The 282,636-nt window shown below is 43.2% G+C and overlaps 12 protein-coding genes, 3 non-coding genes and 1 pseudogene across 28 annotated transcripts; 11 read left to right on the top strand and 5 right to left on the bottom strand.

Annotated features, from left to right (window-relative positions):
• Positions 1 to 490: 490 nt before the first annotated feature.
• Wnt1 (Wnt family member 1) lies at positions 491 to 3,688 on the bottom strand. Its single transcript, XM_026407098.2, has 4 exons — positions 3,585 to 3,688; positions 2,442 to 2,695; positions 1,479 to 1,744; positions 491 to 979 (listed from the first exon to the last, which is right to left on the bottom strand). The coding sequence occupies exons 1-4, from the start codon at positions 3,686 to 3,688 to the stop codon at positions 491 to 493; spliced, it is 1,113 nt and encodes a 370-aa protein (XP_026262883.1).
• An 8,679-nt stretch (positions 3,689 to 12,367) lies between these two features.
• Wnt10b (Wnt family member 10B) lies at positions 12,368 to 16,275 on the top strand. The gene is made up of 4 exons (XM_026407077.2): positions 12,368 to 12,441; positions 12,558 to 12,820; positions 14,556 to 14,929; positions 15,759 to 16,275. The coding sequence occupies exons 1-4, from the start codon at positions 12,368 to 12,370 to the stop codon at positions 16,215 to 16,217; spliced, it is 1,170 nt and encodes a 389-aa protein (XP_026262862.2). The 3' UTR covers positions 16,218 to 16,275.
• A 5,536-nt stretch (positions 16,276 to 21,811) lies between these two features.
• Positions 21,812 to 43,355, top strand: Arf3 (ARF GTPase 3). The gene is made up of 5 exons (XM_026407095.2): positions 21,812 to 22,006; positions 38,424 to 38,653; positions 39,466 to 39,576; positions 39,804 to 39,928; positions 40,445 to 43,355. The coding sequence occupies exons 2-5, from the start codon at positions 38,506 to 38,508 to the stop codon at positions 40,604 to 40,606; spliced, it is 546 nt and encodes a 181-aa protein (XP_026262880.1). The 5' UTR covers positions 21,812 to 22,006; positions 38,424 to 38,505; the 3' UTR covers positions 40,607 to 43,355.
• A 6,422-nt stretch (positions 43,356 to 49,777) lies between these two features.
• Fkbp11 (FKBP prolyl isomerase 11) lies at positions 49,778 to 53,754 on the top strand. Its single transcript, XM_026407073.2, has 6 exons — positions 49,778 to 50,484; positions 50,646 to 50,711; positions 51,101 to 51,188; positions 51,485 to 51,518; positions 51,864 to 51,934; positions 53,537 to 53,754. The coding sequence occupies exons 1-6, from the start codon at positions 50,350 to 50,352 to the stop codon at positions 53,752 to 53,754; spliced, it is 612 nt and encodes a 203-aa protein (XP_026262858.1). The 5' UTR covers positions 49,778 to 50,349.
• Positions 53,755 to 54,082: 328 nt separating this feature from the next.
• Drc2 (dynein regulatory complex subunit 2) lies at positions 54,083 to 64,658 on the bottom strand. The gene is made up of 8 exons (XM_026407062.2): positions 64,358 to 64,658; positions 63,633 to 63,800; positions 57,555 to 57,724; positions 56,868 to 57,006; positions 55,654 to 55,851; positions 55,236 to 55,454; positions 54,718 to 54,870; positions 54,083 to 54,632 (listed from the first exon to the last, which is right to left on the bottom strand). The coding sequence occupies exons 1-8, from the start codon at positions 64,487 to 64,489 to the stop codon at positions 54,315 to 54,317; spliced, it is 1,497 nt and encodes a 498-aa protein (XP_026262847.1). The 5' UTR covers positions 64,490 to 64,658; the 3' UTR covers positions 54,083 to 54,314.
• A 27,183-nt stretch (positions 64,659 to 91,841) lies between these two features.
• Positions 91,842 to 99,258, top strand: Rnd1 (Rho family GTPase 1). The gene is made up of 5 exons (XM_026407082.2): positions 91,842 to 92,046; positions 92,776 to 92,863; positions 95,509 to 95,618; positions 96,481 to 96,615; positions 98,557 to 99,258. Exons 1-5 carry the CDS (start codon positions 91,927 to 91,929, stop codon positions 98,800 to 98,802), a joined length of 699 nt encoding a protein of 232 aa, XP_026262867.1. The 5' UTR covers positions 91,842 to 91,926; the 3' UTR covers positions 98,803 to 99,258.
• Positions 99,259 to 102,941: 3,683 nt separating this feature from the next.
• Positions 102,942 to 118,756, top strand: Ddx23 (DEAD-box helicase 23). Its single transcript, XM_026407061.2, has 17 exons — positions 102,942 to 103,028; positions 107,513 to 107,721; positions 108,180 to 108,290; positions 110,612 to 110,705; positions 110,810 to 110,875; positions 111,949 to 112,087; positions 112,344 to 112,477; positions 112,593 to 112,705; positions 112,951 to 113,094; positions 113,188 to 113,413; positions 113,727 to 113,872; positions 114,472 to 114,649; positions 115,392 to 115,634; positions 116,059 to 116,210; positions 116,428 to 116,536; positions 117,255 to 117,429; positions 117,867 to 118,756. The coding sequence occupies exons 2-17, from the start codon at positions 107,513 to 107,515 to the stop codon at positions 118,088 to 118,090; spliced, it is 2,463 nt and encodes an 820-aa protein (XP_026262846.1). The 5' UTR covers positions 102,942 to 103,028; the 3' UTR covers positions 118,091 to 118,756.
• An 849-nt stretch (positions 118,757 to 119,605) lies between these two features.
• Positions 119,606 to 131,586, bottom strand: Cacnb3 (calcium voltage-gated channel auxiliary subunit beta 3). 2 transcript variants are annotated; one of them, XM_026407018.2, is made up of 13 exons: positions 131,488 to 131,586; positions 124,696 to 124,818; positions 124,334 to 124,456; positions 123,802 to 123,917; positions 123,486 to 123,550; positions 123,254 to 123,273; positions 123,003 to 123,083; positions 122,792 to 122,850; positions 122,507 to 122,616; positions 122,090 to 122,241; positions 121,858 to 121,953; positions 121,589 to 121,738; positions 119,606 to 120,938 (listed from the first exon to the last, which is right to left on the bottom strand). In XM_026407018.2, exons 1-13 carry the CDS (start codon positions 131,527 to 131,529, stop codon positions 120,624 to 120,626), a joined length of 1,452 nt encoding a protein of 483 aa, XP_026262803.1. In that variant the 5' UTR covers positions 131,530 to 131,586; the 3' UTR covers positions 119,606 to 120,623. The 2 variants fall into 2 exon arrangements, with proteins under 2 accessions (XP_026262803.1, XP_026262802.1); XM_026407017.2 differs by lacking the exon at positions 131,488 to 131,586 and adding an exon at positions 128,563 to 128,607.
• Positions 131,587 to 134,624: 3,038 nt separating this feature from the next.
• Positions 134,625 to 172,244, top strand: Adcy6 (adenylate cyclase 6). 10 transcript variants are annotated; one of them, XM_026406983.2, is made up of 22 exons: positions 134,625 to 134,815; positions 155,895 to 156,756; positions 160,883 to 161,032; positions 161,392 to 161,513; positions 161,608 to 161,719; positions 161,888 to 162,015; positions 162,473 to 162,631; positions 162,707 to 162,848; positions 162,963 to 163,091; positions 163,351 to 163,376; positions 163,610 to 163,757; positions 163,997 to 164,094; positions 164,240 to 164,327; positions 164,484 to 164,600; positions 164,851 to 165,009; positions 165,323 to 165,501; positions 166,383 to 166,418; positions 166,502 to 166,631; positions 166,952 to 167,215; positions 168,147 to 168,351; positions 169,492 to 169,616; positions 169,826 to 172,244. In XM_026406983.2, the coding sequence occupies exons 1-22, from the start codon at positions 134,661 to 134,663 to the stop codon at positions 169,949 to 169,951; spliced, it is 3,660 nt and encodes a 1,219-aa protein (XP_026262768.1). In that variant the 5' UTR covers positions 134,625 to 134,660; the 3' UTR covers positions 169,952 to 172,244. The 10 variants fall into 10 exon arrangements, with proteins under 10 accessions (XP_026262768.1, XP_077654341.1, XP_026262769.1 ...); XM_077798215.1 differs by having other exon boundaries at positions 170,064 to 172,244; XM_026406984.2 differs by having other exon boundaries at positions 155,898 to 156,756.
• Positions 172,245 to 172,852: 608 nt separating this feature from the next.
• Spmip11 (sperm microtubule inner protein 11) lies at positions 172,853 to 191,818 on the bottom strand. Its single transcript, XM_026407099.1, has 4 exons — positions 191,740 to 191,818; positions 175,502 to 175,624; positions 173,521 to 173,665; positions 172,853 to 172,901 (listed from the first exon to the last, which is right to left on the bottom strand). Exons 1-4 carry the CDS (start codon positions 191,816 to 191,818, stop codon positions 172,853 to 172,855), a joined length of 396 nt encoding a protein of 131 aa, XP_026262884.1.
• Positions 191,819 to 196,242: 4,424 nt separating this feature from the next.
• Ccnt1 (cyclin T1) lies at positions 196,243 to 217,643 on the top strand. 4 transcript variants are annotated; one of them, XM_026407028.2, is made up of 9 exons: positions 196,243 to 196,460; positions 198,255 to 198,336; positions 205,361 to 205,489; positions 208,651 to 208,711; positions 210,087 to 210,149; positions 212,111 to 212,156; positions 213,869 to 214,032; positions 214,197 to 214,267; positions 215,690 to 217,643. In XM_026407028.2, exons 1-9 carry the CDS (start codon positions 196,300 to 196,302, stop codon positions 217,091 to 217,093), a joined length of 2,181 nt encoding a protein of 726 aa, XP_026262813.1. In that variant the 5' UTR covers positions 196,243 to 196,299; the 3' UTR covers positions 217,094 to 217,643. The 4 variants fall into 4 exon arrangements, with proteins under 4 accessions (XP_026262813.1, XP_026262815.1, XP_026262814.1 ...); XM_026407029.2 differs by having other exon boundaries at positions 196,371 to 196,687; XM_026407030.2 differs by lacking the exon at positions 214,197 to 214,267 and having other exon boundaries at positions 215,690 to 215,812.
• Positions 217,644 to 226,661: 9,018 nt separating this feature from the next.
• Kansl2 (KAT8 regulatory NSL complex subunit 2) lies at positions 226,662 to 249,124 on the top strand. The gene is made up of 10 exons (XM_077798862.1): positions 226,662 to 227,093; positions 227,680 to 227,938; positions 229,151 to 229,329; positions 229,664 to 229,778; positions 233,730 to 233,897; positions 234,231 to 234,393; positions 235,463 to 235,559; positions 239,823 to 240,076; positions 246,794 to 246,913; positions 248,212 to 249,124. The coding sequence occupies exons 1-10, from the start codon at positions 226,964 to 226,966 to the stop codon at positions 248,341 to 248,343; spliced, it is 1,617 nt and encodes a 538-aa protein (XP_077654988.1). The 5' UTR covers positions 226,662 to 226,963; the 3' UTR covers positions 248,344 to 249,124.
• On the top strand, positions 235,659 to 235,795 carry LOC113195528 (small nucleolar RNA SNORA2/SNORA34 family). The gene has a single exon (XR_003302417.1). It is a non-coding gene; the product is annotated as a small nucleolar RNA SNORA2/SNORA34 family (small nucleolar RNA).
• Positions 245,563 to 245,693, top strand: LOC113195529 (small nucleolar RNA SNORA2/SNORA34 family). Its single transcript, XR_003302418.1, has one exon. It is a non-coding gene; the product is annotated as a small nucleolar RNA SNORA2/SNORA34 family (small nucleolar RNA).
• On the top strand, positions 247,606 to 247,742 carry LOC113195523 (small nucleolar RNA SNORA2/SNORA34 family). Its single transcript, XR_003302414.1, has one exon. It is a non-coding gene; the product is annotated as a small nucleolar RNA SNORA2/SNORA34 family (small nucleolar RNA).
• A 26,200-nt stretch (positions 249,125 to 275,324) lies between the features above and the next one.
• LOC113195486 (breast cancer metastasis-suppressor 1-like protein pseudogene) lies at positions 275,325 to 277,141 on the bottom strand (annotated as a pseudogene).
• Between the last annotated feature and the right edge of the window lie 5,495 nt (positions 277,142 to 282,636).

Here is a 282,636-nt window from a genome sequence, read left to right on the forward strand (position 1 = left end):
CAGGGAGGAGAATGGCCCTGATGCCCAGGTGTGTGTTCAGGGTCTGCTCCCATCGCTGGAGAGTGGTAAGGCGCCTGTAGGGACCAGGAGAATAGGGAGGACAAAGGGGAAATGAAAGAGGCAGAGAGGACGCTGGTGTAGTGTGGCACAGTCAGGGAACCAGCGTCAGGAGCTGACCCCGGGTAGGACGAATCCTTCTCTCACCTCCAGGCCAAGCAAGGGGGCAGTGCAACAAGGGGTCTCCGGCGGAGAGGGAGGTAGGTAAGTTGGGGCAGGTCCATCAGGATGGCAAGAGGGTTCATGCCGCCCCACGCAAGTGGTTTGAGGAGTCCCCAGAGAGGAGGAGATGGGAGAGATGGGACACGTATGAACCGCGGGAATGTGGCTGAAGATTTTGGAGCGGGCGAATATCAATCAGGGTCTTGAATGCCAGCGAATCTGTCGGGGGAAGTCTGGAGGACAGCGTTCCCGGGCAAGTCTGCGCAGCGCCTCACAGACACTCGTGCAGTACGCGTGTGTGAGTGCAGTTGCGGCAGCTGACGTGGCAGCACCAGTGGAAGGTGCAGTTGCAGCGCTCGGTGACGCGCTGCGTGCGTGTGCGGTGGCCCCGGCCACAGCAAAGCAGCTCGCAACCGTCCAGCGCCGGTGATGAACTGTTGCAGGAGCGCCCTGCAGTGCCTGCTGTACCAAGGCGTCCACTGTACGTGCAGAAGTTGGGTGATTTCTCGAAGTAGACGAGGTCGTGAGGGGAAGGAGGCTTGTGCGCAGGGTCTTCGGGCTCTAGGCGCAGCAGCTCCGCCCGTGAAGCGCGGTTGCTACCGCGGTTGCCGTAGAGTACACGCGATGCGCCGTCAAAGCGGTCGCGCAGCACGTCGCCCACCGCACGCAGCGTGGGTAGCCGCATCCAGCAGGTGCGCACCGTGCATGAACCAGACATCCCATGGCACTTGCACTCCTGACGCATCTCAGAGAACACTGTCTGGGGTGGGGGGCGGGGGGGGAAGAAGGAAAAAAGATGTCCCAAGGCATTGTCAGTCAGAGCCCTTATTCCAGATACCGCCCCCTCCCGGACGCGGACGGGACCTCAGCAAAGTTCTAGCAGAACCCAGGAGAAGGCGCGAAATATCCCTCTGAAATTTGGACACTTGGCCAAACTCAGCTACACACCAGCGAGTCACTCTCGGCCTCTCTACCCTGTTTTTTTTTTTTTTTTTTTTTTTTAATCTCTGCAAAGGAGGGGCCATAGGCAATCCATTCTATGTGTTGTATAACTTGTATCTTCTTCCGTTCTATCTGCTCTCAACCCAGAAATTCCTTTGCTTCAGCCACTCTCTCTTTTTTGGCTTTTTCCCAAATCTCCTGCTTCCCTCAGGACGCCCACCCCTGGAGTCCTCATCTTACTACCGACTCTTACTTTCTGAGCCCAAGGTTAGCCTGGTCACTCAGCTTCGGGTGCTGAGCCTCTCAGGTCTACTCACCGTGCGGCCCGCCTCGTTGTTATGAAGGTTCATGAGGAAGCGCAGGTCCCGCCCCTTCTCCCCAGAGTCCACGAACTCCCGACCGAAGAGGCGGCCGAAATCAATGTTGTCACTGCAGCCCCCCCAGTGCCAATCGGGGCCTCCAGGACCGCGCCGCCGATAGTCGCATGTGCAAGACTCGATGGAGCCTTCTGAGCAGGAGCGCGCCACCGAATGGGTGACCCCGGCAGAGGTGATGGCGAAGATAAACGCTGTTTCCCTACAGCCTAGGGGTGAAGAGAGTAAGAATCAAGAGAAGGCGCTTGTGGTCCGGCCAGCGCCCTCCTTGGAGGGCTTGGAACCTTGGAGACCCACGCCCGGATTCCACCCTTGGAGTCCTGAGGGCTAGACTAGCGGTAGTGTTGGAAACCTTATTTCTAGGTCTCACAGAGAAAACAGGTGCGTGGGCACGAACCCACCAACACTCTGGTAGTCACGCTTTACGGAGACTCTTCAGAACACTTTTTGGCTTTGGAGAGGAAGTGGGGCAGCACCAGAGAGAAAAACAAGAGAGGAGCGGAAGAACTTTGCATTGTCAAGACTTCTACGCAGCCCAAACAATCTACGCAGCTTTTGGCGTAGCAAACTTTGCTAAGTATGAAGCAAGACAACGCGGGCAGACAGCAGCTTCCCAGGAACTTCGATAGATTGAGGAAAGCGACCGTCATCCAGCGTGTACAACCTGGAATTCATTTTCTTTTGGTCAGTGGCCCAGAAAAGTTAAGCTTGGTGCCCAAAATATACAGCTGGAAAGCGCCTGGTAGAGTCTGGCCTGGAACTGGCGCTCCGCAAGAAGCAGTTAGGTGGGTTGATTGTGTGACCCTGCAGTGCCTGGGACATCTTCCCTGCGTTCACCGACCTATGCCCTGGGGGTGACCCTGTATTTCCCCTGGTCCCGGAAGCGTCGACTTCCTGGGTACTCACCTCGGTTGACGATCTTGCCGAAGAGGTGGGGCCCCGGAGCAGTGGGGCAGTTCCAGCGGCGGTTCCGGAACTGCCACTTGCACTCCCGGACTGCGCTCTGCAGCCCACCGCTCACGCTGTGCAGGATCCCCGGATTCTGGCGGATCAACCGCCGCTGCTTGCGGCTCAGCAGTTGCAGACTGGGCTCGAGCACCAGCTGCAGACTCTTGGAGTCGGTTAGCAAGTTCGTAGAGGAGGCTATGTTCACGATACCCCTGGTGGGACACACAATGGGAGCTCAGACTGGGGAAGGGGACCTGCACTCTAATCATAAAGAAGAGTTCCTAACCTCACTCCTCAGAACTAGGATTTTCTGAACATATCAATACAAAGGAGCATGCACCTGACCTTTGGGAATATGTACCAGGAGAGTTCGGGGGAGATCAATTATAAGGTAATGTCTTTGTGCTCCCAGACTTACTAGTATGAAAGAACTGGGTATCCAGACTTTTGGGTGTCTAGTAGTCCTAGGGGATTCTCAGAGTCCTGGGTCCAGGGACTGCACAGAAGAGACATGGGGAACATGGAGACTGCAAGAGTACCTGGGCTTTCCTAGCCTCCTTCTGATCAGTACCAGGGAAGAAATCCTGACCTGCAGTTCTTGCCTAGGGGTGAAATGCCCAGGAGTCCTACCCTTTTCTGGCCTCCTTTCTAAGTGAACACCTGGTTCTTCACTTCTTATCTTTGGAAATCTGTGGTGCAGAGTATGAGGTTAAGACTGGGGCTCAAAAGGGAATGACAATCCTAGATGGGAGTGGGCTCCCCGACTGGGTTATGGTGGGCCTCTGCCGGCAGATCATTGATCCCACTTCATCAGAAATGGAATCTCTGGGGCTGATGATACAGGTCAATGGTAGACCCATTGCTGAAGCATGCCCGAGGCCCTGATCCCTAAAACCAAAAAAAAAAAAAAAAAAAGGAAAGGAAATGGAATGGAATTTCTGGTGCAGCTCTGGGCTAGAGCAACCTTTGGTGTGGCAGAAGGAAGACAGAGATGGGGCAATGTCTGTGGAATGACGGGTCCCGGAGCATAGGAGCTGGAGGGTTGGCCCCTGGCTCTGTCCCCCAGAACAAGAGGCCACCACCCGACACCAGCTCACTTACCACCATCGGCCACTGCTGTTGGCGGCTAGGGCAGCGGGCAGAGCGGCCAGCACCAGTAGCAGAGTAGCAGAAACCCAGCTGGGCAGCAGCGCCCAGCGCCCCATGGCCTGCCTGGCCTGGCCGCTTCTGTGCTGCAGTTGCGGCGGCTTTGGCTGCTGCCCGCGACGGTGGGACCGGACGCGGCGGTGGCGGCGGTGGCGGCGGTGGCGAGAGTTTGCAGTCTGACTTTAACAACCCCGGAGGCGGTCGGCGGGCAGCATGGCTTGTGGTCCCGGCTGGTGGGCTGAGGCGGCCACGGAGGGCGGCACCGCCTCTTATACTTGCGGCACTGGCTGGAGTGACGAGAAGGCTGCCCAGCCAGGCTGCACTGTGGCACCAGGGCGCACCAGTCAGGGGCGCAGACAATGGGCAGCGAGCGGGGCCGTGGCTCCCTCCCGTCTGACCAAAGAACTGACAGGATGACCGTCGGGGCTTACCCCCCCCCGCCCCCAGCCCGGTGGCCCCCGCCTCCAGGCCTGCACTGGCCGCCGACCCCTCCCCTTGGGACGCCCTCCCACGCGCGCGCCTGCCTCACTACTCTTCGCGTCCGGAGCCCGTCGGGGACCAGCATCCGCCAGGGGGCGCGGGGACAATGCGCTTGGGGAGAATCCCCCAGGAGCCCAGACCGCCTCGCCAAGCGCTATGGGGTTGTCCCCTCGACGTCACCCTGACCCCACTGGTGTCCCTTCTCTCCCCCATCCTGAGTGGTGGAAGGAAGGAAACCTGTGGTTCTGGCCAGAGACTAGGGAGATGCTTTCCCACCCAGGAACCCCCAACGGCTGGACAGAGAAGGAAAAGGGGGAGACAGGGACGTGGGTGGAGCTGTGGTCAGGGAAATCCCGAGGTTAGGATAGGGGTGGACTGACCAAACAGAGCCTGGCGGTGGAGAGAAACCTGAAGCAGCAGCAGGTTGCACATGTGAGCCAGAGGAAAGCACAAGTGGCTGTGTGTGCAAGTGAAAATGTACACTGTGTTCTGAAGGTGCATGTTCCTGTGTATTGGTATGTTCAGAAACTCCTAGTTTTGAGGAGTGAGGTTAGGAACTCTTTCCAAAGAATTTTGGACTCAAGTCAGAAGAGATCATCAGGTTTTTTTTTTTTTTTTTTTTTTTTTTTTTTTTTTTTTTTTGTTACAGTTGCTGCCTGGGGCAGTGTGTCAGGAAGGAGGTGGCAGCTATGATAAGAGAAACCCAGAAGCTTGACTAAGGGATGCAGAGTGTCTGGTACTGTTGGAAGGTGGGTGGATGAGTGTGTGCATGGGAAGATTACATATGTGTGGATGTGTCACAGTCACCCTGTGTATCTTGTGTCATCCTACAGTGTGTCACCTTGTGGTATGTGTCAACCTGTGCATATCACTGGGGGAGAGAGCTGAACCTACAATGAAGTGGGTATGAAGATGAACCAGGCCTAAATGACTGAGTCTTTGATGACTAGGATCAGAAAGCGTGGGCAGTGGAGCCAGCCATGGAGGCTGCACATGCCAGTAATCCCAGCTGCTGGTGAGGCTGAGGCAAGAGGCAACTTAGTGAGACCCCCTTTCTCAAAATAAAAAATAAAAAGGGCTGGGAGTGTAGTTCGTGGAATGTTATTGAGTTAAACCCCCAATACTGAGAAAAAAGTAACAGAAAAAGAAAAAGACAGGATGGGCAATAGAGTAAGTGTAAGGTAAGGGAGGACTAGGAAGGAAAAGGCTGCTGACTGAACTGAACCTAGATTAGGAAATTTGGCCTCTATGTGTTTGCTTCTCTCTGGATTTTGCTACCAAGTTACTGTCTTCTCCTAAAATTCTGGTTCTTTCTGCTCTCACCACACATTGGTGCTTTGAGTGCCCAAGATCATCTTAACAATAGTACACTTTTCTCTCCCAGGGACTTCAATTCAACTTCATGGCCATCATGGTTTTCTGTTGAAGAAGTGGTGCTGTTCCCTGTGTGGGGCATAGGGGGCACTGCCAGCTTGGTTATCATGCCTCAATGTCACTCAGAGATGGCTCCTGGAGGGAAAGAAAAATCTCTTCTTTTACCTCTCTCCTCTCTCCCATTTTACAGAGGACCAATAAGTGAGGCAGTTGTACAAGGTCACAACTAATAAGTGATCAGCAATACAGCCATATTAAAGCCCAAACCATTTTGACTCAAAGCTTATGTTCTTTCTTGTTCCTCCATTTCCCAGGAGGATGGAGGAAAGAGGGGAAAGGCCCTAGGTCTGAGTCACATGGTATATGGTCTGCTTAAATTACTATTTTGATCAAATCATATTTTATCAATTGTCCCCTCTTTCTTTTTAAATTTTTTTAAGTTGTAGATGGACACAATACTTTTATTTTATTTTTTTTTAATGTGGTGCTGAGGATCTAACCTCACACATGCTAGGCGAGCCACAACCTCAGCCCCCATCTTTCTTTCTTACATCATCAATTTATCTCTCTTTTGGAACACATCTATCAACATGCAAACATGCAGTAATATCTTCCATCTGAAAAATTCAAATGCTTTGTTTGATCTACATTATTGTCCAAGATTGCCCCATTCCTCTTCTTTTACTACAAAACTTGAAATTTTTATTTTAATTCTAGCATCAATTTATTTTCTTTCTACTCAAATTACATCTTTGCAGTGCTAGGGATGAAACTCAGGGCCTCATGCATACTAAGCAAGTGCTCTAACCACTGAACCACACTGATAGCCCCTTATATGGTCTCTTTTTAAAAATTTATCTTCTTCTTTTTAGGTATTAGTGATTGAACCCAGGGCTATTAACCACTGAGATACATCCCCAGCCCTTTTTTGTTTTTTTGTTTGTTTGTTTGTTGAAACAGGATCTCACTAAATTGCCTGAGCTGGCCTTGAACTTGTGATCATCCTACCTCAGCCTCCAGAGGAGCTGGAATTACAGGTATGTGCTACTGTCCCCAGCTCCAATCATACCTTTCAACTCACTATACTTCTTTATAAAAACCATTAATGAAAATCTGTATTGCTCTACCCAATAGCCAATTCTTAGTTCTTATCCTAGTTAGCCATCCTGGAACAGCAAACACTGCTCAACAACAACAACCACAACTACTATTACTACTAGTTGTTGTTGTTGTTGTTGTTGTTGTTGTTGTTGTTCTTCTTCTTCTTCTTCTTCTTCTTCTTCTTCTTCTTCTTCTTCTTCTTCTTCTTCTTCTGTACCTGGGATTAAACCCACAGATGCTTTACCACTCAACCACATCCCCGGCCCTTTTTATATTTTATTTAGAGACAGGGTCTCATTGAGTTGCTAAGGGTCTTGGTGAGTTGCTGAGGCTTGCTTTGAACTCATGACCCTCCTGCCTCAGTTTCCTGAGCGGCTGAGATTACAGGTGTGTGCCACTGCACCCAGCCACTTCCTTCTTCCTTCCTGTCATTTGGTTTTGAAATACTATTCCTATCTCAATGGCATCTTCCCTTTCAGTCTCCTTACCTGGATGCTCCTTGTTTACTGAATTTCTAAACACTGGAGCTTACCCAGGTTTAATTGACCTTCTTTTCTGTCTTCATGAATTCCCTTGGTAAACTTTCCAGTCTTATGCTTCCTAATTTATATCTCTATTCCTGAAATATGAACTTACACATCTAATACTTAAATAGCATCTCAAAATATACCTGTGCAAACTGAACTCTTGATTCCTCCATTGCCCTAACTTGCTCTTTCTTCAGTCATTTCCATCTCAGTAAATGGCAACTCCTTTGTTTCAGTTGCTCAACACAAAAATCTTGGAGTCATCCTTGACTCAATCTGCTTTATACTCTGAGTTAAGCCATCAGCAAATTCTGTCCCTCAATCTTCAATAGGTAGACTCTTATCCAATCTCACTACTCTACTGCTACATGCTAATAGGAGCCACCATCAACTCTTGCTTGCATTCCTGTAATAGCCTCCTATTTGACTCCTTGCTTCTACGCTTTTCCCCACAGTCTGTTCTCCATATAACACAAGGGGCCATCCTTTCTAAAAAGGAAGTCAAATAAGTTCATTACCCAGCTAGAAGTTTTCCAGTCATTCCTCATCTCACTTGAATCAAGCCAAAATCTTTACAGTGGTCTACAAGGCCTCAGGTGATTTAACCCTGTTCCTTCCTAGTACTCCAACTTTGTTGCCTACCATTGTCTCCCTTATGTATTCCTCCCCCTTAGCCATACTGACCTCTTTGCTGATTATTTGAAAATACCAAGAATGCTACTTTTTCAGGGTCTGTACACCTGTTTTTCTGTCTTCTGGAATGCCCTTCCTTAGATATCTCTATGCCTTTGTTCCTTCACTTCCTTGTCTGTCCCCTTATATAAAATAGAATCCCATCACCAATCTCCTTTACCCTGCCTTATTTTTCCCTCTGTATCATGTTTGACCACAGATAACATTGTGTGTGTGTGTGTGTGTGTGTGTGTGTGTGTGCATGCACTGGAGATTAAATCCAGAGCCTCAAGCATTCTAGACAAACACTATGTCACTGAGCCATATTCCCCACCCAACCACAGATATAAAAGCTTGAAATGAACCAGGCATGGAGGTGCACGCCTGTAATCCCTGTGGCTCAGGAGGTGGAGGCAGGAGGACCACGAGTTAAAAGCCAGTCTCAGCAATTTAGTGAGGCGCTAAGCAACTCAGTGAGACCCTGTCTCTAATAAAATGCAAAAATAGGGCTAGGGATGTGGCTCAGTGGTCTAGGGCCCGTAAATTCAATCCCCAGTACACCCTCCTCCCCCCCAAAAAAAGCTTGAAATGGAAAATCAGGAGAAAACCACCCTCCTGGAATAAGGATGGGGAGAGATGTTGGAGGGAGAGGAGCCTTGTTTTGACCTTGGGATCTGGGGAGGAAGAAGGGAATCAGGGAGTTTTGTGGACAGAGGAGTCTACTTCCTTTGAAGCAACTGCCTCTTAGGCTGGAAAGGTGCAGCCCATCCATCAGCCCCGTGTAGAAAAGGGAGCAAAATTCTCTCTAGGGTAATCCTGAAGATTTGTTGGGGCCAACTGCCAAATGTTGGGGGGCTTCCCCAGAGACCACCAGAATCTGGCTGTGGATACTTTGGTGCCTCCAGGTGGTAGCCTGTGGTGCTGCAGCAGAATGTGTGTGAGGTGGAGGGTAGGCAGCACAGCTGAGCTCACCACCACGAGCGAGCGCATCCATCCCTCCCGGGCCTATAATTTGGGTTCCCCCAGCCTGGCCGCCCCTATCAGCGGCTTAGCAACAGATGAGTCACCCAAGACCCCGGGCCAAGGCAAACATGAGGGGAGGAGGAGGAGGAGGTTCCCGAGGCTGTGACTGGGTTTAGCCACCGCCTCAGTTACTTGATTCCCCCAATCTCCAGGGGCCCCCATTTTTTTCTTTGACCCCCGCCCTCCAGGGCCCCAGTGTTCTTCCCACATTGTTCTGTTACACCCTCCATCCTCATGAATGGAAGAGCAGCCCTTTATTCTTCTCATTGAGAGGAATGGGGACCAGCTTGCTCCCACTCCCTTGCTGCAGTGATGACAGCCCCCCATTTGCCCCCTCCTGTCATAGCCCCAACCCTAGTCAAGGTCTCTCTGGTTCCTGCCCCTCCCCTTTCCTGGAGCTGGCCGCGTGCTTCGGGTATTAGGCAATGGGTGTGCACCCGCAGCCCTCTCCAGGCCCCGCCTGTCCCACCGCCCTCTAGCTGCCTGCGGGTCAGTGCTCAGGCCAGCCGGTCGGGCTGAGGGCACTGTGGGCCAGCTCAGGCCACCCAGTCAGCCTGCTTGTGGCCTCCTATCTCAGAGCTAGGCTTCAGTGAGGAGAGGGAGCAGGCATATGCATCCTTGGATTTGAAACATCCAGCTTGGACAGCCACCCAATCACTGAGATGTTGAAACTTTTGGCAATAGTTCTGTCCCCGGCCCCATTTTGTCACCTGCCTGGAGTCTGAGGATAGAATCAAAGGCAAAAACAAAAACAAACTAAAACTGGACAAAATCCAAAACTTGAGGGAGACCAGAGACTCATGAAGAAATACAAATGTGTATGAGGTCCCCATGGAGAAAAGGGGCATAGGAAACTTCATTACCTCCTCTTCCAGGGACCTGGGTGGAATCCCAGGCTGACATGAGGAAAAAGGTTGGGGACACTGGTAGGAATCACTGAATCCAGGTGTAAGGATGAAAGCTACAAGACAGGGCTTTCAGATTCTGGTGACCTCAACAGTCACACGTGTTTGGATCGCATCCTATAAATAGGAAGGCTGTTCAGGAGTTCTTGGCCTTCTTCTCCCCACCCCAGAGATGGGGAATAAAAGAAAAGCAACCATTTGTGGTCCATGCTGTCCAATGTCAGGAACTATGGCACTTACCTCCCCAGACTGTTCAGTATGTGCCCAGTAAACATCCCAGTAGATTTAAGTTCCTGATTTCTTTCAGACTGCTATGCCCCTTAGCCAGGAGTGCCCCCTTCAGCACAAGGCAGGACCTGCCACAGCACAGACTCCAGGCTGGCTGCCCAGCAGAGCTGTTGCCACCACCAAGGAAGAGGTGATTGTGGCTGTGGGTATCATCTCTGTCCTTCTGCTTACTTGGTGGGGGGGCTGGTCTCTGAGTCAATGCGCTTGAGTGCACAGGGCCAGCAGTGCCTTAGGCTGTGGTCTGGCAGGGGCTGGGGGTGGTTGGGAAGCTTGGGGCCCCTCTCTGGCAAAAATAGTCCGCAGTGGTTAGAGCTACTAGGGTGAGTCAGGCGGGAGTGCAGCGGTGCCTAACCCCTTCGCTGCCGCTGGAGCTACCTAAGGCATTTTGTCTCGCCTGTGCACCCCAAGACCAGATTACTTCCCGGCTCTCCCTGAGCTAGGCTCAATTTGGGATTCTGAAGCACTCCTCAGCCCATGTGAAGCAAGTCTAGGGGCCTGGAGCAGGAATACAGTCCTCCCAAGTGCAAAGCCAGGAATCCATGAATGATAGGAGACCTCTTTGGGCAGGTATGCCTACGGAGGAAGACAAGCATAGGCGCAAGATACAGATCTTTGGGGCTACCTGAACCTTTTGACTAGGGTCAAATTCTCCCAGGGGGTTGGGGGAGGGTTGGGAGGTGGGCAGGAGCCAAGCCACTTGGTCTCATTGGCTTTTTCTGCAGGTACTGAGTGCCCTGCTGTGTGCTCACATTGTGGGTTCTATAAGTGACTGTCAAACGCCTGAAGGAGAAGATAAATCCAACTCCCTCCTCCCCTTGTCAAAGAGCTGTCCACCCATCCCACTGTCGGTGGGAGAAACTGAGGCAAAGAGAAATGAAAGATTTGGTCACTTGGGCTGGGTCCCGGCTCCCTAATCTGAGCCAGGCACCCTCCCTATACGTCCTTAGTGACCCCAGAGCAGGTGAAAGAAACTCCGGCCACCTCCTCTTTCAGGAGGACCAAGCGTGAACCCAGGCGTCGGGGGAGAGGGTGTGTGTGCGCGCTGGGAAGAGGGGGAGCGGCTGCGTTCCCCTAGTCAAAGGGGGGTGGGGTGGGGATGCCCCGGGCTCGGGGAGGGGCCATAGCTTCGTCAGCCCAAGCAAAGCCACCCGTCAGTTCGGATCGAGCAGAGCCAGAGCCCCCAGTGCTTTGCTCGCCCGCTCGTTCGCTAGCCCTTTCGATCACTCCCTCTTTCCCTCCCTCCCTTCCTCCCGGCGGCCGCGGCGGCGCTGGGGAAGCGGCGAAGAGGAGTGGCCCGGCTCTGGAAGAATGCAGCTCTGCCGAAGGGGCAGAACCCTTCGCAGTCACCCCACGGTTTAAGCAGTCCGAGCGGAGCCCAGGCGACCCAACCGTGTGGGTCACGGACTCTGCACCCGAACCGCTGGAGGTAATCGGACATGGGAAAGCAGGAAGGGCAACGAGGCGCGCACCCGGGACCAGACAGGCACGCGGGTAGTCAGACAGACACGCATCCACCCATAAGAGCACAGACACGCAGAGAGCCAAAGATGTTGCCAGAGATAAAGACAGAGAATAAAGGAGTGCTTCCAGATTTAGAGGGCAATGAACGCCAAGGCAAAGGGGTGGGGACACAGGCTGGGACCTGTGGGGACCAGACGGGTCGCAGGCTGAGGAGGGGAGCATTTACTTAGGAAAGGGTGGACAGACACTAGGACTCAGCTTGCCACACCATCCCTTGCTGGGGAGCACCAAGTTTCCCTCCTCTTTGGCTGCACCTGGAGCCTCTCCTGTTTCTCTGTTGTGCAGGGAGGGGGTAGAGCTGGGTGGAGAGCCCAGTCTTCGACCTTTCTGAAGGAGCTTGCCTGCCATTGATGGCACCTGGAGGAGACACCCCCCTCCCGCCCCCAGGTGGTGGGGAACCCCCTCCTGATCCCACCCCCTTAGCCCTATAAGGGTGGGGAAGCCAGTCTTGGGGCCCTTGAGGAGGGAGCAGAGGGAGCAGTGGGTGAGGTCCTGGAGCAAGTGTTTGCAAGTCTGTATTTGCATGTGAGTGTGTCTGTGTGCCGGGCATTGTGTCTAACTGGACTGGGCTCCAGGGGCCTTCCTGTGAGTCCTTAGTTGGGTGACCTGGTCTCTTTCTCTTCAAGCACTCCAAAGACTCAGGGACTCTGGAAATCAAGGGGGTGATTCTAATTGCTTGGTTTGGAGAGGGGTGAAAAGGGTCAGTGAGGTTGGCACCGGTGGCTTAGGAGACCGAAGTAGGGCATCCTTCGGTTCCCTGGGGAGCAACCATATTTCAGAGCTAGCATTGAATCTCCCTGTCCCGCAGGCGCTGATCATCTGCGCACCGGAGCCTCCGGGCTTCGACATGCTGGAGGAGCCCCGGCAGCGGCCTCCGCCCTCGGGCTTCGCGGGTCTTCTATTCCTGGCCTTGTGCAGTAGGTGAGCAGATTCCCCTGTTTTCCAGACTACGAGAGAAGCACTGACCTGGCGTGGGGAGATTGGGAGGGAGGTGTGCGGCCTGATCCACAGATCCCAGACGCCTTTTCTGTTCCCAGGGCTCTAAGCAATGAGATTCTGGGCCTGAAACTGCCGGGCGAGCCGTCGCTGACGGCCAACACCGTGTGCTTGACGCTGTCGGGTCTGAGCAAGCGGCAGCTAGGCCTGTGCCTGCGCAGCCCCGAAGTGACGGCGTCCGCCCTTCAAGGTCTGCATATCGCTGTCCACGAGTGTCAGCACCAGCTGCGCGACCAGCGCTGGAACTGCTCCGCGCTCGAGGGCGGCGGCCGCCTGCCGCACCACAGCGCCATCCTGAAGCGTGGTGAGCCTGGCGGGCGGGACCGGGACCGTGCAGCAGCCGAAGCTAGGGGGTGGGGGGCAGGCTGAGGCGAGTGGAGGCGGGAAGAGACCGGTTCATGGCTTCGGGAGGGGCCTCTTCGGGAATTCCCCCCGCCCCAGCGCTGAGCCGGGTCTGGCCACTCGTCGGTCGGTGGCTTTGCAGTCCTGATTTCCACCTGTGCGCTGCTGGCAAGGCAGCTGGGTCTCTGCTTCCCTACCCCAGGGCCCCCTCTTTCCTGCCTCTGCCCAGCTCAGTCTGGGTTGCACCTGTGAACAAGAGATGCCCCCAGCCCTGGAAGCCTCAAATTTCCCCTATTCCCTCCCCTATTTTTCTCTTCCCCTCCCTCTCTACCGGGACAAGCCCAGGCCAGTGTCCCCAGCGGGGGTGGGGTGACGCCCCCAACCGTTTAAGGGTTAAACCTGCTCCCCTAATTGCTGGGGTTCCCAGGAGCCAAAGCTGGGAACAAAGACCCTGATGGCTTTGAAGCTGGGGAGCAGCCCCCTCCTCTGGTGCTGTGGGGAGCCCAGGTGTCACTCACCTGAGCAGGTGAGGAACGCTGGAGGGACAGAGAACAGGTCACTGCTGGCCAGGTCTGGAAGGGATGATCTGGGAGATTTTATTGTCAGTACCTATGCCTTGCTTAAGTTTACTCCCTGAGGAGTAAAGATCCATGGGGGCTCAGCCTGGGGTGGGTGCAGTGCTTTGGGGACTATGGGGTTAATAAGCAGCTGCCATCTGCAGGGGAATTCCCAAGACTTGTGCAAACAGCTTCACCCTTAGAGAGTTGGGATTGGGGGGGATCAGGAGACTGGCCTGGGAGCCCTGAATCCCAGTGTAAGAGAGACCTGGCCTCTAAGAGGGTGCTGTCTTTCATCTTCTCAGGGCTCCAGGGAGCCCCTGCCTAAAATGAAGTAAGGGACCCTTTCTTCACCTCAGGGCCTGGCTTAGGGGAAGGCTTTGACACCCAAATGGTCATCTATCTAAGCCTGGGAAAGGCTTGTCATCCTGAGCCTCCGTGACCCCAAAAACATAACAAAGAGGCCAACCTCTTAAGAGGGCCTTAGGGAAAATCACCCCCGCCTCTCTCCTCCTCCCAGTGTTTTATAGAGTAATAGCAGGTTATGATAAACATAAAGGGCAGTCTTGAAGGGCAAATATACAACTAGAATCTGGGAGAGGGAAGGGTAACTCCATAGCTCCAGTGCTTTGGGGTTTTCTGTGGGGTAATGGAGGGTAGATTGATTAAAAGACTGATTTAAATAATTCTTTAGGGGAATACAAAAGAACCCTAAAATTCTCTGCTCCCACCCCACTCCAGCTCTTTCAGGGCTGGGGAATTCCTAAGGCTTTCAGATGTAGAACTCTATGAATACATCTTCTCATCTTCTCAGGGACTCCCTCTTAGTCATCTCCCAACCCCAAGGGTCTCTCCCTCTGGATTGGCTCTTTTATCTACACCTGAAAATCAGAGTGAGAATGGACCTCAGAGAGCATCTTGATCAATGAGTCTGCTTTTATAGATGAGGAAACAAGCTTTGTGCTGTTTCCTTTCTTGTCCTGTTAAACTTTCTCCCAATCACTCAGCTAGAATATAGCAGGGTCAGGATTCAATTAGAAAATTTTGGAATTGGAAGATGGCTGTTTATTTCCTCCTGCTTCCCCATTCTCAGCTGCCTGTCAACCTTACCTCCACCATTATAATCCTTATCATCCCCAGGTTTCCGTGAGAGTGCTTTCTCCTTCTCCATGTTGGCTGCTGGAGTCATGCATGCTGTTGCCACTGCCTGCAGCCTGGGCAAGCTGGTGAGCTGTGGCTGTGGCTGGAAGGGCAGTGGTGAGCAGGATCGGCTGAGGGCCAAACTGCTGCAGTTGCAGGCACTGTCCCGGGGCAAGAGTTTTCCCCACTCCCTGCCCAGCCCTGTCCCAGGCTCAAGCCCCAGTCCTGGCCCCCAGGACACATGGGAATGGGGTGGCTGTAACCATGACATGGACTTTGGAGAGAAGTTCTCTCGGGATTTTTTGGATTCCAGGGAAGGTCCTCGGGACATCCAGGCACGGATGAGAATTCACAACAACAGGGTGGGACGCCAGGTATGTTTGTGGGCCTTATCCTGGTTTCCTTTGCTATTAAGTTCAGGCTAGAGTGTGAGAAGCCCAGAAGCCCAGCAGAGTAAGAGGATGAGGTGTGGTGGGTGATCTCCATTTGCCATCAGCAAGTCACCCAGCCTTGGATTTGCATCTGTACAAAGAATCTGATGATAACCATATCACAACATCTTTAAAGCTGAGCTAGCAAATAGGGCACCCCACACAGTGCCTAGTCCTTGGCTTGTTACATGGTGGCTGTTATTACAGCTGCCTTCCCTAAAGACCTGAGGGGCACTCTGGGCTACACTTTCCATTTTACCAATCTTACTCTGGAAAGAACACTGGACTGAGAGTCCAGAAAACTGGAGTTGAGTTCTGGTTCTGTTACCAGTTGATGATCAAAGATGGGCAAATCCAACCAGGTGTGGTGGCACATCCCTGTAATCCCAGCTACTCTTAGGCAGGTGAATCACAAGTTAGAGGCCAGCCTGAGTAACTTAATAAGACACTGTCTCAAAATAAAATTAAAAGGGCTTTTGTAGGCTAGTGGTAGAGCACACCTGGATTCAATACGTATTACCATATTCTGCCCCCCCCCACTCCACCATACCCACACAAAACAAATCACTTAGTGATTTAGTTCAGTTATACGATGGCTTCAGTTCAATTATATGATGCGGGAATTGAGCTATTAGCTAACTTTAAAATGCCCTTTCTCTTCTGATATTCCATTTGTTCCTCCTTGTGTTCTCTCTTTCCTTCCCTCTCCTATGTCTACATGCTCTTTCCATTTGCTGCCCTCCCCTTCACCTGTGCTCCTCTGATGCTCTAGGTGGTAACTGAAAACCTAAAGCGGAAATGTAAGTGCCATGGCACTTCAGGCAGCTGCCAGTTCAAGACATGCTGGAGAGCGGCCCCAGAGTTCCGGGCTGTGGGGGCAGCATTGAGGGAGCGATTGGGTCGAGCCATCTTCATTGATACCCACAACCGCAATTCTGGAGCCTTCCAACCCCGCCTGCGTCCTCGACGCCTCTCAGGAGAGCTGGTCTACTTTGAAAAATCTCCTGACTTCTGTGAGCGAGACCCCACAGTGGGCTCCCCAGGCACAAGGGGCCGAGCCTGCAACAAGACCAGCCGTCTGTTGGATGGCTGTGGCAGTCTATGCTGTGGCCGTGGGCACAATGTGCTCCGGCAGACAAGAGTTGAGCGCTGCCATTGCCGTTTCCACTGGTGCTGCTATGTGCTGTGTGAGGAGTGCAAAGTCACAGAGTGGGTCAATGTATGTAAGTGAGGGTCAGCCTGACCCTGGCACTAGGTAAAGGTACTGTGTGAAAGGGCAGCTTTTCAGCCCTTTGCTCTGATTTCTGTTTAGGGTCAATCTTGACACCATGGAAGTTCAAAGTATCTACCTGGAAATGGCTTTGGGAGTCGTGAGGTTTAGGTGAGGTCTGTGATGTGTGGCCTTCTCCCCATAGTTGCAGGGTGGTTGGGGAAAACTGTTACCCCTATTTTGCTCCTTAAACATCTAAATGGACTAAGATGAAATGCACTGTCATGCTCCCCTCTTCTCAAATCCAGGGCCCCTTCTCAACTCCAGGCTTCTGTTGTTCATACTCCTTTTGGCGGGGGAATCCTTAAGGTTTGGCTGTCCTCTCCCTTAAGGGATAGCCCAAGCATTGTGTGGAGCCATTAAGACCAGTTTCTAGAAAGGAACTACCACTCCTGTTAGCCTTCCCATAATTCTCTACCACAGCCTAGACTTTCCCTTGTGGGGTCAAGTGAGACAGTAGGAGTAGAGAAGTTTTTCTTGGGGAAGGAACAGAGTACTGGAGAGTACTCTCCCCCAAATCCCCCAAAGGCTATCCATGTAGACTCTTAGGGAAGTTGTTTCCTTCCATTCAGATGTTAAAGGGGACCTGCCAAAGGAAGGGTTTACCTAAGATTCTTGGAGCCTGTTTTTTCTTCTTTAGCAGGAGGGATGGGAATGGATAATTTATTGTACTGAGACTTGTTCTTGGTTCCAGTTTGAAACTAAAATAAATTAAGTTACTGAACTGGTGGATGTACATGGTGATATATTTAGGCAAAGTTGGGGGATCCTATTCCATAGTTTCTTTTCCAGGTGATTTCTCCTACCCTCCTATACTCAATGACTTTATTTACACACATCATCCTCAGTAACTTAGTTGGCATCCTTTGCTTTGTGAAATCAGGGCTAGGGTTTACTTCTAGGTGGTATTAGAGATCCAAATATAGACCCTGTTTAGTATTTGTGTACCTCAACTTCAGATGTAATCTTGATCACTGCCTAAAACAAGTTTGGCATTTTTTTCCCTATAAAAGGCAAGATAGTATACATATTGGGCTATCTACATTGTAATCTTTGTCTCAATTATTCAATTCTGCTCTTATGGAGCAAAAAGTAGCCATAGATCAAGCATAAATGAATGGGCATGACTAAGTTCAATAAAACTTAATTCACAAAATTGGGCTGCAGGACTGATTTGGTCCTCTGGCTGTAGTTTGATGATCTCTACCTGTATTATGAGTTTTTCTTTGGAGTTTTAAATTCTTAAAGGTATTTCAGCATTGAATGTGAACCTAAAAGAGCAGGTACTTCCCTCTTAGTCTCCAAACCAGAGAATTTGGGAGATAGATGTAAGACTGACCGGAAGCATAGAAAAGGGATTCCTATGTCAAAATGAGTTGTTCGTCCCACTCCAAGCCAGCAAAACCAGTATGCTCTCCCATTGAGTTTACTGCCTATGTATTTTTGTCCTTTTTTTTTTGGTGTGTGTGGGTGGGGGTGGGGTAGAGGTTGAACCAGGGGTACTTTCTCACTGAGCTACATCTCCCCTCCCTTTTAATTTTTTATTGTGTAGCAAAATCTCACAAAGTATTGAGGCAGGCTTAGAACTTGTAATCCTTTTGCTTCAGTTTCTTGAGTTGCTGGGGCTACAGGTTTTAAACTACCCTATCAGGCTTGTCCTTTTTTTCAGAATTCTTTTGCATTTAATCTTAGTAAAATAATTCTATTATTATTATTTGGTTCCAACCTCTCTTTTTCCAGCCTAATACCTTTGAGAGGCCAAATCCTAACTACTGTACGACCAGGGAATGTGTAGTCCAATATATTTGAAAATAAACTTATCTTCCCATGATTCAGTGCTAAAAAGGGATATGCATTACATATTTAGAATTTTACAAATGACTAACAAGTCATGTCCTTTGCAAGGGAATGTAGAAATAGTTCTTTCCACTTCTCTAAGCAATAGATATTTCTGCAACCCAAATGACCCTCAAATCAGGTGAAATGAGAGTAGTACTGGGGTAGCTAGGAAATTTTGAGAAGTGTTGAGATAGGGCAGTAATTTATGACAACTTTTTTTTCCTTTTCTTTCTTTCTTAAAATATATATATATATATATATATATATATATTATAATTTTATTTATTTATTTTTATGTGGTGCTGAGGTTCAGACCCAGTGCCTCACACATGCTAGGCAATTGCTCTACCATTGAGTCACAACCCCAGTCCCTCCTTTTCTTTCTTAAAAAAAATTTTTGTTTTGGGGGGATACTGGGGATTGAATCCAGAGGCACTTTACCACCAAGCTTCATTCCCAGCCCTTTTTATTTATTAATTAAAAAAATATTTTTTGGGGGGAGCTGGGGTTGTAGTTCAGTGGTACAGCACTTGCCTTGCACGTGTGAGGCCCTGGGTTGGATCCTCAGCACCACATAAAAATAAACAAATAAAAATAAAGTTATAAATTTTTTTTTTTTTTTTTTTGGTACCAGGGATTGAACTCAAGGGCACTTAATGACTGAGCCACATCCCAGCCCTTTTATTTATTTTGAGGCAGGATCTTGCTAAATTGCTTAGGGCCTTGCTAAGTAACTGAGGCTGGCTTTGAACTTGTGATTCTCCTGCCTCAGCCTTCTGAGCAGCTGGGACTATAGGCTTGCACCACCACATCTGGCTTATTTTTTAATTTTAAGACAGAGTCTTAGTAAATTGCTAAGGCTGGCCTCAAACTTGCGATCCTCTTGCTTTAGCCTTCCAATCCACTGAGATTACAGGCCTGTGCCATGGTACCTGCCCAGCTTATCTTTTCTTTTCTCTATCTTTTTTGTGGTTCTCAGGATTGAACCCAGAGCCTCATGCACGCTAGGCAAGCACTCTATCACTGAGATCGCCAACCCTATGGCAATTTTTATGTCCTGAATTTTAATTTGAGCATGAAAATTCTGGATTTGATAGTTCCAAGGTTCCAGGAATTATACCTACTCTAGGCATTTTTTGTAAGTACTGGGGGTGGTGGCAGGGAAGGAAGGTGGCTAGAGTGGGCCTAGGATATAGAGAGAATAATGATAAAGAATATCCAGAATGGGAATTTCTCACATTTAGCAAGAAGAAGGAGAATTTCCAATGGAGTTGTAGCAAGAATACGTCAGCTTTTTCCTTTTTCTGTAGTCCCTTTGGCTCCTTTTCTAGCTTTCCCTCTTCTTTCATCAGACACACTCTATGACAAACATAAGCCCCAAATCACAACCTTGACGAATTTCAAATGGATTTTGTCAGCAAGGCCTACACTTCCCTGCTCCATTTCTAGCACATGTGCTAGGCTCAGCCCAGGCCTGGAGTCAGAGATGGAGTGGGAATATGTAACCCATACAGCTGGTGCCTACAATTTCAGCTTTTACTAGGCTCCAGAGAGAGGAGGAAAAAGACTGATGAACTTGTAAGTCTTCTGGGTTTCCTTCAGCTTTGGATGAGCTCTTTCTTTTTTCTTTTTTTTTAAAGAGAGAGAGAGAATTTTTAATATTTATTTATTTTTTTTTTAGTTTTCGGCAGACACATCTTTGTTAGTATGTGGTGCTGAGGATCGAAGAACCTGGGCCGCACAAACGCCAGGTGAACGCGATACCGCTTGAGCCCGAGCCCATGGATGAGCTCTTTCTTTACCCTTTATCAGGTGGCTGGAAAACTGGGTGCAGCAGTGGTCAGCTAACTGCCAACTAGGCAGCACTCATATCTTTGTTCCTGTTTGTTTCTTGGGTGGCCCCCTCTTATGCTACAACAGATATTTTCTTCTTCTTACTCCAGAGGGGTGATGGATAGATGAGCTACGAGAGTCTCTAGTCCCATTCATTAGTCCTGAGTCAAATACCATGACACTTGCTGATAACTATATTAGGTTGTCACCATTTCCACCCTGTCATACCTGGGATATGATTTTGAGATTATTTGAAATCTTGGGCAGACATCCATTAACGGTTTCCATTTCCTTATCAGACTCTTACAAGGTATGTTGGTCTGGTTAGAGCACCAGGGAAGAGGTTGTTGTAGAGCATTATTTTGGTGGTTAGTATGGGGGTATGACCTGGTGAGAGGTGTTGCTAGAAATTTTTGTTACAGTAACTATGTCCAGGGCTGGGGATGTGGCTCAAGCAGTAGACCGCTCGCCTGTCATGCATGCGGCTCAGGTTTGATCCTCAGCACCACATACCAACAAAGATGTTGTGTCCGCCGAAAACTGAAAAATAAATATTAAAAATTCTTTCTCTCTCTCTCTTAAAAAAAAACAACAAAAAAGTAACTATGTCCATTTCTAGAAAGGGTGATATATAAAAATATTACAAGACCTACTCTAGTAGTGTGTAATAACATTGGAGAAGTCTTTTGCCTTTATAAACACAGAACTTAGCAGGGCAAAGACTCTTAATAGGAATGGGCCAGGACAGATATTATCCTTGTTATCTATCTCATCTCTCACCATTTTAAATTAGGGTCTTCTTGGCTTCACATTCCAGGGTCATGTTATTCTTTGGGAAAACAAGACTCTGGGAAAAGAAGGGTCTAGTGAGTGCATAAACCAGGGCCTGATGGGGTCAAGGGGACAGACATAATTAGGCTATCTACTAGTCTAGGTCTTCTTAGATGAAGACAAGAAACAAGGCATAAAGTTCAGAATAAAAATTTTGGCTCATGCTTGAAGGATGAGGCATGTGTTCCCTTACACTGCTGTAAATGAGAGGGAACCTAAAGAACTTTCTGTTCTTAGCATTATTAGTGCCCTTCTAGCACAGCTTCTATCACAGCTGTGACTGTTCCAAGGCACCTCTGCATGTGTGGAACAGGTGCAAAAATAAGTGTGAGAGAAGTGGGAATGGGTAGGAAGTGAGAAACATGGGTGTAAAGACCTTCACTTTTCCTCATGATGCTAAAACCCACATTCATCTAGACAACAACTCTGAATATTAGGCTTCAGTCTTTTGTCTTTCAAGTTCCAGCTTCCTAAATGACCTAGAATCCAGTTTTTTTCCTTTAGTCTCTTGAATTAATTCCTCTCCCTCCTCTTCCTTGTGGGAAAGGATCTCTTGATTCAGGTCTTGCTGTAATATAGTCTTAGGAATAGTGAGTAGCAAAAAACGGTGCAGCTGTCAGGGGTATGCAGGTAGCCCAGGATAAGAAATAAAGCAGTCTGACACAGTAAAGCAGGCCGCAGCAAAGACTGTTCACCCATATTCCGTTTATAGCTTTGCCCAAGGTGCCCCTGTACCTCTTGGCTCAACCTGTCTCCAGTGCAATCAGCAAGTGACCTCAGTCCTTAAATTCTAGGCATGGCTCTGGGGCGTGAGGGGGTCTCACCTCAGTCCCCACTGTCGCATGCCCATTCCCAGGCTCCAGGCTCCCGCCTTCGCCGCCTGCAGCCTCCAGCCCCCACACCAGCCCCCGCCTAGATTCAAGCTCCAGCGCTGGGCTGCTTCTGCTGCAGCCGCTGCCATGGTGATGGGTCTCGCGAGAACTGCCGCTTGGTACCGTGCAGCTATCGCGCGATCGTGGAGGTGGGAAGTATCTTGGGCTGGGGGTGGGGGTGCGTCGCACAGCTCCTGTCGCGGTCGCGGCTTCCGGTGCTAGGTGGAGGGAAGGAAGGAGGGAGCTGGGGAGCGGGCCAGGAGAGCAGCGGCGCTGAAGTCGGCTTGGGGAGCCGGAGGAAAGAGAGCGAGAGCCGAGCGGAACCTGCGGGGGCGGAGGCGGTGGTAGCAGCGGCAGAGCTGGGAGCTGGAACAGGTGAGGGGCTGGGGAGGGAAGGCGGGTCCCCTTAGAGGGAAGAGGTTCGGTCAGGTTGGGGGCTGAGGAGATAGAGCGGCTCCGCCCGGCACTGCCCGACATGGAGCGGTGTAGCTCTTCTCATCCCAGAGCTCAGAGAAGGGCGTCGGGCCAGCCCCACGCCTGCCCCCGCATTTGAAGGACGCGGAGCTGGGATGGGGGTGGGGGGGCACACTGAATTTGTCCTCCGCCTCGCACAAGGGGGCAACCTGGGCTGCAGTTAGGTTTTCCTAGCCTGCAGGTGGTGGGCTTTCAAGGGGTGGGGGTTGAGGGGGAGGAAAGCCGTCCAAAAGAGAGATGATGCGGGGGCGGTGTGGCTGTTAGCATCTTTCTTTATTTTTTTCCTGTTAAAGGACTAGGGAATGCTGTTCTCTTCCTCTCCCTCCCCCATCTTAGCTATAGGAGACTGGAGAAAAGCCTTTTTGGCGTTACACCCCTCATCCCCCGCATCATGGGGCAAGGGTACACAGGAGGTCTTGAGGTTAGCAACTGGGCAGGCTGGTGAGACACCCCAGGGGCACTATTCTGGTGGAGGTTGCATGTTCAGTTCTTGGGAACAGAAGGTTGGGAAGAGGGCAGCAGGTGGGGAGAGGATAGAGAGGAGGCTTTAGAAGGGGGAGGGGGATCCAAGCTTGCTTGGAGAAGAGAGGTGGGGCCTTCCTCCCCCAGGCGTGGCGGGGGTGGTCACACAGGAGGAGGGAGAATATTGTCACTGGCCCCGAGTTTGTGTCTTCCAATCCGCTTTCTTTCTTTAGGAAGTACCAAGATTCCCGGAACAGAAAATGGAGCCATTGCTTATGACAATCGTTTGAGTGAAGGAGGGGGTGTTGGGGAGGTGAAGTTCCCTGTTAAAACGGGCCACTTGATTAGCTGAGTGGTAATTCTTCTTTGGGGGGAATTTCTTTCCTTCTGGGTTGTATTACTGCCGGTCTGCATTTGACCATGCCAGGAGGAATGTGGTGATGGAGGTGGAGGAGTGTGGTATGTGGTCAGGAGTAAGAAGAAATAGTGAGGTCATCAGGGTGAGGGAGAAGTGTAATGTAAAACCTCTCTGCTGCTGTTGGATTGGGTCATCCCTGGTCTATGGCATAAAAGTTTTATTGAGAGGACGACTGCTGCAGGAGTCTGATTGCTTGGGTCAGTGCAACAGGACAGAATCTAGACTCCTTATACCTCCTTTCCTGTCCCTAATCAGGCAAATATAGACAGTCTGTCCTTCCATTTTATCTTAGGCCTGTTGTTGGGGCCGTGTTATGACTGGAACTGGCCAGAGAATTGGTCCTTGCACATTTGACCTGGGTTTGAATAGCCTGTCTTTAAAAGTTCTTTTTTTTTTTTTTTTTTTTTTTTTTAAGTAGCACTGGGGACTGAACCCAGGGGTGCTTGGGTGCTTTGCCACTGAGCTACACCTCCATCTCCTTTTATTTTTAATTTTGAGACAGGGACTCACTGAGTTGCTCAGGCTGACCTCAAACCTGCTATCCTCCTGCCTCAGCCTTCCTAGTAGTTGGGAGAAGTTTGGGTTATAGTCATGTGCCACCACATCTGGCTCAATAAAGTTTCTAACTACAGTTTAAGGAAAGGAGAGAGATGGCTAGACTGTCACTGAAAGTGCTTGAAGATAGCAGAGCAAAAGACTTGGTCTTTCTACCTTCTTAAGAGGCACAAAACAGGCATAGATAATGGAAATTAAGATCTCCCCCACCAAAAATATTATTAGAATATAAAGTCATTATTTATCTGAAATTTCAAATTTTCTGCTTTCCCATTGTGGACAGAAGGCATCTCTCCATCATACCTAAGTCCTTCAAAGTGCTGTTGTCTGTTAATTGGGATCCTGGAGAGGAGAGGCCAATGTATGTATGTGGTACCTGGCACAGAATTGGTACCAGTGAATGATACCTGCTGATACACTGAATATAAAGTATAAAGGAAAGCAGACAGCAGTCTAGAAAGAATGAAAATGAAATCTTAAATTCACAAAAGGTCATATCGTATGTGTTCATATTCCCTTCTCTCTTTTCCACTAGACTTAAAATAAAAGGAAATAGACTTAAAGGACAAAGGGTGGGATTTATTGGTTAAAAGGAGAAACTTCTTTAATACCAGTTTTGTTAAAACTGAGTATGTAACTGAGGGAAATTTTGGAATCTGCTTTCCCATATAATTTAGATGCTGAGAAGAAGTCAGAATGTATCACTAGCCAAGCAAGGTGACACATACCCATAATCCTAGCTACTTCCAGTGACTGAGGCAGGGACAGGAGGATCATGAGTTCAAGGCCAGCCTCAGCAGTTTAGTGAGGGCTTCAGCAACTTAGACTCTATCTCAGATTTAAAAAAAAAAAAAAAAAAAAAAAGGACTGGAGATTTAGTCAGTGGTAAAGTGCCTTTGAATTCAATCTCCAGTACCAGTCTCCCCCTACCCCCGCCAAAAACAAACAAACAAACTCAAAAACCAAAACTGTTTTTGGCTCTCATCTTTTCACTTTCAGGTAAATTTAAGGCAGAATAGTGTAGTAATCAAGAGTGGGCCTTGGGAGCTGGGGCTGTAGCTCAGTGGCAGAGTGCTAGCCTAGCACATGTGAGGCACTGGGTTTGATCCTCAGCACCACATAAAAATAAACAAAATAAAGACATGCTGTCCATCTACAACTACAAAAAAAATTTTTTTTTAAAGTGGGCCTTGGAATTAGATAAAATTGAGTTGATATTCTGCCTCTGCTCTTTATAAGTTGCGTATTTTTGTTAAAAAGCACCTGTCCTCCCCTAGATTTATTTTCCTTATCTGTAAAGAAGACAGTGGTAGTACCTATGGTTGTCATGAAAATTAAATGTGATGAAAAATGTAAAGCACTTAGTATTGTATGAAGCACCAAAACCTTAGCTGCTGTGAATAATTGATCATAATAGTAATAATAACGTGATCACTCCAGGCTACCTTAAAGGAGAAGAGGTTTACAAAAGAACATCTTGGCACCTGAGGTGCCTGTGTAAAGGGATGATTGTTACCATGACTTTTTATGCTGGTTGTAGCTATGAGCAGTGAAATCTTTTTTCAGCATCAGCCTCATAGAGGCAGCTCCTGCTGCCTGAGTGGGAGGTGAAGCTGAAGCAGAACAGGGGCCCTGTACCATCAACTTGGATGTAGAGTGAGGATGTGGGGGCTTAATAATGTTTGTTAGAAAAGTCAACATGACTCTGAGGTAATGGTTGAACATCCTGATTGGTCTTCATCAGAGGTTTAGATTCCTGGGTTCCCTTGTTTTAAGTTTCAATCAGTATTTCAGGATCCTCCATTTCCTGGGTCACTCTTTTCATTTAGTCATACCTTTTTAAAATGTCTGCCTCTGAGTATCTCTTTCATGATATATTGTCTTAACATCTATAGAGATTGTGATATCTGTGTAATTCTCTTTTATCATACCAATCACTCCAGCATCTGTGGTAAATATAGGTGAAGTGCTAATAAGGCCTTTTTTTTAAGATAATTTTTTTAGTTGTCAATGGACCTTTATTTTATTTATTTATACATGGTGCTGAAAATCAAATCCAGTGCCTCACACAAGCAAGTGCTTTGCCACTGAGCTACAACCCCACCCCCTAATAAAGTTTTTTGATAATTTAAAGACTTGAGAAACATTTAGAAAGAGTCCCACAAGTGTAAAGGCTTTGTATTGTAGGCTGGGAAATAATTGACTGAGGTAAATTCTTTGTGTTAGGGCTTTTGCCATGGACTTCTGCAGAGAATCTGCCACACCATATGGACTAGAAAGGAAATGGCTCAAGATTTCAGGGATCTGCTATTATTGCCATATTCCTGAAGAAAGATGAAATGGCAGGTCTCATGGTATTTTCTAGCTCTTACTTGTGAGAGCCTGGCATAACACTTCCTTTATTAACTTATGCACAAGTGTCAGACATGAATGTTTAAACTTCGACATGAACTTAACATGCTGTAAAATGTTTGCTTTCTGTTGCAATGATTTTTGTCCTTTTTTTTTTAAAAAAAAAAAGCATTCAAACTTTACCTTATTAAACTCTTATTTGAAGTCTAATACATCAAATGAATTAGCTGAGTGTAGCAGTACACTCCCTGTAATCCTAGTTACTCTGTAGGCTGAGGCAGGAGGATCATAAATTTGAGACTTGCCTGGGCTACTTAATGAGACCTTGTCTCAAAATGAAATACAAGAGGCTGGGGTTGTGTCTCATGGTAGAGCGCTTCCCTAGCACGTGTGAGGCACTGGGTTTGATGCTCAGCACTGCATATAAATAAATGAATAAAATAAAGGTCCATCAACATCTTAAAAAAAATCAAATATAAACTGGCTGGGGATGTGGTAGAATGCCTTTGGGTTCAATGCCCAGTACTGCAAATAAACAGAATACTGCTCTGGTATTAGTGGGGATGGGAGAACATAATGGGACCTCCTCCTTTTCCCAGGCAGTCTCTGAATCCATCCAAAGAACCTGAGGGCTCTGAGATCTTGGAAACCACTTATTCAGTTTGTAAAATATGGGAAAAGAACCAGGGACCACATATAGGGTACTGTTGTCTTTGATTCCCCAGATTTTTTTTGCCACCCTTAGTAGAACCATTCTCCTCTGCAAGGATTTCAGTCATTAACTACAAGTTAGTCATGGTGCTAGGCACATGAAACATGAATAAGGCATAGATCTTGCAGGTAAAGGGACTCACAGTCTAGTGGAAAACTGTCCAACCTTTTTTTTTTTTTTTGTACTTAGGGGGACTTAACCACTGAGCCACATCCCCAGCCCTTTTTTTATATGTTATTTAGAAACAGAGTCTTGCTGAGTTGATAAGTGCCTTGTCAAGTTGCTGAGACTTGTTTTGAACTTGTGATCCTCCTGCCTCAGCCTTCTGAGCTGCTGGGATTTCAGGTAGAAGGCCCCAACCTTTTTCCTAACATGACATACACAGAAATAGACACAACTGCTCCTTTTTTTGTGTGTGTGTGATGCTGGAGAGTGAACCCAGGGCTTTGTGCATATGAGGCAAGCACAAGCTGTATCTCCAGCCCTAGGTGCAGCTTCTTGAAACTTAAGATGATCGACCCAAGGGCTATGGCCACCCCAAGTCCTGCCATTGTTTCTTGGGATCATTATCTCCAGCTGACCTGTAAAGCATTAGAGGCATATCCGGAGTTTCAGATAAATGTAAATAATGTTCTGATAAGTCCTAGAGTAGAGAGTTTCAGATAAATATAAATTGTGTTCTGATAAGTTCAAGAGTAGAAGAATGTTTGAGGTGCAGAGGGATCACAGGTAGCTTTTTATTCCCAAGGTCCCTGTTCTTCTGTTCTTAGGCTGCTCTTAATGGTTGGCCTTGTCCAAATCCTGGCTTGGCTTTAACCTGTTTGCTGTCAGCTCTGCTTTGATACGTGCTGTGGGACCAGATTAGGGGCAAAGATTTAATGGGGTTTAGGCTGACTACCTAGAGTCACTGACAATTTTTATCAGTTTTGTAATTAGGAAAGTATAGTCTTCAATATATCTAAGGCTATATATATACAAACATTGTAGCAGCCACAGAATAAATATCAGGATATAGAACAGTTGTAAACTGGTCAGATTCTAAGAACAAGATAAGCTGAAAACTGTTCAGAGGGCAGTGCCATAGAATGTTTCAAGGAAACAAATGAGTCTAGTTTTCATCTGCTTACTGTATTATCTGGCTAGTTCATGTATTCTGAAACAGACCTATATATCCTGTGTCCTGACTGACTTGCTGAGGGTTCTCTATATCCCCAAAGTTGTCATTGATGGCCTGGTAGTACCTTTCAGGCCTTATTTGATTTGACCTTTGACCTCTACCAGTGAGCTATATCCCCTTATTTAATTTGACCCTTATATGGCCTTTGAACTCTACCAGTGAGCTATATCCCCAGCTCCTTTTTTTTTTTTTTTTTAATTTTGTGACTGTCTAAGTTGCCCAGACTGGCTTCAGCTAGAGAGGTTCAGGATCCTTGATATCTGACATCTTCAGTTTTCATGCATTGGAGTCTTCTCCAGGACACTTTTTTGTATGTGTGTATAGTAGGGTTTGAACCTACGGCTTCACGCATGCCAGGCAAGCAGTCTGCCACTGAACTACATCCTCAGCCCTTTTAAAATTGTCTCTTTTAAAATTTTTTTTTTTTTTTTTTTTTTTTTAGAATTTTAATGTTTATTTTTTAGTTTTCGGTGGACACAACATCTTTGTTTGTATGTGGTGCTGAGGATCGAACCCGGGCCGCACGCATGCCAGGCTAGCGCGCTACCGCTTGAGCCACATCCCCAGCCCTCTTTTAAAATTTTTAAGACAAGGTTTGGTTAAATTGGTTAGGCTGACTTTGAATTTATAATGCTCCTGCCTTAGTCTCCTGAATAGCTGGGATTACAGGTATGTACCACCAGGCCCAGTTAGTACTCTTTGTTTTTAATTTCCTGGCCCTGGGCACAGTGGCATAAGCCTGTAATCCTGGTGGCTCAGGAGGCTGAGGCCGGAGGATCAACAGTCAAAGCCAGCCTCAGCAACTTAGCAAGGCCCTAAGACCCTGTCTCTAAATAAAATACAATAAAGGGCTGGGGACATGGCTCAGTGGTTGAGTGAGGATTCAATCCCCAGTACCAAAAATAAAAATTAAAAAAAAATCTGCATCCAGCTAAAAGGGAAACTGGCATATAACTCTGGCCTGAGCTTAAACTTTAGTGGGACCTGATTTTAGTAATATATTTGTGTGTATATGTGTGTGGGGGGGTTTGCAGTACTGGGGCTTGAACCCAGTAGAACTCTACCAGTGAGCTATATCCCCAGTTCCTTTTTTTTTTTTTTTTTTTTTAATTTTGTGACTGTCTAGGTGGCCCAGACTGGTCTCAATACCTGTGATCTTCCTGAGTAATTGGGATTTCAGGTATGTGTTACTGTAGCTAGCTCTAGTTAGATATATTTTAATTTATACCAAAGTTGTCATTGATGGCCTGGTAGTACCTTTCAGGCCTTATTTAATTTGACCCTTATATGGCCTTTTTTTATTTTTTATTTTTTTAAAGAGAGAGAAAGAAGAGAGAGAGAGAATTTTAATATTTATTTATTTTTTAGTTATTGGCAGACACAACATCTTTGTATGTGGTGCTGAGTATCGAACCCGGGCTGCACGCATGCCAGGTGAGCTCGCTACTGCTTGAGCCACATCCCCAGCCTCTTATATGGCCTTTGACCTTCATCCCTCCCCTACCCCCACTGGGGATTGAACTCATTATGTTCTACCACTGTGCTACCTCCTTATTTTTACTTTTTTTGGTACCAGGAATTGAACCCAGGGGTGTTTTACCTCTGACCTGCATACTACATTCCTAGCCTTTTTTTTTTTTTTTTTTGGTACCAGGGATTGAACCCAGGTTTTTTTTAACCACTAAGCCACATCCCCAGCCCTTATTTTTATTTTGAGCCAGGATTTCACCAAGTTACTTAGGGCCTTGCTGAGTTGTTGAGGCTGGCTTTGAATTTATGAGCTTCCTTCCTTAGACTCCTGAGCTGCCGGGATTACAGGCATGCACCACCACACCTGACTTCATCTCCAACCCCTGCCTTTTTTTTTTTTTTTAATTTTGAGATAAGGTCTTGCTAAGTTGCTTAGGTCCTCCATAAAGTTGCTAAGCAGCCTGCCTCAGCTACTCAGTTGCTGGGATTACAGGTGTGCAGTACCACACCTGGCCTTTTTAATTTTTATTCTGAGTCAGAATCTTGCTAATTGCTGAGGCTGGCCTCAAACTTTTGATCCTTCTATTTCAGTCTTCCAAGTTGCTGGGATTACAGGTATGTGCCACTGTGCCCAGCTACCCTCTATCTTTAATTAATTAATTGGTGCTGAGTATCATAATCTAGGGTCTCAAGCATGATAGGCAAGTGCTTTACCTCCAGCCCTCCTTTAATTTTTTTTTTTTTTTTTGGTACCGGAGATTGAACTCAGGGGCAGTAGGCCCCTGAGCCATATCTCCAGCCATATATATATATATATATATAATTTTTGTATTTTATTTAGAGACAGGGTCTCTCTGGGTTGCTTAGTGCCTCACTGTTGCTGAGGCTGGCTTTGAACTCATGATTCTCCTGTCTCAGCCTCCAGAGCCACTGGGATTACAGGTATGTGCCACCTTCCCCAGCCCTTTTTTTATATTTTATTTAGAGATACGGTCTCGCTGAGTTGCTGAGGCTGTCTTTGAATTTACGATCCTCCTATCTCAGCCTCTGGAGCCACTGGGATTATAGGCATATGCCACTGTGCCCAGCTGTTTTTTAGTCTTAACTGGGCTCCCTTTCTGCCATTTATTTATCTGCTTGCTTGCTTGCTTATTTATTTATTTCCTTGTTTATTTATTTTTGTGGGGCTTGGGAATCAAATCCAGGGACTTGGCATGCTTCACACATTTTCTACTGTTGAGCCACACCCTCAGCTCTTTTCTCACATTTTAAAAATTTTTTCCACTCAGTACTGGGCATTGAACCTAGCAGTGTTCTACCTCTGAGCTACATATCCAGCCCCCACCTTTCTTTTTTTTTAGTTGTCAGTGGATTTTTAATTTATTTATATGTGGTGCTGAGAATCAAACCCAATGCCTCATACACGCTAGGTGAGTGCTCTACCACTGAGCCAAGATTCCAGCGTCCCCCCACCTTTCTTTTTCTTTTCTTTTTTTTAATTGCCTAGGCTGGCCTCAAACTTGTGATCCTCCTGCCTTAGCAGGGTTTACAGGTATGCACCAATGTACCTGGCTCTTATATTTATTAGCTAGAATTAGCAAATGACCATTTATGACCCAGTCATTGGCAAGAAAATGGAATGTCTTTTATACTGATTACTTTTCATTCCCTGGTGCTGAGGAAGGGCCGTGTCTGCTGAAGTACATTTGATATCCTGCTTCTGTACCCTAACATCTGAACAAAATAGGAGTTCTGTTAGAAGGAAGAAGGGAAAGAATGGTCATTGTGTAGATACCCAGTAATTTCTGCCATTTTGGGTCATTTTGGTTCCTCTTAAGGGCTTCAGTTCCCATCTGCAAAGATGACACCCAAATTCCCAGCCCACACTTGTCTCCTGGATTTCATACCTTATCACCTCAAAACATCTTTACCTTCAGATCTGTTCCTCTTTTATTTCCTTCCTGAAGAAAAGCCACATGGTCATCCGAGCTGGAAACCCAGAAATCATGTTTGACTCTTCTTTCCTACAATTAATCAGTAATCAAATACTGTGGATTCTACCATTTTGATGTTTCAAATCTATCCCCTTCTCTATTGCCACCTCCATTTAAGAACTTATGATTTTATTTCTGTACCTTTCAAGTGATTTCTGCCTCTGGTCTTTCCCTCTTTCAATTTACTCTGGAATCTGATTCCAGAATGGTCTTTCTAAAGTACATATTTGATCATGTTGCTCAGTGCTGCTTTTAAGGCCCTCATGATCCAGCCCCTACTTCTCTTTCTAGTCCATTCCTCACTTTCTTTTATTCACCGTGCTTAATCCAAGGTTTTGGCTAAGAAAAAGCGCTATCTGTAACTCAATCTATGCCTTTGCCCACACTATTTCCTCTCATTAATTCATCTTTATTGTGTGGTTATTTCCTTTTTTCAGGAGTCAGCTCAGTTGTGACCTGAGAATATGTCTGGAAATCATCTTTTTTAAAAAAATATTTATTTATTTTAGTTGTAGATGGACAGCATTTCACTTATTTATTTTTATGTGGTGCTGAGGATCGAACCCAGTGCCTCACGTATTCGAGGCGAGCACTCCATCACTTGAGCCACATCCCCAGCCCTGGGAATCATCCTTTATCTTTCATTCTTGATTAACTTCTCTGGTTTTCTGTCCTCATGAAACTTTGTGCTTACCTCACTGTTATCCTTACGTTGTTTTGTAATTTTTTATTACTAGTCTTTTCTCTCATTAGGTTGTTTCATGAAGGCAGAAACTATCTTCTCTGAATTCATAGTTCAGTATTCTCTATTTCCCCATGTTGTGTGTGTGTGTGTGTGTGTGTGTGTGTGTGTGTGTGTGTGTGTAATATGTATGTATTTTTATGTACCAGTGTTTGAACCCGGAGGTTCAACTACTGAGTTTAAACTACCGAGTCACATCCTCAGCCCTTCTTATTTTTTTAAAGCCTTTTTAAAAACAATATCTTATTTTTATTTATTTTTATGTGGTGCTAAGGATCAAACCCAGGTACTCATGCATGCGAGGCAAGCACTCTATCACTGAGCTACAACCCCAGCCCCTTCTAAGTTATTTTGAGACAGGCTCTTGCTAAGTTGCTGAGGCTTTCTTTGAATGTAGGATCTTCCTGTCTCAGCCTCCTGAGCTCCTGGAATTATGGGCATGTGCCACCATGCCTGGCTTCAGTAAATATCTGATGAATGATTAGAAGCTGACATCACAAGCAATTTCTTAGCTTTGGGAAATCTTTAAATCTAATAGAAGTTGCTGATATATTAACTTAGAAGTTCTTGTGTTCTGATTTCAGTGCACTTGAGATAAAAACTGGGAGTTTATAGTCACAGCCAGATGTACTGAGGAAACTGAATGCAGACATACCCTGCTTTTGTTTCCTTAAATTCTATTGGTTTGTTTGGTTAGCTGTGCTAAAAATACCATCTGTTAATGATGTCTCAATTTGAAAATTATCTGGGAATATAACTGCTTTTTCTGCATCTTGCCTGACAGCAGAAGGTTTGGTCTTCCTTTCTGTTGAAGAGAAGGTGGTGGTGCCAGATCAGGGGTCCCCTTAGAGGTGTTTCAGAATACAAGGCTAGTCAGTCACTAAAATTAGGTCGGGGAGAGGCTGTGGCTGTAGCTCAGTGGTAGTGCACATGCCTGGTATGTGTGAGGCACTGGGTTCGATTTTCAGCACCACGTATTAAAAAAAAATAAAGATCTATCAGCAATATATATATATATATATATATATATATATAAATAAATAAATTAGGTGGGGGAATGTGTATGGCAGACAGGGCTGCAACTTTCAGAATGGCCTGGAGATGGAGACAGGCATTTTCCTGCAATATATACAAGCTGAGACGACTGAGCAGCCAGCCATAGCAACAGCCTGCCTCTCCTGAGGGGGTGGGGTGGGAGTGGTGAGTGGTCCTCAGGTGAGGATATCCTCAGATGAGTTTTGAATCAGCAAATTTGCTTGATTGAATTCATACAGTGCCCCACACAGATAATACTGGAACAAATTTTGTAGCTCCAGTGGTTATTTTTATGTCTGATAACAAAGTTTCTAACTGTAATATAGAATGTTATTCTATATTCTTCTTTGTTAATAGAAATATTACTATATTCCATTTTTTCATCTTGAGTCACTCACCTTCAGTTTTAACTGCTCTTCTTGGTTTCCAACAGCGCATGGAACCCTGGCATTTTGCCCTGTGAAGTCCTGTGTTTCACCATCTGTGGTGAAAAGGAGTAACTGTATAGGCTCTATAGTACATGGAGAGATAATTCAGGGTTTGTTTATTTTTTGCCATTCTGCTTTTTTTTTATTATTATTATTTTAAGGAATGCATTATGATAGAAGTGAGAATTAGCTGTGTAGCCAAAAGTTTGTGTTCATGGCACAAAAGCTGAAAGCTGCCACCATCCCAGTGATAAAACAGCATACTATCTGGTAATAGGCAGGGACAGAGAAAGTTTAGAAAGCCAGCATTCCCTTTGGAAAACTCAGCTAAGTCACGCTCCTAATTATATTTAAAGAGAATCATTATGTCCATTAATTTCAAGGCCAAGAAGAGGGAGACACACACACACACACACACACACACACACACACACACACACACAGTGTTTTTGTTTGTTTTGGTACCAGGGATCAAACCCAGGGGTGCTTATTAACCACTGAGCCACATCCCCAGCCCAATTTTTTTTTTTTCTAAGAGAGAGTGAGAGAGAGAGAGAGAGAGAGATTTTTTTTTTAAAGAGATAGGGAGAGAGAGAGAGAGAGAGAGAGAGAGAGAGAGAGAGAGAATTTCTTTAATATTTATTTTTTTTTAGTTAGGCGGACACAACATCTTTGTTTGTATGTGGTGCTGAGGATCGAACCCGGGCCGCACAGATGCCAGGCGAGCGCGCTACCACTGAGCCACATCCCCAGCCCCAATTTTTTATTTTGAGACAGGGTCTCACTAAGTTGCTGAGGCTGGCTCTGTGATCTTCCTGCCTCAGTATTCTGAGCTCAGTCAGGATTACAGGCAGGTACCACTCCGCCTAGCAGCTACTGGATATTTAAACATATATTTATCAATGCCATTTCATATTATTTTTTATATTATTTTTACATCTGATATTCATATTAAATGATGAGAAGATTCCACCAATTCTGCTCTTCTAGTCCTTTCATGGAGTTCATGAACCAGTCCTGGGGTCAGATATTATGGAATGGATATTTAAGCAACCATCTGAAATTAAGTACTCCTGAGCTGAAGAAATTATATAAAGATATCCTTAGATGGGACTTAAATAAGACAGTGTGCTTGACTGAACTCTTACAGAGTTGACACTAAGGGTGAGGACAGGTCCAAAATAAGGGATATAGTCCTTGCCAATTGGAAGTACACAGTTTAATTGGGGAGATAGTAAACGTACATATCTATAAAGGAAGGAAAAAACTCTAGAAGGTGGTAAGTACCATAAGAGTGGTTCACATCATTCAGGGACCTTAATATGGCATGCAAGGAAACAGAAATAGAAGCAACTGTAAGGTCAGCTTTTAAAGCAAGATTTCATCATGACAGCTTAGCAGAGAAATAAACTAAAGGTTCACATGTTATGGGTCAAAGGATGGACTGATTATGTCTTTTTTAACCACTGCTATACTTGTGTTGGTAATCCTTTTTTTAAAAAAATATTTATTTTTTAGTTTTTTTAGGTGGACACAATATCTTTATTTTATTTTTATGTGGTGCTGAGAATCGAACCCAGTGCCTCACGCATGCTAGGCGAGTGCACTACCACTTGAGCCACAACCCCAGCCCCTGTTGATAACCATTTACTCCACAGTAGATTCAGTTATGAAGGACAGCAAGATAAATATAAATTTAATTCAATTATAAATATAAATATAAATTCAATTCAGAATCTGGGCCAAAGCCTGATATCAAACCTTTAAAACAAAGTATTGTCTGGAGTTGAAAGAAAGGTCTCCTGAGCAGGAGGTAGGATAAAGATGAGAAAGACTTGGGGAAGGTTTATATTTCTGGAGGAGATGGTAGCCACTCTGAAGTCTGACTACTACAAATTGTCAGTGTTTTTTTTTTTTTTTTTATAGTTGAGCACAATATCTTTATTATTTATTTTTATGTGGTGCTGAGGATCGAACCCAGGGCCTCGCAAATGCTAGGCGAGCGCTCTACCGCTGAGCCATAACCCCAGCCCCAAATTGTCAGTGTTGATCTGATTAGCTGGGCAGGTGTCCCCTCCTGCCTCAGGGATCCTCAGGAGTCTGTCTACCTGGGTGGGTTGAGGCAAGAAGGGCAGGAATGATGATGGTTAGTGGGTCATTTAGTTGAGATTGAGTCCTAAAGTTGAGCCAGGCCCTCTCTCTTGGGTGTTAAGCCCTGTGGGTCAGGGGCAGGGCTCATCTGGGGAACCTACCAGAAGTGCCACGCCTGGCTCATTAGTGGATGTCTGGGAAAACCTTTGAAGATGAAACACTCCATAGGCACTTGATTCTATTTTTTTTGGACAAACTAGTACTTTGGTCTCCAGGGGCTGTTGATCTGACTTTTTTGCATTAGTCTGGAATTTACTGCAGATTGAATAAGAAAAACAAAACAAAAAGCGTGAAGAAGTTTCTTAAAAAAAAAAAAAAAAAACAACTCTCATCAAACTTCCCATGTTATAGCTTGTTAAATAGAATTCTTCCCCATCCATCTTTCACATTCTTGAATTTGGGTGTACTCTGTCTTGACCTGTTTCTTCACCTTTTGGGTTTGGGATGTGTGTGTCTCTCTCTGGTTCCCAGACCATAAGAGATTGCCAGTAGCTGGCATATGGTGATTGCTGAATAAGCTGCCCTCTGACGCATGCCTCCTGCAGGCACAGACAACTGACTAACATGGGTGGTTCTGAACCCCCATTTAATGTCTCAAAGATGCATTTATATGGCTATCCTGTGCCATAGAGAAGGCAGTGAAGAAGAGAGATGAATGAATGAATCTGATAATTTCTGTTAGAAGCAATGGACAAGATGGGCAGGTAGGCATTTTGTATCTTCATAGTGGTTCTTACTACTCTTTATCCTTTCATCAGGTATTTATTAAGTGCTTACTATATACCAGACATAAAAATCCAATCTGAGTGAGCTGTCAGTGAGGTCAGTAGAGACCCTAGGAGTTAGTTCTGTTATTCAGTTATTATGTGCTTTGTACTATTCTAGGTACTAGGGACATAGAACACATAAGGATCTGACAATATAGTAGGAGGAGTGAAATAATTCAGCAAGAAACCATTATATAATGTGTCACATGGTGATAAATGTTATAACGATAAGTAAAGTATGATAAGTGAGGTAGGAAATGGTGTTTACGTTGAACCTGTTGAGGCCTCTTTCATGGGTGACATTGGAACAGACACTTGAAGAAAAAAAGGGAGTGATCCATGAAGGTTACATGGTAGGGGAGCATTTCAGGCAGAGGGAATAGCAAAAACATAAGCTCTGAGTCAGGAAATTGCTTGGGGAATTGGAGTGGAGCAAGCAAAGGAGAAAGTGGTAAGAGAGATGATGAGGGCTGGGGCTGGGGCTCAGGTGGAGCGCTCACCTGGCACTTGCAAGGCCCTGGGTTCGATCCTCAGTACCACATAAAAATAAATAAATAAAATAAAGGTATTGTGTCCAACTACAACTAAAAACTAAATATTAAAAAAGGAGAGGTGTGATAAATCTTGGCCTGAGTGTAGATCTTGCAGGACCTTGTAAACCATGGCATGGACTTTGGGTTTTATTGAAGACAGATATGAAGCCAAGAGAGGTTTTTGTTTTGTGTGTGGGGGTGATGCTGGGACTCAGATCCAGATCTTTATTGATATTAGACAAGCATAAGAGAGGGTTTTGAGCAGGGGAATCACATGATTTTGCTTTTAATTCCTTTGTGCTATCCTAGGGATTGAACCCAAGGCCTTATGCATGTTAGGCAAATGTTTTACCGCTCAGCCACATCCCCAGCCTGATTTTGGTTTTTTAGAGCTGGGATTGTGGCTTAGTGGTAGAAGGAGCATTTGTGTAGCATGTGCAAGGCCCTGGGTTCAATCTCTAGTAAGGCAGGAAAAAAATCACTGGCTGCTCTGTGGATGGGCTGTAATACAGTGAACCTAGATCTGCCTGACTAAGGAGAGGATAGCCTCGCTCCCCTCTACGTCCCATTTTCAAGTATGCTATTATATGGATAGGGCATATCTTGAGCAGAACGTAGTTTGGAGTGTAAAGAATTAGCCTCTTAGGAGTGCTGCTTTCTTTTTTTTTAAAAAAATATTTTTATTTTTTAGTTGTAGTTGGACACAATACCCTTATTTATTTTTATATGGTGCTGAGGATGGAACCCAGGGCCTCACATGCGCTAGGAGAGCGCTCTACCGCTGAGTCACATCCCCAGCCCAGGAGTGCTTTCTTATTTCTTCTTCATTTACACTGATGTAGAAGGAAGATGAAATTGCAAAAATATATATGGAAGAAGCAGAATCTCTTGATGAGTACTGAGAGCAAAACCTTGAGAACCTGACAAGCCTGAACCTTGTCAGGAGTCACAGAGAGCCACTCCTCATTCCACTCCCTCCTCTCCCACTCTTTCTAGAAGTCTCAGTAAGGTTGGGTGAGGGAGGGGTATAAATGATCTTGCAATGCCTTGGGGTGTAGTATAGAATGTCAGAACTGAAAGAACTTTTAGAAATCACCTAGTTGAACCCCCTCAGCTTACAGGTGCAGATTTGGAAAGATGAAATAATTTTCCCAGAGTCACACAGTACATTACTGGCAGGGGTATGGATCCTGCATGTTCCCAGCTTTGTCTCTGCTCCCAAAGGTTCAGGATGTATCTGAGTAGTTCTTGATATTCATAATACCCTCAGGCTCTCAGTTGTCATAAATGAACTCCCACTATGACTTTGGCAAATTCCATTTACATGAAGCCTTGACAAATGAGTGATGGTAATGAGTTTGCATTTTCTTTTTTTTTTTAAATATTTATTTCTTAGTTTTTTGGTGGACACAACATCTTTGTTTGTACGTGGTGCTGAGGATCGAACCCGGGCCGCACGCATGCCAGGCAAGCGAGCTACCGCTTGAGCCACATCCCCAGCCCCTGCATTTTCTTTATCTAGGATCAAGTCTTCCATACCAGGGACCAGACTGCCACTGCCCTGACTTGGGCCCCACTGTCTTCAGAAAGCAGCTGCTGTGATCATGGGCAATATCTTTGGAAACCTTCTGAAGAGCCTGATTGGGAAGAAGGAGATGCGCATCCTGATGGTGGGCCTGGATGCTGCAGGGAAGACTACTATACTGTACAAGCTAAAACTGGGGGAGATTGTCACCACCATTCCTACCATTGGTAAGGGCACAACTAGTATGTGGGCTTTTATGCCAATAGTTGAGCCAGGGCCTATTCCTAGATCCCCTACCTGGCTTCTCCCCAGGCAAGTCCATACAATTTGTGAGCCTCAGAAAAGGATGACTATTTAACTTACTAGCAGGTGCTGGTACTGCCGTTTGCCCACCTATCCTGGCCCTCCCTGATGCGGGAACTTCCACAACCTGGCACTCAGCAATTGCCCTCAGGCCCTAGAGTTGGTTTGTTCTTTGTGTTGTTTGGAAAGCAGGTGAAGAGCTTTGATGTTCCTGCCAGAGGCCTGGAATTGCTTTGGTTTAGATCTTAGGTGGCTGTTCCCTGGTTAAGACCTGTCTATGGGAGGGAGAACATTTGCCACATAGATCAGGGCTTCAGATCATCATGGTCAGTTGTTTCTGCACTGGGGCTCCGGTACTAAAGCTGATTTTTTACTATACACTCTGTCTCTCAGCTTCACATCTTAGATGAGGCAGACACTGAGGGCCAGGGTACAGGAATGGGGCTGAGTCATTTCTTTGCAGGAGAGAGGGGCAGAGTCTGAAGGAGTGATTGGAGAAGCTTGATTTACATTACCCAGGCAGCTATGAACCTCCTGACTAGAACTCCTCGTTCTCTTTGACTCTTCCCCTTAAATTTTCTTTTTGGCCGTCAGACTATCAGGTCTGAGGAAACATTAGCTTTTTATTGTTGGTGTCATGAGGAAGGCTGAGGGGAAACAGGACCAAACTCATTGGGACATTGTTTGCAGGCTTGATATTTGAGGACAAGTAACCATTGCATGTATTTTCCCAAAGGGTTCAATGTGGAAACAGTAGAGTATAAGAACATCAGCTTCACAGTGTGGGATGTAGGTGGCCAGGACAAGATTCGGCCTCTCTGGAGACACTACTTCCAGAACACTCAAGGTATGACAGATAAACTGCTCAGGACTGGAATGGGTTGGTTGGGTATGAACAAAGTGTGGCTGTTTTCTTTAGTTAAGCGACACCAATCCTTGTTCTGCTGCATCTCCTGTGGGTAGAGAAAAAAAGAAAAGGAGCAGATATTCGAAGGGGGTGAAAAGGGTGTTGGTCTGGGGGGGGGGCGATGCGGCATCTGTCATATCTGTGCAGCCCATGCTGTGTCTCCCTAGGCTTGATATTCGTGGTTGACAGTAATGATCGGGAGCGAGTGAATGAGGCCCGGGAAGAGTTGATGAGGATGCTGGCAGAGGATGAACTCCGAGATGCTGTGCTCCTTGTCTTTGCGAATAAACAGGTAAGACTTCTCCCCATGCCTGAATTTGGGAGAGGGCAACCAGTCTGTGGAAATCATGGGGTCTTGGGCTTATTGTCACAGGCTTATAGTCCTGTGACTACACCCTCAATTTTGGAAATGTGGAAAATATAAGCAGTCAGCTTGCTTATGCCTCTCATTTTCCCTACCAAGGTTTATTTAGCAACATTTTAGTCCTCAGGGATCAGTGTGGTAGAAACATCATCTCAAATCTTTCATTTCTCTATTGTGAACTTTAGTGGAACTGCTCTTACTCCTGCTGTCAGGCAGACTTAATTCTTCACCTTGTCTGAATCACTTCTGCTTCTTTACCAACCCTGTGTTTGGTTTTCAACTCCTCTATGGAATAACTAACTGATGCCTTGGATCTGGGGGTCTAGGATGACTGAGTCCAAAGTATGGTTTCCTAAAATGAAGGAGGAGGAAAAGGTAGGTGGTGCTTTAGAAGCCTTTGAAAGATCCTGAGCCTCCTTTATGTGTTTATCTCTTGCACTCCAGGATCTACCGAATGCTATGAATGCTGCTGAGATCACAGACAAGCTGGGCCTACATTCCCTGCGCCATCGCAACTGGTACATTCAGGCTACCTGTGCTACCAGCGGGGACGGGCTGTATGAAGGCCTGGACTGGCTGGCCAATCAGCTCAAAAACAAGAAGTGAGAGCCAGGCAGCCCTATCCGACTACCCTACCCGTCCCTTACATACCTATTGTTTCCCTATCCCAGCCCTACCCCTTCCCCTCCATTGCAAGTGTGGCTAGGGCCCTGGGTATCATGTCCGCATGCCCAGCAAGAGCCTTGCCTCCCCGACTCTCCTCCTCTCCCTGTCCACTGACATGACCGGTCCCCAATTACTGTCCTGATGATGAATCATTCCAATTTACTGGATTTAAAACAAAAACGAGGTTGTTATGGTTTCATGGGGTACCCCCTTCACTCTCTGGGTTTTGGGAGGTGGGATGGGGTATTCTCTCCGTTTGTTCATTTGGCACTGGTTGCTGTGCTTTTGGCATCTGAGTCCCTTTCCTGTCCCCTTTAGAACCCTCTCCTTTTCCTTGTCTTCCTTTTCTTTGACACCCTCTCCCTGTTCTACATGGAAATTGCACGGGCCTCTCTGTGTGTGCGTGCATGTGTGCGCCTGTATATACATGTATAGAGAGATATATATCTGGGGTCCACAGGGAAAGAGGGAGGGGTGGAATGCAGCTCAGGGCCTACAGCCAGGACACTGCCCAGTGGAGCCTGTCATTTGTCCCTTCCTTGTGCTGAGATAAAGGGAAGAGGGTTTCATTTAGACAGGACTGCCTGTCTTGGACTCATCCCTCTCCTCTCTGCAGGTAGGTGTTCCTGGATGATAGGATAGATCATGGATTTTTTACCACCATCTTCCTTATACCCCTTTCTCCACCCTTCTTAGGGCAGGGGGTGGCATTTATCCCTAGGTGACTGTTCCCAAGGAGATGCCATTCTGCTCTGCCTTATTAATGAGAAGCAAAGAGAAACCTACTCATTGTTAGCCCAGAGTGTTTAACTGATCCTCCCCCACTATCCTTAGATCTGTTCTTCAGGAGCTTGAGGGGGAGGTAGAGATAGCAAGGCTGGTGTGTTTGGGACCCAGGGTACACAGGGGTGGGGTGCATTGTGGTGGGGAAGGCTTCAGGGTTTCTACATTCCTTGTTTGTTATTAAGAGGTGAGGCATGGGTCAGTCCTATTCCTGCCTTCCTGTGCCTCGCCCTCTGATCCTGGGGGCTGGATAGTTTCATTTGTCCTTTGTCAGAAGTTTTCTCACCCTAATAGTCCTGCTGGCCTGATCAGGACTGACTAGGTAGTCTAATGAGAAGCTGTGGAGTTGGGTTGACATAGCAGACCTCAATATCAATCCCCTTATTCTCTAATTCTCTTTTTCTAGTACAGAACGAGCTGAGAGCTGAAGATTTTGTATTGTTTCCAGGCCCTCAAACTATCCTTGCTGTTCCCTTCCCCTTCATTCCAACAGCCTTCCCCTGTCCTCAACTCACTTACCATAAATGGATCTGGGGATTGGATTGGAGGAAACTGGACCCTGAATGGTGGTGATTGGTGCTGGTAGGAGACAGTGGTCTTCAGGGTCCATCCCTCATTATTATGTAGTTGTTCAGAAGCTGCTGCTACTGTGTCTGTCTAAGGGGGCACTTGTCCCTAAAGTCCAGACTTCTGCAGATTATGTGAAGCTGTCGCTGTTTTGTGGGCTCCTGTGTGTGCTGGCTGCTCCCTGAGCTCTAAGACGGCTGCCTATAACCTTTCTGCTAAGGTCAGGGCTCAGGCCTGAGCCCTGGGGCTAAGGGACCACTTTCCAGAAGGCCTGTCCCAAGCCCCACTCCATGGGGCCAGATTTCCTGCCATCTTTGTCTACAGCAAGCAGATCAATACTCCTGACCCCACCCAGATTTGAACTGTGAAAGAGGTTTAGGGGTGTCTCCCTCAGTGCCAGTTACTTAGTGGTGTTACCCAAAATGCAGTGGGTGTGTGCAGGTATCTTGCTCTCTAGGCCTTTGTGTGTGGTTGTGTGTGTGTGTGTGTGTATGTATGTATGTGTATGTGTTTTTGGTGTGTGTGTGTGGGGGGGTGTTGGAGGTTTTGTTTCATTTTTTTTCCATTTTAAAATGCATTCACTCTTTGACTCTGTAGATTATTTCCTCCATATATTTTCTTTGCTCTGTTTCCTGATTTTTTTTGTGCTGTCCCTGTTGCCTTTCCCTCTCTGAACTTTTTCCTTTGCCTTCTCAGTTTATTCACCGCTGTTGCCTGCTTGTCTTTCTTTTCCTTGTTTTTTTTCCCCCTATTTCTGATTCCCCACTGTGTATCTTTGCAGTTGGAGAGGACTTTGCCTCTTTTCCTGCCTCACTCCTTTTTTGACCTTCCCTAGTTAGATGCCAGTTCCAAATATGTTTTCCTTATTTTAGGCTTCAACCCCATCTTGTGTTTGAGAGGTCCAGAGACCAATATGGAACTGAGGATGTTAGGAAGCAGCCTTGGAGATTGCATTCATGCTGCTTCAGATCTTTCCAGCAGGGGGCAGTAAGTGATCTAGTAGCATCCCTGACTGCCAGGTCCTTGAGCAGTGGTGGGCCTTTCTACATTCCCATTCACCTAATAGCATTTTTTAGGATTGGGTATTTCATTTCATTTCTGGACACTCCCTTTCCTGGTCTCCTCAGGTGGATTTAATTTTGTGCTTTCCCATGTTCTAGTTTTCTTCTTTCTGGGGACTCCCCTCCTCCCCGTACTCCAAAGTTTGTTTGTGGTGTTATAGTGGTAAATGCAGTTTTGATCTGGTTTTTCTCTTTTTTCCTCCTTTGGAATGTAGACTGTATATGTTTAATAACTCACCTTCTCTATCCTTGCTCAAAATGTGGGATAACACAATGACTGTGACCTTGGTTGGAAATTAAACTTGTTTTATGCAGCTTTGGAGCAGACCTTCATCCTTGATGTGAAGCAGCTGTGGGGCATTGGGTTAATGGTGAAGGTAGTTCTTTTTGTGGTCCCTCTCTCCAGAACACTTCTTCTCTCGGCAGAGGGGAGAATGGATACACTTGCTGAGAGGAGAGTGAGGTTATGGAAGAACTTAGTTCCATCTCTACACTACTTATTTCTTCCCCCATCATATCCCATAGTAGGGGGTCCAAATGAATCTGATGCTGGAATGTGAAAGCTCTGTGACTTTGCTCCGCTAGATATGAAGGGTGTAACTCTGAAATTAGCCATATTTATCACCTGTGGGTATCCTTTGTGCATTCCAATGACTGGAGGGCCCTGAACTTGGAGGATGCTGTATTTCTTCCAATCTCAGATCTCCCTAGGCCTGCACATCAGGTGCTTCCATTTGGACATGGACTCCCTCAATCATATATTGGAGTCCCCCTACCTGTCTAGGTCTGGATTTTGGTAGCAAATATGCATTAGGGGTACAAATCTGAACTTGATTCTTAGAGTGGATGGCCCTACATCAACTCTACTTCCAGCTTGTGGTTCCCTACTGTCAGGATGCCAAGCCTCATTCAGAGATTGTTAGATGTCTTGGAGAATCAAACTATTCTATAAAGCTTATTTTTTCCCATCCCACTCTCACCACTGCTCTGTTTCTCTTTTGATATTGTTGTCTGGCTCCAGGCAAAGAAAAAGGGATGGTGCTATGCTTGGGCTAGTTAAGCCATCCAGGCCTCCCCCATTCTCAATACTTTCTTATGCTTTGAGGACAGAAGTCTTCCCAGGTTGCTGTGTAATGGACAGGATTTCGGACTATAATAAGCTTGAAAGCCCAAGTTCCAGTATGAAGTATATAATTTGTATTCAATTACCTTTCAGTTGCCTTCCCTGCCATTTTTCCTTTTCAGCTCTCTCCTGTTAATCAGCTATCACTCTCAAGGACCAAGTGCTTCTGCCTACTTGTAACCCTCAAAACTGCTAGATATCACTGTACCAACTCTGTAGCTTGAGGCATTACCCATTTACCCTCAAAATTAGATGACATCATTCTCCAGTACTACCACCCCCCCACACACACACACACAAATACACAAATCAGATGACACTTTCCTCCCAGGCTCCTCCAAGGTCTTCTGCTTGGTGACAGACTGCTAATAAGAGCATTTTTCCCAAGTGCTTTATTTGTGTGTTAATAAATAGATAACTTCCAGAGCTATAACTCCTCATCAGACAATGATAATGGAGCACACTTGAGCTGAACGGACTTGAAGAGATTGTCCTATTCCTTTTTGTCCCAAATACTCAAGACTCCAGGAAGAAGTAGAAGACAGCCCTCTTGTGGTAGTTATTTAAACCATCCAGTTTGTGGGGAACATGGATTGAGGAAACAACCTGGGGGACAAAGCTATACTCTTTGTTCCAGAGTATAGGGGCAGTGGGATTGGGGATGTAACTCAGTTGTAGTGTGCTTGCCAAGCATATATGAGGCACTGGGCTCAATTCCCAGCACTGCAAGAAACAAAACAATATGAGGTACAATAAGGTCTGAAGGCTCTGGGGATTCATTGCACTCAGCATTGCCAATTCAAATTTCTGGATTGGTTAAAAGAGAAAGCTGACACGTTTTATATATTTTTTGTTATCCCCAGGTATCCCAGTACTGGAGATTGAATCCAGGAGTATTCCACCACTGAATTACACTCCCAGCCCTTTTTATTTTTAATTTTGAGACAGGGTTGTGCTAAGTTGCCAAGGCTGCCCTTGAACTTGTGATCCTCCTGCCTCAGCCTTCTGAGTTGCTGGGATTGTAGGCATATGCCACTGTGCCTGATGGCAAGTACTTTCATGTTTTCAGGTCTGTGTTAAAAATGGGTCAGACCTCTATACTCATAGAGGGATTTGGGAATCCATTTTGGGGATGCTCTGGAATCCTTTGGGATTTATATAATGTACCATTTGGAGAATAACTGTGTAGCGGATACCTTGTCTTTTGCTGCTGCACAGAGTTGGGAGTAGTGTACTTGGTTAGGCTGTAATAATGCTAAGCAGCTTCTTTCCAGTTTTCTCACTTTCTAACTCAGTAATTGAAGAGGTGGAGTATCATGGTGGTCCCTGGGGAGTGACAGGATCCAGATGCCTTCATTCCTTAATTAGAAAGGTTTTTTCTAATTGGGTTTCCTGACCCTGGTTATTGGTATGGGTAAGAATAACCCTGAATTGCTGAGAAAGGTGAAGCATGTTAGGACAGAGGAAATGGAAGCTTTGAGTATGGTAAAGGAAGCAAAACCACTGAAGGCAGTGTGGTTCCTCACTGGAAGTGAGGAAATTGGGTCAGGTGTGAAAGTGTCTGCTCGTGTGTGTCACTTTGGCCATGAACCACAGGAGAGTATTTGGGCCCTACTTGTGGGTCCAATGTGGCTTCTGAGCTAGACATAGCAGGGTAGAGACACTCAAGGCAGAACTGGCTTTCCATGCACAGAGCTGACCAGTTCTACCTATGTGCAAACCATTGAGAGTTTTCTGGCACCTCTGAAGGTGGGAGCTTTTCTAGGAGTGGTTCTCTGATTTATGTAATACTTCTAGTCAGGGTTGAGTGAGCTCCCCTCCCTTTTCCAGAACCCCATCTCATCTTTCAGGTTCTTCTAACTTAACCCAGGGAAAAAGCTCCTTCCTTGGTCCCTTCTGGGTCGAGGTGGGCTTGTGCTACCTTCTGTAGGTAGATATTGTTGTCTATTTTAGTTTTGTTCTTTTCTTTTTCACTGTTACCCTCTTTTTCTTGTATCCACTCTTCCTTCACATTCAGGTTCTCAAACAGAGCCTGAACAAGACAATAGCCTCCCACTTTCCTGACACCATTCTAGGAATGTAGCAGGAACTTTCAAAGTGTTTCCACTGCCTTAGACTGGCATTCAGGGTTCTTCACAACCAGCCCTTAATTCCCTCTCCACCTACCTCTCTCTGCTTCTCTGCCCAGTCTCTTATTTTCGCCAAGTTGATTGATTAATTTCACCCCAAAATCTTGTCTTCTCTGCCTTTGCCTTCTTTATTGTTTGATTAAAAAAATCCCTTGTCAAGATTTAGCTTGTTTCACCTCCTCCACAAAGCTACCCATGGCCTCTCTAAACACAGGCCTTTTTTCCTTTTTTCTTCCACCCTGGTTCCTTTAGCTCTATTAGCATAGTTCAGTCAACACCTTCCACACTTCCCTTGTATTGTTATCTATCTTGTTGATTAATTTAATATTTAATTAATTTTTTACAATAAAAGTGATTTATATTATAAAAGATCCAAATAATAGTGCTGGGTGGGATAAAGCCTGTAATCCCAACTACATTGGAGCCTGAGGCAGGAGGTTCACAAATTTGAGACCAACTAGGCAATTTAGCAAGATCCTGTCTCAAAACAAAAAGTGTTGGGGATATGACTCAGGGGTAGAGTGCTTGTCTAACATTCATGTTGCCCTAGGTTCAATTCCCAGTACTTCCAAACAAACAAAACATAAATATATAGAGTAATGTGGAATTTGATGTCTATTCTTCCCATTTCTATCTTCTAACCACCCTCAGTTATGCTCCTAGCACCTTTAAAAAATATTTTTTTAGATGTTGATGGACTTTTATTTTATTCATTTATTTATATGCAGTGCTGAGAATCAAACCCAGTGCCTCACACATGCTAGGCAAGTGCTCTACCACTGAGCCTCAACCCTGATCCCCCTCTCATTACCTTTTAAAAATATATATATCAACACATTTTAGTTAAAATATGAATGCACTTATGTCACATGTGTGCTATACCTGCTTTTTTATTTAAGGGTATATACATTTGGCTTAGAAGTTTTACATACTAGTATAGTTAGATCTTTATTTTTGATAGTTTCTCCTTATTTCATTGTGTAATTTTTCAAAATAAAGCACTTGTGCAGGGTGTGGTGGTACATACATCTGCAATCCCAAGTGACTCAGGAGACTAAGTTAGGAAGATCACAAGTTGGAATCCAGACTCAGCAACTTAGAGAGACCCTGTGTCCAAAAAACAAACAAACAAACAAACAAACAAAAAAAAAAACTGGAGAGGAGCTCAATCCATAGTACCAAAGGAGGAAAAATAACACATTTGTCTAGAATCTGTTATTTGGAGATTATTGTTCAGCTGGTACTTGGGAGATCTAGGAATGATCACAGCCTGCCCTTGGTATCAGTGAGCTGGCTGTTGGGGGATATGAGACTGGAGGAGAGGGGCATGCACAAATAGCTGCAACCCAGGGGAAAATATAAAAATGTCCCTAAGTATATGCCTGAAGTTCAAAAATAGGAAAAGTCACTGTTAACTAAGAAAATCAGAGCTTCACTGAGGAGATACTTGAATTTAACCTGGAGGAAACTTGACAGGTAAAGAGAAGAGCATGAACTAGGACATAGAGATGGAAACACATGGTATAGGTTCCTCTGATGGCCAGATCACAGTCCAGAAGCAGGAAGAGGTTTTGGTCCAGTTGATAAACATTTGTATGTCAGACACAAGCAATGAGGATATAGAAAAGAGAAACGTGAGGTTCTGTTTCTAAAAGGCTTTCAGTTTAATAGGCTAAAAGACCAGTTGAGAAAAGTAAATAAGTGCTAGATTACAAAAGCTTTTAATTGGCATATCAAGGAGTCAGAATTTTATTCACTGGGCAGTTTGGAGTCATGGTAGGTTTTTGGTGGGCAACCGACATGACAAACTAAATAGTAAAAATGTACAGAATGTCTCAAGTAGGAGAGGTTGGGAATGAGGTTTATTCCTCTTTTAAATAAAAGTATTTTTTAAAATCTCAATTTAAAGATGTTTGATGGTTTGGGGATGTGATTCAATAGTAGAGTATTTAACCTAGCATGGGGGAGACCCTGGGTTCAATGATCCCTAAGGGATGGTTGGAAGAAGGCATCTAATGGTAGGCAATCCAGGGGCTGATGTGGTGGCTCTTCAGTTTTAGACATAGCCTTCATCCTTATGATCACCTCATGGTCTAATATAGCTACCAGAGCATAATTAATCTTATCTATCTTCCAGGTAGCAGAAGGAAGGAAGGCAAGACCTTGTGGGGAGGGAGAGGAACACAATGATACATTTCCTAGCTAACTCCCTTTGAAGAACTTTCGTGGAAGTCCAAGACAATACTTACTTTCTTTTCTTTTTCTTTTTTTGGTACTGGGCCAAGACAATACTTTCAACACTTCTGTTTCTTATTAGACATGAACTAGGTGACCAATAAGTCCTCTAGGGTTTTTTTTTTTTGTTGTTGTTGGTTGGTTGGTTGGTTGTTTGTTTTTGCAGTGCAGGGGTTTGAGTTCAGGGGCACTAAGCTACATCTCTAGCACTTTATTTTTTTGGTAAGAGGGATTGAACTCAGATGCACTAAACCACCAAGCCACATCCCCAGCCCTTTTTTGTATTTTATTTAGAGACAGGGTCTCCCTGAGTTCCTTAACACTTCACTTTTGCTGAAGCTGGCTTTGAACTTGCAATCCTGCCTCAGCCTCCTAGGCCACTGGGATTATAGGCGTGTGCCTCCTTGCCTGGCCTCTTTTTATTTTTTGAGACAGGGACTTGCTACTAAGTCGTCTAGGCTGGCTTTGAATTTGTGATCCTCTTGCTTCAACCTCCCTAGTACCTGGGATTATAGGTATGCCCCACTATGTCTGTGACCATATGCAGCTTTAAGGGAGACATAGAAATATAGTTTTATGGGGATATATTCAGTATTTAGAATTTTGCGATATAATTTGCATAAAGTGAGATTCCCAGATTGTAAACATAGAGTTTAAGATTTGACAAGTGCTTGCATCCAACTCATGTCCCTCTCACGTATGGAGCATTCATCACTCCAGAAATTCCCTCCTGCTGGTGTGTGTGTGTGTGTTTTCTTTAACAATCCCATAGAGTGGCTGGGGCTGGGGGGGGGGGTGCGCAGAAAAAATGAGGTCTTAATGGGAATGAAAAAGAGAGCTGGAGAGACTGGAGGGAGAAGCCAAAGGAGACTGGTTGAATGTAGACGAAGAATAATCAGAGAATGCTGAGCCCCCAGCAAAAAGAGGAGATTGGGAGAATAAGACCAGGTTGTTGCAGGCGGGATGGAAGGAGGAAGAATGAGTACTTGTTGGGTGTGTTGAGTCTGAAGTGCTGGCAAAACATCCAGGTGGAGATGCCTATTAGGTAGTTGTGTCTAGGGCTTGCAAGGGCAAATCAAGCTCAGTTGCACCAAATACCAGAGAGATGATGCTAAAGACAACAGGCCAAGAAATGGCCCCAGAGTTTGGTAAATGTGAGCTCCCTGATAGCCTTTGAGTGAGCAGAATCCAGGTGCCAAAGGCTGAATAAATTATGCAAATAGTACTGGTAGGATCGGCTGAAATCATTTGAAACCCTCTTTAAAGACTGAAATTCTTGCATAAACAAAAGGTTTGTATGTGCTGCTCTTTTAAAAAGGTTGTTAATGAAAGCAGAAAAAGGTAATGCCAGAGGAAAAGATCAGGAATTCATCCCATTCTTACAGGAAAATAGTTCCTTGTGCTTTCCAGTTAGCTTTCCAAGAGCAAAAGGATAGGACAGTGCTCTGCTCCAGAGAGTGGAGCTGAAGGTATAGAGATGGGGGAGGGATGCCACCTTTGACAACTGTTGGTGTGGCAGCAATTCCTCCTGTGGGACAGAACGGCTAACGGACAGATGGGTCAGAATGCGAAATCCCTATCTCAGAGAGTAGGGAGGGCTCCCTGCGGCCTCCTCCCTCCAGGAGGTGGGGACAAGGTGGAGCAAGGATTGCGAGAGGAGGAGCTCGCTCAACACCACAAGCCCGGTCGCGTCCAGTCTCGCCTGGGCGCGGAGGAAAAGATCTCCTAATCGCCGCCACTGGAGTAGCCTGTCCTGGTGCCCCAGTGCTCTGCCCCCATCCAGTCATGACCCTGCGCCCCTTATTCCTGCCCCTCCATCTCCTGCTGCTGCTGCTGCTGCTGCTCAGTGGGACGGTGTGCCGGGCTGAGGCTGGGTTCGAAACCGAAAGTCCCATCCGGACCCTTCAAGTGGAGACTTTGGTGAGGAGATGGGCCAGAACCTGTGGGGGAACTCCAGGATCTAAACAAACCTGGGAGTGGGGAAGAGAGGAAGTGCGGGAACTGAGTTGGATGGTGCTGGGTCTAGGGGAGAGAACTAGATCTTTGGAGGAGCTTCCGTGACCCTTGTAGTCCAATCATAGGTGGAGCCCCCCGAACCGTGTGCGGAACCCGCTGCTTTTGGAGACACGCTCCACATACATTACACGGTGAGGGGCACAAGGGGTTGGGGCGGGGCCTAGGAGGGGCGGGGCATTACTGAAACACGTCAGCTTTGGCTTGGACACGTGGCAAGCGGTTTGGAAGGAAAAATTCAGGCTCTGGGGTCGTAGAGCACGTGGCGGGGGGGAGGGGCGCCCCTCTTTCCTGCCTATTTCCCCTTGGTGCTTTTCCTCCAATTCCTCCTTGGCACTGAGAAACGTAGGGTGGAGAGGTCTCTAGTAAGTGCCAGCCCTTTGGGACTTCCTGTTCCTTTTTGCCCTGGAGGGATAAACTGCAGCAGTAAGGGGGTTGCCGCCACCTTGCGGTCCAGGTGTGTGTGTTGCCCGCCTCCTTAGGAAGCACTAGGTATGTGCTCTTGACGCTCTCTCCCAACCAGGGTACCTTGATAGATGGACGCATTATTGACACCTCTCTGACCAGAGATCCTCTGGTTATAGAACTTGGCCAAAAGCAGGTGATTCCAGGTATGTGACCTGTGCCTCTCATTTCACCTCTTCCCAACCTATGCCCTTACTTGGCTCTTCAACCCCTAAGTTGCCCAGGAAAGGCCTCTTGGAATAAGACCCCAGGGCTCTTCCAGTTACTTCGTAAGATTTAAGCCCCACTTCTAATACTTCTCTTGCCCCATACCCCATTGGAAACCAGAAATTTGATAAGTGGGGAAGACTCAATTGAGAGTTAAGTGTGAATCTCTGATCTTTCTCTTGGGTGACTTGGTAAATGTGAGTAGCTTCCAGTAAGTTATGTCTTCTTCCTCAAGGTCTGGAGCAGAGCCTTCTAGACATGTGTGTAGGGTGAGTATCTGGGAAGAGGGTATAGGAGGGTGGGTATCCCCTTTCCCTGGGTAGAGGTTTTCTCTGCCATCCTGCTCCTGCAGGAGTCAGTAGAATGTGGGATAAAGGACTGTGGCTTCACATTGGACAGGTCCACGTCAGTAGGCCTTCTGAGGGCATCTAAAACCGGTGCCCCTCTGGTTTTGTTGAAGGAGTTGGGGGGTTGTGGGGAGATGGACACTTTTGCTATTAGGCACGCAGGTGGGAAAGTTCATGTTTTGGGCATAAATATACAAAGGGTTTTGCTGACTGAAGGTACTGGCCCACCTTCCCACCTCTGGCTGTGACTTACATTCCTTCCCTCAGAGAGAAGCGAAGGGCCATCATCCCTTCTCACTTGGCCTATGGAAAACGGGGATTTCCACCATCTGTCCCAGGTAATCTGACTAGGTCTTTCTTTCAGGCCATCAAAAAACCAGTCCCTACAAGGAATAATAATAATAATTATTATTATTATTATTATTTTTGGTCTGGAGCTTGAGAAGGTCCAGATCAGGTTTGCTGAAAGGGATAGGAGTGGCTGGGGCCTCCTTCTGCAGAGCCACTTTTTTTTTTTCTGCTCAGGTCACCAATGGAGACTACAAACATCACCTGTTAAGGCCACCTCTGGCAGCTGGCATATTTTTAGGGAAGAGATACCTGCTTGACCTACATGGGTCTGCTGCTTGTATTACTACTCTCAGAATAGTCAAGGAACTCAAAAAAAAGCAATCTTTAAAAGCCAAGTCTACCCCATAACTTGGAAAACTCTTATAAATCATTGTTGTATCTATTTTTTTTTAAATTTTAGTTATGTATGGACTTAATGCATTTATTTGTTTTTATGTGGTGCTAGGATTGAACCCAGTGCCTCACATTCAGCTACAACTGAGTTGAAGCTCCCATTGAGCCACAACTACACCCCTATTATATCTGTTTTTAAAGGGCTGATACTGGACAGATTTCCCAAGACACATATCTTTTGCTTTTGGTTATAACAAATGTTCTATTAGCTAAAATGTGTTTTATTTCACAGAGCATTGAGAACATAATTCCTATCCTAGTCCCAGCTAGAGGAAGGTCTGGAAAGAGGGTAGGGGGACTAGAGAGAAACTATTTTAGCCAATGTTCTATTACTTCCCAATTCACAGTACTGCTTATTTGCTTCTTTGTATATCTCTCCCTTCCCATTCACTCATCTTCCACCTGCCCCTATTTGTTTGTTTATGGTACTGGGGACTGAATCCAGGGCCACTCTATCACTGGGCTATACCCATACCCCCAGCCTTTTTTATTTTTTGAGACAGGGTCTCATTAAGTTGCCCAGGCTGGCCCTAACTTGTGATCCTCCTGCCTCAGCTTCTTGTGTACAGGTGTGCACTACCACACCCAGCTAAACTATTGTTTTTCTTTCTTTCTTTTCTTTTCTTTTGTAAGTTTTCTTTTTTTTTTTTTTTGGTTGTTGATGGACCTTTATTTATATGTAGTGCTGATAACCAAACCCAGTGCCTCACACATGCTAGGCAAGCGCTCTACCACTGAGCTGTAGCCCCAGCCCCAAACTACTGTTTTTCTAATAATCACATTGAATGTGCTCATTGGTTGGTGGAATTTTAAAGTTGTCTACTTTAAATCCAGTTAATTTCAGCTCTGCAATGATTCTGTCCATATGGCTCTTTGGAAAATGGGTATAGGTAGTATAGAGGGTTCTTTTATAAATGGAGAACAGCCTATATATTTCATATTCATAATTTTCCTGTGCTGTCAAAGACCTCACTGAATCCAAGCCATACATGTAGTTGGGGTCAATATGACTATTACTAGACTCTGCTTATAACCCTCCTCTGCCTTTGTCTAAGGGAACTCAACCCCACATTTAAGTCTTGCCAGCTTCATAGTTGGCTTTGCTATAGCCAGCCCTTCCTGTTTTCATTCATATTCAAAGCCCCAGATAAAATGCACAAGAGATTCTAATCCTCACCTCCCCTCTGCCTCTCCAGCGGATGCAGTATTGCAGTATGACGTGGAGCTGATTGCACTGATCCGAGCCAACTACTGGCAAAAGCTGGTGAAGGGCATTTTGCCTCTGGTAGGCATGGCCATGGTGCCAGGCCTCCTGTGTCTCATTGGGTTTCACCTATACAAAAAGGCCAACACACCCAAAGTCTCCAAAAAGAAGCTCAAGGAAGAAAAACGAAACAAGAGTAAAAAGAAATAAATGATAGTACTTTTAAAGAGCTTTGTATTCTTCACCTGATACTTTCTGAAGCTGCTTTTTGTAAGTGGGAAAGAGGTGAAGGGCTGAGAAAAAAAGGCCTTCTGGAGTTGGATCTTGCCTGGCAAGAGGGGATGGTTGGAAGCCTTAGGTCACCACTTCCCCTGACCACCTCTTGCTGTCCTAATATACCCCAAAGATCTGTGCTTCACTGCGTCATTGCCTTCCTATTTTCTCTGCTCCCCAGGATGGCAGTATTCCTAGTGTCTTCATTTTTTTTTTTTTCTTCTAATATTTATTTTTTAGTTCTCGGCGGACACAACATCTTTGTTGGTATGTGGTGCTGAGGATCGAACCCGGGCCGCATGCATGCTACGCGAGCGCGCTACCGCTTGAGCCACATCCCCAGCCCCTCCTAGTGTCTTCAAAGTGAACTGCTCTGTCCAAGACAGCAAAAATATAAGGAGTTCATAAACTCCATGGAAGTTTTTAATAGCAAAGCACTTGGGTCTCAAAAAAAAATTTTTTTTCTTTGAAGTTGGAAAGACGTGTCCTCCCTTGGATCACAGGGTGTGGGAGATGATGTGGGCTGCTTCAATGATATTATAAGTAGCTGGAGGTGGTTTGTCACCTGACTGGGCAGTAGATGTGGACAAGGGTTGGGATAAGTTGCTTTGATGGTTGACTATGAAGAGTGGGTTGAACTTGCTCAACACTTCGTCACTCACGGAGATGCCATCCAAGTACTGCTTGAGCATCTCCCGAAGCTTCCCATTAATTTCCAACAGCTGGGCTCGTCTGTGTTGGAGGCTCAGTTGCTCCAGTTTCACCTTGTTGTACCTTTTCCAGAAATTCTCCATCCCTACGTAGTCAGCCATCACCTGGTAATTGAGTTAGAGAGGGAAAGTGTGCTTCAGGACCCAGTAGCAAATGCTATCCCAAAGCCTATCCTCTCCCAGCCCTTACCTTCACAAGTTCCATAGTAAGCTCTTCAGGATTTTGTTCCTCATTCTCCTCCTGTATATTAGCTGTCAATACTGATGAATAAAAAGGCAGCACTTTCTCTTCCTCTGTTTCATATTTTCTACATATTTCAGCAAGTTTAAGGATCTTTTCACCCTGTTGGAAGCAGGAACAGACTTCATTAGGAAAGGGCTAAAAGGGAAATAGTGGAGTTAGTTCCCTGCATGAAACAACTCCAGCGGAACTTATTATTAAAATGAGAGACAACAGTAATAAATACATCTAACACCTAGTGCTTACCATGTGCCAAGCACTGGTCTAAGTATTTCATATTTTTATTAAATTAAGCTGTTATTATTTAATTTAAAATGTATGAGGGGAGGAGAGAGAATAATGAAGATATTCCTAGTGTTCACTTAAGCTTAGGAAGCACGAGGAAACCCTCCTCTACTTCTCCTAAGTTCCTTTCACCTCAAGCAGTTTATTTGCCTTTGTTCTGACTGTCCTCTCCCCTTTATTACCTTATCAACGATCTTTTTCAAGGCCTTGAGGGTGGCATTACTTTCCAGGGTGAGCTTGACTAAGTTCTCCTGGGATACCTCTCGGGCCTGCATCCTTTGAGCCTTAAGTTTTCGCAGTTGTATAAGGACCAACTCCTTGTCATTACGGATATACTGGTTCTGATCTTCACTCTCACGACTATGCAGCATGATTTTGCCTTTTGAAATAGTTATGGCCTCCTGGACAGACAGAGTAGACAGAGGAAACACTTGACCAGAGGAGGGTCTTTATTGACCAGGAAAAGGGCATCCTGGGAACTGAAATCAGAGTATATCATCTTTTCTCACCCAGTGGAGTAATGAGACCCAGTGGGAACTGGAGAAAGGGGAAAGGGGAATAATGGAGTAGTGTAAGCAGCATTTTTGATGGTGATACTACCTGTAGTTTCTGTATTTTTTTCATTTGTGCTTCAATTTCTTTGGAGCTCTTCTCGTCCTTCACCTTTAAGGTTTCAAAGGCAATTTTCCGGTCCTCTGTGGCATCAGTGTAATTCTTGAGTGCTTCTTGGAACCTTCTCCACAGATCTTCTACTACATTCTCTAGTTGTATTCGTAGAAAGTGCTTTTCTTCTAAATTCTAGGAAGTTCCCCCCCAAATACCCAATGTTTAAAATTATGCTACTAATGCCCTTTATTTCCACCAGAAACCTCATGTTTTGAAGTGTTAATAGTATTAATCAGTGTAGCAATCACCAATCAAAATGCCCATAAAGACCAGGAAGATAATATAAGAAAGTATTGTGGGCTGAGTGGGTCCTGTAGTGAACTTGAGCTCCTACAACTCCACATGAATGCTGCCATTTGGAAACATGACCCAATGTTGCCACTAGATCTTTAAATTTTTCAAGGGAAGTCGAAAATTTAGATTTTTATGTGAAATATTTTCAATTTCTAAATATAGAAAATGTATTCAAAGTTTTTATAAAACATTGACATAACATGAAAACAAGAACCCCACCAGGCATAGTGGCATATGCCTCTAATCCCAGCAACTTGGGAGGCTGAGGCAGGAGGATTTTAAGTTCCATGCCAACCTCAGCAACTTAGCAAGACCCTGTCTCAATAAAAAGAGTTGGGGATATAACTCAGTGGTAAAGTGCTCCTGATTTCAATTCCCAGTACCAAAATAAAAATAAAAGCAAAAAAAACAAAAAACAAAAAAAAACAAAAAGAACCCTATATCTAAACCTAGGTCTGTGGAGTAGTTAAGTTTATAATCTCCAATATGGTAAAAAAACATTTTGGGCTAAGTGGCAGGAGACCTAGATTAATTCTTCTGGCTCTACCACAAATCAGAAGCGTGAGTCTGGCGGGTCATTTATTTATTTGGACCTTAGTATCTTCATCTGTAGTTCAGAGGAAGCCAGGTGATCTCCTGTTGCTTTTTAAGCTCCAAAATGCATTCCCTTGATATTTTAGAATGATCTTCCTTCCTGACCAGTTTTACAAAATTACAAAAAGCAGTTGAAGCAACTATAGTGGCACACCCTTTTATTGACTGTTGGTTACAGGGCTCTCTTCTATCTGTAGTAGCTTGAACAGTTTTTCTCTTACTTCTCTCCCAGTTCCTGTCCCTTTAATCCCCTTTTATACCTTGTTTTTGAGATCATCCCACATGCTTTGGAACTCCAACTTGCTTTCATACTCAGAATCTATATAGTTCTGCTCCATGGCCATGAAGACATCTTGTAGATAGTGAATCTCTTTCTCATGTTGGTCAATAATTGTCTTCCTATAGGAGACAAGATACTGTCCTTGCTGCAATGGATACAGCATATGGACCAATAATGACAATTTAAAGCAGTAGTAATAAAACTGTATGAATGGTACAAACTCTTTGATACTGACAGAGAACAGAGAGAGGGTGGGCTCTACATTTTTATGGCCAGAGAGAATAAGATTATTTTATTTTGATTTTTGAATGAGTAATATATTAATACAAATATAAATATAAGTGAACTCTCCCTCCCAAATCTGTCTGCTGTGAGATGGGTAGGATTCTGATATTTGAAAGTGGATGGTAAGGGCATTTTGATGCCAGGGGGTGGTGTGTGTGTGTGTGTAGGGATATGGGGGTTGGGGGAAGGGGTAAAGGAAAGCAAAGGCTGTAAGGTGAACCTGAATTTGTTTAGAACAAACTCAGAATGTTCTCTGTTGTGGGTCATGTCATAATAAAAGTGGAATGCTTCCAGGTACTGGCCACCTGCTTACAAGCAGCTCCTTCACACAGAACAGTCACTCCCCTGGATTCAGACCCCTATCTTCTCTTGGGACCCATACCTTTCTGTCTCAAACTCCTTGGTTAGGACCTCCAGCTCATTGTTGTAACTTTCTTCCAGGAGGTGGAGCCGGCGCCTCTGCAGGGCCAAGAGCTGGTCAATATTGTGTAAGTGGCTGCGTAGGGCATGGGCATACTGCTCCTCAGCTTCTGATAGATCCTTAGCTAAAGACTGGACAGGAAAACAGAGTTACCATTCTGGTCAGCATGGGCATACTGCTCCTCAGCTTCTGATAGGTCCTTAGCTAAAGACTGGACAGGAAAAACAGTTACCATTCTGGTCAAATGGCATCTGTGTGAGAAAATAAAAATGTATTCAGCTGGCTAGCTGGATGACATGATGTCATTTTTTTCCTCAGTTTCTAATGCCAAGACTTTGGCTTTGTAAGTACTGGTTCACTCACTTTTTTTTTTTTTTTTTTTTATGGTACCAGGAATTGAACCCAGGGGAATTTAACCACCAAACCACATCCCCAGCCCCTTTTTAAAATGTTTTATTTTGAGTCTGGGTCTTGCTAAGTTGCTTAGGGCCTACGTTGCTGAGGCTGGCTTTGAATGCACTATGTTCCTGCCTCAGCCTCCCGAGCCACTGGGATTATAGGTGTGTACCACCATGCCTGGTACCTACTCACTCTTGAGTGTAAAGCAAGGATGATGTTAGGGATCCCCAATATCCTGTGGACAACAAATATTTACAATGATGGGGCCACCACTACATGGAATCAGGGTTTTTGGAGAAATGACCACTTTGAAGTTTTATGCAGAAAATAAGTTGAACCTAGGGTATCTTATCACAAAAGATCATTAAGAAGCTATCAACAACCAATATAGTCATGTCATAAGGACTCAGGAACCATTATGAAATATATATAGTAGATTATATTTTGCAAACATAAGCACAGCAGTATCTCCCATCTGATAATTTCCTGTAACATGATCTTGCCAATCCATTTCTGTAATATGACCTTGCCATCAAAAAGTAGACTCTTTTTCCATCATCTTGAATTTGGGAAGACACTGTGACTCCCTAGATCAATAGAATATGGTGGAAGTGACCCTGTGCCAGTTCCAAGCATAGCCCCTTATGTGTCCTGGCAACTTCTGCTTCCTGCCCTTTGGGATGCTCCCTCTAAGAACCTAGCTGTCATGCTGTGAGAAGCCCAATTTACACAGGGGTCACAGGAAAGCATAGTGAACAACCTAGTTGAACTCCTCTGACAGCCAGAATCAAGAGCCAGCCATCTAGGACATTTAGCCATCAGGCCTAGTTGAATACAGCCCCAGCTGACATCTGACTGAAAACTAACCTTGCTTGAGAAGAATCACCCTGAGCTCAGTCTACCTAACAGAATCATGAGAGATAATAATAAATTGTTTTAAGCCACTACTTTAGGGGTGGCTTGTTATATAACAATAGATAACTGGAATGCTTCCACTGACAAAAAATAAAAAGGGATGAGGATAGTTTGAGCATCAATAAAGATAAGAACAGCATTGGGGATAGGGTTGTGTCTTAGTGGTAGAGTACTTGCCTAACAAGTGTGAGGCCCTGGGTTCAATTCTCAGCACCACATAAAAATAAATAGAGGTATCCATCTACAACTAAAAACAAAACAAAACAGCAGCATTGGATTGAAAAACATCAAATATATTTGATTTTGAGTTCATAAAGATACTCTGTTTTTTAAAAAAGTCAGTTATCACTGAAGATGTCAGACAAACCATTTTTTTAAAAACTAGTAAGCAAAAGGAAGAGAAAATGTCAGGTATGGTGGTGTACAACTCTAATTCTAGCTACTCAGGAGGCTGAGGCAGGAGGACTGCAAGTTCTAGGACAGCTTGGGGAACTTACTGAGACCCTGTTTTATTTATTTTTTAGTTATCGGCGGACACAACATCTTTGTTTTTTTTTGTATGTGGTGCTGAGGATCGAACCCGGGCTGCACGCATGCCTGGCGAGCGTGCTACCGCTTGAGCCACATCCCCAGCCCAAGACCCTGTTTTAAAATAAAAATGAATAAATGAAAAGGGCTGAGGTTGTACCTCAATGGTAGAGCTTGCCTAGTATGTGCAAGGCCCTGGGTTTAAGCGTTTATCCTGACTTTTCCTATATAAACTATACCTCTAGTAATTGCGAATAGTAATTGAAGACAAGTATTTATTTTTTCTTAAATTTTTCTTTTAGTTGTAGATGGACACAATGTCTTTATTTTTATGGTGCTGAGGATCGAATGCAGGGCCTCATGCGTGTGAGGCAATCACTGAGCTACAACCCTAGCCCGAAGAGAAGTATTTCTTTATAGACATATTCAAACTAATAAATGAAAAAGGAACAATACTATTTTAGAAAATCAGCATTTTGTAATTACCAATGAATTATGGATCACAGTAGTTTCAACCCTCACTGAAAGGTAACTAGACATTATATACTTTCTGATGGAAGAACACATCTTTAAGCTTCTATATCCAGCTGCCAAAATACAGGAAATAGGACAGTATAATATGTTAAACTTCAATAAAGGAGCTAGGGATGTGCTCAGTGGTAGAGCACTTGCTTAGCATGCTCAAGGCCTTAGGTTTTATCCCCAGCACTATACACACAAAAAATAAAAAATTATAATGCAGAATAATATGTAATTATAAAAAATAAGAAGCTTTTTATGGGTGACCATGAAACAATCCCCAAGATATATTGTTAAGTGAAAAAACCAAGGTGCAGAACAGTATGTAATATTCTCATTTATATGAAAAAACTTATGCATGAAACTAGAATTATTGGGAGGGGCACTGGGTGGCTGAAAGGCACTATAGAACTTTTCTTTATATAACCATTTTAATCTTTCAAATTTGGAATATGATGAATGTGTAATCTTCAAAAAAGTAAAACAAATCATATTCATATAATCCATGCACTTTGAATATACTCACTATAAACTATTACAGCCTCTATACAGAGCTAGCTTTTACCTTCTATGTTTAGAATGAAAAAATATGTGAAATAGGTTCTGATAACAAAATATTTCTTGCTCACTTAACAAATGTTCACTACACCCCTACTATGTACCAGAATTGTGCTAGACGAGGAGGATTCAGAGAGGAAAAGATATGCTCAGTGTTCCCTCGGAACTCACAGTCTAGTAGAGAAAGTGTAAAATAAGGAGAAAATCACAATATGATATGGGAATTGCCATGAAATTGATGGTTTATTACATGACAATGGGATATAAAGGACCAAGTGCCTACATTTGACTAAGAGCACTGAGGAAGGTGTCACTGAAGAGATGTCATTTGCATCAACCCTTGAAAGAAGAGTAAAAGTTTTTCAAGAAACCTGGGGAGGTGGAGAAAGAGAATTCCAGAGAGAGGGAGCAGCAGTTATGAAGACACAGGTAAGAATCAAAACTGGCTATATGAAAGATACAGGCAGGGGACAGATCATTAAGGGCCATGATGTTCTTACCATGGAGTTTGGATTTTTTTTCCTGTAGATGAGGTGAGCCACTAAGAAGATTTAAGAAGTGGAATAACAGGATTAGATTTTTGCTTCAAGAAGATAATCCTGGTAATTGTGTAGAGAATCATCTGAAGGCAGTTGAGCATGAAGCTGGAAGATAGGAAACTTCTGCAGTAGTCCAGATGAGAGATGGTGTTTAGGTCTGAACTACAGCAGGACAGTGGAGAAGGACAGCAGGGCGTAGCTTTGAAAAATACTTAAAACCGGAGATTTATAGGAGGTCATAGATGGAGATAAATTAGGATGATTCCCAGGTTTATCGGCAAGGTGATTTGGTGAATCCAATCATCCTAATAGAAAGTATAAAGACAGATTGTGGAGAATGGAGAATGAGGGTGTTAGGGGAAGGGAAACTAATGAGTTCAGTTGTGAGTATAGTGCAATAGCCAGAAATAGATATCTCGAAGTTTGAATATAAGAATTTGGAACTCAAAGAGAAAAACTCAGGCTGGTATTACAGACCTGGGAGGTATCAAGAGCTAAGTGGTATTTGAAGCCAGGGAAATGAGTCACATTGTCTAAGCCCTAGACAACTGGTTAAAGGGTGAGATGACCAGGCTCAGGGATCTAAGGAATGTTAAAGTTCAGGAGATGGCGAGAGGAAGATGAATTCACAAAGAGGACTGGATATATGTGTCCCAAGAGGCAGGAGAAATGCCAGAATGGTGTCATGGAAGCCAAAAGAAAATTTTAAGATGTAGGTCATGAACAAGAGTGTGGGATGCAGGGTAAATGGGAAATGAATAAGTAGAGGCTGGTAGTGAGGATCACTAACATTTGCATATTGTATATTTAACATGCGCAATCTTGGTTATTCAGGAATTACCCTGAAAATGCTTAATATTAGCAGTGTGTAATTGACCTAAGGCAAGGACTGCAATCATAAGCTACAAAGTTATTTGTAAGAAGAAGCTAATTGGTTCATGGGTAACCTGGCCAACTGCTCAACATTCCTTAATCATAATAATAATAATAACCACTCCTTAATGAATACCACTGGTTCTTTTTTCATCAATTATTTGATAACTTCCAATATGTTCCTGGGAAAATCCATTTTAAAAGCCATTAAGTATAAACTGGCAGAGTGAAAAACGTCTAGTGTATTTTTTTCTGCAAATTTGAAGATTCTTACTAAGCATCTCTGACAGTTGCCCAGGTCTGCTGGAATTTTTTCCCCAGGGGTAGGCTATGAACAAAAAGCATGTTTTCTAGAGGGGGGGGAATACCTTTTTGATAGTGTATATTTGCTGTTACTGTGGAGTTTTTGTTTTTGAAATGGAAACAACCAACGAATCAGTAAATAGAGGTAGGATGTAAAAAACTGGGTAAAAGAAGAAGCTGGGCATGGTGGGCACACCTATAATCCCTGCTACTTGGGAGGCTGAGGCACAAGGATCACAAATTCAAGGCTAGCCTTGGCAACCCAGCAAGACCTTGTCTCAAAATAAAAAAATATATAAATGGCTGTGGATACAGCTTAATGATAGAATGCCCTTGGTTCAATCCCCAGTATTGTAAAATAAGAGAAAAGGAAAGATAAAGCAAAAATTCCTTGAAAATAGGGAGGAATCAAGAACTTAAGAACCTCTCAAGATGGGGAAAGAGGGAAAAAGTGCTGGGGAATGATATTGGTCAAATTATATTATTTTGTGAATTGTGTGCATGTACAAATATGTAACAACCAATCCCATAAGTATGTTACAACTATAATGCACCAATAAAAAATGTAGTAGTGGGGAGAACCTCCCAGGAGCATAAGCATGGATGATTGAATTGCTTAGTAATCCAGAAATTTTCTTACCTATGGAGATCTTCCCAACCTTTTTCAAGGTTATATCAAAGAGGCCAAACAATCTGGTTGAATGAAGCACTGGAGTAGGAGTTAAGAAACCCATGTTGTACTCTCCTAGCTCTCTCACTGACTAGCTATGTGGTCTTGGGTAAGTCAGTTCCTTTCTCTGACACTGTAATAAAGGTGTGGGACTAAGTTCAATTAACTGGGTGATTATTTATATATATATATATATATATATATATATATATATATATACACACACACACACACACACACACACACACACACACATACACATACACATACTGTGCCTTGAAACTCTAATATTATAGCTGGGATTGGTGGCACATGCCTGTAATTCCAACAATTTGGAAGGCTGAAACAGGAGGATCACAAGTTCAAGGAGGCATCCTCAGCAACTTAATGAGATCCTGTCTCAAGAAATAAAAAGGGTTGGGTATGTAGCCCAGTGTTAAAGCACCCATGAGTTCAATCCTTAGTAACAAAACCAAACCAAACAACCCTCTAGTATTACATAGTTCTGATTTGGGGCAGTAGATGACCAAGGAGAATGGCTCCCTTCAAGGAAAAAAGAGGAATGAATGACAGCTCAATACTCTATTTTTCATCTCAGGAAAAACAATTATTGCCAAAAGCCTGCCTTTAACAATAGTCTGTGTCTTATGAGGGCTTTAAGATTAATTCCCTAGGTCCATTCTATTAAGAATCAAGGAAGCCATACTCAACTGTTTCTTTGGAAAGAGTGCCTACCTTGATGACACTGTCCTTGCAGTCCACCACTCGTTCAAATGTTTGACTGAGGATTTCAATGTCTTTATGAAGTTCTTTAGTCTTGACTTCCCGAAGGACAGTTCTCCACTGTGTGTTAATCTTATTAAGGTTAAGAGCACTGTTTTGTTCCTCCTTGGCCAGCTTGTCCTGTGTGAAGGAATGAATAAACACCTCTAGGAGACTAAGGCCCATTGCCCTGACACAGTACGATGAACAAGATCACTGTAGTTTGTCACCTGACACCTTATCCACTGTTTTCTAAGGGATCATACTCAGGGGGTTCCTGTTTTTGTTTTCGGAGGGCCCAAAGTAAGTCAGGAATAGCCTGATGGCATCATAGGGAGAGCAAGAGTAAGTCAAGGGGAGGCATTCAAGCATCAGAGCAGGATGATTATAATGACCCATCTCCGGGGAGAATATCAGAATTCAAAATAGCTAAAATTCGGATAGCCAGCACCATTGACTTAGTTCTGGGGCTCAGTTGAGACTGCCAACTCTATTCCACCTGCCCTCCTTTAGGCTTCCAGAGTACTCCCCACCTCCTGAACAGTGTTGCCTTAAATCTAAGTATATTTGGATTTCAGGGTTTCCGGAGGAGGGGAGGAGGGAAAGAAAATGAGTTGCCGCGGTGACAGGAGCCAGGCGACAGGGCCAGTGCAGGGGATGGCTGGGATTGGGCAGGACATAATGCAGAAGGCCATCACCTTCAAGAACTGGCTGAGGAGCCTCTCTTTCTTCTTGGCCATTTCCTCCTCTGCCAGCAACTTCTGCTGATACAGAAGCAGCTGCTCCTCTTCCGACAGAGGTGTCTTGGCCTTTTTCCCTCTCCTAAGCATGCTTAGGCCGAGGATTGGATCCAAACAAGGAGCTGCGGCTGGCCTCGGCCCACGTTAGGGTAGAAGGAAAACACTCCCTAGAAAGACACCTTCTGGAACTGCCCCAGGAACTAAGATAGCGGGATCTTAGCTCTCAGTCTTCAGACAAGAGAACCCCAGCGGTCTGTGATCGCCGCCTCTCCAGGGGAAATAAATGCGTCTCGTTTCCTAGCAACGAAGATCTCGTTAAGACAGCCCAGTGAGAGGCTGGGAGAAGAGCCCTGTCTTGGAGCGCCCCCTACCAGCTGGAGGACCGCAGTCAGTTTTTGTGAGAGTTCCTTCACCCCTTCAAAAACCTCAGTCTCTACGGTGTGCTTTATATTTTTAAGTTTCTATTTATTTTTTTCCTCCACAGAGAACTTTTTGTTTGTTTAGAATGGCCATAATAAAGCAGATAGTAACAAGTGTTGGAGGGAATGAGGAGAAACAGTTTGGCAGTTTTTCAGAATCTAAGACATAAGGGTTAGGGTTTGGGATGTAACTCATTAGTAGAGCAAACACAGGGCTTGGGTTTGAATCCCAGAACAGCAAAAAATAAGTAAATAGATAAAATAAAAAATGACCAAAAAAAGGCAAATGTTAAACAAAACCCATGTAAATTTATGATGTGATCCAGCAATTTCACTCTTGGAACTTTTCCTAAGAGAAAAATGTGTGCACACAGAGACTTGCACAGGGGTGTTCTCAACTATACCACTCACACAGGACCAATTGAAAAAATTGGAAACAACCTAACTGTCCATCAATATGTGAATGGGTAGACATAATATGCTATGTCCATGTATTGGAACATTATTCAGAAATAAAAAGGAACAAAGGTGGATACATGCTATAATGTGGACAAACCTCAAAAACATCACATATTATATCATTTAATTTATTTTAGTTTTATTTTTTTGAGACAGGGCCACCCCTTGTTGACCATGCTGGCTTCAAACTCACAGTCCTCCTGCCTCAGCCTCCTGAATAGCTGGGATTACAGGCATGTACCACTGCATCCCCCTGTATCATACCATTTATATGAAATTTCAGAAAAAGCTAGACTGTAAAGACAGAAAGTAGATTACTATTGAAATCCTAACCCCTAATAGGATGGTATTAGGAGGTGGGGACTTTGTGCTGTAATAAGCTTTAGATAGTATCATGAAGATAGGTTCCCATAATGGGAAGTGTCCTTAGAAAGAAAAGAGAATACAAACTGTCTCTCTTGGTCTTGTGAAGATTCCAAGCTGGGTGTGGTAGTGCACAACTATAATCCCAGAAACGGGATTGAGGCAGGAGGATCAAAAGTTTCAGAAAAGCCTGGGAAATTTAGCAAGACCCTATTTCAAGATAAAATTAAAAGGGCTGGCGATGTAGCTCAGTGGTAGAGTGCCTATAAGTCAATTCCCAGTATTGAGGTTAAAAAAAAAAGACACTAGAAGACTGCCTTTTGCACACTGAGAAGAGGGCCCTCATCAGACACCAGATCTGTCAGAGCATTAATCTTGGATTTTTCAGCCTCCAAAACTGAGAAAGAAATATTTGTTGTTTAAGTCACCCAGTGTATGACATTCTGGATGGTGGCTTGAACTAAAATAATTATCATTGCCTGGAAGAGGGGAAGGGAAGATTAATAGTAAGTGTGCATAAGGGATCATATTAGGATGATGGAAACGTTCTAAAACTTGAGTCAAGTTGAATGACTTGATAAATTTGGGTTAAAAAGTCATTGAATAGTATACTTGAAATGAGTAGATTTTATATCAGATATGCAAAATGTGCCTCAAAGTTGTTTTAAATGTGAAATATAATGCTCATATTAGGGTTCCCCAAATAAACCAAACCAGTGTGTGTGTGTGTGTGTGTGTGTGTGTGTGTTTACAAGGATTTGATTCGTGTGATTTTGGAGACTGAGACATCTGCAGTTGGCAAACTGGATACTTAGGAAAACTTCAATTTGAAAGTCACCAGCTCAAGATTCAGAAGAGCCTATGTCTCAGAAAAGACCAGTTCAAAGAGACAGGAAGAGTTCACTCTCACTGAGCCTTTCTGGTATATAGGTCTTCAAGGACTGAATGAGGCCCATCCACATTATGAGGACTGTTTTACTCCATCTATGGATTCAAATGTTAATCTCATCTAGAATCAACTTCACAAAGACACCCAGAATAGTATTTGAATAAATGTCCAGTACTCCATCACTCAATTAAGTTGACATAAAAAACAGCCCTTCTCAACTTTGTCCCCATATGAATCTCCTTAAACCATACTTAATCTCCAAATAAGATAATAACAAGGTCATAATTGTTCCTAACATGATACTGTAAGGGTCCGGCGAAACGTCGGAGAAAGAGACCACAAGAGACTGTCTTATGCAACAGCAGAAGGGAGGGTTTATTTGGAGACCAGCATGCTAGGGCCCAGAGCTCTCTATAGCAAAGAGAGATGGAGCCCTGAGAACAGCTTGAGCAGAGCTTATATACTTTTCTTGGAGAGGGCAGGGAGGGAAGTTCATTGACAGGTCAGGGCGAGTGAGCAGTTTGCCTGCAACCGAGTGAGGGAGTGTATCCTGCAGTTTGGCAGTTTGGGACAGCACATTCTGGGAACAAGATTAGCAAACAGTTCACAGTTGGGGACAACACATCCTGGGAACAAGATTTCAACAGTGTTTTGTTAAGCATATAGAAAAACAGAGTGACAAGTACCTATTTTATTAACCTTTCAATACAACTATCCTATATATAATAAAAAACACCCTAACTCCTTACACAGAAGGGGTTAAACTCCTTGAGTGATGTTTATTCTTCTTGCTATCCCATAATTCAAATATTATGATGTAGGGCTAGGGATGTGGCTCAAGCAGTAGCTCGCTTGTCTGGTATGTGTGCGGCCCGGGTTCGATCCTCAGCACCACATACAAACAAAGATGTCCGCGGATAACTAAAAAGTAAATATTAAAAAAAAAAAAGATAGAGATGGTTTAAAAAATATTATGATGTAAAGTTAGTAATACTTAAATATTGGATATCAAGTTGATAATCTTATGTTACATGATAAGTGAATAAAGGAAGAAAAATCTAAAGATAATTGCCTATTATATATACACACAAATATATTCATAACAAAACAAGACAAAAATACTCACAATGGTTCCAGTCCTCAGCTTTATAACTGGTCACATTGTGGTACCTGATATTTGGAACTACCTTTTCCCATTACCATTCTGTATTCCTTTTGTCTTCAGTAAGCATCTCAGCAGATCATGGTTCTTTACCTGGAGGGGTGACCCAAACCTTCTTTCCTGAAGCACTGGGCCATTAATAGTCCTGCCTGCATTGTTCATTTCCATTGACCTTAGTCACAGGGCTTACTAAAATATGACCTAAGGGATCTCCTGCATCCCTGACTACTCTTACTTTCCCTCAATTGTGTAGTAATATTCCAGTTTCTCCTTGGTAGTCAGGATCAATCATCCTTGACAACACCATAATTCCCTTCTTAGTCTGTTGATTCCAAGTCAAGAGGTTTCCAAAGTGACCAGGCATCAATCTCAACTGAGAGTTCTGTGGAAACATTGTGTCTTCTGGTAGAAGCATTCCTCTTCAGGGAGCTAAGATCTCTAGGCCAGCAAAACATGAGATCAGGGGAACAGGATATAAAACTTTTACTAATGGGTTACGATAGTGAGTGGTGCCACTCCCATGACTCCCAAGCTTATTCATAACATTCATATAGCCTTTGTGGGTATCTTGCCTCAGTCTTGTATGTTACAGTACCTAGTTGGCACTATAACAGAGTCTTCAAAAGGCCATTCTATTGTTTTATCAAATCAGCTGCTTCAGATTGGTGAGAAACATGATAAGACCAGTTAATTTCACAAGAATTAGCCCATTGCCATACTTCATTTGCAGGGAAGTGAATTCCTTGATCAAAAGCGATACGGTGTGACGGTGGACAAGACGTCCTGAAAGTCACGGATGATAGTTTTGGCAGAAGCATTGTGTTCAGGGAAGGCAAATCTGGATTTGCTCTTTCCCTTGTTTATTTGCCATTTGGACATCCTCTTTTTGTGGTGTATCTATTCAAACTTCTTGACTATTTTTATATTAGGTTATATGTCTTTTATTGAATTGCAATAGTTCATTTTATTACCTGGATGAAAGTCCTCTATCAGTATGTGTTCCAAATCACTTCTTCCAGTCAATGGTTTACCTTTTCATTTAAAACAAATGTAATAAAGATGTTAATTCACATACCATAATATTTAACCTTTTCTTTTTCATATATATATGTGTGTGTGTGTGTGTATTTTTTTTTTTTTTTGAGATACTGGAAATTGAACTCAGGGTTTCATGATTGCCAAACAAGTGTGTAACCATTGAGCTACACCTCAGTTCCCTCCTTTTTATACTGATAAGAAGTCTTTTCCTATCCTAAGGTCATGAGGGTAGGTTTTTACCTTATTTTCTAGAGACTTTATTGTTCTGCCTTTTACATTTGTATCTATAATTCACCTGGAGTTGCTGCAGTCTGGCTGGGCACAAAATAACCCAGCCACCACAAAAGCTTTGTAGATTCCAACAGCAACTCTTTATTCCTGAACTCTCACCGGCACTCTACACACGCGTTCTGGGAAAATTACACTCCCTCCCCCGGGCTCTGCATACCAATACTCTTAGAACCCTGAGGCAGCAGGATAGCCCTATTCCCAGCAGGATCCACCCTAAACCTGGAGCCACCCTAATCCAGCAGGATCCACCCTAAACCCAGAGCCACCCTAATCCAGCAGGATCTACCCTAAACTGGGAGCCACCCTAATCCCTGAGCAGGGTCACCTTTCAACCAAAAATGCCATGGGTCATTCTTACTTGGCTATGGCTCTCAGCATGGAGTATGGGAGACCAACCTCGAATGTGACTGAATTAACTCCCCTGCTGGGTGATGTAGCATCAGGCACCCATGCTGCTAGACTGCCCCACTCTTCTAGGGTTCGAGTGACTGTGCCTTCCTACAGCCCCATGGGTGGAGCTATGCTCATCTGTTCCTTTGTAGTAATCCCCCTTGCCCTGTTTAGAATAGAATGTTCCATGGAAGTGCCTTGTGTGTGTCCCCTTCTCTTACTGTGCCCTTGGGTGTGGCCTACCTAGATGTCAGTCAACCTGCTGACAGTGGACATCATGAAGATAGACTCAGCCCCCTGAAACCTGACTCCTTGCCTCATTTGAATAGCTTCTCCTCAATAAAAGGGGTCAGCATGTGCTCTTGCTCTCTCTCTTCCTGTGGACCTTTAAGGTCAGAGGAGCCTTCACAGTGACCCCAAACAAAAAGGTATTTGTGTCTCTTGTGTGGTTATTTTGTGCAGCCCAGTTAGCCCAGTTTACCTGGAGTGACCCCTGAGACTTTTGGTCATGAACAGAAACCTGGCACTGGAGTTTATGTTTGATGTTGTGATTTTAAATATTCCTTTGGGGTATTTCCTCACTGCTTTGCATTGTTTTCCTTTGTCATAAATCAAGTGTCCAATAGCCCGGCACAGTGGTGCATGCCTGTAATCCCAGAGGCTTGGGAGGCTGAAGCAGGAGGATAGTGAGTACAAAACCAGCCTCAGCAATTTAGTGAGACCCTCTCTCTAAATTAAAAATAAAAAATAAAAAGGGCTAGGGATGTGGCTCAGGGGTTAAGTGCCCCTGGGTTCAATCCCTGTACCGAAAAATAAATAAATAAAATATCCATATATGTGTGGGTTTGTGTTTGGGTTCTTTATTCTATTCCATTGACCTTGTTTATCTTTGTACCAATATAACACTGTCTTAATTATCATAGATTTATTATAAGTGTTAATATATACTAGACCAAGAACTTAACATTTGTTCTTCTTGGAGAGCATCTTAGTGATTGTTTTTTTTAATAGTTGTATATGGAGAGAATACCTTTATTTTATTTGTTTATTCATATATGGTGCTAAGGATTGAACCCAGTGTCTCATGCATGCTAGGCAAGCGCTCTGCCACTGAGCTACAGCCCAGCCTGCATTTTAGTTATTCTTGACCTTTGAATTTCCATGTACATTCATAAATCAGTTTGTTAGTTTTCAAGCCATTGGGATTTTATAGGGGATTGCAGTGAATCTCTTAGATGAGTTTGAAGAGAACTATCACTTTTATAAGGAGTCTTCTAATTCATGAACATGATATATCTATTAATTTAGGTTATTCTTTGTCTTAATATTTTTATATAGTATTTCTGTTAAAGATCTTTTTGTTTTATTTTATTTTTGGCAGTTCTGGATATCAAATTCAGGGCCTCATGCCTGCTATGCAAGTACCCTACCACTGAGTTACATCCCAGCCTGCTAGAGGTCTTAAATATATTTTGTTAGAATTATTCTTAGGTATTTGATAATTCTATTCCAGCATAAATGGCACCTTTTCAAACCTTTTTTGTTGATAACATGTAAGAATGAAATGAACTTTTTGAAAATTGATCTTGTATTTCTTCAGTGTTTCTTTATTATTATTATTATTATTATTATTATTTATATGTATTTTTTGATGCTGAAGAATGAATCCAGGGCCTTGTTCATGCTAAGCAGGCACTCTACCACTGAACTATACCCCCAGCCCAAATTCAGCAGTATTTCTAAACTCATTTCTTAATCCATGTACTTTATTTGTAGATTTTTCTAGATTTTCCATAACACAATTATATCATCTCTAAATAGTTCATTACAATCTCTAGGACAATGTAAAACAATATTAAATAGACAATAATGGGCATTTTGTTGCTTCCCCTTTACTCAAAGGGAAAGCTTTCAACATTCACTACTAAGTATGACATTTGCTTATAAGAATTCTTTTGGGGGAGGGGTACTGAAGATTGAACCCAAGGCCCTGTGTATGCTAGACAAGTGTTCTACCACTGAGCTATACCCCCAACCCAGAATTTTTGTGGGGGTAAGTTACTGGGGATTAAACCCAGTGGCCCTCTATGATTGAGCTATACCCCCAGTGCCTTTTACTTTATTTTGAGGTAGGGTCTTACTAAGTTGCTGAGGCTGGCCTTGAGTTTATAATCCTCTTGCCTCAGATGGGATTATAGAAGAGTACCACCACACATGTTTTGGATTTTTTAAAAATTATAGATTCAATTAAGAGTTTTTACTTTCATTATGGTCAAACCCAAATGCTCATACTTCAGGATTAGCTCTTCACAGAACTCTTGCTCCAGAAAACCAGTGTCATCAAACTGAAGTACTGACTGCTTGCAATATCATACTGGGCACAGAGGCACACAGCATGGAAATGAGTGGATAGGGCCCTGAATTCCGGTTCAACAAAGTCCTGTATTTTAGCACAAGGTCAGAACCAAGTTTTGAACAAACTTAAACTTGAATAATCTTCATCTGCAAAGTGAGGAGAATAATCCCTTCCCTATTTTTTAGGATTGGAGCTTAACAAATTCAAAATTGTGTGTAAAAAGCACTTTGAGCTGGAAATGGTGGTGCAGCTTTGTAATCCCAGTGGTTTGGGAGGCTGAGGCAGGAGGACTGAACATTCAAGGCCAGCCTCAGTAACTTATCGAGACTCGGTATCAAAATAAAAAATAAAAAGCTGAGAAGGGAGGTTATATGATGGCTGTGGCTGTGGCTTAGTGGTAGAGCACTTGCCTACCAAGCATCACATAAAAATAAATAAATAAAATAAAGACATTATGTCCATTTACAACTAAAAAATATTAAAAAAAAAAAAGCTAAGGAGGGGGGAATGTGGCTCAATGGTTGGTTCGTTAAATTCTTGGTACCAAAAAAAAAAAAAAAGAAGAAAAGATAAGAAAAAAGGCACTTTGAAAATTGTAACTAAACTAAGCTGGACATGATGGCACATCCCTGTTATTCCAGCTACCCGAGAGGCTGATCACAACTCCCATGCCAGCCTAGATAACTTAGCAAAACCCTGTTTCAAAAAATACAAATAGCTTGGGATGTTGCTCAGTGGTAGAGCATCCCCTGGGTTCACTCCCCAATATCAGTAGAGAAAGAAAGAAAGAGAAAAAAGAATATTGTTTTTTAAAAAAGGCATTATTATTGAGAAGCTGGCAATTTAGCAGAGAAAATAATAAATATAGACACAAGTAGCATGTATAACCCCAGTCCTATTTTGTATTTTATTTAGAGACAGGGTCTCACTGAGTTGTGTAGCACCTTTTTGCTGAGGCTGGCTTTGAACTTGCGATCCTCCTGTCTCAGCCTCCCAAGCCACTTGGATTACAGGCGTACACCACCGTGCCAGGCTCAATAACCAAATTTTTGAGCGCTCATATTGTGCTAAGTACTGAGTTAAGTGTTATATTTGCATTACCTCATGGGATTCTTACAAAATCCTGTGAAGTAAGCGCTGCTATTATTTATATTTTAAAGATGAGAAAAGTGATACTTTTAGAGGGTTGACTCAAAATTATGTGGTTCCTGAGTGACAGTGAGGAAGTTGGTCAGTTAGGACTGACTGATGGCCCGTAAAAATACCGCATTTTTGTCTTATCAAGGAAGCTGACCCGCTTAACAGGGTACAAGTTATTTAATAACCTTTGTAAAGCAATCCACCCACCACTCTGACTTTCTGTGTCTTTCTCATTTCTGTGAACGTTCCCCTTTTGCCCTTTCTGTATCCTTCTGCACTTCCTCCCTGAAATCCAGATTCTTCTTATAGCTTCGCAAATCAGATCTGGGATGGATGCAGAGGCTCCTGTTTCCATGGTGATGTGGGGAGGCTGTTACGCCGCACCGCCAAGTGTAGGCGATGCAGAGAACTGGCTGAGTATCCAAAGGTGTCGGCAGTAGACAGGTTCAGGGAAAATAAATCGATGAGAAAGCCAAGTCTGGAAGACTGGACCTCTCTGGAGCTCCAGAAGAGTCTCCAGCCACTTTACACTGCCTCCCTAAGCTGCTAGCTTGAGAGTAGAGACCCGAGCCTTTGGAAGAAGCGAAAGGGCCTTCAAAGCCTCCCTTGAAATATTTTAAGACAAAGCCAAATTGCCAAAGGAAAGACTGCCCAGCGGGGGACCGCCTCCTCCCGGCCCTCGGCTTCGCCTCCCTTTTCCGGCTCTGACCTCGGTTTTTGAGTCACTTGGCTCTCGGCCAGGTGCTGAAGGGGAGCAGGCAGCCGGCAGGGGGCAGAGTCTCCTTCATTAAATCTTCTGCAGGACTTCCTCCCTGTTCGCGTGCTACCCCCTTGCTTTCACAAGGATTATTTTCAGCTGACAGGCTGCAAAAGCGCAGTAGGTGGAATTCGGGCGGGAGATGGATTCTGGCAGGGTCTGAGAGCCACCGAAGCGTTGGTTTTAAGCTGTGGGCTGCACTGAGGGAGTAATAGGGCCACAGGGTCAGAGGCTGAAGCAAGCAGCACTTTAACTTTTTCTGGCAGATTTCTTGAGATTATTCTTGATCCATGGAAAACATCAAAAAACACCTTAACCCTGAGGGGGAGGCTTATTTATTCATTCAATAACAGTTTATTGAGTATAAACCATATGTGGATGGATACATCCAATCAAAACAAGTATCTATGGAATGTCTACCCAGTGGTTCTTAATCTTTTTTGAGGGGGAGATGTTGCATATCTTTTGATCTCTCTCTTTTACACACAGGGTTGTTTTTTTTTTTTTTTTTTGCGGGTGGGGGTAGTTGTCGTTGTTCTTTTGGTGCTGGGGATACAGAACCCAGGGCCTTCTACATGCTAGGCAAGTTCTCTACCACTGAGCTACATCCCCAGCCTCCTCTTTGGTCTTTTATGTGCTGGTCCTGTCCTGAGCACTGGGATAGAGTAGCAAATTAGATAAATGTGATCCTCCCCTACCTAAACTTAAAAGACTAGTGGGAGGCACAGACAAGAGATGCTTAAAACACAGTGGAGGAAATGCAGATGCAGATGTTGGAACATCCTAGAAGAAGGCAACTTACCTAGACCAGGGGCCCCAGAGAAGTCTTCCTGGAGGAAGTAACAGGTAAGCGGAGACCTGGAGGAGTAGGAGCTGACTAGGCAAGGAAACATTAAGGCAGGGAGGAGAGCACCAGTAAAGGCCCTGAGCAGAGAGAACAGCAAACCTGACAGCAGGCCCACATGCGGGCTCAAAGATGCCAGGAGGACTGATGAGAAATGAAGCTAGATGGGTGAATGCCATATGTGGGTCCTGGGATGCAGCAGAGAACAGGAGACTGCTTCTGCCCTCAAGGACAAAGACAAGAAAGCTAGTGGTTACATACACAAGTTTAAGTTCCATATGTATTGAGCATGTGGGAGATTAAACTCTGTCTTGGGTATCGGGTGTAGGACCTATGAAGTGGGACTCCAAGTGGGAGGTGGATTAGTGATATATTTAGTGAGTGCAGAGAATTTCAGCCTTGGATGATAGCTGGAGGGGTGAGAAGGAGGAGGCCCTCAGGAGGGTACCTGAATTTGACCACAACCCATCATTAGGAACTTCTTTCATTTCAGGGGTGAGGAGGGCCAGTTGGGGGTGAGTTCAGCTCCACCTACTTTTTTTTAGATATTATTTTGTGGCCAGAGGCAGTTTTGACAGAAAAGTGGGTAAGCAGAGACAGCAGCAGTAGGTTTGTACCTGGTTCCCTGCTGTAGGCCTAGGGATGAGATTAGGAGAACATAGAATGAGATAGGGTAACAGGAAATGATGCAATGATTTATTGCCAGTGATTTAGTTTATTTAACAAACACATATAGTACTTGCTCCATGTCAGGCACTGTCTAAACACTTGGCACATATTACCTGACAATACTCCTAGGGGACAGGCATGCTCATCTGTTTCATTTTAGACACAGGTAAACTTTTTAAGTAATTTGACAAGATAAAATAGCAAGTTAAGTGACAGAGCCAGGCAGTCTGATACCAGAGTCTGAGTTCTTCACCAGTAAACTATACTACTTCTTGAGAAGCAGTTGCAAGGGTTAAAAATTGAAGCTGGGCCTCCCACAAGACAGGTGGAAAGTCTACCACTCTACCTCCCAAGACACTGATGAGGTACAAAGAACATCTGATACTAGGAAGGTCCCAGGAATTGAGAGGAACCATGAGAAATAGTGAGGCCTTGCAACTGGGGGGAGCTGCTGGATCAGCAGCTCCTAGGGTCAGCACTGGAGAGGGATAACAGGGTCAGGGCATGGGGCAACAGGGTAAGTCGAATACAGTGATCTATGAAACCTAGCCCCTGTTTTCCCTATTGTCATTTCTTGCTGTTTTTCCCACATTCATAGTTTTCCAGTCACACTGCCCTGTCCTTCTTTGGGACTTTATTTCTTGTTGCTGTCTCTATTCTGAACACCCTCTCCCCATACACACACATCCTATGTTTTCCAGGCTGCCCCCCATTCATCCTTCAGATCTCTGCCTTCCTGTCTGTTTGTCAAAGAGGCCCCCTCAGGTCCAATCTCTAAATTAGATCCCTCTGATAGTCCCTCATAGTAGAGCCCTATTATTTTCCTTAAAATATACATCACAATTTGAAGTTATATATTCAATTGTGTTTATTTATTTAATGTCTAATTCTCTTATTCAGCTATAACTCATGAGGGCAGGGACTCTATCTTTTGTGTGTGGATGCTAAGGATGGAACCCAGGGCCTCAGTCATTCCAGGCAAATGCTCTTCCATGGAGCTATATCCCCAGCCCTAGGACCTCATCTTTGTTCCTGGCATAGAGCAGGGCACATAGGCGTACTCCAAATCATTTTGCTAAATGGATATATGAATTTAGATGTCTCTCAGAGGTCCACTGGTCCAGTGTTCTTTCCTTCTGCTATTTACCCAGTAGTCAGTCATCTTCCTTCTCCTTGAATACTCCCAGTAACAGTGAGCTCACTACTTCCCCAAGAGGCCCATTCTATTTTTGAGGAGATTTTAATAGAACATTCTTCCTTACAGAATAAAAATCTTCTCTGTCCCTTTTGGTCCCCTGGAACTTCCTCTTTAACACTTGCAGACAAGCATTGTGCTCATCCCCTTGCCCTCAAATCTTCTCTGTGCCATTTAAGCAGTTCTTTCAGCTCCAGAGGTGTGGCCTCTTAACCATTCTCCACTCTGGTCCCTCTTCTCAAAAAATGCTCCCTCAGATCAGATTTCCACCCCCCCACACACATACACTCCACTCCACAGGATGGAAAAAAACATGTCTACAGGATGAGGGAGGAGAACTAGGTGGTTTCTTTCTCATAGGTAACAAAGGTGTTTCGGTATTTCTGTAGGAAATAATGTCACTAATGATGGTTGTCTAGGGTGGTCCTGAACTATACATACCACCATTGGCTATCTTCTGGACCAAGGTGGACTTTATGGACCCATTTAACTTTTCTTTCTTCTTCTTCTCCTTCTCCTTCTCCTTCTTCTTCTTTTTTTTAATCTGGGAAAACTGTCTTTTGGTTCCAAGCAACCAAGTTATACATAAACCCTTTAAATAACCAGCTTAGAAATTGGGAGCTGCTTCTATAGATGTATTTAGGTAACACTGAGTGGGAGAATGAAGGGATAAGAACAGAGTGGGTTTGCTCAGAAAAGTTTCCAAGAAGCTCTTGAAGCAAAGATAAGAAAAATGGCAAGAGTCAGATGAACCTAAGTTTAAATCCCAGCTCTGCTACTTCCTGGCTCGAACCCTTGCCTCATGTACCTGCCTTCAGATTTATCACTCTCATTTAAAAAAAAAAAAGACCATAATTTTTATCTCACAGAGTTGCAGGGGGCATTAAATGAAGGACCACTGCCTTCAGCACAGTTCCTGGCACCTAAGTATTGCATGAATATACATTAACATAGGTATTGTATTGTTTCCCAAATTGGGATTTTCTTCTCCTTGAGATAACACAACCCATGACCCACTGAAGTACATGAAGCATCTTGTGGGGACTTGAACTTTTTAAAGAGAAGACTAGACCATTCTCAGCCTTCCCTAAGCAGGTACTTCAAACAGTGAAAATCAAAAGGGGGCTCCTTAAGAGAGGTAAGGGGACAAAGGTAAGTGTCCCAAAGGAATGGAGTTTCTGTAGAGGTGCATGTCTGTCACACACGTGTCCTGTGTGTCTCAGTTGACATTGTATGCAAACAAGCTGCAGTCACTGGGTCTCTAGAGGTTTCCCTTCCCTTTCTAAGGCTCCATTACTCAGCTCTTTGCAGTTCCAGGCCTTATCGCTTAGCTGTCTGCCCTCTGGCCTCTTCCCTTTGTTTACCCACTTGGCTGGCTTTCTCCTCTGGGAACAAAGGAGGTGTTCAGTTCTGGGCACTGCCTGGCTCCAGCTACCCACCCCCACTCCCTTCCTTTTTCCAGGAGGGTTGCCCTGGTCTCAGACAGACCCCTGAGTTCTCAGACGCCCCCCCCCCCATAATTCCAGGGAGAGGGGATGCTGAGTTCTTGGGTTGGCACCCCCCACCACCTTTTTCTCATTGCTTGGCCCCCATCCCTGTCCCCAGTGCGGCCCCTGAAGCTTCACTTATCTAGGCTGGAGACAGCTCCTCTCCCCATTGTCTGGTCAGGATTTGGAAGCTCTGGTTTCCATAGCAACCCCTGGGCATTTAATTAAGGGAGGAGGCCTTCATCTCTTCTAGGCTGGGCAGTTCCAAATCTCAGCCCGAAAAGGATACCCTGAGGGGGCGAGGGATATATAACACAATGCAGGCTTCTCCCCAGAGACCATTATGGCATTCCCGACAGGCCTCCTTCCACCTGCCACTGCTTTCCCCATCTCACCCCAGAGTGGACTCTCAAACCAACTAGGGCAAACCCTCCATCCCAGGAAAGGAGAGGTTTCAAGGGACCATGGATTTGCTGTAAGCCATCCCCTCCTACACTGTTGTTTTGTTTACTGTTGTTTTGTTTATTGAGGATAAGGGTTGGAGATAGATAACATTGACCCTACTATCTTCCGTTTTCTTATCTTTTTGAACCCCCTGAAGTTGAATAAGAAATGTGTACATAAGTTCATTATACTTTGTTTTCTTGGGTGCTGGATATGTAGCTTTCATCAGATCCTCAAAACAGGTTGTGATTTCAGCAAGATTTCTACTGCTGTCATTTGTTAGCTGTGAGAACTTAGGCAAATTTCTTAACCTCTCATGGCTTCTGTGTCCTCAACTGTAAAGTGGAAATGATACTGCTTTACAAGATTATTGGCATCTGGTGAACACTTAGTAAAGGGTTGTTTTTGTGGTACTGGTTATTATTACTATGAGAGAGGGCTAAATGGAGGACCCCACACTGGATCCTTTGCACCCTCAGTCCTAGACCTGACAGGTCTGCCCTCTGCTTTCACTCAGTCCTCTCATTCCTTCTCTGCCCCTCCTGGGTTGCTGGAAATTGCTCCTAACTCTGATCGGAAGCCAGCAGCTTCAAGAGCTTTGTCACGTCATGGGGTGGAATTTCCAAGTTCAGGTCACTGAGTTATCCCAGTTCCTGAAATTCCTGTCTCAAATTTCTCAGCTGTCACTGTGACCACTTTTCCCCATTTCTGTTTAGGTTAGTATGTGTATGTTTCCTTTTCTCTGTTATTTTTAGACTTTGGAAAAAAAATAAACACAGTTTGCACACTGGCACCTTCCTGATCTTTTTGGTTTTCCACAGGCGTGGGCGCCAAGGCACTTCTTTCCCTGACTGTTCTTCAACCCTGCCTAACACCCCCCCCTCCCCACTGCACATTCTTTTGGTTGAAAATTCCCGGACTTACCCCACCCACCTCCCAACACTCTGCCACTCAGTCCTATCAGGACTGATACATGCGGCTCCTAACACTGTTCCGAACCTGTGTACTGTGTGTGCTAGTGCCTCTTGGTCTTTTATCCTTTTTATATTGTTACCTTTTCCCTCCTAAAAGTTTTCCTCACTGTGGCATTTGTCCCTCCCTCCAAAAATGCAGCTCTATCCTGTGGTTCTTGGCTTAACTCAAGGCACAGAACCCTGATTCAGAGAAGGAGCTGTGCTGTGGGATGAATGTAAGACCCTGTTCCCTACCTATTACGTTCAGGTATCACCATCAGTAAAATAGTACTAAATAAACAGGGTCATAGAGGGATTTGAGTGAAATCAAGCAAGGAGAACACTTTGCACAGCACTTTGCAAGGACAAGGCCTCAAGAATAGAGTTATTATTCCCCGAATTTTAGGGGCCTTCAGGACAAAAGGTCTCAACCCTCTTGGTCAACTCAGTTCAAACCCTAGCCTGGGTCACAAAGCTAGACCTGGTGCTGCCAGTGTCAGAAGTAACAGATGATAAGTTGAAGTGGTGAGGGAGAGATGTGAGAAAGACTGAGAATTAACCCTCTGAGGGCAAGAGAAAAGGATTTTCATTATTCAACCTGGAGGAAATTGGAGGAGGAAAGGAGAGATTCAAGAATGATAGGATCGGAACCTGGCATGGTGATGTACCCTTGTAATCCCAGCAACTGGGGAGGCTAAGGCAGGAGGATCACAAGTTTGAGGTCAGCCTGGACAACTTGGTGAGATCCTATATAAAAATAAAAATATAAAGATCTGGGAATGTAGTCCAGTGATAGAGCACTTGCCTAGCATGCCTGAGGCCTGAGTTGGTCCCCAGAACTGCCAAAAGAAGAAGGAGAAGGAGAAGGAGAAGAAGGAGAAAAGGAGGAGGAGGAGGATGAGGAAGAAGAAGAAAGAAGAAAAGAAAAAGGAAAAACAGAGATCAGAGTTCAGGGCTCTCTGTGGCAATTCTATTTGTTCTTCTTCAGGGGAGAAGAAATGTTAGGGTGGTGGAGACTGAGACTGGCCATCAGCATCAGAATGTCCTACCTATGGATGAAACGTGGGCTCTGGAAATCCAAAATCCTTGCTGAGGAAACAGACTCCCAGAGGTTGTAGCTTGTTTAAGTTCATAAGTTAGTAAGTGCTAGACCCTGGACTCAGACCTTCTAACCCCCAGATGTACTCAAAGGCCAGGAGCCCCACAGGGTTATGTGGAATGGGAGGCCAACTGGTGATTCCTCATTTGATTCAGATTTCTAATTCCCAGGAAAGCTTCCTGGAGATATTCTGGAAAGACATGAGGTAATGTAATTAATGGCATCATCTGAGACATGAGAAAGCTCAGTGGGAGGGTGAGTGATTTATCCCAAGGTCACACAGTAGTAGCTGGTAGGGCCAGGATTCAAACCACAAAGTGTGGCTCAAGCCTGCGCCAGATCACAACCTGTGCAGCTCTGCAAGTGTTGGAGTCAGGTTTTGAATCCAACCCGGCTGCTCCAGAGTAGAATGCGTCATGATATTCTCTACCACCTCTTCCACCCTCAGAGACTAAAGATTGAGTGAGAAAATGCAGGCAGAACATTTAACACCCAGGAAGTACACCAAAACGGTAGTCTTCATTAGGTCCAGCTGCCTCCAGTTCTGCCTTTCTATCAGTTGTTTTCTGCCTGGGTCTGTGTAAGGCCCTTCCTCAGTATCTGTGCACAGATTGTGGGTAAAGAGCCTGACTTCTGTCCTGCCCACCAGGTTTGACGTGGGAGTATGGAGCACCTGCTCTGGTGTGTCCCAGAAAACTGGAACGTCAGTAGAGCTGGAGGGGCTCCTGTCCAATGTCACACACTATAGAGGAGAATGCCAAGGTGTGAAAAGAGGAGTAGTCTGGACAAAGCTTATTTCTTTGCTCTACCAATGAGGGTCTGCTGTGCCACAGGCACTGTTCTGGACATGATACCGAAAGGTCGCTGTCCCTGCAGAGTTCATCTTAGCGAGAGGGAAAAAGGCCATCAAAAGATAATAGATGAACAAAAAAAAATACATAAACCAGAAAAACATCAGTGATAAAGGCCTTACTAAGCACACAAAAGAGAAAGATCAAATGGCTGTAGTCTTGGTGACCTCTCTGGGCAGTTGGTAATAGCCTGATTATCTAAAAGATTAAAAGGTGCCAATTGGGACAATTAAGGAGAAGGGCATTCCTGGCAGAGGGAAGAGCCAGGGAAAAGGCCCTTTTGGCAAAACATTTGGTTTGCCAGAGCAGAGTGGACAGGGAAATAAATTTAGTAAGTCCTGACAAGTGTTTTTTTTTTTTTTTAATGAAGTAGAAAATATCAGGGTGCATTGTAATTAGCAAATGTGTTGGGAAACTTTAGGAGATTTATAGACATAGAGATAGTGTGATAATCCATTTGTTTATATCTGTATATCTATAGCATGAGCCTATATTTTGGATATTGATGATTTATCATGTATTTTTTTTCTTCTATAGTGTATCTTTTTTGGTAACAGGGATTGAATCCAAGAGCACTTAACTATTGAGCCACATCCCCAGCCCTTTTTAAAAAATTTTATTTTGAGACAAGCTCTTGATAAGTTGCTTAGGGCCTCACTAAGTTGTTGAGACTGGCCTTGAACTTCTGATCCTCCTGTCTCAGCCTCCCCAGCCACTGGGATTACAGGTGTGTGCCACCATGCCTCCCTATTTAATTCTGTATTTCTGACTGTGACTTGTGGACAGAAAAGTTTGAAAGTCATTGGAAGAATATAAAAAAGTTCCTCAATATTAAGAAATTATAAATGTCTAAGGTGATAGATATGCCAATTACCCTGATCATTACATGTTCTATGCTTGTATGGAAATGTCACAGTATACCCCATTAATATGTACAATCACTATATGTACAATTAATTAATATGTACAATTACTATATTAAAATAAAAATATAAACCAGCCATGATGACATCCACCTGCAGTCCCAGCTACTCAGGTTCTGAGGCAGAGAATCACCTGAGGCTAGGAGTTCAGAGCCAGCCTGGTCTGAGAGACCCTGTTTCTTAAAAAAATAAAGAAAATTGGGGCTGGGGTTGTGGCTCAGCAGTAGAGCATTCACCTAGCATGGGCGAGGCCCCAGGTTCTATCCTCAGCACCACATAAAAATAAATGAATTAATTAAAGATATTGTGTCCAACTACAACTAAAAAAAATATTTAAAAAAATAAAAATTAAAAAATAGGACTAGAGATGTAGCTCAGTGGTGAAGGACTTAACCAGCATGCTTGAGATCCAGGGTTTGATCCCCAGTACCATAAAAATAAATTAATTAAAAAATAAAAAAGAATTTAAAAAGAATTCTAAATTGAAATGAAAATTTAAAAAGAAAAGAAAGTTCAATGTGGCTGGAGCATAGTGAAAACAGGAAGAACCACAGGAGATGAGGGCAGGCTGGAGCCAGAGTAGTCATATACAGCTCTATGAGCCAGGATAAGAAATTGGATTTTATTCAATTGAATTTTATCCCCATAGGAAGACTTAAGTCAATGATAGACATGATCTCTATACCTTCTTGTGTTTTTTAAAAAATATTGTTCTTTTAGCTGTAGAGGGACACAATACCTTTATTTTATTTATTTTTATGTGGTGCTGAGGATTGAACCCAGGGCCTTGCCTGTGGTTGGTGAGCACTCTACCGCTGAGCCACAACCCCAGCCCCTTCTTGTGTTTTGTTATTGTTGTTTTGTTTTGAATTTGAGAGACAGGGTCTTGCTAAGTTGCTTAGAATCTCCCTAAATTGATGAGGCTGACCTCAAACTTGCAATTCTCCTGCCCTTAGCCTCCAGTCACTGGGATTACAGGTATGCACCACTGTGCCTGTCTTGTTTTTGTTTTTAACCTATTTGGATTTAAAAAATATATTTATTTATGGTGCTGGGGATGTGGCTCAAGCGGTAGCGCGCTCGCCTGGCATGCGCGGGGCACTGGGTTCGATCTTCAGCACCACATAAAAATAAAATAAAGATGTTGTGTCCACCAAAAACTAAAAAATATATATATATATATGTTAAAAAATTCTGTCTCTCTCTTTAAAAAATATTTATTTATTAGTTTTACATGGACACAATATCTTTATTTCATTTTTATGTGGTGCTGAGGATCGAACCCAGTGCCCCGCGCATGCCAGGCGAGCGCGCTACCGCTTGAGCCACAACCTCAGCCCCAAACCTATTTGGATTTTTTTTTAAATAATTTTTTTTGAGAGAGAGAGAGACAGTTTTTTAATACTTATTTTTAGTTTTCGGCGGACACAACATCTTTTTGTTTGTGGTGCTGAGGATCAAACCCGGGCCACATGCATGCCAGGCAAGTGCGCTACCGGTTGAGCCACATCCCCAGCCCCTGTTGTTGTTGTTGTACTAAGGATTTAACTCAGGGCTGCTTAACCACTGAGTTACATCCCTAGTTCTTTGTATTTTTAATTTTGAGACAGGGTCCCACTAAATTGCTTAGGGCCTCATTAAGTTGCTGAAGCTAGCCTTGAACTTGCAATCCTCCTGCCTCAACCTCCAGAGTCACTGGGAATTACAGGCATGCACTACTACACCTAGCTAATCTATTTAGAGACAAAAAAACAAAAAAACAAAAACCAAAAAACCTCCTTACAGTCATTTTTCTGTCATAGTGTACTTACCTTACTTTTGCAGGTGGAAAATCTAGGGGCAGGAGCAATATGGGGAGAATTATACTGTGCCCATCTTTGCTAGAACAAGAAAGAGCTAGAAGAGCCCAGAGAGGGGAAGCAATATCCCCAGCAATGATGTAATGGAGGGTTAAAAAAACAAAAAAACAAAAAGTAAGGTGATAGAGGGTGAGGGAGTTGGCACACCAGAGTATGAGGAGTAGCTGGACCTGAAAAACTGGAGGACTGGCTTAGGATTGGCATAATTTCCCAGCTCACTCCTGTGTCTCTGAGGTCAGTCCTCTTGAGGATTTCCCTAGCACAAAACTTCCTCTACTCACCCAACAAGACCACATCTTGGTCTTGGCCAAACCCTGGGTGGTGGCAAAAGAAGGCAGGAGGGCCACACAACATGGTCTATAGAGTGCCTGCCCTTTGGGTGGCTAGGCTGAACTCCCTTTGGCCACCTTATGCACCTTTCTGCCTTCCACGCCCACTTACCAGGTCAGCCCAAACCAGACAGGACACAGGCTGCTTCAGGACCACTCTGTTCAGTGCCTCCCTATTTCTGCTGTGACCCCATCCTTCTCCATTTCCATATGTCCCTTTTAGTTCTTAGTCCACCTCAGGTGGCTTGCTTTTCAAAAATTTTATTTTATTTGCTTTCAAATTATTTATTTATTTGATTGACTTTTGTCTTTTTTCTCCTTTACCTACATTTATTTGCACACACAAACACACACTTCCACTGTATACAATGATCTTCTTCCCTAGAACTCCATCTTTTTCTTCCAAGTCATCCCAGTCCTCTAGAACGTTCCCTATACTTTGGCCCAGCTCTCAGTATCCTATTCTTGATTTGTATTCCATGTCACTGCTACTTAATCTAAGAAGTTTTCCTGGAAGATTCTCTTCTTGCCTTTATTTTCCCCTTCTGCTTTGTGCCCAGCTCCTGGGAAGAGGAGCAGAAGAATTGCTGAGAAGGAGGAAGGCAGCCCCTGATAGCCAGGAACTGGTGGGGCACTTTCAGTGGTGCTTTGGTCTTCTCCTGTTAAAGATGAGCCATTTCACAGAATACCATCATCAGGAAAGGCCACTCTAGGACCAGAATAGATTGAGATGAAAGCAAGAGCTTTCTGTAATAATATCTGAACAAAGACAAAAACCACACACACACACACACAAAAAAAAAAAAAAAAATCCTGAACATCCATCTATCTTAGCTAATCTGAAAGAATGTTGCTTCTTTACCAATCAAAGCTTTAGTCTTGCTTCATTCTCTGACTCCTAGATAAAGGTTAGTAAGAAATCCCACTTTCTGACAGCATCTAACCCAGAGCAAAGCCTGACTTCCTTGATCTCTCTCCAAATCACCAAAACCTAAGTTCAAATCCCAAGACCTTCCTAATACCTTTTTACTGAGTGTGCCTCAGTTCTGCTGTGGTGTGTGTTCTTATTGAAGTGAGTCAATAAATGCAATTTTGTTCAACTATAAGTGTCTACTAGTGGTCTTTGGCTATAGGGCATTAACAATCAAGAACGAAGTATAGGTATATTTGTTGATGTTTCTTTCTCTTTTTTAAATTAAAAAAATTTTTTTAGTTATACATGGACACAATGTCTTTATTTTGTTTATTTATTTTATGTGGTGCTGAGGATCGAACCCAGGGTCTCACACGTAAGAGGCACGCACTCTACCACTGAGCCACAATCCCATTCCCTCTTTTTCTCTTTTGAATATATATTTTTTAGTTGTACACAATGTCTTTATTTTATTTATTTATTTTTATGTTGTGCCTTGCTAGGCAAGTGCTCTACTGCTGAGCCACAACCCCAGCCCTTGTTGGTGTTTCTTTAAACTACAAATTCCTGTATCTTTGTACTTGAACTGCTTTTTACGGTATTTTAGCAGTAGATTTTTCCTTCATAATTATGTTCTTAGGCAAACTGTTCTACCCCCGACCCTGAACTGTCCATTCCAGTTGATGGACTGATTCTTCAGTCCTTGGCTATACTTAATACCTCCCAACATGAGAGCACCCTCTTCCATGATCACTCCTGTTGTTCTTGATCTTCATTACCCACCAGGCTTCTTGCTTGTCTATCCTCTTAGCTGTAAACTCTCTGAAGGCAGGGGTGTGTCTTGTGAGCTTGGTCTGCACTTTAAGTGGATACTCTAGATTAAATAACAGCAGTCAAAAGATCAGGTGTTGCCAAGTGCTAGGGAACAGAGATTCTTGAGATCCTAAGAAGTTCTACTGCGGGTGTAGCTCCTGAGTCATATTAAGGGAAGGGGAGAATGGGGTAGGCCCTGCCAGATTTGTGGGAGACAAAGGTGGCAGGGTGCCTAGGAGGTCTTTGCAAGAATCCCTAGGGCAGAGAAAGTACTGGGCTTGTGTACTCTCTTTTAAGCGTCAAAGTGAATTTTAATTTGCTACCATCCTGAATGTCTTTGTGTGTTATGCCACTGTCCTAGATAGGAAACTTATCAGAGTAATCTGAACCAACAACAACACAAAAAAAGATAGGGCAGTTCTGAGCTTTGAGCACATAGTACACACACACACACACATACACACACACACACAATCACATTCAGCGAAAAGGGTATTATGAAGATTTAGTCGTTTTTATTTTTACTTTTTTTATAGTAGTAGGGATTGAACCCAGGGGCACTCTACCACTGAGTTACATCCAATCCTTATTTATTTATTTATTGTTATAATGTTTTTCATTTTAGATGGAAACAATACATGTATTATATTTATTATTTTTATGTAGTGCTGAAGATTGAATCCAGTGCCTCACATGTTAGGCAAATGCTCTGACCCTGAGCCACAACCCCAGCCCCCAATCCTTATTTTTTTAATTTTGAGGAGGGTCTCACTAAATTGCTCAGGCTGGCCTCAAACTTATGATACTCCTGTTTTAGTCTCCCAAATAGCTGGGATTATAAGCGTGTGCTACTGAACCTGGCAGACTTAGCAGTTTTTAAACTGTGTTCCCTGGGATTTGTCCCTTGGAAGGACCAAGGAGGGGAGTGAAGACTGGTTGACTTCCACTGCATGTCCCCATTCTGATTCAACCAGTTATGTTTTTTGTCTTTGTTTTGGGATTCTGCATAAAATTGAATTTTTTTTTTTTAGTTGTAGATGGACACAATATCTTTATTTATTTATTTTTATGTGGTGCTGAGGATCGAACCCAGTGCCTCATGCATGTGAGGCAAGTGCTCTACCACTGAGCTACAACCCCAGTCCCTGAAATTGAATTTTTAAGAGTTTATATCTATAAAAAAACACCACCAAAATAAGTAAATAATAATAAACCACCACTGGAGATACAATCAATAAAACTGAGGATATGGAATCCACTACAGAATATAAAACCTAGTTTCTTTAAGAAACAAATGGCAAGGAAACAGCAAAGGAAGGGAGAACCTATAGAATTAAAGTCCATGAAGCTGGCATGGCAGCACACACGTGAAATCCCAGCAGCGGGGAAGCTAAGGCAGGAGGATCACAAGTTCCAGGCCAGCCTGGGCAACTTAGTGAGACACTGTCTCAAAATAAAAAATAAAAAAGTCAAGGTGTGTGGCTCAGTGGTAGAGCACCCCTGGGTTCTATACTTTGTGTGTGTGTTCTACACACACACACACACACACATACACACACACACACAAAGAAGAAAAAGAAAAAGTCTATGAAATAAAAGCCACATCAACCAAACTCTATGTGTGAACCCTGTTTAGATTCTTATTTTTTATTTTTAATATTTATTTTTTAGTTTTCGGCAGACACAACATCTTTGTATGTGGTGCTGAGGATTGAACCTGGGCCGCACGCATGCCAGGCGAGCTACCACTTGAGCCACATCCCCAGCCCTAGATTCTTATTTGAATGCATCAATATATAACAAAGTCAGAGAAATTTTAACACAGACAGGGTATTTGGCAATATAAATAGTTAAGCTATTTATTCTTTAGCTGCAATAACTGTGTGTGGTTGTTAGCAAAGAGTATTTTTCTTTTAAAGATAAATACTGAAATGTCTATGGATAAAATATCTGTCTAAAATTTGTTTTAACCCAGTGGCTTGGGAGGCTGAGGCAGGAAGATCACAAGTTCAAGGCCAGCTTCAGTAAGTTAGTGAAACTAAGTAACTCAGCAAGACCTTTCTCAAAATAAAAAATAAAAAGGTCTGGGAATGTTGCTCAGTGGTTAAGTGCCCCTTGGTATGAAAGAAGGGGGGGGGAAATTATTTAAAAATCATCCAGTACAGAAGAAGTAGGGGAGCTAGTGGGTGGGGGTAAAGATGAATCAGGATTATGCTCATAATTGTTGGAGCTGAGAGATGAGTACATGGGGATCACTTATTCTTTCTTTTTCTTTTCTTTCTTTCTTTTTTTTTTTTGAGAGAGAATTTTTTAAAATATTTATTATTTAGTTTTTGGTGGACACAACATCTTTGTATGTGGTGCTAAGGATTGAACCTGGGCCAGCGTGCTACCGCTTGAGCCACATCCCCAGCCCACTTATTCTTTCTTTATAAATGTTTTAACATTTCCACAAGAAAAAAAAAACAAATTAATAGAGACTTTATAAAGATGATTTGGAATTGTCTTATTTTTCAAAGTAAGAGCTTTATCAAAATATAATTCATATTCCATACAATTCACCAATTTAAACTGTACAATTCAGTGGTTTTGCAGTCATTCTCCATTTCCTCCAACCCTACAGCCCTAGGCAGTCACTAATCTACTTTCTGTCTCTTTGAATTTGCCTATTCTGAACGTTTCATCTAAATGAATCATACAATATGTGGTCTTTTGCGACTGGATTTTTTTCACCTTGGCATAATGCTTTCAAGTATAACTTTGTCTTGAACTTTTCTGGTCTTATTAGAAAAAGAGCCATCTTAGAGAGTTTTAAATAAAGACACTTGGAGGAGGTTTAAATAAAGTTGGGGCAGGGAACCTAACTCTAAAAAAAAAGCCCTTTTCTAGTTAAACTCCTCACATCACGTTTAGAGAAATAAGGGCCCAGAGAGGGAAGTGAGTCACCCAAAGGCACACAGCTTAAGGACAGAGCTGAATCCAGTGCCCAGATCTGTGGAACTTTGGCTTCATCCTCTTTTTGTCTTGTCACACTGCCTTCTGACCTAACACACATGCCCGTGCCCCCCACCTCACAACACCTTTCCCACCATGACTCATAGACATGTGATTCTCAAGATATCTCTGGAGACACATCTTGAGACAGCCTTGGTGGAGGCTACTCTGTGTCACTGCGCAGACTTTCTGCTACATTTCCCTGAATGTAGCCACCCAGGGAAAAGTCAGTGCTGGCATCAGCTCCCAGAATTTCTACCTCAGAGGAATTCAGGAATGGCAATCTTGTTAGAAGGCAGAGGAATCTATCTGCACAGCAGGAACTCTTTTTACTTGTATTGAATGTTTATTTGGAATGGCTGGTGGAAGTTGTATGTGGACAGGTAGACTGGGAGAGAACATAGAGAGAAGCCTAAGACCTTTGGGGTTGCAATTGGAGGGAACCCAGTTAAGGGTTAAGAAGACGCATAGGAATCCTACTGATGTTTCCTGAACTAAATACAGATGAGACAGAGGGTGGGGAATGGTCAGGTACAGAAGGAGAAGGTCAGGCTGAGGGAAAGGACTCCAGGTTGTGGCAGCTGCTCTGGAACTCTCCCAAGCTACACTATGGGCAGCTCAGAGAATCTGTCAGTTTGCTTTAAAAGGGCAAGAAGAGGACAAATTCCATAGATAGAATATTATCAGAAGGCTGAAGATGAGACCTGGGTGAAGGTCAAGGGAAGAAACTTCCAGAGAGCCTGGGACAGGAAGGTAACCAGCTAATGGTAGCCCCTGAATAACTCTTTTTCTACCCTAAAGCTTCTCTCAGGTAATTGCCATACCTGGAAATGATAGGGCTTAGGAGATGGGCAGAGGGCAGTGCAGGCCTTGGCCCAAGAGCCCTCTGCCAGGCAGCTTGAACTTGGAAACCACAGGGTAGAATGGAAGGACACTAGTTAGGTTACATTCTCAAAATAATCTCCACTCTCCTGCTGTCCACAGTAAGCACAGGAAATCTCACTTTGAAAGATCTGTCCGTTTGGGTCTTGGAAGGCTTTTAAACATCCTTCCCTTTCCTTCCTTCCTTCCTTCCTTCCTTCCTTCCTTCCTTCCTTCCTTCCTTCCTTCCTTCCTTCCTTCCTTCCTTCCTTTCTTCTTTCTTTCTCTGGAGATCATACCCAGGGTCTTGTGCATGCAAGGCAAGTACTCTACTACTCTACCAACTGAGCTATATCCTCAGCCCTAAACATCCTTTATTGTGGGGAAAATGTCCTTGGATAGCAACAGTGTGAATTAAGAGCTCAGATGGAATAAGACCCAGGGCATGTTGCTGGGTGCAGTGGCACATGGCCTGTAATCCCAGCAGCTCAGGAGGCTGAGGAAGGAGGATTGCAAGTTCAAATTCAGCCTTAGCAGTTTATCGATGGCCTAAGCAATTTAGGGAGATACTGACTCAAAATAAAAAATAAAAAGAACTCGGGATGTAGCTTAGCAGTTAAGCACCTCTGATTTCAATCCCTGGTATTAAAAAAAAGAAAGAAAGAAAGAAAGAAAGAAAGAAAGGAAGGAAGGAAGGAAGGAAGGAAGGAAGGAAGGAAGGAAGGAAGGAAGGAAAGGAAAGAATAAAAGACCCAGGGCTCCAGAAGTATTAGACTTGTCCAGGTGAAGAGATCTAAAGACAGACTCGGATTGCTCTCAAATTTGCCCTAAATTGGCTTCTGTTAATCCCTATTCCCCTGGAGGCCTTATTTGGATACCTTGGTTACTGGATAGTCAGTGATTTATATGAGCTATGTATATCCATGGTTCTGTCTAGTAGAGATGCCCCTGAGATGCAAGTACTCTGAAGGGCAGGGTAGATAGGCAGGATGAAGTTCATCTCAACCTTAGATTACCCTCCAGCTTCTAATCCCAAAGTCCCAGGCCTAGTCTTCCAGGCTGGACTTTAACCAGGTGACACATGTTAGAGTGTTAGTATCAGTTGGTGTCAACCTGGAATTAGACCTGCATCTGATTCATCCAGGAAGCTGAACCCAGGCAGCAGAACAAACACCTTTAAGCATCTCCTGCTAGGTCTGGGGTGAGAGGTTGTCTGGCTAACAGAGCATGCTCTGTTGTTTTGCTCTCTTCCTGTGCTTCACCCCCCCACTTGCAGATTCCCTCATTCTCTCTGCCAATCTCTGGTTCAAAAACTGTATGTTTGTTCATTTTGTGAAGGTTATTCCTGAGGGAGAGACTTTAAAAGAGGTACAGCAAGAGAGATTTAAAAAGGGTATCTTCAGAAGAGACTTTAAAAGGGGTACCGTAGGAGCTGATATTGGGAGGCAAAGCCAGAAGTCGGAAGTGGTTTGGATAGGAATTAGATGAAAACAAAGGGGTCAGAGACCTCTGGGGCCATCCTGTCCCTCCCCAATCCCAGGTGCTGCTTGTCCATAATTTAGGCAAGTCCTGTTCTCCTCTTGGGACAGTCCCTAAAACTCCATTTTGACTTCACCTTCTGTTTCCATGACTAGCTTATGTTTTTTGTTATCTGGTGGATACTCCGAGATTATTTAATTTTGCTTCAATTCCTCTCCTCCCTCCTAATACAAATACAAGACAGCGTGGGAATCCCCTTTCAAGAGGAAGCAACGGTGCAGCTTTAAGAGAAAGGGAAGGGAGGAAGAGGGCGCTGACTCAGATCCTCTTACCATTGGATGCTGCCGGGGATCCCACCCCAGGGATTGGCTTCGACAGAGTCCGCCTCCTCTTGTGATTGGCTCAACCAGACAAATATAAGGGCACTGTGCCGCTCTCCTGCTCAGTTGGAGGGAGGCAGGGAATTCAGCTGAGCTGGTGTGCTGGGGCACACCTGGCGCAACCCGCTCCTTTCTGAATCCCGAGTCCAAGTCTCTCGGAGGCTGCAATTATGAAGGAGAGACGGGCACCCCAGCCAGTGGTGGTCAGATGTAAGCTCGTGCTGGTGGGAGATGTGCAGTGTGGGAAGACAGCGATGTTACAGGTGCTAGCGAAGGATTGCTACCCGGAGGTGAGCTGCCCGTCGCCCAGCCTTTCTCCCTGCTCGCCCACCCGGGGTCGATTCCCACCTGCCCAGGAGAGCCGGCTTCCCCACCCCCAGCCTGCCCCACCCTCAGCTGCTCTCTGGCTGGAGGATTGCCCTGCCTTGGCTTCCCCTGAGACCTGTCCCACTTCTGCCGCCCCGCCGGCTCCTCTTCACCTCTTCACCTATTACATCCCCTCTTTTCTTTCGTCCCTGGAGGCACTGGAGAGTCTGGGGTTTCTTCTTAGGTAATACCTGCCCACACCCTCACTGGCTCCTCAAAGGTTCCATGAGTATGGCTGCAGGCAGAATTCTGTTGCCCTTTTTTGCTGTTCACCTGGGCCAAAAGGCTTGAGGGGAGAATATTGAGGTCAGAATTGGCTGGTTCTGAAATTGGGAGAGAAATCTGGGGATGGGAGGAGTGTGTGTGTGTGTGTGTGTGTGTGTGTGTGTGTAACCATCTAGGATATGGGGAGGGGGCTTGCCCCTGGCTGGGGAAGGAGGCTGTGGTCATCCCTTGTATAGACCCAAGTGCCTGTGCCTCTATAGTCCTTTTTCTTCTGTCCCATGTGTTCCATCCTGCCCCATGTATCCCCTCCTTTGGCTCCTTATCCCCTGACACTTTAGTGTCTCAGAGGGTGGTGAGTGGCTTCTCCTGTAACCAGCACTAATTGGAGGGCTTCCTCCAATTAGTGAATGCTTCCTCTCTTCTCACAGACCTATGTGCCTACTGTGTTTGAGAATTACACAGCTTGTTTGGAGACAGAGGAACAGAGAGTGGAGCTTAGTCTCTGGGATACATCAGGTAAGGCTATGGTCCCAAATGTCCCTTTCCCACTTCCACTGGTAGTCTGCTGTATGTCTTTTAAAAATTATTTTCCCATTTGGTGGGGAGGAGAATAGGGAGCTGAAAATTCCTTGATTGGGAGTGGGGGCCATTGGTATCCATTGGGGGAGTGGATACAGCCCAGAAAACGCCAAGTTCTCTGGGTCTAGTTCTATCTTTCAGAGGCTGGGATGGTGAGGTGAAGTGGCCCATGAATACTCCTGGGGGTAGCAGGCAGGGCTTCTCCATTTCCACTCCCGGCTGCCCAACATACACACACACACACACACACACACACACACACATACACACACACACACACACACACACACACACGCACGCAGAAACACACACACACCCCTACACTGCCCATCCTTGCACACAGCCTTTAGTTCCCCAGAGCAAAGTTGAATCAGTCAGGAGGCAGTTCTGCTGGAGGATGTTGGTGGGGCAGGGAGACAAGCCTGCTTTGGGGTGAATATTGCCCAGACTCAGTTTTCTCTCTTGCATTCCATCTTGGGCCACTGCTCAGCCTGCCGCATCTCAGCTCCACTCGTCACACTGCTGCAGCTTGGGGGATGAAGCGATGCATCATCGATGTTTTGGAGGGTGGGGGAGATGGCTTAATCTAGGGCATGGTCATGTTGTGAATAGTGGTCTTCAGGGTGAAGGCTCTGACTATTTAACCTGTTCTGGGGTGAAGTAGAAAATGCTCTGTCTTTTGAAAATGGGAAACAATGTTTTCCCAGGCTCTCAACCCCAATCCTTTAGTGTTGGGCTATCCTTTGCTTTGATTCTGAATCCTTCTCATTTTCTCTTTACCCCCAATATTTTTTTTAATAGACTGGCTCACAGTCAAAATAAGGAGTAGAATTCAGCAAAGAAAGAAAATAAAATCCACTCCGATGCATATTCAGGCTGAGTTTAAAGAGGAACTATAAATCACTAGGGGTTTCCTATTATCTGTAAAAAGAATGCCGCCCTACTCCTCCAAAAGCTGTTGTTCTCATGCTCCAATTTTGAGGTCTGAAAAGATTGGAGGTGGGAAGATGGGTATAAAGAAAATGAGACTCTCTTTTCCCAAACAAAAATTCCTCAAGCTGGTATGCTTTCCTCGGTTGCAGTGCCAGGGGCAGGGAGGCAGGGTTTGGGTTATCCTGGTCTGTGCTACGCTGGCCTGAATCGGACTGGAATGCAGCTTGGCTGCATGATGTATGGTTTTTATTCTGCTGTACCCTCTCACCTCCCAGTCTTCTCAGAACCTTGCTGCAGCTCATCTCTTTTCACCACTACCGCCCAAAAACCATCTCTCCCCCTCCCTGCTCCTGCCCCCCCCCAGTCAGACTGCAGCCCTTGAATCCCCATCCAGATAATGGAAAAGCAGCAAATGTGGTCTCTATATCCTGTGTTGCACTCCTGTCCTAGGATTTCTAAAAGGATGAAGGTTATCAGTCATCCTCAGACTCCCTCCTTCAAATGAGGTTTCCATAAGAAAGGCAGGAAGTGGTGTTAATGTGTGGAATGGGGCTTCCACACATTAGGACCAGGGTAACCTGTTCCCATTATTCATTTGCTGGTCTTAGGGGAGGGGGATCGCTTGAGCCAAAATGGAGACCTCCTCCCCTCCCCCTTCCCTGTGCTGCAGTGCTCCCTTTCCTCAGTGCTGCGGTGGTCAGACCCCCACCTCAGAAAGGGACAGGTTGGATTGCTGAAGGAGCAGGCAGCTATCCTAACTCCCCCTTACTTATTTTTTTTAATGACCAACTCCCCCCACCCCAGCTTGGATTTCCCCCCAGTTTCCATGGCGATTGTGGTGCAGGGAGAGGGGCTGCTTGCTATTCTGAGCACGGATTGTCTGGGTTCCAAATCCGCTACTGTTCCTTCCCCAGGGTGGAGGAGGGCAGGCTCAGCTCCTAGCTTTCACCCCTATCACACCCCTGGGTCTGCGTTGCCTACTCCATCCAATGAAGGACCCTTGCTCTAGCCTCTAAGTGCCCAGCTATTAGTGCTGCTGTCTTTGAGAGTGCTTCCCTCTTAGGAGCCAGGGGTTAGAACTTTCCTTTTACCCTTTGCAATATAAGTTGATTTGGGTGGGTGGGGGTGTGGGGTGCTGAATCCTTGATGCTCTCCCCAGTCCAACTCTTAGAGTTCTGACCCCATGGCAAAATAATAGGGCAGCCAGTTATATAACAGGCTGTTTTTTTTTTGTTTTTTTTTTTTTTCCTTCACTGAGGAGACCCTGGGGCAGAGGAAGGGAGCAGGCTGGGCAGCAAGCAGACTCCCAAGGAGAACTTAAACAAACCCTGATGCTCCTGCAAGGGTTGACAGCATCTTTTGGGACTCAGAAAACTAATAGACCTTAAATAAAGCCCACTGTAGGAGATGCACACAGAGTCAAGTTATATTCAATCCCTTTTATTTTGCCCTCTTTCCGTTTTTTAAGACTAAGGAAGATAATAGTCTTACAGAGCCTTCTGGGTTGGGTCCCAAGCTTCCAGGCAGCATGCCTGGGAGATGGGTGGATCCTAAGGGATCAAAAATGGTATTCCCAGAGCCCTTGGGTTAGGGCCTATAGGGAGGGAAAATGCCATGGTTCACTATCAGCCCTTTCTCCCCTATTCCAGGATCTCCCTACTATGACAATGTCCGCCCACTCTGCTACAGCGACTCAGATGCAGTATTACTATGCTTTGACATCAGCCGTCCAGAGACAGTGGACAGTGCACTCAAGAAGGTAAGGAAGATAAACTACAACCTTGAACTCAGCAAGAGTATTAGAACCCTGGGGACCTTGTCTTCTATTTTTATGTACCATACCATCAAGAAACAGGCCAGGAAAGGCAAAGATTTGCCCGAGCCACACCATTAGCTACAACTCTGTGACTAGAACCTAGGTCTCCTTACCCCTCTACTTTCTGACCATTCCACTATCCCATATTGTTTTTCTAGAAGTCCAGCAAGGGGGGGGGTGGTGTTGAAGATTCTGGAAATGAAAGACTGACAGAGAATTTTCTGATGATGTGATTTGAGGGTTGGGGATGGGACATTTTGGAGGTAGATTCTATAGACCCTTGCCCACTAAGACAGGTGGTTCTGAGCTGAAGTGCTGACAGGAAATGCCTGTGTCTGGGTGGCAAGATATGCCTATACTGTGGAGTCCCAGGAAACCTTATGGAACTAGCCTAATTTCCCAGAAGACTCTGTGATTATGTCCTTCCCTTGGGAAGAGATTGGTTGTCTTTCACCGGCTATTCTTGACTTATGAGGCCCTTTGGGTTTTGGGGGGTAGATCCATGTCCTCTCTGTTTGGCAGGGAGTAGGAGGAGACTGGCCCCTGTGTTGTCCTTGGTGACTGGATTATTGAGTGAAGGGACAGGCTCTTGGGTCAGCACTCTGGTGCCACCAAAGGCCTCATGGGCAGAAAGATGATGTAATTAGTGCAGCAGAGATGCTGTGAGTCAGAGGGAGAACTGGGTTGGTGATAATCTGAGTGGTGAGTGTGTGGTGTTGCCAACTAGGCTTCTTCCAGTATCTGTCACTGACTCTCCTTCCTTCCTTCCCTCTTCCTCTTCCCTTCTTCTCACTTGGTGCCTCAGTGGAGGACAGAAATCTTAGATTATTGTCCTAGCACCCGTGTTTTGCTTATTGGCTGCAAGACAGACCTGAGAACAGACCTGAGTACACTAATGGAGCTGTCTCACCAGAAGCAGGCACCTATCTCTTATGAGCAGGTATGTGTATATATGAGTGTTCATGCTGGAGGGTGGGTGGAGAAGGCCACAGGCAGAGGCCTTGATACATGGCCTTTGCTCAAAGTTTCTTGCCATGGCAAGAGGGAATTGGTGTTAGGGACTTTATCTATAGTTACCAAATTAATCACTTGGATGCTGTGTTGAGTACCTACCTGTTTACCCAGATGTATGCTCTAGGTGAGTAGGTAAACAATTTGTGAGGGTTTTTTTTTAAACAATACCTTTATTTTGTTTTATTTATTTTTATGTGGTGCTGAGGATTGAACCCAGTGCCTCACACATGCCAGACGAGGGTGCTATCACTGAGCCACAACCCCAGCCCCATGTGAGGTTTTTTTTTTTTAATTTTTTATTTTTTAGTTGTGGATGGACCTTTATTTAATTTATTTATTTATAGGTGGCACTGAGAATCAGACCCAGTGCCTCACACATGCCAGGTGGGCACTCTACCACTGAGCCACAACTCCAGCCCCCATTGTGGGTTTTTAAGATTGCTTTCTGTAGACCACTTGCAGTGGAATCATTAGAGCTGCCTAACTGAGTGCAGTGGCACAAGCCTGTAATCTCAGCTACTTTGGAGGCTGAGGCAGGAGGATCATTAAGTTCCAGGCCAGCCTGGGCAACTTAGATCTTGTCTCAAAATAAAACTTAAAAAGGGCGGGGAATGAAGCTCAGTGGTGGAGGGCCCCCAAGTTCAATCCCCAGTATCATGCAGGAAAAAAAAATCATTAGAGGTCCTTGTTAGAATCTTGAATTCTTGTCTCCCTACCTGTAAAATCACTTTGGAAGCTGAGTGGGTGGCTCACAGTTGTAATCCCAGCGACTCGGGAGGCGGAGGCAGGAGGATCAAAGCCAGCTTCAGCAATTTAGCAAGGTGCTAAGCAACTCAGTGAGACCCTGTCTCTAATAAAATACAAAATAGGGTTAGGGATGTGGCTCAGTGGTCCAGTGGTACCAAAAAAAAAAAAATCCCTTTGGGAGAAAGACATGAAAATCTACATTTTTAATGAGAATCCTGGATAATTTCTAACACATAGAATCATTTCTTTTAAGCCAGTGTTTCTCATTAGAGTCATCTGGGAGAGCTCTTAAAAATATTAATGCTAGCTGGGCACAGTGCTGCACCCCTGTAATCCCAGTGACTCAGGAGGCTGAGATAAGAAAATCACAAGTTCAAAGCCAGCCTCCGCAATTTAGAGAGACTCTAGCAACTTAGACCATGTCTCAAAATTAAAAATAAATAAATTAATTAAAAGGGCTAGGGATGGAGTTCAGTAGTTAATCATCTCTATGTTCAATCTATGGTATCCCCCAAAATACACACACACACACACACATACATACATAGTAATGCTGGGATTGGGGATATAGGTCAGTGATACAGCATGTGCTTTATATGCATGAGGCCCTGGTTTAGATTCCTAACACCACACAAATAACAAACAAAAACCAAGTGCCTATACCCTATCCCCCCAAATTCTTATTTACTTGGTCTACGATCACTATAGTTTTGAAAGTGTTTCAGGTGATTCTAATGTGCAATCAGGCTTCACTTGCATAAAATAACCGGCTTAGGAGTTAGAGTTGTAGCTCCATGGTAGAATGCTTGCCTAGCACATGTGATACACTGGATCCAATCCTAAGTACCACCAATAAATAAATAAATTAATTAAATAAAGTCATGTGTCCATCTACAACTAAATATATATATGTATATATAAAATAATAATATAAAATATAAATATATATATAATATATATTCTATATATATAAATATATATAAAATAACCCACTTAGGCTGGTGATAGGAGACTGGCAGTGGGGTGCCATCTGGAATAATCCTAGGAGTAGCACTTAGAAGTTCACGGGTTTAACAACCATTTTGGACTACTGTATTAATGACTTCACCCCCTCCCTCAGGGATGTGCAATAGCCAAGCAGCTGGGTGCAGAAATCTATCTGGAAGGCTCAGCTTTCACTTCAGAGAAGAGTGTCCACAGCATCTTTCGGATGGCATCCATGGTGTGTTTGAACAAGCCTAACCCAGTGCCCCCAAAGAGCCCTGTCAGAAGCCTCTCCAAGCGACTACTCCACCTCCCCAGTCGCTCTGAACTCATCTCTTCTACCTTCAAGAAGGAAAAGGCCAAAAGCTGTTCCATTATGTGAAGTGGGAGTTGGGAGGGGGAGATAACCCCCCACTTCCTCCCTTAGGGTGCAGAGGCACGGGGAGAGGGAGGATGAGACAATTTAGGACACTGGACATGAGTTTTCAGATGGCCACTGTGAGGGCTTGGAAGGAGACAGGAATGGTATGAGGATGGAGCCAGGCCTGGCATGAGGACCTGACATTGAGCAAGAACCATCACACCCCAAGCCAGACACTAGGTTTGGAGGGGGCAGCTGCCCCAGTGCCCCTCACTCCAGAGGAAGAAAAGGTGTGGGGGAGTGGGGGGGCATGTTGGCCTCATGGGCTTGGGGGCCTACAGGAGCCTCACCTTCAGCATCATGCCTGTTCCACACAGTGTTTCCATGCAGGCTGGGGGATGGGAGGGGTCCCTGAGCCCTTCTCTTCCCCTCTAAGCAGGTGGCAGAGGAATGGAGAGTGGGGAAGCCAAGAGACAGCTCCCTTGGGAGCTTAGCCCAGGTGCTTTGCAATGAAATCAGAGGGGCAGGGGCTGGTCAGAGCTGATGAGAAGGAAACCTCATCTTTACATAGCCTCATGAAGAGGTGACATCATACATTCACATGCTTCTCACCTAAGTCCCCAGGGTCCAAGGGAGAAGCCCCAGACCCCCTTCTCTTGCAGAGTGTGGGGGTGGTGGTGCTGCAGGGGCAGGGCCGGGTGGGGGTCACCAGACTTTTCCTGCTCTTAGGGCAGTACAGCTGGCATTTGTTTTATAGACTCTTGTCTTTGGAATTGGGGGGAGGGGGGAGTGTTTCAATCTGTTATATGTTCTGTGTTTAAAGAAGAAAACCTATTTATTAATGAAAAATATAACACATATAAACAAGTTGACTCTATTTTATTTGTTGTTTGTTTTCTTGATCATTAATAATCAGGGAAACACTTTTCTGGAGCCTTTCTGTGGGTTGCAGAGTGACTACCTCCATGGTTCCCTAGCACCTAGAACAAAGAATTTCTTAATTTCCCCCATTCCCAGCTTCAATCCCACCCACGTCCTCTTAAGCCAAGAAAGATCTCCTTAGCCCTTAGCCCTTACCCTTTAAATTCTAACACTTTGGACTGGAGAATGCTTTTGTTTTGTTTTTGTAAGGGGGATGGTTGTCCTATTTAGATGGCATCTGGCAGGTACTAGATGACAGTAGCATCCACTTGTTGTCATAGTCAAAACTGTCTCCAGATATTGCTAAATGTCCCCTGCCAAAATTACTTCCAGTTGAGGACTACTGTCCTACAGAATATTGAGGAGAGAGAAAGCAGCTGAGTAGCTGAGTCCCACCCCTAGCAGAAGGTGCAGAGACTGGGCTTGGGTTATAGCTCAGTTGGTAGAGTGCTTGCCTCGAATGCACAAGGCCCTGGGTTCAATCTCCAGTACCCCCCCCCACACACACACAGGTGCACAGACTAAGCCAAGGCAGGTGTAGACTTCTGAGGTGCCACTTTTGAATTCAAGATCAGGTGACCTCTGTCATTGAACTTTCAATTCCAGTTCCTACTGGGTACAGTGGTGCACACATATAATCCCAGTGACTCAGGAGGCTGAGGCAGGAGGATTGTAAGTTTGAGGCCAGCCTTAGCAACTTAGACAAAAAAGAGGTGGAGATGTGGCTCAGTGGTTAAGTGCCCTGCCTCTGGGTTCAATCCTTGGTATCAAACCAAACCAACCAAAACCAAAAATAATTCCAGCTCCTGTTGATTGTAGCTCAGGGGCCTTAACTTTCCTTCTTCTCAATGACAGCTCTTGTTTTCCAAGTTTCATAGTGTAGTGCTAGATTAAAAGTTACTATGTACTTAAATGCTCAGCACATAAGGGATTTACCTACATTATCAAATTTAACCTTATAAATGATCATAGCTAACATTTGCTATGTTTTTGCTGTGGGCTGGGGGCACTTTTGAGTTGTGATTTATTTCTGTGATTACCCTTTGAAGCACTAGTTACTTCATTTTACAGCAAAATCATTCAGGTTCAAAGGGAGTAGTTAATGTGTCAAAGGTAATACAGCTAGAAAGTGATAGAACATGGTTGCAAATCCAGGCAATCTGGTTCTAGATTATGCACTCTTAACTATTCTGCTATCCTATCCCGTGAGACAAGAAGTATTAATTATCCCTTTTTTATAAATGAGAGAGAAAAACAAGAGGTGTCATATAACATGCACAAGGTCATGCTAGCTAGTAAATATTTGAATCAGGATTCAATCTAGGTCTCATTGATAACTATAATCCCATGGACCCCTTACTGTTGTAGCTAAACAAGAAACCACCAATATTCTTTACTAGTTCTTTACTAGACCCTCTTATCTCCATCTCCAGAGATATATATTTGTGATAGAAATAGCAAAGTAAGAAAAAAAAGTATTCTTTTGTGTGTGGGGGGGCACTCTGGATTTACTCTAGGGATGCTTTTCCACTGAGCCACATCCTCAGCCCTTTTTATTTTTAATTTTGAGACATTGCATAGGGCCTTGCTAAATTGCTGAGGCTGACCTTGAACTTTTGATCTTCCTACCTCAGCCTCCCTAGGTCGCTGGGATTACAGGCCTGTGCCATCACAGCTAGCTACAACAAGTATTATTTAAGTTTAAAGTCTTACATGTGTTGTGAGATGTGTACACAAGTACTAGGAGGAATTCTATCACCAAGAACTTGGACAATCTTTGTCACCTCTCTGAGTTTCAATTTCATCATCGTTAAAGATAATGGAGATGGTATTCTGGAAATAGGGAAAAAGCATGGATTCTGAATTTTGAATGTAAATGAATCTGGAGTCGAATTCTGGTGCCATTCTTTTAAATATATGGACTTTGAAAGCATAATCGTCCATCTGGGCTTTAATATTACAAAATATCACCCATATCACACTGTTATAATAAACTAAGTAAAATAAGTATCGAATGTTAAGTGTCCATTACTGAGCTGGGCACTTAGAAGATTCTCAATAAATTCTCAATAAATAGCTCTTAAAGGTTCTAGCTTCCTTGGTCTGATTCTTAGTTGCGGTTCCAGTCTGCGAGTAGAGAGCCCTCTAGTGTTCATTTCGTGTATTACACTCAATAGATAAACTGCGTTCAGTTTTCTCTGCGCTAGAAGAGAAAGCGTGCGTGTCCTAGAGTTACTTTGAACCATTGTGCGTGATGCTCAATGTTTATCTACCTTGAGACCTTGCTTGAGAACTGAAAATATACTCGAGGAGAAAAAACAGACCTGCAGCCATGCAGATTGAAACAACAAAGGGGACAAAATGGAAAAATGTAAGTTATCTCAACAGTGGCAACGATGTGCGTGTGTGTGTGCCCTTATTGGGATCAGAGAGGGGGCGGGAATTATGAATTCATGAGACCAAAGAAACAAAGTGAGCATATGATTTGGGATACAAAAGCTCAGGGGAGGAATTAAGTAGGGGGAACTAGGAAGAAGCAGAAACAAAAATGAGATAACCCAGATCCCAAAGGGCAAGAAAATGAGGAAGCCAGGGTCCTATCTGGAATGTTAAGAAAACAGGTGCCTCAGCTCAGGAGATACCATCCTTCCTGGAGACTTTTGGAGTCCAATGTGTTGGCTCATTTTGAATTGTCCTAATAACGGGTTGTTCAGCACTCACCCAGTTGCGGGATATTATAGTAACCCAGTTACTCCTAAACCTGGGGTAGTTCCACACAATGAACTAACCCACTTGTGAAAAACTAGTCTACTTCTGGAACCTGATCGTTAGTTTGTCTAGTTGTAAAGTGTACCGACTAATAATTTATGTAAAACCGACAGACTAATAATCTATCTCTCAGAATTTTCTTAAAAACGCTTTTCCCCAACTACCGTTACTTCATTATGTGCTAGCATTAACTAAGGAAGCTCTAAATTACTTCGCTATAAGCCACCAGTCAGGATAATCATTAACTGTAGAAGACCAGTGCATACGAAAAAGACTGTGCGGCGGGCTACACGCCCACAGAAATCTCTTCTTCCCGCAGACTCAAAGCTTTGACGGACCACATTGCCCAGCAGACCTCGCAGCCCGGCCGGCGCGCGCACCGTGCGTTCTGGGATTAGTAGTTCCCGACCTCACTGCCTGCCTGAGCCGAGCAGGCCCGGGGACTCGCCTTCCCAGCTTGCCGCGCGCCCGGGGTGCTCCACGGCGACCAGGAAATGGGAAAGATGGCGACGGCTCAGCGACGTTGAGGCCGCGTTAGGCGGTTCAGACACAGGGTGGTGAGTCCTGGGCGGTGGAGGCGGTCCCCACGATCTTGCAGAGAGGGCAAGAGTGGGGTCCACTACTGTAGCCCCTGCTTCCGGGACGAGGCGGGAAAGAATGCTTTAGTGAAAGGGCACGAGCCCGGGAAGCTCTGGCGGGCAGGAGTGTAGGAGCGCGGGCCCCAGGGGTAGTGTTGGTTGCTGAGGGCTCACTCCCACGTCTCTGGACGATGTTATGGACCTAGACCTTTGCCCATGGGTACAGCGCCTGTGATACCCCTACTCTGACCTGTTCTTGTTTCAAACAGCCCGTGCTCCTGCCAAACTGTAACTCGTTTACTCCCCAAACCAGTCCATACCTTCCCGCCTCTGCACCGCCTGTATTATTTCTTTTGAGGGGAATTGCTTCTTTTCCGCGCCCTCAATAACACATCCTCAGATTCTGCCTATACGTAAAGGCTCAAAAGCCACCTACTCTGTGGGGCCTTCTAAATCCCTTTTTACAAATGAAAGGAAAAACTGCTTCTTTTGAACTCCTGTAATACTTCATCTGAGCCTTCATCTTGGTATATGTCTCATGCCCTCTGTTGTTCTAAAAGCTTCCTGTGGACAGAATTTCATTTGTAACTCACGGCGCCTTGCACTGACCCTTGCTTATGGTACACGCTAGATAAATACTTAGATGAATGAAAAAAAAAATCTGCCTTTTGCTTTACAAGAACAGAGGAACTCAAAAGTGTGGAGATTTAAGAGGAAGGCTGCTGGGAAGCATAGCCAGAGGTGGCCTGGTTATCTGTAATAAAAGTTGTCTATATTTATTCTCACTTTTCACTCGCTTCTAAATTCACTAGTCATGCTTATGCTCCCTCCTTGCCTTGAAACAGCTTTTGTCAAGGTCGCCAATAATTTCCATTTTTTCAAATGTAATGGTTGCTTCTTTACTCCACTTGAATGGTACCTGACACAGTTGACCACAACCTCCTTTGGTTTCTGTATTGCTACAGTTTCCTTTTTTTTTTTTTTTTTTCTTACTGGCTGCTGCTTCTTTCTCGTGTGTGTGTGTGTGTGTGTGTGTGTGTGTGTGTGTGTGTGTACACACCCATGCGCATGTAATTTTTAAAAAATGTTTTCCATCTGTGGTTGGTGGAATCCACGGATGTAGAACCTTGGAGGGATATAGAGGGCTGACTGTACTGTAATAGCATTCTCAATGGTTTTATATGTAAAAGTTACCAAAAGTAATTCCCAGTGTAAAATTGGATCTCATCACATCCTGTTTAAAGCCATTCTAAGGTTTCCATTGCAGTTAACTTGAAATTCAAGTTTCTTTGCCCTGTCCTAACTCATTTTCATGATTTACTCCTGCCTCTCTCACTGGACTCATCTCCAGTCACCCCCCCCAACACACACACACCTCCTCAGTCACATCAGTCACACAAATCTTTTTAAACCTGCCCCAGTGTTTAGTACTTGCTGTCTCTTCTATCTAATAAGTTCTTTTCCCTGATCTTTGCATGGCTCTTTCTCTTCCATCATTCGGGTTTTAGCTTAAATGTCAATCACCTAAAGTTACTTTTCCCATTTGGTGCAGTGGCACACACCTGTAATCCCAGCTACTCAGGAGGCTGAGGCAGGAGGATGGCAAGTTCTAGATCAGTTTGGGGCAGCTTAACTAGACACTGTCTCAAAATAAAAAAGACTGGGAATGTAATTCTCTTACAGAATACCTCTGGGTTCAATTTACAGTATCCAGAAAGGTGGAGGTGAGGAGGCTCCCCATCATATCACCCTGTATTATTGTTTTCATTAGCTCTTACTACTATTTGAAATTCTCTCTACTAGAATTTAACTTTTGGGGCTGGGGATGTGGCTCAAGCGGTAGCGCTTGCCTGGCATGCGTGCGGCCCGGGTTCGATCCTCAGCACCACATACAAACAAAGATGTTGTGTCCGCCGATAACTAAAAAATAAATATTAAAATTTTCTCCTCTCTCTCTCTCTCTCTCTCTCTCTTTCTTTCTCTCTCTCTCTCTTCACTCTCTCTTTAAAAAAAAAGAATTTAACTTTTGTGAAGTCACAGGTTTTGTGTTGTTTACTACTCTATCTGGCACCTACTAAGAACTCAATGAATATTTATTGAAAGAATGAATAAGGTCCAGGATACTTTCTTTTGTATTTTCTTAAGAGTTATAAGAGGAAGAAATATAAGTATTTCTATGTGATGTGTGGGATGTGCAGATAAAGAACAGTATTTTTAAAGATAAAATGGGTTGCCTGCACTTTTTGAAAGTACTACTTGTTCATTTTTGTTTTCTTATTCTTATACATTTTCCTTTTTTCAGACTATGTGGCAAGGAATGGCATAGGAAAGGAAGATTATGCACTAAAGCTTAGGGAATTGATATTCTAGCTGGACCATTTGGACGATAAGTTCTGAGAAATGTATCCCAAGTCTTAGGGATGATGATTGTATTGATGATGATGGGGTAGAAGCAGATTCAGACTCGATGTCATTTTAGCTCCTGAATGAATTGGATTTTGTAGTCAAAGAAACAGTATAGCATGGTGTTCAGTGTCCCCCAGATAGGAGGGTAACAGATCAAATTCCTGCTCAAACCTTTCATGAGACTGGATAATGTAGGTAATCAAGGCTGTGAGAATCTGAAGAGGGGATGTCAGTTGGGACTTCTAGTTTTGGGTACTTTTTTTTTTTTGTGGTGCTGGGGATCAAACCCAGGTCCTTGTGCACGTGAGGCAAGCTCTCTACCAACTGAGCTATGACCCCCCCAACCCTAGTTTTTGGTACTTTTTTTTTTTTTAAAGAGAGAGAGAGGATTTTTTAAATTAATATTTATTTTTTAGTTTTCGGTGGACACAACATCTTTATTTGTATGTGGTGCTAAGGACCGAACCTAGCGACACGCGCATGCCAGGGGAGTTCGCTACCACTTGAGTCTCATCCCCAGCCCCAAGTTTTTGGTACTTTTTAATGTTTAATTTTGAATCTATGAATTATAGATTCATGGGAAGTTGAGGAAAAATGTGTATGTAGGTCCTGTATACCCTATACCAAATCTCTCTAGTTAAAAGTGGTAGTACATTTCTTTAAATCTTTATACAAGTCTGATCATTCCTGCCCAACCCCTCTTTATTTAAGTGGTACTAGGAATTGAGCCCAGGGCCACTAGCACTGAGCTAAACCCAAACCCTTTTTCTTTTTTATTTTATTTTAATTTAATTTAATTTTTTTAAAGAGAGAGAGAGAGAATTTTTTAATATTTATTTTTTTAGTTTTTGGCGGACATAACATCTTTGTATGTGATGCTGAGGATCGAACCTGGGCCGCACGCATGCCAGGCGAGCGCGCTACCACTTGAGCCACATCCCCAGCCCTTTCTTTTTTATTTTGAGACAGGATCTTAGTATGTTTCTTAGTCTGGCTTCAAACTTGTGATCCTTATGCTTCAGCCTCCTGAGTTGCTGGGATTAGAAGTGTGTACTACTGTATCCAGCTTTGTTTCTTCTTTTATTTATTTATTTTGATACCAGGGATTGAACCAGGGGGCTTAACCACTGAGCCACATCCCCAGCATAGTTTCCCCACCCTCTTTTGCAATAGGGTCTCGCTACATTGCTTAGGGACTTGCTAAATTGCTGAGGCTGGCCTCAAACTTATGATCCTCCTGCCTCAGCCTCCCGAGTTGCTGGGATTACAGAGATGCACCACCGTGCCCAGCTGTTCTCCTTTTAGGTTTTGTTTGTGCTGTTTATAATCTAAATCTCAAAGTTGAACTTTTCTCTTTTGAGCTCAAGACAGTTTATCTCCCTTAGATATATAATCAGTTTATCTCCCTTAGATATATAATCCTGGCAGGCTAGCATACATAATATCCTCCTAAGATAAGCAATATGGGATATTTCTAAAAATTGTGGAACACTATTTATTCACCAACACATCTTTTTTTTTTTTTTTTTTTTTTTTTGAGAAAAAGGAAAAAGGTTTATTGCTTTGCTAGCAAAGGAGAAACACAGGGGATTCCTGTCCCAAAGGCTGTGAATCTCATCAACACATCTTTTAATACTCTTAAAAGTCTATTGAAATATGGTATACTCATTGTACATATTTAGAAGTGAATGTATAAAAAGGAATCCCAGCTACTTGGGAAGTGAGGTGGGAAGATCTCAAATTCAAGGCCAGCCTGGCAACTTATCAAGACCCTTTCTCAAAATAAAAAATAAAAAGGACTGAGGATGTAGCTCAGCCTCCTTAGGTTCAATCCCCAGTATGCCTCAAAAACTAAAATAAAAATCCCAGAGTACAGTTTAGTGTGTAAGAATGGGCCTCTGGAGCCAAACTGTTTCTGTGTCCTCAGGCAAGTTAGTTTATATACCTGAACTTCAGTTTCTTCATCTCTAAAGTAGGCAGACTATTATATCTACCTCAGGGTTGTTTTGAGATATGAGTGAATTATGTGTAATAACCCCTACTCTTGCCTACAACAGATGGCAGGAGAACTGGCTGATAAAAAGGACCGAGATGCATCACCTTCCAAGGAGGAAAGGAAGCGATCACGGACTCCTGACAGAGAGCGGGATAGAGACCGGGACCGGAAGTCCTCCCCATCTAAAGATAGGAAGCGACATCGTTCAAGGGATAGACGTCGAGGAGGCAGCCGCTCCCGCTCTCGTTCCCGTTCTAAGTCTACAGAGAGGTGAAGTGACTTTGCATGTCTGTTACATGAGAAGGGAGGATACATTTCAAACTTCTTTCTTGGTTCCTTCAGTGCCTCTAGTATTAGACATCTGCTTTTTCTACATTAGTGTACTGCTATCCCAGTTGGACCTGCAAGTGTTTTCAGTTTTGTTCAGCTCTCAGAGGTTGAAAGGGAGCTTGTAAGATGAAAGTCCCCATGATCAAGGAAGATAGTTAACATGTTTGTATAGTTGTCCATGGTCTGTCATTGTCATCATTTTTACTTAGCATTGCAACTCTTATCTATGAGATATTCTTCGAATTCCGTTGTTATTGCCCTGGGAAATATATTCCACAATTTGTAACAATCACTTTGGAGAGGAAGGTGCAGTTCTTGGTATAGAACCTTATCAGGGCTATAGTGAAGTAAGATACTCTGGAAATATCAAGTGATTTCTTAACTTTGCTATATTCCAGAGAACGACGGCACAAAGAACGAGAACGAGATAAGGACCGAGATCGGAATAAAAAGGACCGCGATCGAGACAAGGATGGGCACAGACGAGACAAGGACCGTAAACGATCCAGGTACCTGAGGGAATGAGAGTGGATTTTAGGGGGTGTGCTCATCTCTTCCTTTCTGCATCTCAGTTATCTCAGCTTCATAGGAAAATTAATTTCTCTTAGCAGATCTTGTTGGTAGTTATTGCAGAATTGTCTTTCTAAAAAGTATGTGTTTTCTTTAGAAAGTATAATGGTTAGTAAAGTCACATTTTGAGGCTCAACTTGTGCTTGGAATTTTGAAATTAGTTTGAAAAGGTTATTAGCCTACAAAACACTCCTGTAGCTCCATTATATCATTCAATTTCCTACCCAGGATATACAACACATATTTGTTAAAATAGCTTAATGTCACTGGGCATGGTGGCACACTCCTGTAATCCCAGCAAGTTGGGAACTTGAGGAGAATTGCAAGTTTGAGAACAGCCTCAGCAATTTAACAAAGCCCTCAGGAACTTAGCAAGGCTCTGTCTCAAAATAAAAATTAAGGGCTGCTGGGCTGGGGTTATAGCTCAGTGGTAGAGCACTTGCCCAGCATGTGTGAGGCACTGGGTTTGATTCTTAGCACCACATATAAATAAATAAAAATAGAGGTTCATCAAGAACTAAAAAAAAAGGAGGGGGTGCTGGGGATGTGGCTCAAGGATTAAGGGCCTTTCGGTTAAATCCCCAGTGGTCCCCCTCCCTGCCCCATAGCCTAATGTTATGGGGCATGGTGGCACACACCCCTAATCCCAGCTACTTGGGAGACTGAGGCACAAAGATCACAAATTTGAGGCCACTCTGGGCGTTTTAGTTAGCGTTTTGCTGCCGTGACCAAAAGATCTGACAAGAACAGTTACAGGAGGAAAAGTTTATTTGGGAGCTCACAGTTTCAGAGGTCTCAGTTGATAGATGACTGATTCCATTTCTTGGAGCTTTGACTGTAGCAGAATATGGCAGAAGTGTGTGGTAGAGGAAAGCAGCTGGGAACTTGGCTCCAGGAAGCAGAGAGAGAGCTCTGCTCAGTAAGGACAAAATATATACCCCAAAGGCAGATTCCCAGGGACCCATTTCTTCCAGCCACATCCTCTCTGCCTGCAGTTACCACCTGGTTAGTCCCTACCAGGGGATTAGGTTAAGAATTAACCTAGGGCAAGGGATGTGGCTCAAGAGGTAGCACGCTCGCCCGTCATGAGTGGGGCACTGGGTTTGATCCTCAACATTACTTAAAAATAAAAAAATAGGGGCTCCGGATGTGGCTCAAGCGGTAGCATGCTCACCTGGCAAGTATGCGGCCTGGGTTCGATCCTTAGCACCACACACAAAAAAAGATGTTGTGTCTGCTGAAAATTAAAAAACAAATATTAAAAAAAAATTCTCTCTCTAAAAAAATAAAAAAATAAAGATATTGTGTCCACCTAAAACTAAAAAATAAATATTTTTTTAAAAAGAATTAACCTAATTAGGTTAGGTTAGGAATTTCATGACCCAGTCATTTCACCTCTAAACTTTATTGCATTGTCTCACACATGAACTCTTGGAGGACACCTCATATCAAACCCATAACACTGGACAACTTCGCAAGATCCTGTCTCAAAATTTAAAAAAGGATTATGGATGTAACTCAGTGACAAAGCACGCCTGAGTTCAATCCCTAGTACCTAAATGAATAAAATAGAATAGCTTAATGTCCCAGTGTTTTGATGTCTTTCCCTTGGAAACTTTCTATGTAAAGTTCTTATCAGACCCTGGATAAGGCAAAGGACAGAATACTTAAAACAGAAACTCAGTGGGATTATTTGAGATCTCTTGTAGATTAAGCATGTAGCAGGCATGGGGAAAGGCTTGCTGGCGTAGATAGTAGGGAAAGATGCTGAGTGTTGGATATAAATGGTAGTATTTTCTTGGCTTGTAGGGGTTGCCAGGTAGGCTCAATTCATTGTGTATTATAAAATTAAGAGTTTTTTCTTTTCTTCTTTTTCCCTAAGTGCAACTGCTTTATTTTGTGGTGCTGGGGATTGAACCCAAGACCTTGTGTATGTGTTTACCACTGAGCTATACCCCCTGAGCTGGAGAAAACATTTTTGACATTAATAGAGAAGGTCCACTTCCCAGAAGATATTGGTTTCAGAAAAGGAGATTCAGGTAGAATAGGGCTAAGAAAATGCCATAATTAGATTTCAGAGTAGGCAGAGGGGGACCTTGCCTGCCAAGAGAGCCTTAGGACATGATGGATAACCATAAGCTAGGCCATCTTGTTGAGTTATGAGGAAACTTCCTTCCTCCTCTTGGGGCTCAGTCTATACCTCATCCAGGAACTAGAGTAAGACAGTGATATAGACCTTTCTTGTTCTTTTTCCTTAAAGTTTATCGCCTGGCCGAGGAAAAGATTTTAAATCTCGGAAGGACAGAGACTCTAAAAAGGATGAAGATGATGAGCATGGTGATAAGAAGCCTAAGGTAAAAAAGAAATAATTTTTCGTCTTCCTGCGAAGTGTATCCCTGCTTTGTTGGTCCAATAGAAGAGAGCTTCTATGGAATGAAGTACTGTGTTTTGTCTTCAGGCCCAGCCACTATCTCTGGAGGAACTTTTAGCCAAGAAAAAGGCTGAGGAAGAAGCTGAGGCTAAGGTAAAAACTGGGGTCTCTATTAGCATACTCTGGGTGACATAACAAAATACCATAGTCTGGGTAGCTTTAATAATAGACATTATTTTGAACTGTGTTAAAGCTGTGTTGGGGACCGGGGTTGTGGCTCAGTGGTAGAGCACTTGCCGAGCATATGTGAGGCGCTGGGTTTGATCCTAGCACCACATAAAAATAAGCAAAATAAAGATATTGTGTCCGTCTACAACTAAAATAATATTTAAAAAAAAACAAAACAAAACAAAAAACTGGGTTAGGTGGTTCATACCAGTAATCCCAGCCACTTAGGAGACCAAGGAAGGAAGATCACAAGTTTGAGGCCCGCCTGGGCAACTTAGTGAGATACTGTTTCAAAAAATAAAATAAAAGAGCTGGAGATGTAACTCATTGGTACAGCAGTTGAGTAACATATGTGAGAACTTGGGTTTAGTCTCCAGAACAGAAAACAAGAAGATGATGATGATAAGAAGAAACCTCAAATTTCACAATTTCAAATAAAAAGATTTTAAAAAGAAGTCCAAGGTCAGGATATCAGTAGAGTTATTTCTTCTGAAGCCCCTCTTCTGGCTGTGGATTTTTTTTTTTTCTGTATTCACATGGTCGTCTCTTTGTGCACATGTGCCCCTGGTGTCTCTGTGTGTTCAAATTTCTTCTTTTTATAAGGTCCCCCGTCCTATTGGATTAGGTGGCCTAATCCTACCTTGGTGGTCTCATTTTAATTTGATTTCTTCTTTAAAGGTCCTGTCTCTAAATACAGCCAAATCCTGAGGTACTGCGGATTAGGAATTTAACATGTGAATTTGGGAATGTACATAGTTCAGCCCATAACAGGATCCTAGGCCTATTTGTTTTCCTTAATAGGCTTAATGCCTTTGCAAATATTTTGGGGGGATTCCATTCAGTCTTCCTAGCAGTAATGTGATTGTTCCCTGCTCCCAGATCACAGTTCCCTCTTTATTTTATTTTTTTGTGGTGCTGGGGACTGAAACCAGGAGCTTACATGCTATAGCCAAGTGTGCTCTACCACGGAGCCATATCCCCCACTCTTTGTTTTGTAGCCTAAGTTCCTCTCCAAAGCAGAGCGGGAAGCTGAAGCTCTAAAGCGACGGCAGCAGGAAGTGGAAGAGCGGCAGAGAATGCTTGAAGAAGAAAGGAAGAAAAGGAAACAGTTCCAAGACTTGGGCAGGAAGATGTTGGGTTTGTTTTTCTACCCTGTGTGGAAAGGGTGGGATAGGATTATGGTGTCACTTAGAAAGAGAGAAACCTGTTTGCTCCAGAATTTGGAAGAGGGAAGGATGGTGGAAATTTATGAGAAAAATATCTTTTTTATTAGATCTCCCTTGTATCAAGTCTATTTCTTTTTCTTCATTTGGTATTGTCTGGATTCCCTCCATTCCCTTTCCTTTTTACTTCCACTGAATTCTTCTGCAACTTTTCTTTCTTTGGTCTCCAGAAGACCCTCAGGAAAGGGAACGCCGGGAACGAAGGGAGAGAATGGAGCGGGAGACCAATGGAAATGAGGATGAGGAAGGTCGTCAGAAGATCCGGGAAGAGAAGGATAAGAGCAAGGAACTGCATGCTATTAAGGTGCAGGCCTTGGCTTCATCTACACACACACACGAAGAACAGTTATTTGGCCATTCTGGCCTCTGTATGTGAGAGTTGAGCCTTGAAATTGACTGGTTTTGTGCTGTCCGGGCAGGAACGTTACCTGGGTGGCATCAAAAAGCGGCGTCGAACAAGGCATCTCAACGATCGCAAGTTTGTCTTTGAGTGGGATGCATCTGAGGACACATCCATCGATTACAACCCCCTGTGAGTAGCTTTGGCCTGAGTCCCTTGTCTTCGACACTAGGCAGCCCTAGAGAGAGAGAAAGCTAATGGTGACAGAGGTAGATAAAAAGTAAGATAAAACTGGGATGGGAAAATTGGTAATACTCAACCAGCTCTGGGAGAGGAAAGATGCTGGTCAGGGAGAACTGATGCATATTGACAGTCTATCTTTACCCTCTGCTGCTACAATAGCTCCTCCTTTTTTTTTCTTCCTGTCTCAATTCTAGATACAAAGAACGGCACCAGGTGCAGTTGTTGGGGCGAGGCTTCATTGCAGGCATTGACTTAAAGCAGCAGAAACGAGAGCAGTCACGCTTCTATGGAGACCTAATGGAGAAGAGGCGAACACTGGAAGAAAAGGAGCAGGAGGAGTGAGTAGTTGAGGTGGTTGGACAGAGCCCAGGGTTTCTCCAGAAAGGAGGTAGAAGTTACTGATTCCATTTAATCCTTGCATTCTGCTTCAGAGCAAGACTCCGAAAACTTCGAAAGAAAGAAGCCAAACAGCGCTGGGATGATCGTCATTGGTCGCAGAAGAAGTTAGATGAGATGACAGACAGGGACTGGCGGATCTTCCGTGAGGACTATAGCATTACCACCAAAGGTGGCAAAATCCCTAATCCCATTCGATCCTGGAAAGACTCTTCTCTGCCCCCTCACATCTTGGAGGTCATTGATAAATGTGGCTATAAGGTAAGAAGGGACAATTGACCCAGGAGACCAGCCATGTTCCTACATTCTAGGGATACAATCTTAATTTGGGAATAGAGAATTTTGTTCCTTGATTATTTGGTATCTTCTCTGCCCTTGGACACCAAAATGACCCTATCTGTCACTTTCTGGTGGAAGTATTGGCCATTTAGGGATTGTGATTCTTTTTGTGCCCCCTCTCCTGTGAATTGTACACTGTGTCCACCCAAATACATTGTGCTGGCACATTGCCTGCTGTGTTAGCAGTAGCTTGGGTAGTACCTGCACCCATTATTCTTTCTTTGGGTCACTGTAGGAACCAACACCTATCCAGCGCCAGGCAATTCCAATTGGGTTACAAAATCGTGACATCATTGGTGTGGCTGAGACTGGCAGTGGTAAAACTGCAGCCTTCCTCATCCCATTGCTGGTCTGGATCACCACACTTCCCAAAATTGACAGGTAGGTTCAGCTGGCTTCAGTTGGAGTGAGTTTGGATTGGTATGAGAAGTGAAAATTGTTATGTTTGTTGAAGTTTTTGTGGGGTTTTTTGTTGTTGTTGTTGTTTTATTGTGTTTTTGTAGTGCTGGGGATTGAACCCAGGGCCTTGCGTGTGCTAGGCAAGTGCTCTAGTACTGAGCTCCATCCCAGTCCCTGGTATTGTCTTTCTAAGTCTATAATCAGAAGCTGCCTTCTTTATTTTGGGTTGGATATGAGTGAATAATTGGATCATGTTATCAAAGAAGTATATGTTTGTTGCTGGCAAGGATCAATCCTTAGAGAAATTTGTTATTCTGGAGTCTTCAATTTTTAAAATTTTTTTTTTTTTTTTTTTTTTTAAATGTCAAACCCAGTGCCTCTCATGTGCTAGGCAAGCATTCTACCACTGAGCCACCACCCCAGCCTTGGAGTCTTTAATTTTTAAGTGGGATCCCTACATTCTTTTCCCACAAGCCTCCCTATTCCCATAGTTAGCCTTAAAAGTGATTTTGTCTTGCTCGTATTTGTGGTTGAATAAGAACCAAAGCTCATGAAGCTGTGGGACACCCCATTTACCACAGGATCGAAGAGTCAGACCAGGGCCCTTATGCCATCATCCTGGCTCCTACTCGTGAGTTGGCTCAGCAGATTGAGGAAGAGACCATCAAATTTGGGAAGCCGCTAGGCATCCGCACTGTAGCTGTCATTGGTGGTATCTCCAGAGAAGACCAGGGCTTCAGGCTGCGCATGGGTTGTGAGGTTTGTTTCCCTTGCCAGCAGCCACCTGCTGTTTGGGAAGGCTCTCTCGGGCATTTGTTTCTAGTTTCTGGAATAGATGTGCAGTAAAATGAAAAAAGGGACTAGTTTATGTATATGTACTACTTATTCAGATCTTATGCACCATGGGTCATACTGCACATAATGCATAAATATTAGCTTATTAATTCTCACAACAAACATGAAAACAGGGAGTGGGATCACCATTTTATAAATGAAGCTGAGACTTGGGTTAATAAATTGCCTGAAGTCCCACATAGCTGGCTAGCAGCAGACAAGCTGAGGTTCATATCCAAAGCCTGTGCTCTTACTACTTTGCCAGCCGACATCATTGACTTTGCATGTTACCTTCCTGTCAGGAAAGAGGATGTGAGCCTTTTAGAAATCTGTAGGAATTGAGTTGTGCAGACTTCTCAGTGGCATCTCTTCATGCAGCCACTTTCAAATGTTAGTCTCTCTCCTATATAGAAAGTTCCTTCTGATTTTTGCCTTCTCTGTCTAATCTCTGTCTTACTTTAGAGACCCCATTTATTTATTCCTGAGGTAGCAACAAATAATTTCATATAAGTTCTTAGGAATTTTTATACTGCCAAACTCATCTAGAGGTTGGGTTCCAAGTTCCTTAGCACTGGAGGTCTGTTACTCAACTGGGAGGATAGTTCACATCAGAGAAAAGAAGGGGTTTGCCTTCTGGGGCCATATATAATTACACAATACTCCCTAGATCGTGATCGCTACCCCGGGACGTCTGATTGATGTACTGGAGAACCGTTACCTAGTGTTGAGCCGCTGTACCTATGTGGTTCTGGATGAGGCAGATAGGATGATTGACATGGGCTTTGAGCCAGATGTCCAGAAGATCCTGGAGCACATGCCTGTCAGCAACCAGAAACCAGACACAGATGAGGCTGAGGATCCTGAGAAGATGTTGGCCAACTTTGAGTCAGGAAAGCATAAGTACCGCCAAGTAAGACTGCTTCCTTGGGTTGGGAAAAGTTGGGCAAGTTCCTACACCTGCTTGTAGACTCTTTTTGCCTTATATAGGCTTAGAGTACGTGTTTCTGGAATGATGAGGTGTGCCTAGGTACAATCCTCTGACAGTCTTTAAGGGTGGCCTTTTAGCTTAGTCCTGAAAAAATTATTTCAAAAAATCATGCTACTACCCAGGACAACAGGTAGCAAATGCTCTAGCCCTTCTTGTCATTGTAGGATGTAAAGTGCCTGAATGAACAGGTATTGGGGAAAAATAAGAAAGCAAAGGACACTGTTCCTAAGGTGATAGCTATCAAACTTACAGTAGAACACATTTTAGATTCTTTTTAGCTTGTGGTGATAGTGGGATATGTGATCATATCTGCCTGGGCCCAGGGCTGAGCCTCCTGTTTTTATAGACAGTCATGTTCACTGCCACCATGCCCCCAGCGGTGGAGCGTCTGGCCAGGAGCTATCTTCGGCGACCTGCTGTGGTATACATTGGCTCCGCAGGCAAGCCCCATGAGCGTGTGGAACAGAAGGTCTTCCTCATGTCAGAGTCAGAAAAGAGGTATGGGGACAGCTGAGCTGGGGAAACTGGTGGAGAGGAAGTGCTTTGAGAACTTCTTCCAGTGCAGTCATGGCTGGGCAATTGTTCTGCCATGTTGAAGAGTTTGTTTTCTTTTTTAGAATGCCATTGGCTTTTAAGATCCTGAAATTGGTGTTCACAGGTCAGGGTTGGGCGTTTCACTTAGAGTGGGAAATATGCATCTCATTTTTCTCCCTAGGAAAAAGCTGCTGGCAATATTGGAACAAGGCTTTGATCCACCCATCATCATTTTTGTCAATCAAAAGAAGGGTTGTGATGTGTTGGCCAAGTCCCTGGAGAAAATGGGGGTATGTTTGGCAAGGGAGAGCAGCAATCTCTGTGGCTGCTTTTTGACACTGGGGTGGGGGCAGTCCCTTAGGCACCTACTTTGAGTTCTCATCCTTTAACCTTTCTAACATTCAGCCAATTGGGGCCAAAATGAAAAGAATGTTTGAGGAGAACTAAGGCAGTTGCTAGGACTCCCTGTCCATTCCAGCTGTACCAGCCAAAAGCTGCTGTGGGTCTTCATCCAAGTAGGGTGTGGGCAGAAAGAGGTTTTTGAGATACATCTTAACAGGGTCTGAGGGTGTGGAATAGAGTTGGGTTCATGCTGTTTGAATATGTTTGGGAGTGGAGATAATAGGGTCAGGAGGCAAATATTGATAATCAGTGCCCTTGACAAGGAGAGTGTATCCTTGACCTTCAATTCTTCATCTTCCTTAAATTTCCTGATCCCTGCTTTCCACCCTAATCTCTCCTAATTCTCTGAGAACTTCTCACCTGATTCTAACCATCCAGATGCTTTGCCTTTGACCTTACTCTATCTGCCTCTGCCACGCTCTTTTCCCTCCCATCCCTTTTTTCACTTCACCTGTTCTTTCCTCTCTTTCAATTATATTCTTTCTCTTGCCTCCTTCCCTTTTCCTACCTGCTGTTCACCCCAACCCTTCCCCTCCATCCCCATTCTCTTTATTTTTGTGTCTTCCCATATTCCCATTATTGTCTACCTTACCATTCTTCCAACAGTACAATGCTTGCACACTGCATGGTGGAAAAGGTCAGGAGCAGCGAGAATTTGCGCTGTCCAACCTCAAGGCTGGGGCCAAGGATATTTTGGTGGCTACAGATGTGGCTGGTCGTGGTATCGACATCCAGGATGTGTCTATGGTTGTCAACTATGATATGGCCAAAAACATTGAAGGTAAGTGCACAGGAAAGCAGCTTCAATTCAGTGTAAGGTGAGACTATATGTCCTTCCACTTAGGGTCAATGCTGTTCTGAGGAGCTCCCAGCTTCCAGTCTGGGTACACCAGTCCTGATGAGAAAAGCTCTTGCCCATCAGCTCGTCTGGGTTGGTTATCCTAGTATATGGAATAACACTTCTGTCTTCAGGGTTATAGAAAAGAATGGGGCTAGGTGACACTTGGTATAGTAGGATGATCACAGTCAGCAGTGGGAGTGGGGAGATAGCAGTGGAAGGCTCTGTGGGAGTATCAGATATGGGCAGGGTAAGGTGGATTCTCTGCCCATAAAGGTTCATGGGGGATAGGAGTGGATGCCTTTAGGAATAGATGCTTCAGACAGTGCCCACCAGGGCATCTGGCCTGGTCCCAGGGTGATATTCCTCCTGCTCCCCAGATTATATCCACCGCATTGGCCGTACGGGACGAGCAGGCAAGAGTGGTGTGGCCATCACCTTCCTCACCAAAGAGGACTCAGCTGTGTTCTATGAGCTGAAGCAAGCCATCCTGGAGAGCCCAGTGTCTTCCTGTCCCCCAGAGCTAGCCAACCACCCAGATGCTCAGCACAAGCCAGGCACCATCCTCACCAAGAAGCGCCGAGAAGAGACCATCTTTGCTTGACACAGCACTCCTCCAGTGGGTTTAAGGACATGCCGTGAGGCTGCGTGATGCCTATTCTTTAAGACCCTCACATTCCTCTTTCCAGGTTCTCAGTCTTGGGTTATGGGAGCTTGGAAACAATTAGACTCCCTGGCTTAGACCGTAAGGTCGGAGGACTGAGTGAGACTGCAAAACCATAGGAGGATGCTGTGGGAGGCAGGGAAAGCACAGATGTTAGGCCCAGCTTTGCCCCTTTGGGGGGTTTTCACATTGTACTGGGCCATGAACTCTTCCCAGTTTATAGGGCAACCTGCTGGCACTACCCCCAAGACTGAACACATCTGGCTGCCTGCGTAGGATCTTCTTCGGCAAGGACTTGACAGTGTAACCATGTGCATTGCAGCGATGCTGTTGCCCTAGATAACCCAGGGGATCTGGCACCATGAGGATTGTGGACTGTGGACTCTGTCATTTTGACAGCTGTTTTCCCATTTGGCATATAAAACAAGTCAAGAGCCTTTAGAACTGTGCACAGCCCTGTGCCAAGGGGTGCTGTGCACTCTAGGCGTCCCTCCCCCAGGGAATTTTTTTAGTAGATGTGGGGACAGGGTGAGCTGGCTGTGTTCATCTTTAAGTCACTGAGTGAAATTTCTGTTTTCTATTCTCTGAGAAGATGAGTTTGTATGTTCTGAGAATAAATAATGAATATTAAGGTTGTGTCTAGTTCTAGCCAAACTCATCTCCCTAGGTTCCCTGATAATATAGGACAGGAAGGACAACATTGGGCACAGTGGGTTGTTTGTGAAAATGAAAGTCACATCCAGCGAGAAGCCTAGGGTCTCAGCTTATATTCTTTCTAAGTTGTAGATAGCACTTGAGGGGAGACGGAAAAGCCAACACAGCAGGATCGTGATGCATCTCCCCTCTCCTGCTTGAACCTCATGTAACTTGTGGCCCTAGCTTGGACACCACCTAGGGAGCTTTACACAAAGATCAAAAAGGAAAGCAACTGTGAAATTGGGCGGGTAAGGCAGTCTGAACCACTCTTAGACCTTGTCACTGTGTGCCTGACACCTTGTCTTTGCTTGTGGATTCCAGTTACTGGATATACCGCTCATGGGAGGGGAGAATGAAGGAGTGGTGGTGCTATTCCCACCCACGCCCCTCTCATGCAAATGTTCTACCCCTCAGAGCTGGCAAGTGCATAGAATTCAAGGTATAGTTGCTAATAGGGCTTTTCTGACCTGAGGCAGAGACAGTGGGAACTGTAACTAGTTTCTTCCTCATCTCTCTATACAAGTCCCTTCTATGCTGCCAAATGTCTATAGACAGCTTGGATATGAGAGGGTGGGGGGTGCCCAGGAGCCCAGGGTCTCCTGAAGCTCCACCCTTTCCCTCTTCCCACTCAATGGGTCATTGGAGAGAGAAGGGAAGACAAAATACCTTCTAGTAGATTTGGGGCACAAGATGAGGAACTTGGCCACCTGAGCCCACAGATATAGAACACACACCTGAGGGACTGTGCATGGTGTTTTATTTATGACAGTGAAATGGGACAGGGTCTTGTGGAGCATGCTCTGTAGGTCACACACTAGAGCCATAAGGCAAGGGTAACCAGGTAGCCAGGGCCTCTGGGGGCTGTCCACTGTGTCCTATGTCTCCTCATCTAACCCTAACCTAACAAGCAGCAGCTATGAGTCAGGGAATATTTTGGAGCCCCCATCTTCCAGGAGGCATGAAGGGTGAGAACAGAAATGTCAGGATGCAAGGGCAGAAGGATGAGAAAGGCAAGGAGGCCCCTAAGCTGTTCCTCCCCGAAACTTCCAATCCAGGTTGGCTCTTGCTGCCTTTTGGCTTGACCATGCTCCATGTCCCTGGTCCTGTCAGATGCTAAGCTTCCTGGAGGTGTGAGGAGGGCCTTTTTCTCCAAGAGCTTTGGTGGTGAGGTCTCTCCAGCCCCGCCTCACCTGCCTGCTACCCTGGTCTTGGATGTGGATGCCCCACTCCAACTGATGGGTGGAAGTACCATCCTGTTGGGCTTTGATTGTCTTGTTCCTGATGTATGGCAGTGAGGTGAATGGAGACCCTTGGACCCAAAGCACAACTCCTCAGTCCTGTGACTATTAAGACCGTTGTTTGCTTGGGAATTTTGTTTCTTCCTTGTGCCATGTTGCCCACAGCCCCCACCCTCTTGTCACTATGAGGGAGCATCCCTTCCCTGAGTCTGGTGGGAAGGTCCCTGCTAAGGGGATCCTGGCCTGAGGGCACTGCCCAGTGGGGCAGTTTCTTGTGCAGGAGGCAAGGAAGGTGCCAGGGGTGCAGAACACACAGCTAGTACCTGGAATGAGAGCCTAGGGGGTCACTGTGCCCAGGAGGTGAGGGGTTCCCCTGCGTCTTCCAGAACCTTAGGACCACAGGCAGCCCTGGGACTGGGCAGGGGGTTGTGGGAGCTGAGCCTAGTGGCAGCCTAATGCCAGTCTAACTCCAACCTGCCTGGAGTGGGCATCCCAGCCAGCTGTGCCTGTGCCTGCCAGGGTAGACCAGCAGGAGGCCATCAGTAGCTATCCTTGGGCCAAGGCCGGTTGCGCTGCCAGTTCCGGTCATTGTGGTTGTGCTCCGAGTCCTGGGCTAGGAGCCGGTCTTGGGGGTCATGCCCATTAGCACTGGGGAGCCCCGAGGTGTGTTGGCGGTGAGGCTGATACAGGTCCTGGTAGGCATCTGAATAGTCCTCCTCCAGGTGGCGTGAGCTGCGTTGTGAAGATCCTGTCCAGGCCTGGCGGGAGCTCTCGCTGGCCTCATCTGAGGGCATCAAGCTATCCCGCTCCAGAGGTGAGTGCTCCTCGCCTCTCTCCCCCAGCAGCTGCTGGTTCTGAGGGCCACACAATAGCTCTAAGTGAAGCAGCATGGGATCTGGCCTCTGCCTCCCTCCCACCTCTGGCAGAGTGGAAGATTCTTCCCCTCAACTCAATTTCCAGGTATAGGAGGAATTGGTGTGAGGAAGAAGCATGCTGGATTATCTTTCCTCGTCAGATAAAGAATATTAGAGCTTTTGACCTCTGCAAAATTCAGGCTCTGCCTCCAAAACTGACTGGGAGGAGGGTTTGGAGATGTTTCTTTCTTTCTTTCCTTCCTTTTTTTTTTGCTACTGGGGACTAAACCCAGAACCCAGAGCAGGGCTTTACCACTGAGCCACATCCCCAGCCCTCTGTGTTTCTATTTTGAGACAGGTTCTCGCTAAGTTGCTGAGGCTGGCCTCAAACTTGCAATCCTCCTGCCTCAGCCTCCTGAAGATAATGTTTCTCTTGACTCCCTAGAAAATAAATCTTTGATTACCCATCTTATCGATTTACTCTCAACCAAGAAATTCCTTGGTCCATGTGCACTAGCTTTGTACAAAGTGGAAGCAGAGCTGAGAGCTCAACAATCCATTGGCCTTCTGAATGATAGGGCAAGGAAAATCCTCTGGGCAGAAAGGGTATGTGGTTTGGCTGGCAATGGTAACCAATTGTAAATGGTTACCTCAAGTCCAGGGATGGCACTGGGAGGGCCCAGAAGTCCAGGGCCAGGGGCTGGGTGGTGGGTGGCCCTCCAGTAAACCTCTAGGTACTCAGCCAGGTGCTCACAGGCATCCTCCAGCTGGTTTTCATCCAGAATCACATCAAATGACTCCTGGGGAAGGAGGGTAAAGGGAGAATGTTGGCTTCCTCTTGGCAGCAGTCCCTGCCCATCTCTACCACACCTGCTGCCCTGGAAGAGTGGGTATAGGAACCGCTGACCCAGGCACTCACCGGTGGGCACTGAACCAGTTTATCATATGCCATCATCTGTACTGTCAGATGCTTCATTTGTGATTTCCCACGGGAGCGAATGAGCCGCTGGAGTACCTGCAGGGGGAGAGGGTGGAACACTTACTAGTGGTGTTCAGGGGCAATCTCATACCCTAGGAAAGGGCCTAAGCAGAGGTGTGCTGCATGCTAGGGGGCAGTTCTGTGGGCCTCCCCCATGCCCCTGTTGACTTACCTTGGGTGAGGATACTTTGACAAAGACGATGATGGGGGCCAATGAGGTCTTAGCCAGCTGTGCTGGGTGATTGATGGTGTCGGCATCCAATACTACTAGCTGCAGGGATTTGGCCAGCTCAAATATACGCTCGATCTCACTCTGTACTTCAGCTAAGGAAAGGAGCACAGTGCTCTGTAAATAGCACCCACTATTTACTCCCAGGACTTTGAGGGCTCCCAAATGGCAATCTAGAAGGAACTGGAGGCCTGGACAGGCAGAAGACCAGGGAATTGAGTGAGGGGATGGGTTCTTGATTATCTTGGGGCAGGCAGAGGAGACTGGCAGAAAACAAGGAATTGGGCAAGAAAAAAGGGAGAAGGTAGGTTCTCACTAGCTCTGGAGTGGGTAGAGAAGCAGGAGATGGGGACTCCTCACCAATGCTGGAACGGGCGGAGGAGCGCTCAATGATGGTCCTCTTGCCAGGATTGTTAAGCACAGATCTCTTTGCCAGTGAGAGGTCTGCTGTGACTCGGGTAATGGAGATCCTGGGGTAGGGGTGGGAAACCACAGCTGGCTTCAAACCTCAAACCATAAAAAGCCTCAGCCTCTCCTTACCCAGCTTTCTAGCTTTCCCTTTAGAGGAGACTTGCTCTAGGCATGGGGAAGTAGTCAATGATCTTCTCTCTGGTTCTCAGGTCAGGCCAGGCCAGGGCAGCTTACCTGCCATCAAATCTATGTTTGAGGAAGTCGAAGAGAGCCTTCTGCATCATGTCTGTAACCTGGGGGGAGGGCACAGTACTGATGCAAGCCCTCTTGGAGAGAGCAGTGTCCCCATACAAGATCCCAGAGTTTTCTCCTTCCCACTGGCCCTGGGGCTTGCATATGGCAGTCTTGCCAGGGGTGACTCTTTGGGGTTGGGATTTCCTCTCACCTCATAACCTTTCAGAGAGGGTCCCACCAGCACCACAGGCCGCATGGAGGGCACCACATCATATGGGGGAACATGTTCTGCCTGCAGAATGAACAAAATTATGGCCCTGGCACCAGCCTTATGCCTGAGTGGTGGGGGTAGTCAGAAGCTCTGGGTTCCCTCCCCTCTGTTCTGCCCCTCCAACAATGACTGCCCAGAAAAGTGTCCCTGTAGCCGTGAGCCCCCCAGCCCATCTCCCTTTCTTGACTCACCTGCTTTTGCTTCTGCTTGGCTTTTTGGAAAAGGAAATAAAAGATTAAAGTTGGTGAAGGGAAAAGGCCCTGAAAGCATGGTATTCCCTTCCCCATGAGAGACACTGGGCTTCTCCCAGTTCTTCTGATCCCTCCACCAGCCCCTTCCCACACAGTTCACTGGGAGAATCCCCTTTTCCCCTGTGTCTTAGTTACCCATCTACCCAAGGTGGGTGGGTTAAGGGGAGACTACCTAGAGATGGAGGAGGGGAACGTCGGTTGCCAATGTCACTCAGGCTAGAAGGGTTCCCGGATCTCCTGAGAAGATAAAAAGGAAAGAGAATATAAATGTGTATGTACTATGTTATCCAATAGTTGTATAAATGCCCACCCACTTATGAAAATGGAGTACCTGTGCTAAGTATGCATCTGTGGGTGTATGTGTAGATCTGTGTGGTGTAAATAATGTACAGCTGGGTCTTTGTGTACATACGTGGTGCATTCGACATATACTGTGGGCCAAGTGCACGTTTGGGGTGTGTGTTTATTGAGTTACAGTCTGCTCTCACCTGGCCTTCTGCTCCTGTTTGAGTCGGATGCTCTCCAGGTGCTGGGGGCTGGGGATGAAGGCGATGTCCCCACCCTCTTTCACTAGCCGCCCGATCCACCAGTCATTGCTGTACTTCTGGGGTGGAGCAAGAGGGGCAGTGAGAGGAGCCAGCCCAGGCCTCGGGCTGAGCTGGTCTGAGGAAAAGCAATGCCAGGGGCAGTGACAGGAGAAGGTGTTAGAAGGAAAGGCAGTCAGGGTCAAGCCACAGGATTTCAGAGTACAGCATCACAGTGGTCCCAGGGGACCCCAGAGGCAACTAATCTAACTGCTCACTTTACAGATATAGAAACTGAGGATCAAGCCAGGTCTCAGAATGGTGGAGATCTAGGGATCAGGTCTAGGGTGTAAAGGGGGTACAGGTGTATATAAAGGTAAGAATGGAAGAGTTTGGAGACTTCTTATTCACAGACTAAGAATTAAAGTAACAGGCATTGGGGGAGAAGCAAGAAAAGTAGATGCTAGAGGCTTTTTGGGGAAGGGGAGCTGATTACCTCTTTAATGTGCAGAAAATCTTTGGCCTCAAAGTTGACTCCAGAGCCTTGGACTGGGCACTCCTCATCCAGTACACCACAGTAGCTGACATTGGTCCTCACAGCAAATGCCACAGGTTTGTGCTGAAGAATTCAGCGGTTAGTACAAGGCACCCCTTCCAGTTTTGGCACACCATCAAGGGAAGGTGAGAGCTCCAGTAGAGGAGTTTGGTGTCAGCCTGAGCCTTTGCCCATTGTGTGTGCACACACACGTACACACACACACACACACACTCAAGTTTATCCTTCCTGACTCCGAAGGACCCAGGACCCAGGACCCAGTGTAGGTTTCCCTCAGTCTGCCTCCTACCCAAAAGGTATACCTTGGCCCTCTCGAGCTGCTGCTGAGCCTGGCTCTCCACTTCGCGCCGGGCACTCTCCCGGTCCTCTTCCAGGGAGACGTCTGAGTCCAGAGATGGGCGGCTGGTATAGGAGTCAGCTGAACCCTGGGATGGGAGAAAGGCTGTGACCCCTGGGCTCAGGTGTGAAGGACACCAGAAAGGTATCCTCTTAAATCTACACTGGTGCCTCTGTTACAGCCTCTCCATCTCCCAGGGGGTAACTGGAATCTCATGCTGCTTCTATCCACTGAGAAGGAACACAGTGCCTCTGAACCTACAGGGAAGCTGGTCTGATCCATATATGCAAAGATCAGGCCCCTTCCCTCCCTGCCTATTAATACTGCAGCTTTGTATAGAGACATCACTTCTCCCTCCTTTTTCTCTTCTCTACCAAGTCCTCTGAGACAGAGAAGGGAGATGATATGTACTGAAGATGATATGCTAGAGATAATTCTCAATCTAGAAGACCAGCCCCCCCCCTTGTTCACACCAGCCTAAAAAGCAGCCTGGACATCATCTCTTAAGATGTTTGAGAAGAGTACAGCCAGGAACAGTCAAGAGACGGTGGTTGCCACCTCACAGGCCTGAGTGTCTGGATGTAGTCATTTGCCCTCTTAGGGTCCACCTTCCCTACTCCAACATGGTTTTGAAGGCTCCCAAATGGTAAGCCCTTGCTCTTCTCTAGTGTGAAGACTGAGCTGTCAACTCCTGGAAGCTACCTCCCCTTTACTGTCCCTACCACCCACTTTCTTTCATTTCACACCTGCGAGGCATATGGCCAGGTGTGAGCAGCAAATCAGACAGACTAAGAGGGCAATACAAAGCTATCTCCCTGGGCACAGCAAAGGCTGAGCCACACCTACCGCTTGGCCTATATTTCCCCACCCCCTTCCTGGGCCCAGGTGGATATCAGGCCCTGGAGGAAGACCACACTGGTGCCAAGCAACCCAGCTGAGGTACAGGACCCTGGGGATGTGGGAGAGTGTCTTTGGTAATATGAAAAGAGAGTCTCAAAGATCTTCCCATAGAAAGGATCTTTGAGCAAAGAGGGTGCATTTGAAGGGTTGCAGAGTCCACCTTCAAGGCCATAAGGGAGTTGTCCAACCAAATAAGAAGACCCAGAGTTAGAGTCAAGTGGTTGGAAGTTAGAATATCTGAGTTTTCCCTGCAAGTCTAAGGAAAATGAAATCTTGTTTTCTACCTCAGTTTTCCTCTTTAAGGGCAAAAGTCTGAAGGGATATTTTGCTCAATTCTGAGATGCCAGTGGCAGAGAGAAGGAAGGAGCTTGGATAAAGGGTTCCTGTAGGAGTGTGTGGGAGAAGAGGTTTTAGGATCCCAGGCTGAGGAATATTCATTCTGTTAAGCCTATGGGGCATGGTCACCTACAGAAGGCAGTAAAGGCTAGATAGACTCTGAGTGGAAGAGGCAACATCAAGCACCTGCCCATTAGTCATGCCTTCTTCCTCATCACTTCCTTGGGCAAGAGGGCTGGTCAGCTTGGTGTCAGTCAGGGCCCTACAGCCTAAGCTAGAGATAACATCTATAGTAGACCTAAGGCATGGACACAGTTCAGGGGGAAAGCCTTTCATTTGAAAGGAGCAGAGTTTGCTTGCTGTTCCCTATCTCTACTGAAAACAAAATAAGGCTGGCTTGGCAGCTGGATAATGAGAGGCTGAGCCCCAGGAAAAAACCTTTGTATAGAGTGAGAGTCCTCCTTCCCAGGAGCCTTAGAACACAACTGCTAACTCTGTGAGACATTGCGGGCTGAGTGAGTGGACAGAAGCCAAAAGGACAGGAGGCAGGAGGCAAGGCAGGATGACCATTCACTTGGCATATGTCAGAGAAAGACCTCCTAGATGCCCAGCATGGTGCTGAGAGAGGAGTTCCATCTTTATTCCCTGCTGCCCAGGCTCTCAGCCTTATTTAGGGATCTTACTATCCCTATCTGGGGCATCTGAGTTAGTTGGCCTCTCACACTAGGAAGGGAATGTCAGAATCTCTCCCTAAATATTTAATAAGTTGTGCTCAGAATGGAACCCCTCTCCATGATTCCAAAGTCCTAAGGGCTTGCTCATCTTTCACGCTCTGATATCACTTTGGGAAAGTCAGGGCTGTCCTAAAAAGCCTATGTTGGGGTCTTACTTTCCCCACTCCCTGATATGCCAAAACAGCCAGAGGCTCAGTACTTGGGAGCTGCCAGAGTTGGCACAGTGCCCTGGTGGTGCCCCCCTTGCCTGGTGAGTGTGTGGGCAGGCTGCAGCTCCTCTCTTGCCTGGCACGGGGGAAGGAGAGGAGGGAGATGAGCCTGTGGATTTATTTAGAGCCTGATCTCCCTCCTACTGCTTCAGAGGGGGCCTCAGGGAGAGCAAGGAGCCAGGCAAGGGGAAAGAAGGTGGGGGAGGATGATCCAGGAACCAGAGGGGAACAGCAATGGGTCAGCAGGCTCCTCTCCAATACCATCCACGCGTCAGTCTTTTTCTTGCAATAGCCCTCGCCTTCTCACCAGGGATGGGAAGAACCTCCCAGGGCCCTGCAGCCCCATTGAGAGGTTTGTTCTCAAGCTCACCTTGGCCCCCTGGGCTACACCAGCTGTCCCTTCAACTGTCAGAAAGAGGTGTCCACCAGAACCTTGAAAATCATCTGCTCTAGCTGCAATGTAATTAGCCCCAGAGGACCCATGGAAAATTCGGCCCAGAAGGAGCTCAGTCCCAGAAAAGGACTGACAGCTGCCTGGTCTGAGCCCCAACATCATCTATACTGAACCTGGTGGTGAGCGATGGGAGAAGACTTGACTCAATGGTGCTTTCAGACCTGGGAATGCTCAACCCTTCATCCTATCAGAGGCCCCCTCCGAGCCAGCTGTCTTTTACTAAGAAGGTCTTCTTGTGGGATGTTTGAGGGAAGGCTGGCAGCTCCAAGGGACTGAGGCTGCTCCCCAATCTTATCTTTCCAGGCATACTCCCTGCTCTCTGAGCTCCTGCTCCGGGAATCACTGCCTAATGAGCTGATTTGTCTCAGTGGGTCAGGAGATAAAAGCAAAGAGAAGAATTAAATATTTATTGGTTGCCTGGTTCTCTGAGCAAAGAGCTTCCTCTCCATCCCCAGGCCCTCAGCTCCTCTGGCCTCACCTCCAGGCCCTCCATGCTGAGCAGGAGCTCAGGACACCCGCTGCTCTGAGGAAGCCTCAGGAGGGGGCTGAGTAATGGATGGGGCTCAGTCAGCTGGGCCACCCATGTGCTGGATGTCCAGGTTTCAGCCTGGGAGAGAAACTGGGCTAGAGAAAGGGTGACGAGAAAAGGCAATTCGCAGAGATGGAGACCAGAGAGGAATGATGATGCTCCTCAAGTTTTAGGATTCCTCTGACTGAAGAAGCTGGTACCCGACTCTCTGATGTTCTCCTAGCCCCCCAATTTGTCCTTTACCTTGAGGCACTGGTCTGGAGTGTCCCCCTGCCCAGGAGCACCAATTTCTCTCCAACAGCAGTATTCAGACCCCATAAAGCCAGAATTTGAAACTCCAGACATTGCGTGTTCCCTCTCTAAAGCCTCAGTGTCTATAGCCTGGACCCCTTTCTCCCTCTTCCCCTTCTGCCCTGGGCTTTGGGGCCACCTGCTCAAATCTCCCCCAACTCCAGCGCCCCCTCCATACATTCCTACACCCCTTAGTCTAGGCCTGGGGCACTGGAAGCCCCTGGCCTGAAAACCCATCTCTCCACTTTCCTAGAACGCCCCCTACGCGCCCTGCCCCGCCACTGAGGCGTTTTTCAAAGTCCTGAACTGGGGGAAGGGTTGAAGGGAAAGGAGGTGTCACCCCAATTGCCCCACCCCCACCCTCCCCGTGGGCACTCACCGCCTCCGAGTCCTCAAACCCGGGCACGTAGGAGTCGTCATACATGGGGGAGTCCGGGTGGGGGAAGCGAGCGGCGCCGGGGGCGGGAGCGGCCCGGAGGCTGGGGCGAGGACAGCGGGCCGCGCCCGAGATGCCACGGAGCCCCGCAGCCCTGCGGGCGGCGGCGGAGAGCGAGAGAGCGCGAAGGAGGGAGCGAGCCGCGAAGACCAGCTGCTCCGAGCTCAAATCACCGCTCCCCCTCCCCACCCCCCAAACCCAGCCGGTCCCACCCCGAGCGCGGCTGAGGAATCTGGCGCCGGCTCCTACAACAATAGTGCCCGCCCACCTGACCCCCTCCCGGGAAGGCGGAGGCGGCGGGGGCGCCGCGGCCTGGGAGCGGTGGGGGGACTGGGCCCGGGAGGCGGCGGGCGCGAGTTGGGGAAGGTGGGTCCCCCAGCACCTCTGGGGCAGGGGCAGCGGGGAGGAAGGGAGGAGAGGCTGCCGGCGGGGCGGATCCGGGCGGGAGGAGGCGGGGCGAGGAGAGATGCGGAGACAGAGACGCTCAGCCACCCAGGAACTACTCCGCGGGGAAACAAAGGGCTGCCGCGGGGGGAGGGGAGGGGGCGCGAGGCAGGGAGGAGGCGCCACCTGGGCCAAGACCGGAGAGACCACGGGTGACGGGAAGGCAAGAGAGGACAAAAAGCAATAATCGAGGCAGAGGAAGGAAAATGCGAAGACTGAGGGTCACAGGAGAAGCCGGGGAGGTGGAACGGGGGTGGGGAGGAGGGACGGGCAGCAGACAGGGAGGGTCCCAGGTGAGAAGGCGGTGTGTCTGGAGTGTTATCGCTCCCGCTGAGACTCCAAATGCAAACCCCGTAGTAATACTGGGGAGGAATGGGTTTGGCGACCCCAGGCCGATGCCTTGAAAGCAGCCCCTGTCTCAACAGGTGCTTGGCCCGGTCTGTACTGGGCTGCAGCAAAAGGCGGTGTCGCCCAACCCTTGAGAAGGGGGGAATTTCCCAAGCCGGGTAGGCCCGTTACACCTGTTGCGCGGGCAGATTTCATCCTAGCCCGGCCAGGATGGAGGTTCCCTTCCTAAATTCCTTGCCAAGGATTGTGCCAGGCATTGCCAAGGCATCTGTGGGAACTGGAGCAGGAAGGGGCTGTTTTAGGTGAACCTAAAGAGAAAGGGGAAGAAACCAGAGGATGGCGGTAGGTGGGTGAGACAAAAGGTGGGATCGTGGCACACTAGGGTTGGGAGGACAAAATAGCAAATCTCCTGCTTTGCAAAAGGTCCAAGATAGGGTAGGCACTATCCTAGTTCTAGCCACAGTTCTACTCTGTATCACTCAGTCTCCTTCAAAGGAGTACTGCGATTTGAGATAGAGCAGCAGCCCTTGTCTTGAAGAAAATTTTCCCCAAATCTACCCACTTAAGTTTCCTCCTTTTTGCATTTCCTGAGCATAATTATTCATTTGAATTCTCACCACCTACAGCATCCCAAGAGGAGGATGTGATAGACCTGAATTACCTTTGGAGCATACACTTTGGTCTATGCTCTTGTCCCTAAACTCAGTCCTTTCCATTCCCAGTTTCTCATACCCAGGAGGGTGAGTTCAGGAATTTGCTCATCCCTTTTACCATTGGAGGCTAAAGGGAAATCAGAAAGCCAAAACTGTAATGGGTTTGATAAGATTCATAGCAGAAGGCACAGTGCATAGGAGAGAGAAGAAGATCACACAAATCAACTAACTTGCCACCTGTATCATTTCTTCCTATTCCCTTGGCAAGAAAAAGTGAAGGGGACTCATCTTCAGACTGTCAAATTTGTCTGCCCACACCTTTGAGTGGGCCACTTCAGCCCTTCTTTCTCCTGGGGTTGGCAGATAACTGTGACTGAGAATACTGGTCACAACTGAGGGAGGCAGTCAGATTTCACAATTCCCTCTCATTCCTGCAGGTGTAGGGGTGATATATTGGTTTTCTATACTGGAAGGTCCCAGATACTGTCTTTTCACTTTTGTGTCCTCTCCCAGTTCCTCACTATTCCTTGTATCCTCCTTTTTTCTTCTTTCCATTCAGAGGGTAGAGAGGTGTGAAAGAGTGCCCTCCTGGGAGATGGTCCTAATGGTTCTCTCCCATCCCTGAATCTACTCTCCTGGTCTCTTCTTTTTGGACTCTCCCTATGCACATGAGGTTCTGGGACTATGGGTAACAGAAGATCTGCCATTAGCAGCACTCCTTCCTCACACACCTTGTTGCCTTCATCCCCAGCTGGGACAATGGTGTGTAAGTCTGCTCCTGAGGCATGAGTTGCCATGCCCACCACTCCCAGGAGATCGGTTCAAGTTCCTCATATCTGGGCTCATCCCCTGGGTCCCTTTGGTGCTTCAGAGCCTCCCTTCCACCTCCCCATACTCCTTTCATTTCTCACCTCACCCAAACCTGCCTACTCCAGTTCTCATACCATACTAATCATGGATGCAGGACCTAAGAGGCAAAGCTGAAATAACCAGGTTTAGGAGAGTCTCTAGAATGCATTATAGCTTCTCTAAGCTGCGCATACCCCAATCCCCAGGCATCGAGTAGAGAAACTGAGGCAGGAGCTAGGACTTCTGGACTAAATGGAGATCCGTAGCATTCTAGCTGCTAGGCTGCCCCCAGGGAACTTAGAATGGGCACCAGGGGGAACTTGGGAGAGCCTTCCTATTACTCCAGCCCATTTTCTGGTTCCCCAGTCAGTCCTCCCTCCCATTCCAGTCCCAATACTAAGGAGCTCTGGCTGCCCCTTCCTCTTTTACCCAGTGGCCCTTTTATCCTTGGCCTTACCTCTGGTTTCCCCTCCCTCCTCATGCTGCAGTCTCCCCCAAATGTGGGCCCTCTCCTAAGCTTGAAGCAGAGCTCTCCTCCCACCCACTGGGAAAGAGGGGGGGTGCCCGTAGTTACCTCGTTCAGCAGGAAGGTTGCACTGGAGTCAGAAAAAGACATAGACCGGGCTATTGGCTTCTCCCCCTCCCCCGGGCCAGGGGCTCCGAGGCGGGAGCAGGACCCAGCCGCTGTTCTGCACACTGGCTCCCGCCTGCACGCTTGGCCTCGCCCCACGCCTGCCCGACTCAGCCGCCTGCTCCCTTCCCTCGTTCCTGGTTCCTCCCCTTTTCCTCCTCCCTCCCTTCCCCCTCCCTTCCTCGCCGCCTCCCTTCGCCTTTCAGTCCTGCCTCTTTCCACTTCCGTCTCTCTCTACGATCCCTGTTCTCTGTTCATCTGGGTGCCTCCCTTTGTCCTTCCGACCCAATCGCTCGCTCTCCTTTCCCATCTTCCCTTCCCCCTCCGCGTCTTCCTATACCTCCTCCCGGGAAAGGGTAGGGACCCTGGAGCTCCCACCGCTGCAGGAGAGAAGGGCGGGAATAGTTCAAAGTCTGCCCTGGCACCTGATCTTTAGGAGAGGGTTCTGCCGCCCTGACCTTGCTTCCCGCGTTCTGCGCTTACACTCCTGTATCCCAGGAAGAAAGGCACCGCGATCCCAGCGGCAGCCGCGACCCCGACTTCAGCCGAGGGAAGGACCAAAAAGGAAGAATGCTAGCGTTCGGCTTGCTTGCCGAAGCTTCAGGGCGCCCCCTCAGGGCTCCAGAGAAGCCAAGTCCATCTACCCCTCCCAGGGGCCAGACCCTGGGGCTTCTGCGGGATTTATTTGGAGACAGTCCAGCTGCGATGCTCCCCGCTCCCGGGGGAATCTCTACCGTCTTCCCTCTTTCCTGGGTCCTGCACCCCGCAAAGGGCGAGGCGAAGCGAGGTGGCTCCTTCCCCATTGGTTGCAGTGCCTCCTGGGCTCGCTGGCCAGGTGTCTGCGCACGTCCTCCAGGTGGCTGCACCCACCGGGGGTCCTGTCTCTTGCCAGCAGGAGGCGCTGCCCTGACCTGGCGCAGCCCCTAAAGAGATCCCACTCCCTCTCTCCGGGAACTACAGTCCCACCTCCAGATCCCCAGGAAGGGATCCGGGAATAGGGTATACTCTGTACCCATTCCCGTGGGTCTCCTTTGAGGCACCCGCGGTCCCTGGACTCTGGACCATTCCTACCTCCATCCTGGTCTAAAGGGGCGTCAGGTTAAGCCGGGCAGCGTCCCAGTCGGGACTGGGCAGCAGGAGCAGAGTCTCGGGACAGCTTCTCGGGTCAGTACCCCTTCCCGCCCCTCCGGCGGGCACGTCAAATAGGACAAGCCCAAGTTCTGGCGGGGGAGGGAGGAGCGGGGGTGTAATCCCAGTCGTCTCTCTCCCTGCACCCTTCTCAGCGGACCAACCTCTCATTGGTTCTTCCAAACCCCAAACATCCAGGCTGGACCCTTCTCCATACCCAAGACAGCGTCTGGGAGTGGGGGCGACGGACCCTCTCATGGTAGCAGGCCTGAGACTGAAAGACCTGGGTCTCCAACTTCACCTCAGCACTACTAGAACCCTCCCTTTCTCAGCTCCCCTTTAAACCCACTTCCTCTGGGGTGATCAGGACCCCCGTCCCTCAACCCTCTTATTCCCTGAGGATCTCAGGAGACTTGCTCTCCCTGTCTGCTCAGCTGCCCCTCCACTTGTCCCCATTCTAGAAGGAGCTACATTGTAGGAGAGTCCATTCTCAGAGCTCTCACCACCCTCAGCTCTTCCTTGGGCTGGATTTAACCTGGAAAGTGTTTTGTGAGGACACTGACTCCCCCTCTCTCTGTGGTCTAGTTAGAGGATCCGCCAATCCCCTAGGGACTGCCAACCCCCCCACCCAAGTTACTCAGCTTCAACCTTTCAGAGGAGATAAATTATGTGTGTGTGTGTGTGTGTGTGTGTGTGTGTGTGTGTATTCACAATGTGTGTGGAGGTTTTTGTTTTGTTTTTGTTTGGGGGCTCTAATAGAGGGAGCAAAAGCTTTGCCTTTCATTCGGCAATAAGACCTAGAGGGAGAGAGGCTCCCCCTCCTTACCCCGCCCCCTGCTGCTGACCACGGCTAATGGACTAGCTCCTCTGGGCCTTGGGGCAGCTTGAGTTTCCATAGGAGAAGCAATTGTCCCTGGCTCCCTCTTCCCCTTCCTTCCCTCTACTCCCTCTGCCTGAACCCATGGTTAGAAACCATCTCCCCTCTTTAAAATAGAAATATCAATTACTTCTCCTTGAGCCTATCAGAGGGAATCTGAGGTGCACAGGATCAGTTCACATATCCATCTGCTACAGAAAAGGAGCATCAGAGCAACAACCAGGAGACCAGTCTCTAGATTCCCCAAGCTGCCCTTTTCCAAGCCCCTTTGTATGAGATGACTGGTAGGATCATTCCCTCTCTGAGACCTGTCCAGGACACACACCCCCTCTTCTTCCCTAAGGGAAGTCCCTCAGGTTTCCCTTCTCTGGCTCTGACCTCACAGTATCTGGGCAGGGCATCCTAAGAGGGGCTTGTAGCATAGACAAAGTTAGGGGACCCTTGCCCTAACTTGCCCATTCAGGTCCTGGACTTTAGCATACAAGCTGGAGGACTTTCCAGGCAGCCCATCCCTTCTCCCTGGATTCAACTCACCTAGTCCCCTGACCTCCCAGATTTCCAGGTTGTCAGGACTCAGGATATTTGGCAGGGCCCCTGCTGACCTTTCTGGCTAATTTCTGCACAAATGAAGCTCTGCACTAGGAGTTTGCCCTATGGCTATAGAGCTGAATTTCAACCTCTGTTTGCCTCCTCAGCATGGCATAATCTACACACCTGTGCTTATTTGAAAATCTGTGCACGACAGGATAGAGATCACTACAGCTATTCCTTTATGTCTATTTTACCAGACCAAAAAAGATGCCTAGCCCTTCTCTTCTGGGAAAATTTGGCAGTAGTTTCCACAGGGAATCCCCGTGGCCAAATCCAGATATTACTCTGGGGAAGTTCCTCAGACATCAAACCTCAGTCTCTCCTGCTGCAAGCAGTCTTCTTTTTCTGGCCTCCTGCCTCTGGGTCCATGGTGTTATTTGATGCCTTGAGGCACTTTCAGCCTCCATCCCCTGATGCAGCATTTGCTATAAATATATCTGAAGAGTTTCTTGCTGACAGTGCCCAGAAAGATTACACCCTCCTTCCTGCAAGCAGGCCTCGAGGGACTGGGGAGTCAGCTATGGCTTCAAGACCTAACACTTACCTACTCTGGGACAGACAGTGTGACTGCTCTGTGGATTTGGGAGTTCCGCCTTTTGAAGGGGAAGGTGAGAAAGCTGAGATGCTTGACTCTCATCCTCCTGCTGTCCAGAGTCTGGCTCATCCCGGCACACAGTAGGTGCTTGATATATGTTTGTTTTAGTCTTAGACCTCAGTTTCCCCTCTGGCTCCATTGCATGTATTATGTGATTCCAGGTCCACAGAATGGTTGGAGTGGGAACCAGGCTGGGGAAGGAGCAGAACTCTAGGGCTGCCTCAGCATGGGGCATGGAAGGCAGGATCCCTAGGATGGTGGGGAAGGAGGCTGGCTGCACTTTAGCACCATTTCTCCTCCCTGGAGGCAAAGAACCACTCTTGCCAAACTCCCAACACTTTAGGATTCTGAATCATCTGCTCAAGGGGTGGGTTCACCTACTTACCCGACTCCTGCAGGCTTATAAGCTTAGTAAATATCAGGCTAGCCAGGGAAGTTGGGGTGGAAAAACAATGGGGGCAGCAGTGTTTGATTCAGATAACGGAACTTTTAGAGGAGAGGTTCCTCAAGTGGGAGCAGCTGAAACATGCCAAAAGCTTGGGATAAAGCGGACTTGCATCCTTTAGGAGGATAGCCTGGAAAAGGCTCAGAAGCATGGGGTGTGAGGCTGAGCCCGGCATGTACAGCTGGCCTGGCCAGAGTGGGTTAAGGCTCTGTGATGATCCCCCTCTCTGCCTCTCTGGTTCACTGCGGTGTGTGAGTTTCCTTATGTCCACGGGATGGCTCCTCTTATCCAGACGAGAGCCCCTCCCTAACAAAGAGCAGGGGAGGAGGTACCAGCATGGGTGTGGAGGTTAGGTATATTCTACTTGCTCTACCAGCCCTCTGCCCCACTTCTGACTCCCCCAATGTAAGGCTCTGAGCTGTGGTAGCCATCTCTGGCTCAGAATGAGGGCATAGAGCCTACAGCCTCCCCAGGAATGAATTATTGAAGAGGGCATAGTGCCAGCTGCTCATAGCTGTTGCCCCTTGGGCCCAACATTGCCTCTTGCTCTGCTTCTCACGGCTTCAAGGGTGATGATAAGTCCCGGGGTCCTGAGAAGGGAACATTAGGGAGAGGCAGAAACTGGATAGGGATGAGGAAGCAGGGCCTTAGGGTGGAGGCAAGTAGGCTGATAAAGTGTGGCTCCCCCTCATGAATGAGGAGGGTACTCTTAGAACAGAGGGAGCTGGCAGCCATCTGGAACCAGGTTGGAAATTAGAACAGAAAGACCCTTGACCCTTGTGACTGCCTAGATTTGGAAGTTTGTATTGTTGTAAAGCCTCTGGTGTACTAGAGGCAGAAGGAGTCTGGGTTCTTCCTTGAACAACCTGAGGTCAGCCCCAGTATGGTCTGTTAGCCAAGAATGCTCTGTGCAGAGCTCTCATGCCTCTGCCCCAAATGAGATCCTGCATGTGTGTTGTGAGTAGAAGGCAGTTAAGTGTCAGGGACCTACACAGGCCACCTGGAACTATGGAAAGAAGGCAGGACTTGGAGTCTGAAGACAAGAATGCAAGTTCTAATCCTACCATTTACTAGTTGTGGGCAAGCCATTTATTATCTCAGAAACCACTGATGTTCCAGTGAATGACTGATGTGGTTCAGTGGCAGACTGCTTGCTTTAGTATGCACAAGGCCCTGGGTTCTGTCCCAGCACCACAACAAACAAACAAATACATGAAGCAAACAAGCTATCATTATTTATTTTTAAACTTATGTATTTATTTGGTACTGGGGATTGAATTCAGGGGCACTTTACCACTGATCTATATCTGCAGAACTTTTGATTTATTTATTTATTTTAAATTTTTTAAAATTTTTTTAGGGCTGGGGATGTGGCTCAAGCGGTAGCGCGCCCGTCTAGCATGCGTGCGGCCCGGGTTCGATCCTCAGCACCACATACCAACAAAGATGTTGTGTAAGCCGAGAACTAAAAAAAAAAAAAAAAAAAAATTTTTTTTAGTTTTCAGCAGATACAACATCTTTGTTTATATGTGGTGCTGAGGATCGAACCCGGGCCACACACATGCCAGGCAAGAGCACTACTGCTTGAGCCACATCCCCAGCCCCAGAACTTTTTATTTATTTTAAAAATTTGAGACAGGGTCTCCTACATTGCTAAGACTGGCCTTGAACTTCAATTCCCTTCCTCAGCCTCCTGAGTCTCTGGGAACACAGTTGTGTACCACTGTGCTCAGCTAAAGCTATCTTTGAAAAAAATAAAATAAAATAAAAAGGGGAAAGAACAATGTTCATTTATCACAAGATTCTGGGAGTATTCAACAGGAACAGTGTGTTTCAAAAAATGTAAATTGCTATATCAAAGTTATTGGGAGTAGGAATATCAAAAGGGAAGCAGCTGGACATGGTGGTCCACACCTATAATCTCAGCAACTAAAGAGGCAGAGGTAGGAAGATCACAAGTTTGAGGTCAGCCTCAGTAATTTAGCAAGGCTTAGTGAGACCTTGTCTCAGAATAGAACAAAAAGGGCTGGAATGTGGCTGAGTGGTTAAGTGCCCTGGGTTCAATCCTCAGAACCAAAAATAAAAATAAAAAATAAAGGCAAGGAAGTAGCACATAGTGGAAAGAACCTGCACAGGTCAGTGACTGGGGTTTTAGCTCCTGACCTGTGACTAACCCACAGAAGGAACTTTAAAGGTTCCTTCCACTTCTGAGATTAAATGACTTGCCAAAGGCCACAATTAGTCAACGGTTGGATCTGGGGTTGAATCTGGATTCAGACCCAGATCTTCAGATTCTACCTCCTGAGTTCTTTCCATTACAGTGCAAGGGCCGGATAGTCTGGTCCACTGGGACCTTCCACATGCTCTGGACTCAAGACTTGGGACTTCCCCTGAAAAGTCCCCCAGAGCCAGATGCCACAGTGAGTAGCACTTCATTCCTTTGTATTATGCGTGGCCACACCTCTCTCTCCTTCAGGAATAATGCAGTATGTACATTTCTTGACTTTCCCCTGAGGCAACATGAATAATATTAAGGATTTGGAATGCAGTTTTTAAAATAACCTTTTATTATTACAGACTCAGGCCCTAAGTATTATAAAAAAGTTAGAAAAATATAGATAAGCAATAAAACAAATCAAAACATCATATTCCCATCCCCAAGAAATGACTACTATTAATAATTTTAGTGTAGATCATCTGGATCTTTTTTATTTTTCTTTTATTTAGTGATGGAACCCAGGGCTTCCTACATATTAGGCAAACATTCTACCTCTGAGCTACATCCCCAGACTCCTGGATTTTTTTTTTTTTTTTTAAGAAAAATGTACTGGAAGCTGGGTGTGGTGGTGCATGCCTGTAATCCCAGCAGGTTGGCTTGGGAGGCTGAGGCAGGAAAATCACAAGTTCAGAGCCAGCCTCAGCAACTTAGCAAGGCCCTAAATAAAAAGAAAAAAAAATGTATAGGAACTGGGCCTACAGCTTAGTGGCAGAACACTTACCCAGTATGTGCAAAGTCTTGGGTTTGAGTCTCCGTACTGCAAGAAAAGAAAAGAAGAAGAAGAAGAAGAAGAAATGTTCAAAGTGAGATATAACTCTGTTGTTTAAAGTGTGTAAATATTAAATGTCAACTTGGGTTTTTTTTTTTGTATTTTTATCTATATATCTACATCTAGATGAAGACCTTATCTTCAACCCAGACATTTTCCTCATACCCCTTCCCAGTTAGCCTGCAGTGTCCTATCAGATGCTTATCATCTTAGATTAGATCTGCCTTTCTTGAACTTCATATAAAAGAATGCTGTAGTGTGTATTGTGCTGTTTTGAATCTGTCTTCATCCCCAGTATCGTATGTCTGAGGTTCATCTTTGTCTTTTTCACTGCTGTGTTCTGTTATTAGAATATACCGTAATTTAGTTACCCATTCTTCCATTGGGGAATATTTAAGGTGATTCCAATTTGGTCTATGATGAATAAAATTGCTCTGAACATTCTTGAAAATATTTTTTAGTAGACATATGAACTGATTTCTGTCTTGAATATATATCTAGAAATGAAACTGTGGGGTTATAGAAAAATCTCCTTTCATGAACACATGAATGTTTTTGTTTTTCTAAAAAATTTTTTAATTGTTTCTGTTGTCAATGATCTTTATTTATATACGGTGCTGAGAATCAAACCCAGTGCCTCACACATATTAGGCAAGCGCTCTATCACTGAACTACAACCCCATACAAAATGAGATCATAATAAACATGCTGTTTTGAACTTGCTTTTTTTTTTTTTTTAGTCAATGATCTTCACCTTTCCATTTCATTCATTTTTATTTTCTAGTCAATATTCGAATCCTCCCAGTTAGCCTCCTAATGTCTTTTATGGCTGGCTGATAAATCCCAATCAGTATCCAACTGAGGACCACACAGTGAACACACATTATATCCAATAGTTGTGAGGCCTCACTTGCTTAGGTCCTTGTAGGCTGTTGGCTGGATTCATCAGTTCCTTGCCATCTGGATCTCTTTGATAAGGCGATTCACAGCATGGCAGCTTATTTCTCAGAGGAGTGGAGGTAGGAATAAAAGTCTCTTTATAACCTAATTTTGAAAGTGACATCTCATCACTTTTGCTGCATTTTATTCTTAAGGGTTCAGGCCACACTCAGAGTGTTGAATAGAAGTTACACCAGGGCCTGAATGCTAGTTGGCAGGGTCACTGGGGGTGCGTACCAATACATTATGTATACTCTTCCATATTTTTTCACTTGAGAAGAGAGAGCAATTTAAGAGGCATTTTAATGTACATATTATTTCAACTTCAAAGCCACAAATGTGAAGACAAATACCCTCACCTCCATTTTATACACAAGAAAACAGCCTTAGAACTTTCTTTTTCACCCTACCTAGAAGTAAATGCCTTTAGTGACCCTTTATCATACGTGAATTTTCTGCAGCACACTTTATAAAATATAGACTTTATTTTTTAGAATAGTTTTAAATTCCTAGCAAAATTGAGCAGAAAATTAAGAACTCCCATTTATGCTCTGCCCCCACACATGCCCAGTCTCTCCCAATATCAATATCCAATACCAGCATGGTAAATTTGTTAAAATCAATCTATACCAGCACATCTTTATCACTCAAAATCTAAAGTTTATGCTAGGGTTCACTCTTGGTGTTGAATACTCTGTGAGTTTGGACAAATGTATAATGACATCTATCTACCAGTACAGTATAATTTCACCTTGCTAAATATCCTCTGTATTTCACCTCTTCACTCCTTCTTTTCCCTCAGCTCCTGGAGATGACTGATCTTTTTACTGTCTCCATAGTTTTGCTTTTTCCAGAATATCTTATAATCGGAATCATAGAATGCAGCCAGATTCACAACACACTTTTCATGCTTTATACTTTTCTTACTCATTTGTGTATGTCTCCATTGTCTGCCTCCCTGGACTACAGTGCAAGTTGCATGAGAGCAGGAACCAGGTCAGTCTTTGCTTTCCACTGTATCCCTAGCACCTAGAATTGTGCTTGCAGCCTAGCTGGCATTAGTGAATATTTGTTAAAAGGAAATGTGTGTGTGTGTGTGTGTGTGTATTTATTTATTTTATACTAGAGATTGAACCCAGGGGCTCTTAACCTCTGAGCCATATCCCCAGCCCTTTTTAATATTTTATTTAGAGTAAGGGTCTTGATGAGTTGCTTAGGGTCTCACCAAGTTACTGAGCTGGCTTTGAACTCACTATCCTCCTGCCTCAGTCTTCCAAACCACTGAGATTACAGGCATGCATCTGGCAGGAAGAATAAGTTTTGAGGTTTGTCCATGTCACATTCTAACTAGTTGAAATCCCAGTGCCCTTGACTGCAGAGCCCAGAATGATTTGTTCATTATACCACACTGGAAAGGATATAGGGTATGTGTTGGGAGGAGGGGGTAACCCAGAAAAGGGAAAGAGCAGGAGGAGGATGGGGGGGAGTTAAATAGATTTTCTGTAAAACACACTTGCCCAAGGATACTACTCCGGAAGGCTCCCTCCCCTTTAGACCTCTGCCCCAAAAGACATAATCTTCTTGACTTGATTTTTTTCAACATAGCTGAGAGGTTCCCAAGAAATATGTAAACAAAAAAGCTTTACTAATATTAAGGAAGAACAGAAAGAAAATAAACAATGAAAATACATGAACTATAAAACAGCCCAGAGTATTTAACCTTCAGCACCAAAAGAAACAAACCAACAAAATAAAACCCAGGTCTGGGGGTGTGGCTTAGTGGTAGAACACTTTAATTGCACGTGTGAGGCCCTGGGTTTGATCCTTAGCACCACATAAAAATAAATAAATAAAACAGAGTATTATGTCCATCTCCAACTTAAAAAAAAAAAAAAAAAAAAAACTAAGAAGGTGAACAAAATTGTTAAAATTTCCAAGACAGCGGGCTGGGGATGTTGCTCAGGGGTAAAGCAGTTGCCTGGCATATGTGAGGCCCTGGGTTCGATCCTTAGCACCTGCATATAAGTAAACAAATTAATTAAATAAAGGTCCATTGACAACTAAAAAAAAAATTTTTAAAAATTTTCCAAGATAGGAGTGGGTTTGTCGCTCAGTGATAGAGTGCTTGCCTAGCATGTGTGAGGTACTGGGTCCAATTCTCAGCATCGCATATAAATAAAATAAGGGTCAACTGACAACAAAAATGTTCCATGGTGGGATGGCGCATGCCAATAATCCCAGTGGCTCAGGAGGCTGAAGCAGGAGGATTGGGAGTTCAATGCCAGCCTAGTGAGGCTGTAAGCAACTCAGTGAGACCCTGTCTCTAATGATTTTTTTTTTTTTTAAAGATAGAGAGGGGAGGGAGGGAGGGAGAGAGAGAGAGAGAGAGAGAGAGAGAGAGAGAGAGAGAGAGAGAAATTTTAATGTTTATCTTTCAGTTTTCGGCGGACACAACATCTCTGTTTGTATGTGGTGCTGAGGCTCGAACCCGGGCCTCGCGCATGTCAGGCGAGCGCACTACCGCTTGAGCCACATCCCCAGCCTGACCCTGTCTCTAAATAAAATATAAGAAAGGGTTAGGGGTGTGGCTCAGTGGTTAAGTGCCCCTGGTTCAATCTCTGGTACAAAAAAAAAAAAAAAAAATTCCATGACAAATTTGATGTTTTTGGGGAAATGTCAAATATCAAATTATTTCTGAATAAATATTACTCAGTAGGCCTGCCTTGCTGTACCAGGCATTCATGATGCTGATTGGGTAGAGTAGGTATTCATGGTCATACCCTCCACCCTTCCTCTGTGGGAAATTGGAAATTTAGGGGAACCACAGTACACTGTTATTTTCCTCTTTTGGAGTACTTTCCTGCTGGTATCAAAACTTAGAAGGCTTGGCATTTCCTTAACTTTCTATCTTAAAAAAATTTAAACTTATAGAAAACTGGCAAAAATAATACAGTGATTGCATATCTACCTTTCACCTAGATTCATTAGCTATTATTGTTCCTACATTTGCTTTTTCTCTTTGGTTTTGCTGAGCCATCTGAGTTGCAGATATCAACTTCATTCCTAAACACTTCATCATATATTCCCCAGACAGGGTAATTTCTATATAACCAAGACAGTTACCATACTTGGGAAACAATACACTAATATCTAACCGAAAGTTCCCCAATTGCCCCATTAATGTCCCTATTTTTGTTTGTCTTAAATCTGGAATCTCAGCAGGGTGAGGTAATGGACACCTATAATTCCAGCCTCTCCAGAGGCTGAGGCAGGAGGATCACAAATTCCAGGGAAGTCTGGGCAAGTTAGTGAGGCACGGTCTCAAAATAAAAATACAATAAGGGCTGTGGATATAGTGCAGTGGGAGAACGCTGCTGGGTTCATTCTCCAGTCAACCCCACAAAAAATTCCAGACTGGGGGTGTGGCTCAGTGGTAGAGTACTTGCCTACTTGCCTAGCCTACACAAGGCTCTGGGCTTCAACCTCAATAAAAAAGAGAGAGAGAGAGAGAGAGAGAGAGAGAGAGAGAGAGAGAGAGAGAGAAAAGGAAAATAATTCCATGTAATTCACAGTACATCTTTAAATTTCCTCATTTGTCAAATGCATTTTGAATTAAGATATTTTCAATTTATGGTGGGTTTATCAGGACACAATCCCACTGTAAACTGAGGAGCACCTATATATATATGTGTGTGTGTGTGTGTGTGTGTGTATGTGTGTGTGTGTGTGTGTGTATAGATAGATAGATAGATAGATAGATAGATAGATAGATAGACAATTTTTAAAAATTTCCTCATTTGTGGCCAGGCACAGTGGCACATGTCTATAATCCCTGTGACTCAGGAAGCTAGGGCAGGAGGATCCAAAGTTGGAGGCCAGCCTCAGCAACCTAGCGAGGTCCTAAACAACTTAGTGAGACCCTGTCCCAAAATAAAAAATAAAAAGGGCTGGGGATGTAGTTCGCAGTGGTGGAGTACTCCTGGGTTCAGTCCCTGGTAACTAACACACACACACACACACACACACACACACACACACACAGAAATTTTCTCATTTGTAAAAGGGGTTAATTTTGATGGGTATGGGTTTGGGTTTGGGAGGGACTTAAAAAGTCAAGAGGAAAGTGGGATTTTGAACAAGGCCAGAAGGATGACTAATGGCCACCTCACTGTGGCAAGCCAACCAAGATGGCCACAAATGATCCTCATCTCCTGGTATTCATTCCCTCTTTAATTCCCTTCTGTTGAGTATTAATTGGCCCACTGACTTGCTTCTGATCCACAGAACACAGCAAAAGTGATTGAATGGCCCTTTGATGAAGGTGAATGAGATCAGAGCTTCTATTTTATTAGCAGACACTCTTCTTGATGGCTTTGAGGAAGCAAGCTGCCACACTGGAGAGCCCCAGGTGGCAAGGAGCTGAGGCCGTCAGTCCAACAGCCTGCCAGTAACAGAATCCTGTCAACAATCACATGAGCTTGGAACTGGATCCTTCCCCATTATAGCCACCTATGAAACTGAAGCACCAGCTAACACCCTGCTTAGTTAAAAAAAATTATTCAGTTGTGGATGAACACACAGTATACTTATGTATTTTTATGTGGTGCTGAGGATTGAACCCAGTGCCTCACACATGTGAGGCAAGCACTTTACCACTGAGTACAGCCTCAGTCCTGCTTGTAGTTTTATGTGATTATGAAACACAGCATTATACCTGCCATGCTCAGACTCCACTGAAATAATAAACGTGTGTTTTTTTTTAAGAGAGAGAGTGAGAGAGAGAATTTTTAATATTTATTCTTAGCTATTGGCGGACACAACACCTTTGTTTGTATGTGGTGCTGAGGATCGAACCCGGGCCGCACGCATGCCAGGTGGGCGCGCTACCAATTGAGCCACATCCCCAGCCCCACATGTGTTGTTTTAAGCTATTAAAAAACAGCCTTGCATATGGAAGTCATTGTCATCCCCCGACCTTTTAAAATTATGAGACAGGAACTCACTAAGTTGTCTTGCCAATTTGTGGAGTGGACTCAACTTGTGATCCTCCTGCCTCAGTCTCCTGAGTTTTGAGATTATAGGCGTGTGCCACTGAGCCCAGTATCATCCCTTTTTACTGAAGAAACTGGGCTCAGATAGGCTTGATCAATTGTCCAATGTACCAGTCATCTTCTTGGTTGCAAAAATAGAAACAGCCTGTAACTAATGTAAGCAGAAAAGACAATTTTTTTTGGAAGGATAGTGAATGATTTGCTCATAGAAATGATGGAAAGGCCAGAGTACTCAGGCTTAAAAACCAGGCAGGAACAAAGGGAAATTGGATAGTGGGAAGGAAGAGTCTAGTTCTAGCTCCTGTCCCTGCTGCTGAGACCAGAATTAATACTAAACTGTCCTATCTTCTTCACATCATTAGCCTTAGGCTCAAAGCTGGCAGTTGGGAGTGTCCCATCATCTGAGTGTGGGGCAGCTCTGCACCTGTTGATGACTGGGGTCAGCTGACAGTAGGTGCTCAAAAATGGTTTATTCGATTCATAAACCAAAGGTTCATCTAACATTGGGTACAGAATAGATGGAGGGTTAGCTCATGCCTTGAAGACTCAAACACTGATGTAGCCCTTTTTTCCAATGCAATGACATTCTCAGCCCTTCCCAGGCTTTCTGGAATTTCTCATACAGCCCCAGAGCCATATAGTAGATGAAGGTAGTGAAATGCTGGGAGATGAACTAGGGGTGGTAGTGTCATAAATGTGCCATCAGAGGGCGCATGAGACTCAGAAATTTACCAAAAAGACATGGGGGAAATTGGTGTGGCAGAATAGGGTGGTGGTGGGGGGAAAGGCTGAGGAAGTCTGGCTTGAGTGGGGCTCAGGCAAGCTAGGCTCTGGGCACCCAGAGAACCACCAGCAGTGGTATGGGCCTCAAGAGGTTTCTCTGGTCCTCGAGGTCCTGGTTGCACCTTTTCCCCACTCCGGGAGCTTTGGGTTCCCCTGATCTTTGCATTGAGATCTTGAGAGGACTTTGAACTCTTCTCTTTATGACATCAATTCTCTAACTGTAAACACTCCCCCACACCATCAATCCCAGTTCAGCACTGGGGAACTGCTCAGGGGTGGGAGTGGGGCAATGGGAGTGCCTCTGGCCTTGCAAATGGGGTAGGATCAAGGTGGTCAATAGTATTCTCACCTGAGAACTTCCTTGGCAGTAAGGCAGAAGGAGGCTAAATGTGGCTTCCCTTTTGGACTGGAATTTCCAGTGTTTAGCACAGTAGGTGCTCAAGAAATGTTTGTTCCCTGTCAAAAATTATTTGATGTGAATAAATCATGCAGAGGGAACCAAAGCAGGTCACCTGGGCACTCCAACTCCACAATATTTCTTGAGTGCTTCCACTCCTTAACTTCCCACCATTATAGTCCTTTCCCAAGCCACTGTTCTTTTCACCTGGACCACTATAATAGCTTCCTAAGTGGTTTCTCTTGCATCCCTTGATCCTGCCATTTATTCTCCACCCAGCAGCCAGCATGATCTTTTAAAACCATAAATCAGATCATGCCACTTCCGAGCTTAACACCTTCCAAAGGCTTCTCATTACACTTTGAATGAGATCCAGACTCCTTACCCTGGCCTATGAGTCTCTGCACCAGCCAGGGCATGCCTCCCTCTCTGACCTCATCTTCGACCGTTTCAGCCTCACTAACTTTCTGTTTCTTGAGCACAGGGAGCTTGTTATTGCTGCAGGGCTTTTGCATTAGTTGTTCCCTCTGCCTGGAATGCTCTTTACCCAGATTCTTTGCATGGCTGCCTCCATGTCATTCAGGTCTCCATGTAAATGTCGTTTCCTCAGCTCTCTTGACAACCCAACCTAGGTTTCTCCCCCAGTCACTTCCAATCTATCCCTGGTTCATTGGTCACCATAGCACTGATTATCATTAACTGTCTTCTCATCTATTCATTTGTTTCTAGAAGACAAACTCCAGGAAAATAGGGTCTGCTGAGTTTAATTCCTGTATCCCCAGCATCTATTAATAAAACTGTGCCTAAGACATAGAACACACTCAAGTGTTTGTGGAATGCACGAATATGGTGGGGACCTAATGTGATGGGGAATAGATGTTATCCCTCTGGAGCTGACATGGGAGGTAGGTTGTGGGACTAGGATTGGCCAAGTAGTATACCAATTCTGGACCCTAGAGGAAGTTAAGAGTCTCTGAGTGGTTCTGGTAGTGACAGAAATCGTGTTAGGGGTGATGAAATGGACAGGGTATATTTACTGGTTTAAATGAATATGGGTTGATTTTACATTTTTTTTCCTTTGTGGTACCAGGATACAGGGACACTTAATCACTGAGCTATATCCCCCTATCCCTTTTTATATCTTGAGACAAGGTCTCACTAAGTTACCCAGGGTGACCTTACACTTGTGTTCCTTCTGCCTCTGCCTCTCATGTAGCTGGGTTTATAGGTATGTATCACCGCACCTGGCTTATATATTTCTCTTTTTGCAGTGCTGGGGATTGAACCCAGGGCCTAGCACATGTTAGGCAAGCACTTAACCTCTGAGCTACATACAGCCTCAGCCCTTACAGATCTTTTTTACTTTCTGAAAATAAAATGTGCAGAAATCTGATCTTTGAAGCAGAAAAGTTAGGGAATGGTTTTTTGCATTGTCAAAATTTAGCTGTTATTCAAACAACCCATGGAATGCTCAGGGGACTAAAGCCTATTCATGTTACATTACAGGGTGTTTTCAGCACTGCGTATTTATAGAGTGCTGTCCAGATACACTTAGAGTTTTATGGAACTTGCATTTACATATAATACATGCTCCAAGTAGGAATTTCCTCTTCCTGAAAATGAGAGGTTGAGAATACATCCCTCTATGACTGTGGTCTGTATTATAAAAAACCAAAACGGCCATTGAGACCAAGCTAGACTTGGAGAAATAAAGACAGTTTCTGCTGACTGCCTCTATTTTTCTTTCTCTTTGTCAAGGTTAAAACTTTTCAATGAATCCCTGATTTATTGTTTATTCTTTACCCTGGGATAAGGAGGTCCTTTCTGAATATTTTACTTACTGCAATGATTTTCAAACTCAGCTCAGCAGAGTTGGTGTTTCACAAGCTGGGTAAAGGGGCACTGCCATGGGAAATTGAATAATAACCAACTTATTTCAGTTCAAAGAAAAAAACGGATATAATTTTCTCCATTTTAGGGTTCTTCCATATTATTTTCTAAAACTTGTGGTGCCTGCTATTCTAGACTTTATTAGATCTGTCATAGCACAAAATTATGTACTGAATTATTGTAATACATTAATATTTCATCATATTCTGCTAAGGCTATTGTTTTTTTGAAGGGCTCAGGGTAAGGCTGAAAACCCGCCTTAGAGATTCTATGTTTCCTATCCAGCTATTCCCCTACAAACCTTTCTAACAACCTGAATGCGTTTCAGAGACACAGGATTTGGGTGAAACATGTTCAGAATTGGCAATCCCTCTGTCATGGAAGAGGACAGACAGCAAAAGACCCAGACCCTAACCTGCTGGTCTGAGGACTCTCTGGCACTTTGTAGTTGCTAATGGCAGTAGTTTTCATACTTTCTGGGTCACAGAAGCTAGAGATCAAGGGCCCACTGCCCCTAAAAGTATTCCCTATAGCCAAATGGGGACAAAGCCAGTAGAAGAATGTCTTTGCTTCCAAGGAAACAAAGGGAAGGATTGGCACAATTCATGTCTGTGATATACACAGACATAATTATGGTAAAGCAGAATAAAAAGAGCAGTGAATTTGGGCCAGTGGATATAAGTTATGGTTCAACTCAAGTCACCAACTGTCTGTGTGACTGAGTAAGTCATCTCACATCTCAAAGGCTTGATTTTTTTTTTTTTTTTGTAATCACTGTAACAGAGTGGTTACAAATCTTTTGCCAGATTGCAAGGGATCATAATCTGAATCTATTACCACCTTATCTTGAAGAAATTGTTGAACCTCTCTATGCCTTATTTGTATCATCTTCAAGCTGGAGAATGTAATAGCATCAGAAGTGTTTTAAAGAGTAAATTGGTGGGGCTGGGGATGTGGCTCAAGCGGTAGCGCGCTCGCCTGGCATGCGTGCGGCCCGGGTTCGATCCTCAGCACCACATACAAACGAAGATGTTGTGTCCGCCGAGAACTAAGAAAAAATAAATAAATGTTAATATTCTCTCTCTCTCTCTCTGTCCCCCTCTCACTCTCTCTTTAAAAAAAAAAGAGAGTAAATTGGTTATTTCTTAATTATTATTTATTTATTTTATGAATTTTGAGGCAGGGTCTTGCTAAGTTTGCCCAAACTGGCTTTGAATTTGGGATCTTCCTACCATAGCCTCCTGAATTGCTGGGTTATAGGCTTGTGCCACTGCATCTGGATTAAATGAGTTATTTAATGTTAAGGGTCTAGGAGAATACTCGGCACATAGTCAATGTTATACAAATGTTTGTTATTATAATTACTAACTACTAAAAGTATAGCAGCTGAATTAGATCATCTTTAAGACTCCTTACTGCTTAAATACCCTACAGATTGAACTCAGGGGCACTTCTGAGTTACATCCTCTTTTTAAAAAAAATTAAGACAGGGTTTCACTGGAATTTGTGACCCTCCTGCCTTAGCCTCCTGAGTAGCTGTCTTCCCCTGTCTTCCTTATTTCAACTGGCTAGTTTACAAACTTAAACATTCAATAATTGAGCATTTCCCACATGCCTAGCACTAGCTTGTGTTTCCTATCTATGGATTAAAGGACTAGAATCATTTTAAAGGTCCCAACAATCTATAGTCCTAGAAACAGATTTGATGGTTGGGATACAGGAAAGGTGCTGATAGTAGCCCTGTCCTCCAGGAACTGAAAATGGAGCGCAGGGGTCCAGACTAACCTACCTGCTGTCCACTAGGGTAGAAGCATCCTTAATCTACCCAGAGAAGGACACAGAACAATATTTTTTCCAGCTTCTTTGATTGGTGTGCAATTTTTTCATTCCAAAATAAAGGACAAAATCTTCCATTCCAAAATACAAAATTTCATTTTATACACCCCCCCTCTTTTTTTTGACAGTACTGGGAATGGAGCCCAGGGTCTAACACATGGTAGGCAAAACACTGTATCTTTGCACTGTATCTCCAGTTCCTCCCCTATATTTCTTTACCTTAATTGTTTCTTGTATTTCCCTCTGTAGCCCATAAACACATTACAAGAAGTAAATGGTAGATATTTGATTCAAGTTGGAGAGGAGTTTTTTTTTTTTTTTTTGGTACTGGGGATTGAATTCAGGGGCACTCCACCACTGAGCCTCATCCCCAGACCATTTTTGTATTTTATTTAGAGACAGGGTCTCACTGAATTGCTTAGTGCCTCGCTATTGCTGAGGCTGGCTTTGAACTCCGGATTCTCCTGCCTCAGCTTCCACAGCCACTGGGATTACAGGCTCATGGAACTGTGCTGGCTGAGAGGAAATTTAAAAAAAAAAAATTAAGTTGTTGATAGACCTTTATTTTATTTATTTATATGCGGTGCTCAAAATCGAACCCAGTGCTGCACACATGCCAGGCAAATGTGCTGCCACTGAGCCCCAGCCCCAGCCCAGGAAATTTTGATAGTGGGAAGAACACTGCCTATTTGAAGGGAGAAATCAGGCAAAGAGTCCCCAAAGGTCAAATTAGAGGCCAGGCTTGCACAACTGCCAATCATATATGGTAGAATAAACTACCACTTTCTTATTTTCATTTCCCATTTTCAAATTATAACCAACATTTTGCTATCTGATCTTGAAACCCTGTGAGAAAGAGTAGATGGTTTTATCCCCATTTTATAGTTGAGGCTCCAACAGAGTAAGTATTATTTATCCAAGGTATATCCTTTGCAGTGATATATGGCTAATAAGTGATGGAAACTTCCTAACTCTTCCCCTGTCTTCCTTATTTCAAGCTCTCTTCTGGGCTTAGGAATCCTGGTGAGGATTTGGAGTGGACAAATTAGGGCCTTGAAGGACAAGCATATAAGGAGGGCTGAGTCTGAGGAAGCAGCAGCTTGGGGTATCAGCCAGGAAGAGGTCTGGGGTAAGCAGTGGGATATTGGGTGGGGAAGGGGCTGGCGGGGCTAAAATGGAAGGAGGAGCTACAGGTCTGGCTGAGGGAACTGGGGGCCCCCTGGGCTGGGACGCCGGCGGGTAGGGGCTCGTAGGGAAGCCTGGCAGGCTGCCTTCTTCCCAGCTCTGGAGGAATGGTATTGCCTCTTAAGTCAGCCTCACCCACAGCCTTGGAATTAACCCTCCTCTATTTTCTGGTTCCACCATCATTCTAACCCTCAAAGAGTTAAAGGAGCTTTCACATAATTTTTGCATCTCCCAGGTAACTTGGGCAGCTGCTTCAAAAGGGAAATAAATAAAAGCTCCAAACAATTTCTCGGCTCTTGTACCTAGCAATGCACACCCCGCCCCCCACCCCAGCGGAGAAGCACAAACCTTTGGGTAAAAGGTGCCCGGGGAGGGACTCTCTGCAAGTTGGCAGGTGCGAGAAGGTGTGGGGAAAGGGCCACTCAGGGAGCGTGAGGCCAGAGGGCGACGTCTAAAATGCCTCTTCCCACATCCCCCTGCTGTGCCCTGGGCGCAGCAGGTTCCCGACGGGGACGATGCCCCCCTAGGGCTGCCCGGGAGAGGAAAGAAGTGGTGTGTCGGCAAGCAGGCCGCACACACCTGGCGCCTTGTGGAATGAAATTTTAATTAATTATTAAACTGAGTTCCGGCGGGAGGGAGCGAGGCCGCCACCGGGAGGGCGGGCACGGCGGGGTGGGGGCTGGGGCAGAGTGGAAAGGAGGGGTGAGGAGTGGGCTCTGGGCTCCCGCTCCACCCCTGGGGACCCCAACGGGAAGGAAGCCGACCCCCGTTGGGCGGGTGTGGCATTTTCGCAGAGTGAGGGTGGGTTTGTGGCGCGCGGACCCCTGGGCCGAGGGTGGGCTGGAATGCCGGAGGATGCTGCTCCGGGGTGAAGGGATGGGGGAGCAGTGCTTAGCTCCCTCTCCTCCCGGGTCTTGATCCCAGAACAGTAGCCGCTTGTTTTCCCAAGACTGGGGGAGGAAGAGGCCGGAGGAGAGGAAGGGGCGCGCGAAGGGAGGGGTCCCATTCTTCGGTCTTCCCCCATTTTGACGACCCGGTTCCTCGGAAGGGGAATGGGCAACTCTGCCCCCCGCTCCTGGGGAGGGGGAGGGGGTTCCCAGACAAAAGGAGCTTGTGCCTTTAAGGCGGGGAGTCCGGGAGCCGGCGGGGAGGGGACTTCTGGATCCGGGGTAGAGGGCGGCTGCGCTGGACAACAAGGGAGGGGGCGAGGGCCGCTCGGACGGCTGGACGGCGGGCGGGACGGCCGGGACGCGCGGACACGGAGCAGGACCGCGGGACGGCCGGCCGGCCGGCCGGAGCCCGCAGGGGCGGCGGGGCGGGGGCCCCGGGGAGGCGCCGACCCGAGCCGGCAGGTGAGCCCGCGGGAGCGGAGCTGGGAAGTGGCCGCGCCGGCGCTCGGGCTGCGGGGCTGGGGCAGAGGCACCCCGGCGCGGCTCCCGACGAGTTTTTTTTTTTTTTTTTTTTTTTTTTTTTTTGTGGGTGCAGCGAATCCGGAGATGGGTAGTCTGGACTATTTGGGGTGGGGGGGACCCGAGGCCATGGGGCTGGTAAAGAGAAGTGCTGGAGATGGGGGATGAAGGAGTCCTCGGTCCCGGCCGGAGGGTCCCCACCCTCTCTCCCAGCCACACGCTTCCCTTCCTCCACTCGCTGGAGTTTCCAGGCTTGTCCTAAAGTGGGGGAGAAGCGTGTCCTGGGGGAGGGGCTGGCCTGTGGGTTTGGCAGCGGGGCCAAGGGGTGAGTCTCTAAGTTTAGGGTAGAGTGTGATTGTGTTTAGAGGAGAGGGAGGCTCTCTGTGGTAGGCTCCCACCCTGCCCTCACCCCAAGCGTTTGGAATGAAAGGGGTGGTGTCATTCTCCTCTTTCTCCCAAGGCCTGCTGCAGGGAAGGTAAACTGTATTCAGAGCAAACTTAGAGGTGTGGGGGCGACCTAAAAGCCAGAGGTGGAATTAGGTGGTGAGAGACCCTTTCCTAAGACCTTCCTCTTCCTTGCCAGAGTCCCACTGTGAGCTGGAAGACCCTGGTGGGTTGTATGGTTGGGGCTGGATGTAGGAACCCTTTGCAGTCCTTAGGGAGAGCTGGAAAGGGAGGAAAAGGCAGTGCTGAACCTACAGATACAGGCCTTGGGGAGGCTTCTCTACATCTGGAAAGGCCTGGAATTGAGGCCCACGTCTCAGCATGGTGGGTGGTGCTGGCACTGTTGGGCCCCGCCTGGGTGCTTTTTTTGCCATGAACTTTCTGAAATTGTTTTAAAACCCCTGGAGCCTTCTTTTGCCAAGGAGGGCAGGGGCAGATGGCCCCTGGAGATGGGATGGATGAGAGGTGGCCAGGAAGAGGATTGAGCCAAGCAGTGGGAAGAGCCATCCTTGGGGCTGGGCCTTGGCTGTCTTCAGACTCTGGTCTCATGGAAGCATCAGGATTTGGGAGGGACTTGAGGTCTGGGAGGCACTGGGCCTGGGACTGAGGGCTGAGTGGGACATAGCTCCACTTGTAGGAGCTGGTGATGCCAGGAGCAGCAGATCTGTGGGAGAAAAGGGTCCAAGACTCAGGAAAGGAGGTCAGAGATGCAAGGGTCAAGCTCTGATTGCTGGTAAGGGAGGTGGTCTGTGCTCCAGGTATTCATAGTGATGGGTTCTTGGACAGGGAGGGTTGAGGGACCATATAGAGAAGTTTTGTGGCTTGGAACAGTGACCTCCCGTATTTCCTGCCATACTAAGCTTGGCATTGGGTGCTAGGAGTGCTGGGAGTCCAGCAAGTTCTCCAGGATGGGCAGTGCCTGCAGTGGAGCCCAGGGTGGGATTGTTGCAGTTGGTTGGACAGTTACAGATCTCTGAAGTTATTCCCTTGTGGGGTCACACAGTGTTCTTGGAAGGGTGATATGTTCCCCTGGACAGTGTCTGCCCCTTCCTCTGTGGGTATGAGCCAGATGCTAAAATATCCTTCCAGGGGGCTGGGAACATGGCCAGAAACAGGTCCTTTGGGAACAGAGGTCTGGGTCAGTGGTGGTTGGAGATAAGAACTGGGCAGGGGACTGGTGAATGGAAAGAGGCTGAAACAAAATGTCGTGGGGGTGGGGTGGGAAACCTGCTCAGCCTGGGTTCTATCCCCAGCAGCTCTGGGGACTGACAACTAAGGACACAGGGACTGATAGAACCAAGCATCTGACTGGCTGAAAGGATATACTCATGACTTTAGTCTTTCCATCTCTTAGACATTGGCAGAGGTTTGGGTTCAAAGTGTTGTGGGGTGGGGAGAAGAACTAATATTTACCAAGTGTGAACTATATGACAGGTATTATTAGGTTCTTTCCCCAGGACCATTATTATTCCCATTTTATAGATGAAGAAACTGATGCAGGGAGGTTAAGTAACTTGTCCCAGGTGGAGTAGCTAGCAAATAATCACACTAAGGTTTGAAACCTGGTCTCACACCAAAGGTGCTTCTAATGAAATATTGTCAAACGCCAGGCTTCCTTTGGTGACCTTTTCCAAATGCCACCTGACCAAAAGTCTTGTAGTCTTGATCTGTCCTTCCAGATGACGCTGTTGGTGAGTTTGAAGGGCATGCTGCTGTATGGAATATAGGAGAAGGGATGCCGACAGAACTTGGCTGAGGAGATGGAGGTTTTGGGGTGTGCAGAGAAGTCCCAGCCTGCCTTCTGCTTTTGGGGCCCTTGGGTGTCTGGAGTGCTGCTCATCTGGCATGAGTGTCTGGTTCTGTGGCCACCTGGGGCAAGCACTGGGTACGCTTCCTTCCAGTTCCCTAGTGAGTACAAATGTCAGTGCTGCTTGCTCAGCAGGCTTAAGTACAAGGGGCCCCTCAGGGTGCCCTGTGGACATGGAGGTATGTGGCCCTGGTGGGAATATGGGCATCCACAGGTGACAGTTCTTTCATGTTCATCTACTCCTGACCTGGGCTCAGTCAGGAGACATGTTAGAGCTATTGTCATGGAGTCTTCCTACCCCAGTCCAAAGCTCGTCCCTCCGGGAAACCTGGGATCTAAGACTGATTTGGTTACCTAGGATCTCTGTAGCTTGGGCCAGACATATAAAACTGGCATGGACTTCAGCTTTTATTTTTTCCTGTTGAATTTGTCTTGTGCCCCAGGTGGCCACTTCACAGCGTTTTAATGGAAATCGGGTGGAATTAAGCATTTGAAAAGGCAGAGAAAGTTTATGGGGGGTATAATTCATCCATCCACTTCATATTTATTTACATCCTACTAAGTGTTGAGGATACCGTGAGTAAAACAGGCCCAAATTCTTGCCTTCATGAAGTTGACATTCCAGTTAGGAGAGACAATGAACAAATAAGAAAAATACATAGAATGGCAGTTGCTGATAAGAGCTGAGGAGTAAGAGAAAGTATAAAGCTGGGAAGAGAGATAGGGAGCCGCAGGAAAGGGAGTTGCTATTATAATATGGTGGTTAGAGAGAGCCTCACTGATAAGGGGGACATTTGAGCTCTGACCTAGAGGAGCTCTTGTTCCAGGTGGGGGGACACGAGTTCCAGCAAAGAAGCTAATGTGACTAGATGGAGTGAGGAAGACAGAGTCAGGACTGTCATTATTAGCTGCTTCATTTTCATGCCCTTAAGCTTGCTTGCTTTCTATCTTTTCAATATGTGTTTATTGAGTCCCTACTATAAGATGGTCCACTACATGGCTCTGGTGATAAAAGTGATGAATAAAATTGAGATAATCTCTGCCCTCACAAAGCTTGTAGGTAGAGGAGCATGCAGAGAAGTCCCAGTCTGCCTTCTGCTTTGTGGGCATTACACAAGGAATTATTTAATTATAATTGCAATAATTATTATGGAGGAAATGTACAGAGGTAAGGAACCAAACTTAGTTTGGGTGGAAGAGCTGGGAATTCTTCCCTGAGGAAGTTATACTTAAGCTGTGACCTGACTGGAAAGTTGAATTTAGCTTGGTGAAATGTGCCGTGAGTATCTGAATGATGAGGAAGGATGTGGAAAGAGATTCCCTTTAGTACAGAGGTCACTGATGGGTAGCTCGCAGGCAGAACTCATTCCAGAGACGTGATTTATTTGGCTTGCAGAGTTGAAAATGTGGATTAGTTGCCAGTGTTAAAAATCAACAGATGTTGCATTGAAATATAGTTTCTGTTGAAAAGTCAGAAGCTTTGGCCCCACTGGGACACCAGTGGCAGTAATCTACTGGTGCCAGGTGGTGATTGCCTTCCATGCTCAGGGTATGGACTATTCCTTGCAGTTCTCCTGAACTATGGGTTGCTTCACCCGTTGACATGTGCTCTTGTGTTTGTGACCACCAGGAAATCAGTGCCTTTAGGGGAGAGGTGAATTGTTAAGCATGCTGGCTTTGGCTTAGAATCTTGATTTTCGCACTTTTGTGGTTGCAGGATCTTGGGGAAGTTTCTTCATCTCCCAGTGTCATGGTTTCTCGCCTGTTGAATGGGGATGTCACTGCCTACTTCAAAGTAATTTTATGAGAATGATGTATATGAAGTGCTTAGCTGGGCTGTGGGAAGTGTTCAGGTGATGCACTATTACAAGTGGCAGAAGCCCCCCTGATGGTGTTGTTAAGACCATCTTATGCCTTTATTTCCAGCAGCATGTCATGGTTTAGTGGTCTCCTGGTCCCCAAAGTGGATGAACGGAAAACAGCCTGGGGTGAACGCAATGGGCAGAAGCGCCCACGCCGTGGGACTCGGTCCAGTGGCTTCTGTACACCCCACTATATGAGCTGCCTCCAGGATGCAGAGCCACCCAGCCCCACCCCTGCAGCTCCTGCTCGGTGCCCCTGGCAGGATGAGGCCTTCATCCGGAGGGCAGGCCCAGGCAAAGGCGTGGAGCTGGGGTTGCGGGCAGTGGCCCTGGGCTTTGAGGACACTGAGGTGACAGCAGCAGTTGGAACAGCTGAGGTGGCACCTGATGTGGCACCCAGGAGCAGGAGATCCTGCTGGCGACGTCTGGTGCAGGTGTTCCAGTCAAAGCAGTTCCGCTCAGCTAAGCTGGAGCGCCTGTACCAGCGCTACTTCTTCCAGATGAACCAGAGCAGCCTGACGCTGCTGATGGCGGTGCTTGTGCTGCTCATGGTGGTGCTGCTCATTTTCCACGCAGCACCCACACGCCCTCAGCCTGCCTACGTGGCCCTGCTGGCCTGTGCTGCCACCCTCTTTGTGGTACTCATGGTGGTATGTAACCGACACAGTTTCCGCCAGGACTCCATGTGGGTGGTGAGTTACGTGGTGCTGGGCATCCTGGTGGCTGTGCAGGTCGGGGGTGCCCTGGCAGCCAACCCGCACAGCCCCTCGGCAGGCCTCTGGTGCCCCGTGTTTTTCGTCTACATCACCTACACACTCCTACCCATCCGCATGCGGGCTGCTGTGCTCAGTGGACTGGGCCTCTCCACGCTGCATTTGATCTTGGCCTGGCAACTCAACCGTGGTGACACCTTCCTCTGGAAGCAGGTGGGTGTGGAGAGCACTTGGATAGGAATGGCAAGGAGACTTGGTAATGAAGGGTAGGGAAGTCATGGGTGGATCCCGAGTGTGGGGATTTCTAGCTGGGAGGCCAGGTTTGAGGAATGCCACTCCAGTTGGAATCTGTGGCAGGGGATATTGCTGAGAGGAGTATGGATTCCAGAACCCAGGTCTGTAGTCTGTCACCATAGATCACAGTCTCTAGCTCTTTGGCCTGAGCCTGCTGAAATAATGTAGCCTGTAGAGAGACACAATGTGGGGCTTGAGGTGGGGATGTGATGTTTAGACCCTGGGCTACGGTGGAACTGAGAAGGTTGTGCAGGTTGTATCCTCTGTCCCCAAGTTGACCCTTGAGACTCAGGCCCTGGTACCATCCCTAAAGAGCAGTTCTAGGTGATGATCTGAAGGGAAGAACAGGTTTTGGATAGAATTGGTAAAGAAGGAGTCACCTCTCTCCTAGACTAAGGCTGTTTCTGAGACAACAAGGAAGGTAGAGAGCTTGGTCCACAATCTTGCTCTGAGGTTCTCTGTATGGGCTGGATACTGTCTTGGGGTGCTGAGTGTGGGTAAGTGGGGCTCAGTATCACCACATGGAAGTGAGAATAAGGGTGTGGTTGCAGGTAGACTGGTTGTCCAGTGTGTTGCATTCTGCTCTGTGGGATCTTAGACAACTAACTTGCCTCTCAAGGCTTTGTTTCCCAGTCTGTAAAACCAGGGTAAAAATAGCTTGTATCTCATGGTATTGCTGTGAGGACTTTACCCTTCTCTGAGTGGAGTAGGACCTGACAGGTCAGGGTTCCCACTTGTGGCAGTGAGCTGTGGGGAGTGCTATAAGGATTTTTGGGAAGCTCCTTTCAGAGAGACATGTTGGTGGGTTCTCATGTTTTCCCCTGCTGTGGTGCAAAGGCCAGGCTGCTGTTAGTACACTCCCCTAGTCAGCACTCCGTATGGGCAATCATTGGCACCAATCTTGAGTGCTGTCCTCTACTTCTCTCAGTGTGTGAGGGACTAGCCCCTGCCTTGCCCAGGGCTTGTGGTCTGTGGCCCACCCTGGTCTCACCATGGAGAGGAAGTTGCCTGGGGCTCCCAGGGTGAGGAGCTAGGTGCTCTGGCATGATGCCCTTCCCCGCCCAGCCTGTGCTCCAGAACACAACGTACCTTTTTAAAAGTAACTTTATAGCCCGTTTGTTTGTGGAACACGTGCCCACAGGGCACTATTGGACCGCTTAAAGGGCTAGGTCCTTCTACCCTTGCTGGTCGCCCAGCTTTTCTTTCAGTCTATTAAGGTGGGCTTTGGGGCTGGACTGCCATCTTGGAGGAGAGGAAGCTTAGAGGTGGTCCCTTCCTTCCCCATTCCTCTCTGGATGGCCAGAGGTGGGTGGGTCTCTTCTCTGCTCTCTGCTGGCATGATGCCCAGAGCCAGGCCTGGTGCCTGATTGGGGAGGTTCAGCTTCAGGAAGGTCAGAACTGCCAGCGTCCCACTTCTGTAAGGGTGCCTGGCCTAATCCTGTGGGTCTTGGCGAATACATTTTTGGAGTGATGAAGAAAGTTGTGCTGCCCTTATGCCTGTCTGTAAGGCCAGGGCTGCTCATATAGCCTCCTATGAGCTGAGAACAATTCCCTGTGCCCATTTGGGCCTGTGTGTTTCTGGAGGGGGTGGGGTTTTGTGACCTCCTTTGAGCTTCCTTTGGTCAGCCCCTTCCCAGATCCAGCCCCAGTCATGTTAGTGAGAAGGACCTTCCTCCCCAGCCCACTCATTCAGACACACTGAGCAGTATCACCTGGTGACCTCAGCCCAGCCTGGCATCTCCTCCAGTGTCCTGGCATCCATTTTTTCTCACAGTCGGACAGGGATGTGTATGAACAGTTATTTCAGTCTCTCATCCCCTTTCCCCTTCCCTCCACCGTGACTCACATTTTCCTTTTGGGCTCCTGGGGCCAGGAAGGGAAGTTGCCTGATTTGCCCCCCTTTTCCTTCTCCCTCACTGGGGGCTATTCTTAGAAGCCCCATGGGGAGAGAGTGTGCCCCCTCTTCACCCCTGCTGCTGGGAGGGGGACCTCGGTCTATTTGGCCTGGGGCCTTGTGCACTGGACTGGGAGGAAAGCTGAGAGGCCAGTCTTGTGGGGGTCACAGCTGAAAATGACTAGGAGTCAGCCAAATCTACTTCTCAAATTTACATAGAAGAAACTGAGGTCCCCTAAATTAAATGACCTTTTGAAGTCTGTAGGACTAGTTCTGGTTCAGATCAGTTGGTAAGCTTTCCCTCCCTTCTCCTGGACCAGAGCCCTGCCCCATCCAGCTCTGGGGTGGAGCTGTAAGTGCCAGGTTAACCCCCTAGTTTCCAAAAGCACTGAGGCCAGCTTTTCTTGGATTTGCTCTCCAGCCAGCCAGTGATAATGATGAGGGCTGACCATGCCTAAGGTGGGGGCCTTGGTGTGGGACCTGGCAGGGCCCAGCAGGACCTAGTGTGTTGAGGGGGGAGTTATACCTTGGGGGTAGCCAGACATGGAGGTACCTCATCCCCGGTTATAGAGGGTTCTTTGTATAGTGGAATTGATGACTCCCAAGCCTGGGTTCTGAGCTTGGCCTTGAGATTGAGTGGAACAAGGAGAACTCTTGGAAACCTGGAATGCACTAGGTTGGAACACAGGCTTTGGAGTCTAACTGTCCTGGGCTCAAGTCCCATACCAGCCACACACAACTGTGTGATCTTGGGCAGGTTACCAAACTTCTCTGTACTCTGAGATCCTCACCTTTAAAATGGGATGCTGTTGCTGTGGTGGTGTACCCCTGTAATCCCAGCAACTCGGTAGGCTGAGTCAGAAGTATTACAAGTTCAAGGCTAATCTCAGCAATTTAATGAGACACTCGCAACCTAGGCAGACCCTGTCTCAAAATTTAAAATAATTAAGTAAGTAAGTAAGTAAGTAAATAAATAAATAAATAAATAGGAATGTAGCTTAGTAGTAAAGTGCCCTGGGATTCAATCCCCAGTACCCAAAACAAATAAATAAAATGGGATATTGTCAATTCATAGAGTTGTAAGAAATGCATAAATTAATGTATACGAAGTGTCCATAGAATCCTGGCATGTTGCAGATGGTCAACAAACCAACTATGGTGTTGGTAATAATAATAATAATAATAATAATTAATAATAATAATAATGGTAATAATGGTCATTGTTATTCAGTCTGCAGGGCAAGGAGAGACTTTAGAAATTTTTTTATTAATCAAGGGATTTTTATGCTGTATTGAACTATATAATAGACTACATTATCAAAATAATATGCCAGACTAAATTATTTTCTACACAAGATCAAAATTCAAAATCAGTTAGGCATTAAACAATAGTTGTGTTATTATTTTAATGGCAAGAGAAACTACACAACCTCTTTTAAACAAATTTATCATTAAGTGGCAGCCAAAGTTCTAGAGATCTTCTTATTCTTCCCTGTTTGAGTTATAGATGAGCAAACAGAGGCCCAGAGACGAGGTGACTTGTCCTGGGCCGCTCAGAGGAGGATGGAGAGAGCTCAGGCCTCCTGGGTGCTATTCTTTTTTTTTTTTTTTTTTTTAGTTGTAGATAGATAGAATGCCTTTATTTTATTTGTTTATTTTTATGTGGTATTAAGGATTGAACCCAGTGCCTCACACATGCTACTAGGCAATCTCTCTGTCACTGAGCTACAGCCCCAGCCCTTGTGGGTGCTATTCTTCTGTAAGGAGAATCACATGTAGGGGGAGCAGCCTTTGTCTTTCTTTTGGGTGTTTGTGAGGCAGGGGATCATAGGGAGCTGAGGTGGGCACCATGACCTACCTGGTCCTAGTTGGTGCTCCTGTTCCCAGATGCTATGATAATATTACCTTTCTAGTCATGGAGTGACCCAGGCAGAGGGCCAGGATGTGAAGTCCTTGAGGAATGGGAGAGATATGTTTCAGGGATGGGGACAGAGAGGGTGCAGAACTATGGCTTCTCTCTCAAAGGGATACATTTAGAGAAAGCCTAGCAAGTTGTATGTGTGTGCGTGTGTGTGTGTGTGTGTGTGTGTGTGTGTGTGTGTGTGTGTTGGGGTGGGTGCTCACCCATCTGCCTCTGCCACCATCCTGCAGCTTGGTGCTAATGTGGTGCTGTTCCTCTGCACCAACGTCATTGGCATCTGCACACACTACCCAGCTGAGGTGTCTCAGCGCCAGGCCTTTCAGGAGACCCGCGGTTATATCCAGGCTCGTCTGCACCTGCAGCATGAGAATCGGCAGCAGGTGGGAGCTGTTTCCCCTGACCAGTGTTCCCCTCCTAATTCCCCAATAGCTTACAGATTGGATCTGCTGCTTGTTCAAGTCTGTGGAACTCTGTGAATAGTTCCTCCTGGACTGTGCATCACAGAGGCTCTGTGACACTGGGATTCTGTCTTGTCCAAGGGTGGGAGTAGATAGGAGTGCATTTGGGAGATTGAGTGAGGGTTGATTAGAGAGGGCTGGGATGGAAGACTGCTGAGGACTCTGGTGGGCAGTGTTGGGTCACAGTCCAGAAGGGAAGTTCAGGTCCCCAGAGATAATGTGGAAGGGTTAGGAAGAATTGTAAAGAGGATAGCAGTGCCCTGTTGGAACCACTGGTCTAGGAGCGGCTGCTGCTCTCGGTGTTGCCCCAGCATGTTGCCATGGAGATGAAAGAAGACATCAACACAAAAAAAGAAGACATGATGTTCCACAAGATCTACATCCAAAAGCATGACAACGTCAGGTAGGGCAGGGATAGGAGGATACCAGGAGGGGTGGGAGGTTCTGGGAGACTTTGAGGGCTGCATGGCCCACCTATCCTTTGCTGTTGTCCACAGCATCCTGTTTGCGGACATTGAGGGCTTCACCAGCCTGGCCTCTCAGTGCACTGCTCAGGAGCTGGTCATGACCTTGAATGAGCTCTTTGCCCGGTTTGACAAGCTGGCCGCGGTAAGGGTGCTGGGGCTTGGGGTGGTGCCAGTTGTGGTGAGAGCCCAGCTTTGCCTGTGGCAGTTGGGGGTGTGGGTGGCAGATAGGGTACAGTGAGGGCGGTGAGCCAGGTAGGCTGAGTGGGTAGGAGAGTAAAGGTGACCCTTTCCTTTACCTCTCCCCCTTCAGGAAAATCATTGCCTCAGGATCAAAATCTTAGGGGATTGTTACTACTGTGTGTCAGGGCTGCCGGAGGCCCGAGCAGATCATGCCCATTGCTGTGTGGAGATGGGGGTGGACATGATCGAGGCCATCTCGTAAGCAGTGCTCCCTTCCCAGGATTCCTGGAATTGTGGGTGTCCCATACTATTCCTACTCTTTAATGTGTCTTCAGGAATTTTCCTCAGCCTTGGCTCTTTCTCCAGCCTGTGTGAAGACTCATGTAGCACCTCTAGATTCCAACCAGCCTGGAGGGTGCAGGGAGCTGGGTGGTGGGGAATGGGGCTGCAGAAAATGCCAGCTGAGCAGGCTGAGGGTGAGAGATGTGATTCTTCCTCTGCCAGCTCAGTTTCACAAAATGCTACAGGCCCTGCTAACACAGCTCTCAAACCTTTGTCCTTGAGCCCCATGCAGCCTTCTGCCAATGTCCAGCCAAGGCTATGCTTCTGTCCCCTGCAACTGTGTAATCTGTACTTGTCCCCTGGGCTGCCTGTGTTATGGACTGGGGGAGGGGAAGACTGTACCAAGAGCTGATCCCAAGCTGCATCTTCCCAGGTTGGTGCGTGAGGTGACAGGCGTGAATGTGAACATGCGTGTGGGCATCCACAGTGGGCGTGTACACTGTGGTGTCCTTGGCCTGAGGAAATGGCAGTTTGATGTGTGGTCCAACGATGTAACCCTGGCCAACCACATGGAGGCAGGGGGCCGGGCTGGGTGAGTAGAAGAGCCAGGTGGTAGGGGATGGGAAGTAGGTGGGAGATTCAGGGACTCACCTCCTGGTCCATACAGACGCATCCACATCACTCGGGCCACGCTGCAGTACCTGAATGGGGACTATGAGGTGGAGCCAGGCCGTGGTGGTGAGCGCAACGCATACCTCAAGGAGCAGCGTATTGAGACTTTCCTCATCCTGGGCGCCAGCCAGAAAAGGGTCAGGGCCAAGGCAGGGCTGGGGGGGAAGGGCAAGCAGGGACAAATAGAGATGAGTCGGCAAAGACCTTCTTGGGGACCTTCTTCTAAACCTGTATCCGCACTGCCCTCACAGAAAGAGGAGAAGGCCATGCTGGCCAAGCTGCAGCGGACACGGGCCAACTCCATGGAAGGGCTAATGCCACGCTGGGTGCCTGATCGTGCTTTCTCCCGGACCAAGGACTCCAAAGCTTTCCGCCAGATGGTGAGAGACCCTCTAGACCAGGACATGGGGCCTCACTTTTTTTGTTTCCTTCAACACTGCACCCCCCTCCTTCCTACAGCTGCCAACTTCATGTGTGCTTTCTAGTATTGGGGTCAGGAGAATGGTTCATCTCTGGGGTCCCATGTACCTGAAAGCATATGTGGGGACACCCTCTACTCAGTGTTGGGAATGGGAGAAGGGACTGCAGAGGTGAGGGTGGTGGCCCCTCTCCTCATTCACACTCTGTTCCCTTCTCCAGGGCATTGATGATTCCAGCAAAGACAAGTAAGTCAGGTTGTTGAGGAGGGGGGATGAGGAGGGAGAAGGTACTTACACCTGGACTGGAGCTGCAGGACCTGAGATCCCTTCTTTCCTGGGCTTTTGATATGTGTGTGGGAGCAGGAGCCACATACGTGGCTCACATGCACTGGCTTGGTTGCTGCCTATGCCCTCCTCCTCTCACTATTTATCACATGCTATTGCTCATGCACTTGGTGAAGCATGTCCCCTGCCCTCAGCCGGGGTGCCCAAGATGCCCTGAACCCTGAGGATGAGGTGGATGAGTTCCTGGGTCGTGCCATCGATGCCCGCAGCATTGATCAGCTGCGTAAGGACCATGTGCGCCGGTTCCTGCTCACCTTCCAAAGAGAGGATCTTGAGAAGAAGGTTTGGGGGATACAAAAGGATGAGGGCTGGGGGAAGGGCAGATTCAGGCAGGAAAGGTTGAACACAGGTGAGGGATCAGGACAGGGTTTTGAGGAATGGGGAGGGAGCACAGTAGGGTGGAGATTCATATCAATTGGTCTAACTGTTTCTCCTCCCCTTGAGGAGTACCCTGCCTTTGCTGTCCCTGCCTGCCCCAGGGCAGCAGCACCCAGTGCTCAGCTCAGCCCCCTCTCCCTCAGTACTCACGGAAGGTGGATCCCCGCTTCGGAGCCTATGTCGCCTGTGCCTTGCTGGTCTTCTGCTTCATCTGCTTCATCCAGCTCCTCATCTTCCCACAGTGAGAGCCTTGCCCCTCATTACCCTTCCTGGAATAGTCATAAACACCCACACAAGCCCCCAGTTCCTGGAGCCTGCACCCCTGCTTGTTCTGGGGTTGGGACAAAGTGTCCACATCTTCCTGAGCAACATTTTCCCTGCCTCAGCTCCACCCTGATGCTTGGGATCTATGCCAGTATCTTCCTGCTGTTGCTGGTTACTGTGCTGATCTGTGCTGTATACTCCTGTGGTTCCGTATGTAGGGGGACTTCCTCAGGGATCTTGGGTGGTAGGGAGGGGGACCCATGGGGAGAGGGAGGAAAGGTCATTCCTCTCCTTCTGTGTCCCATCCATGGGTGGCTTTCCTTCTTGGCTGATGTGGCTTCTAACTTTTGTCTTTTGCTACTACAGCTGTTCCCCAAGGCCCTGCAGCGTTTGTCCCGTAGCATTGTCCGTTCACGGGCACATAGCACCACAGTCGGCATCTTTTCAGTCCTCCTTGTGTTCATTTCTGCTATTGCTAACATGGTAAGAGTCCAGTGGGAGTTCTTCCACCTCTGCGTTGTGCCGAGCACTACTCTGGCACTGGGAATGCTTCTTGCCCTCAGGGAGCCTGCTGTCATGGATGAGGGGAATGGTTAATGCCAATTCTCCTTCTTCATTTCCTCCACCTCTTGTCATCCCCTGAGAACTTTGGCCCCTGGAATATAAGGCACCTGGGCATGGCCTTTGTAACCCTTCCCCTCCTGGTACCCTGATATGTACCTGACTTTTGCAGTTCACCTGTGACCACACCCCCATACGGACTTGTGCAGCCCAGATGCTGAATTTAACACCTGCTGACATCACTGCCTGCCATCTACAACAGCTCAATTACTCTCTTGGCCTGGATGCTCCCCTGTGTGAGGGCACCGCACCCACCTGCAGCTTCCCTGAGGTGTCCAAGCAGTGTTCAGGCAGAGGGGGGTATCCTGGCACACTTTTTGGCCCTCCTGTGCCAGGCTGATGATTGGCACTGGGGACCCAGGAACTCACCAGACTCCCCAAGTGTGGCTTAGAACCCACACTTCTAAGTAATCAGGGGCCCTAGTGTGGTGTAGGCCAGGCATGGAGGGTGAGGGATATTGGGGTTTGAGGGTTGTGGAAGGGGGAGGATAGGTTAGGCAGGGGAGTGCAGGGCTCTTCCTGCCCCGGGTGCCAGTACCTCTGCTGTCACCCAACGCTTCCTCTGCCATCTCCCCCTCCCCCAGTACTTCGTTGGGAACATGCTCCTGAGTCTTTTGGCCAGCTCTGTCTTCCTGCACATAAGCAGCATCGGCAAGTTGGCCATGATCTTTGTCTTGGGGCTCATCTATTTGATGCTGCTTCTGCTGGGTCCCCCAGCCACCATCTTCGACAACTATGACCTACTGCTTGGTGTCCATGGCTTGTAAGTTTATTCTCAGCCCCCTTAATACTCCAGAAGTCTTCCTGACTCTGCTGGGTCACTGAGTCTCTCTCTTGTGCCCAGGCCCTTATACCCTTGGAATGCTATTATGTACCCATGGGAGAAAGGGAGGAAATGGAGGAACTCCTGGCATGTGACCCCAAGTAGTTATCCCAGGGAAACACCCCAGTTCTCAAAAAATCCCTGTCTCTAACAAAAATTCCCCCTGACATTTGCCTGGTGCTTTCCTACCCAATGTCTTAACACCTGTGAGTCACAGAGCTGCTTGGTGGCAGAGCCCGGGCTTAGAACCCACATTTCTAACTCCTGCTTAAGGACACCACACTGACTCTTCTTATGCAAAATCCTACCCCTTGTGATATGTAGCCATAGCTTGTTGAGGTAGAGAGCCTCTGGAGACTGCTGGGTTTGAATCCCTGCTCTACCATTTATTAGCTATGTGACCTTGGACAGGTGAGTTAACTTCTCTGAGCCTCAGTTTTCTCACCTGTAAAATGGCAATGCCACCTATATCATAGGGTAATTATAAAGATAATAGTAATTAACATTTATGAAGGTTTACTGTATGCCAGGTATGGGCTAAGCCTTCCATATGCATTATTTAGATCTGATTCTTGTTTTGCTTATGAGGAAACTGAACTTAGTTTTAAGTAATTTGTCCTATACTAGTAAGTAGAGGAGCCACTAGGAGTAGAGGTTTTCTTAAGGCCTCTGCTCTTAATGAGTTAATATATAGAAAAGCTCTGGCCCAATGCCTGACTGGTCACATAGTAAGTAATGCAGTCTCTGTCCCTTCTCCACGGCCTGCCAAGCAACCCAGAAAGCACTAAAGATGCTTCCTGTCTTTTGTATTTTCATGCCAGGGTTCCATCCAATGAGACCTTTGATGGGCTGGACTGGTAAGTGAGGGCTCCAGGGAAGCAAAGGGTGGGGCCATCAGCTGCCTCCTGCGGATACCAAGCATGTCTCTGCTTATCCTTAGCCCAGCTGCAGGGAGGGTGGCACTCAAATACATGACCCCTGTGATCCTATTGGTGTTTGCACTGGCGCTGTATCTGCATGCCCAGCAGGTGGAGTCAACTGCCCGCCTGGACTTCCTCTGGAAACTGCAGGTGACTTGGATGGGCCTTTGGCAGAGGTGGAGGAACTTGGGGCCAGAGCCTGGGCCAAGCCAAAAATGCATTTCTTGCTGGCTGGCTAAGGCTCAGGCTGCCCTAAGCCCAACTAGTCCCATGCCTTCTCTGTGCTCATGCCCTTCCCTCTGTCTCCTTCTATACTTGCCCCCTTCACGTCTTTGCCTGATCTTTAGGCCTCATCTATCAGTGTCTTTCTTCCTCTACATGATTCCCTTTGATGCTCAACTCCAAGCCTTGGCCACTATACCCACCCCTTGTGAATGTTGGGTAATGGGCGATGGATGTGGTATCCACAGGCAACAGGGGAGAAGGAGGAGATGGAGGAGCTCCAAGCATACAACCGGCGGTTGCTGCATAACATTCTACCCAAGGATGTGGCTGCCCACTTCCTGGCCCGTGAGCGCCGGAATGATGAACTCTACTATCAGTCGTGTGAGTGTGTGGCTGTTATGTTTGCCTCCATTGCCAACTTCTCCGAGTTCTATGTGGAGCTGGAGGCAAATAATGAGGGTGTCGAGTGCCTGCGGCTGCTCAACGAGATCATCGCTGACTTTGATGAGGTATTTGTCCAGTTGACCAGTGCTGGCAGAGAGTAGGGGAACTTGGGGACCAGAGGAGCGATGTGAACTTTGGATGAGAAGGCCACAATTAGAGGGGGTGGGTAGTAATGGAGGAGAAAGGGAGATTTAATGGGAACCAATGATGTCATGGATAGGGGTAAGAGTAGGTACAGTGGAGGTGAGGGAAAGAACCCATGAAGGTCAGAGGTGGCAAGGGGGGTCAGCCCCAGTGGGGACAGGACATCCTTACTGGGGAACAAAGAAGGTCATAATGATTAGTGAGGGATAGGAAAGGTACTAGGTGGATGTCATGAAAAGGAAAGCAGTAGTCTGACCTCATGGGACCAAGCAAATAAGACCATTCCCTGAATAGAGAAAATGGAAGCAAAATATGAGGAAGTGTTCTGAACATTCAGGTCAGGAATGGGAAGTCCCTTTCTCATTTTGGGACTCAGTTCCCCCCAGAGATGAGCGTTGGAGTAGTTAATGCTCAATGACCTCTGTGTTCTCTGAGTGGGTCATCACAGCATCACAGTTGATCGTCCCAAGTGCTATTCTCAAGGCCTTGCCTAGGTCCCTAGACTGCCTATTTTCCTGGCTGCTCAGTTCTGTAGTGAGAGCAGCATCTGGAAGGGAGCTCATCCATTAAAAAGTGGTGATGGTGGGGCTGGGGATGTGGCTCAAGAGGTAGCGTGCTCGCCTGGCATGCGTGCGGCCCAGGTTCGATCCTCAGCACCACATACAAAGATGTTGTGTCTGCCGAGAACTGAAAAATAAATATTAAAAAGAAAAAGTGGTGATGGTGGTGTGTGTGTGTGGGGGGGTACTTTCAAGATAGAAATGAGGGAAAGGAGCCAAGGTATGGAGAGGAATGAGCCTTGGAGCAGAGCTGGGTTTTGCCTTGACAACTAGATTCCCCTGTATTGTCCAGATCATCAGCGAGGAACGGTTCAAGCAACTGGAAAAGATCAAGACAATTGGTAGCACCTACATGGCTGCCTCTGGGCTGAATGCCAGCACCTATGATCAGGTGGGACGATCCCACATCACTGCCCTCGCAGACTATGCAATGCGGCTCATGGAGCAGATGAAGCACATCAATGAGCACTCCTTCAACAATTTCCAGATGAAGATTGGTGAGAAGGCCTGGTTCCTTGGCAGGTGTTCCCAGGACCGTTTCTGGGTGAAGTTGAGGGTACAGGCTGGGGGTCACAGATCATCAGGGCTCCTGTGGGGTTTTCTTCCCTTCTACCTTCTATATCTATATTGATATTAAGAACAGAGACCAGCCAGGTGTGGTGGGTACACCCATATTCTCAGCAACATGAGAGGTGGAGGTAGGAGGATCTTAAATTTGAGACCAGCCTGGGCAACTTAGGGAGACTCTGTCTCAAAATTAAAAAAAAAAAAAAAAAAAAAAAAGACTGGGCATGTAGCTCAGTGGTAAAGCACACCTCAGCACAATCCTCAGTATCACAAGGGAAAAAAAAGAAGAGAGGTAATTTATTATGGTACTTCTATGTTCTAGACTCTGTCCTAGATATTTTGAGTACATTTTAATCCTCACATTACTATTCCCTTTCTAAAGATAAGACTCTCAGACATCAATAACTAGTAGGTGGCTAAACTAGGATTTGAAACCAGGCCTACCTAATCTAAACTCCAGTGCCTGTGTCCTTATCTGTGGCCAGTTCAATAGAGGTACTTCCTCTTGAATGAGCTGATAGAAGACTGTGGTTAATAGGATGGGTTCTGGACTCATGGCTGTTCCATTTATGGTTTGTTCTGGCTGCTTCATCTACTGGTTATTTAATAAGTCACCCCAAAAATCTTGTCTGTAAAATGGAGATAAAAATACCTACCTTTGAGGGGCTGGGACTGTGGCTCAACAAAGCGCACTTGCCTGGCATGTGTGAGGCATTGGGTTTGATTCTCAGCACCGCATATAAACAAAAATAAAGATCTATCAACAACTAAAAAAATTTTTTTAAAAATACCTACCTTTGAAAGGTGTTGAGAGGATGCAACAATGTAAAATGTTTATTTCAGTAGTTGGCATGAGCAAGCATTCAGAAGATTAGATACTGTTACTACCCTGTTGCTTGGACCCAGCCCACAGTCCATGTGCCCAGACTTTCCACTCTACCACCAGGAGATTTGTTCCTTTTCCATTTTTCCTCTGAGCCCTTCTCAAGGTACCAAGAGGTGAGACGACTCCTTGGACTGACTATGGAGCATTCACTAGTCTCAATCCCTTGCTGTTTTCCCCACCTCAGGGCTGAACATGGGCCCAGTTGTGGCAGGTGTCATTGGGGCTCGGAAACCACAGTATGACATCTGGGGGAACACAGTGAATGTCTCTAGTCGTATGGACAGCACAGGGGTCCCTGACCGAATACAGGTGAGAGGGTTATGAGCCAAGGCTGGGAGGGGTATGGGTCCAGAGGGCTTGCACAGGTCTCTGCAGGACAGGGGCAGGGTGGCAGTCTTCTGTGGCTGGTGGGATGGAGGTTGGGGGAGGGGAGCTAACCTGACTGGGGAAAACCTGAGCTTCTGCAAATGCAGCAAGAAGGATTCCAGGCTAAGCGGGCTCCCCTCCCACTCCCCTAGGTGACCACGGACCTGTACCAGGTTCTAGCTGCCAAGGGCTATCAACTGGAGTGTCGAGGGGTGGTCAAGGTGAAGGGCAAGGGGGAGATGACCACCTACTTCCTCAATGGGGGCCCCAGCAGTTAGCAGGACCCAGCTACAGATTCCACTGAAGGGACCAAGGTGGGCATTGAGTGGATTCTGTGCTTGCTGGGTGGAGTTGTGGCAGGGGGCACTGAGCCTCCAATCCTTGCTGAAGGCAGAAGGGAACACACCCAACATGCTGTACTTGGACCATGCTCATCTGCCCTCAGACTGGTGATCAAGGGGATACCAAGAGGATTATGCAAGTGACTTTCTTATTCAGTTGAAGTTGGGCTGTTGCCTTTCCTTTCTTCCAACTTGTGGGAGCAGGGGAAGGGGCAGCGGTGGCAGGGGAGCTCTTCTGCCTGAGAGATTAAACGGCAACTTGCCTTGCCTGCCCCTTTCTCTGTTTGGATAACAGGCTCAGGGATGGGTCCTTCCTTACCCTCCTTCCCCTGGGAATATTTTGTACAAAGACTGGAGCCAGGCATGAGGAGTGCCTATTCCATGCTTGCCTTTGCTATGCCTGCATCCCCAGCACTGGTCCTGGGTACCCCAGCCCTGGCCAGGTCTCCCTCTTAAGCATAGAGCAGGAGGGAGATACCCTGGGGATCCAGCTCTGTCTACATTTCAGGGGAATGTTTCCATTTGCCAAATCCTAGTCCCATGATCTGTCCCCAAAGGGGAACAAAGGGACCTCTGACAGCTCAGATTTAGCCCCAATTCCTGCACACTCCAGGGAAAGGGGTGTTTGGCCTCATTGGTACTGTGAAAATGCCCAGCCAGAGAGCAAGCCTGTGTATGGGGATGTTAGATCAGGAGCTGGACATTCACCTGCAGGTGCCAAAGAGTGCAGGCGGCCAGGGAGGGGGGTGGTGCCAGACTGATCTAAGGCCCTGAAGTGGCCAGGATCAGGTTCCTTGGCCCTAGCGCTCGCTTGTTCTCTGCTGGCAAGGGGGCAGGGAGCATCTCTACCCCTTCTATTGCCAAATAAAAAAGGGTCAGGGCACAGAGGAAGATGACCCTGATCCCAAACCTGGTCTCCCAGGTCTCTGACACTGGGGAGAGCCTGTGTGTTTGTATAACTGTGTGTGCATGTTGCTCTTTGTGTGTATGTATTTTCCAGGTCTGTGTGTGTCCTTGTACTTTTGCTCCTCAGCTCTCCACCCAGGGTTGCCTCTCTCCCATAGGCCTCTGTCTTCTGAGAATAAGGCAGGGTTTCCTATTTCAAGGGATGTAGAGAGATGCCCAGGTTGCACAGGTATGGGATGGGGTGTGGTAGCAAAAGGAGGGTGGCCTGGGAAGGGGAATCCTTTTTGTGCCAAATCCCTAAGTGCCGTTTGGGGGCCATATGTGCAGTATGACTGTCTCCCTGCCTAGGGCAGGAACCCAAGCACTTGCTTGAGCCCCAGTGCTCCATGCACTTAAACTGTTTGGGGTTTGTTGAGTAGAGACTCAGGAATTTCCTGGGTTCCTCAGCCTGTGTCCTGGGATGTGGTATGCTTTGGGACTTGGGTAGCATGGGATCCCTCTGAGAACCCAGATACTGGTACTAAGGGATGGGACAGGGGAACCTTAAACTTGGCTTTTCCAAGTCATTAGCCTGAGTCTAGTGTGTTCCTGGCTCCCAATCCCCATGAAGCCTGCAAGGGCTGGTAGAAGGATTAGGAGGTTAGACTCACATTTCCTTCCTGTCCTTTCCTTCCTTTTACCCCTTTGCCTGCAACCTCTTCAACTTTGGCCTGAATTAGTTGGTGCCTTGGTTTTTCTCTCTGTACCTATTTAAGCCAGAGGCATTAGCCTGAATTTTGCTTGAAGATCACTTTTGTCTTGGAAGTCAGAGGAGAATGGGGTTTGGGGGTGGAAGAGGAAGGTAGTGTTCTAGATCTTCCTTATATTCCTTCAGCACCAGCTCCTTGCAGAGATCTGGTTTCTGGCTCGGTACTGCTTACCTTGGGGAATCTATCTCCATGCATCAACCAAATGGGCCACCAGGCACATCATTAGCCAAGGCAGAGGGAGGGAAAAGACTAGCTGTTCCAGACAGAAAATTGACTCCTCTTTGATATCTCTGAATAGGAAGAGACTACTTGGTGCCAGGGAGTAGGAGTGAGGGTGTAATCCAGAGTGGGAAGACCTCAGCCTTGAATGACTTGTCTCTGCTTCTTGCCAGGTGGGAGGGGCCTGTCCATATCCTTGCTCCCTGTACCACAGTGCCAGCCATGCCCTTCCCCTGGTTACCATTGCCTCTTTCCTCACCAGGTGGTGGAGGAGTCAGGGGATGGGAAGCCATGGACTTTGGTTTTATAATGTAACCACTGTGGGAGTGGGGGAGGGTGGTTGTACCATGTATTTCAGTGAAATATTTAATATATTTAAATATCAATAAAATCAAACTCTTTGTAAAATTCCCTGTTCTCTGCAGCTGTTCTGGGCCCTGGGTTGGATTAGAAGTGGCAAAGCCTGGTTGTTGGAGGCAACCTTTTGCCCCAGGACTCTGTGGGACTCTGTGGTCTATGGTCTGAGGGCTTTCTATGGCTTTCTCCCTGCCAAGGTGAAGCTATAGTGTCTTCAGAGAGTTTGACTACTTTAGGCCCTTCATCAACATGAGGACCAGCTGTGTCTTCCAAGATTTGTTACTTTGACTCCTGCTATGCCTTAGGTCTGGACCCCTGTGGTTGTCTTTCCAGTGCCTTGACTCCTTCACAACCTCATACCAAGATCTGGTCTCTTCAGGAATCTCTCACACACCTCCTTTCACAATAATTAGGGCTTTGGAATGACTTCCCTACCCAAACCCTAGTGCACACAAGGGACTTCTAGTCCAGTCTGTTTACTCTGCTTTCTTGATTCCCCTCTTCCCATTAGTCAAAGTCATCAGAACTGGGATACTTCTCCCTCTTTCCCACTCCTTGTATTTCTTTCACAATCCATCTTGTTTGTCCTTATACAATCATATCCTCCTCAATATAGACTGAAGTTTCTGTCGTTAAGAATGGAGTGATCCATAAACCTGGAAAGGAGAGAAATGGTCTGAGATTCAGCCATGCTAGGCTGGAGGCTTGGGGAAAATCCTTACAAATAGTCCCAAGACCACCTCAGAATGTGCAGGGGTAGTGATGAAAAAGTAGGGGAGCAACAAAGGTAGTGGAAACATCCTCGGGCTCCCACAGGAATGGCACAGACATGTCTTGTGCTCCTCAGAAATCATATCTACAGTGTGAAAACACAAACCTGGCTGGGCACTGTGGCTCATTCCTGTAATCCCAACGATTTGGGAGGCTGAGGTGGAGGATTACAAATTCAAGACCAGCCTCAGCAATTTAGGGAGACTCTTAACAACTTAGTGAGTTCCTGCTCAAATTTTAGAAACAATAAAAAGGGCTGGGGATGTAGTTCAGTGGTAAAGTGCCCCTGGGTGCAATCCCCAGTACAAAACAAAAAAGAAGAAAGAAATCCTTAACTCCATTGAATACCACTACTGCCCAGGTTCTGTGACCAGTCTTTCCTAATAAGACCCAAACTTCTCCTAATTCTCCAATGTTGAGCAGAGATAAAACAGCCTAATGATTTCAGTAAGAGGAGGGAATACTTCCCTTGGTTTTCCCACCCTGACCCCTCCCTAACCTAACCTGGTCATTGGGCTTTTAATGAGACAGTGGCGTGGGCTCCAGATCCATGGCATGGTTTTCTCCGGACGTACTCCTGGATCGTGAGACCGCCAGAAGCTGAAGTTCTGAGCATCAGTCAGAGGGACTCTGAAGACCTGATTGGGGACTGAATGGATTGGGTGGTGGGGAGGGCAGGTTACTGAATTCCTTCAAGTTTACCACTTATTTTTCTCCCTCCCCAAAAGCCCAGCCAAGCAACTGGGCCTGACCAGGTGCTCAGAGGTCCTGGGAATGTGGTTACCACACCCTGCTTTACTTCCGGATTCCAGCATCTTACACCTTTCATGGTCAGATGAATTAGTCTTGGTTCTTCCTGTTGCTAGTAAGCCATCTCCAAGAAAGCTTCCCCAAGAGCTAAGATGGTGGAAGAACAAGTGGTCAATCCACTGGGAAGTGTATCAGATGGTGTCCACTGATTTCATTATTTTCTTTTTTTCTGGGCTTAATCATCCTTACTTCTTTCCCTCCTCTCTGAAATAATGCCTTCTTTTTCCTCACTCCAGGTAATTCTCTGAAACTTAACAATGATACCACCTCACTTTTAGATACAGATATCAAGTGCTGTCATGTTCTAGAGGTATTAGGTGTTTTTAAAAACTTACCTAGATACTTTTAAAAATACATATATTTTCACCAGGCATGGTAGTGCATGCTTGTAATCCCAGAGACTTGGGAGGCAGAGACAGGAAGTTCACAAGTTCAAGGCTGGCTTCAGCAATTTAGTGAGGTCCTAAGCAATTTAGTGAGACCCCGTCTCAAAATAAAAAATAAAAGGGCTGGGAATGTGGCTTAGTTGTTAAAAAAAAAAAAAAGTATTCTCACTGTTTGGATAAATCTAATTCTACTTGTGTATAAAATTTGGGTATTTTTTTAAACTTAGATTTATGGCCTAATATTTTGGTTTGCTCTGGTTTTTATAATCATGATTTTTAAAAAATCTAATAATTCACTGAGTAAATATATTTACTTGTTTTCCTATTAATTAATAATAAGCTAAAAGTATTTTAGCTTTATAAATTAAACTTTAATTTTGAAATAGGTAGATTTAATAATAATACCTGGAGAGCCCCTCAATGGTATTATGTTGCAAAACTATAGTACACTACTAGAACCAAGATGTTAATATATTAATACAGAACTGTTCCATTGCTGTTTTTTTAAAAAATATTTTTAATATTTATTTTTTAGTATTTGGCGGACACAACATCTTTGTTTGTATGTGGTGCTGAGGATCGAACCTGGGCCGCACGCATGCCAGGCGAGCGCGCTACCACTTGAGCCACATCCTCAGCCCTGTTCCATTGCTGTTGATCCTGGTGCTGCCATTTTGTAACATTATTAACCTGCTTCCTTGTTCATTTTGAGAGAGAGAGAAAGAGAATGCCTGCTTTACTGGTCTACCAGTCTTACAGAATTGATATGAAGATCACACCAGAGCTGAAATAATTTAGGAAGGTACTTTGTATATTATCACACAGTACCCCATGGTGAGTAGTAGGGCAAAGCACCAAGCTTTAAATTTAACTAAACTGAGCTTAAACTCCAGACAAATTGTGTAATTTTGGGCAAGTTAACTTCTCTGAACCATCTAAAAATTATTTCAGCTCTGGTGTGATCTTCATATCAATTCTGTAAGACTGGTAGACCAGTAAAGCAGGCGTTCTCTTTATCTCTCTCTCAAAATGAACAAGGAAGCAGGTTAATAAAGTGTAAGTGACCCATAGAAAGTCAGATGTCTAAAATGAAGCAGAACTAGGATTTAAATCTGTATATTGTGCTTTCACATCTGATTCAATTTATATTTCATCAGGCTCATCTACCATTCCAGTCTACTTTCTCCCACCTCTTCTCAGTCTCTCTCCCTGGCTCTTTCTCTCTTCCTGACCTATAATCATGCCTCAATGATATAATCCTAGCATGGTGCCCACTCCAAGATACTTACATGTTTTTAGCAACACCTTCCGTACAGCTTCATTGTATCTCATGTGACTATTCTGGTGCAGGAAATAATTCCCATCTTCTGAGATAATGGGGGGAAGCCTAGTGGACACTGATTCCCTCTGGTCTGAAACAAGAACAAATTCATTCAATGAGTACCTGGAAAATGTGGCTATTTGGTTCTGTGATTCTGTAGTCTCCATATCAACTAGGTACATGGCAGGGATCTCTCCTAACCACTCACACCAAATTCTCTTTTTTTTAATATTTATTTTTTTCTTATAGGTGGACACATATCTTTATTTTATTTTATTTTTATGTGGTGCTCAGGATCAAACCCAGGGCCTAATGCATGCTAGATGAGTGCTCTACCTCTAAGCCACAATCCTAGCCCCTCACATCAAATTCTCAAGATCTCAGGAGTCAAATCACCATGACTGTGACAGAGGGGAAGAGTGATCACAAGAACTCCCTCATTGCTGTCTTGCTTCTCTGAACTCAGAATATTGGATAAATATTTAGGGTTAATATGGGGAAGATGGGTCCTTATCTGGATGGATACTCCTTTCCTGGGATTGACATGTTTTTAGAATTGCAAATGGCCTAAAATGGGAAGTTATGTTTGATCTAAGTCTTAGTCCATAAGTAGAAGTCCCTGAGCCACAGTAGAACCAGAAAGATCATTTTAGAGAGCAGGATGGCAAATGCATTAGAAGCTTTAGAGAGGCAGCAGAGAACTTTTGTTGGTTTGGTTCCTGGATTGCTGGGTGAAGTGGAAAGGGACAAGGGATGGGACTCGTAAGGTAGTGTAGTGATTACCTAACATTCATTATGCTTGGGAAGCATCTCTTATGAAACAGAACCTGTATCTCACTTTAGAGGCTGAGAAAACCAGATCTTCCTCACTCAGGCTCTTTCACAGCAAGGACGTAGACAAAAACTTTTGGCTAGTCTAATTAAATACATCTGATCCAGATTTTGAATCAAACATGAGGTTGGAAGGGAGATGTGGCTAGATAAAGTTTATTATTATTTTTCCTAGTGATGGGCATTGGAAGAAGTGTCACTGAATCCTGCTTCTCAACAGTAGTATAGCAGTATCCAGGACTCTGTGTCCTTGGTGTCAGTAGTGCCCACTGAATGTAGGTAATGTCTCTGCCAAACCACGTCTGTGGCATGATTCTGAGCATTGTTACTGGTTATTCCACATGAAGCTTGGTTCTCCATTTCCCCTGCAGGTTTTATATGCTTCCCAGTGTTCTTTTTTTTTAAAAAAAAAATATCGTGTCCATCTACAATTAAAAAAATAAATATTAAATAAAGAGGGGCTGGGGATGTGGCTCAAGCAGTAGCTCGCTCGTCTGGCATGCGTGCAGCCCGGGTTCGATCCACCACGTACAAACAAAGATGTTGTGTCTGCCGAAAACCAAAAAATAAATATTAAAAAAAATTCTTAATAAATAAATAAATAAATAAATAAAGATATTGTGTCCATATACAATTAAAAAATAAATATCTTTTATTTATTTTTATGTGGTGCTGAGGTTCGAACCTTGGACATGCTAGGCGAGCACTCCACCCCTGAGCCATAACCCTAGCACCCCCCAAGTGTTCTTTTATAATGCATTCATGGGCTGGGGTTGTCACTAAGTGGTACAGCATTTGCTTTGCACATGTGAGGTACTGGGTTTGATCCTCAGGACCACATAAAAAATAGATGAATAAAGTTATAACGTCCATCTATAACTAAAATATTTTAAAAATAGAATACATTCATGTTCTACTTAAATAGGCTAGATTTGGCTTGCATTTCAGAATCTTGAACAAGAATGGATGGATTTGAGAAAATTTAAGATGCAGAAGAGTATGACTTTGGGAGTGAGAAAAAGGGAAGTATTCAGGGTAGCTTCCTCCAAGATTTCTGTCTCCTGGCCATTACATCCATTCTGTCATCCAAGGGGAAAAAGGTGCTAGGCCCCTTGCTGTCTTTTCTCCAGCTAGTCTCTGATGTAGAGTAGAATCCAGCTCTACATCTGATGTTTTCAATGCCTTGTTCTGTTGGCATCAAGTAGTGGCTTTGTCCCACCCTCTCAGATTTTTATATTTCTTCTTTTTTGATGCTTGTCAGGAACTAGATGTGGTCCAGTATTTGCCATTCTCTCTGAAAATGGTTGAGGATTGCCGACTCATCTCTGGTGAAGTGTAGGGATGCTACTTTTGTAGGGATGCTCCTGATTTTCTCTTAGCTTGGCCCAACTCATTCATCATCTCTGATCCTCCTCTCTCCCTTTTTCCCCTCAAATCAAAATCTCCTCTAACATTATGTATCTGAAATAATTATAAGAGTGGGATACAGTTTGAACTTCCTTTCCTCCCTGTACATCTGAGGACCTAAAAGACGTGGCAGTATTAAAGCCTTGTTTAGAGTATAGTTTGGAAGCTTAGACTGAACCAGAGGGCTGATTTGTATTTCATCACAGGTTATTGCAATGAGGGACCATTTCCTGGAAGCAGTGACATTTGAGTTTGTCATTTGAATTTAGGATCCCAGAAGTGTGACTTCTAGGCTTGGGACACAGTGGTGATAATATCCAACACACATTAATTGCTATTGTCTAGGAGTTGGATTGCTGTACGCAGAGTAATACCACACTGACTAGAAATTCATGCAAGGTTAGCTTAAGAGAAAATGTTAATGATATTGTACATAAAAATGACTCTTCTCTAGGAAGTCATATCAAATATTGGACATTAATCCCTTGAAGTTGGCTGGAACATTAAGATGTACTGAAATCAGCTGAAGTGTGTTTGGGGGACTATCTTGCACTTACTGTCTTCCCTGATGCAAGGAAATTATCAATGTTTTGGGATGAAGTGAAGAGGAGCCCAGGAAAGCATATATCCAGGGAATAAGACCAATCCCCAGAGCATGTTTTCCATATGGGGGCAGTTATTTTGCCTCCACGTTCAAAAAATACCTTTCTCATAGTGGTGTACTTGTTCAGAATTCTGAACACAGGGGAAGTAGATGGGCCATGAGACAGCAATGGAACAGTGCTGGTTGCAGACTGCTGATTAAAGTGGATTGCATGGATTTTCTAGAGATAATAACAATAAAAGTAGCCAATACTTGATAAACCTGTTTAACACAACTCTATAAGGTAAGACCTACTATTATTTTGTAGAGGGGAGACAGAGGCACAGAGAATTTTAGAAATTTTCCCAAGGTCATAAAACTAGCTTGTTGTAGAGACACAAGTTAACGCAAGAAGCTTGACTCTGGAGCCCACGCTCTTACTCCTAGACTACACTGCCCCTTGAAGTAACCTCATCAGGACTTTCAGGAAGGACCAAGGAGGACTTAAGATTAATAGAAGCAGCCCTGTGATGAGCTCCTTTCACACAGCTCATTAGGGGCCCTGTGAAAGGTGTCTGTTCACCTGGAGTAGCCTTGAGTTGAGTAGGAGACATGATAAAATTGCCTTGATATGGAGGCAGAACCCTGCCTCTCTGAATTCTACCAAATGTGGAACTTCATTTCCTATGGCCAGTCTCAGGATAGCAGAGTACTGGATCTTGGTGAATCACTGTACCAGTGCATTGGACCAGTCCTAGTGGGGAAGACTGATGGGGAAAGGCTGAGCTCCTGTGGAAAAAGTGTCCTGTCTGCTGCTTACAGACATGGTCGCCTGCTTGGAGCCCACTCCCTAGGCTTCAGCAGAGTGTGGCTATGACTAGCAGGAGTGCCTCCTTCGTTTCTTTTTTTTTTTTTTCTTTTTCTTTTTTTTTCCTCCTTCGTTTCATGTGGATAGGGTATGGTGGTCTGTAGCAGTTATGAGACAATGTGGGTTATTTCCAAGATACATTTTTTTTTTAAAGAGAGAGTGAGAGAGGAGAGAGAGAGAGAGAGAGAGAATTTTTAATATTTATTTTTTAGTTCTCGGCGGACACAACATCCTTGTTGGTATGTGGTGCTGAGGATCGAACCCGGGCCGCATACATGCCAGGCGAGCGCGCTACTGCTGAGCCACATCTCCAGCCCCCCAAGATACATTTCTATAACTTTGATAGCAGAGGGGCTCAGGCTGTGACCAGTTCATTCTTGGGTGAATATTGTGCTATTCATGCTCCTGTTTGAAAAGCCAGACCTACAGTGCCCTCTGCTGGAATATAAGAGTAGCACTTCCAGTCATCTCTTGACCTGTAGGTCACCAAGCAAGGAGCTCAGAGAGGCCAGGAGGCCTAGGAGATTGAGCAGAAGACATTCCAACCAGGATTAGGAAAGCAACTGTTGCATCCTATGACAGGATTCAGAAAATAAGAACATAAGAGAGTTAGTTGTATTCAGCTTTTTACCAGTCTTGAGATTAACCTTTCATTGAAGAAATTAATTTGAAACTAGAAGTGAGAGCAACTCTGAAGACTTGTTAGTAAATTCCTCTGGGAAGGGGAATAAGGACAAGCAATGGAAGAAACTGGATTGAGGCCCTTTGGATGTGCAGAGCTTGGAGGTCTGTGTGTCTGTGGTTAGAAGCCAGTCACTAGAGTCTTTCAGGGAGAGGTAATTTGTTTCAAGAAAGAACAAGCATAATTTCTCTCTACCATCCACCCCCATCCATTGGCCTCTGAGAACTCCATTCAGTGGGCAATGTCCTGACTTCCTGTACTTGTGAGATCCAACTTGACCTAGGGTCTTCAGATAATAAGGCAAGGAAGTCATCCCAGCAAAGGGCCAGATTAGAGCAGTTTATTTGAAAATTGGTCTTGACCAAGACAGTTTTGGACCAAGAGGAGTGTGTAGGTATGAAGCTAAGAGTGATAGGAGAACAGGGCTCAAAGCAGGAGGTGAAACAGATTTAGCAAAGGAAGGGGCATACATATAAAGACTTGCTCATCCAGGCAAACTTACATACTCAAGAGACCAGGGCATAAGATTCTGAATGAATTCTGGAAGCTAAGCTGAGCCTGCAGAACAACTCTGATTATGATTAGGAAGGGTGAGTCTGGGAGGGACAGGAATGGTTGGTGGATGAGAGTTCTAGTCATTGGTCAGGGGTGCTCTTCTGTGGGTAGTTGTAGTTGATCAGGCTCTTTCAGGAACTAGATGAAATATCCTTTGAAACTAGTAGTTTTTGCTCCTCAATAAATAAATACATTAAACAAAGGTCCATCAACAACTAAAAAGAGTATTTAAAAAGCCCTAAAACACAGTTTAGTAACAGTTAACAGTGTTTCCTGTTTTCCAGCTGGGAACAGGGTGCACACAGGTAATTCCAGCAACTCGGGAGGCTGAGGCAGGATTGTAAGTTTGAGGCCAGCCTCAGCAACTTAGTGAGGCTGTGAGCAACTCAGTGAGGCCTTGCCTCAAAAAAAAAAAAAAAAAAAAAAAAAAAAAAAAAAGGCTGGGGATGTAGCTCAGTGGTAAAGAGCCTCTGGGTTCAATCCCCAGTACTAAAATAATGACAACAACAACAACAAAGAAAAAAACCCCAAATCTGTTTTCCAGGCATCCAGTCTTGGCAGTAGACAAAGATATTCAAGTCATAGGAAAGGAACATATTCCATATATAAATAGTTAACTTTCATATGATTTATGACTTTTCCCCCAATCATCTATTATACACCTTTATGTGCTAGGTATTAGGTATATTGCATACATTATTTAATCTCCATAATACAAGATAGACATTATGACCTCTACTTACAAGTAAGGAAACAGGCACTGGGAATTTGCTTAGCTCCCTCAAACTGAATAATTTTGGGTACCTGATAAAACTGTGTTTCTGAAGTTGAGGAAAGACTAAAACATGCTCTTCATACAATATTTTCCTCTTTGGTTTTTCAATTTTGGCTATCAGGAAGAAAAGAAAGAAATGAGGTGGGACTAGCAGGATTTTTATTACATGTGTTGACTCACCTCTGTGATTTTGCATTATGACTATAATAAGGGAAGCCTGAGTGGGCCCTTTTGAGTTGAATGTTAATACACTTACACCTACTAGAAGAAAGAACAACCTATCTTTCAAAGAAAAATTGTGAATGACCTAAAAGTGTATCATGATAGTTAGTGTTAGGAATACAAAGAGCGAATAATAATAGGTTTTTTAATAGTTACAGTAAAAGGCCTAGCTGAGGAGCCAGGTAAGAATGTGGCTGATTTGAGCATAGAGAACAGATGGAAGTGCTAGAGCAGGTAGACAAAAGTTGCTTGAAAGAATGTACACTAATCCCCCTTATCTGAGGGACACATGTTCCAAGACTCCCAGTGGGTTCCTGAAACCATGGATATTACCCAAACCTGGATATCTTATGTTTTTTCCTGTACATACGTACCTATTATAAAGTTTTCATTTATAAATTAGGCACAGATGGTCAGGCGTGGTAGTGCACATCTGTAATTTCAGCTTGGGAGGCGAGTTTAAAGCCAACCTCAACAATTTAGCAAAGCGCTAAGCAACTCAGTGAGACCCTATCTCTAATAAAATTCAAAATAGGGCTGAAGATGTGGCTTAGTAGTTGAGTGCCCCAGAGTTCAACCCCCCATACCTCCTCCAAAAGGCATAGTTATAGATTAACAATACTTAAGTAAAATAAGACAATTATACGCTAATAAAATTTATGTGGATGTGTTCTGTCTCTAAAAATCTTATTACAGTACTTACCCTTCTGTGATGATGTGAGAAAATATAGTGCCTACACCATGAGATGAAGTTAGGTGAATGATGTAAGCATTGGGATGAAATCTTGGGCTACTACATTAAGAGTTACTTGAACACCAGCAATGTGATAGTGGTTTTGAAAACCAAGATGACCAATGAGTGACTAAAGGGTAAGTAGCATATACAGCATAGATACACTGGACGAAGGGACAATTTATGTACCATGCAGGACAGTGTAAGATTTTATCATTATACTCAAAATCACAATTGGGGTTGGGGATATAGCTCAGTTGGTAGAGTGATTGCCTTACATGCCCAAGGCCCTGGGTTCAACCCCCAGCACCCCCCCACCACACACACAAAAGTGCATAATTTAAAACAGGAATTGTTTGTTTCTGGAATTTTTCATTTAATATTTTTGGACTGTGATTGATGACAGGTATCTGAAACAGCAGAAAGTCAAACTGTGGATAAAGGGGGAAATTAAGAAGATGAGTTTGGCTAGAAAATAACTGAAGATTAAGGAATCATTCTGGAGACAAGGGTGGCTTAAAATGGTTTGGCTTGTGGAAACTAAGGGTAAGTAGTCAAGGCACTATGGGTTCCCTGAATTAATGCATATATAAATTGAAATGAGAAAAAGTGGGGTAAACAAAATGGATATAGGCTTGTTAGAAATAAAAAAGAATGCTATATTTTATTTATAATCTCCTTGCTCCCCTTGTGAATTTCCCAAACTAGTTCTGAGGCACTAGTAAGGTATGATGCACGTCCCCTACTACAGGTTCACCGGCTTAAACCCCTCTCAGCTGACCATTTATTTCAAGCAACTTCAGCAGCACCAGGATTCAGAACCATCTGAGTTCTGTTGTACATTTCTGCTGTTATGATAAATAAGATGAGAAATAAAATTTTATATGTTAGCAATACATTTAAGTTACGGGTAACTGGATACTGGCAGTTTTAATGGAGTGATGGGGGCAAGAACCTGGCTGGAATAAGCTCAAGAGAGAATGGCAGAACAAAGTACAGCAAGAACAGACAACTCCTTTGGAGAATTTGCTCTGTGGAGATGGGAGTCAGGGAAGCAAGAAAGATGGTGCTTGAAGAGGGAAAAAAGAAATTATAGCATGTATGTGTACAGACAGAAATGATCAGAGGTGGTAAAATTAATGTGAGAGTGAGTAGGTGTCCTTGAGTAGTCAAAAAGAGATGGAGGGGCTGGGGCTCACATATGAGGCACTGGGTTTAATCCTCAGCACCAAGTAAAAATAAATACATACATAAATATATAGTGTCCATCTACAACTAAATAAAAAATATATTAAAAAAAGAGATGGAATCTGGTGCACAAGTGAAGGGTTTGTCTTAATAGGTGTGTGGACCATTCATTATAATAGAAAAGATAGGGGCACATATGTGGGTAGACAGACAGATGTGGTTTGTGAGAGCTTTTAGAAATTATCTTTCAATAGCTTTTATTTTCCCTGTGAAATAGAAAGTAAGTCATGGACTGGGGATGTGACTCAGTGGTAAAGTGTTTGTCTAGCATGTATGAAGCCATAGGTTCAATCCCCAGCACAGAAAATAAAAAAGGAAATATAGTGTGACTTCTGGGCAGCCATGAAGGCCTATTCGACTTTATGATCATAATCAGATCAAAACTGGAAAGATAATCAGCACAGGTGTTTTTCTCTAGGCTGTTAGTATAAAATTATCATTCCAGTTTTGTTATAATTGGGGATAGGAGTGGGGATAGGAAGGTGGTGAAAGAAATGAGTGCAACAGATTGAAGGGACTGTATGGTCAAGGGAGGTCCCCCTGATTCACAGGGGAAGTCTAGATTTGTGCCTTACTTAGGAGTTTCTTATATATTCTGAATATTATTGAATACACGAATTATACATGTGAATATGTAGGATATGTGTTTGGTACTACATTGAATAAAAGTTGGGAAAGTGGGCATCCTCATTCCCCAATTCAATATGATGTTGAATAATTATATATGGCTTTTGTTATGTTGAAGCACATTCTTTCCATATATAATTTGTTCAGTGTTTTTATTATGAAGTGATGTTGAATTTGATCGAATGATTGTGGGAGACCAACCTCGCACTTGACTGAGTTAACTCCCCTGCTGGGCAATGTGACCTCAGGCACCCATGCTGCTAGACTGCCCCACTCTTCTAGGGTTTGAGCGACTGCGTCTTATGTGTCTTCCTATAGCCCCATGGGTGGAGCTATGATCACCTGTTCCTTTGTAATATAACCCCTTGCCCTGTTTAGGATAGAATCTTCCATGGAAGTGCCTTGTGTGTGTCCCCTTCTCTTACTGTGCTTTTGGGTGTGGCCTACCCAGATGTCAGTCAACCTGCTGACAGTGGACATCATGAAGATAGACTCAGCCCCCTGAAACCTGGCCCCTTGCCTCCTTTGAATAGCTTCTCCTCAATAAAAGGGGTCAGGGTGTGTCTCGATCTCTCTCTTCCTCCGGACCCTTAAGGTCAGAGGAGCGGTCATAGCGATCTCAAAGAAAAAGGTATTTGTGTCTCTTGTGTGTTTTTTTGTTTACGTAGCCCAGTTAGCCCTGTTTACCTGGAGTGACCCCTGAGCCTTTTAGTCTCGAACAGAAAACCCAGCAAATGACTTTTCTATATCTTTTGAGATAATCATATGGTGTTTGTCTTTTACTCTGTTGATGTAAACATGTTAAATATGTTGAAACATCCTTGTACCTCCAGGATGTGATAATGGTGTATAATCTTCTTGATTTGCTTTGCTAGTGTTCTGTTGAGAATTTTTGCATCTGTGTTCATCAGACACATTGGTCATCCTTTCTTTCTTTCTTTGGTACCAGGGATTAAACTCAGGGGCACTGGCCTACTGAGCCACATCCCTGGCCCTATTTTGTATTTTATTTAGAGACAGGGTCTCACTGAGTTACTTAGCACCTCACTTTTTGCTGAGGCTAGCTTTGAACTTGTGATCTTCCTGTCCTAGCCTCCTGAGCCACTGGGATTACAGGCATGCACCATCATACCCAGCCATTATCCTTTCTTTTTAATTTGAGATAGGGTCTTGCTATGTTGCCCTCAAACTCCAGGGCCCCTTTTGCCTTAGTTTCCTGAGCCAGCCACCAGGCCCAGCTTTGGTCATGCTTTTATTCTTTTTTTTCTCTTTTTTTTTTTTGGTGGTATTAAGGATTGAACCCAGGGACACTTTACCACTGAGCTACATCCCCAGCCCTTTTGATTTTTTATTTTGAGATAACATGTCTCTAAGTTCCCCATGCTGGTCTGGAACTTGTAATCCTCTTTCCTCAACCTCCTCAGTACCTTGGAGGCACTTTAATTCTTAATTTACAAAGTGTTTTTTAAAAAATATCAATTGTCTTTTCAGTTTTCATGGGCGTGTGTGTGTGTATTTAATTTGACATATAGGTGTAATGTATTATATATTAATATATTATCTAATATTAAATCATGACTGAATTCCTGAAATAAGCCTGACTTGATTTTAAGTGTTATTTTTAATATATTCTTGAGTTTTATCTGCTAGTGTGATTTGTTAATTTATATTTACTTTGGTCTATGGCTTCTTTTGTACTATATTCTTATTATATTTATTATTTTATCAGTTTTGTTTTGATATGGTAAAATTAATAAATTATTCACAGTGTTTTCTGTGCCTTTTAAAATGGAATTATCTGTTTTAAAAAAATTTTTTCATCAAAATTACCTGGGTCCAGAGTCTTTTTTCATGTTTTTTTGTTTAACAAATTTAATTTTCTTTCATTATTACTATTATTATTATTATTTTGGTCCTAGGGATTGAACTCAGGCGCACTCGACCACAGAGCCACATCTTCAGCCCAATTTTGTATTTTATTTAGAGATAGGATCTCACTGAGTTGCTCAGAGCCTCGTTAAATTGCTAAGGCTGGCTTTGAACTTGCAATCCTCCTGCCTCTGCCTCCTGAGCCGCTGGGATTACAGGTGTGTGCCACCACACCTGGCTCATTAAACCTGGCTCAAAGGTTTAAACTTCTTTATTTTAAATCTTTCTTATAATACAAACATATACATTTTTAAACTTTATTTTATTTTTATATTTTTATTTTTAAAAATTTTTATTTATTTTTTTTAGTCATACATGACTAAACTTTATTTTATTAATTTATTTTTATGTGGTGCTAAGGATCAAACCCAGTGCCTCATACATGCTAGGCAAGCACTCCACCACTGAGCCACGAACCCAACCCTAAATTTTTTTTTTTTTTATACTGAGGATGGAATCCAGGGGTTCTCTACCACTGAGCCACATCCCCAGCCCTTTTTATTTTTATTTTGAGACACCAAAGCTGGCCTGCAACTGATCTCCTGTCTTAGCCTCCTGAGTTTCTGGGATTACAGGTTTGAACCACTGCACCTGGGAAGAATTTTGTTTTGAGGAAATCCAATTTATCTATTTTTCCTTCTATCACTTGTGTTTTTAGTGTCGTATCTAAAAAACCATTGCCTAAAGTTTCAAAATTTACTTCTATATTTTATTCTTAGACTTTTAAAGTTTCAGTTTTACATTTATATCTAATATCCATTTTGAGTTAATTTTAGTATATAGTGTGATACAGAGGTATAATTTCACTCTTTCGCATGGTAATATTCAGTTTTTTCAGAACCATTTGTTGAAAAGACTATTCATCACTGAAGTGTTGGCATGCTCATTTAAAGTCAATTGACCATAAAGTGTAGGGTTTACTTCCGGATTCTAAATTCTATTCTATTGATCTATGTTAATCCTTATGACAGTTCCCTACTGTCTTGATTACTTTAGCTTTGTAGAATATTTTAAATTAAGAAGTGTCTTTGTTCAAGATTGCCTTGTCTATTCTGGGTCCATCTGAATTTTGGGACAGCTTGTCAATATTTGTCATTATATTTGGGTGATATTTTACCACAAGGAATTCTGAAAGTCTGAACTGTCTGGAAAGGGAATTTGACATTTTTTCCTCTCCTGTCCCTCATATTGGATTTGGTAGCCTCCAACCTGGTTAAGGGCAAGGCCATTTAAGTTTTTATTAGTCATTAATAAAGATGTCTCCTAGTTTTTTTTTTTTTTTTTTTTTTTGGTACTGGGGATTCAATGCAGGAACACTTGACCTCTGAGCTACATCCACAGCCCTTTATTTTTTATTTTGAGACAAGGTTTTGCTAAGTTACCTAAGGCCTATTTAAGTTGCTGAGGCTGGCCTTGAACTTCAATCTTTCTGCCTCAGCCTTTAGAGTCACTGGGGTTGCAGGCATGCACCACCACACTTGGCAAGAAATCCTAGTTTCTTGAAGTATTTCAGAACATTAAATATGAACAGCTCAAAATTATATGCAGTAGAAATTCTCCTAAGAATGCTTCATTTATTAGGATTGCCAGATTAATTTATGGTCTCCATTTCCTCTGAAAACATTTTAAAGATACCTGTAACACTCCCAATGTAGCTGAGAGCTATTTCTAGAATACCTGCATTCTTCTGCTCCCACAGTTGAACTTCAAGCTTACCAAGAGTCTGTTGTGACCCCCTTCCAAAAAAACCCAATTTACTCAGGTTAACTTTATGATTGTCATTTTAAATTTAGTGAAATATTATTTAAACAAAGTGTAAAAAAAAAAAGAGCAGGTGTTTCTACAAAAACCAAATTGAATGTTCTAGAAAAGTTCAATGAAGGGGCTGGGGTTGTGGCTCAGTGGTAGAGCGCTTGCCTAGCATGTGCGAGACCCTGGGTTTGATCCTCAGCACCACATAAAAATAAAATAAAGGTATTGTGTCCAACTACAACTAAAATATAAATATATTTAAAAAATTCAATTAAGGTAGGTCACTTAAAACATTGCTGTAGCCAGGAACGGTGACAATGCCTGTAATACTAGTGACTTGGGAGGCTGAGACAGGAGGATTCGAAGTTCGAGGCCAGCCTTGGCAACATAGTGAGACCCTGTCTCAAAATAAAAAATAAAAAGAAGTGGTAGAGTGCCATTGGGTTCTATCCTCCCAACCCCTCCCACACAGCCCCAAACACACAAACACAACACAACTCAACAAAACAAAACAAAACCACATTCCTGTAAATTTTGAGTTAAAGTCTACTACAGGGGCTGGGGATGTGGCTCAAGCGGTAGTGCGCTCGCCTGGCATGCATGTGGCCCGGGTTTGATCCTCAGCACCACATACAAACAAAGATGTTGTGTCCGCCGAAAACTAAAAAAAAAAAAAAAAAAAAAAAAAAAAAAAAACTACATAAATAATATTAAAATTCTCTCTCTCTCTCTTTAAAAAAAAAGTCTACTACAATTAGAAAAATCACCATTTTACCACTATCATAGAAATAATTAATTCACACAGAACCATTAATGGATACTAAAACTAGTGGGTGAAAGTATGATGAATAATAGGATATTTACATTTTTTCAAAGTATCAGAAATTATTAATTACAAAAGGAAAATGGTAGCTCAACAGTGGAGAAAACTGGCAAATCACTTTAAGTGGTCAAAGTTAACATCATCAGTAATGGGCTAAAAATAACACAATAAGCCCTTATATGGTGTACTGAGCACACAATGTCACTTATTCCTGCAAAAATGCTTAAACCAGATCTAATCATGCAAAACATCAGACAAACCAAAATTAAGGAATATTCCACAAAATGTCTCATTTGTGCTATTACAAAAATGTCAGTGTTATGAAACAACGAGAAACTGTTCCAGATTAAAGGAGACTGAAGAGACAAGCTCACTAAATTCAACAATTAATCAACACATGAACCTTTCCTACATCATGGAAGGAAAAATGTGCTCTAAATGATATTAACAGAACAATTGGCAAAAAATTGGAATATGGACTATCTAGTTAGATAATATTTATCTATGTTAAGATTTGCTGAATTGAAATCTGTACTGTGTATAAGTTGTTGTTGTTCTTAGGAAATCAAACAGAAATATTTAGTAGTAAAGAGTTATGAGCAACCTATTCTCAATTAGCTGAGAAAGATATTAGATAAATAGATAAGAGACAAGACAAAGAAAGTGGCTTGTGCGGGTATGTGTATGTGTGCGTGTGTGTGTACGTGTGCATGTGTATGTGGTGCTGGGGATTGAACTTGGGTCATGCATGTGCTAGACAAGTGTTCCAACACTGAACTACATCCCAGACTCAAGAGTGGAAAAATATTACTAATTGGTTAATTTGGGTAAAAGGTGTAGGGAATCTCCTTCTATTAGCCTTACATCATAACTTTTCTATAATTTTGACATTATAAAAAAAATTCTGAAAAATGGTGGACTGACCACATGAGATTTTTCTTTTCCATTTCAAATTTACTAAAATGACATCATATCCTCCTCCTCCTGATGGCATTAACCTTCAGGGATGATATAATAAGATCCTGTCACAAAATAAAAAATAAAAAGGCTAGGGATACAGCTTAGTGGAAAAGCACCCTGGGTTCAATTCCAAGTTTAAATTAAAAAAAGATAAAAATAAATCTAAAACATTCAGGACTCATAAATATGCCTCTTACATATGTAGTAAATAGTTGTTTATCATTAAATACTTGAATCAATAAAAGTATTGATAATTAGAAATTATCAAGTGAAAATCTTCTGTCCTTTTATTTTTTTCAGTACTAGGGATTGAACTCATGGGTACTCTACCCTGAGCTACATCTCCAGACCTTTTTATTTTTTAATTTTGAGAGAGGGTTTTGCTGAGGTTGGCCTTGAACTTGTGATCATTCTGCATCAGCCTCCTGTGTAGCTGGGATTACAGCTGTGTGCCACCGTGCCTAACCCTCTGGAAGGGAAATAAACAGGGAGTAGGAATGGCAAATTTGATGTACTGTCCCTTTAACTTCACATTCTATGTAGGCCACCAATTTGACCAAGGCTCCTGTCTCTGATGCTCCAACAACAGAATGAAAAAACTTGAATAAGCAGGTGATATCAGGATACTTCCCTATCATCTCATAGAAGACTTTATAAAGTGAAGTCTTCCTCTCTGCCTCACCTACAAAGAAATTAATTCAAAGGCTCAGACCTTTGGATGCTAGGGATTGAACCCAGGGCCTTGCACATGCTAGGCAAGTGTTGTTCTACCAAGCTACACCCTCAGCCCTTACCAGTGTTTAAGTGATTTACAGGGTAGGAAAATCCCAGTTTGTTTATGGTGATGCAGGCCCATCTAGTAAAAGTAGTAGGGTTACAGCAGCCAGGAGAGGGTGGAGCAAGGGAAATTGGTCTGTTTCCCAAAGGGGAGTGTTTTTCTGAGAGAGGTCCAGAAGAGCACCTCTTTATTTGAAAACAGCCCCATGGTGTAATGCTGGGACCCAGAAGGAATGGGGGCAAGAAGAGTGGAAAGGGTTGGAATAGGGTTATTAAGGGATTTCTAGGGTCCATCACTGGGATCTTTGTATAAATCTTACCTGGAAGGTGAATAGTAGAATAGAACTTTGGTGGAATTAGAGGTCAGAGAGTGCCTATTGGAAGACTGTTTAATATATAGATTGTCCTTTATAATCTTTGTGCTTTTATACTTTCCTGATCACCTCTTCTCCTACCCAATACAGCTTTTGCTTAGCATCCATCTACACTTATGTTCATTCACATGGTCCCATTCTACCTGGAAGATCCTTTTCCTCAATTTCTGTGCTTTTGGACAATTCATCATTTAAGACCTAAATAAATTCTCATATCTCCTGCAAAGTCTCCCCTAGCTTCCTATTTTTATAGTCATTCAAAATCATTTATTCATTCACTCCATAAATATTTATTAAACCTCTATTATGTATGAGGAACAGCTAGGCATCGTGAGTACAATACAGATCTAATATTTACCAAGTTCAACATTCCCCTATAAAGTTAAAATGCTTAGCATGGTTAACAGCATCTTCAATTATCTGGCCTGTAACTAGTTTTCAAGGTCTGCCTCCTAGCACCTCTCCATTTTACCCTTCATCTATATCTAAGTGCTTGGAATTCACTTAATATGGTTCTCAAGGTCTCTGTTCTGTCTGTACTATATTCCCTTCTTGTTTACTTGATGAACTTTAGTCATCCTTTTAACACTCAGTTTAGAAGCATTTCCTCTGTGACGTCTTCTTTAAAGGATCCCCATATTCTTATTCCAAACCCAATAGTATGAGGTACTGCCTCCTTTGCAGTTGCATAAGTCCATATTTAATCATATATTATTTTTTGTTTGCATACTTATCTTCCTAATTAGATAGTAGAGGCCTTCTTTATTCATCTTTTAACCCTGGTCAGCATCATAAAGCCTGGCACACAACTGTGTGCTTAATATATGTTGGCTAAATGAGCAAATGAATGAATAAGAATACATTTATTTGATATTAAATGACAGAAAAATGAAGGGAATGGATGTCTTTGCTCCAAAATTTTAATTAGGGTAAGTGTTGACCTTGTTGATAGGATAAATCTCTAACCAAAGGTAGGAAAGGAAGTAGCTACAAACTGATCAGTGGAAGTGGCTAGGAAAACAAGTGGCCCTTCTAACCCTCTATTCTACATTACCCTTACTTGTTTCTTCAGTTATGTCCTTTTTTTTGTTCCGAAAGGGATGTTGATATCCCAATAGATATAAGTTGAAGAAGGCCATCTTGGTTCCTCCTTGTCCTCTTCTGGAATGTCCAGCCTGGAGCACTGTTTGGTAACCATAGTAATGTCCTGAAGAATTATTGTAATCGACACTTCCTTTGTCTAATCAGGCACAGAATTCTTGGGTTCACATTAGAGTTGGAGGAAAATGGAAGAACCAAGAGTCAATATCTTTTTCTTTGTCCTAGTCTCATACTGTAAGCCTCAGAAAGCAGTGAATAGAAAGAATAATAACTTGGGTTCAAATGTTAGTTTTGTCATACTCTAAGTGTCTGCCTTTGTATAGATTAATCAAGCCTCAGTTTTTAATTTTAATTTTAAAAAATGGCAATGATGATATCAGTTATAAAAATGAAATAATATATACAAACTCCTTACCACAAGGTTCAGCATGTAATAGAAACTTAACAGAGAGTATTTAAATCTAAATATGATATTTCCAATGAATCTTTATTTTATCAGTGGTGTGTCAGCTGATGCTGACTTTCAAGAGCTTGTCAAATTTTCATTAATTTTGCAAGCTTTTTAAAAATGTTATTATTAAAAGTTGAATGATCTAAACTTAAAAAATTGAATGTTATATTAAAAAGTAAAGGTAGCAAATATTAAAAACTTATCATTTTCTAATTGTTTTACTATTATCTATAATCTTGAGTTTATTTACTTTTATTATATCTGTATATTCTGCTTTTTTTTCATACTTTATTCTCTTTGTTTTTCAGCTTAGGAAGTTTCTATTGACATATTTTCAAGCCAACTGATTCTTTCTGTGTCATCTCCAGTCTATTGATGAATCCACCAAAGACATTGTTTTCTGATGATTTCTAGCCTTTTCTTTTCTTTCTTTATCCTTTTCCTTTTATTTTATTTTTTATATTTTTTTTGAGTACTGGGAATTGAACCTACGACTGTTCTATATCCTGAGCCCTTTTGTTTTATTTTTGAGACAGGGTTTTGCTAAATTGCCCAGGTTGGTTTTGAACTTGCTATCCTCATGCATGTCTTCTAACAACTGGTATTACAGGTGTGTGTCACCATGCCCAGCTTGATTCTTAGTTTTCATGTCTCTGCTAACATTACCCACCTGTTCTTGTGTGTTGTCCACTTTTTCCATTAGGGTCTTTAACATATTAATCATAGTTATTTTAAATTCTCAGTCGGATAATTCCAAAATTTCTGCCGTATGTGTGTCAGGTTGTAAGGAAAATATGAAGTGAAACAGGAAGGTTATAGGAGACTGCAGTTGGGTAATTCCTTCTTCCCACATTAGATAGGATCTGGTAAAAACCCAAGTTTCTGTTAAAATTTTTTTCTTGAGAAGCATATCTTTGTTAAGAACAGGATGCCATACTGCAAAATGACTACTTTCCCCTCTCCCTACTGGAAGCATGAAGGGATTTTTCTTCAGTCTTCAGTGAGACTCCAGGTAAAATATATAAAAACATGAGTGACCAGTTAAGGATGGGCCCCCAAGAGTTTTTATTTATTTATTTATTTATTTATTTATATTTTTAAAAAATATTTATTGTTCAGTTTTCGGCAGACACAACATCTTTATTTTTATTTTATGTGGTGCTGAGGATCGAACCCAGCACCCTGTGTATGCCAGGCAAGCGCGTTACTGCTTGAGTCACATTCCCAGCCCCAAGAGTTTTTTTTTTTTTTTTTTTAAATCTCTCTAGCTAGTCTGTGTTTAGTTGTCAGCAATTAGTCAATTATGCTATAAGTATTCCTATGAGTTACTGGTTCCCATAGTAATTTTTGCTCTTAATAGTCATGACTTTCTGTTCTAACTTTTTTTCTGATTTCATCTGTTTTTCCATCTTGGGGGATGAGGTTTATACTATAAAACCTTAATTCTCTAATGAGTCAAGAAGGATTGTTAAATTTATCTTTTTTCTTGTAAGGATGGACCCGATCACTTTTAATTTTTTTTTTTTTTTTCAGTTACTAGGGATTGAACCCAGGGCCCAATATATGTCAGGCAAGTGCTCTAACACTGAGCTCCATCCCTAGTCTGGGAGTGATGATTTCTAAGCTCTTTCCATATCAAGACAAGAAACTAGAAAGCCTAAACTATTGAATTGGTCTTGAGGAAATACTGTGTGATGATGCATACACCTCTCTTCAATTTCATTTTCAGGGATGCTGCATACTGATAGATTGAAATCAGCCATGGTGGGAGAATGTACACCACAGAAATTGACAATGTTAGATAAGGCTGGACTTAAGAAACCTGAGAAAGGGCTGGGGTTGTGGCTCAGCAGTAGAGCATTCGCCTAGCATGCGTGAGGCCCTGGGTTCGATCCTCAGCACCACATAAAAACAAACAAATAAATAAATAAAACAAAGGTATTGTGTCCAACTACAACTAACTGTTTTTAAAAAATAAAGTTGAGAAAATGTTAATAATGAATATTAAAAGTGTATCATATCTATAGCTATTACACTGTCCAATAGCAACATTGAAACTCTTCCAGTGTTCAAAAATTATACAATTCAGCAAAGATGTTTCTCAAGTCGCTGGCAAATTAATGAAGTTCCTATACAAGTCTCATTTTCATTTCCATCTTATTCACGCAAATGAAAATATCAGTGAATAGTCCAAAACTATACTCACTTGTTAAATGCAACTGTAGGTTGACTTGTGATTCAAGAGCTTGGCAAAACTGAAAGCATTTTGTGAGATTCAGTTGGTTATAGGAAATTTATAATAAAGATTATACATTTTATGTTAAGTTGCATACTATATATCCTTTGTATTAGTTAAAAATTTTTTTTGGGTGGGGGATACTGGGGATTGAACTCAGGGGCACTCAACTACTGACCCACTTCTCCAGCCCTATTTTGTATTTTAGTTAGAGACAGGGTCTCAGTTGCTTAGCACCTCGCTTTTGCTGAGGGCGGCTTTGAACTCGAGATCCTCCAGTCTCAGTGTCCCAAGCCTCTAGGATTACACGTGTACACCACTGCCCCCGGCATATATTAGTAAATTTTTAAAAGAAGAAAAGAGAAATTCCTCTGGTTTAAGATTTTTATCAATTGTCCTTTAAAAGCAATGTATGGAATCCTCAGTACCACCATTAGCTAACATTATTTAGAGAATCAATATGCACTAAACACCTCCTATATGCCTGACCCACATCCTGTTGGTGTTTTTTGAAGAAACCGAGGTGACATTCCAGATCACGAGCTAGGTGAAAGAATAGCTGGGATTTTTTAAGATATTACACTAAGTAAAAGAAGCCAGTCACAAAAAAGACAAATCTGTATGATTCCACTTATATGAAGCATCCAAGTAGTTAGAGTCAAAAAGAATGAAGAATGCTAGTTGCCAGAGGCTGATAGGAAAGTAATGGGGAGCTGTTCAAGGGAGTTTCAGTTTTGTTTTTTTTAAAATATATTTTCATTAGAGATAGGGTCTCGCTGAGTTGCTAAGTGCCTCGCTAAATTGTTGAGACTGGCTTTGAACTCCTGATCCTCCTGTCTAAGCCTCCTGAGCTGCTTGGCAATTTGTTTTGCAGATGAAAAGGTAGTTCTAGAGAGCTGTTGCATGACAGTGTGAATACAAATGAAGCTACTAAACTATACATTTACAAATAGTTGTACGAAAGATGGTAGGGATGGAGGAAAAGCTGGGATTGAATCCAAGTTTATAAAAAACTCATTCTTTTGGTAGTTATCACTACTTTTTCTTTCTTTTTTTTTTTTTTTTTTTTTTTTTTTGTCGTACTGAGGATTCCATTCAGGGACTCGAGGATGTTAGCAAAGTGTTCGAACGCTGACATACACCCTCAGCCCTTTTTGAGGCAGAGTTTCACTCAATTGCCCGTGCTGGCCTCGAACTTGCCATTCTGCCTCAGCTTCCAGAGTAGCTAGGATTACAGGACTGCGCCACCGTGCCCAGAGTGTTTGCTATATGGTTTCATCTTATTGGTTCGAGATACTATAGGGCCACTATTACTTTTTTCATTTTTCTGACCTATTTTCTCTACCAAGCTCTCCATCTGCCATATTTCATATCGTCACGTTCGCCCAGAGGGAAGTTCTGGGCGTGGGGAGAGCGGCAGCAATGCTGCGCGAGAGCCTATGCCTCTCGGCGCCGAACTGTTGCCTGGCAGCTCAGCCCAGGCCGCGAAGGCTCAACCACGTTCTCGCGGGGAGAGACGTGGTTTTCACACGAGAATTTATAATTCCACCCTACTTCCGTAGCGTCACGTGATTCGCGCCTGCGTCTTCGCCTTAAGGTCTCTTCTGGTATCCGACTGGCTGTTAACTTGGCTACAGTGAGTCGCGAGGTCCATTTCGGAAGTAGACGCTTTGACTTTCGCTTCCTTAGCGGAAGCTTGTCCGACCTGGCGGTCGATTCGTAGCGGAAGTTCGTCACGTCGCAGTTGTCTCCGCACAGCGGATGTGTGTCGCCCCTGAGGTGACGCTGGGAAGTGCTTGCAGCCTCCGCCGCTGCCTTCTAGTTGAAGCGCTATGGAGGGAGAGAGGAAGAACAACAACAAACGGTGGTATTTTACTCGAGAACAGCTGGAAAATAGCCCATCCCGTCGTTTTGGCCTGGACCCAGATAAAGAACTTTCTTATCGCCAGCAGGCGGCCAATCTTCTTCAGGACATGGGACAACGTCTTAACGTGTATCCTTGTGGCCTAGGCCTTCGGCCTTAGAGTCGGTTCTGCACTGCCCCGGCATTCAGGCCTCAGGCTCTGGCGGGGAAGGAAGGGGGTAAGAAGGTCGGCCAGAAGCTGGATGTCTAGTGGGGAGAGCCCACGATGGGGCAGACCGAAGCTGTTCATGCGAGGGAAGCGAGGCGGAGTCAATTTCCCGCTCGCTCACCGGTGCCACCAACCTTGCCGGGAATTCGTATCTTTTCCTGGCTTTGTGTTTTAGCCAATCCTTCTTAGGCCTTCTTCACTGTGTTCTGACCTGGTTTCGTGACTTTGAGATTCTCCTTTCTTCTGTGTCTTAGGAGTCTGGTAGAAGTTTCACTGTTGACGTCTGCCCCCCAAACTTAGTGTGTAAAAAATAGTTTCGGGACAAAGCTGAACTAGGCAGGGTCCCATCGGTGGTTCAAAATCCGTTCCTCCTAATTCATAGCTATGCAAATAACCTGTTAAGTTCTTGGCTGTCTTGCCTGTAAAATGGACACCTCTTGCATTTGATTCTGTGCCCCCCAAAATGCTTAGCATTCAGACGTTTAAATAGTAGTTGTTTGCTAGAGTGTTACAGAATTTCAAAGTTAGAAAAGTCAATTTAGGTTTGGAGGGATGTAGACCTATGGATCTAATGTTTAGTTTACCAAATGTTGTGCCCTTAAGTTACTCAGGGTACTGGCGAGTATTCGTTTTCGTCATGTTTCAAAGATTAGGCAATTTATTTTTATTTGTCAGAAAATTTACTCATTTTGTGGCCGAGAAAACTAATATAGTTTTAAAGTTATTTTCACTCTGCTTTAATTTTTTTTTCTTGGTGAAGCTTCTGTTTATGCAGCTTTCACTTAAATTTGTTGCAGACTGTGATGTTTGTGCCTTAAGGATGTGTTTGTTTTTTCAAAATAGGTGTCCTCTTTATTGCCAGTTTGTTTCCTAAGCTTCCAGTCTGTGGAATTAAACCCCCAACCCCCTAGTTCTATTTCAGTGTATCCTTAAAATTCCTTTTGTAGTATTTAGGTTGTTGCCATTATGGGACTGTGTCATCTTTATACTGCACACTGAGCACATTGTCTGCTGAGGTCTTTATTTTTTTGTGCTGCTAGAGATCAAATCTAGGGCTTCACCCAAGCTAGTAGGCAAGTGCTCTACCGATGTGCTCCATTCCCAGACCTGCTGACATCTTTAGAAGTAAAGCACTTAAAAATTTTTCTATATAGCTCAGAGGTAGAGTGCAGGCAAGTGCAGTGTTTGAAAAATGTTTTATTTTTAGTAAATAAATATCAATTCATTTCACAGTGTTTCTAGCCATCAGGATCACCAGGTGAAAATGCAGGGAGAAGTGGAATTGAAAGGTGAGAGATAGTGGAAATATGCCCAGGGGCCAAATTAGGGAAGACCTAGTAAAACTTGTTAAAGAGATGACCTGAGGTATCAGATCATCATTACAGGATTTGTAGAAGGTAAATGACCGAAAGTTCTAAAAATTAGTTTTGTTATAAATCTTGATTCACATATCCTGAGAAGTTTATTTTGTTGTTGTTTGTTCATTCAGTAAATTTATATTAAATACCCCTTATGTGGAAGGAATTATGCTGTCAATAGGCAGTTAATAATTTTGGCAAAAGAAAACAACACCTCCTTTTTATTTGGAAAGGTAAGTATGATTTTCACTTAGGACTGTGCTTGGCCATTTGGTCTTTTTGTCGGGGGAGACAGATTATATTTTGGGAATTATGCTGCCTATCTACTTGATTTGGACCTTAACTTGAGTACTTCAGCTCACAATTGACTATCAACACAGCTATAGTATACATGCATCGATTCTACATGATTCAGTCTTTTACACAGTTTCATCGAAATGTAAGTATAATTTCTTGTATGGTGTAATCTTTTGTGATTGATTTCAGCTCCCTGTTTTTGGTAGGTCTTTGCTACTGAATTGGCAGTTGAATTTTAGTATGTAGCATTGATCCCTTTCATTATGTGTCAAACTACTGTTCCGAATTCAGCCTTACAATTTGCTGTGAAGTGTCTAGTTTTCTGGTAGGGTAAGTTTATCCATAGAGTAGGTGGATTCTCTCATAAAGAAATAGATAATTGAACACTTAGTAAATTAATGTTTTGAGTTAGAGGAGTAGCATTAAAGGGAAAATCATGCTTAAATTAAGTAAAATGTTTAAAGAGGTAAATATGAATATGGTCAGAAAGGCAAATGAATATAAGTTATTTAAATTCTTTCAGACGTCTTTGATAAAATTTTGATGAATGATCGTTGGAGGCAAAGGTACATTATGTGATAATCACTGGGAAATGACTCAAGAACAAGAGAAAGAAAATAATAGTAATGAAAGAACTTTTTTCTTGGACAGAATTGTAAATACAGTAGTGCTATTTTCAATTTTGCTACCTGAAATGGTATTATATAACATTATTATAAATGACTTGAAAGTGAATACATAGTGATATCCCTGTTGCAGGTAAGACTATATTTGTTTAATGAACTCCCTAGATAATAGGAATAATCTTGATCAGCACTTTGGATTTGTGAGTCAAATATTTTATTATTGAACTCAGTGCCTCACACGTACTGGGCAAGTGCTCTAACACTGAGCCACAATCCTAGACTCCCTTTTTTTCCTTTTCTTTTTACATTGTTCTGGGGATTAAACCCAGGGATGCTTTACCCCCACCCTATATCCTCAGCCCTTTTTATATTTTGCTTTGAGACAGAGTCTCACTAAATTACCAGTGCTGACCTTAAACTCCTGCTTTATCCTTCCAAGTAGCAAGTAACTAGGATTATAGATGTATGCTACTGTACCTGGCTCATTAGTTTCGCATCTTTTTAAATGGCTATGTAATGTTTGCTTACCATCATTTATTGAACTAGCTTAGCTCCTTATTGGTGGACATTCAGGTTGTTTCTCATTTATTATAAATGTTACATGGGATGGTCTTACAATTATAAAGTACACTTATGTGAGATTTTAATGTAAATTCCAATAGGTAGAATTTCTAGGCCCAAAGGTATGCATATGTACAAGTTTTGAAAGATAGGACTGTTCAGGAAAGGGTCTTTTTTCTACATTCAAACTAACCACAAATATTCATTACTTCTTAAAAAATATTTGGTTTTTTCGGGCTGGGGATGTGGCTCAAGCGGTAGCGCGCTCACCTGGCATGTGTGTGACCCAGGTTCGATCCTCAGCACCACATACAAACAAAGGTGTTGTGTCCGCTGAAAACTAAAAAATAAATATTAAAAAAGATTCTCTTTAAAAAAAATTTGATTTTTAGTTACAGGTGGACACAGTGTCTTTATTTTATATTTATATGGTGCTGAGGTTTGAACCCAGTGCTTCACATATGCTAGGTGAGCTCTCTACCTCTGAGCCACAACCTCAGCCCCCAAATATTCATTAATTTAAGAAATTTTTATTGAGTTCTAATTGCTTGTCAAGTTCAAGGGATACATTGGTGAATGAGAAAGATAGGGTCTGAAATTATTATTATTTAAAAAAAAAATTTCTGGTTGTAGGTAGACACAATACCTTTATTTTTATGTGGTACTGAGGATCCAACCCCCTGCCTCACCCATGTTAGATGAGCTCTGTACCACTTAGCAACAACCCCAGCCCCTGACATTATTTTCTTAATTTACTTTTCTTCAATTAATAAAGTTGAGCTTCTTTTGCCTTTGGTTCTGGTTCTCATGATATTGAAATAAATGAATGCGGGCTGGGGATGTGGCTCAAGTGGTATCGTGCTCGCCTGGCATGCTTGGGGCCCGGGTTCGATCCTCAGCACCACATACAAACAAAGTGTATGTCCGCCAAATACTAAAAAATAAATATTAAAATTCTCTCTCTCTCCCTCTCCCTCTCTCTCACTCTCTCTTTAAAAAAGAAAGAAAGAAATGAATGGAAAACTGTTGATACCCTTTGCCCCTTTTTTAGTGTTCTGGTGTGTGTTATCTCTCTTTTTTTGGTGGTACCTGGGATTTAACCCAGGGGCTCTCTCCCACTGAGCTACACTCTAAGCTCTGAGGCTTGTCCTTGAACTTGCCATCCTCCTGCATCAGCCTCCCCTGTTTCTGGGGTTAGAGATGTGCTCCATCATGTCCAACTTGTTCTTACTTTATATGAGCTCTTTATGTATTAGAGCTATTGTCAGATGATGTGAATATTTTTTTCTCATTTTGTTGTATTTCTTTTATAGTGTTTTGGATCCTAGTGCCCATGCCTTTCTTTTGTTTTTGTTCTTTTTTGATTTGCTGCCTGGAATTGAACGTGGGGTGCTTAACCACTGAGCCACATCCCTGACCCCTGCTTTTTTTTTTTTTTTTTTATTGTTGGTCGTTCAAAACATTACATAGTTCCTCATACATCATATTTCACAGTTTGATTCAAATGAGTTATGAACTCCCAATTTTATCCCGTATACAGATTGCTGCATCACATCAGTTACCCTTCCATTGATTGACATATTGCCTTTCTAGTGTCTGATGTATTCTGCTGTCTATATTATTCTCTACTATCCCCCCTCCCCTCCCCTCCCCTCCCCTCCCCTTTTCTCTCTCTACCCCTTCTACTGTAAATCACTTCTTCCATTTGAATTATCTTGTCTTACCCCTCCTTTCCTCTTATATGTCATTTTGTATAACCCTGAGGATCGCCTTCCATTTCCATGCGATTCCCCTTCTCGTTTCCTTTCCCTCCCACCTCTCAACCCTGTTAATGAAAATCTTCGTCTCAAGCTCTTCGTCCCTACCCTGTCCTTGTTTCCTCCCCTTATATCAGAGGAGTCATTTGGTATTTGTTTTTTAAAGATTGACTAGCTTCACTTAGCATAATCTGCTCTAATGCCATCCATTTCCCTCCAAATTCTATGATTTTGTCATTTTTAAATGCAGAGTAATACTCCATTGTGTATAAATGCCACATTTTTTTAATCCATTCATCTATTGAAGGGCATCTAGGCTGATTCCACAATCTTGCTATCGTGAATTGTGCTGCTATGAACATCGATGTAGCAGTGTCCCTGTAGCATGCTCTTATTAGGTCTTTAGGGAATAGACCGAGAAGGGGAATAGCTGCTGACCCCTGCTTTTTAAAAATTTTTTATTTTGGGGGCTGGGGATGTGGCTCAAGTGGTAGTGCGCTCGCCTGGCATGCGTGCGGCCCAGGTTTGATCCTCAGCACCACAGACAAACAAAGATGTTGTGTCCGCTGAAAACTAAAAAATAAATATTAAAATTCTCCCTCTCCTCTCTCTTAAAAAATAAAATTTATTTTGAGACAGGATCTTGTTAAGTTGCTTAGGGCCTGCTAAATTGTTGAGGCTGGCTTTGAACTTGTAATCCTTCTGTCTCAGCCTCCTTAGGCACTGGGATTACAGGGGCACCACTGAACCGGGCTATTTTGTTTTTGAAGATTTTTTATTGCGGTTTACATACAATAAAGCACAAAAATCTAAAGCATACAAATTGATTAATTCTTGTATTATATAAATTTTGTAATTAACACATTGGTAGAGATATGTTAGTGCTTTTCAATTGAAATAGATTTTATTTATTTAGTAGAGGTGGTTAAATCACTTTTCTTCACTTAAATTCAGGAACTCTATTTACTGTCTATGAGAGAAGAAATTTAACCTTATTAATTGAATTTCTATATTATTTTAAATGCTTTCGTGAAAAGTGGTGAAATATAAAAGTAATAGGTGGATTTTGTGTGTTTATGTTATATTTTATATATTTCAGGACATGCTAGAGACTCAAACAGCAGTGATAACAACAACAAAAAGTTGGCTGTGGGTGTGGCTGGGGTTATGGCTTAGTGGTACAGCACTTGCCTAGGACAGGTGTGGTCCTGTGGTCGATCCTCAGCATCACATAGAAACAAACAAATAAATAAAATTAATTAAAGAAAAGTTGGTTGCAGTTGTGGCTCAGTGGTAGAACACTTGTCTAGCTTGTGAGGCCCTGGTTCAATCCCTGTTCAATCTTTATTATGGCCAAAACAAAAACAAAACAAAAAACCCCTGTATTTTTAATGTATAAAAAGTTTGATTATGTGTATTTTGACTTATTTTGACTCTTTAAGAGATAAAGCTTAATGGTGGAACCTTTGGGAAAGTGACCATAGGCCTCAGAATTCTCCTGTTTATAGTCATTGATAGTATCTATTTCATAGAATAGTTGATAAGGTTTAATTAAATTAATTGTTTAAAGTGCCTGCTCAAAGTAGACAGACAATAACTTTTTAAAATATATATATATATTTAGTTGTCAGTGGATCTTTATTTTGTTTATTTATTTGTATGTGGTGCTGAGCTTTGAACCCAGTGCCTCACATACTCTAGGCAAGTGCTGTACTGCCAAGCTACAACCCCAGTTCCAACAACTATTTATTTATTTAGTTCTAGGTGGACACACAATATATTTATTTCATTTTTATATGGTGCTGAGGATCGAACCCAGTGCCTCACACGTGCTAAGCAAGCACTCTACCACGCCACAAACCCAGCCCCCAATAACTAATTTTTTAATGGAAAAAAATTTTTACTCTTAAATTGGTATAAGAATCTCTTAGAGAAACTTTGCCTTTGATGGGAAAATTATTGATAAACAAACTCTAAAATGATCCCATGAGATGTGTATTCCATTAGATTTTTTTTTCTCAGCATAAATATTTTTAGTGCTGCCCTATTTTTCCAGAGTGATGCTTATGTTTCTTTTTTATTTCTACTGTTTTTGCCTGTTCTAAACTTTATTTTCCAATGCCTGAGTTACTATATTCTTCTTTCTTAAAAATTAACTTTTAATGTTTCTCATCTTTTCATCCTTCTAGTCCTATCTGCTAATTTTCCTAAATATTTCTTATATTTCACATTTTTTTCTAAAATCTTTTGTGTCATTCTTGTTAAAGATCTTTAATATCTATTTCATTTAGCTATTCAGTTTAGTGTTCAAATGTTCTTCATGGGCTGGAATTGTAGCTCACATGTAGAGGGCTTGCCTAGTACACGTGAAGCACTGGGTTCGATCCTCAGCACCACATAAGAATAAGTAAAATAAAAGTATTGTATCTATCTGCAACTAAAATATGTGTGTGTGTGTGTGTGTATTTTGGGGGGGGGGTTACCAGGGATTGAACTCAGGGACACTGGACACTGGACCACTGAGCCACATCTCCAGCCCCATTTTGTATTGTATTTAGAGACAGGGTCTCACTGAGTTGCTTAGTGCCTTGCTTTTGCTGAAGCTGGCTTTGTACCATGATCCTCCTGCCTCAGCCTCCTATGCCACTGAGATTACAGGTGTGCGCCACTGTGCTCGACTACAACTAAAAATATTAAAAAAAATATATTCTTCATATTCTGAGACTTCATATCTCTAGCCCCCTCATACTCATATTTTCTTTCATGCCCATTTTCTTCTAATTCTTTATTACTAAGGACTGAGGAATGGGCTGGGGATATGGCTCAAGCGGTAGCGCTCTTGCCTGGCATGTGTGCGGCCCGGGTTCGATCCTCAGCACCACATACAAACAAAGATGTTGTGTCCGCCAAAAATTAAATATAAATATTAAAATTCTCTCTAAAAAAAAAAAAAACTTTGAAAAAAAGGACTGAGGGATACATATGTAGCAAGCTCAATATACAAATGAAACAAATGAGAAGGAAAAGAATTGTTACTATGAATTGAGTGTGTGGAATAAATTTTATTTAGAAAAATATAACAGGAAACAGTGGTGATACAAATAAGTATTAGAATGTTTCAGTTCTAGTTAATAAAGTGAAATGTTTTAAATTCCATAAAATTACATTTCTTTGACTCCTGGTAAATTTTAGCTCTTACCATTGCAATCTTTGATTCATTGATATATTTTAAAATTAATTAATTTTCCTTGCAGCCCTCACAAATGCTAGACAAGGACTTAGCCACTGAACTATACACCCCTATGTTCTTTTTATATTATTTAGTGTCTGAGTTTGTTGTCTACTTGTTTATTGGCTTGAGTTTTTTTCCTTCCTAGATGCTTTCTTGTATAATTTTGTGAGTATAATACTGGGCTTTGTATTTTTTTAGATTTGATATTTATATTTGTAAATGATGTGATTTACATACAGTAAAATTCATTGTTTTAAAGTATACAATTCACTAGTGTTTAGTATACTCATAAAGTTGTATAACCCTCATCATTATGTAATTTCAAAACATTTACATCACCCCAGAAATATCTCATCTGTTAGTAGTCATTCCTACTCTCATTGTAACCCCTGGCATCCATTAACATTTTTGTTTCTATAGATTTGCCTCTTCTGGATATTTCAATTTACTGTTTAAAAAACATAGAGTGCCAGGTATGATGTTGCATATCTGTAATCCCAGCAGCTTGGGAGGCTGAGGCAGGAGGATAGTGAGTTCAAAGCTAGCTTCAGCAATTTAGCGAGGCTCTAAGCAATTTAGCAAAACCCTGTCTCTAAATAAAAAAAATAAAAAATAAAAAAATAAAAAGGGATGAGGATGTGGCTCAGTGGTTAAGTGCCCCTGGATTTAGTCCCTGGTACAAAAAAAGCCCAAAAAACCCAAAACAATGATTTGATACAAATTAAAGAATCTCACTTTTAATTAGGAAGCTGTTTATGAATAGTTGCTTTACCCAGCAATAACTTTTAACCATAGTTTGAAGGATTGATGTTTGAAAGTTGACATGGATTAATGGATAGGAGAGAGAAAGATGTTATACTTAAGGGGAAAAGTGTAAATGAAACAACAAAGTTGGGAGAAGCAAAGAACTTGATTTGAGACTTAACTTGACTTTTCATCAACCTTGATCTAGAAATAAATAAGTATGATTTATTTATTGTTTTTATCTAGTCTGTGGCTCCTGCAGCTTTGTTTCTGGCGGCTAAAGTGGAGGAACAGCCAAAAAAATTGGAACATGTCATCAAGGTAGCACATGCTTGTCTCCATCCACAGGAATCACTTCCTGATACTAGGAGTGAGGTAGGAAAGTGATTACATTTTTTTTTTTTATTGCAACAGTGTTATAACTTTAATTTGGTGAAGTTTGAATGTGGGCTTAAGTTTTTTTTTTTTACTTACTATATCCAAAATATTTTCCCATTTTAATTAATTTTCTACCTTTTTATTTATTTGGTGGTGTTGGAAATTGAACTCTGCGCCTAATGCGTTTTACCACTGGGATACATATCCAGCCCTGAAGGCATTCTTATAGATAGATTTTTGTTGTGGAAACATTGAAGAAATAAGTTCTGGGGACTGCGGTTGTAGCTCAGTGCTGGAGCACTTGCCTAGCACTGGGTTTGATCCTCAGCACCACATAAAAATAAATAAATAAATAAAATAAAGGTATTGTGTCCTCTACAACCAAAAAATAAAGAATAAAAATAAATGAGATCTGTTGCTAGTTTTTTCAGACTAACTTAAATCTTAGTGTGAAAATGAACTAAATCTCTGGGTCGTTTGAAAGAAATTGTAGGGGCTGGGGTTGTGGCTCAGCAGTAGAGTGCTTGCCTAGCATGTGTGAGGCCCTGGGTTCGATCACATAAAAATAAATATATAAAATTAAAGATATTGTGTCCAACTAAAAAATAAAATATTAAAAAAAAGGGAATTGTAAAAATCACATAGAAAATTCAGACACTCAAGAAACAGTTTAGCTGGGCTCAGTAGTGCACGACTGTAACCCACAGTGGCTTGGGAGGCTGAGGCAGGAGGATTTCGATTTCATAGCCAGCCTCAGCAACTTAGTGAGGCCCTAAGCAACATGGTGAGACCCTGTCTCTAAATAAAATATAAAAAAGGGCTGGGGGATGTGGCTCAGTGGTTAAGTGCCCCGGTTTAGTTTGTTCAGAAGAAAACCCATTTATTTCATAGAGGACCCATGCATTCATTTTAAGAGATTTAAATAATGTCACATCAGAAATCCATAATTTTTCTCCAGTCTGTTATGAATGTCAGCCCTCTAAGTACTCCCCAGTTTGTTGACTTCTAAAACCAAGAGTTTCCCTTTTTTAAGAAAGTCAAGCTGGGCACAGTGGCACACACCTGTAATCCCAGCGGCTGGGGAGGCTGAGGCAGGAGGATCACAAGTTCAAAGCCAACCTCAGCAACAGCAAGGTGCTAAATAAGCAAGTCAATGAGACCCTGTCTCTAAAATAAAATACAAAATAGGGCTGAGGATGTGGCTCAGTGGTCAAGTGCTCCTGAGTTCAATCACCAGGACCAAAAAAAAAAGGTCAGGGTGGAAGAAAACAAAAAGCTATATATACAAACATAGTATAAAGTTCTGGAAGGGTATATATGGAACTGTAATTAGCAGCAGCATCCTAGGAGATGAGAAGATGAATTTTAACTTGTATTTGAAATGTTATTTTTTTCTTTTTTCTTTTGAACTTGTGATCCTCATCCTCAGGTTCCCAAGTTGCTGGGATTATAGGCGTGCAGCACCTGGCCTAGTTATGTTCTTTTATTTTTTGTGGTGCTGGGGATTGAACCCAGGACCTTATGCATTCCAGGCAAGCACTCTGCCAACTGAGCAATATCCCCAGCCCCCTAATTGTTTTGCATGTAAGTGTCTGGCCTTCATTTTTCTCTTTAGGTCACACTGGTACCTCTTGTTAAAGAGTGATTGCTATAGATTTTTTTAGATTTGAAGACTAGTAAATGCTACTGATTCATGTAATTGAGTTAACAAAATAAAACACAAACAAATCCCCACTTTCCTTTTTCTAAAGTATATTTACATAATTTCTTACCTGAGCCTGCAGCCCTTATGAAAGAGTTAGGGAAAAATATTTTCTCTACTATATGGAAAGGAGAACTAGCAAAGTTTCAGTCCTTATTAGATTTATTCAAATCATAGAACTAAGTGGGAAGTTAACTACAGAACTCCTGACCCAGATCTCATTTTCCTAGAGACTATTGCTTTCCAGTAGAAATAAAATGAAAGCCACATTTGTGAAAATTGAAACATTTTAAGTTTTCATTAAATTTTATTAAAAATCCTGATTTTGGAGGCTGGGTTTGTGAGCTCAGTGATAGAGTGCTTGCTTAGCATCTATAAGGCCCTGGATTCTATTCTTGGCACTATAAAAAAAAAAATCTTCACCAAAAAATAATTTTAATATAATATATTTTATATAACTTAAGGTATCTAAAATATTTTCATTTTAGCATATATTATTTAAAAGTTACTAAATTTTACATTCTTTTTTAAAGATTAAGTGTTTAAAATCCATTGTTTATTTTATAGCAATGTGGCACATTTCAATTTAGACTACCTTTGTTTCAAGTTTTCTATAGTCACATGTGGCTAGTGGCTATCGTTTTATCTGGCACAAAGCTGAAATTTTTTTGTTCATTTTTCCTTTGAACTCATGTTAGTTTTTAGAAATCTAGTATTATCCCAAAGAGATGCTTACAATACTGTAGAAAGGATTCTGCAAATATATTTTGATGGTGTTGGAAAAAGGTGGTGTTATTAATTTTTTGTGTCTAAATCATTTTAATTTTAAAACTTAAAATGTCAGGCAACTTAGAGAGAGGCCTTGTTTTTTTAAATAAAAAATAAAAAAGACTGGGGTGTGGCTCAGTGGGTAAGTGCCCTGGATTCAATCTCTGGATTTACCCAAAAAAAAAAAAAAAAATCAGTCTGAAAATGAACTGTATCTGGTGCTTTCTCTGTTTTCTGTAGCCATATATAAAGTATTACTACTTGTATCTGGTTTACTTTTTTTGGGTGGGCAGTGGACTGGGGATTGAACTCTGAGGGGTACTCAGCCACTTAGACACATCCCCATCCCTAGTTTATGTTTTATTTAGAGGCAGGGTCTCACTGAATTGCTTAGTACCTTGCTTTTGCTGAGACTGGCTTTGAATTTGAAATCCTTCTGCATCAGCCTCCCAAGCCGCTGGGATTACAGGTGTGCATCACCACATCTGGCTATTTTTTTTTTTTTAAATAAAGGAGAATCTGTGCCAATTAGATATAGGGATAAGGATTGTATTTCAATTCCTATTCTACCTCCTAACTCCACCTCTGCCTTTCATTGTTTTTTTTTTTTTCTGGAAGGAATTGATAGTTGTTTATACTTGATATATTATGCCTTTTTAGGAAATAATTTTTGACTTCTCATCTATAGGCTTACCTGCAACAAGTTCAAGATCTGGTGATTTTAGAAAGCATAATTTTGCAAACTTTAGGTAAGTTTATTTTCCTTTAAAAAATCAAAAATCATTTGTGTAAATAATGATTTGATATTAAAAATTACAAAATAGCAAACAGTAAGAAAATCCCTTGGGAAGATTTTTGCAAAGTATTGCATATGTTTCTGGATTATAGAGGTTGTAGAATTTAGAGTTGAACCTTACCTGTACCAACAGGGTAAAATATAGGTATAGTTGACTTTTGAAATAGCAGTAAGGTTTTTTTTTTTTTTCTTTTTCCCCTACTCTAGGGTTTTTAATTTACCTTTTTTAGGGTTTGGCAGTTTTTAACCTGATAAATAATGGCAAAACTATCTAAAGAACAATTTTCCTTCTGTCCATTATTCTCTTCATTCAGTCATTATATTTAAATACTGCATTTGTTTGTAAAATTGGTAACTAGTGTTCAGCATAGCACAGTGGAAGTGGAGGAATTCAAGCCATAATGGTTGTGTGGGCAACTCTGATGATGCATAGCAAATATGAAAATAAGGATTTTGTTTTTCTTGTTCTTTAGGGCTGACATTTTTCTTTAGGTAGGATAGGATTTCATGAGTGGCATTTGAATGTTATTGGTACAACTGGTTTTTTTTTTTCACATGTATTTGTGCATTTTGAGTTCTTTCAGCTATTCAGGTGGTTGAAGTGGAAAGATTGCAAATTTGAATCTAGTCTTAGGGAGACCCCATCTCAAAAATGAAATGAAAAGGGCCAGTGAGGTTCAATTTCCAGTATTAACACTCCCCCATTTTTTCTTTTAAATGTAGAAACAAGTAAGATCTAATTCACAAAAATAAGTTATCCTTTCAGAATAATTTACATCATGTAAATTTCTCAGTATTTATTGTATCTAGAAAATTTTAGTTATATACTTAAGAAAGTAAACTTACTTCAAAAGTAATTTTTATAGGCACACTGATCCTGCTTAAGTAATTTTTGTAAAGACCATTTGAAATTGGATAAAATGATCAGTATCTATTGTAACATGATGAGATGGAATAAAACCAAGATGAGAGGTATAGTTTTTAAAATATTTTTTCAAGAATAAGCTTTAGAAGGTAGTTCGAGTGACTGCTTCTTCTAGATTATATTATGTTCTGTTGTCCCTAAAATGTTTTGTGTTTAGAGGTTTTTAGTTCTTCAGTGGTTTTGAGATCTTATTGGTACTCTCTAGCTAGAGTGTAACAGCTGTGGAGATAATATATTTAGAGAAGAATATACTCTGTACTGCGTACTTTGACTTAGTCTCTGAACAGTAATGTTTGGAGAGAGAAATGAGGGCGGCCTTTAATGATGACTCAGATAAAAGAAATCTCAAATGTGTTGAATATCTTTAGCTTTTTAACCAGTTTTTTTTTTTTTTTTCTTGAAGGCTTTGAATTAACAATTGATCACCCACATACACATGTGGTAAAGTGCACTCAGCTTGTTCGAGGTAAATAATACACTTGCTTTGGCCAGAAGCTGAATTGAAAGTAATTGACTTCAATCAAAATTATTGGTCCTGGCTTGGAGTTTTCCTTTTGGGGTTCTTATTATTGCTTTTAGATGATTTACAGTTAAGAGAGAGTTAACACATTGAGGGTATTTGTCAAAGATTGGGGGGAGATTTTGAAAAATCACCAAGTGCTAAGTATCTAATGGTAACTTTAAGGAAGTCTTGGGAGTGGGTGATCTTATTTTAATTGTAGGGCTGATTAAAGACCATTCAGATGATTGAGTAGAATTTATTTGATCTTATTTCCATGCATGACAATCCCTTTGTAGGACTTTTCTTCTTATTCTAGTTTAATGATAGTAGCTCTAATTGAATGAAACCTAGTTCTTTATTTTATTAATTTGATTATTTTTTTTGCAGAGGAAATCAAACCCAAGGCCTCACACATGCTATGTAAACAATTTACTACTGAGCTATACCCCCACTCCTCAGTTTCTTTTATTTCATTTACATAGTAGTATCAAGAATATCGGGTGTAGCTCAGTGTAGAACACTTGCCTAATACATGTGTGGTCCTGGATTTGATCCCTACCATCCATTGCCAAAAAAAATCTGGACACCTTTGTATATTTAATGCCTTTTAGAGATTTGTAGACCAAACTGATGATTGGCCTTATTTTACATTTTAATAATGTAATTATTAAATTAAAAATTCCCAAAGTTTTCCAGATTACATTGTATTTGAAGCATTAAAATTACACATGAGCAAAGATAGGGTTAAACAGAGACAGATTTAATATTAAAAAGACTTAATTCTAAAGAAGATAAAAGAATGTATGTAATCTCAGCTACTGTGGAGGCTGAGCAGGATGATTACAAGACCAGCCTTGGCAATTTAGCCAGAGCCTGTCTCAAAATTAAATAAGTAAAAGGAGTTGGGGACATAGCTGTTGTAAAGCACCCCTGGATTCAATCTATAGTACTGTCAAAAGAAGAAAAAAGATCAAAATTTGCTTTGTCCTCAGAAGAGATTTTTTATAGGAGGGGGAACGTGGTGTTTTTCATTTCATTTATGTTAAACAATTGAAACTATTTGAGGTCTAGGGATTAAATTACAGGCTACTCAATTAAAAACTTTTTTTTTCCCCCTAAGCAAAAGTCACTTTTCCCAAATTCATCAGGGTCTTCTAGATTCTTATCTTGCTGCCAGATCATATTAGTTCATCCCCTGGCTTAATGTTTCTCAGTGATCCCTTGGATCAGAATGTCTGTGTTACTTATTAAAAATTGCTTGTCTCCTTCTTCCGACATATTGAATCACACTCTAGGGAGCAAGTTTATTAATTACATTTTTAAAAATTTTTTTTAGTTGTCAATGAACCTTTATTTGACTTGTTTATACGCAGTGCTGAGAATTGAACCCAGTGCTTCACATATGCTAGGCAAGCGCTCTACCACTGAGCTACAAGCCCAGCCCCTCATTTATTACATTTTAAAACAAATACCCTCAATACCTAATATGCAGAATAAAGCTTGAGTCTCTAGGTCTGGAATCAGCATAGTTATTAACATTAAAATAATTAAAATAAAAAAAATCATTGTGGTGGCACACAGCCTTGCTCAGGCTGTAAGCAACCTGATGAGACCTTGTCTCAAAATCAAAAAGAAAAAGGTCTGGGGATATGACTCAGTAGTTAGGCGACCTTAGGTTCAATCAACCTGATTGAGCCAGATGTTTAGCATATATTAGCACCTGGGCTTAATCCCCAGTGCCTCCCCCCCCCAAAAAAAAAAATTTGTTATTTCCTTTAGTAGAATATAAAAATCAGGCGATGAGATATTTCTGCCTCATTTACTACTCTATTTCACACAGTAACTTGTAAATATAAATACTTACTAAATATTTGTTGATTATAAATGGCAGTAATAACTTTTCCCTTTTTTTTTTTTTTTTTTAGCAAGCAAGGACTTAGCTCAGACATCGTACTTCATGGCAACCAACAGGTTTTTATATTTCAATTTTTTCCCTTCTGTTTTTGATACAATGTGTTATAGATAATTCTCTGGTGAATGTAGTTTTTTTTTCCTGCAGTTTTCATGTTGTATCTTAGATTTCATGGTGCTTTTTAATTTGCTAAGGTGATATGATTATTTAGTAGTGATTCTTTGATTGCCTGCCTGTTCTACATGTGTTACTTTGCTTTAAAATAACTAAGAGCACAGTTCTGAAAGTTCATGTGAGTTTAGAACTCATTAGTAGTGAGTAAATATCTCATTTGGAGGATTTTGCAATGATGTTTCCTTTGCCCAAATGGACATGTGTATGTATAGAGTTGGCAATATTTTTTTTCTTTCTTTTTTTAAAAATTATTTGTATATAACTTTACTACCAAATGACTTTCTTGATTTCATCTCTGATCCTCCAGTAATGTTTGTTCATAGAAATTGAGAATACCCTTAATAAGTTCAGTTTTATGATATAAATGTGAATTTATTGAAATAAACCATCAATCAAGCAAGTTCACATTTTTTTAAAAAATATTTATTCTTAAGTTTTAGGTGGACACAAAATCTTTATTTTTCATTTATGTGGTGCTGAGGATCGAACCCAGTGCTTCGTGCATGCTAGATGAGCACAATACCACTGAGCTACAACCCCAGCCCGCAAGTTCACATTTGAGAATGATTTCTTTTTTTTTTTTGTTTTTAGTACTGGGGATTGAACCCGAGTGCTTTACCACTGGGCCACATCTCCCATCCATTTATTTATTTATTTATATTAGTTATATTTTTTAATATTTATTTTTTAGTTATAGGTGAACACAATGTCTATTTTACCTTATATGGTGCTGAGGATTGAACCCAGTGCCTCTCACATGCCCTCTACCTCTGAGCCACAACCCCAGCCCACCATAGTGGTTTTTGTCTCTGAGACGGAGTCTTGGTAAGTTGTTTAGCACCTTAGCTGAGTTGCTGAGGCTGACCTTAAACTTGTAATTGTCCTGCCTCAGCCTTCCAAATTGCTGGGATTATAGGCATGCACCACCATGCCTGGCTTGTGGTCTGTTCCTTATTTTTATTTTTTAAATTTTTTGTAGCTGTAGATGGACAGCATACCTTTATTTTATTTGTTTATTTATTTACTTATTTTATGTAGTGCTGAGGATTGAATCTGGTGGCTCACACATGCTAAGCAAGTGCTCTGCCACTGAGCTACAGCTCATCCCCTGTCTGTTCATTATTTTAAATAGTCCAGAACTATGATTGACAAAGAGAAGATGTTTTTTAGGGTATTTCCTTAGTATTTGATTAGGGATTAAATACAAAAACCTTAAAATTTTCCTTAAGTACTGAGCTTATTCTCCAGATAATAGGTAATAAAGATTTACTTCTGAGCTTTGATACTGGTCCAGAAGTTAATATTTTTAAAAAACATGGATATGTATCTTTTCTTTCTTTTTTTTTTTTTTTAAGTCCCTAGTCAGGGTATGGATTGAATTATAAGTGGAAAAGAAATTTAGAAATGTTGTTAGCCTGCACAGTGGTTAACAGAAAATCATTATATTGAGTGCTGAATCAGAGCATAGGATAGTTCTTGCCCTCTCTCTCCTGTGTATTTTTAGATTTTTTTTTTTCTTCTAATAATGGAGAGTTTTAGCTTTGGGTTGAGGATTGAGAGCTCATGACACTCTCTGTTTCCTTCCCTCTGATGTCAGCCTGCATTTGACCACATTTAGCCTGCAGTACACACCTCCTGTGGTGGCCTGTGTCTGCATCCATCTGGCTTGCAAGTGGTCCAACTGGGAGATCCCAGTCTCAACTGACGGGAAGCACTGGTGGGAATATGTTGACGCCACTGTGACCTTGGAACTTTTAGATGGTAAGTTTTAGAGTAAGGGACCTTGAAAAGCACTTGCTCTTGATTTGCCACATATCTGGCCAAAGGTGACTTTATTCAGATGAAAATAGTGAGTTAAGTTGGTTGAGGTTATTCTTGTTTTATTATCTCTGTCTCTCAGTCTTTTTTGAATGTTTTATTTGTAGAATTGACACATGAATTTCTACAGATTCTGGAGAAAACTCCCAGCAGGCTCAAACGCATTCGGAATTGGAGGGTAAGAATCATTGCTATCAATTGTTCCTTTTTTTTGGACTATATCAGGGAATATACCAGAATTGGATTTGTGTCCTGGTTTGGAATTTCCCTTTTCATAGTTGTGCAGTAATTATGACTTCATAGCTTGGATACTGGCCAGAAGTCTGTAGTTATAGGTGATAGCAGGTTTTGCTTTGTGTATGTAATACTTCTAATAATGATTATTCAGTAAGCTACATTGGTTAAATATTTTCTATGTGGAGACTGTTAGGGAAGAAAAGATGGCTTCTCTGAGAGTATTGGCTCCTAGTAGAGGCAAGATGTAGAGTTAAAAAGGTAGAGCTGATAAGCTGGGTGTGGCACATGCCTATAATTCCAGCAGTTCAGGGGACTGAGGCAGGCTCAGCAATTTAGTGAGGCCCCATCTTAAAATAAAAAGTGCTGGGGATTTGGCTCAAGATTAAGCACCCCTGTGTTCAATCCCTTGATACTAAACAACAATGAAAGGTTAGAAATGGTGTCATAATTTTATCCTTAAATCTTTGTTGAAACTTTCATATTAACTACTTTTAAAATGGGTTTTAGAATTTTTCACATAGATTGCAGCCTAAAGTTACATTTTAGATATTTTTCAAAGTCTTACTTAGGAATAATGGAATCATTCCTCCCCCGTCCCCCTCACCCCCGTACAGTGTGTTTGAAAACATTTTCCTTTGGGCTAGGGACTTAGCTTGGCAGTAGAGCACATGCTTGTCATTGTCATGTATCAGGCCCTGGGTTTGATCCTCAATACCAGAAAGTTTCCCTCATTTCTCATAAATCCATACTGATAAGTATAAATACATTCTCCTAAGTTGAGTGAGTTGCAGAGAATGTTTGCCTCCTAGAAGCTTAGGGTTAAAAGTAGGGTTGAGAGCTGGACACAGTGGTGCATACCTGTAATCCCTGATTGGGGAGGCTGAGGCATGAGGATTGCAACTTGAAGCCTACCTCAGCAACTTCACGAGGTCCTAAGCAAGATTATCTGAAAATACAAAGGACTGGAGACGTAGCTCAGTGATTAGATACTCTTGGGTTCAATTCCTGGTAAACCACCCCCACCCAAAGGAAAAAAAAAAAGCAGAAGTAGGCTTCAGAGCATATAGTTCATCTTTTACTTTAATTTCTAGAATTTAAGGACTAACTATAGTCACAAGCAAACATACTTAATGTTTATAAGTGATTTTTAGTTTAGCACAGTTTTTTGTTGCTGTTGCCTTGTAAAATTAGTATGACTTGATTGACAGTTTTAAATTCCTTTATGAGGATTATATATTTATTTGCTCTCATGTTAGGGCAGCCTCCTGCTTGTTTTGACTTATCCTGAGCAAGTACAATCTACTCATCTTACTGGATTTTAATTTAATAAATTACATGAGGTGATGTTATTTGCTTCATTTAGGCATGTCAGGCTGCCAGAAAATCAAAAGCAGATGACCGAGGAGCAGATGAAAACACTTCAGAGCAGACAATTCTCAATATGATTTCCCAGAGCTCTTCCGATACAACTATTGCGGGTTTAATGAGCATGTCAACTTCATCTACTACGAGTGCAGTGCCTTCTCTTCCAGTCTCTGAAGAGTCATCAAGCAACTTAACCAATGTGGAGATGTTGCAGGGTGAACGTTGGATATCCTCCCAACCTCCTTTTAAACTAGAACCTGCTCAGGGTCATCGGACTAATGAGAATTTAGCACTTATAGGAGTCGATCATTCCTTGCAGCAGGATGGTTCAAATGCATTTATTTCCCAGAAGCAGAGTACTAAGAGTGTGCCATCAACTAAAGTCTCCCTGAAAGAATATCGTGCAAAGCATGCAGAAGAGTTGGCTGCCCAGAAGAGGCAACTAGAGAACACAGAGGCCAATGTGAAGTCACAGTATGCATATGCTGCTCAGAATCTCCTGTCTCACCATGATAGCCATTCTTCAGTCATTCTAAAGATGCCCTTAGAGGGCTCAGAAAACCCTGAGCGGCCTTTTCTAGATAAGGCTGACAAAACATCTCTCAAAATGAGACTTCCAGTGACTGGTGGCGATAAAGCTACCTCTTCAAAACCAGAGGAGATAAAAATGCGCATTAAAGTCCATGCAGCTGACAAGCATAATTCTGTAGAGGACAGTATCACAAAGAGCCGGGAACACAAAGACAAGCACAAGACTCACCCATCTAATCACCATCATCATCATAATCACCACTCACACAAGCACTCTTACTCACAGCTTCCAGCTGCTACTGGTAACAAACGTCCAGGTGATCCAAAACATAGCAGCCAGGCAAGCACGTTAGCACACAAAACCTATAGCTTGTCTAGTTCTTTCTCATCTTCGAGTTCCACTCGTAAAAGAGGTCCCCCTGAAGAGACTGGAGGGGCAGTATTTGATCATCCAGCCAAGATTGCCAAGAGTACTAAATCCTCTTCCTTAAATTTCTCCTTCCCTCCTCTTCCTACGATGGCCCAGTTGCCTGGGCATAGCTCAGACACAAGTGGCCTTCCCTTTTCACAGCCTAGCTGTAAAACTCGAGTTCCTCATATGAAACTGGATAAAGGTCCCACTGGGGCCAATGGTCACAACACAACCCAGTCAATAGACTATCAAGATACTGTGAATATGCTTCACTCCCTGCTCAGTGCCCAAGGTGTTCAACCCACTCAGCCCCCTGCATTTGAATTTGTTCATTCTTATGGTGAATATCTCAATCCACGGGCTAGTGGAATGTCCTCCAGATCTGGCAATGCAGACAAACCCCGGCCACCACCTCTACCATCAGAACCTCCTCCACCACTTCCACCCCTTCCTAAGTAAAAAAAAAAAAAAAAAAAGAGGAGGAGAAAAAAAACTTCTCTAAAAAACATGCGCTTTTTTTTTTTTTTGACTACTGATATTGGACTGAGAAAAATGATTCCCTTATGAAATATGTCCCTCTTCTTGGACTAGGGAATAAGTTGATGTTGAGACATAGGTGGGAGGGTGGTGGAGGGCCTTGGTTATTATATCTGCTGCCTCATACATTTAACTATTTTATAGTTTTTACTGGTATTAGAGAGGTGGGAATGTGTTGAAGCTGTGAAAGATTAAGAACACTTTCTCTAGGCCTCTCCACTTCCTAATTAGGTTGATTGGGATAGTTATCTTCCCTCTTCTTGCCAGAACTGAACCATGGAGGGTTTGTTTTATCAAGTAATTGTGGGTTCTTTTGATGTTTAATATATCAGAAGAGAGGAAGTATTTAAACGTCAAAATCTTTTAAGAGACTTTAAAAAATAATTTAAAGAAAGTAAGTTATCTGTTTAGTTTTTTTATATAATTGGGAAGGGGATAAGAATTTTGCTGTGTGTATGAGGTACATAGCAATGACTGGGGGTGGGTGGGATTGGAGGGTGGGAATGTGTGCAGGGGGGGTGGGAGGGTAGGCTCTTGGCCAAGAGTTCTGAAATAGGCTCAGGCCACTTGAAGTGTTGAGACTTTTAAGTGTGTATGTAAGCGTGGGTGTGTGGGTGTTTTTAAAGTGTGTGTGTTTAAAAATCATGTTTTATCTTTCCCTCGCTGTCCTTTATCATTTTCACTTCCCAATAGTCTACTAGAGAGAACATGGTTGGCCTTGAGAACATGAAGGAAGAGGCATGTATTTCCTCCTTTATGTTGTGATTGAGGAGTAGCACTGTAATTTCTAGTTTGGGCAAGAGCAGCCAATGACCTGATTCTCAACTCCATTATCAACTTCCTTTTTACAGCTTTTGTTCTTTTCAATGCAGAACAGAGGTGGGGTTGAGGAAGAAGGGTTAGAGAGCAAGGCCAGCTTCTGTCCTACAGAATTGGGTATGTCTTTTTTTCAATTAGGCTTTGGGAAAGTGTTCAGATGAGAGTGTTCTCAGGGTCTCTGAAGGGAAGGAGATGTGCTATATATATCCTGCTTATGAAAGCCCAGACTTATGTGACAATAGTTTTCGTAGAAGACTTGGAGCTAAAGGATACTAAAAACAATGAAATTGTGATTTGAAATTCTTAGGACATTGTATTTTAAATTACATTATGAATGTAAGACTTGCTTTTTATCTGTATATCTGAAGGGAAACAGCTGCATCCTTGTGTTTGCAGCCTATATGACTTCAGATTGGAGCTTGTGAATTTAACAGTACTGGTGCCGTGAGAGTGAGCAGTACTTGTCAGCAAATATTGTTATGTATAGAATGTCCATTTTTAGATTCTAGATGGAGGTTCCTAAGGAGATTTCTAAGAGTCCCTTTAAAAAAAAAAAATCAGGATTCCTGTCATGGGTGCTTGATTATCACATATATTAGGATTGAACATTTTGATGTGGAAGGACTGAAAATGCCACATAATTCAGATCGTTTGGTGTGTCATTTGGTCTTTGTGGCATTTTTGTTATGGGAGGATGGTGCAGTTTGAATTTATCTTTTTTAATGCAACTTCCATCATGCCAAATAGTATTTAGGGGAGAAGTCTCATTCTTTTCATTGCAAGTCATAGGGAGACGGGAGTTATGTATGTGCTGTTGTATGCCATGAATGGATTGGGGGGGAAACTGGGGCAGTTAGCATTGATGGTGTACTGGCCTGATATAGGAAGGACTATGTAGGAAAGCATAAACCTGAACTGAAGGTGAATGAAACAGAGTCCCGTATCAATGCATATTTGGATTATCTAGAGTGCCTGCCTGTGCTGTGTAAAATAAGGAGCTCTTTGTTGACCTGTAAACCAGTAATACTTCTTGGAATGTCACTTAACTTTTCTAGATGACAATTTCCTCTTTCTTGGTATTTTGTGTTGTGCTAGATAATTGGTAGATGCGTGGTTGTGTTTACTAAATTTTGATTTTGTGTTTGTTTAGATTTTGTTTGGTGGAGTCTGCTTCTATCCAGACCTCTCCAAAAGGGAATATGCCATTTAGTTTGTATCTGTATCTTTGTGGAATTGATGATCACTGATTTGATTGTGAAAGTGTCTCTCTAGCTTTTAATTACTCTTAATTAATGTCACATTTTCTAATCACATGCAGTCCCTTACCAGAAGCACATATCCACTTGATGTCATAACAGTTCTCCATGGCAGTACTGTAGTTAAGTTCCTTAGAACTTGCTAGGAATGAATCACCTAAAGAGTTGCTTTATGCTGTGGAGTCTGGCCTTTGCACTAGTAGATCTTTGCTGATAAAAGTCAGGTTAGAGACCTCTCTATATTTATGCCTCCTGGTACTGTCTTAAGATACCTACAGTGTCTGTTTTTAGATCTATGCATATATTCTGAACCGTCTTATGGACTCTGCATGAAGCTGATGCATTATCTTTGGGTTAACAGATGTGCCTGTCAGCTAATATGCATATTGTCCAAATTCTACAAACTTAAGTTTTCTAAGGGTTGTGTGATTTCTAAGCTGTGTGTCTTCTCTACCCTCACGCCTTCAAAGGGTGAGAAATGGGGTTTGTATATCCAAAGTTAGTCTAGTAAACATGACTTTTTGTTTCTTTTAACCTAGACTGTCAAGGATAGGTCATGGTGTTCAGCAGGCCTGGAGCTTCAAGTTCTGTAAAAGTAATTCCCAAAACTTTGCATAAACAAAATACCTGTGGATTGTCCTTAGGGCTTTTAATCCAATACCTGTGTTGCTCTTGGCTAAACTCTAGTGAAGTATTAATCTAAAGTCAACATGGTTTTCAGAGGCATCAGTTATGCTTTTTGGGTTAAGAAAATACTTAGGTATTAGTCTAGTCTTCCCACTCATTAATCAATGTTTCCATATTTGAGACTCTTAGCTTCCTTTTTCTTTTAAATAAATTTAGTGTTTTGATTTAGTGTATCCTATGTAATTTTGTATTATGGACTTCAGTGTTGATAGGACAACTTAAAATATCCAGTTGCATACAGCAGTGGATTCAGATATTGAAATAAAATCATGGTATCATCACTGCCAGGTTTTTTTAAGCCCATGGAAACCTAATTCCTCGTACTGATAATGCATACCCCTCATAACTTGCTTTTTGGAAAAGGCAATTTGTGGGTCCCTAACTATCCTGGTATGATTGGATTTTAAACACTTGTTTTCCTTTATTTTTGGAACTGATTAATTTAAAAATTTTTTGATTAGTTATTTTGATGCTAGTGCTAGGAAAAGAGAGAAGCTAGAGCATCTTGAAGTTGGAATGCAAATTCTTCTCTTGGGTTTGGGATAATTTAAGCAGTCTATGCAACCCATCTGAATTGTGAGAAATGGTCCTCTGTCATCCCACCGTGCTTTCAGTGACTAATACCTCCCCAAATGTTTCATGTTCTTGCTTGTTATCATCCAACTTTTAACTGAGTTTTGGCTCCTGATGAATTAGGAAATGTTCTTTTTGCACCACACTGTTAAGTTTTGTTTTCTATACCTCTCTGGATGTGAGTTTGAAGCAAGCACGGTACTGTAATCTTACCTGATAGTCTGGAATCATAATTAACTTTTAAGTGGGAGAGCTCTCCATTTTAATGTTTCTAAAGTTTTTGTATGAACGTGGTGTTGGAAAAGGGAGGAAAAGAAAAAGAATGTTTACTAAAAAGCAGTGTCTCCTTTCCCTTGATGAGTGTGTATTTGTGGTTGAATGAAAATAAACTTGGGTTTTGTGTTGCCATGTTAAGCATGGAGAGGGATGCTTGACAGCATGCTAATTGAAGCCAGAGTATTATCTCCATTAGGTAATCGGGAATTCTTCAGTGCAACTGAGGACCTGATTAGTTGTTGATCATAATGGAATTGGTTACAAAGTGAAAGTGCTGTATGGCTTAAGCACCCAAAGAATGCAGCAGCCTAACTTAGACTTAACCTGTTTTTGAGCTTGAAGTTGACCTTTTCCCACCCTACTTTACACACTTAAAACTGTCCGTTTTCTTACGAGACCAAAGAGCAAAAGGAAAAAGAAAACGAAAAACACTTTACCAATTTATGTCACTCAGGTACAATTTTGTGGTGAGAATTTTCTCTCTTTCTTTGTATTGCTCTTAAGAGTCCTTTCTCAGCATATTATTCTGCTGTTGCCTCTGTCCTCCTTAGGGGACCTCAGTTTTGGATGCTACCCTTGGGATCTCTACTGCTGTTATGTGAATGATAGGATGTAAGTGACCATTATCATAAGGGCTCTTTGTAAAAAATTCAGAAAATTTAAAAAAAATTAAAGAAGGATGTTGTATACATTTTATAGTCTGGCTATCAGTTTGATAACTTGCTGTCAAGTATGTTTCTCAATCTGTATTTATCCATCCCATCAATAAATGTTAATGATAAAACGTTCATCTGATTGTTGTTTATATGTACCATGTCGGCAAATTAGTCCTTTAGTCTTTAACTGTCATTTTATTGATATCATTACCATTTTATTTCAGTGTTAATGGCATTATGTTCTTACTGTAAAAGATCCCATAGGGATTCGAGTCCATTGGAAAGACCTAAGCTTTGGCCATTACAGTGAACCTGGTAGAATAAAGGATGTTGTAGTCAGGAGGAAAAAAACCTCATTCTGTATTCTTGAATGAATACTTGGAAGAACAACTTCTAAACAAACAAACAAAAAAGTATAGCTCTAACAGATGATAGCAACATTAAGCCACTTAGCAAGCAATATCAACATGATTCATAAGTATATATATATATATATATTTTTTTTTTTTTTTTTTTTCACAGCAGTGTGAATCCAGGGCCACTTAAGCACTGAGCTACTTCCCCAGCCCTTTTTTTGTATTTTATTTAGAGACAGGTTCTCACCGAGTTACTTAGGGCCTTGTTAAGTTCCTGAGGCTGGCTTTGAACTTGGGATTCTCCTGTTTTATCCTCTCAAGCTTCTGGGATTACAGGCGTGCACCAGCATGCCTGGCCATAATTTTATTTTTTTCCATTTTATTTATTTTTAAATATTATATATATATATATATATGTATATATTTCCATTTTATTTTATTTTTGGACCATGGAATGAACTCAGTGGCATTGGACCACTGAACCACATCTCAGAATCTCACTGAGTTGTTTAGTGCCTCACTTTTTGTTGAGGCTGGCTTTGGACTTGCGATTTTTGTTGAGGCTGGCTTTGGACTTGCGATCCTCCTGCCTCAGCCTTCAGAGCTGTTGGGATTACAGGCGTGTGCCACCTTGCCTGGCCATAATTATGTCTTGTATCTGAAAAACCTGCTTTGTTAGGAGAGACAGAAAATGTTTTGAAGAAAAAAAAATTACATCCTTGATGGTGCCTAGAAAAATTGTAGAACCACATACATAGGGGCTGGGGATGTAGTTTGGTGGTAGCATTTGTCTTGTATGTGTGGAGCACTGGATTTGATCCCCAGCAACACAAAAACAAAACACAACAACAACAAAAAACTCAGGTACACAAGATAAATCTTGTAAATTACATAACTAAGGAATGAACTTTTATGCAAAAGTATTCCAAACTTGCAGGTTAGCAGTAGCTATAATTTAAAAGCTATAAAAGGAAAAAGGTAAATATTATGATACTTAAAAAAAAGTAAATTGTGTTCTGAAGTTCATTTTTTTTTTTCCTAAAATAAGGTAACTTGAAATTTTTGTTTGCTAGGCAAGCCCGAGGTGGGGACCGGGTGAGGGGGAGTATGTGTGTGTGTGTGTATGTAATGCTGGAAATTTGTGTGTGTGTGTGTGTGTGAGAGAGAGAGAGAGAGAGAGAGCTGCAAATTTAAGAGAGAGATATATCTGAAAATTTAATCCAGGACCTTGTTCTTGCTAGGCAAGTGCTCTACCACTGAGCTACACCCCCAACCCCCCAATTTTTATTTTCTACTTTGGAATTTTTGTGGAACTTTCTATTCCTGTCTTCTTTGTTATCCTTGGGAATAGATGAGGTATAAATAATTTAAAGTTTGAATACTGCTGCAATCCCAATTATAGGGCTTGTTTAATGAATTGATACATAGGACCATGCCTCATTTTATGACCAATACCTATATCATCATATCCTTATCTCCTATGCATTTTTTTTGGTGGGGGCACTAGGGATTGAACTCAGGGGCACTTCCACTGACCCACATCCCCAGCCCTATTTTGTATTTCATTTAGAGACAGGGACTCATTGAGTTGCTTAGTACCTCCCGTTTGCTGAGGCTGGATTTGAGCTTGTCATCCTCCTGCCTCAGCCTCCCCAGCTGCCGGGATTACAGGCTTGCGCTACCATGCCCAGCTTCCTGTATACTTTTGACAGGGAAAAAAATTGATTGCTACGATTCAATATTAAGTCGAAAGTTGAATCCCTTTCTAAGACATGTGGCAACTGGGTGCATTGGTGTGTCTGTGATCCCAGCTACTCAGGTTAAAGGCAAAGAGTCTCATCACAATTTAGTAAAAGGGTGGCTTAGGTTGCAAATGCTGAAGGTAATGAGAACTGTACCATATATATTGACAATGACATCAATGGGATTTGTAAAGTCAAAGAAGACTCCCTGTGTTTGGCTTGACCAACTAGAAGAATGGACAATACTGAGATGGGGATGATAATAGGAGGAGCAGGAGGTTGGCTATAACATTAAATTTGGAACTGCAGTTAGTTGTCCAATGGCGATGTCTACTGTACAGATGTATATAGACTTCAGTTCAAAGAAGGGGTCCAGGCTGGAAATAGATGTTTAGGAATCATCAACTGATGAATGGAGTGAGATAATTGAGGGAATGCCTTTAGAAAAGAGAAATGTCCAGTGCTCAGACCTTGGGGAAAAGAGAAGGGACAAGAGACAAAAAGAGACTGAGAATGTGTTTGAAGCAGGAGGAAAAACTATTAAGAGTATGGAGATATAGAAGTGTTTTAAGGAGGACAGAATGGCCAAGTGTGTCAGATTTTACTAAATGGTGTAATGAGATGAAGTCTCAGAGAAAGGAACCTGCAAGGTGAAAGTCATATATCAACTTGACTATCAATCTGATGTTGGGAAAATCCTAACTGGGGAGGGTTTGAGAGAATGAGAAGTTGGAGACAGCATGTCATGGCAACTTTAAGCTTTTCTAAAAAGAGGAATAGAGGAATGGGGCAGTAGCTGGAGAATGAGCTAAAAATCAAGAGTTTTGCTATTTTTAAAATGGGAGAAATTGCAGTATTTACATATGCTGATGGGAAAGATCCAGTAGATGAAAGAGACCTGTGGAGTTCCTTGAGAAGTGGAGATGTCCTTCAGTAGATACAATGGGATGCTCCTATAGGTGCATGGCCAGCAAAGTCACAATAACTGGAAGGAAAACAATACTGATTGAACCACAGGCTTTAGGTTGATATGGTGAGAGCTTGTGAAAGTCTTCTTTTTTTTTTTTTTTTTTAAAGAGAGAGTGAGAGAGGAGAGAAAGAGAGAGAGAGAGAATTTTTAATATTTATTTTTTAGTTCTCGGCGGACACAACATCTTTGTTGGTATGTGGTGCTGAGGATCGAACCTGGGCCGCACACATGCCAGGCGAGCGCGCTACCGCTTGAGCCACATCCCCAGCCCGTGAAAGTCTTCTTTTGACTGAATTTAATTTTGAGATGTGTGCCACTGCACTCCACCATTCTTTAAAAACAAAAACAAAAAACTAATCCAGCTGCTAGCTAATATAGCACAAGTTTACACTGTTAGCTCCTCTTTTTCTGTTCTTTATGATTAACCCCCAAACTCCAAATTCTCAAGCATTCTTTTTCCTTCAAGAATTCCTCTTTCCCAACACTTATTTACAAACAATCAAGCTTTTCAACAGCTAGGAAAGTATTTAGTAAATTACAGCCAGCCATCTACTTTGTTAGACATAAAAGAATTTATTGATATCTTTTTTTTAAAAAAAGAAATTTTCTGGGCACAGTGGCCCACACCTATAATTCCAGCTATGTGGGAGGCTGAGGCAGGAGGATTGCAAGTTCAAAGCCAACCTCAGCAATTTAGCAAGTCCCTAAGCAACTTAGAACCTGTCTGAAAATAAAAAATAAAAAGGGCTGGGCATGTGGCACAGTGATTAAGCACCCCTGGGTTTAACCCTGGGTACTAAAAGAAATTTACCATTATTTTGATCACTTAGTAATATCTGCTCACCCCTCTATTCCCACATTTGGGAATAATTCCAAATAGTAATTTTTGTCTGCCTTGGCCTTAGCAGAAGGATTTTTCCTCTGGTTAGAAGAAAGTCTTTATTGCATCTCTATCTATTCCTGTGTGTCTTCATCTACTATAATAGTTTTAATATTCCTTTTGTTATTTCCACATTTGGTTGCAGATTTTGATTCCCAAATTTTCTATAATATTACTGCCTCCAGTTAGTTTTTTTAAAAATATTATTATCATTATTATTTTTTAGGTGGGGTTCTTGTTCTTTTTTTTGTCTTGTCTTTTTTGGAACTGGGGATGGAACACAGGGCTTTGTGAATACAAGGCAAATGCTTTCCCACTGAGCTATGTCCAGCCCTCCAGCTAGTTTTTTTAATAGGGTGTTTATAACACCTATACCCTCTTTTGAGGGTTGAAATATTTGCTACGTTTTTATTGCTATTAATATTATGCTTGTTTTGCATCCACAATCCCACATTATTCTAGAATGTTTACTCCAAGAAATGAGGGTTATTTTTCTTGTTGTCTCCTGTATCCCCAGTGCCTGGCACTGAGGTGCTTAATAAATATTTCATGAATGAATGAATTTCAGGAGAGGGTCTTCTACTAAGGGCTGCATTAGTCTCTGGAAACAGTACCCTTTCACACACTTCGTTTTAGTTATTTCCACCCCCTAAACACACTGCTTTTCTTGAGGTCCGTAGATTCTTAGTGCCGACTTCCATTAAAATCATGCTCACCTGCTCATTGATGATCATGGATACACGTCTTACTCTTACGTACCATGAAACCAACAGTGAGCTGGGAGGTTAGGATGCAAAAACCAAAACAATAAACAAAACTCTACAAAGTGTTGGCTCATTTCTATGAGTAGTGGTGATAATAGAAGAATGCTTTCAACTAAAACCCCTTAAAAGATGATAAATTGATATTTTCTGTCATTTCTATAATATGTGCATTATTTTGCATGAAGTTGTAGAGAATTTTTAGAGAATCAGGGCGTACAGTTTTTAAGAAGAAAGGCCTAAATCATAATTTATATTTCCTTATTTTCATTCAGTCCAATGCCCTTTTACTATGAGAGGCAATAGAGATAGAGTGAAAACTTTTCAAAATCGCCTCTCTTAGTAGCTACGTAAAATAGAGTTAATAATAGCCTCTACCTCAGGGTTGCTCTGAAAAATTAACTGAATCGATACATGTTATTTCCCACACTTGTGGAAAACGCCCCCCCCACCAACTGTTTATTAGAGTGCTCAACACGAAATTACCATTCAATGTAGTGAACTGCTTCCCAAACTAAACCTTTTCATGTATAAACAATGAAATGTACAGTGATTCTCCAGCCTCTGTCCAATCTTCTACCTGCTGTGTAGGGGTGGTGAGAAAGCAGTTGCCTAGGATCACAGGCCAAAAGTTGGATGAAAGTGAGCCACATAGAGAGGGGGGAAAAAACATCCTGGGCCCGAGACTCGCGCGATAGCCCGCCTTCTCACTGAGGTCGGAGGGAGTTGCTGACCCACGTTCGTCCCAGTCGCTCCAGCCGCGCATTTTCTCAGCGTTCAGCTCCCTACAGACGTGTTAGTGGCGGGCCTCGACCAATGGTGACACAGCGTCGTGAGAGCAGCAGCCAATCAGCAGCTAGGAGCCCGGAAAAGAGCAGGGCCGAGGTAGCAGCTGCTGGCGCTTGCCAGAGAAGGGCGAGCGGCGCGGTGGAGCGCTGCGGAAGAGGTAAGATGGCGGCCCTGCGTGCTCTTCGCCTTTGTAGTTAGGCTGTTTTTTCGCCCTTTCTGTTGTCTCAGAGCGGCTGCCCCTCCTCAGGCAGCTTCGGAGTCGCTCTTCTACTATAGACTCCTGGGAGCCAGCTTCTTCGGTGCGCGGAGCCTTAGGACAAAATGGCGCTTGCACTGCGCCCGAGGCCAGCCTGGGCCCAGCTGTGAGCTCTGAGGCGGGCTGGGACAAAGGCGGCGTGCAGGGCAGCGGGGGCGGGGCGCGGCGTTGCGGCGGGGCCACGTGGGGCTGGCGCCACTCTTCCCCTCGTGCTGCAGCCATGAGAGTCCTGGAGGTACCGTCAGCGTGGCTGGGTGTCGGGGTAGGGCCCGGCGTGGAGGGAGAAGTTAAAGGGGAGGCAAAGTCTCCGGTGCTAGGGAGACTTGGGAAGGCGGTGGGGGAGTTATGGAGCGTACCCGCGAGGCCGCCTGCTGCCTGTCCTTTAGAAACTTACCTACCCGAGGTCTATCCGGACATTGTGGGACATTGTGGAGTAGGAATTTTCGGGAAGGGTAAGGGCATTTTGATCTTCCTTGTGACCCTACAGGTTTTGGTATGAACAGGATTCGGATTCACGTCTTGCCAACCAATCGGGGGAGGATCACCCCAGTGCCCAGGTCTCAGGAGCTCCTGTCTTGTTCGTTTACTCATCGCCCGTGCTCGCAACCTCGCCTGGACGGCCAGGAGTTTTGCATTAAGCATATCCTTGAAGACAAGAATGCACCCTTCAAGCAGTGTAGTTATATATCAACAAAGAATGGAAAGAGATGTCCCAGTGCTGCCCCAAAACCTGAGAAGAAAGACGGGTATATATGTATAGATACATATGTTTGTGCCGTTAGTCTCTTATTTTTGTTTCTTCTAGTGCTGAGGATTGAACCTAGGGAATCATGCATGCTGAGCGCCCACTCAACCACTGAGCTGCAACCTCAAACCTTCCCACCTTTATTTTTGTGATAAGGGGGATAAATGATATGATCTCTGGGCTTAGGCATAACTGCTGAATTTTAGATTATATGCTTTTAAAGTTGGACTTATGAATATATCCTTGGAAAAAATAAAAACCAAAATACAATGGTGATTAATTGGAAGGACACTTGATTTGGATCACTTAGTTCATCTCTGGATCTTTTTCCTTGTCTGTAAGATGAAGGGATATTCTAAATTCTTAATGCTGGGGTGCTGACTCTTTTGGCTTGTACCTTGTTAAATAATAGGCAAAGTCGTGTATATGTGTATTTTTTTGGAAGAGACTTCATAGCTTTCATCATATAAACAAAGGTATCCATGTAGAAACATACCTCTTCTAGATAGTTTTGTGTAAAACTTCGAGTTTTAAAATTGTCCCACAGGCTGCGCGGTGAAGGTAGATGTCTGTAATTGCAGAAGCTGGGGAGGCTGAGCTGGAAGCTGAGGCAAGAGGATCCCATGTTTGAAGTCAAATTTAGCAATTTAATGAGACCCTAAGCAACTTATAGAGATCTTGTCTGTCCCAAAATCAAAAATAGGATGGAATAGGGGCTTAGGTTATAGCTCAGTTGGTAGAGTGCCTGCCTCACATGCACAAGGCCCTGGGTTCAATCCCCAGCACAAGGGTAAAAAAAAAAAATGGATGGAATGTAGCTCAGTGGGTTTAATCACCAGTACCAAAGGAAAAAAGTGTCCTACATCTTATTACTTACAGTGGATTGATATGAAAATGACCCTTCTAGAATTAATTTTGAAAAATTAATCTCTTTGTTATTATGAGATAATGTCAACATTGTTATAGTCGGAATGTTTTGTTTAATGGCTAGTGCACTGGATAAGCTTCCTGCTTTTCCCTTTAATAACAAATGTGGGCGGGGGTGTAGCACAGCGGTAGAGGCTAGTTAAATTCATCTGATTCCTTGCCATTTGAGGAGTGAATGTAATATCATTTCAGTTTCCTGAAAATGCTCTAAAGATAAGTGACTATGAAAATTGTTGAACCCTTTCAAGAGAGAACCTATAAAATATTAATATTTATATCTTCTTAGGGTGTCCTTCTGTGCTGAACATGCCCGTAGGAATGCCTTAGCACTTCATGCTCAAATGAAGAAGACCAACCCAGGGCCTATGAGTGAAACACTCTTGTGCCAGCTGAGCGCATATGCTAAGACAGAACTGGGCTCTCAGACTCCAGAAAGTAGCCGCAGTGAAGCCAGCCGAATACTGGGTAAGGATCTTTTCTCCTAGAATAAAAAAGGTGGGAGAAGGTTAAGAATGAATTTATTTTGGTTTGAAGTATCTTGAACATATTTGGCAATATTATTCATTGGGAATTTGGTGAGGGTGATGAACTTCCAGGGTTGCTGTGTTCTTCACCAGTTCTTTGCATTTGAAGGAGAGTTTGCTTAGGTTTATTCTTCTGAGCTGGTGACTTTTTTTTCCTTATATAAATGGTGTTTTTAATTTTAAGGTTTGGGTTGATTTGCTAAGTAATCTAGTTTTGTGTGGTGGAGTTACAGAGGTGGGAAGTCTTGATGACTGCTCTCCCTTCCTTGCCTCAGATGAAGACAGCTGGAGTGATGGGGACCAGGAACCCATTACTGTGGATCAGACATGGAGAGGTGACCCTGACAGTGAAGCTGATAGCATAGACAGTGATCAAGAAGATCCCCTAAAGTAAGTTGTAACTCCACATAAGGATTTTTGAATATTTTATGTAGTTAGCATGTGGATTGTAGTGTGACATGCTGCTAATAGATTAATAACCAAAGAGGAAATACAACTTAGATATTTGTGAGCAGTAACAGCTTCTGTATTTTAAAGTGTCAGCACCATCTTGCTTCAAGGCAAAATTTGATTGTTTTGTTTTTATGGTACTGGGGATTAATCCAGGTTCTTGTGCTTGGTACGCCACTACTCTGCCACTGAGATACATTCTCAACCCAAGATTCGATTCTTTTGTTGAAGATTTGTAATCTAGGAAGATTTTTGAATACTAAATTCTGTACATGAGAAAGTGTAGGGGAAAGAGTAGGTTTTTTTGGACATGGAAATGAGAAATGCTTAGACCAGTTAGAGAAGAAACAATGGATGTGAACAGGTGGTTGTTCTAAACCTCAGGAGAGAGGTGATTCAGTAACTACATATTTTGCAAAATTTCATGTTTATGGATTTCCTTTTTAAAAAGGAAAATAACAGTTTGCTTTGGTTTCATGCCAAAGAAGCGGAAACTGATCTAGAAACACAGAAGTGAGTAATCATCCTAATTATATCTTACTAAGGTTTTGCTTTTCACTTAACCCATGAAGTCCATGATCCTTTAGTAGGTGTAATATATCAAAACTTGTCTCATATTCTAGAGTTTTATAATTATATTTCTCATGATTTGAGTTTAGGTTAGTTTCCTTTTTCTTTTCTTTTTTTTTAACCAGGAATTGAACCCAGGGCACTCTGCCACTGAGTCATATCCCCAGCCCTTAATGATTTTTTTTTTTTTTAAGTTGTAGAGGGACACAGCCCTATTTTGTGTTGCTTAGCACCTCACTTTTGCTGAGGGTGGCTTTGAATTTGAGATCCTCCTGCCTCAGCCTCCTGAGCCACTGGGATTATAGAATACCTTTATTTCTTTTTATGTGGTGCTGAGGATGGAACCCAATCCCTCACACCTGCTAGGCAAGTGCTCTACCGCTGAGCTACAACTCAGCCCTTTTTCATTTTTTAAATTTTTTTTTTTTTTTAAAGAGAGAGTGAGAGAGGAGAGAGAGAGAATTTTTAATATTTATTTTTTTTTTAGTTCTCGGCGGACACAACATCTTTGTTGGTATGTGGTGCTGAGGATCGAACCCGGGTCGCACGCATGGCAGGCGAGCGTGCTACCGCTTGAGCCACATCCCCAGCCCCTCATTTTTTAAATTTGAGACAGAATCTCAATAAGTTGCTTAGGGCCTTACTAAGTTGTTTCTGAGGCTATCTTTGAACTTGGAATTCTCCTGCCTCAGCCTCCTGAGCTTTTATGAAATTACATGTACCTGGCCACTGTACCTGGCCTCATTTTTTTTTTTTTCTTCAGTGCTGGGAATTAAACTTATCTAGAGCCTACCATTGAGCTATTCCTCCCAGCTCTAGTTTTTGTTTTCCTGACGTCTGCCTCTTAACAGTTCTGTGACTCAGGAAAAAGTACTATAGACAGTGGGAGAGATAATGTATTTTGATTGTTGGGCTTTCATTCTTGAAGTAGCATTTTTTTCCCCATTACTTGGGGTTCTGTGGTATATTGAAGTTATTGAGGATTATATTTTCTGAGTAGAATAATTTTGTCCAGTTATATTGAGCATTCTCAGTCAGCTTTTTAGGAACAATTAGTGTAGCAGTTTGAAAGAGAATGCTTTCTAGCAGGATTCTTTTAACTATGGTAACATTACTAAACATTTATTCTTTTTTTTTTCTTTTGGGTACTGGGGATTGAACTCAGGGGTGCTCAATCAGTGACCCACATCCCCATGCCTATTTTCTATTTCATTTGGAGACAGGGTCTCCCTGAGTTGCTTAGCGCCTTACTGTTACTGAAGCTGGCTTTGAACCTACAATCCTCCTGCCTCAGCTTCCCAAGCTGCTGGGATTATAGGCGTGCACTACCATGCATGGCTATTCTTTTTTTTTTCCCCACTGTGCTTTCTAAATTCTAGATGGCTAACTTGGTGCTTTGATATATAACTCTGTAGGGTCACAAAGTGTCCTTTAAACACTAAGCTTTTTTTTTTTTTCCCCTTCTTCCCTGTTCTGAGCTTGAACTCAGGTTCTCTGTCACCGAGCTATATACCAGTCCTTTTATTATAGATTTTGAAAGTCTCACTAAGTTGCAGAAGCTGGCCTTAAATTTGTGATCCTCCTGCCTCAGCCTCCTTAGTTGTACCACTGTACCCAGCAACATTAAAGTTTGAAGGCCCAGAAACATGATTTTTTTTTTTTTTTTTAGAGAGAGTGAGAGAGGAGAGAGAGAGAGAGAGAGAGAATTTTTAATATTTATTTTTTAGTTCTCGGCGGACACAACATCTTTGTTGGTATGTGGTGCTGAGGATCGAACCCGGGCCGCACGCATGCCAGGCGAGCGAGCTACCGCTGAGCCACATCTCCAGCCCCATGATTTTGTTAATAGTAGTCTAGATCAGATTCTAAAGGACAAATTCATGTCAGTTTTACTCATAAGATACCGAATATCAAAATATCAGTTAATTTTCTTTAAGACAGAAATGTTAAAGGTATTAGGTAGTTGTCAGTCTCTCCTAGTAGAAACATACTAAAGGATAAATAAAGCTCTGAGCATTCTCAACTATTAGATAACTAAATATAAGGCTTTCTTTAATTTTCCCAGAGATATTATTAAAATAAAAATGTTGGGACTAGGGTTGTGGCTAAGTGGTAGAGCACTTACCTACATTTGCGAGGCACTGGGTTGGATCCTAAGCACCACATTAAAAAAAAGTAAAATAAAGTTAAAAAATGTCTTCTTAATAAATATATGCATTTTTAGGGCTATAGTTGTTAAATATGTATAATGTTAGTTGTTAAATATCTCCTTATGTTTAATTATTATGTGACTATCCAGTTTTTTATTTTCTTAATTTGTACTGAGGATTGATCCCAGAGCCCTGTATATGCTAGGCAGGCACTCTACCACTGAGCCCTTTTTAGTTTTTATTTTGAGACAGTGTCTTACTAAGTTGCTCAGGGTTGCCTCAGACCTGTGGTCCTCTTGGTCAGCTCCCAGAGAGCTGGAATTACAGGTGTGCTGCCATGCCTGGCTCACCTTTTTAATTTCATTGAGATATTTGCAGAATTGAAAACTTGGAACTTAATGGTAGAACCTATTATAACGATTATATTATGAATATTGTAAGTGGTTATTCTATATTATGTTACTCTTCATTGCCTGACCAGTAAGTGATTATTCTGTATTAAGTCATTAAATGAGAATGTAGATTTTAAAAAAACTTAATGTTTAAACATGCAATCTAAGTGTGGTGGCACGGGGCCTATAGTCCCAGCGATTTGGGAGACTGAGGGGAGGATCTTAAGTTCCAGTGTGGCTTTAGGAACTGTGTGAGATCCTGTCTCAAAATCATAAATAATAAGGGCTGGGGTTGAATTTCCAGTACCACAAACCAAGAGCAACAACAAAAACTCAACAGGGAAAAACAAGGAAATATCTCTCCCCATTTTGTGAGATCTTTGAGATTTTTCTTTCTTTTTTTTGGTGGTGCTGATGATTAAACTCAGGTCTTGTAGATGTCAGGCAAGCCTTCCACCACTGAGGTACAACTCCAGTGCCTCTTTTTTTTTTTTGGTGAGGATTGAGAATTGAACCCAGGGACTCTTTACCACTTAACTACATCCTTGGCCTTTTTTGAGGTGAGGTATTGCCAAGTAAAGCTGGCCTTGAACTTTCAGTCCTCTTGCCTTAGCCTTCTGGGTCGCTGGGATTACAGGTGTGTACCACTATGCCCAGCTTTGTTGTCTTTTGATAACAACTTGAATGTTAAAATATTTTGTGAAAATATTCCTGTTTACTATCTTACTTTTAAGCTTGGGTTTTATTACTGTGTTTTCTTATTCTTTGTTTTATTCCAGACATGCTGGTGTCTACACGGCTGAAGAAGTGGCCCTGATTATGCGGGAGAAGCTGATTCGTTTGCAGTCTTTGTACATTGATCAGTTTAAACGACTTCAGCATTTGCTGAAGGAGAAGAAGCGTCGATACTTACATAATCGAAAAGTGGAACATGAAGCTTTAGGCAAGTTTTATGCAGTTGAAACTGCTTATCTTGAGTTTAAGTTTCCTTTGTTTTTGTTAATTTGCTGAAGCATTCTTTTTTTTTTCGGGGGTGGGGGGGGAGGCGGGGGTGCTACCACTCAGCCACATCCCCAACCCTATTTTTGTATTTAGAGACAGGGTCTCACTGAGTTGCTTAGTGCCTCGCTTTGGCTGAGGCTGCCTTTGAACTCAGTCCTCCTGCCTCAGCCTCCCAAGCCACTGGGATTACAGGTGTGTGCCACAGTGCCCAGCTGTAGAAGAATTCTTGATAGGGTACTCTGTGAATTACATTTTTACTTTTGTAATTCTTTAGGTAGTAGTCTCCTTACTGGCCCAGAGGGACTTTTGGCCAAAGAACGAGAGAACTTAAAGCGATTAAAATGTCTTCGACGGTATCGCCAACGCTATGGAGTAGAAGCCTTGCTACACAGGCAGCTAAAGGAACGCAGAATGCTGGCCACAGATGGTGCCGCCCAACAGGTAATTTGTTTATATATCTCTAAGATACCTCTATTATACTACTCACTTTGTAGAGTTGGAGTAATTAGCAAAACACTATATCTAGTCCTGGCTCTGAAATCTGACTTACTGGATTAGTAGTGAAAGTACTTATTGAGGGCCAGGAAACATGGACTCTAGTCTTGGTCTTCTACTGTTTAGCTCTGTGCCTGCACAGACAGCTTAATTTCTGGGCCTCAGTATTCAAATTGAGGGGTTGGGATAGATTTCAAAATTCTTTGGTCCAGAGAGTCTTCAGAAATAGGCACAAATTAAGCCTAAGTTGCTTAAGAGTCTTATTTTTAAATTTTAATTTTGAGAATTTATTTATAAAAGTGGGAAGAAAGGTGGAAGAATAGGAGCAAATGCATGTCAGGAAGTGAGGTTGATAAGAAGAGTTAAGCAATCACTCTTATCTATGATTTGTTGACTACCAATAAGGTTACAGTTTAAAAAGGATTCTGCTGCTAAAGGACAAATTAGATTGAAAGCTATACACTATTGCTTTCATATGTGAAGGGATATGTTTTAAGACCTGGAGGCCTGAAACCAAAGATACTATTGAACCTATATGTTATGTTTTTTCCTATATGTATATACTTATGATAATGTTTAATTTGTAAATTATGTTCAGTAAGAGATTAACAATAATACCACAATAAAATAGGACAATAGTAACAATATAAGTGTAAAAATTATTCTAAACTCTTAAATTGTTTATTCCTGTAGTTTTCCATGTGGTATTTTCAGATTGAGGTCAACATCCTGAACCTCCTAGCTCTGGAAGCAGACTTTCATATGTGCCTCTCTAGACGATAAAACTACTGTTTTATGCTTGTATAATCTGGAAAGGGGTATTTGGGATTAATGAGGACTCATTTTTTTGTATGTAAGGTTTTAAATTTTATTTTATTGCATAATATTAGTTTATTAAATATTGAATTTTCTGGCCTTGAGGATGTACTTTTATTATATAACTAAGTATTCTTATGATAATTGGTTGTATGTTCTTTTGTGAGTTTGTCTTTTTTATCTTTTTTCTTCATTTTAGGCCCATACCACTCGTTCTAGTCAGAGGTGCTTGGCCTTTGTGGATGATGTTCGTTGTTCCAATCAGTCTCTCCCAATGACCAGACACTGCCTTACCCGTATCTTTTTAAAACTGCCTGTTGGGGTTCTGATTTTGTAGTTAGTTGAGGGCTAGTGAGAATCTTTGCTGATTTGCTTAATTGAAGGCCTTTGAACCTTTGGCCCTGAATCAAGGCCAGCAGTTTGTTGAAGCTGTTGGTTTCAAGCAGGAGCCTAAAGAAACGTCTTTCTATGGTCTGTTGGCCATTTCAGAACTTTGGAAATGTAATGGTCAATTCATTAGAAAGAAACATTTGAATCATTAATGATAGATGTGGGCTAATTTTTCAATTAATCTCATCATGTCTCTTGATTCTGCTGTAGGACTACATATACCATTTGACTATAAAACTTTATTATTAGATTTTGAAATTGCATCTTGGTTATAGGTATTGATTGAAAAAATTACTTTTTGTCATAAAAATACTTATTAAATATGCTCTTTAAATGAAAAACATGAATTTTGGTGGATTTCATTTGCCTTGTAAGACATACCAAATATTTGGAAATTGATATGTATTTTCTTAGCCAGCATTTATGGCACCTGCCTATATCCCAGCTACTATTGTTAAGTATTTTACCAGTTTATTAATTATTGCAGTAAATGTCTGATAAAGGATTACTGTCATTAATGTATAAAATGCTGTGCTAAGTAATTAGAAAGTAAAGAGAAATGCTTAAAACATAATTGGGCAGAGGTTGTCTGTAGACGGTTAATAGAAATGGCCTGTAGTTAGTGTTTATTTCACTCTAAACGGAAGAGATAAGTAAAACAAGGAAAATTTAAAACCTAATTTTGATATTTGTACATACATTTTAAAATAAATGTAAATTTTAGGGCTGGGGTTGTAGTGTGCTTGCTGCACACACGTGAGGCACTGGGTTTGCTCCTCAGCACCACATAAAAATAAATTAAAAAATATTGTGTCCATGTACAACTAAAAAAATTTTTTAAATGTAAGTTTTTTTTTTTATTAGTGGATGAATTTCAAAAGTAGTTGAGCTTCTTCTAAATTTATATTTCAGTTGGAATATAAATTGATAAAAGCTTTTTGTGAAGCAGTTCGAAAATAATTCTTCTTTGATAAGGCAGTTTTTGCCCCTGGAAATTTAAGAAGATAATCAAATGCAGTCAAATACTTAAACAAAAAACATTCTAAGCCAGGCACAGGGGCACATGCCTGTAATCCCAGCAGCTTTTGGAGCTGAGGCAGGAGGATTGCAAGTTCAAAGCCAGCCTCAGCAAAAGAGGGGTGTTGAGCAACTCTGTCTCTAAATAAAATACAAAATAGGGCTGAGGATGTGGCTCATCCTCAGTGGTTGAGTGCCCCTGAGTTCAGCCCCTAGTCTCCCTACCCCACCCCAAAGTCTAATTGGAGACAGCCTTGTTTAGAGATGAGGAATAGGGAAATAGATTATGGCACAACAGATTTTTTGCACTAAACATTTAACAATTTATGAGTGAAGAGAAAAATTATAGTGAGAAAAATAGGATATAGATTTCTGTAGATTATGTTTTAACTGCATGGTACTAAATACTGAGAAGGAATGTAATATCATTTTTGCATGGTATGAATATCCTTTTTTCTGTTTCTGTATAATTTTTTTAAAAGGAAACTTGAATTTTGTAGAGAAAACCCAGTTTATAGATATTAAAGACTATTTTTGACATTTTGAGTAATGCTGTACTCAAATAGTATGTTAGGATATAAATATTTTAAAAAGCAAAGTTGAAGAGGAACTGTATTTAACAAAGGAAGTATTTTTCCTTATATGCTCTTTTCCTTTCCATAATTCCTAAGTTACTTACCCTTCCTTAAGTCCTCATCCCAGAGAAAGATGCGACTGCCATTGGTGACCTGTTAACTCTTTACTCTGGTCTAATGGAGACAGCACTGGACTGAGTGAAGGACCCAGACTCTAGTTGTAGGTCAATCATTCCCTTTTTATCTCTCTTGTCCCTTTCTGAAAGGAAATCCGGTGGAGGAGAATGGGGGTGGTTTCTAGGCTATTGTGGAATTAAATAGATAAGAGACTTTTGTGAAAGTCCATTGAAGTCAAATGGGAAAAATTCTAGTTGAAATATTTAGCAAATTAAGATTTTAAAATATTAATAATTTAAATAAAATTGAATTTCTTTAGGTTTTCTAAAGCTCATAAGCATGCAAATAAAGGTTTTAGGTTTATTCAATAAGTATTATATTTACTTTGTACTATCTACTGTCCTTTTGAGTAGTGTTTCTCAACAGGGGGCTGTTTTGTTCTCCATTTGGCAATGTGTGGAGAAAATTTTGGTTGGGCCAGAGGTGGAAATGCTACTGACAGCTAGTGGATGATATTACTAAACATTCTACATCTACATCTTACCAGTCCATAGTGCCAGTACTGTCACAAGTGTGAAACTACTGGCATAGAATTAAACAGTTTCCAAGTATGGTTGGAAAGAAAGGTTTTTTTTTTTTTTTTTTTTTTGTTACTGTTGTTACTCGGATATTGAAGCCAGGGATACATTGCCATTGAGCTATATTTCCAGCCTTTTTTATTTTATATTTTGGGTCAGGATCTAAGTTAATAAGGCTGACCTTGAATTTGAGATTCTCCTGCCTCCTGTAATCCTGAGTTGCTGGGATTACTGGTGTGTGCCACCATGCCCAAAGAGAAATGGCTTTATTCCAGAAGGTGTATTTGGTTTAAAAAATCATAATGTACATTAGATTTTTTTTTTTTTTTTTTATACTGGGGATTGAACTCAGAGGCACTTAACCACTAAGCACATCCCCAGCCCTTTTTATATTTTGTTTAGAGACAGGGTCTCACCAAGTTGGTGAGGCTGGCTTTGAACTTGTGATCATCCTACCTAAGCCTCCCAATAGATGTTTTTAATTTTTAAAATTATCTTAGAATATTTGAGATGAAAATTATCCATGATTTAATAATCCTGGTATAATCAGTTTAAAGAAAATTGTATTTTCTAATTAAAAATATTCAGGTTTAAAACCATGTTTGTTTATTAATTTAGGGGAAATGACCACATTTTAAGATTTTTATAGAGTAACTGAACTTGAAATTTATTATCTAATCATGATTTCCCCCCCCTCCACATTGGTATTGGGGATTGAATCCAGGGGTGCTCACTGAGCTACATTTCTAGTCCTTTTTGGGTTTTGCTTTGGGATAGGGTCTCAATATAATTTCTGAGATTGGTCTTGAACTTTTCATCATCCTCTTGCCTCAGCCTCTTGCTGGGATTACAGATGTGCACCACCATGTCTAGCTCATGATTTAAATTTTGATTCTTTGCCAACTTGGAAATATAGCCCTTTCTGCTTTACCCTTAACAAAAGTTATTGTAGAGCTCTTGGAGTGTTGTTCCTGGAGTACTTTTCCATGGTCCCTCATAAGCAGTATTGTCTTACTCCTTTTAAGATCATGAGAGGATTTCTCATGTACTATCATCCTCTTAAAAAAAAAAACAAACATGGAAATTTATTATTTCCTCTCGATGTGTTAATTAGTAAATATTAATAGTAGAATTTCTGTTTTCCCTAATACAGTGCTATTTTAAAAGAATTTCTCATTAAAAACAAGGTGCAATTTCTTTTTTTTTTTTTAAAGAAAGAATGAGAGAGAATTTTTTTATTTTTTAGTTCTCGGCGGACACAACATCTTTGTATGTGGTGCTGAGGATCGAACCCGGGCCGCGTGCATGCCAGGAGAGCGTGCTACCGCTTGAGCCACATCCCCAGCCCCTGCAATTTCTTTTTTTTTTTTTTTGCAAACTTAGCCACTTTTTTTTGTGTGTGTGTGGTGCTGAGGATTGAACCCAGGGCCTTGTGCATATGAGGCAGGCACTCTACCAACTGAGCTGTATCCCTAGACCCAAGCTACTTTCTTAACAGCAGAAACCACACTGTATATCTTGATTATTGTAGGGGTTGGTAGGGGCTTCTGCAAACTATTTGCTTTTGCTATTCCTTGTTTCTTCTGAGTAGGTTTATGTTCCTAGGAGTGTTATTACTACTTGCTTAGCATTGTCATGGGGAGAACAGGATTAGTATGTTTAGTTTAAGTGACCAGGATCCTGGAAAGGAGGTTGGGGACTTGTTGGTTTTAAATTACTCGTAGAGCTAGAATTAAATGTTAGGAAATGCCACTCACTTTGAGAAGTAACTTTAAAAATTACTAACTGCATTTGGTTTTCTGCATGAAATGTATTGTCAACTCTACTATATTTTGTACCTCCGATAGTTGTTGTTATATTTCCCTTGACCATTTTTCTACAGATATTTGTCAGGATACGAATCAGGTTCTCTTCAAATGCTGCCAGGGATCTGAAGAGGTACCTTGCAACAAACCAGTTCCTGTAAGCCTCTCTGAGGATCCCTGCTGTCCACTGCACTTCCAGTTGCCTCCTCAGATGTATAAGCCCGAGCAGGTACTGTCTGTGCCAGACGATCTGGAAGCCGGCCCCATGGATCTGTACTTGAGTGCTGCTGAGCTTCAGCCCACTGAGAGTTTACCACTGGAGTTCAGTGATGTAAGTTAGAGAAGCTCTGCTCTGATTGGCCCTTGAGACAAGGCCGTATTTATTAATGGTGAGAATAGTTAGTCTGTTGTGGTCAGGAGAACTGTTAAAAAAAGTTTTTGAAGTGATAAATGTATGGTTGTATTTGTGTGTTAACATATTCATTAAGAGACTTTCTACCTTTTCTTTTTTTTTCCAGCCTGCTTTTTCTGTATTTTTTTGGAGATAAAATTCATACATTATAAGTGTTCCCTTTCAAAATATATGATAATAGGATTTTCCCCCCTTTGGTATATCCACATGTAGCCAATTGTCACTACCTAATTTCAGAATATTTTTATCATCCCAGAAAGAAAGCTAACTCTCTTCATTCTGCCCTCCCCAATCCTTTGTCAACCACTAATACACATTTTGTCTGTAAATTTGCTTCTTCTGGACATTTCATATAAATCTGAAACTTTTGTGCCAGGCTTTTTTTTCATTTAGCATAATTTTTTTAAGCTTATAAAGCAGGTTTTTTTTTTTTTTTTTTTTTTTTTTTTTTTTTTAAAGGGGGTAACATAGACTTCTCCTGGGAGGAAGAAGGGGGCCAAAGCTTGTATCCTGGTATCCCCTAACATAATGTTTTTAAGGTTCACTTATGTTGTAGTGTATATATTAATAGTTCATTTCTTTCTTTTTATTTTTTTGGTACTGGGAATTGAACCTAGGGCCTCATGCATACTAGGGCAAGCATTATACCACTGAGCTACAGACAGCCCTAGTCCTTATTTGAGATAGGGCTTGCTAAGTTCCTAAGTCTGGCCTCAAACTTGCAGTCCTTCTGCCTCTGCTTCCCAAATAGGTGGGACTATAGGTGTGCACCACTCCACTCCACCCCAGCTTTACCTCATTCATTTTTGTGGCAAAATTAATCCATTATGTTGACATAACACATTTTTTTAATCCATCAGGTTGATGGACATTTGAGCTGTTTCTACTTTTTGGCATTTAAGGAATATTCTGTTATGGAACATTCATGTACAAGTTTTTGGGAGGACACACTTTCAATTCTCCAATTCTCTCTCTCTCTATCCTTTGGAGTGTGCTTATTTTAGACAAAAGAAAGCAAACTTTCTATTGACACTCTGAACCACTTATAAACCTGAAGTTCCGGTTGTCTCTTGGTTTTGAGTGTTAGATGAAATCTAACACCCTTCAGGTTGAGATTCCATAATACAGGAAAGGTAGCACAAATGGTGTGGTGGCCCACACCTGTAATCCCAGCTACGTGGGAGGCTGAGGCAGAACTGCAAGTTTCAAACCATCCAGGAAAATTTAATGAGGTCCTCAAATTTTTAAAAAGGGCTGGATGTGATGGGGATGGGACACACCTGTAATCTCACCATCTTGGGAGGCTGAAGCAGGAAGATCACAAATTCAAGGGCTGGTTTAGCAATAGAGACTTAACAAGGCCCTAAGCAACTCAGTGAAGACCCTGTCTCAAAAAATAAAGGGGGCTGGGGCTGTGGCTCAGTGGTAGTGTACTTGCCTGGCATGTGTGAAACACTAGGTTCGAACCTCAGCACCACATAAATATAAAATAAAGATAATTTGTCTACCTGTAACTAAAATATAAATAGTTAAAAAATAATAATAAAAAGGGCTGGGAACGTGGTTCAGTAGTAAACACTCTAGTATGTTTAAGGATGACTCTTGTTTCTTTTTTAGTGAATATTTAAACAAATTAATGATTGTGAGATGTTATTATAGGCTATTTTCTGGGTTCAATACTCAATACAAAAAACAATAACAACAACAAAACCCCAAATAAAACAAAAACTAAACTACTTGGTAGGTTTTTTTTTTTATTTTATTTTTTTTTTATTTTTTTATTTTTTATTTTTTTTTTTTAATATTTATTTTTTAGTTCTCGGCGGACACAACATCTTTGTTGGTATGTGGTGCTGAGGATCGAACCCGGGCCGCACGCATGCCAGGCGAGCGCGCTACCGCTGAGCCACATCCCCAGTCCCTTTTTTTTTTTTTTTTTTTTTTTTTTGAGTCTGTAGTCTGTACCCCAGACTTGTCTTAGGAACTCTTGGACTCAAATCCTCTTGCCTCACCCTCCTGAATTCTGGGACTACAGGTATGTGCTAGTGCATGGGTTTATAATAGCCTTTTAAAAATGTTTCTTTCATAGAATATGAGGCTAGGAAGAGACTTCAGAGATTGTATTCCACTGCTTCTCAAAATGCCAATGAGATTATTATTATTATTAAATATTTATTGTACAGAATACCTTTATTTATTTATTTATTTATATGTGGCGCTGAGGTTCGAACCCAGGACCTTGTACACGCTAGGCAAGCACTCTACTGCTGAGCCACAACCCCAGCCCCAAGATTATTTTGAAGAGATTAAATGATAGCCTCAGGTTGATAAGGACAGAGTTTTGCTCACTTCATTTTGTAATATGAACAGCTTTGTAAAGTTTAATCACCTAATAAAAAGCACTGTATAACCAAAATCTCTTATGTACACAGGTAGAAAGTAGTACATGTGTTTTGTAGAATACAAATTTAATTTTTATTTTGGTAATAATTTCTATAATCATTTCTGTTTTGACCTTTTTGCTTTTCCCCTTTAACCTCTTTTTGGTTTTTCTTTTACTTTTTGCAGTACTGGGGATTGAACCCAGGGCCTTGCATATGCTAGGCAAGCACTTAACCACTGAGTCAAAAACCACTGTTTTTGACCACCTAGTGCATATATATGTATATGTGTGTTTGTATATTATATGGTATTATATTTAGACATGTGCGCACACATAAATATTTTGTACTTCTGGACTGGGATCAGTGGTACAGTACATATCTAGAATGCTGAAGGCCCTGTGTTCAATCTCTAGCATTACAAAAACAAAACAAAACAAAAAACAAAATGTTATATACTTTTCCCACACTTCTTTATTTTTTTGTTGTTTTTGGTACCAGGGATTGAATCCAGAGGTCTTAACCACTGAGCCACAGCCCCAGGCTCTTTTCTTTCTTTCTTTCTTTCTTTTTATTTTCTTGTAGTTGTAGATGGATATTTGCTTATTTTAGTGAATAATTAAACAAATTAATAATGATTGTGAGATATTATAGGCTATTTCCTGACAATTAAGAAATCTTTTTTTTTTTAAATTTTTTTAATATTTATTTTTTAGTTTTTGGTGGACCCAACATCTTTATTTTATTTTTATGTGGTGCTGAGGATTGAACCCAGCGCCCCGTGCACATGCCAGGTGAGCACTTTACCGCTTGAGCCATATCCCCAGCCCCAGAAATCTTAATTTTAAAATATTTAAAAATATATCATCAAGGCCGGGTGTGATGGCACCTGCTTGTAATCCCAGCAGTTTGGGAGGCTGAAACGGAGGATTGCTAGTTGAAAGCCAGCCTCAGCAACAATGAGGTACTAAGCAACTCTGTGAGACCCTGTTTCTAAATAAAATACAAAATGGGGGCTGGGGTTGTGGCTTAGCAGTAGAGTGCTTGCCTAGCACATGTGAGGCCCTGGGTTCAATCCCCAGCACCACGTAAAAATAATAAAACAAACTACAACTAAACAATAAATTTAAAAAAAATACAAAATAGGGCTGGGGATGTGGCTCAGTGGTCTAGTGCACCTGAGTTCAATCCCTGGTACCCACCCTCCCCCAAATATATATATCATCAAATTGGTCAGGCATGACTTTTGCTGGTCACTCTGCCCTTTTGCTCACTTAAAATCACCTCTGTTCTCTGACCTAGGGAGACTTGTACATGCCTGTTTTTTTCTATTCACAAAGGTTAAGAGATTTAGAATGGAGTCTTTTGGGGAGGTAGTTGTTAAAGTTGGGGCATTTGATGCCTACATAGAGTCCTTCACAGGAGAAATAGGATTTGCTTTTTACCCCCTCCTTCCCCCACTGCTCCTGGGAAAAGAAGCTCTTCAAAGTGCTTGTGTGCCTGTATAAAATCACCACTTTACCCCCATTCCCCATGGTCTAAAAATGCACATAAGAAAGTCTGCTTCCAGAGCTAGGAGGTTTAGGATGTAGTCCCTAAACTTCCTAGCTGTAAAGTTAGATGCTTGATGTAAGGGGAAAATGGATTGTTTTTTAAGTAACCTCTCTACACTGCTCCTGGGGAATGAAGTCCTTGGAAGTACTGTGCTCTGTTTAAGTCTGTTGCTTTTTTCCCCTGTGATCTGGAGAAACTTGGTGTGTATTCTCCTCTGCTCCCAGTGTGAAGCCCAAATCCTCTAATCCATAGGGAGAAGCCAGAATGTTGGGGATTACTTTTCCAGTTTTAGGTGCTGTGCCTAGAGCTGGGCTCCTGGCCTCATGTTCCTCTTCTTTTCCTGTCCTCTCTTACATGTGATTGTTTTCTCAAATTGCCCAGTGGGTAGGAGCAAACAGCTACTCCAGCTTTCTCTCAGAGGGAATTGATCCCATGAGTAGAGTTTTTATGTGATGCACTTGTGGGTGGACGGAGAACCAGAGCTGCTGCTTCTACAATGTTGCTGATGTCACTTGTTGATCTTCTCTTATTTTAGGTTCGTTTTCCCAATTTTAATTGGTAAAGGACTACATGTTCTATATGTTAAGAGAAATGTTTCCTGTACTTATTTTCCCTTTGAAAACATTCCCATTCCATTATTATCTTGAGACTTGGATCCTTTTTACTTTATTGCTTAAGTGGTTTCTTTTAATTCCAAGCTACTTTTTTTTTCTTCACTGGAGATTTAACCCAGGGGTGCTCTACCACTGAACTACATCTCCAGCCCTTTTTAGAGTTGTTTTTTTTTTTTTTTTTTTGGTACCAGGAATTGAACCCAGGGCCACTTAACCACTGAGCCACATCCCAGCCCTTTTTATTTTTCATTTTGAGTTAGGGTCTTGCTGAGTTTCTTAGGGCCTAAGTTGCTGAGGCTGGGCTTAAACTTGGCAGTCCTCCTATCTCAGCCTCCCAATGTGTACCCCTATGCCTTGCTCTAAGCTAATTATTTATATAATGATTGTGTTTAGTAAAAGAATTATAGAAAACATTTTATGGTCCTAATGTGTGAGAACACTGGTTTCTGTGGATAGTACAGAAGTTTCCAATAATCTGAAGTGAATGTTAGCTAGTGAACTTCTTGTTTTCTTTGTTCTTTTAGATTGAGCAGTTTTAAGTATGGTAGATTCTTCACTTCTTTTTTCCCCTCAATTGTGAAGATGTTATTTTCTTTCTTTCTTTCTTTCTTTCTTTCTTTCTTTCTTTCTTTCTTTCTTTCTTTCTTTCTTTCTTTTTCTTTCTGATTGGCACATCAACAAAAGGGGAAAGGACTGCAAATTCTTTGACTTATTTTAAAGCATAAACTAAGCTTCTCATGAAGCTAGATAGTTAAAAGCATGGTACCTCTATAAAGGGTACCAGGGAGTACCAACCCTTGGGTATTTTTATGGGGGAGGGGGAATTTAGTGTTAGATTCCTATCAGTGCCATGCCTTAGGCCCTGAATCAAGACCAATGTTTGCTGTAGCTATTGGTTTCAAATGGGAGCCAAGAGATAACTTCCCTTGGTCTGTTGGCTATTCAGTATCTCAGTGGGAATGGCCAATTCATTTGGAAGAAATGTGCTTTAGAATATTTCTTTTTCTGATATTTGTTTTATGGTATTTGGGGTTGAACTTAGGGTCTTAGGCATGCTAGGCAAGAGCTATACCAGTGAGCTATATCTCCAGTTCTTTTTATTTTGAGATGGCGTCTTGCTAAGTTGCCCAGGTTGGCCTTGAACTTGGGATTTTTTCTTTTTTTTTTTTTTTTTTTGTGGTGCTGGGGATTGAACCCAGGGCCTTCTGCATACAAGACAAACACTCTACTAACTGAGCTATATCCCCAAAGTTGGGATCCTTTAGCCTCAGCCTCCCAAGTTGTTGGGATTACAGTATACATCACCATGTCTAGCAATGTCTTTTTTTTTTTTTTAACAGAACAATTGAACTGTGTTAGATTTAAAATGAATTATTCTGTGAGGATAGGGTTTTAATCAGAATAATATTTCAGATGTCTTTTGAGTTTCCTGTTCCCTCCTTTCCTACTGTCCCTTTTCCTCTCTTGCATGCATTGTGGCTCTTTGGACATTCATCATACAATCTCATATTGCCCAAAGTTTTAAATCAATATTTAATTTTAATTTATGCTTCTGCTGATTATCATTAGATTCATTACTGGTTAATTAACTTAAATGTTGACTCCAGTAACCTCGGAATTTTTTTTTCTTTTGAATACTGTTTACTATGGTGAAATATGTATAACAAAATTTATTTTTAACTGTTCCTAAGTGTACAGTGCTAATTAACAATGTTCAGTGTGTTGTACAACCATTCCTACTGTACTTTTCTTGAATTTTTCCATCAACCCTGGCATAAATTCTGTACCTTTTAAATAATAACTCTCCTCTTCCCCTTTCCCTCAGTCCCTGGAACCACTGTTCTACTTTCTATGAATTTTCCTAGGAATTTGCTTTTTTAAAGCTACTATACTGGTCTGTGCTTCATAATCAGCAGCAAGAAAAAATTCTCAGTGCTTTTGGATCTTGTCTCATTTGTTGAACATTCTGGTAGGCAAGGGGTAAGGGAGGAACCTCAGAATTGCTTTGAGGTTTGCTGAAAAACATGCCAACTTCAGTTTATTGGTACCCTTAGTATTGCTAATAGGGTTTTCTCTTTCTTTTGTAGGACTTGGATGTTGTTGGTGATGGTATGCAGTGCCCTCCTTCACCCTTGCTTTTTGATCCTTCATTAACCCTTGAAGATCATTCAATCAAAGAAATTGCTGAAGGCCCAGTGGATATCTTGGCAAGTGAAGAACAATCCCAATTAGCCTTCCATCATATAGTGACCTGGTCAGGCAAAGCGATCCTTGTTTGCTAACTGTACTCCAGGGAGTGTGGGTCTCATCACAAGTAGAGTATAAAGATGCCTGTCCCCAAATAGCTTTTGCTTACTGAATACCATACAAGGAAGGTACTTTTAATAAATGTCATTTTGAGGCTGGGTGTAGCTCAGTGACAAAATACTTCCTTAGAATATGTTAGGCCCTGGGTTTCATCCCCAGAATTGCAAATGAATAAATGAGGGAATGAAAGAAGCCTTTTTCTGCTTCTTAGTGCCTTTTTGCTCCAATTTTCTAGATGGACCTTAGAATAATGGTCCCTAGTTTTCATATTTTTTAAAATGAAAGGTTAAGACAAGAAATGTAAGTAAATTTTTTTCTTTCTTTCTTTTTTTTTTTTTTTTGATACTGGAGATTGAACCCAGGCGTGCTATGAGCTACATCCCAGATTTTATTTTGAGATAGGGTTTTGCTAAAGTTGCTAAGACTAACCTCGAACTTGGGATCCTACTGCTTCAGCCTTCCAAGTTACAGATGTGCACAACTATGCTTGGCTAAATTGTGCCTTTTAAGGGAGAGTTCATTAATGGAATTATTCTCATTGTAGAATAAGGACCAGTAGTGATTTGGCTTCTTTCTCTGAGGTTGGATACCAGTGGCCCTGACTGAAGACCAGCAGTTACATTATAGCTGTTGGTTTCAAGCAGAGGCCTAAAAAACTTATCTTCTATGGTTCATTGGCTGTTCTGGGACCTTAGTCGAGAATGGCTGTTTCATTTGGAAGAAACAATCCATGGTTCTCTCTTCCATTGGGAGAGCTTCAAGAATGCCAAGTAATGATTTCAGACTCTTTAAGATTAGGCAGTATTGGGAAGAGCAGCTCCCCAGAGTTGTTTTAATATACTGAATATAAATGGGAATTGATAGATTCATAATTAAGGTTTCAGAGCATTGAGAATGATTTTTTTTCCTTCATGAGACTTAAATTCTTTTTTTTTTTAATTTTATTTGTTCTTCTTAGATATACATGACAGTAGAATGTATTTTGACATATTATACATACATGGAGTATAACTTACTCTAAGTAGGATACAATTTTTGTGGTTGAACATGATGTGGAGTTAGTTATTCTGTTTGTGTATTCGTATGTGAACACAGGGAATTTATATCTGATTCATTCTCCTGTCATTCCTGATTCCCCTCCCCATCCTCCCTTCCAGTGAATGCTTTACTAATCAAAGTACCTTTATTCCTTTAATAGGGCCAGATGCAAATGGTTGGAGATGGTTACAGGTCCCAGGGATCTCGAAATTCTGAGAAAGCCTGTGCACCATTGCCTCAAAGTGGATTGGCTACTGCAAATGGAAAACCAGAATCCACTCCTAGCAGTTGACAGTTTGTTCTGGGAACCATATGACTTCCGTGGATTTCACTTTCCCATTCACATTCCCATTCAGTATCTCTGATCATCTCTCACTAAACAGGGGCAACCCAGTTGTTTTGTTCTGGGTTATAGAATGCCGTAGTTAAATAAAACCATACTTAGGGGGATGGGCCAGTAGTGTCAAAGTTGTGTTTCTTTCCACCATGGGCAAGGAAGATAGGGATTACCTATCTCTGAAATTCAGTATTTGGGACTGTGCCAAAGGGGAAAGTGATTCTTTGTAATGGGATTTCTTAAGTCACAGACAGAAATCCACATAGATGATTAGGTGAGGGTTGTTTTTATAAATGGTGCCGTTGAGATATTGGTCTCCCCAGTGCCTGGTTATCTTTATCTAAAGGCCTACAGTTTAGCTTTTCCTCATCTCCACTTAATTGAACAGTTTGCACCCTTTCTCCAGTGAACTCCCATCCTTATCCTGAGACATTTAAGGACTGGGCCCACCTTAACTATTCATCTTGCTTGTAATCTATGTAAATTTCTGCAGTGGCTATCTTATGTAAAATATAGTAAAAATTTATTGTATATAGTTTCTATTAAATGTTAAAATGTTATGAAAATGTAAAACAGTTGCGTGAATTGAATGCATGTTTTGTTTGTATTTGAATGTATGTCTTATTAGGGAGCTGTCTTTGGGAGATGGAAAATGAGGCAGGTATAGTTCTGTCCCGGGGAATAAATAAATTTTTAGTACCTCAGTTTGGTATCAAGAATAAGGTAAAAACTGGAAGTAAAGGAAAGGGGAGGAATTTCCTTATGAAAGCCAATCAGTTATAAAATATCTCCTTTTTTTTTTTTTTTTCACTCTCTACTTAGATTCCCCAACCCCTACTCCCTTTTTTTTCTCACAGATTGCGCCTGGTTGTCATTCTCTAGAGCTGCAGGGCACTGTAGCACACATTTGTAGTCCCAGCCCTTTGGGAGACTGAGGCAGGAGGATTGCAAGTTTGAGGCCAGCCTCAGCAATTTAGTGAGGTCTTGTCTCAAAATAAAAAATAGATTGGGGACATAGCCCAGTAGAAGAACACTTGCCTAGCATGTGCAAGGTATTGGTTTCAATCCCCAGGACTGGGGAGAAAAGAATTGTCTAGGGCCAAAATGTACACAAATGGTCAAGGTTAGTTATTTTTTTAAAGATTTATTTAGTTGTAGATGGACACAATATCTTTATTCATTTTGTGATGCTGAGGATCAAACCCAGGGCCTCACATGTGCAAGGCAGGTGCTCTACCACTAAGCTACAGCCCCAGCCTTTAAGAATATTTTTTGTGCTGTAGATTGAACCCAGGGCCTTGTGTGCTAGGCAACACAGTCTTAACTGAGCTATATCCCTGGCCCGCCAGGATTTCATTTTGATGCTGAACGTTGGGAAAGTAGGCTAAAGATAGATGTTTGGTTAGGGTTAAGGTACCTATGCTATAAAATAATTGTGTTGAGGATAAAAGGTTAATGTCTTTAAGAACTGAAGTAAGGGACATAGAAGAGTTTATCCAGTCACACTATCTAAACTCTATATCCAGAGAACAGTCAAAAATGACTCTGAAGGGCCATAAGAAGGTCATCTCTTAAGTAGTGATGCTTTTCAGTTGGTGGTTCCGTGTGCTTTTGATTTCCTAGTCCTTTTCAATTTACCCACAAAGGCAAACCTTACCCAAGAATATGACTGTTCTTGCAATATGGTTAGAGAGATCCCATTATTGTTTTTAAGTGATATATAGGCCATTAGCATATAGCTGACTCAAGGTGACTTTAGATTTAGACTTGTTAGCATCTGGGGTACAGAGGCCAGGGAATCTACTCTTGGTAGCCAGGAATCTGTTGTCCCCTAGATATTGCAAATCTGCCTACAGTGAGTTTTGGGAGGTCTACATATAGCTACTGTTCACCAAGGTCTTAGCTTTTAGGAATAGGAAGAATGGGTAGGAAGGACCTCAGACTATCACATCACTGAGAAATTTCTGGTCCTGCTAATAGAGTTTCCAACGGCTATATGTTAGAAGAAGTGGCCTATAGTACTTTTTCCTTTTGTCATTGGTAGTAGTATGGTATCAGTGTGACACTAGTTCCAAAGGCACTCAGTTACCTGTAGATTGTTCCCTTGAAAAGAGATGTGGGTGTTATACAGCTCTGTTCAAGCAGATTACTTTCCCCATGAGTGTTAATGATTCCTAAGAGGAATCATTAGGAGAAACATGGGACTAATTACAAACCCTATTGCTGCAGTTTGTCTTGGGGCTATAAATACTAGATTCCTTTCATCTTTTTATCACAATGATAGGTCTTGGTTGCTTACCTAGTGGTGGAAACCAAATTTTCATTACTGAAGTGTTTGGAGCCTTTGATTCACACCCTTCTCTTGCTACACAAGAGCTTTACGTTATAGCTGTGGGAGGAAGAAGCAAGCTGTATCTGTGGTGAGCAGAATAATCATCCTCCAAAGATGTCCATTTCCTAACTCTTGGGACCTGTGAATATGTTGCCTGAAGTGGCAAAAGAGACTTCACAGACTTGGATGAAGTTGAGGGCTTTGAGATGGGGAAATAAGCCTGGATTTTCAAATTGGGCCTAATTCTAATCTCATGTGTTTTTAAAAGCAGAAAACCTTTCCTATCTGTGGTAACTTGTTGGTTCTGGAATGTTTGAAACTGTCAACAACTGGATAGTTATGTAGTTTTTAAGGGTGTCCCTCAGGTGGTACCCAGCAAGAAAGTAGAATTCTCAGTCCTATGCTGAGTGGAATTGTGCTGCTAACTCCTGAAGGACTAGGAAACAGACTCCATTCTAGAGCCTTCAGAAAGGGATGTAACTTTAATTTAGCCCCTAAGGTATATTCAGCTTCTCTCCTATAGAACTGTAAATTAGTAAATTAATGTTACTTGGAGCCGCTAAATTTGTGGTAATTGGTATCAACAGCAACAGGGAACTGATAGCACCTAAGTAGATTACCTGGCTGCTTCTTACTTCTATTGTAGTTATTTCTGTTAACCAGTTACCCTGTCAAGATGGTAGCATGTGATGGCATGTGCCTGTAATCCCAGCAGCTCGAGAGGCTGAGGCAGGAGGATCACAAATTTAAAGCCAGCTTCAGCAAAAGCAAGGTGCTAAGCAATTGAGTGAGACCCAGTCTCTAAATAAAATACACAAGATCCTCCTGCCTCAGCTTCCTGACCCCAGCAACCTGGGATTACTGACGTGTCAACTCATGACCACTTATTTTTCCCTGTATTGTTTTAAAGCAAAACCCAGCTTTTGTATGATTTCATCTGTAAATATTTTGTATGCATCTTTACAAGATATCACACCATTGTACTGCAGTTTGCATAGGAAAGGCAGCATGCCTGGGGTCTCTTAAAAGGGCACTAATCCCATCCATGAAGGCAAAGTCCTGATGACCTAAACAACTTCCCCAGAGGCCCCATCTCTTAGTACCATCACTTTGGTGTTAGGATTTTAATGTGTGAATGCGAGGGGGCATAGCTATTCAGACATAGCAATGCTTGGTTCTTTTTATTTACTGTTTTTCAAAGTAATGAGTTCATTTATTAGCAACCTTCAAAATTAATCAGGTTTTAAGAATTATAACCCTGGGCTTATGGATTTAAATGTATTTGGTATTTTCTAGTCTGTTCTCTTCCTTACCTTATAAGGAATGATTTGTATAAATTTTATGACTTATTTAAAAAATAAGTATATAAATTTTTTTCCCCACTTTTTTTGGTGCTTTATAGTTATACATAATAGTGGGATTTGTTGTTACAAGCTCTTAAACATTGAACCCAGTCTATACTCCTTTGTTTGAGAATGTTAATCCCTTACTTTTCCCCAGTTCATAGGTTAGCTTTGTAGTGTTCTTCTGATTTGTTGATGATAAACATGGAGGGAACTGCCACATACCAAGATGTGGAGCCAGATGTCTTAAGGTGGTTGGAAAGTAGAAGTATAGGAAAATACCTTTGGCCAATGACTCTGAGGTGTAAGGTTGCAGTGCTAGGCTTACTCCCCTGTCACCACCCCTGAATGTTGTTATGGTGGGCAAAGGGTTGAATGATGTAATGGGAATGGAATTTCATGTAATCAAAGTATGTTTGTTAAAGAATGGATACTTTGGACATGTCCTTTTGTACATGGTATTCAGCAGCTTTTAACACAGCAACTTAATATCCTGAAATTTTGTAAGGCAGAGTGGTCTCTTATCTGCATTATCCTAAGGCTCCAAAAGGTTGTGCTAGGGCTATCAGAAACATACACTAATCAAATCAAACAGTGAAAAAAGTTGTTCAGTAAATGTTTCATTCAAATCACTCTGAGATCATTCTCTCCACACACACACACACACACACACACACACACACACACACACACACACAGGAGACAGGGTCTTGCTATGTTCCCTAGGCTGGCCTCAATCTTCTGGCTGAAGTGATCTTCCTGCCTCAGCTCCATGGGTAGCTGGGACTATCAGCAACCACTACTGTGCAACCCTTCTTAAGCTGAAGCTTGCAAGCTCATGCTCTCTGCCCTCTTCCTCTCTCTCTCTGCCCTCTTCCTTTTCTTTCTTTCCTCTTTCTGCTCTCTTTCTTTCTCTCTGCTCTCTTCCTCTCCCTCTCTGCCCTCCTCCTCTCTTCTCTTTGCTCTCTGCCTCTTCTTTTCTTCTCCTTTGGGCAGCCTCTCAATAAAATCTCTTGGTTGAATCTCTGCCTCCGGTGAGTCACTCGCCTTTCACTCATTGACCTGGTAAAACCCTATAGATTGCACTGCATTCCAGGATTCTCCCATCAAATTGCTTTCCTACCCTCTCTCTCCTTTCCAAGGGTCATGCATGCATTGCAGTCCGATGGTTTTCTCTGTCTTTGCTCTTCCATTCCCTGTTTTCCCTCATTTATGTTTCACTTAATAAATCTTTTTTTTTTTTTTTTTCCAGTGCTGAGGATCAAACCCAGAGCCACATGCAAGCCAGGCAAGAGCTGTAATAAGTTTCAAACACCCAATCCTTTCTTGGCTTTTGATTTTTTTTTTTTTTTTTTTTAGTTGTAAGTGGATATTTTATTTATTTATATGCGGTGCTGAGGATGAACCCAGGCCTGTGGGGAGCCTCTCTGAATGACCACACCTTCCAGTCTTGATGCACCAGGCTCTGACCAACCACTGCATTCATTGTGGCTTGGGCAGTGACCTCCTTGGATATCAAAGCCAATCTTCTGAGTAGGCATACCCCTGGGGTTGAGCTACACTCACTTATTCCTTCGTAATCCTTTCCCTTTGCCCTGTTTGGGATAGAATATTCCATGGAAACTCCCTTTGTGTGTCCCCTTCTCTTGCTCTGCCTTTGGGCAAGGCCTTCCTAGATGTCAGTCAACCTGCTGACAGAAGACATCACAAAGCTAGACTCAACCTCCTGAAACTTGACCCTTTGCCTCATTTGAATGACTTCTTCCCAATGAAAGGGTTCAGTACGTGTGTGTTCCCTCCCTCCCTCCCTCTCTCCACGGACTCCTAAGGTCAGAGGAGCCATCATAAGACCCAAAGAAAAAGGCATTTCTCTGTCTCTGTGTGATGATTTTATGCAGCCCAGATCACCTGGAGTGACCCTGAGTGTTTAGTTGTGGAATGTGACACAGGACCTCACACATGCCAGTCAAGTGCTCTACCGTTGAGCCACAACTCTATCCCTAGCCTCTGATTCTTGAAGAACCTAGATTTACATTTGCAGTGTTTCAGAATGTTATCTCCTCTTAAGAAATATTTCTAGCTTCTTGACTTCTGCGTACTCCAAAGCAGACAGATTGTTTATTCTCTCCATTTTAGAAATTATTTTCCCTACTCCGTTTTAGTGTCAACCTTCTGTTTGCTTATTATTCATGAACTTCAGCCTCTGTCTCCTTGTTTAATGAAAACTATTGAACTCTGATGCATAGGTCTTATATTGTATGTAATGGGTTTCTGGTAGCTGTAAGTATAGCAAACTCAAGTAGTTGTTGAGTTAACTTTTTTGCACTAGCTGGTTGTCACTCTCCTTTAAGCTGCAGGAAAGATTCCAGGCACAAATTTGAAGCATGTCATGATAGTTTTACTATGGTCTGGGAAAGGGCCTACCATCAAGCTGTGTTCTGTCTTCTCTCTGGCCAAAGTTCTAGAATATCAACATGACTGCAGTGACTAGTTATTACCACAAGAGGGCACTAGGGAAGACTGCTCATCTATTCAGTACTGACTGAAGTGACATGCCTAAGGTTGGGGGAATCTGCCTAAATGCAGGGAGAGAATGGGGAAAATATGAGAAGAAGTGAGCTGGAAAATGAAAGGGGGAGAATAAAAAGGAGGAAAGAAAGCAAAGTGGGAAGGTAGAGGAGGAAATGGGATGGCTAAAGCACTGTAAAGGGCTGGAGGTTACTCCCAATCCAGCCCTGATGAGGGAGGAAATTGGCAAAAAAAAGGTCTAAGAAATCCTATGATCACATACCTTCTGCCCCAAAATCTACTTTTAAACTTTAAAATAAATTGTATTTATTTAGAAACTTTCAGAATTCCGACAAAGCAGCAGCAACTTTTCTTTCCTCCAGTTACAGAGTATTATTCAGTTAACAGAACAGCAATTACTGGGGCTGGGGTTGTAGCTTAGCGGTAGAGTGCTCACCTAGCATGTGCGAGACCCTGGGTTCGATCCTATGCACCACATAAAAATAAATAATATAAAGGTATTGTGTCCAACTACAACTAAAAATAAAATATTTAAAAAAGAGCAGCAATTATTTCATATAAGTGACATTGGAGGCAACTGAAGATGAAAAACTACCATCCTCAAATATAAAACTCATTTGTTCTGTGCACAAAGAACCTGCTTTAACTTTCCATGCAATTCACAATCCCCATTTTGTAGCAGGCAGAGTGAGTGGCTATTGAAAGTACTACCAGAATGGTATTATCTACAGCCACATTTGGTAATGTGTTAATTAGAAGGACACTGTACAGTTTTAAAACAAATCTTACAAGGCTTACATTTCATTTTTTTTCTTTTTTAAAAAGAAATGAGTTTGAGGACTGGGATTGTGACTCAGTGGTAGAGCAACTTGCCTAGCATGTGAGAGGCACAAGGTTCAATCCTCAGTTTCATATAAATAAATAAAACAAAGGTTAAAAAAATCTTTAAAAAAGAGAAATGAGTTTGGTACAAAAGGAAGTTAGATGCTTATGGCAAGAAAAAAAACTATGCTATAACCAACTTCTTCCTCCCTCCACCTTTTTTTTTCTTTCATTTTTTTTTTTTTTTGTACTGGGGATTGAACCCATGGTGCTTTACCACTGAACTACATCCCCTAGCCTTTCTATTTTATTTTTTCTTTTTAAATTTGAGACAGGGCCTTGCTAAGTTGCTGAGTCTGGCTTCAAACTTGTGATCTTCCTGCCTCAGCCTCCTGAGTTGCTGGGATTATAGGTGTGTACCATCATGCCTGATTAAATTTTACTTTTTCTTTGACAGGGTCTTCCATCTCTGAGCATTTCTTAGGAAACTCTAATAAATTGACTAAAGCAACTGTGCTTCAGCTTATGCTTTCCCACCAAGTTTGCACAATGTATAGGATGATGTTTCGCCTCCTGGCTTCTTTAGGAGCTTCTTTGTCTTTGTCCTTCGGATGTGTTTAAATATTTTTCTCTTTTCTTTTTTTGGTACTGGGGATTGAACGCAGGGGCACTTGACCATTGAGCCATATCCCCAGTCCTATTTTGTATTTTATTTAGAGACAGGTGTTGAACCCATGATGCAAAGAAAAGTCCACCGACTCCAATTTTAAACCAAATTAAAACAAGCTTATATTGTGTACACAAGAGAGCTGATCAGTGACTGCTTCACCCAAAGGCTGGGCCAGAGGAAGTATCTGGTCAAAGCACAGGGAGGTTTTTATAGCACAAAAAGTTACAAAGGCAGATGTCTTGGAAACTTAGAGATAACAGGGTTCTGACAAGGGTAATAGGACAGAGCAGGTTAATGATCTACATGGCTTAATATTTCAAGATAGGGAATAATTTCAGATTCCAACTTCAGAATTTATGGGGCACTGCTGAGGTTTCAGGGAGGGTTGTTATTTGGTCACGGAGAGCCACGCATGGGTGAGTTCAGAGCATGGGCAGGAATTCCAAGCAAGTTTAAACACCAGAGTTTGGGGAGGCCAAATAGAAATCTTAGTATTTGATAGTAAAACAGAAATGAACTTTTCATGATCTTGTGGCAAGATGGCTCCCAATCATAAGATGGAATTAGTCATCACAGGGTCTCACTCGATTGTTGCTGAGGCTGGCTTTGAACTCAAGATCGTCCTGTTTGAGCTTTCTGAACCACTGGGATGACAGGAGTGTGCCACCACAGCCAGCTCCTAGTTTTTTTTCTTTAGTGAGGCACAGAGTTGCCAGTGTCCCTTCTACTCTCACTTGTCCTTTATGGAGATCTGTGTCCTGCAATGGCTGCACCCAAGAACCTATTTTCTTGTCCCAACCCCTATTCCCTTGGCATTTACAAATGACCCTGCCTGTTGCAAGGAGTACCTAGATGTCGCGACCCCTCGCCGGCAAGGGAAAAAACGACACAGGATTCTTCTTTCAGCAGTTTACTCAGGACCTTTGAATCATGATGAGAAGACAGGAACAAGAGAAGAAAGCGCGCGCGTGAGCGGTCGGTCTGCCCTAGCTAAAGTACCCAGCCTTGCCAATGAACCAGCACTACGTGGAAGAGTCTAATAGGTGCAGTGCAGCGGAAGCAGGCCAGAGCCCAGCCCACAGCCCAACAAGGAGTTGTTTAACAACTCTAACCGCTGAGTCATCAGAAGCAGGAAGCCAGCGCCATTTTCAGGGTGCGGTCGCCGGCTCCCAACACCTAGAGTCTCTAGATCTACCTGAAGTGTAGAATCTCAATTTCCCTCTGGATGACATAGATTTCTAAAAAACATTTAATTTAAAAAAATTCTAAGCTGGGCACAGTGGTGCATGCCTGTAATCCCACAGCAGCTTGGGAGGCTGAAGCAAGAGGATCACAAGTTCAAAGCCAGCCTCAGCAACGGCAAGGCACTGAGCAACTCAGTGAGACCCTGTCTCTAAATAAAATGCAAAATAGGGCTGGGGATGTGGGTCAGTGGTTGAGTGCCCCTGAGTTCAATCCCCAGTAGCAAAAAAAAAAAAAAAAAGAAAAGAAAAATAAAAGCATTGTCAATTGAGACATGATGCTTCAAATCATATCTACATTCCAGTTAATTAACAAATGCACACTACTTCCATTTATATTTTTTCAGGAATACAGTATGTTGTCAGGCATGGTGGCACACACCTGTAATCCCTATGATGTGGGAGGCTGGGGCAGGATGATTGCATGTTTGAGGCCAGTCTTAGCAATTTAGTCAGACCCTCATCAACTTAGTGAGACCCTGTCTCAAAATACAACAATAAATAGGTCTGGAGATGTAGGTCAGTGGTAAAGCATTCCTGGATTCTACAGTACCAAAACAAACAAACAAAATAAACTATCACCAACAACAATACCAAACTGAACACAGTAGGTCATCACTAACTATAGTGGCTAACACAGATTCTGAACCAGCCCTTTGTTCTGAGCTCTCCTGGTTAATTTATAACTGGCTCCCATTCTCCAGAACATGAACTGCTCTCCAGAGTCTTAGTGATGGGGTTTTAAGTAGCTGGAAGCAGAATTCCAAGGTCACAGACACCAGATCAAACTTCAAACTCGATCAGCACATTTCTCACCAAGTCTACAATCATCCTAATTAAATGACACTAAATCACATCTCACCTGAAAGACTCCTTTAATTTATTTTTGGTGCTGGGGTTTGAACCCAATGGTACCTTACCACTGCACTATATGCTAAGTCTTTTTGAGATAGGGGCTTGCTAAGTTGCTGAGGCTGGCCTCAAACTTGTAATCCTTCTGCCTTAGCCTCCCAAGTCACTGCAATTACAGGTGTGCACCACCACACCTGGCTAGTTCCTGTTAATTATATGCTTTTAGCTACACCTGACCCCCTCACCACTTTTTCACATTGCTGCCAGAATGATCTTTGAGAAATGCAAATCTTTTATTACTCCTTTGCTTAAAATCCTTTAGCAACTCCCTTTAGGCTTAGGATAAAGATCAGACTCCTTGCTACAGACTACAGTGCCACACAGTCTGTCCCCCGCCTGCCTTTCCAGCCTCATCTCTCCTAACCTGTTTCTCTTCCACAAATGGCAAACTCCCTTCAGACATTTTGCACCTGTTTCCCCTCTCCTGGAGTGTTTCCTCCAACTTCAACTCTCTCCTGATTAAGCCTACTTATCCTGAATGTCTCATCTTAGGCACATTCTCAGGGAGGGCCCCCTGATCCTGGGCATGGGTCCTTTGTCTTCACAGTACCCTTGCAATTATAATGTGTATTAATAAAATAATTTGTTTACTACTGTCTCCCCTTTTAGAGTCTAGAACTGTAATAACAGGGACTATTTCTGTTGTACTCATTGCTGTATCCTTACCCCAAGGTAATTTCTGGTATATATTTACTTTGAATAATTATTAACAGGAAATGGAATAAAAGTGGTTGGTGCTGGTTCCAAGATCAGACTGGGTGGAGAGTCATCCCTGGATGACCCACTTAGCAGCAGGAACCTGAGAGTGGAGGAAGAGTGTTGTCATTCCTCTAGAGACCCACTCAGGATTGAGATGGGCTTACTGGGAAATGTAAAGCATTAGAGGAGGTGGGAAGATCTCCTTTAGGTGCAAGAAGTCTATAAGATGCCCACCTGCCTGTCTGACCCTATGTCACAGATCTTCAGGACTGCTTTCTGCTTGTTCAACTCCAAAAATTGTGGGATACTTCTTCTCCTGTGAAGCTCTTTCTCAGCATGCACGGCACACCTAAATCACATATTTGTTGGGATTGTTCCTGGACCACAGAAGGCCAGAGCTGGAGGAAGTGCTGCTGCTGGCCAAAGTCCACCCTCCATCAGCTCCCACTTGCTTGGGGCTTCAGTGTGCCAATTGCTTTTATATAATTATCTCTGCTTTACAGATGAGGGAGCCAAGGCAAAGAGAGGAACTAACTTGTCCAAGGAATTTTATATATAATTTATGTAAAAAGTGAGGAAACCAAGGCCCATGGTATATGGGTGACTTCTGGGGAACACCAGTATATTAATTTGCTATGACTGCCTTAAGAAAGTGTGAATGACCACGCCTTCCAGTCCCGATGCACCAGGCTCTGACCAACCACTGCATTCATTGTGGCTTGGGCAGAGACCCACTTGGATAGCAAGGAGGTCTTTGTGGGCATAACCTTAGGGTTGAGTTACACTCACCTGTTCCCATGAAGTCGTACCCCTTCTGCCCTTTTATGGATAGAATTTTCTTTTTCTTTTTTTTTTTTTAGTTGTTGATTGACCTTTATTTCCTTATATGTGGTACTGAGACTCGAACCCAGTGTCTCACACATGCTAGGCAAGCGCTTTACCAACTGAGCCACAGCCTCAGCCTCAGCCCATGGATAGAACTTTCTAAGAACAGAGTCCCCCCAATAAAAGCTGGTTTCCGAATGTGCTTTCCCTCTCTCTCATCAGCCTCTTGTGACTTTTTCTTGCTCTCCCTGTTAGGAGCCTGAGGCCGAGAGCGGAGAAGCCCTCCTGAAGCTTGTGTAAAGGGAAATTGTGTCTGTGTTTTAATTTGCATCCCTACAAATCCACATAAGTGACCTCAGTTCCGCTGCCCGCACTGGTTGGGGGTGGCAAGAAAGGCCACAGACTGGGTGGTTTAAAACAAAAGAAATTTATTCTTCTGGTCTGGAGACAGAAGTGTGAAATCAAGGTGTCAGCAGGCCGGGTTCCCACTGAAACCTATGGGATAGAATCCTTGCTTGCCTCTTTGGCTGCTGGTGGTTTTCTGGTTCTTTTGGGCTTCCTCTTCTTTCAGTTGCAAAACTCCAAACTCTGTCTTCATCATCAAGTAGCATTCTCTCTCCTCATGGCCATCTGGTCATTTTGGATCAGGGGCCTGTCACACTCCAGTAGGATCTCATCTTGTCTACTAAACCTGTAATGACTCTGTTTCCAAAGAAGGTCACATTCTGAGATACTAGAACTTATTAGAACTTCAACATGGTGTTTTTAGGGAATGCATTTCAACTCATCACACCAGATTATTAGTGGCATAAGAATCCAGATAGATTCATAAATAGGATTACTTTATAGGAGTCCATATTCTTCAAATGCATTTATCCTGCACCCATTGAAAATAATTTAGTTGAACTTCTTTCCTTTTAGGGAGGGTATAGTTTTGAGATTTATTTCTCATTGTCTTATTCATTGTTGACTCTTATCAGTTTCATTTTCTTAAAAGCTTTAATATATAGTAAACAGCAAATAATATAGATTTTGACACGTGTACATCCATGAAGCCCTACATTATCATTCCAAAACTTTTTTGAGTCCTTGATTAATCTCTTCTTCTGTTCCTCCTATTCTTCCTCTCCAGCAACCACTGATGTACTTTCTGTCACTATGAATTAGTTTGAATTTTCTAGAGTTTTATACAGATGGAATTATACATCATAAATTTTTTTTGTGTGCTTTCTTTCACTTAGCATAACTGTTTTGGGATCAATAAAACAATTATGTATCAATATTATATATCCATTGATCAATATTGTATCAATAGTTTGTTCTTTTTTGTATTATTTTATATCTAATTTCTTTAAATTTTTTTTAAATTGTAGATGGACACAACACCTTCATTTTGTTTTATTTATTTTTATGTGGTGCTGAGGATGGAACCCAGTGCCTCACATGTGCGAGGCAAGCGCTCTACCACTGAACCACAACCCAGCCCCTCATTTTTTTAATATATATTTTTTTAGTTGTAGGTGGACACAATAGCTTTATTTTTTTGTTGTTGTTTTATTTTATGTGGTACTGAAGATTGAACCCAGTGCCTCACTCCTGCTAGGAGAGAGCTCTACCACTGAGCCACAATCTCAGCCCTTGCATCTCATTTTGTATCAATAGTTTGTTCTTTTTTTCATTACTGTGTAGCATTCCATTGTATGGTATTTCAGATGAACCTAATTCCAGTTGTAAGAACCAGCCACAAAGAGCTGTGAGATCAAGAAATAGGCAGACTGGTCCAGAATTTCACAAAGTGTGATTTTGGGGAGATTTATGGGTAGAAGAGTATCTTGTGTGACAGCAAGCATGTGAATCCCCGCACCCAAGGCAGGAGGAAGGGGGTGTTTGCCTACTAAGTGAGATGATGGTGGGCCTCAGCCAACCAGAATATACCGGGCCTTTCTCAAAAACTGTTAACATGTCCAGTGTCATTTAAGAAACAGTCTGGCATCAGTGGCTGGCACATCATGCATGGCTGACTATCCTGATGACTGTGCTCTAGGGCATGTGTCCTAGGGTTGCCTAAGGGCAATATGGTGGTTGTGACCAAGACGACTGTAGTTATGTCAAACTGGTTCACTACGTGTGGATGTATCACAATTTGTTTATCCATTAATATGATGATGGACGTTTGATTTTGGCTGTTGTAAATAAACTGTTATGAGCCAAGTGCAGTGGCATATGTCTATAATCCTGGCAGCTTGGGAGACAGAGGTAGGATTGCCAAGTTCAAAGGCAGTCTTAGCAATGTAGTGAGATTCTGTCTCTAAATAAAAAATATAAAAAGGGCTGGGATGTGGCTCAGTGGCTTAGTGGCTCTGGGTTCAATCATTGGTATGGTCAGTTATTTTAGTGGGTATGTGTGATATTTCATTGTGGTTTTAATTAACTTATATATAATGATCAGTGATGATTAGTGATGAATGATGTTGAACATCTTTTCATTAGATGTTTATTTGCCATCCATGGACCTTCTTTAGTGACATGTCTATTCAAAGCTCCCCTGTTCTTGGCCACAGTTGTCAGAGTCTGTATCCCTGATGAATAAACTTTTCTTTTCCTCCCCTTGAGCTGTGAGGTTAGTATGGCTCAAATAAGGATTTCTAAAAATGCAAACAACATTTATTGATTGGGTTATTTGTTTTTTTCTTTTGGTGTTAAGTTTTTTTGAGTTTTTTATATATCTTGGAGATTAATGCTCTATCTGACGTGCGTGTGGTAAAGATTTTCTCCCATTCTGTAGGCTCTCTCTTCACACTATTGATTGTTTCCTTTGCTGAGAAGAAGCTTTTTAGTTTGAATCCACCCCATTTATTGATTCTTGATTTTATTTCTTGCATTTTAGGAGTCTCATTAAGGAAGTCAGATCCTAAGCCAACATAATGAATATTTGGGTCTGCTTTTTCTTCTATTAGGTGCAGGGTCTCTGGGATAATTCCTAGGTCCTCAATCCACTTTAAGTTGAATTTTGTGCAGGGTGAGAGATAGGGATTTAATTTCATTTTGCCACATATGGATTTCCAGTCTTTCTAGCACCATTTGTTGAGGAGGCTCTCTTTTCTCCAATGTATGTTTTTGATGTCTTTGTCTAGTATGAGATAACTGTATTTATGTGGGTTTGTCTTTGTGTCCTCTATTCTGTACCATTGGTCTATATGTCTTTTTGGTGCCAATACCATGTCATTTTAAAAAAATACGTTTTTGGTTGTAGATGGACACAATATCTTTATTTTTATGTGGTGCTGAGGATCAAACTCAGTGTCTCACATGTTCAAGGCAGGCATTCTACCACTGATCCAGGGCCCCAGCCCACCATGCCATTTTTATTACTATAGAACCAATCAATAAATGAACTAAGGAACTGAGCAGACACTTCACAGAAGATATACAACTGATCAATAAATATATTAAAAGATGTTCAATATCTCTAGCAATTAGAGAAATGCAAATCAAAACTACTCTAAGATTTTATCTCACTCCAGTCTGGATGGCAATTATCAAGAAAAAGCAATAAGCTGGGTGTGGTGGCGCACGTCTGTAATTGCAGCAGCTGAGACAGGAGGATCATGAGTTCAAAGCCAGCCTCAGCAAAAGTGAGGCACAAAACTGAGCAACTCAGTGAGACCCTGTCTCTAAATAAAATACAAAATAGGGCTGGGATTGTGGCTTAGTGGTTGAGTGCCCCAAGTTCAATCCCCTGTGCCAAAAAAAAAAAAGAAAGAAAAAAAAAAAAAGAAAAGAATATAAGCAGCAACAAGTGTTGGAGGGGATGTGGGGAAAAAGGTACACTCATTCATTGCTGGTGGGACTGCAAATTGGTGTAAATACTATGGAAAGCAGTATGTTTTCCTTAGATGGTACCATTATTTGATCCAGCCATCCCACTCCTTGGTCTACACAAAAGAACTTAAAATCAGTTCTACTACAATGATGCAGCCGCATCAATATTTATAGCAAGTCAATTCACAATAGCTAAACTGTGGAACCAACCTAGCTGCCCTTCAAAAGATGAATGGATTAAAAATGGTATTATATATACAAAATGGAATATTAGCCTTAAAGAAGAATGAAATTATGGCATTTGCAGGTAATGAATGGAGTTGGAGAATATCATGCTAAGCCATGTAACCCCAAACCCAAGGCCAAATGTTCTCTCTGATAAGTGGATGCTGATCCATAATGGGGAGGAGTGCAAGGTAAGAATGGAGAAACTTTGGATTGTGAAGAGGGGAGTGAGGGGAGCAGAGAGGATGTGGGGGTGGGAAAAATGGTGAAATGAGATGGACATCATTACCCTATGTATGTGTATGATTGCATGAATGGAATGGTGTGATTCTGCATCATGTACAACCAAATCAGAGAAATGAAAAGTTGTGCTCCATTTGTGAACAATGAATCTAAATGTATTGTGCTGTCATGTGTAACTCATTAGAACAAATTAAAAAAATGCAAACAACAAACCCAATCACCTTTTTTTTTTTAGAGAAAAGGAAGTTTATTGGTTTTGAATAAAGTGATATAGTACAAGGTCAAAGCATTAATTGTGTATGGAACAAGTTTTTCAAGTCCAGAGAACTCTGCCTGTGCTGCTAGTTGCTCTCTGTCCTGGGACATCCTTTCCTGTAGGGTGAAAAGATATCTTGCCTTTCTTTCTTGTGCAGTCCCCTCCCCCACTACATGAATAGCTTTGTAGTAGGTTTTTGTATCTGTTTTTGTTTGCACAGTCTCTGCTGGTTTTTTTTTTTTTTTTTTTTTTTTTTTTTTTTTTTGTGAGAGGTATTGAATTCAGTGTCCTGTACAGGCGAGGCAAATGCTTTACCACTGAGCTATACCCACAGTCTTAGCTGAGTTTTAAAGAATTAAAAAGAACAATCTTGTATTTCTAGGGGTGAATAAAGTCACTCTGCATCCAAAGCACTGTCAAAAGATATGCCCAGGGTTGGGATGCAGTTTAGAAACCGAGTGCTTGCCTAGCACACGAAGAAGTATAGGGGGTTGGGGATGCTCCAAAGTATCCCATGGAAAAGTTTAACTTTTATTTTATAAATACAGAATAAATATCTACAGAAAATACTGCTATACTCTCAACATTGGTAGTTTTACTTCGGGAGAGGAAAGGAGCTACATTAAATTTTGAATAAGGACACAATTATATTAATACTCGTTGAATTATTCTGGGGAGGGATTTTAAATTCCATTCTTTAAATTATAATGGGACAAAGGAGAGGTCCCCCCTTATCTAATTCTCCCCTTTGAACAAATAACTACAAAAGACAGGCTCAGGAAACATAATGAAACGTAATGTGAATCCACCCAGGGAAGTACAGAATCTGCAACATCATTATAAAGAAACTAGTCATCTAAGTGGCAGGGGAAGTAGGGTCTGTGGTTATTCAACCCCAGGGCTTCAAATGCCCCAAGCATACTGTTTACTGATCCCAATGGAAGAACTTGGAAGACTCAATGGAGAGGTTTTGGACATTTTATACTTACTCACCCTTTGGTGGAAGCAGGCCTGGTAACATAGGGCTCCACTGTGCCTATCAGCAGTGGGAACATATGTAGGTTTCATGCCATTGTGAAGGTGGGTTTCTTCAGATGTTTTATGAGTACATTCCTTTACCTTACGACCAAGGTCACTCTGTTTAGATTCTCTCCTAAGATTAGAGATAAGGGGAGTGGCCAGCTTCCCCTATCCCTTCTCCCTGAGACCTTCTTAATTCACTGCAAGCTTTCCTAGGCACAGATTAGTGTTTAACCCAACAGTGGTGGAGAGTAAAGAGGATCCCTCTGAAAAGTCACAGGGATGGAGAAGAGACTTAAATCTCCCCCAAACCCAGTGGCTGACAATAGCAGTTCTTCGTCTTGCTCTTATGTCTGGTAAATTGCTGTGGAGTAGAGTCGGGGGAGACTCTTTGGCAGGAGGATTTGGATTGGGATTGGGATTGTGCCACATGCTCAATTCTGGAGTGTGGGGAGGTGGAGGGTGCATCTCTTTCCTTGGAACACTCTTTTCTGCAATGCAAGAGCACAAGAGGCTGGACAAACCATGAGAACACATAAGAAAAAAAAGAAGTTTCCTAAAGTTTCTCTTTTTGTCCCATCTATTGACATTTCATTAACCAAAACAAGTCATGAGGTTAAAGCTCATACTAAATGTGACAACTGCTGTTGTCAGCCACTGGGATAATAGACCTTGTCCACTGCAGTGCTCTGGAAGATTACATGACAGAGGGAGAGGGTAAGGAATTGGGAATAATAACTTGTTGTACCACAGGAAGGAACAGGAGTTTTGGGTAGTGCTGAGAGCTCCCTTACTGTATTTTGGAATGTGGAAGTGCAGAGAACTTTCTCTAGGAGAATTGTGGGAGAATTAACTCTAATAGGAAGCCATGAAATACTAGTGGTGGAACACAGACCTCTCTTTATTTCCTCTTCCTCTATTCCTTCCTTTTCCTACCTGGGAACCCTCCACTGAGACTTAGGTATGGTGATGCCAAGCAGACAAATGAAAGAAGTTGAGCCAGTGGCCATAGCAGCGGCAGCACCAGCAAACCAGCACCAGCAGCAGGAATGATGATAACGGTTCAGAGTGGGCTACCTGGAAGGTGGCAGCTGTAGAGCTGTGAGACAGTGACAGTGCCAATGAGGAAATGAGACCTCAGTGTCCTGCCTTCTATAACACGCAGGGCATGTCAAAGGTCAAATAAGATCTAGTTTCCTAGCTGGTTATGGTGATGCATGCTTATAGTCCCAGCTCCTTGGGGAACACTTAAGAGCCTGGGCAACAAAATGAGGCCATGTATCAAAAATAGAAAAAAAAAAAGTTTCCTAAAGTGCTGTGTAAACTGTTAAAAGATAATGTTGCAGGAGGTTAAATGGGAAACTCTCTTCATTTTGGTTTCAACTGAGGCCTCAGATGACAGATACCACAGTCCAGAGTAAAATGCAAGACTACAAATATTTACAAAAGTGATGGCAGGAACCTGATTTTGCATTCTTAACCTATATAGAAGATGGTGGGGAGTCCAAGGAAAGGAGAGAGGAGGTGAAGATTCCTTGGACAGAGTTGATGTGCTTTCATTCCTTGTGGTGACCAGACAAGTTAAGGCACAGAGGCAAGAGAAGAACCTGCCCACAGAATAAATTTAAAGGGATGGAGAACCCAAAAATACCGTTATATGGTTATATTCCATGAATCATATTAACTTAATGAAACATCTACATTATAGGAATGTGATTATGATTCACTTTATCAAGTTACTTGTTAATTACTGTGGCAGAAACTGCTCATTGTTCACAAAAATACACTCTATTTTTGCCATAGTAATGGTAGTAGAGTAGGAACATGTGGCTGCCTAGCTAGGGATATGTTGCCCAGTTTCTCTTGCAGCTAGGAATAGCATATGATTAAATTCTTACCTATGGAGTGCAACTGGAAGTGAAAAGAGCCTCTTCCAGGCCTGGGCCTTTAAGCATTGCAATGTATTTCTCTATGCTTGTTCCTCTTCCTGTTAATTGCAACACGGAGGTGTCTTTGACCTGGCTTTGTCCATATAGATGAGGACAATATCCCAGGCCAGTTCTTCCCAAATTTTACCATGCATAAGGATCACCTAGAGAACTCATCATTAGAACTGATTAAAACAAGGAGCCAGTAGATCTGTAGTTGGTGAAGAATTTGCATTTCTATAAGCTCCCAGGCGATGCTGCTGCTGCTGGCCCGATGACCACACTTTGAGTAGCAATTCTGTAGAGCATGGTGGAGATGAAAGATGGAAAGAACTTAGGTTTCTGGATGTGTTTGTGGAAAGAAGAAGCCCATCTACCCATCATGGATTTCTTTGTGAGAGGTGAATAAATGCCTAGCACTGTAATTTTGGGGACTCCCTTAGTCATTTACCCTTTTCAACATAATCATTTTGATATTCTGCCAATACTTGTCCCATCTCTAAACCAAATCTTTCCCACAGATTTCTTGTTTTACCTTGAACTCTCCTTTCTGGTGATGGAGAATAAGATTAGCCATTTTCTTTCTTTCTTTCTTTTTTTTTTTCGTGGTGCTGGGAATGGAATCCATTGTTCATGTGAGGCAAGCACTCTACCAACTAAGCTGTATCCCCAGCCCTCTTTCTTTCTTTCTTTTTTTAGTATATTGAACATCTTTCTAATATAAAAATATGAGAAAGCAATTTTGATTCAATGAAACAGATGCCGAAAGATTCAAGATTAATATCCATTATCAGCATGTAAAACTGAGGAAAAGATCAGTGAATTGTGCTTGTAGAATTCTGCCCTCATGGGAGATGGAAATATCAAGTCCAAAGCCGTCAATGGGAAAGATGAAGAAAGATGGACTCTCAGAGCATGGGTTTCTGGCTAGAAGCTGTTCCTTACTCACTAGGTCAATATTTTCTTCCAGCCCTCTCAGGCTGATTCTCTAGGTTAATATGGTGGAGATCATGTTTGCTATAGTAGGGAAAGGAAGTGATAGGCTGAACCCAGTGGCAGTACTGAAAATCCTGAGTCACACTTGGCTCAGGCTTCTCCAGGGAAGGTGGACAGAGGGAAGGGAGGTGCTGGCACCAATTGAGGGCTTGGCACGGGCTCTGGAAAGTTCAGAGGAATTGGAGGCCCAGGTGGCAGGACACTCCTGGATAGCAATGAACTCCTATGGCTATGAGAGTTGGCAATGCCCACACAAGGGACAGCAGTCCAACCCTATCATGCCTAAGGAGCTGGAGCCATATGGGGAATGACAAAGACTTGCCACAACCTGTCTCCCATATGGGACTGAGCTTCATCAAGCCCATGGTGGTCATCCTAGTAGAGTGGGGGTTAGGGTAGCCCAGTGTTGGACAGGACACCATGGTAACAGACCCCATCTGGTTTCTGAGGTGAACTGGTTCATCTCCATCCCTCAAAGCTTTTGGACATGCACACTCTAAAGGAGGTCTTTCTGGCTGAGAACTTTGGAAAGACCCCCTCTAGTGAGACTGGGCTGGGATGGCAGGGTGGGGGTGGGAAAGATATCTTTACAGGCTGATTTGAACTGGGGACCTTTTGCATGTGAGGCGAATAAAGTAACCATTATGCTATAGCGGCTGCTTCCCAGCCATTTTCACTAAATGAATTTCATCATGACAGCTGGGTTCCAGAAGGCCATATTCTGGAATGGTGGTGGTGGTGGGGGGGAGGTTTATAGGATTACTGATTGTCTCTATCATTGGCAAAGCCCCATGATGATCCAGCCCTTAGGCATATTACTTGAGACAGGTGAACTTAAATAATTAAAAAAAATGTTGGAGGCAGATAGGGGAAGTTTCAGAGCTTTCAAGAACTTTGAGGAATTGGCACAACCAATGGGCTACCTTCTGCAGGAGCCATGTTCAAAGTCAATTTCACAGCTTCTAGCTGGCCAGGTATTTGGACAAATCCTTGCTTTTGCAGTATTATTACTGAGACGACCCATATCAGGGGCAAGAGTATGTAAGGGGCTCAGAGGCTGGAGTCAGTTTATGCTGTGGGAAAGAGTCTCAGATAGAGAACCCATACCAGACACATGTGGGTGGGTACTGATGTGACATCTGTGTTGAGTACAGCACAGTATTATTTTTCCTCATTTTCATGTCAGGAGGACAGTCTAACATCCCTTCCCGAACCCAGGCCAAATTCTACAGCATGGGTGCTGCTTACATCCATGTCTGGTGTCTGGGCTCATCCTGGTAGTCAATGGCTTGCCCCTTCACAATCTCCTTACCAAAAGGCATCCCTTTAGGATCTTTCACAACCTTCTTGGCACAGAGGATGTCATCATCGATGTCTTCATCCACAAATTCTGAAAGAAAAGTGGATGAGCGAGGAGGGGAAAATCTCTTTTCTTGTTTTCAATGATTGGTTATTTTGGGGAGAAATTTTCAAGGAAACTGAACCCTGAATTTCAGAAATCCTTCATATCTCTGGAGTCCCTTATTGGGTTTGCCTTCTATTTTTCCTGGGTTTGTGCCTTTTCTTAGAATCTATCTCCTAGTACTAGTCCAGGACCAGATGAAGTAGAAGAGCCTTTTTTTTCCCCCAGGAAATTGCTCAGGGTGTCCAGAGTGCTGTGTGTGAGTATGTGGAATGGTGTGGCAGTTCTGTGAGCGTCAAGAACTGGATGGCTGTCTTGAAGGATGGGAATCCATGAATGAGGACGATAAGATGGAGTCTGGGTATCACGGGTTTAATCAGGGGCCAGGATGTCTCTAGTCCTCCTTTTTGGCAAGAAGATCTCTGCAGAATTCTGTTTTAGTGCTAGGACTGTTGGGGGGTCCTTCTATTTCTCATACTTAGCTTCTCCATCACAGGCAGAGGGTCAGGTGCTACGGAGCTGTGCATTCAGTTTTCTCCTGAATTCAGTTTTCTCCTTGCCAGCCTCTACTTCACCCAGACCTCAGGGGGAAGTAAGAGTCTTTACTACTGCACAGAGTGTTGCAGGCATTTTCTGAAAAATGCTTGTCTTCACACCACAAGTTGTTCAGCTGGAAGATCCCATAGTCACTACTGCCATCTGCATTTTTTTTTCATTGAAGGCCTGTGTATTGAAGTTACTCTCATATTCAGTCAAGCAGACTGAATATGAGAGAGAGCAAAGGGTGTCAACAGGAAAGGGAGAGTGGTCCATCATGAAAAGTCATTGGATCAGCCATGGGAAAGAGGAAATTACTTGTGCTGTACTAGCACTGCCAAAATCAAAAGTCTGTTTTTAAGACTGATAGGAAAAAACTGTGAGACCCTCAATGTCAGAAGTCATTCATGATCCACTATGTATTCACAGCCCTAAGCAATAATTAACCTATAGTAAGAGTACAAAACCAATTAATTAAGCAAATACATTTGAAATGATTAGTAATCAATTGATTGATCAACCAATCACAGTCTTTCCCAGTCTACCTTTCCAGCTTCATCTCTCAGCCAAATATCTACTCTTGTTTTGTACATTCACTTTTGTTCAATGTTCCAAGGTATAGGCAAGAGAAAAGGTGGAAAGGTGTGGAGGAGAATCCTAGGGAGGACTACAGAAAAGCTATCCTTGGTGTTGACAAGAAAGACAAGGTTTGGCATGCAGAGAATGAAGAAAAATATTCAAGGGCAACTGAAATAATTTCTTTCATTCTCATTAGTGAAATGGATGACTAAGATCCTCAGTCCTTCTTGCACTCTGGACATTGCCTTAACTTTATTCTCATCATCAACAGGGACACAAGTGGGCGACCCATAGACAAACTTAGCAAATGTAGGTTAGTTTTTGGCCAATAAATGGGCAGTGAGAGGGTGGCTCTTCACTGTGTTCAAGAGACATAGACTAAGTGTTCCAGAGATACAGACAAAGAAGAATGCAGGGCTAGGGGTGTATGTAGGTCAGTGGCAGAGTGTTTACCTGGCATGTCTGAGGTCCCTGGGTCTGATTCCCAGGACACACATATGTACACGTACACACACACACACACACACACACACACACACACACACACACAGAGAATATGGGTAAAAGCAAAGATGATGGCAGCAAAAAGGGAAGTAGTCAGGTCAGCCTATGGGTGTGTCCAAGGGAATATTCCAGGTCATGGGATGGGAAGGTGATTTGGGGAAGAGGAAGAAGAAGAAGAAGAAGAAGAAGAAGAAGAAGAAGAAGAAGAAGAAGAAGAAGAAGAAGAAGAAGAAGAAGAAGAAGAAGAAGAAGAAGAAGAGCAGCAGGAGGAGGAAGAGGAGGAGGAGGAGGAGGAAGAGGAAGGAGGAGGAGGAGGAGGAGGAGGAGGAGGGAGAAAATCTGTTATAGGTATGATAACCCCTGGTGGAGTGTGAGAGAAGGAAAGCCAGTAAGGAATTACAGGGTGGAGTGGACAGGGACAAGAGTAGTCAGGAGAAGGGAAGTAGTTCTGAGTTACCTGAGGCCTCAAAGGACAGGAAATCATGAAGTTAAAGAGGGGAGGATGATGGGTTGGGGAAATACTTTTTTTGAGCAGAGACAGAAAGGACAGAAGAAGAGTTCATATTCACAGACAGCCAGGTTGTACCATGGAAGCCATCCATTCCCTGGACCTTCATCTTCTGGTCAGCTCACACTGGGTGAAGACTTTGGAATGATAAGCTGCAAAGAAGCAGCTGAAAAGGGAAATGATTATAATGAATTTCATTTCTGCAACTAGTAGAACCCAAGACTGGCAAGTCCAGGATGCAGTTATCTCTTATACCCTCCACCCACAAAGGTGTCTCTGAGTGGACTATAGCATTGACATCTATGCCAGGAAGAAGGACTTGGCAGCTCCAGGCTAATTCTCCAAACTGATCCAACCAGTGTGAGCTTCATGGAAGGAGGTGAGACCAAGAATGGTACCAGGAATAATGCCTCAGGGGTGGAGGTGGTGGTCCTTGGTCTGGGGAAACACATGGACAGAGAAAATATTGGGGAGTGAGGGGAGTCGAAGGAGAAAGAAGGGTGATTTTCTTTTCTTTTTTTTTTTAAAAGAGAGAGGAGAGAGAGAGAGAGAGAGAGAGAGAGAGAGAGAGAGAGAGAGAGAGAATTTTCAATATTTATTTTTTAGTTCTCGGCAGACACAACATCTTTGTTGGTATGTGGTGCTGAGGATCGAACCCGGGCCGCACGCATGCCAGGCGAGCGCGCTACCGCTTGAGCCACATCCCCAGCCCAGAAGGGTGATTTTCTTTGTGCTTTTGTTGAAATGTTCCCAAAGGAACATTGTCTCTGTATGCTCCACTGAGTTTTGGTTCATCACCTGAACTTGACTGAAGGTGTTTTTCACTCACTCTGGTGGAGGATCCATGATGGGCCATTGGCTATGGTGAAATTGAGGCACTGTCAATCATTAAAGCACAGGTGGAGCAGGAGCCCACAGGAACCTAAGTTTATATCTCAGTGTCTAAACAAAACTTCTAACTATACTTGAATTCTCTCTAATGTCTGTGACTACCAATTATGAAACATAACTATAATAAATTGACTCAAGGAGTCTGAGAAGTCCAGACCTGGGACAGCTAACGGTATGTTCCAATGCAAGTCTGGATGCCTGAGAACCAGGAGCGCCAATGGTTTTTGTCTGAGTCTGAGTCTGAAAGCAGGAGAAGACCAACGTCCCAGGTCAAAATCAATCATACAGAAAGAACTCTTTCTTATTCAGCCCTTTGTTCTTTTTTTTTTTAAAGTCTTTATATATATATATATATATATATATATATATATATATATATATATATATATATATTTATGACTTTATTTTATTTGTTTATTTTTACGTGGTGCTGAGGATTGAAACCAGTGTGGGCAAGTGCTTTGCCTGAGCCACAACCCCAGCCCTACATATATTTCTAATTGGTGCATTACAATTTGTACCAGAGTCTTCAAGAGGCCATTTCATCTTTGCTGAGCCTAGCTTTCCAAACATGAGTTCTGAACCTAGGGGAAAACTGCAGAATAACAACACAGGATGAGCTGTGAGATAAACCTGTGCTAAAACTGTTGATCACCTGACCCCCATAGGCCCTGGCTCTGACTTGTTGGCTCTAGTGACAGTTTGGGTCTCCTGGAATTAGTGTCCATTCAGATCCAGTGTCTAGTCATTCTCTGAAAGTCTGATTATTTTTTTTTTCCCCAGTGCACAGTTTTCCTGGTAAAAGACCATAGATCACTTTGGATTTGGAGTTGTACCATAACAGGGTCTGTTCTCAAGGGAACTAGTTTCCCCTTCATTCAAGGGGTTCTGGGTTTGTAAACTGGCTCAAGTCTGGAAATTGAATGAGGGACTGTGACTCTGTGCTTTTGATTCTGATCAGACTTGTTTACTTGACCTAGAACTTTTCTGCTTATATAGATCAAGCAAGAATTTAGTAAGTTTCCTACTTATTTCCAGGAACATCATGCTATAGGTTGGCCTGAGTCAGGCTGTTCTGATCATGGCTTTTACTGCTATTCATTACAGTCACCGTGCCCATCTTGCCTTTGTGAGGAGGGGAAACAGGAAGTATCTTTCTATTCTCTAAAAAGTGATATGTAGATTGAGACAGTTTCTTTCCCTGATCAATCAAAACAAAACAGATCAAAAGAAAAAATATTAAAAGAAAACAACATGTGGGCTGGGCAGGGAAGGGACAGGTGCTGAGTCTCTGGTTGGTTGTGTGCTCTGTTCCCTAAGCCTTTCTGCAGTTGTCAGCCTCTGTGTCTCTTCTATCCAAGCTGGTTTTTTTTTTTTTTGGCTTGGGGTGGATTTTTCTACTTCTCATTGCCCATTAAAATCCTTTCCCCATTCAAAGTAAAATTTATTTATTTTTTATTATACCCATGTTATTTTTTGTTTCTAAAATAACAACAATAATAATACATTTATTATTTTTTTTAGCTGTCAATGCATCTTTTTTTTTGTGGTGCTGGGGATTGAACCCTGGGTCTTATGCATGCAAGGCAAGCACTCTACTGAGCTATATCCCTAGCCTGTGGACCTTTTTTTAATATTTATTTCTTAGTTTTAGGTGTATACAATATCTTTTTTTTTAGTTTCTATTTATAATTTATAATTTCAACAGTACATTTTTATTAAAGTACAATATGTATGCATGAATATTTTTAATTAAGCATAACTTAGCTTTCTTCAACATCCAAATAGAACCCAAAAGAGGCTTAATTGTGGTTTAGGAAAGCAGAAACACTTGTGCAACACTCTACCACTCCATATCTATTAATGTTAAAACAGTTCAAATCTTTCTTAGAAGTGGACAGGTTACAAATAATAAAAGAACTAAATGTGCGGAAGTAATTCAAGACACTGCAAATGACACTCAAGCACATCTTTTTATTATATACTAAATTTAAAAATACAAATCTTATTAAAAATGCTTATCAAACATTGTATACATAAGAACTGTCAAATACTGGATTATGACATTATGTACAGTTGCTAAGGTTAATTAGAAATAAAACAAAGTAGCATAACTTTGCTGATATTGAATTTCAGAAGTCAAATGTTTTAAAATTTGGCAACTGCGAAGTAGTGATCTGCACAGGATGTTTGCAGAGGTAAAACAGTAAGAAAACAAACGGAATCATGCAGATACTCTGGCACTAAGTGTTAATATGTAGATTTCTTCCTCATCCTCTTAAGTCTTGTTGTAACAGAAATTAAAGTGCATAAGACCACCAGGAATACATGATTTGGTTGTACCCTAAATATATACTACAGCCAACTGTGCTGCCATATTGAGGGTTTCAATTCTTTGTACTGTTCCTGAGGCTTTGGAAGTTCATTTTGAATGTGGCTATGGGAAGGGAGGCCAACACTCTCTAAATTGCACCAAATGGCCCTAAAGTGTAAAAACGCCAAAGATAAAAATATTAATTTGAGAATAGACTCAAGGAAATTATCCCTATTTTGCCCTATGAATAAAATTAGAATAAGGACCTAGTTTTTACCTCTGGAAAATGCTTACTAAAAATCTGTTTCAAAAGATCAGACATGTACAGCAAACACCACAATACTGTCAGTTACTATTCACCACTAACATACTGCATCATAAATACCAGGCATGAACACCTGCCCTCAAAAGGGTCACAAGAAATACAGGTAGAAACATGTTATCACTTGACACTAATTTTACTAATTAACATTAAGTATAATTCATTAAAAAAGGTCACCACCATACAATCAAGGAAGAGGAAAAGGAAAGCTATTCTACAAAAGTGCTCCTTTTAGCTTTCAAACCCAATAGTTTAATTTTGGGTAAAACAAGATTGTAAGGTAAGGCCATCAGTTCTAAATAAGCTGATGATGCCATATATACATACTCACAATATATGTTTAAATTTCAATTCTGATTTCACACTAATGTACTGGTACAAACCATTCATAGGAAACATTTTATCAGTCTTATTTACAAACATGATGAGTGACAAAGATATGGAAAATTTTAAAACTGCAGATAAATGTAGCCATAGTTCACTAAAGATGAGGCAGATTTGCATAATTTTTTTAAAAACAAAAAATTATTAAAAAGAAATCCCTACCATATACACTTATTGGTCATTGTACATAATATAAATGTACTGATCATGATAAAATTGTTATTAGTATTTCTTTTAATAACATATCAATAGGAGATCTACTTAGAGTACTACCTACAAATACACATTCTCTCAGGATTTGATGAGAATATTAAATTATTGAATACAGTTTTTTACTCCCTTGGCAAATCACACTTGGTAACACTAATAAGGTAGATTTAGATAACACTTAAATCATGATTACGAATGTTTAATTGAATATTTTCCTTTCTGTAGTTGGGAAATGTAAAGCTTAGATTTGCTTCCATCAGGCCTCTTAAACCAAACTTCATCATGGTTAATTGTTGTAATTACGGCACTCGTAGGACATTCATCTTTTTTATCAATACATATTGTCTGTCCACGTATGTACCATTCACCATCATAATATAGTCTTCCCTCTTCAGATCTAGCACTGTGCAGATGTTTTTCCAGTTTCACAGGTGGTTCTGTTTTCACTCTGTGTGGACCCAGTGTAGCCATTGCCTTCCTAATTGTTGTCCAGTCTTCAAGAATATCAAGATCTTGTAGCATATAAACTATATATGGACCTGAGACAACAACTGGCTTCTTTTTGTCAGGACTGAAAGGATCCTTTCTCTTTTTTCTTGACTGAAGTTCATCATTCCACAACTCTGAAGTAATGTCAATGCTGTGCCTGTCCTCCTCAAGCCTTCTTATCTTCTCCTCCAGCTTACTCTGGACTGTATCGTATAACAAAAGCTTTTCACTCTCACAATGCTGACGAGAAGCTTGAATTTCACATTCATATTTGTTCTTTACAGATTCTAAGCAGAGCTCTCTATAGATTCCTGCTACCTTTGTACGAATTTGCATATTTTCTTGCAAAGTTGCCAGTGGTTCCAAATATTCTGGTGCTTTTCCAGCTATGACTTCTTGCAGTTTTGCATCCACCTGACTTAATCGTTCTTTATAAAGTTGATCTTTGAGATCTGTAAACTGTTTTTCAAGATTGGACATTTCATCTAAACATTCCATTCTTCTTCTTTCACAGACTTCGTCATCCATTTCTGAGCTATCTCCATCCTCAGAGACCGACGAGCGCTCAGTGTCCTCGTCCTCGGAGCTGCTCCCCTCGTTTTCGGCGTAGTCCACCTCCATCTCATCGTGGTGGTTCGTCTCTTTCTTATCCCCTCGGGAATGGACCGGCATTTTCCAGCCGCGCCGTCGCTTCCCACTCCCGGCGCCCAGCCCGGCCACCGCCGCTTCAATGAAGGGCGCGCGGAACGCCCCAACCTACAATATCTTTATTTTGTATTTATTTATGTGGTGCTGAGGATTGAACCCAGTGCCTCATGGATGCTAGGCAAGCATTCTACCACTGAGCCACAATCCAGCCCTCAATGGACCTTTATTTTATTTGTTTTTATATGATGCTGAGAATCAAACCCAGTAACTCACACATGCTAGGCAAGTGCTCTGCTGCTGAGTTACAACCCCAGCCCCTAAAATTATTATTATTAACTCATATTAATTGTAAAAATTAATGGGTTTGACACACCCATTAATGGGTAAACACACCCACCCCCCCCCCCCCCACACACACACACACATCATAGTAAGGTGAAGTGTAAGAACCTTGCTTCCTCATCCATGAGGGATGATTGCTCCCTCTTCTGACCTCATAGAGTCTTCCACTCCACTACAGCGACAGAAGCAAATTGTGTTTTTTTTGAGATGTGCTATTCTTCCATTCACTCCACAACTATTTATTGAGCACTTAAAATGCAAATGGAAACAAATGGAATAAACAGAAATAACTGTAAAGTCATAGGTATTAACCAGGAGAGACAAAAGAGAAAATGTAGGTCAAACTATTTTTTGAAGTCGTTATATTTTTTTACGTTCTTACCATCAGTGTATGAGAATTACAGATCATCCATATTCTCACTAACACTTGATGTAGTTAGTTTATAAAATTTTAGCTATCACATTGACAACCTCAAGCTCAGAAATTATTTCCTCAATGAAATCCAGTCTACTAATGTGCCCTTCAAAGACAGTCTTCATTTTTCTCACTATGTTTTTGATCTATAGCATGTGTTTTCAAATCTTTCTTAGAATTTCCATCTCTCTGTTTATATTATCCATCTGTTCTTTCATGGTATCTACTTTTTCTGCTAAAGCCTTGCTCATATTAATCACAGTCTTCTTAGACTCCTGGTATGATAATTCCAATATTTGTGCTATGTATAACTCTGGTTCTGATGCTTGGTCAATTATTTAAAACTGTATTATTTGCTTTTTAAGCCATATTTTTGCCATTTAGTATGCCTTGTATTTTTTTGTCAAAGGAGGATGTGATATACCCAGTAAAAGGAATTGCAGGCCTTTAATAATGTCATGGTAAGGGTACATAGACAGAAGAAACATTCTATAGTTTTATAATTAGCTCTCAGTCTTTTGGTGAGTTTGTGCTCTGAACTGTGAACTTCCCTGATGCCTCTTATTATTTTTTTCCCTCCTTAGGTGGCATAGGATAGCTGGAGTGGATTGAAGTTTATTTCCCTTCACCCAGATAGGCTATGCTCTGATAAAATAATTTCTTCTGAGTGCCAGCTTTAGTCCTTTGTGTTTTTTAAAAAATCATTTCTCTTGCTATGAATTCAAGTTCACTAATTTTTTCTTCTGCAATATCTAATCTGAGGTTAACTTTTATAAATGTTTAGTTTGGTCTCATGTTTATACCTAACTTTATGAACATATGAAATACAGTTATGACAACTATGTTAACTTCTCTGCCGGTTTTAACATCTGCATCAGCCCAGCATGGGATTCAATTGACCGATTTTGTTATCATATCTGATGCTTTCCTGCCTCTTTGCATGTCTGATAATCTTGAATAAGCAAATATTGTTAATATTACTTTGTGGCATGCTAACATTTTTGTATTCCTTTAGATATTCAACTTTATCCTGAAATGCCCTTAAGTTATTTGGAAACTTTGATTCTTTTTGGGTCTTGATTTTGTGATTTGTTTGGTGGGTTGGGAATAGTGCAGGGCCAATTATTTCCCATTATTGGGGCAACACTTTTTTGGGTGTTTTACCCAGGAATTATTTTTCTCATCTATCTAGTGGGAACATACCTTGTTCTCAGCCCTGTTTGACTCTGGACATTCATTGTTTTTTCTCATCATTTGGATTGTTCTTTTCCCATCCTCAGGGAGTTTTCTCACACTTATGTGCTGATCAGTATTTTGCTAACCATTTGGGAGAGACTCTGCAAACCTTCTTTCTCTGCTTAGGCCTATCCTCTCTGGTTCTCAAAACATGCAAAAAATTGTGCTAACTGGAAGCTCACATAAGTAACATTAAAATTCAGTAGAAATCATAGCAAATTGGAATTTAGGCTAGTTAAAATTTTTTTTCATTTTTGTTCAAGGAGGAGTGTTTTATCCCTGATATTGTTAGAGATATATGGTGATAATTAAGAGCAGACTGATTTTGGTCTATTTCATTATTATTTAAAAGTTATTATATAATGAAAGACTCCTTTATTACCTGCATGAGGAAAGACTGCTCTTGGGGTCCAACCCACCAAATATCATTATTTTATTCAAGTCTTTGATCAAATGTTACCTTCTCAGGGATCCTTCCTAGACTACCATGCTTAAAACTGTACCCTTTATATATTCTATTCTGCTTCTCAGCTTGATTTTTTTCCTTTATACTTCTACTGTGGGAGGCTGTTGCACTGTGTGACCTGCTTGGAGTTGTTCTTCAATTAACATATGAGCTATTTTAAGTTTTTCCCCAGTTAGAGGCCACTGACTAACCCAAATTGGCTCTTCCCTGAGCCAAGTGATCTTTTCTGCTGCCTTTTGGGCTGGGGAAAAAGTCAGGGCCCCCCCAATTTTTATTTGGTGCATTAATTAATCTCTGTTGAGGATACTGGGTCATAAGTAGGTATTTATCCTCTAAATTTCTCTCACTATCCCTAGGAGTAAACCTTTGATTAAATTCCTCAAATGACCTGATAGAATTTGGAGTTATTAATAATAATCCTAAGCTGCTTGGGTTTCTCTTCCCCATAAATTTACTGCTAATGTATCTAAAACATAAGGCTTAAAAATTCCAGTATTTCCATCTCGGGCCTCCCAGCAAAGATACTGGGCGCTCTGGGCATGCTGAGAAATCTGCCTTATGCCTTCTAAGTTGACACAGTATGTAAAGGCCAGGTTTTGGGCCAAAATCAGTGAGATAAAACAGATTTATCTGCCCCAGTATCTATAATTCCTCGAAATTTTTTATGATTAATTTTAAGTTCCAGTAGGGGGTGCTCCTGAAGGAGTAACTGGGCACAGTACACTCTGGTGACTCAGAAATCGAGGTTTTAATTGGACTGCTACAGGATAAAAGTATTAATTGGGCTAGCATGTCTTTAGTAGAAAGCCAAATGGCATATTCTGATTTTACAGTGACTGTTAGCTCACCTCTAAAATACGGATCAATAACTCCCGGTATTACTGGGATTGCCTCTTTAAAATTATTTCGTCCCAAAATTAAGCCTATAGTGCCTGAGGGTCATGGCCCACAGATCCCAGTAGGAATCTTCCGGGGTCCCATTTCAGGTGTTAAATCAATTATCATGGCTGGTTGTAAAAGTACTGTCTGGAAGGGACCGGGCAGATAATGGCGGTCCATGGTCGGCTGTGATGACGTCAGAGCCTGCAACTCTAAGCCTGGGGAAAGGCCCTCCCCTCATTTTTTTGGTGCCAAAGGAGGCAGAAGTGAAGGCAAAAATGGAGACGAGTGGTGGACGCCATATTGGCTTCCTCAATCAACCTGGAAATTCTCCTCGAGCAGCCCAACTTTATGGGTGTCAATTGCTGCCCTCGTCAGTGTGGGCAGCCAAACTAAGGATCGCTTGAGTGAATTTCCTAAGGTATCAAATAAAACACAGACACACAATTTACCTTTAATTCAAGCCCCAGGACAGCTCCTCTGCCCTCGGCCTCACGCCCCCCAAATGGGAGAGGGAGGAATGTCACAAGAGGCTGGCGAGAGAGAGCGAGCACTTCAGGAGTGGGCTTTTTTATTGGGGGGACTCTCATTCTTTAGAAATTTCCATCCAAAACAGGTCAAGGGTGGCAGGGTTACAAGGACAGGTAAGGTAACTCGACCCCTGGGGCTGTAGGAAGGTACGCCTACTCATGAAGACACATTTTGCGACTTCCGGGATTGGGGCAGCCATCTAGGTCCACTTTGATGTGGCCAGATCACGGGAAGTGACTGACAAAGCCTTAATTAATCAGGGAAGGAAAATGCTGATCACATATCGCGATGGCCTCCCACATTCTACCATGTATTTTACTTACGTATTTAACTGTAAGCTCTATGAAAGAAGAGGTTATTTTTTCCTGCCTTGTTTACTATGGTACCTTTCAACAAAACCTAGCATGTTGCAGATACTCAATAAATATTTATTAACTATATGACTAAATGAATATAATAAAATCAATGAATTATGACGTAGACAGTATTATTATTAGCACCACCATTTCTCAGATGAAGAAGTAGAGGCCCTGGGGTTAAGTCATTTGCTTAAGGTCACATGATAATAGTAAGTGGAAGAGCTTGGATTAAGATCTGAGTTTTGGATTTTTAATTTCAAAGCTTTACCCCCAAACCCCCTACTAGACAATTTATCTTATTTTAAAAATCATCTATGTGAATTTCTTGAGGTTCAGTATCTTATATTAGCATTACATGCACAGAGTTGTATGGCATCTTCAAGTGGATTGCAATGAAAGGGGAGAAATTGAGTTGGGCACATGGGGTGATATGCCCTGTCACCAGGCCTGGCCCTGATTCATACTGTCTATTATCTGAATTCTCTTTGTCCTTGATCTACCCTTACTTGTAGGTTGGCCTAATTATTTTGATTGATCTTATTTTATGTGCAGGGATATAGCTTGGAACAGCTTTCAGATGTAAAATCCTCTTGGAGATAATGTATCAGACAAGGCCTTTACTACCTAGAAAAATGATATTCTGCTTTTTTTAGAAAACTTGTTGATTTTTTGGGGGGAATGACATGGGGTCTCTTGAGTTGATAGTAGGATGATGGTATGAAACCTTTTCTGATGAAACTATCAGTAGAGTTTTGAGAAGGTCATGCAGTATAGATATGAATGCATCCTGATCATAGGGTATTCTGTTATCTTTTCTTCCTTATCCTTTTGAACTCCCTTATTTCCTGAGGAGGTATGATTTGTTCTGGACAAAAATTTCAATACATATCCAAAACAACGTCTTCTGAGGTTGATCCAAGAAAAAAGGGTTCATCTGTAATCCCAAGGATAAATAGCAGGGATATTCCAGATCCAGACTACAGCAGTAATAGTATCTACTTCACAGGATCACTGTAAGGATTAAATAGGTTAACATAAAACACTGATAATAGTGGTGGTATATAGTAAGCACCCAGAAGAGATAAGCTATTAAGATCCCTTGCTGTAGTATCCTTGTTTCTCCCTTTCCTGAGAGGAAATGAAAGTCAGATTGGAAAAGGTTGCTGATGTTGTTCACATCTAGGCCAAGGAACTGCCTCTACCCTCCTCCCCCTTGGCAGTGTTGAAATGCTAGGCCCCTTCTCTTTTCTACTGTCTATTATCTTTAGGGATCAAAGGAGACCTACCAAGTCCTTTACAAATGCTCACAACACAGATAAAGAAGACAAAGCTCATTAACCCCCATGATGCTGGGATGCAGGCACTGTCC

The sequence above is a fragment of the Urocitellus parryii genome, chromosome 5, assembly GCF_045843805.1.
Source record: "Urocitellus parryii isolate mUroPar1 chromosome 5, mUroPar1.hap1, whole genome shotgun sequence".
In the NCBI taxonomy this organism is placed as follows: Eukaryota; Metazoa; Chordata; class Mammalia; order Rodentia; family Sciuridae; genus Urocitellus; species Urocitellus parryii.

Bases quoted from the DNA above. Each gene is read 5' to 3' on its own strand.
- Wnt1 (XM_026407098.2), bottom strand. From the start codon at position 3,688: ATGGGGCGCTGGGCGCTGCTGCCCAGCTGGGTTTCTGCTACTCTGCTA. The intron at 2,696-3,584 runs GTAAGTGAGCTG...GTGTCCCACCAG, and splicing joins AACAGCAGTGGCCGATGGTG to GGGTATCGTGAACATAGCCT. The intron at 1,745-2,441 runs GTGAGTACCCAG...CTTCACCCCTAG, and splicing joins CGGCAAGATCGTCAACCGAG to GCTGTAGGGAAACAGCGTTT.
- Wnt10b (XM_026407077.2), top strand. From the start codon at position 12,368: ATGCTGGAGGAGCCCCGGCAGCGGCCTCCGCCCTCGGGCTTCGCGGGT. The intron at 12,442-12,557 runs GTGAGCAGATTC...TTCTGTTCCCAG, and splicing joins TTCCTGGCCTTGTGCAGTAG to GGCTCTAAGCAATGAGATTC. The intron at 12,821-14,555 runs GTGAGCCTGGCG...TATCATCCCCAG, and splicing joins CAGCGCCATCCTGAAGCGTG to GTTTCCGTGAGAGTGCTTTC.
- Arf3 (XM_026407095.2), top strand. From the start codon at position 38,506: ATGGGCAATATCTTTGGAAACCTTCTGAAGAGCCTGATTGGGAAGAAG. The intron at 38,654-39,465 runs GTAAGGGCACAA...ATTTTCCCAAAG, and splicing joins CACCACCATTCCTACCATTG to GGTTCAATGTGGAAACAGTA. The intron at 39,577-39,803 runs GTATGACAGATA...GTGTCTCCCTAG, and splicing joins CTACTTCCAGAACACTCAAG to GCTTGATATTCGTGGTTGAC.
- Fkbp11 (XM_026407073.2), top strand. From the start codon at position 50,350: ATGACCCTGCGCCCCTTATTCCTGCCCCTCCATCTCCTGCTGCTGCTG. The intron at 51,189-51,484 runs GTATGTGACCTG...TTCTTCCTCAAG, and splicing joins CCAAAAGCAGGTGATTCCAG to GTCTGGAGCAGAGCCTTCTA. The intron at 51,935-53,536 runs GTAATCTGACTA...CTGCCTCTCCAG, and splicing joins ATTTCCACCATCTGTCCCAG to CGGATGCAGTATTGCAGTAT.
- Drc2 (XM_026407062.2), bottom strand. From the start codon at position 64,489: ATGCTTAGGAGAGGGAAAAAGGCCAAGACACCTCTGTCGGAAGAGGAG. The intron at 57,725-63,632 runs GTAGGCACTCTT...TTTCCTGTCCAG, and splicing joins GCAAGGACAGTGTCATCAAG to TCTTTAGCTAAGGATCTATC. The intron at 55,455-55,653 runs GTAGTATCACCA...CTGTCTGTCCAG, and splicing joins AAAAAATACAGAAACTACAG to GAGGCCATAACTATTTCAAA.
- Rnd1 (XM_026407082.2), top strand. From the start codon at position 91,927: ATGAAGGAGAGACGGGCACCCCAGCCAGTGGTGGTCAGATGTAAGCTC. The intron at 92,047-92,775 runs GTGAGCTGCCCG...CTCTTCTCACAG, and splicing joins CGAAGGATTGCTACCCGGAG to ACCTATGTGCCTACTGTGTT. The intron at 95,619-96,480 runs GTAAGGAAGATA...TTGGTGCCTCAG, and splicing joins TGGACAGTGCACTCAAGAAG to TGGAGGACAGAAATCTTAGA.
- Ddx23 (XM_026407061.2), top strand. From the start codon at position 107,513: ATGGCAGGAGAACTGGCTGATAAAAAGGACCGAGATGCATCACCTTCC. The intron at 112,088-112,343 runs GTTTGTTTTTCT...TTTGGTCTCCAG, and splicing joins CTTGGGCAGGAAGATGTTGG to AAGACCCTCAGGAAAGGGAA. The intron at 117,430-117,866 runs GTAAGTGCACAG...CCTGCTCCCCAG, and splicing joins TATGGCCAAAAACATTGAAG to ATTATATCCACCGCATTGGC.
- Cacnb3 (XM_026407017.2), bottom strand. From the start codon at position 128,607: ATGTATGACGACTCCTACGTGCCCGGGTTTGAGGACTCGGAGGCG. The intron at 122,242-122,506 runs GTGAGGAGTCCC...TCCTTTCCTTAG, and splicing joins CTCCGCCCGTTCCAGCATTG to CTGAAGTACAGAGTGAGATC. The intron at 121,739-121,857 runs GTGAGTGCCTGG...CTCCTTCCCCAG, and splicing joins AACTGGTTCAGTGCCCACCG to GAGTCATTTGATGTGATTCT.
- Adcy6 (XM_026406983.2), top strand. From the start codon at position 134,661: ATGGCTTCAAGACCTAACACTTACCTACTCTGGGACAGACAGTGTGAC. The intron at 163,758-163,996 runs GTTTGGGGGATA...CCTCTCCCTCAG, and splicing joins GAGAGGATCTTGAGAAGAAG to TACTCACGGAAGGTGGATCC. The intron at 167,216-168,146 runs GTATTTGTCCAG...TGTATTGTCCAG, and splicing joins TCATCGCTGACTTTGATGAG to ATCATCAGCGAGGAACGGTT.
- Spmip11 (XM_026407099.1), bottom strand. From the start codon at position 191,818: ATGGCCTTCTTCAACTTATATCTATTGGGATATCAACATCCCTTTCGG. The intron at 173,666-175,501 runs GTAAGTATCTTG...CAATCCATTCAG, and splicing joins GAAGGTGTTGCTAAAAACAT to TCCCCAATCAGGTCTTCAGA. The intron at 172,902-173,520 runs GTTAGGTTAGGG...TCTCCTTTCCAG, and splicing joins ATTAAAAGCCCAATGACCAG to GTTTATGGATCACTCCATTC.
- Ccnt1 (XM_026407028.2), top strand. From the start codon at position 196,300: ATGGAGGGAGAGAGGAAGAACAACAACAAACGGTGGTATTTTACTCGA. The intron at 196,461-198,254 runs GTATCCTTGTGG...TGAGTACTTCAG, and splicing joins ATGGGACAACGTCTTAACGT to CTCACAATTGACTATCAACA. The intron at 205,490-208,650 runs GTAGGAAAGTGA...TCTCATCTATAG, and splicing joins TTCCTGATACTAGGAGTGAG to GCTTACCTGCAACAAGTTCA.
- Kansl2 (XM_077798862.1), top strand. From the start codon at position 226,964: ATGGTGACACAGCGTCGTGAGAGCAGCAGCCAATCAGCAGCTAGGAGC. The intron at 227,094-227,679 runs GTAAGATGGCGG...GTGACCCTACAG, and splicing joins GGTGGAGCGCTGCGGAAGAG to GTTTTGGTATGAACAGGATT. The intron at 240,077-246,793 runs GTAAGTTAGAGA...TTTCTTTTGTAG, and splicing joins TACCACTGGAGTTCAGTGAT to GACTTGGATGTTGTTGGTGA.